The sequence below is a fragment of the Stegodyphus dumicola genome, chromosome 3, assembly GCF_044657685.1.
Source record: "Stegodyphus dumicola isolate Sdum_Otavi_A_Nest chromosome 3, ASM4465768v1".
In the NCBI taxonomy this organism is placed as follows: Eukaryota; Metazoa; Arthropoda; class Arachnida; order Araneae; family Eresidae; genus Stegodyphus; species Stegodyphus dumicola.
Genome location: NC_140770.1, coordinates 266,555,720 through 266,844,077, shown reverse-complemented (window position 1 = coordinate 266,844,077; position 288,358 = coordinate 266,555,720). Strand labels below are relative to the sequence as shown.

The 288,358-nt window shown below is 33.7% G+C and overlaps 2 protein-coding genes and 2 long non-coding RNA genes across 7 annotated transcripts; 2 read left to right on the top strand and 2 right to left on the bottom strand.

Annotated features, from left to right (window-relative positions):
• The first annotated feature begins 85,198 nt into the window (after positions 1-85,198).
• Positions 85,199-167,879, top strand: LOC118197994 (uncharacterized). 2 transcript variants are annotated; one of them, XM_085814109.1, is made up of 8 exons: positions 85,199-85,480; positions 91,224-91,325; positions 100,943-101,075; positions 111,376-111,452; positions 145,625-145,810; positions 152,687-152,867; positions 155,904-155,989; positions 167,641-167,879. In XM_085814109.1, exons 1-8 carry the CDS (start codon positions 85,285-85,287, stop codon positions 167,709-167,711), a joined length of 1,032 nt encoding a protein of 343 aa, XP_085670235.1. In that variant the 5' UTR covers positions 85,199-85,284; the 3' UTR covers positions 167,712-167,879. The 2 variants fall into 2 exon arrangements, with proteins under 2 accessions (XP_085670235.1, XP_035225468.1); XM_035369577.2 differs by lacking the exon at positions 167,641-167,879 and adding an exon at positions 156,074-158,274 and having other exon boundaries at positions 85,201-85,480.
• A 1,549-nt stretch (positions 167,880-169,428) lies between these two features.
• LOC146998335 (uncharacterized) lies at positions 169,429-192,868 on the bottom strand. The gene is made up of 2 exons (XR_015040454.1): positions 192,467-192,868; positions 169,429-169,975 (listed from the first exon to the last, which is right to left on the bottom strand). It is a non-coding gene; the product is annotated as an uncharacterized LOC146998335 (long non-coding RNA).
• Positions 192,869-221,650: 28,782 nt separating this feature from the next.
• On the top strand, positions 221,651-233,574 carry LOC146998334 (uncharacterized). Its single transcript, XR_015040453.1, has 2 exons — positions 221,651-222,052; positions 223,925-233,574. It is a non-coding gene; the product is annotated as an uncharacterized LOC146998334 (long non-coding RNA).
• LOC118199425 (isoaspartyl peptidase/L-asparaginase) lies at positions 232,634-258,826 on the bottom strand. 3 transcript variants are annotated; one of them, XM_085814108.1, is made up of 6 exons: positions 258,699-258,826; positions 254,039-257,373; positions 245,511-245,653; positions 243,949-244,109; positions 241,604-241,833; positions 232,634-233,226 (listed from the first exon to the last, which is right to left on the bottom strand). In XM_085814108.1, exons 2-6 carry the CDS (start codon positions 254,226-254,228, stop codon positions 233,006-233,008), a joined length of 945 nt encoding a protein of 314 aa, XP_085670234.1. In that variant the 5' UTR covers positions 254,229-257,373; positions 258,699-258,826; the 3' UTR covers positions 232,634-233,005. The 3 variants fall into 3 exon arrangements, with proteins under 3 accessions (XP_085670234.1, XP_035227179.1, XP_035227178.2); XM_035371288.2 differs by lacking the exon at positions 258,699-258,826 and adding an exon at positions 258,125-258,263 and having other exon boundaries at positions 254,039-254,239; XM_035371287.2 differs by lacking the exon at positions 258,699-258,826 and adding an exon at positions 258,125-258,253 and having other exon boundaries at positions 254,039-254,425.
• Positions 258,827-288,358: the final 29,532 nt, after the last annotated feature.

Genomic DNA, 288,358 nt, shown 5'->3' with positions numbered 1-288,358 from the left:
GCATTTCGGTCTCTGAGAATAACAAATACTGCATTTCTTCTTTTACAAAAGATTTAAAATACTATTTTGATATTAAATATAACTTATTATTTTTCTGCTGTTCTTAGTTTTAATTTCTCTACATACGTGAAATTAGTAACGACTGTCAATACTTTAATTAAATTTTATTTGAATTCTTGAACACGATTTCGCACTTCCTTCATCCCACTGTTAAGATTGTAAACTTTACTTTATTTTAATTGGGTAAGCAAATCAGCTTAATCAAAATATATTTCCATTGGTTTTTGCCTGTGAGTTTAACAAACCGCATTTTGCACCACTTAAAAAGCAATAAACACTTTCTTATAGTTTTTGATTTTATTTATTTATTTTTTAAGAGATTTTATTTGATCACTATGTTGACTTTCTACTGTTTTAACTGTTTGATTTAACTGTTTTGATTTGTTTTGCATAATACTGATAAACGCAATTTCCTTGAACTATCTTACCCTACATATATATAACATGAATATAATATTCCACTATAAATGTTTCGGAATTTTATATAGATATTTTATTATTGAGTAAAGAATTTGCTGCGCCAAATATGAAACTTTAAAAGAAGACAGACGTAAGAAAAGCGCTTGCCATTTGTAATACATCATTAATCCTTCATAATAATCCTTTATAACTTATCTTCATATCAAAATATTTATCCCTGGGATTTTAAATAACGATAAAATTAAGTTTTTAAATTGACAACAAATTTAAGTGAATTGAATTATTATTCACGTCATTGGATAGACTGCAAGCTTTTAAAACATAAGAATGAAGTAATGTATTCTTAAATTTCACGTTGGTTAGAAGAAATTCCAAGGAATTTTCCCCCTATGTTCAAGAGGTAACGATTTCCTTTCTGTATTGAATTTGCGTCTTCTATAGACTAAGAATTAAAAAATAGAATATAGTCGTAAACGTTTTGCATGACACACGTTTAGTTAAGAGAACAGAAGTAAACAAGAATTTTTTTTATTTAACTTCATAATATTCTTCATAATATTATAACATAATATTAGCTTAATTTTATCGTCATATGCATATAAACTATTTTTGTTACATTCTCATTAATCTTGCGCTCAGATTTGTTTTCCTAACAATAGAATAAAACATTAAGGTAAGAGTTTGATTAAAAAAAGGAATTATTTCAGTATGTTGTACAAAATAAAATAAAATTTTCTATAAATTACGTGTGGACTGGTCTGGTATATTTCGCTGTCAGTGTTAAAATGATAGGAAGAAGAAAAAAACAGGTCTACCATTTATGTACTCTTAGCTGAAAGAGCTTTTCTACGTATTTACAGAGTAATTGCGTCCGAAGAGCAAACAACTAGTTCATTAGCTTAATTATTAAGTAAAATAGGTCCATTAGATGTTTCCGCAAGACTTTCATGCACCATCGATTCGCGGATAACATATATAGGACATATGAAAATGTAATAAAGTATAAACGTTGTAGAGATATTAGGTTATTTTGATACTGGAAGCGTGAAAAATATGCAAAGCCCTCGCCAGAACCCTAACTCTGGACCTATGAAATACGCGTCGAGTATGCTTCTAATTACACCACGAAGGTACCACGAAGTATTTTCTCCCTCTTTTCAGCATGCCTTCGTGCTAAGGTAATGCTCATGGTAAGGCACACTCGGCAAGTATTCGAGTGGTCCAGGTTAGAGACCCGGCGAGGGCACTGCACATTTTTTGGCGTCTCCTGCTTCAAAACAACGTAATTACTGTACAACATATTATAAAGATTCAAAGATTACTACGTGAATTTACTGGGGAAACGAATATCAGCTTTTATGAAACCGAATCTCTTTAATTGATTAGAAAATCCTGGATGGGATGCTTTGGGATAAAATATCTTTTCTTTCTAGCAACAAATAATCCAGCTATGTTTCTGCTGCTTAATCTTTACTCTGAAGAAAATGTTTCTGTAAAAGCATATTTCAATCGCTGTGGATGTATTAAAAATTTCAAAGAAAACAAGTGCTTATACTAGGATTTAGAGAAAATGAAATATAGGAATGAAAGTAGTATTAGTAATAGATTTTAGCAAAAGAGAAATGAAAAATAGATTTACTGCACCAAATATGAAACTTTAAAAAAGGACAGACGTAAGAAAAGTGCTTGCCATTTGTAATACATCATTAAATGGTGTTGGATGTATATTTAATATTTGCGGAGTTGCATGACTCTTCATCTTTACTGAAAATGGGCAGTCGCACAGAAAATCTGCCGTTTTCGTTTACTCGATAGTTTTCCTTAAAATGCTTCTCACGAAACTCTTCTTCAACTGTTGACTACTGATTTTGGATCGTTAATTCTTCCAACTCCCAAAAATGCTTAAGTGTTGCATCGACGTTATCCTCAATATGTAAACTAATGCCATTAACATTAATAGGATGCGGAGTATTGCCTTCTGTTTTAATTCTGCCCGATACAACCCAACCAAAAATAGTATTTTGAGCAATTACATTTTTATAACCAATAATCTGACCTGGCTGAAGCAGAGAAAAGAAATAGTCAGCTCCAATTATCATGTCTATTTGTTTGGGCGTACTGAAATTCGGATCGGCAAGATTAATTGAATTCAAATAATCAAGGTCTTTTCTGTCAATCTTTACTGAAGGCAAATGCGAAGTTAATTTTTTAAGAATATATGCTTGTATTAAAACAACTTTTTTTTCAACTCAGATTTCGGAAACAATTTTACATTTACATAACCGCGAGTCAAAGCTGCTTCAGAATCACCAAGTCCCTTTACACAAATACGGGCATTTTGTCTGGGTATATTTAACAGTCGAATAAATGATTCACTGTTGAAAGAAGCTTTACTTCCACTGTCAAAAAGGATGTGACTTGAAGGCCGTCTTTGAACGTCTAGTCCAAGCTGTGAATATCATTGATCCCTGACACCCACAAACCACCAAAGTGGGAGAAGCAGGTGGAACCATTTTCCATTTCATAGTATTTTGAACCAAATAATTTAAAATCAATTCATTGCTGTTAAGTAAATATAGCAGAGTGTGCATTTCGGACAATTTTCTTTTTGCCCCAGCAAAGTTCGTACCATTATCCGAAAATAAGTATTGAGGTATACTACGCCTTGATACAAACCGTCGAAGAGCAGCAATGAACGAATCTGTAGTTAAGTCGCTAACTACCTCAATATGGAAAGCTTTGGTAGCTAGGCATACAAACAAAGCTATATAACCTCTAGTGATCTTAAGGCAACGACCTTTGTAACATTTCAAAATTACCAAAATCAATCTGTAATTTCAAAATTCCAGATTATTTTCTTGAAAGGAACCTCTCCAATAGCGAAAATTGCGCCTGTGGAGTTAAATAAGATGCAAACCATTAAATATTCTTCTGCCATCTTACAAGTGACCTATACATTCGGAAACCCACCAATTTAGATCATAAATTTAAAAGACTGGTGATGTGTCAATGAAACCTATATTCCAAAATCAGGAAAGTACACCAAAAGCTCAAAGCTCTATGACTTTCGTTTCACCGACAGCAAGGCAACCGATCCACTGGGGCAGTTAGCATATCGCTAACAGAATTATCTTGGTCTACATAACACACTTTTGTGCATTAAGACAAGTGCTGGGTGAGTCAATGGTGCAGTGATGGAAGAAGGTTGCATTGCGGGTGAGAACAATTTCACTTTCACATTTTCAGAATTATAGATAGATGGTTGGAACTTAAGTGCTGTCAATAGGCATCCACAACGTGAACAATAAATGCGTACTGTAGACAGTCAAATAGAGGTTTAACTGAATTATGATCAGCTGAAACGAACAAAAAAAGGCTAACTTGGAATAACGCAAATTAAGTACAAGCAAGAACATACGGGGGCTGCGTGGATTCGGCCCATGCATGGATCCGTTACTAACTGTCTAATGCAGTCTCCTCTCTGTAAATGAACACATAGCGGTCCGGATCTCCTGCCATAGCGCATGAACTCCGGTCGTTTTCGCGTCGTCTGAAGCGATGCAGGTAAGTCATGAAAGGACCATGCCCTATTAGAAACTGGGTAAAGTGAGACGAGCTACTTCTTAGAAGGCGACAGACTTTTGGGAAAAGTCTTTAAACTCTTTTGCGAGTAGTCTCTGTCTCCGACAGATGTTACCAATGCTTCAGTGATTCTCTCTCGAGCTCTGCTTCTAAGAACGGGTCCGAGAGAGACACATCAAGTGTGCAAACGGGGAGGGGGGTCAATTGCTGCTCTTTCGGCTGTTGCATCTGCAGTATCATTACTCAGTATTCCAATGTGGGCAGGTACCCACTGGAATTTGGGCCTGTAGTATTTTGGTATATTTGGTTAAGAGTTTTTGTATGACCCTGACGAGTGGATTTTTACTGCATGTGCCTTGGAATGCTTTTTGAATAAATACTGGAATAATTATTTTCCAGTGCATAGACAAGAGCAGCTTTTAATGCAATCAGTTCAGCCTGAAAAACTGCGTTGTGGTGCCTAAGATTTCTTTCCTTCTTTAAAATCTGATTCCCATGTAGAACACAATATCCGCTAACGGTGCCACATTCTCCTTCGGACCCATCGGTGTTGATTGCAGTGGCTTTGAACCACGTTGGTGACTTACAGTTAATCGAAATATTGAATTCGGCCGAGTGACAAGCTAATACTGTAGGACTGGACCTATGCCAAGTCACACCTTAGGACCAAAAGCAAAAAAGTGCAAGGAGCAATGTCTTCATTTCATCCCAATTGTCGCGAACGACGCACGCTCCGCTCTTGGGGAACAGATTGAGCCTCCAGACCGACGAGAATTGAAAACGAAAGTTTGTTTTTTGAGAACTGGCAACGATAAGTGTATGCTTTTAGAACAGTGACGCAGTAGACTAATGACGCTTTTAGACATGTAGAATAATGATGCTAAGTAGTTAGTAGTGTTTTGATAGTGTAATGATTTAGATATTGTTCCTCTTTTGTGTCAAATGTCAAATAAAGTGATTCATACAAAATAGTGCCAATTTTAGATGAGTTTGAAATCAAATCGGAGTCTACAAAAGCGGCGGACCAGAATCGAAGAAAGCGATCATAAAGGTAAGCAACCTTTCTTTATTTGCTTATCTAGAATTTTGAATGATCTGTTTTTTACTGAATTGAAACGAAATAAATTATTGGCATGTTTAAATATTTCAGATAGAAAATATTTCAAATTAAAAATCAGTACTCTCAAATCATAAAAAAAATTCTCAGAAAAGTTTTAGGTAATGCCTCACTGAAATATGAAGAACTCTTTACGATCTCCTGTGATTGCGAAAATATCTTAAATTGCAGACCATTAACTTACATTTCCGAGGACTTGGAACTGGAACCCTTGACACCTGAAATGTTTTTTCGTGATCTAAAAGAAAGTGGCGTTCCAGATCTAGACATTATTGATGCCAAATACTTACAAAAAAAGGTATGCATATCAGATGAAGGTCAGAGAAGATCTAAGAAAACGGTTCAGAACTGAATACTTAGGACAACTGAGAAACCATATTTTAAAAAGAGAGAAATATGTTAAAACTATCGGTTGGAGACATTGTGTTAATAGAAACACCTAAGAAAAGAATTAAGTGGCCTCTAGGGAAAATTATAACACTCATCCCAGGAAATGATGGTGTAGTTCGTTTAGTAAAATTACGCACCAAGAGTGGCGAAATCCTTCGACCCATACAACGAATTTATCCGTTGGAAGTACATTTACAAACGGATAATATAGGAGACCAATAACTGACTCCGCGCAACATTAACAATTTCCATAATGCTCCAAAACACCGAACCTACTAAGCTGTGGTCATGAACTTTATTTAAGAACTTTGGACTGAAAGATCTGTGCTCAATACAGTCTTGCATGTAACAAATATCCTCACATAACAAGAATCAAACTCTCAATACACAGGGTGCGGCAGGGAAACTTTTTTATTTGAAACGCGCGTCATTTAGCAACATTTATTCCGAGAAGGGAGGGGTTTGGGTAGCACTTATTATAAAGAGGAGTGTCTAAAGTTTTATGTCATGTATGTAGGTGTAGTACCGATTATGCAGTGGACGAGAGAAGAGCACGTGTTCGCCGTGGAATCGTACTTTTCAAGCAGCCGTTCAACCATCGACGTGCAACGTGCATTCAGAAATCAGTTTAATCTGGAAGCCCGAATTTGAAACTTGGAATTTGTTTTATTACCGATTTCGTATTTTGTAAAACTTCAACGAATTTTTGATTAACAAACTCATGGATTTCAAAGCTAGCAATGGCAACGGTTGTGCAGAAAAAACATTTTATCTCTGGCTCGTGAGACTATGTATCGGAAATTCTAAGGATATGCTCATTTTAAAATTATTTTGCGATGTTGCTGTTGAACTGAATTTTATGATTTAAGTGTGAAGAACACGATATTTAATAAATAAAGGTGACACACAAAATGTTCAAAAAATGCCCCTTTGGACGTAATTTAAAATCTGAAAACCTTTCAAATTTTATTTATTTTTGTAACTTTGTATTTTATGTAATACATTACTCTTATGATTAAATGTAACAACTCCGATGTATAACTGCAGCATTACTTAAAAATAACATATAGTCAGTTCAGGTTTATCCTATTTTACCTGATTAGTGTATCGCGGCAATTCTTCTTCGATTCTGTAGTGAAGTTACTGGTGCCCCAAGCACTTTCACCTGTTTCCTTGCATAATGTTGTAAGGAGTATGTTTATTTTATTAACAGTTAAATTTTTAGTTAAACTTCGTTTCCTATCGCTTCTTAATATCAACTTACCACTTCCGACCAGAACACAGTTTTAGAATCACGTCTGAATGCTAATAAGGAAGAGCGATATTTAACCGCGAAGTTGTACTGTCTTAGTGAGAGAGATACCAGATATTCTGGCTGCGCGCGTCCGTTTTTTTAGGCTACTCTCTCGTAAGCTATTATTACGCTCGGCCGTGAAGGCCCTTGATAGCTTCGCAGTCAATTAGCGTTAAGGGGCCAACTCTGTTAGAATTTTGATAGCTTCGGCTATATCTCTTTAGTTAAGATTAGTTCAGTTTGATTCTTAGTCTCGTAAGTTGAAGCCCAAGTGTCGGCTTTATTGTACAACTCCAAGACGGAGTTCTGTTAAATTTTATTTGAATAATAAAGGCTCTTTTAACTCTTTCCGAGTTTATTTATTGTCTCATAAACTCAAGCGATTATTCGCTTACTAGTTCTTAATATTCTTCACTTTCAATTGTAATTTAGAATTACACAGTGGGGAATCCTACAATGTGTAACCCAAACAGTGGCCGAGTGGTTATGACCGATACGGAACTAGAGTCAATCAGCTTATCTTTATAAAATAAATGTTGCAAAAATTCAAATTTTATTATCTTATAAAGAAATTCTTTTAATTTAATTAATTCATTATATACATTTAGCAATTAATTTTGCTTAGCTACGCTGCGGTACAATTCATCTGTCAAAGATTTTAAAGGCCAAACACATATTCCATATATGCATGAGATTCTACAATGAAGGATGATGCAGAGGAGGAGCAACAGTTTAAATTATCTTCTCATAATTAGTTTAATTCCATTTACTTGAATAACCGCCATGACCGCCAGAAATCTATTCCGAGATATCTCGCATTCAAAACAGGACTGCTGGAAGCCAATACTGAAACACGTGACTAGATATTTGGAGTTGAGAGAAGCGCGGGTGGAGAAGTCACCATGCACACAGCACAGCACTTCGAAGTAAATGGAAACCCGTTGTCGTAATTGCACTCATGATGACCCGACTCGCATGCTCGGCTTAATCCATTTGAGTACACGATCTTTAGCCATAAGAGGCTAAAATTTCGCATAAACGAAATAAAGAGAGTTTTATCTTGAATAAATCATTGACTAGGAGGATATGCAATGATGAATTGCGCTGCTATTTCGTAAAAGCGATTCTAAAATACTTATTGTTATTTGTGGTTATTATTCGCTGAATATATCAAAGAGTATATTGCTACAGAATACAGCATTTTAAAGAAACTAGAATCATTGTCTACGGTACGGGAACTTGTAAATTTGATCTAGGAAAATTTTATGAAATTTATTCTTCTGACCCTTTATATATATGTCATGTTCATTTTGGAAAATAAGCTGAATATAAAATGCTTCATGATGATGTCGCCTTACCCTCTTCAGAGGCGCAATTTGAAAATTTTACATATATTATTATCACTTATAAGCCAAATTGGGCATTAGCCCCGAAGGGTTATTAGTCTCGAAAAGGCATTTTGCAACGAATCACAATAACCGGCGTACCGCTTTTTCAAATTATTGCCACCAAATATCATCGCCCTGTATAGAATAACGGTACCTAACCATCAAATTTTGAATAACATAATCCTCCACCCCAATATGGGCACCTGGAAGCCCGAATTTGGAATTTGTTTTATTGTCTATTTCATACTTTGTAAAACTTTAACGAATTTTTAATTAAAAAACTCATCAATTTCAAACAGAGCAGTGGCAACACTGTGGGGAATAAAACATTTTTATATCCAGCGTTTTCATATCCGTTAGGCTAAGCTTATTATATTTTCGTTCATCGTTACTTTTTCAGTTAAGCCAGTGGCTTTTGTGTACGCCCAAACAGGGCTATCTGGGGAAATATATTGAGTGAATAAAGGGTTCTTCACACCCTTCCTTCTGACGTTTTGTTGTCAAAGACCCGAGGATAATTCCTCATACAGTCTTTTAGGTTTCGTTAGTTTATGTTACCTAAGAATATGAAACTGTAATCTGAGCAAGATGACAAAGCTTATATTTAACTGCAGGTAAGACATAATCCCTCCTATGGCCAGAAGTGGCTAATAAAAGTTTAGTTTTATTTGTAATCTCTATGTTCAGATAATTAAGCAAAAGTTTGCAGAAAGAGATCTAGTATGTAAAGCCGAAATAAATTAAAATGCATCTTCTAAACTTTTCCTATAAGATGAAATATAATGTCACTAAAACCACTACACGTAATGGTTATTGTTGTTGACTAATGCCCACTTGTTTGATCTAGTCAGTCCAAGCCCACGAAATTCCTCGTGACAAAGAGCGCAAGATACTCCTGCCGTTGGCAACAGGCTCGAGCACCTTACAGGTGACAGTGCGATTTAGCTCAGTTCCGCTGCCAATTTTGATACAGAGCACACCAGGGGGACGGGTTCGAGGGTCTCCCACCTCTCTTTCTCTACCAGCAACCTCTCGAGAGGACTTTCGGGTCGTCGCATATTGAGTGCCCCAAGACGCACGGGCACTATGCATTTACAAGCACCCTTGCCTTCTCCAGGGTTCGAACCCGCATCTTTCGGCACAGCAGTCAGCGACGCTATACCGGTTGAGCGGCAGTAACATAATCAATGACCTGCTCTGGTTACAAGGGAAAAAATCGCAGAAAAGAAATAATGGGGAACAGAACTCTTTAGAAGAAAACAACACAAGAGTAAAAATTCATCCTTAAAAACATCCCAGGAGAAAAGAAAACACTGCAGTTCTAAAACATTAACTAAATAAAATAAAGTTGTGCAATTTATTTTCCAGTTTTGAAACACCATCGTACAAAATACTTTTGTTAAAACATAAAGAACCTACAAATCATCGCTTCATGATCTCCTTATATATTCCTGTTTCCTGTTTCCTCCTTACATATTCCTGGTCCTCCTTATATATTCCTTCCTGTTTCTAATCATTTTTGTACTATCTTTTTCATGAAAATCTCCTAATACATTTTCATAAATATGTTAGTTAAATAATGATTTTACTAATTAGCAACGTTAGTTTAAAGCTCTATTAACCACTATACGTAGCATTAATTTTTACTAATTTCCAGATTTTCAATGTTAAAGTTTCCCCTCTTTCTTTTTCAGAAAAAATTACTAGTTAATACAAAAATATGAAATATTAAAGTAAAAATATGACTTTTTTGGTGCTCATAAGTCAATAGAAGAAAATCACTCCAAGTTGTTTAAATCAGAAAACGCATGTCTGCGATATTATCATAATGCTATGATTTACAGGTGCTTTGTTTTTTACCACGATACTTCTTTGTACGACGCTGTTTTAAAAAACGCAAACTTAAAATAAGATAATGTCTTCAAAACAGTATAAACAAATATTCATATATATATATAGAATAGTTTTTTAAACCTTGACAGCGTTACGATTAGATTGCTAAACAAGAATTCGAGAAAAATAATTTTCGAGTTTTAAAAATAGACTGGGTCTAAAATTACTGACACGTGTAGAGGTTTTCACAATCAGCTGTCTAGACGAATAATTGTCCCTAACTGTTCGCATAAAACTGATACTAAAAACTGTATACTTATTTATATATTTCCCACAAACAGCAATGATTATTTTCGAATTCTCGAAGAATACTTTTTTATGCTCATCTGTGCTTTTGAAAAATGTCTCCCGCTCATATTCCTCTCTATATTCTTTGACATTTTAGAAAAACTGCATTTTTAAGGGTAAAAAAAAAAGTATTTTTACCACAGAATTCTTTACAATGGGTATAGCAAAATATTCTAATTTCAGCTAGTTATTTAAAAACGTATTTTACTTCTTTTTTGTGTAACTTACAGCAGCATTATTCGCTCTTACATACACACATACAAAAAAAAGACTTCTTTCTGAAACTCGGTTTTAGGCTCTCATTTTTATCATGTCTGCCGTTCTTTGGAGTTTAGCAATATTGATGTTTTCTAAACATGTTAGAAAAAAAACCTGTTCGATATAAAAAGCATATGATGAAAACAGAAAATACTGATTTATACTTTTTGAGTACACAAAAGAAAAATTTGTGAGCGTAAATGCAAATCTGTAGCTATAATATGATATGTTAGAAGATGCTACTGTGATGCTATATAACAGTAGCATATGATGCTAGGTAGCGATGGACATACCGCTCATAGTAGAAGTTCAGTGGACACAAGTCTCAATAGTTCAATAGTAAGTAGCTCACTATTTCAGTAGCTCAATGGACATCCTATGTAAACTATATTTACAACATCGTGTATAATACATGATACCTGTAATGCCTGGCATGCTAAAGAACCTTTACAATTTTTTATCTCTTCCACTAGAGACGCCTGAACCGTTATATTTAGATTGTTACATATTTTAATATGCGACCTGCTGGCGAAAGTTGCAGTTATTTGCAAAACATAGTTTCGCAAATACAGCAATTCTCCTTATGTTGCAAAACACATGAAACGGCTGGTCGTTCCTTTTGTTGTTCACTGGCATTAATAAGATGTGACAAATTCGTTCGTGAGAATCCTTTTAACTGGAAGCTCAATAACGACTGAGCGGTAAAGTGGCTGAACACTGGTAGTTCGGTCCGAGGTTGGAATTCGCTGCATGGGCGTTTTCGTGGGTTTCCCCATGTGTGACGTGTATACGAGCCAGTTTCCCTTAGAAAGCCCTTCACGAAGCTATCTCTTCCCTTAAGCAGGTAGTGTAGATCAAATAGTGTTATGTCAAAACGACTTTCCTTTTACGTATTACTGAAGAATGTTATATATAAGCAGATTTAATAAGTACTGGATATTGCTGTACCATTTGTTTGCGGATCGCAATAAGTTTCTCCTTATTCGTTTTTTTTTCCTCCCAATGGCGGGCACTAGCCATTACTAAAGCTGGAAATGGTAGTCACTTTATTATGGAAGCACCTAGTAGGTGAGCCCTTGTTGCCTCCTATGAAAGGGAAAATAATTGACATCCATGCTTTCTCAGGGATCCGAACTCGGGCCCATCAATACGGCAGTCAGAGTCACTAACCACTTTTCCCTAGGCGGCAGCTTCTTATTATTATCGTGTAATTGTCTAAAACCCAACCTGAAGCAGAGTTAGTTTTAAATTGTTGTTCCAAAATGTAATGATTATATAAAGTTTAGTTTGCCTGAAACGATAAATCACTAGGAGGCATAGAAAAGCCTTACGATGCATTTAGTGAAATAAATTGAATCGTTGTAGTTTCCGAATGAGAATTATGTAATTAAAAATTTAGACAGTAGATTGGACATATACTAAGGATATGCACGAGTTCGATGCTTAATTAAGACATGTAATGAGATATCATTGCGTGTTCTAATAAGTAAAAATGAATTCATTTAGTGTACTTTGCTTCCGATATAAATTAACCCGAGTGTATATTTATTTACAACTTGAAATGTCTTGTCATTTTATATCTTCAGGAGGCATACTATTCATGCAGTGTTGTTGTGCATAAGTGTACACTACAAAAAATAATAATAATAAATAAATAAATAATAGTAGAACGGGAGTTCTATATTTCCCGTTCTACTAGGCCGATTGACGAAATTCAACTTGCGTTTTTCATGCCTCGAAAGCGCGACGTAGGATATACATTAGATTTATACATATAGCACCATTCTAACATAGGTATTTTGACGCAAAATCGGACTTTTTCTGAAATCACATGCCACTTTTTTTACATATTTTGATTCTACGATTCAAATTATTCCAAACTGCCAAGTTTTGTTAAAATCGCAAGTAGGGTTTAAAAAGTTAGCTTTTTTGAAATTTGACATCTTGTTTTAGAGCGATAATAACGCCAATGTGCTTTATACACTGTTAAAATCATTTAAAAGTATGAACGATGACTTTTTCTCCCTTTCGTCTGCAATGAGAGAAAGAAAAGGAAAATACTAGGTTGCTATAAATTAAGAAGTTCGCCAAATAAATTATTCTTGGCGCAACTGAAAAAAATACGCCAAGATAAATTTTTTAATTTCTTCGTAAATTTCAACCAAATTTTACAACATTTAATATTTAGGTATAATTTGAGTCGTAGAATCGAAATATTGAAAAATATTGGCATGTCATTTCAGAAAAAGCCCAATTTTGTGTCAAAATACCTATGTTAGAGTGATACTATATATAAATCTAATATATATCGCTTTTGAATTTCGTCAATTGGCCCAGTAGAATGGACGATATAAAACTGTCCACGTTTTTTTTTCGCAGTGTACAACACACAAAAATAAAAAATAACTTCAAACGTCAAATAGAGCAAATCTGTGACTATGTGTACAAAACAAATATTATAATTAAATTTCCGTTGTGTTAATTTTTTATAACGCAATCAGTGAAAATATATGTTAAAATTAGTAAAAGGACTAACTGGTTTTGCTTTATAATAATTACATTCATTTATTTGAAATCTACTTACCTTTTATTCCCTAGGCGAAAGCTCACAGTAATAGATGGCAGGCCTTAAAAAAGAGGAATAGAAAAGAAAACCAAATACATTTTGACATACCTGCAAAGTTATATTGGAATGTGATCACAACAGTCAATCCTGTTACATTTACAATTTTGAACTTCATCGGATAATTTTAAATAATTGTTTGATGGTACTGCTTATAAAAAATTTCAGGCTTCTGAAACAGATCATATTGGGTTATTTTTAAATACATTTACCAAATCAGAAAGGCGCCGGTTATCACCGATTAGACAAATAAAATTTCAATTATCAGTTGAATGGGATATGTAAAAAGAAGGCATGTGACAGAAGCAAACTATATAAAAGCTGAAAAAAAACCATTCCTTTCCTCCGAAAAGTTTCAGAAGTCGACAAAAGAAAATTACGAAATCGACGTCACTAGAATCCATGTAATTCAGCATTTTTCAAACGTCTTCCGACATTCCTGTGAGAAAAGGGATGGCAACTGGAGGCTCGTTTTCATTTGGAGGTGCTATCCAATAGTGTTCAATTAAAACAAATTAGTGTTCCTAGCCTCGCAGAAAGCCTCATCTTCAACCGTCACAAGATGGTACACGCATTCCTTCTTTTTAGCCTCACAGAGTCATCAAACCTGGAATGCTCACCCTTCTACCACACTGTAAAAAAAAATCTGTAAAGTTACTAAGAAAAGTCGTGGAAACTGGGATGCCATGGATTATTTGAGTAATCAAAACAGGAATTTTCTTAGTAACTTTACAGAGATTATACCTGTAATGGTTACAGATGTTTGACATGTAATGTTACAGGAAGTTATTCTGCAGGCATAACAAAGTTTTTGTATGTTGATTACCGAAGCATATGCCTGTAAAGGTTACAGATCTTTGATCTGTAATGTTACAGGAAATTATCGTGTAAGTATAACATGTTTTTCATATGTGATTTACCAATGTAAACATCTGTAAAGATTACAGGAAATAATAGTGTAAGTAGATCGTAATTTTTGAATGTGAATTACTAAAGGGAATATTTGTAGATTACTAGTGTTCTGCTTGTAAGGTTATTGCAAGTGATTATGTAAGAACATGTATTTTCATGTGAAATTTTAAAGGATATATATGTAAAAGTTGCAGATAATTTACTTAAAAGTTCTTCCAAATAATTATGCATATAGAACATATTTGTCTTATACAAAATACAAAAATGATGTATTCCTAAATATTAAATATTTTGATTGTAATATTACTATAAATAATTACACATGTAGAACATATGTTTTATGTGAAATGTCTACAGCTACTGCTTGTAACAAAATATGCTGCATTTATTTATTTGTGGGGAAAGGGAAGTTATGTAACTTTAAATATTAAGTTTTTTTTTTTTTAAGGAAAAATACCTTAGATTTTCTAAAAGATATACAACATTTTCTTTCAAAATATTTCCAATGTTAAAGAGAAGCTCAAATTTTATGTTTTTCTTACATCTGCATTACTTTCCTTTATTGAATTTTAAGACATCTCAAAGTTACATATGCATCACGAAATAGCTGGAAAAAAAACTTGTGTATTAGACTTAATGGTTTTCTGGCAATAAATTAGTAATGTTCTAGAATTCCCCCGCTGAACACTGGTAGTTCGGTCCGAGGTTCAAATCCTGCGAATGGGCTGGTTGTATGGGTATTTTCATGGTTTTCTCCATGTGTAACATGTATATAAGTCAGTTTCCCTTCGAAAGTTCTCCACAAAGGCATTTCTCCACTTAGGCAGATAGTCCTAGTGTGCTTTGCCATACTTAAGTAAACTAAACCAAATCATTCTCCTTATACCTAACAGTGTAATCTAAAGAGACTGCAATTGGATATGATTACAGTAAAAAAAAAATATTTTAATGAAATTGTTTCAATAAACAATTCTAAATATTTTTTCAAATTCTAAAAAAAATTACTTATGTAACTCAACAATGAACTTAAATTCAGTTATCACAAGTTATCCAAAATTATTTTCATGCTTAATTGCATTATTCATTTTAATTACAACATATAATTCTTTTAGGCATAAATGCTTTTTAATCTCTTCTGCTACTGACCATTAATTGAAATAATAGATTAATTAATCGGACAGTTGTACAGGTATTTTCCCAGATTTAAAACTTTATTAATAAATTACATTCTTCTCATTGAATACAAAATTGAAGAATTAGTTAGTCCTAAATTTAATTTTTCAAGTATTCCTTCTACTAAAACATTTATTGCCTACAGGCAGCCAGACAGTAAGCTGAACACTAGCATTTGGCTCTAGATTTAAATCCTAGAGAATGGGCTGCCTGTGTAAATGTTTGTGTAACATGAAGTTTTCCTTAAAATATTCCTTTCCTTGGACAGATGGCCCTCTCTTGCTTTGTCATATTTCAAATAATCAATTCAAGCATTTAATGTAGGTATGACTTCACAACTTCATCCCAAATTCTAACTGAAAAATTGAACAGAATCCCCTGATACTGTGTCTATAATACATGATGAATATAGAATGATCTTAAAAATTTAAGGAAGAAAATATAATGTATTTGGAAATGCCTTGATCCTATAATTATATTTTTCTCTGCTATGCCTAGAAAATTAAGAAAAGAATGTAAAAACTGAAGATAAAGAATTCAGCATTAATAATTGATATGATAGTAGTAATAAACTAAAAATTTTTTAATGAAAAATTGATAATGCATAATGGCTCCTTAAATTTTAATTTTCTATCCTACTATTAATGGAACTAATTTATCACTATAATCAAAATGACTCAGATTTTCTTTCTTTAACTGATGTCAAAAATACGATGATTATTTCAAAATTCCTGTGGATGATTTAATTGTTCTCAAAATTTTCTATTCATTTATTAAATGGTTCAGATTAATGTTTTTGTTATCATTATTTCAAACGACTTTTTAAATCTTCGGGAAAAATGTTTAAATCTTCATTCAACAAAATTATATTTTTAGATAGATTTTTATGGAATCAAAAATTCTGTAAGCTAATATTCATTCACACAAGATATTAACTTAGTATTTGCTCATTACTTTACAAGTATTCGATGAAGCCTTTTAGTGTAACATACAGGTTACATAAGGAACCATTTCATTTTAACGTAATATTCCATAATCATATATTTTATTTCAAAAAATATATTTTGAAAATATTGGATATTGCAATGGATTTCGACTCTTTATTCCAATACACAGAATATAGAAACAAAAATAGGTTTATTTTTATTTGAAAACTATCCAAAAGGAAAATAAAATAAAAAATAGGTAAAATTTATATTATTGTTATTTTTAATTAACTAGTTGTGAAGGTGCAGTCCTCTTCTTCTTAGGATTCAAAGCATGGCTCCTAAATAAAGAAAAAAATCACATTCGTTAGAAGTACATAACATATTCTAAATTTGTTATGTGACATTTTAATTTAGAATCTCTTCATAATAATTGCATGCACTTGCACATATTCTAAATGATTTAAATCTTTTTTTAAATTAAATAATTAAATTGCAAACAAGATTCTTTTTGGTCCTTTCATGAAATCATAAATTGCATGTATCATCCATTTTTGAAGCAAAAACAGTACAAATTTAAATAATTCAGAAATATTGCAGAAAATAATTTGAGGTTTATTAGATATTTACTATATTTATTTGTAATATAAAATAAATCTGTAAAGTAGTTTTAATAATGATCAGATTTTTTTAAAGATCAATTTCTCTAGAAATTGAAATGTATTAAGGTAGCACTTCTCAATCTGTAGATCATACAGCTTGCCCTCATGGTCCTCCGAAGTTTCCAAAGGAGACAAAAAAATTTAGTTGAAAAATCTCAGAGTTTAAAAAGTTACATATGACAATCATCTATCACCTTTTCTCGTAAGATAGATATTTTATGAAATTTATTATTGGTTACCCTACTTACAGACTTCCCACTCAGTCTTAGCAGTAAAAGATGGATTTAAAGCACTATAACTGTGGTACTTACCACCATATATCCAAATATACTATCATATATCCACTAAGACTGTGGTCTTACCATCATATATCCAAATATAGAACAGCCATGCAAGAATTACAAATCATCCTTCTCATTAATAATCTTGAAATATTAGAAATATAACTTTTCTTCAATGGACTTAATTATGAAATATAACGGATTTTAATTATATATTAAAATATAAGTGTACTAGTAGTAATATATGCTAAAAAATTGCTTTCGAAGGGAACAACAGCAAGGTGATTCACAAATTATGATAATTCACATAATCTCTGTTCGAAAAAAGTTTGAGAAACGCTGAAACAGGAGAATAATTAAATTATGGTTAATACTGGTAATTTCAGCCATATGCTTTAAGCTTGATGATCAACATTAAAAATTCTCAGAAAGTGTTAGATCAAAAACTACTTTTCCACATAATATGAACTTATACGTAACAGCATTTAATACTTAGCTCACTGGCAAAATATACAAAATTTTGAAATGCAAGTATATATATATATATAAGGCCAATAATATAGTTATCAACAATTAATGCATGAACTTCAATACTTACACAATTAACAAACACATGAACAATGATGTTACATGCATTCATCCTCTGAATTAACTAGTCAGTTTGGGTATTTTCTATCTTAGATGTCGCAAAAATTGATCATGGATTTAATATTTTAAATGTTCCTCTCATAGACATTTTAATACTTGTATTTTTTACATAGAGTGTCATCTTTAGTTTTACAGATATTCATTTGTTCACTTATTACGATTAAGTTTTACAGACAGAACAGATGATACCTGATTACATTAAGTGGTATTTAAGACAAACTTACTTACTGGTACTTAACACAGTTGCTAGAAAAATATTACATAGTGAAAGACAGGGTACAAAGTCAGAATCTGAAAACTTATTGACTTACACTAAGCTATTTAATGCTTGAAATATTTATGATTAGATAATATCTTTTACATCATCAATATCTAACAGTGATATGATATACTTTAAGTATACAGTAAAACCACTCTATAACTTTTCCATAATTTTGTACAATTTTGATATTTAATGGAGGTGGTTACTTCACAAAGCATGATTCTCAGTGATAATTAATATCAATGTTTGTATCACCAGAATACTTGACATAATCACTTAAAGAGGTATAGTTGCTAAGGAAGGTTTTTCTATACTTTAAACAATGGTTTACATATTTTAAAAAGTATATTTTTCTGACACTGTTATTTAAAAAGTGTATAACTCCTTCTACTCTTAAGCATAAAAATTTGAAATTTTTATGCTTAAGAGTCATTCATTTAGTTGTAACTTACAGGAAGATATCTTAAATGCCTAAAATGTTTTAATTTATGAAAAACAGCAGTTAGAGTATATTGAAGGGTGCTCCCTGTATTATCAAGGGAGCGCAAGTTTGTGCAATTCTCTGATGTTTTCTTAAGTGAAAATAGGTCGATGTGTACATGGATAAAGTCAAGGGAGTGCGCGATGCCAAGTTTATACAATTCTAAGATTTTTTTTTAAGTGAAAATAGGTCGATGTGTACATGGATACCGAGTATGTGCAATCTGTCTTCGTGTAGCGGCGGTTTTTGGCACACAAATCGTCGCTACACAAGCCAAAATAACATGGTCAAATAATTGCACAAACTCGGTATCCATGTACTGCCAAAAATCGCCAAATTTTGCCAAGGGGCACCCATAAATATGCTTTTACCAAAACAAGCTTTAAGGCATACTGTCAATTACATTTTAAATTCCAGTGATTTTTCAACACTAGTTCAAATACTCTAAGCATATGTTTGCATAAGTTACATAACTTTTGCATCAGCAAAATTTATAACTTAGCAAATATGAACTATGAAAAAAAATATTTGAGCTTACCTTGACCCTTGGATTTACTAAATCTATGACACTTTTAACGCCAAAGAAATTCGATGACCGAAAATACGCGATGATTTATTTAATCTGGTTTTAAAATGGGTCATTTTAAGTTTGGCTATATCAACAACATATTACTCAGTATTGTTGGATAGTGAATTTGTAATTCTTTTTCATTCTTGAAATATATACACATGACAGAATTGGAATAAAAATTTTAGGTTTTTCAGATGAACTCATAGATTGAACTAATTTGTTGAATTTTATCAAGTAGTTCTTAAAAATATAACCAACGATTAATCAAAACCAACTGCAATTCAAATGGATACTCTTTGTCAAAAAGGAGCAGTAGAACTTATTTTAAACATTCAGCAATAAATAGTTTTCTGAATATATTTTTTAGCGTAACGGCAGTTTCAAACATAATAAAGAGAATAACATTCATTCTAATGAGGATAATTTTGAAAATAATTCACATTAAAATATATCTGAAAGAGATTTTTAAATGAAAAGATGACACAAAATAATTATTTTCAAAAAATACATGTTATCTCAGATATAGAAGAAATTTGGCATTGAGCTGAGTATTGAAATTAATATATGCAACTGACGTATCATTACTAATATTTCCATGATTTGATATTGAATGCTATAAGTATTAAATATTAGCAAATGCATTTTATAATGAACTTTGCACCAAAATTTATAGTAAATTTATATATAAATTTACATTGTAAGTACTAGAATGAATGTTGTACCATTTTATTAATATTTTACTTTTCAACAAGCATAAAGGAAAAAATAGAATTTTTTTTCTTTAATGTTCCTAGTATGTTACATCATAGTTAAAAATATGTCAAAGTCACGGCATTTCGATATTGCTATCCGACTATATAATCTTTTAAGGCGAACTTATCGCATGTATTAATGAAATGATATTCCATTTTTAATGTATGTTAAGTTATTTTGTCGAATTTTTTAAATATATTACATTTATTTTTTCTTTTTCGTTGAGATTAATAATAACATACATAGTGTAATAATGCTCTGAAAAATATTCTAAAGCAGTTCACGCTGGGATTAATGATAACATGTATGGAATAATAATGTTACATCTGTCAACAAAATGAAAATTCTAACGCGATATGTTTTAAAAGATACATAAATATTTAACATGAGAAATTATTAGACTATAGATAGAACATTAATATTAAGCTTATTTGTTTTTAAACTAACATATTAACAAATTTGTTTCTGTTTATAAATAAGAGCAGTTTAACTGCAGACACCTGCAGATGTAACGAATAAAAGTTGTTATTTTACTAAATGGAACACAAGCTCTGTGATTTGAACTCTAACAATAATTCAACACATGTTTATTTAGGAGCATTAGAATTATAAGCTAAACATTAAAAGAATTTAATTATAGATAGTGTAAAGAACATAACAAATACATAAAATTAGTAAAATACACGTCAAACACTATTTCGAACTTACCTCGACCATAGCAAAAATAATGGCTAACATGGCGACTATCGTTGAACTCTCCCGCTAAGACGCTGTTTTTCCATCTTCTTCCTGATTGGTTCTTCTCTCTCAGCCGTTTTAAGCCACGTGATCACACGCTACGGACAAAATCCAAGCAAAACTTCTTGAAAAACTCCTGTAGAGTTTACAGTTTCGTTTGGTTCTGTGTTCGTTACAGGTATTTCCTTCGTAATTGTTCGCATTTCTGTAACTATACAAGACTTTTGTCTGTAAACTTCGAGGTTTTTTTTTACAGTGCAAGACAGTCAGTCAAGGTTCAGTGACCACCTTTTCCCCGAAATTAGATAACGATTCAAATACTAACATTCTTGGAGTTTAGACATGGTTTTCTATCTCAGGCATGGCTTTACGGTATAATGCGTTTTTTTTTTCAAACATCTAATTATTTAACATTTACATAAAATTTTTATCATGATTATAAGTTAATAAAATATTAGACTTACTCAGAAACCAAAGATTCTATGCTTTAAAGGAAAAGAAGGGAAAATTAAATTAAAAATTAATAGAACTAAGTGAAAATGCCATTAAGGTAAAGCCGAAATAACCAATAAACAAATAAATAAACCATAATGGCAGTAATTCCTCTTACAAAAACTAAACGAAACAGATGAATGGCTGAAAGAAATCTAAAAAAATAACAATATTTTTATCTGGATTGTTCTAACAATAACATGTTCAGTTACAACTCTAATTTCCTCCAGTTCTCCATCAAAATCTCCATCAAAAAAAAAAAAAAAAAAAAAAGTCCGAAATGGAGCAAGTGAAGAGTGGAATGGAAAAATCTCTGAATACATGCCAGCTCCAAATTTGTATCGAAACTAATTGACTTACAAATAGGTGAAAGAGACAAAGACACCGTACTTTGTTAAATGGTTGCACTCCAACCATTTTAATTGCAAAGAAATTCTTTCCCATAAATACAAAAGAATTTTATTATTGATGCATAAGATTGGATACTTATTCTAGCTAATTACATCAGCCTGTAAAGATTGCTGAATAAATTTACTGAACAAAATGTCAAGTAATAAAGCTGAAAATATAAGAAATTTACATAAAGACAATATGTCACGGTGTCAGTGGCGTAGCTAGAGAGAAGCGACATGTTTCGCTTGAAACATTCATTTATAGAGTTTAGTGATGTGTATCATGGAAGAATGTGAATAACAACGAGATTCTGAACTGCCAAACGGAATTCAATGGAGAAGAAAAATAGTTTTTATTCTAGATAAAAGTATTCAAAGAAATCATCATGGGATTTCATCAGCTACATTCTTTTGTTGCATCCTTTTCGTTTGGGCAAAATGTTTGAACGAAAATTATGAATATCAACTAAATTATGATCAAAGCGACATTAATAAGGAAGAAATCTTCATTAAGAGAAAAGAATTACAGCTTTTATTTCCATTTTCGCTAGGCGAAACGAAACAGGAACGTGGAAGGGCAGCGTTTCAAATTTTTGAAGTTTATTTTAAAATACTCTCTTGTAAGATCCTAAATATTCTTGAAATAGCGTATATCCTCAAAAACTGGCATAAATGTTTCTTATTGTGCGAAAAATTTTCTTAATAAAAATTATTTAAAGAATATTTAATAACTACAAATATTTATTTCGAATTTAAGAAATCTTTCTATACTGTTTACATAACAGCAATTGGAGTAACCAAATCGGCTATTAAAATGCCATCGAAGATTCTGCAAATAGCAAGCAAAATAATAATATAATTTTAAAATGTTGGAATCAAAGTATTTTTTTTTCAAAAATAAACGTAGAGTTTTAATTTATTCCCCTGTCTGTCATTTTGAAGTTTTTTAGTTGTTGATTCATATGTTATTAACGGCGGCAAATTCAGAGACCGCCCCAGGCGGCAAATGCTCTAGCTACGCTACTGCATGCTTTTCGAAAAGTCATGACTTTAGAATTGATCCCTAAATATTGATCATGAGAAGTTTTCTCAAACTAAAATATGAATTCCATGGAAGTAGTTTCAGCTTTAGTGTATAAGAATTCTGTAAAAGCAAAGTATATCTTTTCTGTGGTCCTCTTCGAATAAAGCATTACAGTACCAAAATTTCGACATGATTCAATAAGATTATAAGGTTATGCTTTTTACTTTAAATTGCCAAATAACTCAAACAGTAAAGACTATTAGATAATTTTTCCCCATCTGCCTTCTAAATAAAGACAGTCTCAGCGGAAACTGAAAACAATATTTTGACTACTGTACTAGCAATTACTCTTCTGACACTGGAAGATAGTAGTCATAAAAGTCTATATAAGCTAGTTCAATATGTCAGCAACAGAGTATGTGATATGTATGTTCAATATGTAATTTTGTATTTATACTGTGCCAGATCATCATACACAAAGTTTGTACTGTATCTGAATGCTGTACTATATTTGTACATGTTTATGTCTTTTATTAATGGTACCTAATTTATACTAAGATCACGCGTACCTCAATAACATGCTTCATGTAAACTTTAACTATCATGATGACGTATATTTGTATAAATATATGTATGAATATGAATGAGAGTATGTATACTTCTATTTGTTTCGGAATATCTATGTATGTAAGTGTGTATATATCTGTATATGAGTTTGTATTTATATGTATATACATGTATTTTGATTGTACTCTTCTTCAAGTGCCTTGTATGCACATGTAAATTTCTTTTTTGCATTTTATAAATGTCGTCTGCTCAGCCGGGGCTACCCAGGCCTGCGGCCTGGCATCTAGTGGTTAACTCCCGCTGAGTTGGTAACCAATTCTGCATGGATATACAGGGGTTGGACAAAAATATGGAAACACCTTTAAAAAAACATGTTTCTTTGCTTAATATGGTGTAGGAAACTCGTTGGCATCAAAAACAGCTTGCAGTCTTCTCGGAATGGATAAATACAGTTCCTGTATGTTTGCCAAGGGAATATTATACCATTCTTCCTGCAAAACGGTGGCAAGTTCAGATAACGATATTGGCGGTGGATAACGAGAACGCACTTTCCGTTCCAATGTAGACCACAAAGGTTTGATAATATTCAGGTCTGGTGACTGTGGTGGCCAGGGGAGATGGGACAACTCATCCTCGTGCTCAGAAAACCAGTCATGGACAATGTGAGCTGTGTGAACAGGGGCTTTGTCGTCTTGGAAGACACCATCACCATTGGGAAACAAAGTGGTACCATGGAATGAACTTGATCGGCCAAAATGTTCACATAAGTCTTGGCAGTCATGTGCCCTGACATAGTTATCATGGGGCTAGCAGAGAACCACGATATGGCTGCCCAAACCATAACAGAACCCTGCCATGTTTCACTCTTGGCAACAAGCAATCTGTATTATAGGCTTGAGATGGCGTTCTTCAAACGTAAACTCGGCCAGAAGTGGGAAACAATGTGAAAGAAGACTCGTCAGACCATATTACTCGCTTCCACTGCTCTATAGTCCAGGCTTTATGACTTAAACACCACCTTTTCATGTTACAGGCATTAGCATCACCGATGAGTGGCTTCTCAATTGCAGCACGGCCAGCAATTCCCTGTTTATGAAGCTCCCTTCTAATTGTTTTGGTACTCACAGGGTTCGGTAACACAACATTCATTTCAGCAGTAACTTTTGCAGCTGTGGTCTTCTTATTTTTCGTCACAATTGCCCTTAATGATCGTCTGTCACGATCACTCAGGACACACTTTCGTCTGCGCTGTGATTTAGCAGATGATGTTTTTCAGCTTTTCAAATATGCGGAATAAATCTTCGATACAGTACCTCTTGAAACACTAAACACCTAGTCTACCTTGCTTATGGAAGCACCTACCATACGTGCTCCAAGAATTTGCCCACGTTCAAAGTCTGTTAAGTCTGACATAATGCAATGACAACCTCACATAACAGTACTCCGACAACAACTGAACTGTTTAGCACATTTACGAAGTTGTATAGGTGGCGTCAGTAGTCAAAAACACCAGCGCCACCTACATATTTCATTAAAATCAATCTTTCTTTTCAAACATGCATTTCACAAGGTGTTTCCATATTTTTGTCCATCCACTGTATCTCTGCCTGGGTCGGAAGCAAACTCAGCGGTTTACTCCCCTAACCACTATAAAGGCTCGGCGGCAAAAACTGCGTATTAGCACACCCTCTTGATTGTTACATAAACTCAAATGTTTAATAGAAACAGAATTCTGCTAACTTCTCAGTAATCAAAACACAGATGGTCCAATTAAAAAGATTGGGAGGTAAGAAATTACTCGCCTAACTCAATATTGACTCTCCTCTAAATATTCGTGAACCAACAGAGGCTAACATAAGTTTAAACCGATAAATTAAATTCAAAAACAAGGAACTACAGCAGAATACATGTGCCAAATATTCTCTGAAAAAGCAAGAACTTTGACCTTATGTACTGAAACCAATTTGCATTCTGGTGGAAATTAAGGAAAGCAAAAATTAACACAAAGCCCAATTAATAAGATATCCGAGTCACTGAACCCAAAACTTACAATTTAAATTTTTAAAGTTTTCATATCTTTGTGGCAAAATTCACGATTTAATTTTTTTTAAATACAGTTGATAAATATTTTTAACTACTACAAATAGAAAACGCCGTAAGCGTCCTTTCGTAAAAAACTGCAGTGGTACTGCATGGAGTTTTGAAATAAATTTCAAGCAATAGGCGTTGCAGTAAGCAAGCTGGCAACATCAAAGACAGCAAATGCGAAGTATTCGAGATCTTAGTTCAGAATGAATTAGTTTTGGATTAACTTTATTTAACTTTATTTTAATTGCCTAATTAATACCTTTCTAAATTTATAATTGACTGAAGCATTTATATAAGTGCTTGCATCATTACTGTTAAACAAGAATCATGTGGCATGGATTCATTTGAAATGACATAGTTCAAAAGGATTTGTTATAAGCAGTTCCTATTTTTAGGAAGGAAAAGGGGAAATAACCAAATAAAAATTAGGAATTAAAGGCAAATTAAAATTGATAGTTTTTTTTTACATTTTTTTAAATCGTATATATACACGCACGCACAGTTATACATACTATATATATAGAGAGAGAGATGTAATAAATTGGAGAGACTTATTGCGTAGGTAGAATGATGAAACTTGAAGAAAACCTAGCTGTAGCTTCAACATTTATTTTTCATTCAACATTTATTTTATTGTTGGATAAAACAATTCTCGAAATGCATATTTGATTCACATGAGTACGTCATTATGGTCGCAATTTTCATCCCACACTTTTGGAAGCTTAACGCTTCTTAGACAATGATTGATACAGAGAACTGAGCCGCTTGGCGATAATTAGAAGCAAGGAAATGATGAAATATCTTGCATTCAAAAGAAAGTGTGGGAGAGTGTTAAATGATTTTGGTTCCGAAAACAGATTTTGGTTTCAATTGAAATATTTTTCGCTGGCTGGCTAAAATTGCTGCGGTATGTAAGATCACTGACGTAGTTTAGATTGATGTATTAAAAGTAGTTACTATTTTTAGGAGAGAAAAAGAAAATACCCATATTTAAATGAAGAATATAAAGGGTTATTGCCAATTAAAATCGAATGTTTTTATTTTACACTCACAGCATACATATATACATATATATATATAACCTCCTATGGTTATATATATATAACCTCCTATGATTCTGAATTTCTTTCTGACACGAAATATTAGTCGTAGATATTTCAAACCTTGTGATGTAGCTTCAAATTAAATTTTATTACTGTATCAATTAAGAACTATTCCTTTCATTTACAAAGCCAGCCGTTTTAATTTTGTCCATTTCTATGACATAATTTTCAATTAAAGGTGAGACAGCGTTTTTTGTAGAACCGCGTAATAACATCAGCATATTATTTCAGGAGCCGATCAAAATCCTTTTCAAATTGTATAATGAACACAAGGCGTGACTTTTGGTTTAGTAATTTTCTTACAACATCCTCTGTTAACTAGTAAAAGGCATGCTACAACATTCTATAGAAAAATTAACTAATACATCAAACGTAATAATGATTTATAGTATGTAGCAATAACGGTTTCATAAGTAAGAGTATACACGAAAAAGTATAGTGAATTTAGTCAAAAGCACTGAGGCAATCTAGGTAGAAAACCTTTTGGATTCTGAAAGCAAACAAAAGATAAATGCTAGAATTAGAAGCTAGATCTTGAAAAGAGTAGAAAATTAGCTGAAGTTTTGCAAATTCCCCAGAGGATGCCTTTGACGAATTATACTGCTAGTTCTTAATGGTTTTTAATTCTGAGCGATATTCTTTTTTATTTCAATGAGTTTCACAAACTTGTACTACAGATGAAGTGTGTAAATGAAAACCACTGGTTAAAAGATATTATACATGCCAAAAACGATATATCTGTATTTTCAGTCCAAAAGAGGCTTTTAGTCTCGAAATGCGATTTTGCGTCGAATCACTATAAATGCATCATTTCGCTTTTCATTCGAGTTTGTTGCCATTCGGCAAAATGTAAAATATACGAGTATATCTCTATTTTTTATGGATTAACAAACTAAGTTATTAGAAAGCAACAGATACAGTTCTTATGAACATTCGTTCCTTAGTTTTGAATCCGATTGATGTAAATAATAAAAATGAATTAAATTCATGATGTTTCTAATTTTAAACAATCAGTGTTTCCATAAAATGACGTTACATATTTTGTTATTACTTATTTCATATTTTGTAAATGTTTGATGATTTTTTTATTAACGAACTCAACGAGCTGAAAGCGAGCAGTGAAAAAATTTTAAGGGGAAAAACATTACATTTTTATCTCCAACGCACGAGACTGTCTATCGGAAATTCGAAAGATATGCCACTTTTAAATATTTTGTGATTTTGCTGTTGAACTGAATTTTGTGTGGCATATGTGGGAAGAACATGATATTTAATAAATAAAATTAACATGTAAAATTATAATAATAAAAAGAAAAAAAATGTTATTTAGTAAGAAAAACTGAACATCATCCAACACCCTTTTAGTTTGGGTCCCACTGTAGAGGCATTAGGTATTTTTGGAAGCAGGCAAGGTGAAAAATTAGCAATGCCTTCGCCGGAAATCGAGCCGCGGACCTCTCAATTACGCACTGAGTGTGCAGACCACTACACCACGAAGGCTCGCTAAGAAGGCGGAAAAAGTACCTTATAACCTATATTAAAATTAGTAAACTATCTCTCGCATACAGGCTAATTTAACATCCTTAAAAAATTTTTAATTGAATTTTTTTTCTGTAGATATTAGACGCTTGGAAAATCCATCGAATTACAAATAAAAATAATTTACTGCGATAATTCTGTTTTTTAAGAACTTTATAATTTGTGAAAGACTTATTCAACACTAAATTATTTTAGTCAGCAACCCAAACGCAGCTTCCTGGTATTTTTTTATTTGATTCCGGCGAAGCACACAATGGTATCCTCCAAAGGCAAAGATACCCCGTGGAGCACTTATAAAGGACACGACTCATATCCACGTTACACATAGTAAAAAACCACGAAAATATCCATGCAACCAACTCATTCGGTGGGATTCGAGTTCCGGACCAAACTACCAGTGCTCGGCTACTTTACCGATCCATCGCTTGTGGCTGTGTTTCATGGTATTTAGAAACAGAATCTTATAAACTTATCTACATCATTGTATGCTTTCTTTGTTTAGCAAATCCATTTTTCTTGAAAATGTTAATTTTTGTTGATTAAAACTGCTAGCTCAAGCTTTGGAAGCTGTATTGTTTTTTAATGCTAATTCAATTTTCATATTTAAATATGCAAAGAATCGTTTGAAGTACCGAATATTACCATTTTTATTATTCTATTATTAACGAGACACAGACTTCCATAAATATGTCTCCTATGAAAATACATTAACATCTGTCATTCTGATCTTGATCGATATGAGCAAATCCTCACTGCCTACAATGTCTACGTCTCTATTTTCATAGGAGAAAGGAAATCGAAGAGCAAGGTAATTAGGGCAAGTAACTCCCTTAGTTACTTTTCCCAGTCGCTATCAGTTACCTTGTAAAGTCGTACAACGGAGTCAATTAAAAAGGCTGGCCAGTCATGTTCTGAATTTATTCTACTGAACAAGCCATAATTCATATGTAGCGTACATCTGAATTGCACAAAAGTGTATTTACCCAGTTTAATAGGAAATTTTTGCTGCATAACCTGAGAGCTGACTACCACTGAATTTGTATCTCGTGTATCATTTCGATCGTAAAATATTTGTAGCTGTGGAAATTCGGGTACGATCAGTAACATTCACGAGATCTATTTCTTTAATAATGGTACTCGAAGGCACAGCGATAAAAATAACCATAAATCGAACTGTCAGATCTCCAAATAAGTGATTTATTATTTCACTTCACTGCGTCAGACCGAAAAACATGTTTCGGGTTACCTGATAAATTTCTTTAAAATTTTGTCACTTGTATCGATTTTATAACATATATCGGCCTTTGAACTATAATAAAACTCCACTTCCACTGGGCGTTTTAGTTTTGCTTTGATTATCACTGCTGAAGGGAAATGTAAAATTCCCACCACAGAATAAACTACTTAGGAGAGTAAGGATAGATGTGTCTTATTGCTTTCTTGTGGGTAGTAAAGGAAGTATTGTAATAAGGAAGATTCCCGGGATCTTATTTCAACGAAAATATCTATTTTGACCGCTATTGAATGTAATTTAACGATGTTTTTGCGAGACATCTGTACGTAAGGACAGAATAAAGGATTATTTTTTCCCAAATGGATTCAGAACATATTTTTTCCTGACGTCTGTACGAAGGTACGTACGTATGCATTCCGCATAACTCAAAAACGAGTAGTCTTAAAACATTGAACTTTTATATATAGGACTGCTATAACATCTTGTTATGACACACCTTGTTTGTTGCAATCGGCCGCTCAAAAATTATATAAATATATATAAAGATGTGTACCTACTCTGTTGCTCGGCTCCGTGAGCTCAGTTTTTTCATTCTTAAATATTGTTAAATTGTGCATTTTTTGCTTTAAAAATGAATGAATGCTGTTGTTTTTATCTTCCGTTTACGGTTTTCATGCCTTTAGTTAACCTGCATGCAATAGTGGTAGAATTATCAACAATTTAAAAGTTGCTTAGGTGCGGCTAAGCCTAATTATTTTACCATAGCAGCCATATTTGTTTACATTTGGAATTTAGCAGAGTAGTTAATTCAGTTTCTGCACACGCAGGATCTTTCTGCTGAGTGGGATCAAAGGTAAACTTTTAGTTTTGTCCACCGAAAAATCTGCCTTCTTGCCTGCTGGTCGAATTACTAGCTTTTGCGTAGAAACTGTAGTTTTAATTGTAATTTTTTTTAATTATGTAAACCGTATTTAATGATTTATGTTTTTCTATATTTTTCAATTTTTAATGAAGATATTTTGAGATTTTATATATTTTATATAGTGATCTTACGCTTATCTGCTTACGTGTTCCGACGTAAGCAGATAAGGGAAGACTGGAAATTCAACAGTAAGTAAACAGCGAATACTAGAGAGATTAAACTAAACCCAAAACCGTACCGGTAAGAATAAACAAGAAACTATCTTCCTATCTACGTTCCACTATCTACGCAAGATGTTAGTCTTAAAATATCTGATGTGGATACCACATCACTTCCTTATACGGCTTATTAAATTATACACATTCCTTTAAACTTATTTCCGCAACTTTCTTTAGAGATAGCAGTTATCGTTTCGCGGCAAAGCAAAAATGCATAAAACCTCTAAGTACCTTTATTAAAAGTTGTAAAATGGAGAAAAACATAAAACACCAAATACATTTAAAAATAGTTTTAAAAAACTTTTACAACTAAAATTAGACTTTCTATACAAAAACCAGAAATTCGGCTAGCAGGCAGGAAGGCAGATTTTTTGGTGTACAAAATTTAAATTTTACGTTTGGTGCCGTTCGGGAAGGAAACACTGAAATTGTTGAAGAAATTCTATTATTCTACTAAGAGTTTCAAACGTAAACAAGCGGCGACCTCTTTAGGCTTAGGAAAACTTGCATAAGTTTTAAATTGCTGCTAATTTTAAACTATTGCATGCAGATTAACTAAAGGTGCACCCGTTTGCAACCAAAGAGGGAGGTGCACAACTGCATGATATAACAGTTCCATGTACAAACTTTCAATGTTCTGAGGCTACTACGTATGTACGTACAGACGTTACAAAAAAAAATATCTTCTGAATCTGTTTTAAATCCATTTCACAATCCTTTTTGGAAAAAATCTGATATGTACATTTCATGACTTTTTTTTTACGGAATATTAAAGCTATACGCATTTTTTCCTGCATTTCATTTAACCTTATTTCCTAGAGTTTCACTAGAGATATATTTTTCTTTCAATTAATTCAGTTCTCTCTCTGGGAGAAGATAAAAATCACATAAAACCTCAAAACATCTTTATTAAAAATTGAAATATATAGAAAAATATGAAACATAAAATACAATTAAAACAATTTTAAAAAATCTTACATTTAAAATTAATTTTCAAAAAATTCGCCCAGCGGATAAGAAGGCAGATTTTTCTGTGCACAGAACTGAAAGATCACTTTCGGCCCCACTCGGCAAAAAGACACTGAAGATGCAGAAACTGACTCAATTCAATATTCTGCTAAGTTTTAAACGTAAACAAATATGGATGCTATAGTAAAAAAATTAGGCTTAGCCGCACTTAAACAACTTTTAAATTGTTGATAATTCTACAAATATTGCATGGAACATAAAGTACAAATATTGCATGGAGCAATATTTGCATTTACAAATATTGCAAACTGCAAATTTGATAGTAATCTCGCCACTTTGTTTTATGAGAGGAGATGTAAGAGATTATACATGTTATGTTAATAGATATACGCTGTTATAGATAATATTTTAATAGATATATGATGTTATAGATGTTGTGTTAATAGATATACAATATTATAAATGTATTAATATTTCATTAAATGTGTTATGTTTGAATATGAATTGTGCTTGCCAAACACAAAAACCCATATATATATATATATATATTATATATATTTGGTGCAGCCAATTGCAACTAAAAAGGGAGGTGCAGAACTACATGTTATAGCAGTCCTATTTACAAATTTCAACGTTCTGAGGCTACTCTTTTTTAAGTTTTGAGAGATACATACATGCATATGTACCTACGTACAGCCATCACAAAAATATCTCTTCTGAATCAATTTTAAATCATTTTTGCATTCCCTTTTGGGAAAAAGAGTCTTTTATTCTGTCTTTACGCACAGATGTCACGCAAAACCATCCTTAAATTGGATTCGATAGTGGTCAAAATGGATATTTTCTTTGAAATATGATACCCAAAAAATTTCGCGATTACAATACTTCCTTATAAGAAATTTCTTCCCCCTTCTTAGCATGCCTTCGTGGTGTAGTGGTCAGCACGATCGACGCGTATTCGAGAGGTCCGTGGGTCGAGTCCCGGCGAAGGCGTTGCTCATTTTCACGTTTCCTGCTTCGAAATGACATAATCTCGCTACAGTGATGCCCGAACTAAAAAATGTTGGTGAATGATGATTCTTCACCACTAGTATTTGGCGACCAGGTCCCCCGAAGCCCAGTCGCCCTTTAAAGGGAGAGTATATAAGGTATTTCTTCCGCCGTCTTATCATGCCTTCTTAGTGTAGTAGTCAGCACGCTCGACGAGTATTCGAGAGCAGTGCTAATTTTTTCTCTCTCCTGCTTTCAAAAAATACCTAATATCTCTACATACTTCGTGCAAAGTTTTAGCAAAAAATTCGTTATTTATTTACATTTTTCCTGATTGCAAATAAAAACAATAAATGAGCCCTTGTTTAAAGAGAGATTACTGTATTCTAGAAAACTACTTTAAGACTTGTTTAATATGTCAGGCATCATTTGAACGTCCAGAGAAGATGAAAGATAAACCTATCTTCGTCAAGAGTCTCAATTGCAAAATTAAAAGTCCATCCGAGTGTGATTTTTTTTTTTTTTTTTTTTTTTGACTAAAATTACATTTTATATTTTTTATGATATTTTGAGAACCTTTGTTATTGAAAATATGTGTCGAGGATTTATATTTAGGTAAACACACCCTGCAACCACCTATTTTCAGGTTTTGTCTATGTATGACTGTATTTCAGTTTCCAGAGAACTCGAAAGATAGACATTTTTATCGTTTCAGCTTGTCTGCAATAATATTATATTGATATAACAAACTAAACTTAAATGCAAACTCCTTTAGATGACTTTCAGCTACATCGCAAACAAATTTTGATTTATATTCAGCCGAAGCAGTTGTTGACATCCTCGCCGATTGCTTCAAGAGTTTCGAACATTTTAATTCGCTTTTCGTCCGACCGGAGATAGAAATATTCGAGACGCTCTGTTTACATATTTTATCCTTTAATGTTGATTCAACGACAGACGCTCCAGGCGCTCACTATCTTGTAACCTGGCAACAAAGTTTTACTTTTTATCCCTTTTTTAAGTATTTTTTCATGTATCTGAATACTGCATCATAAAACGATTTATTTCTATGTACGTTTGTTTTGAAGATCTCATAAGATCTCTGAAAATATGTTAGTGGAAAACGCCGAAGATTTTAAATATTTAGAATGAATCTTAGTATGTCATTATTCTTGTCAATCTTTAGAACCTGACGCATAAAGATCCGTCAATTTTACACGGTTTAATCTTTACAAACTATTTTTCAATTTATTTTATAACGATATCTACTGCGTATGGAATATATTTACGTCTTGCCACATTCATTTAGCGTTTAAAAATGCGTCAATTATTCAAAACAATTTACATTTTTGTTGTATATTTTGTTGTACATTTTAATTTTAATTAATTTTTAAATAATTTAATTTTAATTAATTTGTTGTACATTTTTAATTTTTAATTTTATTGTTGTACATGACTTACAGTTTTCAATAATTGTAAAAATAGGGCAAACTATAATGATACAAATATAAAGTTATTTGGATACAGAACATATCGGGTTTTGAACTAAGCTCTCCGTTTAAATCTGTAATGCATAAAAATAATAAACAACTACGTTATGATTATTGGAGCAGTTCAAGCAACAAGAATCGGTATAATCATAAATTTGCAGGACTACTTTCGATGGTTTACATATAAAACTTTCTTCTTCAGCTACACTATGGAAATTGTCCCTCTGTCGTAGAGAAATTGTCCCTCTGTTGATGAAAAATTAAAGCAGCTATGAAATAATTTTCTTAAACACTGAAGGTAAAGAGGGATTGGACTTGGGATCGTTATTTGGAACTGAAAGATTTTCATGAATGTGAAACTAAAAAAGAATATAATAAATATTAAAACCAAAGCACTTCAAACAAGTAATACCTCAATACAAAAAATCAATGAAATTTTAGGATAAAAGAATATAACAGAAGAAAAATTCAACCAACTTCAGTGCCACTTCGTCAGGAGGAAGAACACTGAAATCAATTGAAATCTCTCTTCCACAAAAATCCTTGCTTTTCTGTATCCAGAATTAGCCGATGAGCCATTAAAATTTTGATTAGAATTTACGCTTTTTACCTTGCTTTGGGTAAGGGCCAGAATTTTCGGGAAGTATTAAAATTAAAATACATTGAAATGGTCCATCGGCTAATTCTAGATATAGAAAAACAAGGATTTTTCGGAAGAGAGATTTCAATTGATTTCAGTGTTCCTCCTTCTGGCGAAGTGGCATTGAAAGTGATTGAATTCGTCTACAATTATGTTCTTTTTTCTTTAAATTTCATTGATTTTTTTTTAATTGGGGTATTGCTTGTTTGAAGTGCTTTGGTTTTAACATTTATTAAATTCTTTTTCGCATATATAGGATTATTTGAAATTTCTTACTTACGAATTTCAATTTTTGGTCTTTATGAAACATTTGTTCTAAAATTCTTGATTTATTTCTTTAACTGATAATGTTTGTAAAAAAATGTTTTGTAATTATGTAATATATATATAATTAAAGACAAAAAGTAAGAAATTAGAACTAATGTTTCACAAAGACCAGAAATTGAAGTTCATAATTAATAAATTTCAAATAAATATAGAAATGCAACAATAATTTGCAAAACGTTCAAAACTCTCTTCAAGAAGCAAACAAGCAAAAACCACTTCAAACAAGCAAAATCTCCTTCAAAAATTATGAAATTTGACGAAAAATGAACAAAAACATGTATGAAAAGAAAATCTCATTTATCATAACAAAAGATTAAATAGTTCCTTTTACAAAATTAATCACCAGTTTTATCATAAGAAGTATCATATGATCATTAAATGAATCATAAAAGCGTTGCATCAAAATAACGAAATGTAGTAATTGAAATGCAGTGTCAAACGTGTTTATCATTATAAACTTATAAAGGTCTCTCCACGCTTTTATTTTTCATGCCACAAAATCGTAGATGAATTTTCTAAAGGAAATATTTAATTTGTTATTCCCATTTGAACTATATGATAAATTATTTTACTCCTTTTAGTCCAGTAATGATTTTATGAGCTCTAAATAGAAATCTTTTTTATAAAAACTTCTGTCATGTATTTTTATTCTTCTTTAAAATAAAAATATAATAAAACAGGAAAGTTTTGATTAGGCAGGAATGAATACTTGAATTACATTGCTTTACCTGCGATCATTTAATTACTTCAAGAAGGAGTTAAACACTTATTTTAATAACCAAAAACCTTCATAACGCATTTTCTTAATATTTCTAACGCTTTCATATTGTTATAAATATAAGATTTGCTTCTTTTGTGTAATAAATTTCGGCTTCTGTGAGATAATTTCAAACGTCCCGAAACTGAAAACGAACACACAAAAAAAAAATTATCTGTGCCTTATTGCTGAAATAAAATTTAAAGTTCAATCTTTCACTATTCAATTAACTATAAAGTGAAATATACTCTCAAACTCTACACAATAAATATCATAAATATTTTACTTTGATCCAACGTTAACAAACTGCAAACACAACACAATATTACATCTTTAGAACATAGTTATAGTAAAAATAATCGCGTGTTGCCACATCTCTGAAACAAAATCATAGAAAACTTCACACGTTTAAAAGTAGAAATTAATTATTTTTAGCTTTTTATGAATAACAGAAGCGCCCTCTTTCGGCGAGCAGTATGTCATAACAGTATATATTCCAGCTTCTTCTCCATTTATTTTTTATTTCCTGTTCGTAATTTGCATTCCGTTAAAGCAATTCCAAAGCACTGCCATTTAGCACAAGGGAACATTCAGGAAATGCTTCCTTTTCTGCTTTGATTTGACATTTTAAATAAATTCATCCACTCTTCTCAATTTAAATATTTTCTGCTTCGTATTTCTGTTTTAATATTTCTTTCGACATCTAATCGAAGAAATGACTCGTTGCGCCATTTCGTTTTTGCCTTTTCTGTCCAAAAATTAAAAAAAAAAAGTGCTCTAAGTAAAATTCAATTTTTGTGCAGTATTTTTTCCCATTCCTGAGGATCAATCAATTATTTCTGCATCCGTTAACAAAAATTATTCCATGAATAGACTGCGTGCTTCATTATTTTGCAAAGAAAAGCCTCATCTTCAAACAAGGCTTAGAAGTAAATAAATAAGCAAAAGAAAGGAGAATCAAAGAGCCTTCTTTTGTTAACGCTGAAGAAGACCCGCAGAGCGGAGAGAAAGGAAACGATTAGCAGCAACTGAAAACATTCTTTCTTGCAACAATGCGGATTATTTACCCAAGCGGCACCCCAGTGAACAGACGAACGTTGAACTCCGGATTGGCACACTTAATCATAATAGGAATTTAGATCTTTATTGTTGGTAGCTGAATATTTTTATTTGGAAATGAATCTACGATCCAAAATGGCATGGGAGAGGAATTGTCTGAAAAGGAAATTCTGGAACGATTACTTCTGGAAACGAAATATCTGCATTCAAAACGGTATGGCAAACACTGCCATACACAGCTCGAATATTTATGATGGGGGGTTTTAGAAATTCTGTGGCAATTATGCTTAAGTATTACCAACAGTTCGGTTTTATGCTAAAGTGTCGCCTCTGTTTCTTGACTCAAGTCACAATTTTCGCTCAGACGGGAAAGTTATGCAAATTTAAAGGCGTACGGCACTGTTTAAAAGTAATAACTTAACTGTGATCTGTTGCAGAGTTCGCCGATTCACCGTTATCTTGCTGAACATTAAACCGCTATCAAACTTGAAGCTATCTATTAACACTTTACACGTTAGGAAAACCACGAAAACGCCCATGCAGCACGCTCGTTCGCGGGATTCGAACCTCGGACCGAACTACCAGTGTTCAGGGACTTTACCGCTCGGCTTCTGGTGTGACTGTCTAACATATTTAGACACGCAATTTGGTTTCATCTGCAAGGGAGAAAACGGAATGAGATTTTTAAAGATACTAGCGGAAGGACCCGATGACAGTTAAGCTAGATTGAGAGAAATGCATCTAACAACAAAGAGAACGATACCATTGTAATCGTTCTCTAATAACGATGCAAAAAATACGATTCCTGGTCATACATTTTTCAGTCTGATGTGATATGAAACCCACATAAAAAGTTTCCATAGAAAACCAAGCTAATTCTCTCTCATTATATCAGCAACAATGGCACGCAGATTTTAACGATTTTCATCTTTCTAAACAAATGGTCGTAAAGGATCAAGTTCCATCCAATATTTCATCTATATTCAATTTTAGTCCATGAAATGTGGCAAAACATTTATCAGAAATCAACAACACGAACAAACAAACACACTGTTAGGATCTTAAGTTGTACTAAAATTTATTTTATTTTAAAACTTTACTCTCCTCTCTTATTTTCCACTTTCAGCGAGAATTAAACGCGTTAACTTGTTTATGCAAATTGTACTTGCTAACGCCCAAGTATTTAAGTTGTGGCTTTTCGCCAAGAGCAGAGTTAGATAGAGAGAAATTGCCACTGTAAAAAGCCTTGCCACTGTATTACACGCGAGTTTCCAATCAGCTGCTGAAATCTGAAAGGTTTCAGATTTTAAATTACGTCCAAAGGAGCGTTTTTTAACATTTTGTGTGTTACCTTTACTTATTGAATATCATGTTCTTAGCACTTAAACCATAAAATTTAGTTTAGTAGAAAAATAATTTTAAAATGAGCACATCTTTAGCATTTCCGATACACAGTTCCGCGCCCCGCTGGAGATAAAAAGGTTTTTTTTTTTCCGTAGAGTGTTGCTATTGCTCGCTTTTAAATCATTGAGTTTTTTACTCAAAAATTTGTTAAAGTTTTACAAAATATGAAACCGATAATAAACCAAATTCCAAATTTCAAATTTGGTCTTCCTCATACCCATATTCGTAGGATGATTACGTCATTTAAAATTGGATGGCTCTATGTACCGTTGTTTTATCACAATGCGAGGAATATACATACATTTATTTACACATATTTTTCATTATTTAATTTCTTCAAATATAATGCAGGACTCTAAGTGGCAACAGTTTGAAAAGTGAAACGGACATTTATAATGATTCAACGCAAAATCGCAAAACGAAAACATAAGGGACAAAGCTCTTTTGGACTAAAAATATTAGTTCAATAGTAAATTCATGGGTCATAAGAAGGCTGATCTACTTTCTTCCAGTCAGATAATTTGATGAGGGCGTTTGGCCGCCGGGTGTCGCAAATGTTTCTGTCAACAGCCATCACCAAATCGCCTTCAAGAGACAGTTAACTGCTCCACTGTTCATCGTAAACAATATCTTAACCTTCGTTAAATTCTTAATCGCATTTTGTCACCATACTATGACCATCTCATAAGACCATTCTCTTAAGGACTATGGTCTATTAATTTCCCAAATTCATTAGCGAATTCTCTAATACATTTTCCGCGCATTAGGAACACATACGATAGAGAGTAAATCTACTTTCTTGAGATGTTAATTGGCTTAAATATTTAATGTTTTAGAATGACATGAAAGTATTTTTTAATCATGGTAAGAAATGGGTCTTTGTTTTCCTGAGAATCTGAAAAATCATTGCGCATGTGCAATTTTTATCATAATATATCGGATTAAAAAATAAACATGTGAAACTGTACTTAGTTTCTAATTAAGCTATGTATCATATATATTTTATCAATAAAATTTATGTCTATTAAAATAATATGCATTTTACGTATACAGATGCTTCTAAATTTTGTAGCATACACGCTTACAGTATTATATTCTCAAATAACTGACTTAAATGGGGTTATTTCCTATTACATTTTGCTAAACATTTATAGTGTCGTATAATGTTCGCATTTTTGCCCAAAGATTCCAAACGAATATTCAGCATCGGAATTTTACACGAGGCAGTCTGTTCCTACGTTTACTAATTTGTGTTTATTCTTCCAAGGAAAGGTAATAAACTTTTGAAGAAAGCATGATAACATAAGAAAACATAATATTTTTTTAAGGATAAAACGTGTATATCTAAAAACGTATATATAACGGGTGGCCATAATTAAACTGACAGTGCTCACTGTGTTCTGTAGCGCGATCTATTTGCGAGAATGACGCCACATTTTGTAAGGAGATTAAACAAGACGGGGGACGAAGGATTCCGCGAGAAAAGAATTAGTTCCAAAAGCCACCACTAGGGGAATATTTGGCACTGTGTAATAGAAAATAGAGTGTTAACAAATGCAAATCAATACGGAAATTATCTTTTATTTTGCATTCAAATGAGGTTCAATGTGGCTGCCGTTGTTGTGGACCACATATCGCATTCTGTGCACAGTATACACAACAGCAGAAAGTAACATGTTTGCAGGAATCTTCCGTACAGTCCGTGATATGTTATCCTTCAACGTAGCCAGGTCCTGGACCACTCCTTGATAGACCTTGGACTTAAGGTAACCCCATATCCAGAAGTCGCATCAGGTAAGATCAAGCGACCGAGGTGGCCATGCAGTTGGAAAGTAGCGACTAATGACTCTTTCTGTTGTGAATTTCTGTCGTAGCATCTGTTGCACCCGTACAGCAACGTGTGGAGGGGCCTCCATCTTGCATGAAAATTATTTCCCCCAGGCATTGTCTTTGCTGAAGTGCCGGAATGACAAAGCTGTTCAACATGTGGCGATATTTCTCTCCGGTAACAGAACAGGTTTCCGGTCCTGTCGGAGTAATGTTCGCATAGAAGAATGAACCTACTATAAATTCCGCTGTGAAACCACACCAAACAGTTACCTTTGGTGAATGTAAGGGAATTGCTGTGACTGCATGTGGTGATTTCTCATCCCAAATTCGGCAGTTCTGGGTATTCACAGTTCCATTCAGGTAAAAGTGGGCCTCGTCTCCCCATAAGATTTTCCACGGCCAAGCATCATCCACCTCCATTCTGGCAAGAAAGGTGAGAGCAAAAGTCAATCGCTTATCATGGTCGGGATACAGTAACTCCTGTACACGGCTGATCTTGTACGGATAGAAGTTGATAATCTTTCGTAAGATTTTCTATACCGTACTGTAAGGCATATCCATAATAAAAGATAATTTTATTCCGGATTAATTTGCATTTGTTAACACTCTATTTTCTATTACACCAAATATTCCCCTAGCGGTGACTTTTGGAACTATTTTTTTTCGCGGAATCCTTCGTCCCCGGTCTTGTTTAATTTTCCTAAAAATTGCGGCGTCATTCTCGCAAATAGATCGCGCTACAGAACACTGTGATCACTGTCAGTTTAATTATGGCCACCCGGTATATATAAAAATAAATGTATAAAATTTAAAATGCCAATAATTAAATCTTTTACACTAAAAATTCAAAATTCCTATAGAGAAAACTCTATAATTTTATTTTTATTTTTGTTTTATAAAATTGACAGTAAGTACACGCAGGGTTTCAATAATTTTTAACACATTGAATATATCAGTATTTACATAATCACATAAACGAATACATAGTGCTCGTATGGCTAAGAACATAAATAAGAAAATCAAAATGCTTGTACAGAAATATACGTGCCAGTAGTTTTCCTAAAATTCTTGTTTCAATCCTGTCCCGTTTAAATTAGATCCACATCGACAGTGAAAGAGATTTAATGCAGAAAAAGAACTTCCTCAAATCCCTTTTTGTTTGTTTTCTACAAAACGTATTTGTTTGTTTTGTTCTTTATTTGTTTTCTACAAATATCTCGTATGTATACATGTAGAATCTTAAGCAAAGCATTATAAAATGACTTATTTTCTTGCTGTCAAATGTAGTTACTAGGCTACAACAATCTCGAGGATATCGACACAAGATCTACTTCCCTCCACAAATTCACAGCTTTCAAAACCGTACGCATTTTATCATAACATATGAACTTTTCAACCATAAAAATGAGTGGGATAATGGGAGATAAGACAGATCATGAAAATTAAATTTTACCTCAATGCATCGAGTCAGAAATCAATGAGCTGACACCCTAAATTAAACAGATGTCTTTGATTCTCTCGGGGAATGCATTCTTGAATGTAGTCAGATGTAAACTTCGACGTAAAATAAAATAATTTTATGATAATTCATAAGGGCAAGGGTTTCTTACATATAAACATTCAGTTTAATGTTACGTTCCCATTATATATGTTAAACCTTCTTCGTAACTGACATGAACATAAAATGCGGATTTTTCCAAAAACGGGATTAACTGAGTAGGCTTTTACAACTACTTATGAAGGTGGCATTCTGAAAACAGCTAAGTGAGTTCTGAACAAAATGTACATAAAAACAATGTTAACTCAAGAGCATTGGATTTCTGTAAATACTATACACAGCTTTTAAGCTAACAACAATTCATTTGTTACCTAGTTAGAGCAATGCTATGTATAAATCTAATATATATCCTAAGTCGCGCTTTCGAGAAATGACAAACGCTAGTGAAATTTCGCCAAATGGTTAAAAAATAACAGATATAAAACTTGAAAGGATTTTAAGTTTCACTAACGTTTATTTTATTTTAAAACTTTGCTATCCTCTTTTATTTTCCATTTGCACCCAGAATAAACACGAACAGACTTGGTTATGCAAATGAGCTTGCAAACTGTTAAGTATATAAGACATGGCTTTTAGCCAGGGAGAGTTAGCAAGAGACTTCTCGCTGCCTTACCACGCGCGCGCTTTTCAGCTGTTTCTGTCGACCTTTAAGGCCAGAACTTAGTTCTCTTTGATACTTGAAGACGTATTCTAGTTGCCCGCATTTTTCTCACTACATACTTTAAAAGGCCAATCTTAGCGTTACTACTCTTTGTAAAGTATCTGAGTTTAGTTCTTATTTAATTTATTTTATTCTTATTATTTACGTTTTAGACCATAAGTGCTGGATCCCGAAATACGGGATCGGCTCTATGCTGTGAAACATAAAGGGCAATTTAGCCCCTCCCATTTTTGTCGTATCTTCTACACTCACACGAACATAGTTTTAAGTAAACTCCCTGCGTCTATTCAGGACTCCAGTGATGTTTCCAAAGGTTATTAGAAGAACCAAAAGTCCTGAAAACTGTCCTTTTGCCCAGAAGGGCTATTAACTTCGTTTTGGGCATTTTGCGTTGAAAACTTTAAAAGGTGAATCAGTTTTTAAATTGTTGCCACCAAATATTACAGCCCTGTGTGATATTTAAAGAAATTAAATAATGAAGAATCTGCATAAATGTATGTATGTTTCTCGAATTGTGATAAAACAATACCTAGAGGCAATCCAATTTTAAATAACGTACGTCTCCACCCGAATAGGGCATCTGGAAGCGCAGGAATTTCAAATTTGGAATTTTTTTCATATTCTGTAATTTCCTTCTGTAAATTTCCTCATGTTATGTTAAATTTCCTTCTGTATGCACAGAAAAATTGAATCAAAAAGGATTTATAGCTTACTATAAGTTACTCTACACCTTCTTTATTTATAGTAGATGGCAGCTCAACACAAACGAGTCCATATATTTTAGCCATGTTTAGTATTTTAAAACACTCATTTTTCAAAGAACACTTTCACATTTTTTAGGGTATAAAAGGAATTGTTTGAATTGTTTGAATTTCTATGTTATGTTTTTGGCTGTATGCTAATCTCCTTATTCTATATTAGTTTTAAATTTTTACCTTGAAATTTTGCTTAAAATCAAACGGCGAACCCTAGGTGTGCCCAGACCGGGCTCACCGATCATCTAGGAAAACTGAGAATCTGTATTCTTTGTTTCTCCGCATCTCATCGGTCAGTTCATTGACAACATTGCTCGTTTCAGCACTCTTTTCGAAGCTCTATTCAATAAGTGTGCCCAAAAATTTTGCTGCACTTCATTTAAACTTATTTCCTCAAATTTTATGAGAGATATGTTTCTCATTTATTTAGTTCAGTTCGCGGGAAATCAAAAATAGATAAAAACTCAAAACATCTTCAATAAAAATTGCATAACACAGAAAAACCTAATATATATAGTATACGTAAAATTTCGTTTAACAATTAATCTAAGCCAAAACAAGCCATTTGACGAACGGAAAAAAAGGCAAAAGTTAATTTCCAATCCACTGGGCAGAAAGACACTCAATTCGGTGCACCAACTGAATTAATTTACTATTCTGCTAAGAGTTGCAACGTAAGCAAATAGCCTGCTCGTTAGATTTAGCTGTCCTTACAATCTTAAACGTTTAGAATTCTACAACTAATACATGCAGATTTGTAAGACGTAAGGTATTTTTTGAGAAGCAGGGAAGATGAAAAATTAGCCGGGAGTCGAGCCGCGGACCTCTGGAACACGCGCCCAGTATGTAGACCACCACACCGCGAAGGCACGCCAGAAGGCGGGAGAAATACCTTATATACTTCCCCTTTTAAAGGGCGACTGAGGTTTTTAAGGGACCCAATTGAATCATCACCCAACACCCTTTTAGTTCGGGCGCCACTGTAGAGACATTAGAATTTTTTTTGGAAGCAGGCAAGATGAAAAATGAGCACGCCTTCGCCGGCAATCGAATCGCGGACCTCTGGACTACGCGCCCAGCGTGCAGACCTCCAGACCACGAAGGCACGCCAAGAAGGCTGGGAGAAATACCTTATAGATTAACTAAAGGCATAAAACCTTTAACAGGAATATAAGAATAACATAAATTAATCCCTTTTAAAGCAAAAAATGCAAAATCTACCAATATATAACAGTAAAATAAAAAAGAGCTCACCAAGCCGAGTAACGGGCTGGTTTTATAAATGTATTAGAAATTTCTCGGTGTCCAGGGAGATACTATTTCGCACTGGAAAGAGCATCAGCTCTCAGTTTTTATTGAGAGTTGACTTCGAAGTGTTGAGAAGATCGTGCAAGTGTCGATCTTTGGATGTGCTTTGCATTGTGTTGTATCTGATGTTATTAGTAGTTTCAAGTAGTAGCTATTGTGCTCTTTTACACTGAAAAAAGCTCTAGGAGTACTTTTGTGGAAAATTTTAGAACTGTAAAGTGTATCTTTTGGGAAACTAAATCTATCAAGCTATCAAGGGCTCTATGCATCCATTACGAACCCTTACGCCCGTAATAGTATTAAGGGAGTTAATATTAATTAATAGTAAGGAAATATGCAATCTTTACAGAAGAAATCTCAACTTAATTTCTTGCTATAGACGATCACAAAGTGAATACGAAAGTTTGAGGAAGGAATTCGTTCTCAAGAGTTCAATAGGTTTCTTACTTTGTTGTAATGCTAGCATTCTGCTAAACATTCACTAAGCAAATTTCTTTAATAACTTTTAAAGCATCCTCCAGGGTTTGATGCTTACTTATCTATTTGGAATAGCTTCGTAGTACATTTTTCACATGAATTTGTAAGGTTTCGCTTATCTTGCGTAACAAATTATTTTAGATTTGGTACTTTTCCTGAAACTCTCATTTTCCCCTCGCATTTCCTCGCCAGGATACAAATTTAAAGTCAGGTGAAATGAGTATTTAAAGTGACGAATCTTGCAGTTTATTCAGAGCGTGATTTCGCTAGCCAGCATATGTTACTAGTTTGTCTTTGCTATTAGGCTGAGTTGCTGATACGCCTTTGGGCCATTTATTAAGTATATCGCCGAGTAGGTTGTTGAGTCAGCCTCGTTAGCCTTGAATTTAAATTGTTAGTCCAGCACTACTCTTTATCTTTGAATTTATTGTGAAACTATTCTTAAGATCCACCGCAAGTCGTCAATGGTATTATATTTTCACCCTTCTTCTGTGCTGGTATTCTTTTACGCCTTTTAAATTATACGCATTTTTTCTTGCATTTCATTTAAACTTATTGGATTGAATTCAATCTACTTCGTCGAGAGCAAATAAACCACAATAGAATAAATGCACTCTTTAAAATTCACTATATTTGTTTACCATTGCGACGCTCTGACCCTAGGCTCACTTAACAGCGTTACATTTCAATCATTTTTAAACTCATAATGCACAAAATTTATATCATCTTAAGAATTATCTAATTGCTGCCACATGTTCTATTCAAATACTATAATAAATCTAGAACGATGTATAAAATAAATTAAGCAAAGAACAAAAATAAAACAAAAAGAAACAGTTTTTCCCATTTCTCAATCATTTGATTCAGTTCTCACATCGCGACAAGGCAAAAATACATAAAAACTCAAAATGACTGTATTGAAAATTATGAAATAAATCTTAAAAACTTATTTCCTCGAAAAAATTCCAGAATGAATTAAGCATGATTTAATTCGCAATAATAAAAGAAGGCGTTATCTTTGTTGTTGCGAAGCTTACTTTCTCTAGATTGGCAATAAATCTTCTATTCAGTTGTTTCAAATGTAAACAAGCAATGGCCGACATGGCAAAAATTATTGGGCTTATCGGCACTTAAACAACTTTTAAATTGCTGATAATTCTAAAACTATTGCATACAAATTTACTAAAGGCATAAAAACCTTAACCGGAAGATAAGAACAGCATAATTCGATCAATTTTAAAGCAAAAAATGCGCAATTTACAAACATATAAGAATAAAGAAACTGAGATCACTGAGCCGAGTAACAGTGGGGATATATAGTATATACATATATTTATATTCTTTTGGTGCGGCCGATTGCAACCAAAATACGAGGTGCACATCTACATGTTATAGCAGTCCTATATACATAATATCAACGTTCTGAGGCTATTCGTTTTTGAGTTATGCGAGATACATACGTACGTACAGACAACACGTAAAATTATTTTCAAAATTCATTTTAAAGCAGTTTTATAATTTTTTGGAGAAAGCGTCTTTTATTATGTCCTTACGTACGTATGTCACGCAAAAACATCGTTAAGTTGCATTCGATAGCGGTCAAAATGGACATTTTCTTTGAAATATGCTGCCTGAAACTTTTCGCGATTACAATACTTCCTTTTTACTTCGTACAAGGATGTTAAAAACATTCCCAATCTCATACGCTTATTAAGAAAAATTATCATGTATATAAAAGTAAAAATATCACAGCTGCCTATCTAACTCATTTAATAAAGTATCATTCAGACAACTGAACTATTCATAATGCCATTCTTATTTTAAGATATTAAAAATTAATTAGACATCCTTAATCTTATATTCTTTGGCTAATTTAATTTTGTAATTTTCTTACACTTTTACACTGAGAAAATTCCGAGCAGGAAAGGAAGGTTTCGATTTTATCAAAGTGCCGCACAGTTGGTATAGTGTTGAGCGAAGCCGATTGCGATACCAAAGGGCACGGGTTCCATTCTCGGAGAAGGCATGGCTGTATTTCTCCGTCCCCTCACAGGAAGCAAAGGTGGTCCACATCTTAGTTTCTGCAATAATAAAATGACCACCACTTCTGCCCTTAGTCGTGTCCGTCGTCTGTAGACGGTTTGGGTCCACCATTGGGAAAAAAAATCCAAAGTCCTTTTAAATGCTATGAAAATAAGATTAATAATTAATATACATACTATTGTGTGAATATGAACTTAGTAATGTAGACAAACAAACAAAAGTTATAAACAAACATTAGCAGATTAAAGATAGTTGTTTGAATCTTCATACAAAGTTTTACAAATGTTCCGAGACAAGTTACAAGACAATTGAAGTCAAATGAATTTTAATGGGAAGAATGCTGAAAATCATTAAGTTGAAGAAATAAAATTTGTACATTTTAAATTTCATTAGTTTAATGAATTTTATTTACTGCTAGAAAAGTATTTTCTAATAACTCTAATAGTTTTCTAATAATTTCTAATAATAATTTATTTTTAAATAAAATTCATTAAACTAATGAAGATTAAACTAATGAAGAACTAAAGAAGAAAAATGTAGGCGATAGAAAATACTTTTCTAAGTAAAGCTAAAAATTAAAACCACCGAGTAATGTGACGAATTCCACAATTCCACAATGAAACCAGAAGAATACGCAGCTATGATTTTTCATTTGAACTAAACCTGTGAGTTCATCTGAAATCAATTTCAACACAGACGAACACGATTTTATGTCTTTAGCAATAACAAATGCCTGATGCTCGTCAATTTACTTCTAATTTCTGACATTTTTTGGGTTGCAGCTCAACTTTTTTCAGTGTAATTTTTTATATGACAAATCTATTTTTAAGCACATAAGTATAATTCCTGATTTTCGCAAGCTGAAATACGCTTTGAATTAATGAATTTCATAAAAATATTCAAACCCCTTTATATGTTACTCTCAATCTCCTTTATTTAGTAAGTTAAAACGGAATATATTACGTCTTTGCTTTCTGAATTCTAGAATGTAATTAAACTATAACTATAGCTTGAAATAACTGTATAACTTTGTAGAAACATTCGCCATTTCTGACCATTAAACGTAAGAAATCTAGTATTCTCTTTTCGAGATCCAAAATTCGGATCTTTTGATGGCAAGTCGCACTTGCTGGCCTTTACACCACGACAGCACGAACTGGGAATGGCGATAATTCATTAAAACTTTACAACATTGTTACTATATTATAAAAGAGTTTAAGGTATTTTCTTAGAATGTGCTTAGCAGAAGTTTAATTATGATTATTATATTTATGAAAAATTTACTAAACATTTATTGGTTTCTCAAATTCTTCTCAAGCGTTTTCATAAAACCTGTAAATTTTACTTCATTTAACCTCTTCGTCATCCGTAACGTGTCCAGCGCGTTCAAGTGAAATTTCCGCACGGCGGCTGTAACGCGCCTCAAGCGTTCTTCTACAGTGAGAGATGGCTTCAACGTCTACTCAGCCGAAAAAGAGAAAAAATGAGGTTGTGAATTGGAAAGACAAGAAGGATATACGTTTGATGAGTACAGTCCAAAATAACTCGATGATTCATGTTGGAACACGGAAAAGAACTGTAAAAAAACCAATAATTGTAAAAGATTACAACAATAAAGTGGGAGGAGTGGACCGCCTGGATCAGATGTTATCAAATTATCCTGCTGTTAGAAATAAGCAGAGATATTATTATTTTTCCATTATGTTTTATTTCCTTATAATTTTACTTAATATTCATTGACATTCATCCACTACGAAAGTCATGTATGGAAAGTTATGATGTACAGAGAAAACAACATTACACGCTACGAAAAACAGACGGCCTCTGGGAGGAAATTATTTTCGCGGACAGGAGAGGACGGCGAAAGGGTTAATTTGATTTTTACATTCTCAGCCGAGTAGGTTTCGCTAGTGGTATGGAATTAAATTCACCTGAAAAGTACAATACAGCAAACGTAAGTTTTAAACTCGCTGACTTAAATTAAAATGTTCGTGTTCTTCGTAAAATTCAAAGTAGAATTTTACTAAGAGTTGTATAGGGCTAGCAGATTGAATCAAAAACTTACACCGATAGGTTAATAATTTCGGCGGCAAGAATGAGAAGCCGAGATTCGAAGTTAACAGCTTGTAGAGTTAACATTGCTCACACTAGCGAAATCACGGTCTAACTAAACGTTTTTTGCACTGATAACTCTTTCTCCTTATATTCTGCAATGAATATCTTCTCCCGTAATAAACTAATTGTCACTTATCTTGCAATTCTTAAAGATCTTAATAACAAAAGTTATCTCTCATGTGTGTGGTCACACTGGCAATCTAGATTATGAAAGGGCTAATCAGTTGGGAAAACAAGCTATAAATCTCCCCGTTTAACATCTTAATGTCACTGCTTAAGTCATTCTTCAAGAATTAATACTCGAATAAAACTATTTTCTAATGAAATGAATTATATCGAAAACTAAATTCTTTTTTTTCTCTTCCTCCGAGATTCAAATAAGTATATTTCCTGTAATTTTGAAGTTACTAAATTTTTAACTGCGTACGTTAATTGTAACTAATATGCGAAAAGATGTAGGTTATATGATACAGACTTGTGTTCCTGTATGTTTGGGGAACTGCAAAATGTTGGACATTTATTGTTCTACGGTTCAAATCTTATGGAAGAAAGAAATAACTCATTTCTCAGTTAAATTCTTTGAACATTGCATTTTCTCCCTCTCCATGTTCAAGATAAAATGGCATTCTTTTCTTTCTGTACACTTATAAGGTATAGTTTGACCGCCTCATCCGCGACCATGAGCGCAAACACGCATGCGCCATTCGGACCGAATTATTCTCAAAATAGGGTGGAAGAATGGGGACTTCCCCTCCAACATAGCTCTTTCCGGAGAAGAGAAGAGCTTTCACGTCGCAGCAAATAATACCGCCCCTTTTGGACCCTTTTCGTATTTTGGCAGAATGCCAACCAGGGTTGCGCTTGAGACGGTTGAACTATATTTCTCCCGCCTTCTTGGCAAGCCTTCATGGTGTAGTGTCAGCACACTGAGCCGGTATTTCAGAGGTCCGTGGTTCGATTCCTGGCGAAGGCGTTGCTAATTTTTCTTCTCTTCTCCTCCTTCCAAATAAATCCTAATGTCTGTACACATTTATTTCTTACGATTCATCCGTAAATTTATTTTACTTTGTGCTGTACTGCTGTATTGGTTGCTTTTTACTTACTTCTGTAAGCCGCGGTAATTCGATTTGGTGCATAAGAAATATTCTTAAAAAATTAATTTAAAATATAAAATTTAAAAATTACAAAACAAAAGCTGATTTGAATTACAAATTAAAAGGTAATCACTTACAAAGAGCTGGATCCGAATGGATGAAAAATTCATTTAAGCTTTTTTCAATGAATTAAAGTTATTTTCTGAGTGTAATTGGTGACCAAACTGGAGCTTTTACATCAACTACACTGACATTCAATCTAACCTAAACCACAGAGATGAAACTGAAACTTTTTTCATGTCATATTTAGTTGTAATATTCTTTTTCTGTCAATTTTATTCCCATTTCTGAATAGCAGAACACAGAAAATATAAGGAAGGATAGAACAGGTTAAGCTCCAAGAAAAGCTATTGGAAGATTTAGTTAAGAATGCGAAGGTTTTCTGCCTTAAGATGAGAGATGCCTTTGTGGATGACTTCCTAAGGAAAAAATTCATATTTACGTTACGTATGGGTAAAGCGCCATCCAGACAGCCACAATGGTGTCAAATTATCACTTACTACAGTGGTGCCATAACTGTAAGAAAATAAATTTAAACTACATTAATAAACTGCCTTATTTTCCACAAATATGTAATAAAATTGAAATGTTGATTGTATGCTTGCTATTCATCACTGTAAAGGCCACTTGACAGATGGATTAGAAATGTAAGTAATACTTAAACTAGGAATTGGATTAGGGCGCAGGTCATCAAATATACAAAATTTCAATCCTGCTTTCGAGTAAAATCTTGTAAAGTAAATGGACAAAGTTGCTTTCAATATCTATGTCAATGTATTTTTGTATTAGAAAGAACACAGCGGCTTTCTCAAAATAACGTATTCTATGCAATTTTCGTAGTGCGAAGATTGCTTTAAAAAAGGAAACCCAATATGCCAAAACGCTTTCTAAGAAGTGAGCTTCTGCGAGTTTTGTTTCAAAATGAATTTGAATAAGCAGTGACAATAGTTAGAAACGAGAAAAAATTATGTTTACATATCATTGTTAGCATGGAATGGCAGCTGCAAGTATTAACTGTTGCAGCTATCAATGTGTAAAGTTCCTCGCTTCGTAATTCTATGTTAATGTGGGAAGTGAAGAATCTAAGAAGTGATAAGCGAATAATCGCTTGAGTTCGATGACAAGAAACAACAAGATAGACGGGTAACTAACCCTTTATTATTCCAATAAGATTTAACAAAACTCCGCCTGGGAGTGTACAAGCAAAGCCCGCACTTGGACTTGAACTTAAAAGACTAAGAATTAAACTAAAACTAAGATTAACTAAAGAAGTATAGCTTCTTTAGCGAAGCTATCAAAGTTCAAATCGAGTTGGCCCCTTAACTTATTTGACTACGAAGCTTAGCAAGGGCCTGAGAACGGCCGAGCGTAATAACAGCTTTGAGAGAAAGATTGGCCAAAAAGGCAGACTCGCGTAAATCAGAAACTCTGATTCTCTCTGACTCCGTAAGCAACTTTGTGGTTTAAATACCGCTCCTCCTTATTAAATATTCAGCAAGATTCCAAAACTACGTTCTATTGAGTAGTAAGTTGAAGTTAAGAATTTTGACATGAAAGGAACTTTAACTTAAAATTTAACTGTTAATAAAATTAACATAATCCTTACAAATGAATGTGCACGTGTATGTGAATGTAGCAATTTTATACGCGTTTCAAAAATTTCTGCTGTTTTATTACAATATCGGGCAAGCTTGCCAGATGAGTGGGCTGCGGCCAAATCAAAATTTATAAGTTCTGTGTACACCTGAAAAATAAAATGTATAAAAACTTTTCAGTATGAAATGAAATCAGTTCCTTCTTTGCAAACAACAACCAATTCGTAAATAATCTTTTGTTGCCAAACCACGAAACAAAAACGTTTGACACATCAGGTTAATACGTATACGTATGACGTCATGGTTTAAATTAATGTAATATAACAACTTTTTCTCATTATCAATAAAAGAATTAACGTGGCAATAACATACCGTGTCAATTATCTTAATTCGAAAACTAAAGTTGCCAACAGCAGCTGTTCGATAAACAATGACGTCACATTCAATCGCGTACATTCTTCAACGTGAGAAGATGACCTTATACAATAATAATTTTTTTCTATTTTTATTTCATATTTTATTTAAAACTCATAAAGTTTTATTCACAAACTCTAAGATTTGACAGAGAGCGGTGGCAACAGTTTTCGGAATTCATGAGGCTATATATGATACAAAAGCCGCTGCATTACTGATATTTTGCTTCCCGGTAGCCAAATATCCTCGGTAATATGATTTGTTTTGTTAGTTTGTTACTTTACTATTACAAGTAAAATTCCCCAACTTAAAACGTAGTGACAAAAGAAAGCAAATGTCAGTTGAAAGCAAAATAATTGCTAGATTTTTTTTAACTCAAACTGGTTACTGCCCCGTGTAATTCTCTAGATAACAAGGGCCACGTTGGAACGGAATTCAGCTGTACATCTTAAACGTGATGCATGTCCTTAATTTTCTTATTATGTGAGAGCTCTGTCATGAACTTAGAAAAAGATAAAGTGATATTGCAATGTAGCCAAGTAAATGTTCAAAATCTTTTGTGAAATCGAATGTTGATAAAGTGCTGACGCGATCGCTGCATTGTGACTGACATATTTATGTTCAAAGATGTTCCCTACAGAGAGAAGATAAACAAAAATTTTCGTGCCAGTGACATTTAGTCCTCGACTCGTGACATCATTTGCCCTCGATGACGTCAGCAGCTGTGACGTCAGTCGATTTAATGTTTAATGCTTCAAGCCATGACTGTCGTATTTCGCGCGGATAGTTTAGGGAGGGAGGCAGCCGCAGCGTGTGATCAAAATTCGAGTATCGCCAGACGATAGGCCAGCAAATGCGTCATCGTTTAGTTTGGTGGTCAAAAAACATTTCATTGTTGTCCTTCCGGGTATTAGCTAACCCAGCCATGCGTATTTCATTGTTTTACTTTCCGTCTCGTCCTTCACTGAAGAAATAAAATTTCATTTCATATGATAGTGTAAATGCAGAGATAAAAAAGAAGTTTGGTTTTCCTGGATATGAAACAGGAGATAGTTCTAAAACACATAAAGAGGAAAGCATTAAATGCATTAGCTTAGAACCAGTTTAACGCAAATAAATATCACACTTCATTCTTATACTTTCAATAAATTTAATAAAGAAAAATAAAGCAGCTATGGGAGGAAAGCTGCACCACAGTGGTTCAGATAACTTAAGATGGTATAAGATATACTTAATACTATCTTTTGAGCAAAAAAGGAAAACAAATTTCAAGAACTCAGCGTGTAAATATTATGGTATCTTTACTTTTTTTGCTCGGAAACTGGAATCCTGTACTTAAAGCTTTCTCGAAATTTTATTTATTAGTCCAAAGGGGCTTTGTTCCTGAGAGACTATTGTTTTCGTTTTGCGATTTTGCATAGAATTACTCTGAATATCCGTTTCACTTTTCAAACTGTTGCCAGGAAATATTATTTCCCTGTATTATATTTGAAGAAATTAAATAATGAGGAATCTGCATAAATGTATCTATGTTTCTCGGCATTGTGATAAAACAACGATATCTAGAGCCATCCAGTTTTGAGTAACGTAATCCTCCTGCGAATATGGACATCGGCAAACCCAAATTTGAAATTAGGAATTTGTTTTATTATCAATTTCATATTTTTTAAAACTTTAACGAATTTTTGATTAACAAACTCAAGGATTTCAAAGCGAGCCATGGCAACGTTGTACAGAAAAAACATTTGTATCACCAGCGCGTTAGATTGTGTATCGGAAATTCTAAAGATAGGCTCAATTTAAAATTATTTTGTGATATTGCTCTTGAACTGAATTTTAAGGTTTAAGGGCGAAGAACATGGTATTTAATAAAAAAAGGTAGCGCAAAAAATGTTTTAAAAAAGTCTCTTTGGACGTAATTTAAAATCTGAAACCTTTCAGACTTTTTTTTTTCAGTTTTATTTTTATTTATGTATTTATTTATTTATTGCAAAACATTTTTGCATTTGAAATCTCTCTTAAGAAAGAGGGGCCTGCGTGTTTATGATTTTTTTTCTGTGTATTTTACGTTTTTTATGTTCATCCTTTAGTCAAGTGACTAGATAGTGGCACTAACAATAAACGCTTTATACACTTTATACGCTTTATAAACATTTAAATTATGCTAATTGTTACGCCATCCATTGCTCGACGAAAGAGCGCGCTCCTGATATTCGTAAGAAGCTAAAAATAATTTATTTCTACTTTTAAATGAATGAAGTTTTCTGTGATTGTGTTTCAGAGATGTGGAAACACGCGATTATTTTTATTGTAATTGTGTTCTGAAGATATAAGTGTGTTGTGTTTCCAGTTTGCACGTTGGAGCAAAAGTAAATATTTATGATATTTATTCTGTAAAGTTTTGATTTTCAGCCCATTCCACAAAGAGGTGAACATAATATTTTTAACATAGATAGTGACACTAACAATTATAGACGCTTTTACACTTTAGTAAACATTTAAATTATGCTAATATTGAAATTAAAAACGTGATGCTGGTAAACATGTTGAAGATTTTCTTTATGCTAGTGATAAAATCAAAAACTTTAGATATTATTCTGGTAAATGTTATGCCATATATGCAGATAGTTCCAGGATTCTTTCGATTCAGCTGGCGATGAAGGGAGGGACAGCTTGCCTCTATCATAATCAATAAATTTTTATTCCATGCTTATCATCAGTTCAAGTTCCAAGCTCATCATCATGCTCATCATCGATTATTACAAAGTGCCAAATACGGATCACTTTGTTTTCCACTACGCTTACTAATCTATGAAATTCAAATCTGTGTAAATAGTAATGCAAAAATTCGAAAACCAAGCAAATTAGATATTAAATAACAATTATTAGGTACTAAAAAACAGTTATATTAAACAGTTTTTATATGTAAATATTTTATATGCATCGCCATTTGAAATCCCATGAAATAGTCATAAGCATTATCTAAAAAGCTACATACATATTACATGATATACATATGTAATATTTGTATAAGGCAAATATACTATTAAAAAATCAATGTTTAAATTATTTGATAAATATCATATATTCATGATGTTACATACCTCTTATGAATAAGGTATTTTGTTTATGAATAATGTATTTAAGTATATTCTGAAGGAATTTATATCTTCAAAATATTTAATAATGATAATATTCATCAGCTACTTAATGATTTGCATATGGTATGTCTCCATGGACACAATGCTCAATATTAATAAACCCACGTTTATAGTAAAAAGTTATAAAAGTTATGTCCCGTTATTGTTTTGTCATTGTTATATTGAAATTTTGCATTTTAAGTGAACCATTTGTAATATACTTAAATGTGAACTTGCCATTTTCAGAAACATTATCTTCATTCTCTCATCATTTTTGACAGCAACTGTGATCAAATATTTTCAGGTGCAATACGTGTATGATCAGGGAACAGAAATTTATTTAATGTAGTAAAGCAAAGACTTCTGGTAAAAGAAATTATAAGCTTTATCGCCCATCGCATACTTATGTACCATTTATCTGTGATCCTCATTATATCATCTTTAGAGATTTTCATATGCCAACAGCCAACAAATTATCTTCAAAAATTATTATTACTAAGTTCTTCCACTGAAGCAAATGTAAACTAGGGTTTCTCATACATGCAAATATTTTCTTCCAAGTGTTTAATACAAATTCTCCAGAACGTTTTACAAATTCCTAGGATTCAGGGAAAGCATTGGGGAACTTTGATTGTTTATGTTTAGAAAGGAAAAATTTTGACACTTTGTAATAAACAAAAATGAACGAAATATGATATTTAAATATTTTTAAAGCACGTATTTTTATCGTTGTTTCATATGGCCGGGAACTAGCAATTTAATGCATTCGTCGGGAATGGCCAATACCCATCGGTCATTTAGCCGTGCCATCACTGAGAATGCTGCCCAAGATGCAACTACAGGAGGCAATAAACTATGAGAACCAAAAACTTCTGCCCAGTAAAACACCCAAAAGACGCACACCAAGGTCCCCCATACCTCTTTTCCTACGTTTTCCAACGGCCTCTGAAAAGGATTTTGGGCTCAACAGTTATTGAAATGCCCCCATGCCACACAGACACTATTTACTTGCATCCCCGGGATTTGAACCCGGGCCCAACAGTAAGGCAGCCAGCAGCATTAACTACTATATCGATCTAGGGGGCGGCGTTTTCAGTTAAAACATTTGTGAAACATTAATTCAAAATTATAAATATTTTACAAAATTTATAAAGTTTCGAAACTATTCGAAATAAATGTAATGCATTTCTGTAATAATTCATTCAACTAAACATGAGCGTTAGCGCTTTTATCAGAAATATTAGTCTTCGGTTTTGCAATCAATACAACGATTGCAGAAAGTTCCCTTTCTGCTTAAACAAGATAGTTGTAGCATGTTAAAGAGAAATTATTATGCGCATAATATTCGAAGCACTACCTCATCAATGTCTCAAGTAACTGAAAGCTTTCAAAGCTCAGCCTAAGTAAAGTTTCTGCTTTCAAGGGAAAAATTGTCTGCATATTGTCTTCTACTAGTTCCTCGCGTCTAACATGTCTGTAAGTATCGCTAGTTGCATAATTAATGGCATATGGTTTTCAATTACTATTTGCAACGAGCAGGCAACGGAAGAAGATTTTGTCTACAAAATGTCTCATCGATAACTCCAAAAGTAATTCAAATAATACTTCCTTATCTTTATAATATAATCAATTTTACAGTCAAATCAGAATTAACTTAATTCTCACCTTTATTTAAACAAGCAAATCGACAAAATGGTATCCTTCTCTGTTTTATGCACTTTAACTGCTAAACTGCAGGAAACTGTTTCACAGAATAATTTAAGATCAATTAATGTTTCCTAAAAAGCGTCCGAAAAGTTGTAGGGATATTAGATCATTTTGAAGCAGAAGACATGGGAAATGTGCATTGCCCTCACTGGGGCTCGAACTACGAATACGCGCCGAGTGTACTACCGTTACACTAGAAGGCATGCTAAAAGGAGGGAGAAAATACCTTATATACTCCCCCTTTTAAAGAGAGACTGGGGATGAGGAGACCCAATTGCCAAATCCCAGAGGTGAAGAATAATTGTCCATAAACTTTTAATTCCAGAGCCATTTGTAGAGTCATTAGGTTATTTAAATAGAAGACGTTGTAAATGTGCACTGCCTATATTGTTCATTATCTTTTAGTTCGGGCGCCATTTGTATAGTCATTAGATTATTTTGAAACAAAAATGGAAAATGTGCATTGCCCTCACCGAGACTCCAACCGTGGACTTCTCGGATACACGCCTAGTGTGCTACCGTTACACCACGAAGGCATGCTGCAAGGCGGAAGAAAATACCTTATAAAGTGAAATATTTCCCAGAAACTGAAAACAAATAAAATACTTTACTTTCCAGGGATATGAAAACATAATATCACAAAACTCGAAGTTAAAATTTACCGACAAATTTAATGAGCATATAGAAGATTCAGAATATAATGTCTTCCAAGCAACGACTGAAAATATTTTAAATAATATTCTGTTAGTAAGAATCTCTCTAGTCTACGGAACTATAGTATGGGAACAATCGCTGAGTCTGTTGAGCTTGTTTCAATATGAATCTACTGTGAGTTTCAATTTTGCGTGTGTTTGGCGTTTCTCTGCCTATTTATGGCTGTTTGTTAATATTCCTAAAAACGTAAACCTACAAAAAGAATTGCGTTTTCAAAGTAACAAACGTAAGAAATTAGTTGTTATCTCCCCGGGACTCGAACCACAGATTTTCCAGATTGCCAGCTGAATATAATCACCACGTACATCATCAGCGTGCGCATGAGAACATGCAAAATTCCTTAAAATTAATGCTGTAAATAACTCAGAGCCCCTTTACACAAGGCACAGATGTTCTTTGCGTCCAGAGTTTCCTACTGACATATAAGATATTTCTCCCGACTTCTTAGCCAGCCTTCGTGGTTTAGTGGTCTGCACGCTCAGCGCGTAATTGAGAGGTCCGCGGTTCGATTCCCGCCGAAGGTGTTGCTGATTTTCATCTCTCCGGCTTTTCCAACTAACCTAATATCTCTAACTAAAAGGACTCGAACTAAAAAGGTGTTCAAGGATGATTCTCCTCACCCAGAATTTGGGATTGGTAACCCCAGTCGCCCTTTAAAAGGGGGAGCATATAAGGTATTTTTCCCGCCTTCGTGGTGTAGTGGTTCTACAAGCTGGGCCGGTATTTCAGAAGTCCGTGGTTCGATTCCCGGCGAAGACAATTGCTCATTTTTCATCTTGCCTGCTTCCAAAAAGTACCTAATGTTTCTATGGACTCCAGGATTAATCGGAAACTTGAAGTTCCGACAGCAGATTCACTACATTTTGACAGCATTATGTTTTCTTTTGTTGTTGTCGTTGCTCTTGCTGTTGTTACTAATCTCGTTTGCCTTAAGATATTTTCTCTCTTTTCGGCAAGCCTTCGTGGTGTAAGCGTTAGCTTTCTCGGCGCATATTCGAGAGTTCCAGGTTCGAGTCTCGGCGAAGGCATTGCTCATTTTTCACGTCTCCTGCTTAAAACAAATCCTAATGACACTACAGTGGCGCTCGAACTAAAAGATGAAAAGATGGGGGATGATGATTCTTCACCACAAGGATTTGGCGAATGGATTCTCTAATCCCTAGTCGACCTTCAAAAAGGGTATTTTCTCCCTCCCTTTGGCATGCCTTCGTGGTGTAACGGTTAGCACACTCGGAGCGTATTCGAGAGAGCTAGGTTCGAGTCCCGGCCAGGGCACTGCTCATGTTTCACGCTTACAGCATCAAAAATAATCTAATGTCTCTACAGCCTGAATCAGAGCAAGCCCACAAAATTCATCGCAGCAAGGAGTCAAGATTACGCCTGTCATTGGCAAGATCCTGTGTTCCATACAGGTGACAGTACGACTTTGCTCAGTCCCACCCCCAGTTTTGAAGGAGAGTACCCCGGTTGGGTTCGAGGGTCTCTTACTCATCTTCCCTACAACCAACTTTCAAGAGTACTTTCAGATCGCCACATATTTTGAGTGCCTTCATGCCGCACAGACACTATACATTTACATACATTTTCTGGCCTTCTCCAGGATTCGAACCTGGACTTTTCGCTATAGTAGGCAGAGTCACCAAACACTATCCGGTTGGGCCGGCTGACAGCATTACACTCATCATTAATAACATTTGCATTTTTTTAACTATCTTGCATTTTTAGATTAAACTTTAGACTGAGGTTAATTTTATTTAAACACCCATCGAGGTTCATCATGCTTGCAAATTTCAATTTACTCAAAATACATAAATATATGTAAACATTTTCAAAGAAAATTCATCTCAATGATTCTTTCCTTCAGAAACTGCAATTTAAAAGCACAGATGCTCTAGAAAATCTCTATGAAATCACCGTTCTAACCAACGTATCAAGCAAACAAGTCTTTTCCTTATAAAAGGTAACTCAAAATTTGTTTTTAGTTCGCAGTCAGAAGTATGTGTGCACACTGCAGCTCAGGTTCAGAGAGATGGAACATAAATTCCTCATAGGAATACTCTACAGTAATGGAAAATTTTCTTCTTGAATTTCCATGGAAACAGACGGCGTATTTTTATTGGCAGTCCACCTTCAATTAAGAGACGTAAAACTTGTTTTCAAATACTCGAAATATTTTCAAAGTTATATTTACCAAAGGAACTCGAAAGTAAATCACTTAGTCGCTGTAAACATCAGAACTGGGATAAATTTAAGTATATTTGAACTTTGAGAATTTTCTGAATTTAAAGAATAGTTTTGACATTTACTTGAAAATAGAGCCTATTGAAATATGTCGTTCTACGAATTAAATATATTGTAATCTATACGGAAAAAACATTAAAGTAAATTAAATAAAATTCTAAATTCAGTTAATTAAACCGGTGCTTAAAGTTTCGTAAAATTAAAATATCTATGAAGGAGCTTAAAGTATTTTAATATGCTAAAATATTTTTAAACTAGGAACAAAATAAATAAATTAAAAATTTAGTATAATATTTAAAAATATTTTTTCATATCTTGTTCCGTGTATCTGTTAATGGTAGCAGGAACTTAGAGATGTTAGAGATTATATATTCCCCATTTCAAAATATCGAAGATTTTTAAAACGTAATCTTCAACCGGACAGAGTTATATCTTAGAACATCTAAGAACACTGCTTAACCAACCACTTTCTAGAAAGGAAGAAATAGAAGAATTAAGCTCTATCCACGATGACCGTAACCTATCCTTTTGTCTTTTTCTTTTGGAATTATGTGGAGATATTTATTTATAGCGAAAAGGTTAAAAATCTTATTCATCTGAAGAAAACTTTGTAGCAACTAAAGGCATTAATTTAGACATTCTTGCAGTAGGTTTTACAGTATGTCCATGCACTCATCATTCACGGATTATATCTATTACGAACGTGTACTGCTTTTCCTGATAATAAAAATATTTGATGTGGACACCACATGACTTCCTTCTATGGCCTATTAAATTATACACATTTTTGCTGCACTTCATTTAAACATATTTCTTCGAATTTCATTAGAGATATATTTCTATTTTAACCAGTTCAATTATCACTTCGCAGCAAGAAAAAATACATGAAAACAAGCTTCATTAAAAATTGTATAATACAGAAAAACCTGAAACACCAAATACAGTTAGTTAAAAACCATTTTAAAAATATTTTACAATTAAAATTAGAGTTTCTACTCCAAAATAAGCAATTCGGCCAGCGGGTCAATTTTGGTCACACTGTACAAAAAGACATTGAAATTGGTGCACCAACTTACTTAACTCACTATTTTACAATTAAAAAAATATTTCATTTTACAATTAAATAGTTAATTTTTATTGTAAAAAAATATTTATCATATATATCCCTTTAAAAATATTATACAATTAAAATTATTTTCTACACCAAAATAAGTAATTCGGCTAGCGGGCAAGAAGGCAAAACTGAGGTGCACAAAATTGAAAGTCAATTTTGGTCACACTCTGCAAAAGGACATTGAAATTTGTGCACCAGCTTACTTAATTTACTATTTTACTAACAGTTCAAATGTTAAAAAAAGGCGGCATTCTTAGGCTTCGTAGCACAAACTTTTAAACTGGTGATAATTCTACATTATTTCATGCAGATTACCTAAACACATAAAAATGTAAACCGGAACATAAGAACAGCACAATTCAATCGCTTTTAAAGCAAAAAATGCAGAATTTACAAACATACAAGAATAAAAAAAAAACTGAGCTCACCTAGCTGGGTAATAAAGTGGCAATATGCATATGTATGTATATATGTTTGGTACGCCGTTTATAACGAAAGACAGAGAGGCAAAATTACAGGTTATAGCACTCCCACATGCAAAATTTCAACATTCTACGGCAAACTGTTTTTGAATTATGCGAGATAAATACGTATGTACGTACAGATGTCAGGAAAAAGTTCTCTTCTGAATCCATTTTAAATCAGTTTTGCAACCCGTTTTGGAAAAAAGATTTCTTTATTCTGTTTGTAAATACAGCTGTCACGCAAAATCGTCGTTGAAATGGATTCGAGAGCGGTTAGAAAGAATATTTTTGTTTAAATATGATACACGATAGTCTTTGCGATTACAATACTTCCTTTACTTAGTAAAGGGAAGTAAAAAAAGACGTTTTAAGTTGGTTATTGTTCCAAATCGTGCATAAAAGGCTACGTGTTTCTGGAAGGCTCAGAATGAGATTGTTAATTTTCAATCTCATTTGCGTGTTCATTAAAAGCTATTTTTACATAATATCAAAATAAAATTATGCTATTGATTATATTGACTATTTTTAGTTTAATAGCATATTTTGACATGAACTATGCTATTAATGTAAAAGGACCCCACATTTCCAAAGCCAGTCCAGGGTAAGATAATTTTGGATATTTTTTGAAAGGGTGAGAATGAACATTTGCTTGAAGTATAATGCTGTTGCTTCACTAATGACATTGCACATTTATTTGAATTTTTATTCCAAGTTGTTGAGACATTAGGCTATTTCAAAGCAGGAGAGATGAAAAATGAGCAACGCCTTCGCCGGGAATCGAACCACGGACCTCTGAAATTCGCGCCTAGCATACAGACCACCGCCCCATGAAGGCACGCTAAGAAGGCGGGTGAAATACCTTATACACTCCCCCTTTTAAAGGACGACTGGGGTTTTAGGGGACCCAATCGTCAAATCCTGGATGTGGAGAATCATCATCCACCACCCTTTTAGTTTGGGCGCCACTGTAGAGACGTTAGGTTAATTGGAAGCAGGTCACTTGGAAAATGAGCAACGCCTTAGCCAGGAATCGAGCCACATACCTCTGCAATATGCGCCCAGCGAGCAGACCACCATACTACGAAGGCAGGCCAAGAATGCGGGAGAAATACATTATAAAGTAACTACTGAAAGATAACAAGCCTCTGAACTCAACGAACTACAGTAATAGAATAATCGCGCGGCTTAAAGAGATATTCAGAATTTTTGGATGATTCATACGTAAAGAGACTTTGGGCAATTGCGAGGTAAAGATATCAGGGTCAATGTTCCTTCTAACCTTCTTCGGGATCATACAAGGACCTGACTCGGAACAGAGAGCTTACTAAAGCTATGTTCACTAATTGTGGTATGTAGACAGGATAAACACGAAGGGTATACAAAACCCTTTATTTTTCTCTATATACAATAACTTCCGTACTTCGGAATACACTGACCCGCTACTTGGGGTCTAACGTAAAAGTATAAAAATAAAACTAAACTCTAATTTAACTTTAGAATAATAAACGTGGAAGATTGGCCTTATAATAACAGGAAGCGTATGTAGTACAGAGACTGTGAACACTACAATACGTTTAAAAGTTATCAAGAGGATTAAAACCTCTGGCCTGGAAGGCAAACAGCAACTAAGTAACTTCTAAGGTAAGCGGCCTGCTTTGACTCACTGCTTCCTCTCTCGCTTGGCAAAAGGCCACAACTTAAATACTTGGCGTTCGCCAGACAAACTTTGCATAAAAACCTTAACGCTTATAATTCTGGCCGGAAGTAGAAAATAAGAAGTGATAGTAAAGATTTAAAATAAAAATAAACGTTAGTAAAACTTAAGATCCTTACATACTTCCCGCCAGAGTTAATTAGTTTGAAACTGAGGTCTAAAACGACCTTGTTGAAAACTTTTAGCTCTAGAATCTAATGCGAGGCCAATCTTTCACAAACATACTTCGCTAGAAACTAGAAATTTAAAAGAAAGAAATTTGTTTTTTTTTTTACAATAGCAGCTCCCAGGATATACAACAATTTTTTTTTCATCTGTACTGCATCTAAACAGGAGCTTTTATTCAATTCTGGTTCCTTCCAGAGATCTGGAAGGAAAACTAGTTTAATGACATGTTACACAATGAAATGGCAAGTAACATATAATTATACTTCTCTTAACATTCTTATTTCATTCATGACTATTTTAATTATCTCTCCCGGTGCTCTCTGACATGTGTTGTAAAAGAACACCAAACACGAATGTGTTTCTGTCTACGTGTTCCACACTTCCTCCTACAATCAAAACACTAACGTGTTAAAATTCAACATAACCAGACCTCTTAACACACCCTAATTTCAACTCTAAACCCTGAGGTACTATTCTGAAAGTGTCTAACTCTAAAGTGTAGCGTCAGAGAGCCTAACTACATCATTCAACCTTTAACACATATTCTCCATGCTTTAGTCTTTTTACAGTCACACGAATAAAAAAAATTTTAACATTCACTTTTACCATATCACGGTATTTCTTAACATTTAAAATAACAGTTCACATTGTATATAAGAACATATCAACATGTCGTTAATTTTACACATTTGAAAACATACATTAGTAGTACATTGTTAACTTCTATTCTTTTCAAAGCAAGTGCCAATTCTTTCTACATTGAAATACTACATTTAAAAAAGTCTTTCAGACTAAAACTTCTCTCTTGCTAGAACGTTTTAAATAAAATTTATACAATAACTTTTTTTTCAATATTTAAGTCTTTACACAACGCTATTACACATCAACTTTAGTTTTACGCGCGAGTAATTTAAAAACATAATACGAAAATCGGTAACAACTCATTTCTCGCCTTTTTGGCGATAAAGGTAGACCTCGCATGAGGTAAAACTTCTTGAAATCTGCCACTTGCAGTAAGAATGAAAGATTAACTTAAGTTTGCAAAGTAACATAAAATTTTACTTATCTTTGTGATATTCGGACATTCTTTTCTGAGCCCAGTCCTGGAAGGTATCACAGATTATCGTTTGATTTATCCTCCTTCTTGTGCGGGCTCGCCCTTCAGTGCCTTCCTCTAGAAGCTTTCTTTTTTCTCCAGTTCGGTCACCCTTGAAGACCTTCTTTTTCGCCTCTGCCTGTGGTCTTGGCCATTTGATGGCAGCTGGTCTTGGCGGAACCGGGAAACTTCTTTCGCGTTCCTGCTTGGACCTCGTTGCTGGCCGTTCAAATTTTCCTTGTAATTTTTCCTCCGCCGCTGGTGGCCCTTCCGCAGTTCGGCGACATTTGCTGCGGAGAGTCCTGTCGGATGAGTCGATCTTCCGTTTTAGAGCCGGGTTATAGTTGCCGTCATTTCTCCTGGTTCTCTTCACATGCGTCGTCCTTCTCCCTTCTTCATTCTGGGGGTGTTCGTGAACTCTCTTTTCTGGACGGTGGAACGGCTTCTTTTTCTTGCTACCTTCAATTTTTCCGCGGGGCAATTTTCTTTTCACTTGCTCCTGCCTCTTATTGGCTTGCCCTTGTACTTGTCGTTTTTCCACCTCTGGAGCTTCTGCCTGCGGTGTCTGCCGTGCCGGATCCTGCAAAAGATCTGAAAATATTTGCATTTTATTACGATCGAAGTAGGGCTTGATTTGATCAATGTTTGCGGAACAGGTTTCACCATTTCTGGCTTTTAACACTACTACAGCGTGAGTTATTTTTTCTATAACATATGGTCCTTCAAATCGTGTAAAAAATTTGGCAGTTTTATCTTCTGGTGCTGAAGAAAGTGAATGCTTAATTTTTAAAACTTCATCCCCTACTTTATAAGTTACTCCCCGTCGTTTCAAATCATAACAGAGCTTCTGTTTTCTTTGTGCTACTTCCGTATTCTTTTTTGCTTCTTTTATTAGTTTTTCTATATCACCCATTTTAAATTCTGGGACTCTTTGTTGCACATAAAATAATTTATCTAACGGTGTTATAATCTTTCTGCCTAGAAATAACTCAGCAGGAGTTTTGCCCGTTATATCATGTTTTGCGGTCCTAAGGGCGAAAGCAAATTCATTGACATAGTTATCCCAGCTTTTATGAAAATTTTGAACATAACTACGGATAATTTTCACTATATTTATATTGACCCGTTCCGCTATATTTGATTGCGGCCGATACGGGACCATTTTTAAATGACGTATGCCCAGTTTTTGGCACATGTCTTCAAATATATTACTTACAAATTGAGGACCATTATCCGATATAACTTTTAGGGGCGCCCCGTATTTTAAAATATATTTATTTAAAATAGAATCAGTAACTAATTTCGCGGAGGCTCGTTTTAAGGGAACAAATTCGGTCCATTTACTAAAATGATCAACCATAACAAGGAGATAGCGACTTTTATTTAACTGACTTTTGGGGAAAGGGCCCAATAAATCGATGCCAATTATTTCATTTGGAAATTCGGATTTAATACTATTTAGAAACCCGGCCGGGCGGAAATTAATATAATTAACTGCTTGACATGTTGGGCAGGACTGGACATACGCCCTTGTTAACTTTTGCAGTTCAGGAAAGTAGACTGCCTCGCGTACGCGTTGGATAGTTTTTCGAATACCAGCATGAGAAGCTAAAGGGCTGTCATGGAGCTCCTGCAGGATATTTAATCTAAGACTAGCTGGGATAACAGGTCGAAATTCGTTGTTGGAATTCGTAGTTTTTGTATAGAATAATAGACCATCTATTAGTTCGTAATGGGCCGCCCTATTTCTTATCGCCACAATATCTTGGTGGCTAAAATTTTCAGGATCCTTTAAATACTCATAAATACTTCCAAACTCAGGATCCTTACCCAGTTCGGTTATTACAGTTTCTCGGGAATTTATTGTACATGCTGTGAGCATTGCCACCTTTACAGTATTACTTTGTTCGTCTATTTTAATTCTTGATAGGGCATCTGCTACGATATTTTCCTTTCCGGGGGTATGCTTGATTACCAGATTATATTCTTGCAGCTTGAGTGCCCATCTTATTAACCTTGGGGATAAATTTTTCCCTGAGTACAATCTAGTTACCGCCGCATGATCAGAGTACACTGTTATCGGCGCCTTTCCAAAATAGACTGGGAACTTTTGCACTGCTAACAGAACTGCAAGTGCCTCTCTCTCGGTCGCGGAATAGTTTCTTTGTGTTTGATTTAAAGTTCAGCTAAAAAATGCCACGGGCTGCTGATTTCGCGAAAGTACCGCTCCTACCGCATAATCCGAAGCATCCGCTGAAATTTCTAAATTCTCATCCTTTTCAGGAAATTTCAACACAGGGGCTTGCGTTAATGCTTGTTTTAATTTTTCGAAAGTACTATTGGCTTCGGCCGTCCACGAGAATCTTGCCTTTTTCTTTTTTAATTTTAACAATGGCTCAGCAATAGCTGCAAAATTTTTTATAAAGGACCTATAATATGAACAAAGTCCTAGAAAAGAAGAGAGCTTCTTTGCCGTGTTTGGAGTCGGATACTTTTGTACAGGGATTATTTTTGATTCATCTGTCTCGATCCCTTTTTGAGATATTTTGTAACCTAAATATTTTAATTCAGGGGCTGCAAATTTGCACTTTTCGACATTAACTTTTAGACCGGCCTCATTTAATAAAGAAAACACCTGTCTTAAATCCTGTACATGTTGGTCGAGATTATCACTAGTAATAATGATATCGTCTAAATAGATAAATGTGGACTTTCCAAGAACAGGTCTTAACACAATGTCCATGCATCGCTGAAATGTTGCCGGTGCCCCTGAAAGGCCAAACGGCATACGCAGAAATGCATAAGTGCCAGACTTGGTTATAAAAGCAGTCTTAGGCACGTCCTCAGGCCTCACCCCTATTTGAAAATAACCAGTCGTTAAGTCTAAAGTCGTCATAAATTTGGTTGATTTTTATGTTCCTTAGAATTTCTTCTATAATCGGTAACGGATATACCGGATATTTAGTTATGGAGTTTAATTTACGGTAATCAATAGCGAATCTCCATCTTTTTGGATGCGTCAAAGGATAGTCATTATTTTTCTTACATAAAACCACCGGGCTAGCATAACTACTTGAGATGGGCGTTATGATCTTTTTACGTAGCATATCGGTAATATGCCATTCTATAATTTTTTCCTTATTCTTATCATACCGGTATGGTTTTTGACGAACTGGCATTGCATCTCCGGTGTCAATACTATGGTTAGTAACCTGAGTAAATCCTGGAATATCACTAAATAACGAAGCAAATTCACTTACCACTTGTCGGATTCTTCCTTGCTCGTCATTAGGGAGGTGGTCAAGTTTTAACATCGGCGTTTCAGCGTTTTCTGTACGAACTGGTTTCATTGTCAGCTTAAGGGACGCTTCATTAAAATCCAGCGTAGCTTGTGCTTCCGAAAGAAAATCTATTCCTAAAATTAAATGTGCTTGCAGATTCTTTACTATAAAAAACATCACCTTTACTTGTTCGTCCTTGATACGGATATACAAGGGTACTTTACCTACGCACTTACATTTTTCTCCTTGCGCCGCTAACACTGTCGTATTATCCGCATTATATATGCGGTATTTGAAAAAATACTTCCTAAAAAACTCTTCTGCCACACAGGAACACTGCGCGCCGGTATCCAGGAGGGCGGTGGCTGGGATATTATTCACCAAGACTTCAATCTTCGGAAGAGTCAAATTTTTCACCATTACTGTATTTAACTTGTAGGAAGAGGGGTTTTCGTGGCCTTCGGATTTCCACACCCTCTCGTCAGCAGAAATCCGTTTTAGTTTAAATTATTTTTCCTTTCCGTGCTTTCCTTCTTTTTCCACTAGCCTTGAGACTTTTTTCCTGGGTTGCTATTGAACTGTCGACGTTCGCCGGCTGTTTTTGAATGCTCGGGTTTCCTTGCCCACTGATTCGCTTTTTCTCCGTAGCCATGTGCTTGAGTTTGCTGTAGTCTTGTCGTACCAAATTGGTTTCGCTGTTGATACTGGCGTCTTCTTTCGACGTCCGCCGTTCTTCTACTTTCAAATTGGATTGCTAGCTCAAATAACTTTTCCAGTGTAGTCAGATTTCTTAATTCAATAAAGTCTTTCACTTGGGGTAGTAACCTCGGCAAAATCACTTGAATTATTTCAGGATCCGGACGGTTTCCATACAAGAGCTTAAAAACGTGAATTTTTCTTAAAATAAAGCTCGAGAGGTTTTCGATTCTTTGTTGATATATACTGAAAAGTTCCGTTTCTAATTTCGCACGATCCCTTACAACAGGGAAGGCTTTTAGTAGGGCAGTCTTGAAATTTTCGTAAGTATATGTGGGACTTCCTGCTTGACCCAAGAGACTTATGCCTATACATTTGAACCAGTTAAGCGCTTGGCCCTTCAAAGCGCTGGTAGCTAAGGTAACTTTTTGAAATTCGTGCACGGGATAGAGCATGAAGTGGTCATCCAATTTTTCCAAAAAAACTGGTTACCGGTGTGTTTCCGTTAAATGTTGCTTCTGGTTTCATCGAAGCGCGCATGGTCTGGACGATGTAACCAAATCCTTCCAGGGCGGCAGCTGGCATTTCTGGATTCTGAGCCATTTCTGCAGGCAGCACAGGTTCTTCTTGAAACTCGGCCATGGTTATTCTTCTTCGTTGGGCGCCACTATCAGGGTCAATGTTCCTTCTATCCTTCTTCGGGAATATACAAGGACCTGACTCGGAACAGAGAGCTTACTAAAGCTATGTTCACTAATTGTGGTAAGTAGACAGGATACACACGAAGGGTATACAAAACCCTTTATTTTTCTTTATATACAATAACTTCCTTACTTCGGAATACACTGACCCGCTACTTGGGGTCTAACGTAAAAGTATAAAAATAAAACTAAACTCTAATTTAACTTTAGAATAATAAACGTGGAAGATTGGCCTTATAATAACAGGAAGCGTATGTAGTACAGAGACTGTGAACACTACAATACGTTTAAAAGTTATCAAGAGGATTAAAACCTCTGGCCTGGAAGGCAAACAGCAACTAAGTAACTTCTAAGGTAAGCGGCCTGCTTTGACTCACTGCTTCCTCTCTCGCTTGGCAAAAGGCCACAACTTAAATACTTGGCGTTCGCCAGACAAACTTTGCATAAAAACCTTAACGCTTATAATTCTGGTCGGAAGTAGAAAATAAGAAGTGATAGTAAAGATTTAAAATAAAAATTAACGTTTTTAAAACTTAAGATCCTTACAGAGAAAACGTAAATTGTATTCGAAAAGACCATTCTTAATATCAGTAAAATCGCAAAGAAACTTTTTAAAACCTATAACAGTTTATGTCTTAATTAATGTTGCCATTTAACGATTACTAAATAATTATAATTTAGATTTTTTTAACGTTACTTCCAAAAAATACTTAGTTGGAACTTCTATGAACCACCATTTCCAGTTTTTTTTTTTTTTTTTTTTTTTTTTTTTTTTTTTTTTTAATTACTCTTGTCTTAAATTCAAAATACCTTTTTAAATATTTTGTTTACATTTTCGTTTCCTACGGAATCACGAAAAGAAATTATAAAAGTAAATAGTTATTAGAACGACGTAATAGAAAGCAGGCAGGTAAGAATGAATGAAGTTCGCTGTAATCAATATGCAAAGCAGGTAATATTATTTTTGAAGCCTTCCAAACCTTGCCCCGTTAAAAAATGTAATTTGCGTTCGAAGACGAATTTCCGTTGAAATATTTTTCAATATCCATCTAAACTCTCCTTAATGCAATTTTATAACTGGCATGTGATAAAAACGCATTATAAAATGATGGCAGGCTAGTCGATTATCCCATAAAAATAAAATTCTCTTGAACAGTTGCCAGGAAATGTAAATTAGCTGCAGCCAATAAATATGCAGATTTATTACAGCCAAATTAAGAAGAATATTGAGCTCGTGTAACCGTTAAAAATGAATCGCAAATGCACCTATTTTAGTTTCCAGTTTTTATACGTAAAATAAATTAGTGTTTTTATTGAGTAGATAGACTGAGAGTATTAAATAGGTATACATTTTAAACTTAGATCACTTTCATCAATTCTATCGGGTTATGCGTTACAAATCCAGGTTTTTAGTTATCCATTAAAATACAGGCACACAATATATATATATATATTATAATTAGTATAATACCTATTGTTGCGTGAAGGTTCGTAACAGATTGAATGTATAAGTCTGGTAATAGATTAATAAAAATTCATTTTTATCAAAAGAAATATTTCAGAACTGGAATTTTTAACAGAAATATCTGTACAAGTGTTGCCAATTCACAATATAATCAGTAGTTACATTACAAACTACTAAAAGTATTAATCATAACGAAATGCAAAGCGCATCTAAAGAAAAAGCTAACTCTGATGTCTCAGTTCACGCGGAACTAACAACTCGCAGCAACAGTAACTAAGCAACTCAACTCAGACATTCTATCTCTGGCCTGTTTTCAACTGGTCGTGAGATATTTCTCGTACTTTCTGCTTCTCGAAATTACTGGAAAGCAATATGAGGGTAGAAGTACGGTTACAGCTAACGTAGTGGTCAGTTACATTTATTCGATTTCAATGCAAATTACCGAGATATCCATTTACTCAGTGTTACTCCCTTACTCCATTTACCCTGTATTCTTAATTTTACGTCATAGCTTTTTTTTTTTAAATTTGTCTCGCGCTGCGTTGCACGGAGAAATATAACAATTTTAATCATAGTTCTGCTAAAATTACATATCTAAGTTCAAAATTCGTAACAATACGAAATTTGCATTTAAAATTAGAAAAATTTCGCCCTTGCATTAGTAAGTATCACTGTTTCCGAGATATTTTCGATCAAATATGTACCATAAAAGGTACATCGAAGGTACTCCCGTTCTGTAATAGGTAGAATGATAAATCTTGGTGGAAATTAAAGGTTCTTTCAAATGCAGCATTTCGGTTACTCACATTTGTTTGTAGCTATAATAGATCTCGAGATATCTTCGATCATAGTTTAAGTGTGTTTAATATTAGGAACGCTAATTCCTGTTCAAATACATCCTTTGTTAGAAAAGTTCCAGGACAATTTATTTCCGAAGTGCTAAAAAGGAACAAATGTTTTTTTGTTACCTGGTATGTATTCTTACTTCGCATGGCCTTGCCATGTTTCCGAGCAAACTTCCTAGGTGGCAGGGCTATGCTTAGCAACACACTGTTCGGATTGTTGTTGCATTCTTTAAGGTGATACAATGGATGCTGATTGTGAGCAAAGATTGAATATTAAGTTCTGCGTTAAGCTCGCGAAAATCCCTAAGCGAAACGTGGAACATGATTAAGCAAGCACGTGCAGACGAGGCACTTTCAACGAGTCATCTTTTCGAGTGGCACAAAAGGTTTCATGAAGGCAAAAAGATTCAGTGCAAGACGATCTCAGAGCTAATACGGGCAGCGTGCTAGGCAGTTATTGCAAGAAGACCGTCGTGTAACTGTGCGTATGATATCAGAAGAACTGAATTTAAATCATTGTGTGTGTCATAAGATTTTACGCGAAGATTTTGGGAAACGGAAACTAAATGCAAGAACCGTCCCTCACTCACTAACCGATGAGCAGAAAGAGGAAAGACGAATTTCTGCTGAGCTGTTGGATAGAGGTAGGCGTGATCCCACACTTATGTCAAAGATTATTGCGATTTTTTTCTTGATTCCGTATATGAAAACGTACCTGAAAGGAAAGCTTCATCAAGATTATCGCAGACATCCAATGGGCTGTAACAAATGCGTTTTCAAGCATCGCAGTTGAAGATTTTCCCGCTTGCTTCCAAGACCTCAAGAAACGTTGGCAGTTGTGCATAGATCGTCAAGGGGACTACTTTGATAGCAGCTAAGATCATTACTTGGCAAATGCAATTTTCTACTTTTTACGACCTTTCTCCTGGAACTATTCTGACAAAGGATATATAAGCAAAAAAATTTTTTAAAATGCTTTTTTTAAATAATAGGAAATTTCAAGCGTAATCTTTTGCCGTTTTCGGTTTTTCATAAATATCATAGTTCTCGAATTATCTGCAATAATAGGTACAGCAGAAACCCCCCTTTTCGTTTCTCTTGCAGCTACCCGTAAGCGGGCTACGCAAATGACAGATCTCCCCAAAATCTGTCGTTTGGTTATTGTCATGCTTGTCGGGATGGCAGAGACGTGATACAATGCATTATTGGAAATTTAATCCTTTATTTTACAGAAGCACGACTGTTATGTACAAATATTTACAAGAGGTCAATATTACATGATTTAAGAAAATAACTCAGATGAAGCACAGATGCTCAATACCTTACAAATTAAATCAGCCACGCTGGCTAAAATCGAAACTCGAACTCAGGCGTAAACGCCCTACCACACTTTCCGCAGATACAGTGGATGGTTTTCGGTTTTTCATAAATATCATAGTTCTCGAATTATCTGCAATAATAGGTACAGCAGAAACCCCCCTTTTCGTTTCTCTTGCAGCTACCCGTAAGCGGGCTACGCAAATGACAGATCTCCCCAAAATCTGTCGTTTGGTTATTGTCATGCTTGTCGGGATGGCAGAGACGTGATACAATGCATTATTGGAAATTTAATCCTTTATTTTACAGAAGCACGACTGTTATGTACAAATATTTACAAGAGGTCAATATTACATGATTTAAGAAAATAACTCAGATGAAGCACAGATGCTCAATACCTTACAAATTAAATCAGCCACGCTGGCTAAAATCGAAACTCGAACTCAGGCGTAAACGCCCTACCACACTTTCCGCAGATACAGTGGATGGACAAAAATATGGAAACACCTTGTGAAATGAATGTTTGAAAAGAAAGATTGATTTTAATGAAATATGTAGGGGGTGCCGGCGTTTTTGACTACTGACGCCACCTTTACAACTTCGTAAATGTGCTAAACAGTTCAGTTCTTGTCGGAGTACTGTTATGTGAGGTTGTCATTGCATTATGTCAGAGTTAACAGACTTCGAACCTGGGCAAATTCTTGGAGCACGTATGGTAGGTGCTTCCGTAAGCAAGGTATCCGAGGTGTTTAGTGTTTCAAGAGGTACTGTATCGAAGATTTATTCCACATATTTGAAAAGCTGAAAAACATCATCTGCTAAATCACAGCGCGGACGAAAGTGTGTCCTGAGTGATCGTTACAGACGATCATTAAGGACAATTGTGACGAAAAATAAGAAGACCACAGCTGCAAAAGTTGCTGCTGAAATGAATGTTGTGTTACCGAACCCTGTGAGTACCAAAACAATTAGAAGGGAGCTTCATAAAGAGGGAATTGCTGGCCGTGCTGCAATTGAGAAGCCACTCATCAGTTATGCTGATGCCCGTAACAGGAGAAGGTGGTGTTTAAGTCATAAAGCCTGGGCTATAGAGCAGTGGAAGCGAGTAATATGGTCTGACGAGTCTTCTTTCACATTGTTTCCCACTTCTGGCCGAGTTTACGTCTGGAGAACGCCATCTCAAGCCTATAATACAGACTGCTTGTTGCCAAGAGTGAAACATGGCGGGGTTCTGTTATGGTTTGGGCAGCCATATCGTGGTTCTCTGCTAGCCCCATGATAGCTGTGTCAGGGCACATGACTGCCAAGACTTATGTGAACATTTTGGCCGATCAAGTTCATCCCATGGTACAAACTTTGTTCTCCGATGGTGATGGTGTCTTCCAAGACGACAAAGCCCCTGTTCACACAGCTCACATTGTCCAGGACTGGTTTTCTGAGCACGAGAATGAGTTGTCCCATCTCCCCTGGTCACCACAGTCACCAGACATGAATATTATCCAACCTTTGTGGTTTACATTGGAACGTAAAGTGCGTTCTCGTTATCCACCGCCAACATCGTTATCTGAACTTGCCACCATTTTGCAGGAAGAATGGTATAATATTCCCTTGGCAAACATACAGGAACTGTATTTATCCATTCCGAGAAGACTGCAAGCTGTTTTGGATGCCAACGGGTTTCCTACACCATATTAAGCAAAGAAACATGTTTTTTTAAAGGTGTTTCCATATTTTTGTCCAACCCCTGTAACTCTCGTTTGTCTCTCTTGCTTGATTCTTACCGCGAGGTAGGCAGCCTGATTGGCTGACCGCAGCCAGATACATGACAGGTATACTCTTGCCTTTGTATCTTTAATAGTTTCCGAATTCCGCTTCTGCTGTAGATAGAATGGAACGGCTTTGGTCAACGACAGCTCTGTTTAACGCTGTTTCAATATTACGCGGTAGTACTGGGATTTCCTGAAATAGCATCCGTTATCGGCATTTCTAAGTTGGTTTAATATTTAAAGCTGCTAAAGATGGTTTTAGACTTCTACTGGGTGGTAACGCTAATGAAGATTTTTAATTAAAACCACTGCTTGTTTATTATTTGAAAACCTCAAAAGCATTCATAAGGATTTCAAATGCATGTTTCCCAGTAATTTGGGAATCCAATACAAATCTTGAAGCTCTATAAAATTTTCGAAAAGTGTTTTACCTAATAATTTTGCCCGTCGCTTAAACGCTGCTGCGAATTTAAAAAAAAAATAGAACCGAAAGCTTTATTTTTGATTGCTGGAGTGTCACCTTAGGATAAGCGATACATCCCTGTCTTTATAATTTAGTTAGAATAATAAAACTTAGAAATACCGCGGAGCATTCCTATAAATTTAAATATCCAAACCAATGTATTTTTCTTATTAAACGTAATCATCATTCTTAATAACATATTAAAACATAGTCTCGAAACGGTATTTTGCATCGATTCCTTATAAATTTAAATAATGAAAAATCTGCATGAATATATGCATGTTTCTCGCATAATGAAAAAGCAATGATACCTAGAGTCATGAAATTTTTAACAACGTAGTTCTCCACCCGAATATGGGCACCTGAAAGGCCCGAATCATGGATTTCAAATTTGTTTATTATCTATTTCATATTTTTTAAACTTTAACGAATTTTGATTAAGAAACTCGACGATTTTAAACCGAGCAGTGGCAACACATTGTGCGGAATAAAATATTTTTATCGTCAGCGCGAGGCGTTCTGTCAGAAATTCTAAAGATATGCTATTTCTTAATATTTTAACCCAAAGAGGCATTACCGAGAATACTCGCGAAACGTGTATGTATGTCTAAATGTAAAAAACATAATATAAAATCTGCAAACTTTTCATTAGTATTTTATTTATTTTAACATGGACAATATCAGTGTCATAATCACATGTATAACACATGAGTGCAGTATGTATAACATACTCCCCCCTTTTGTATTGCTAATTTAATTAGAAATATAAACTTAGAAATACTGCGGCGCATGCCTATAAATATAAAGCATTCCATAAAACAGACGGGGGGACTATCGTTTAACTCCGTCATATAATAAAATCTTCTACTTTTCATCTATATTAGTGTACTGACTCATTGATTTTAAAGTCCGATATTCAAAATGAAACGAGTTGAGCATTATCATTTCCTATGTCTTTCTATACATCTCTCATTGTGAAAGGTTAATGCATGCTGAAGAGCATGAAACATTAATCGCCGAAATATTACAAGAGAAAAGTGCACACGTCCCTTCCCCTCCTTTCCATTGGCAGTGCAAGAGATTAAATGAATATTCAACTCTAGCAGGCTATCGCGTCAGAGCCACAGAGAATATTCATAGTTTACCATCGAATTTAGAGCAATTTATTACTAGCTTTTTAGTAAGCTAGAAGCGTTTCCGTTTGGAGGTCTGCATCGTACGCTACGCATTTCATTTAAGGATCAATTATTACTTCTTTCATAGTTTCACATGGCAATGTATTTTACTGCAATACTCATAGGGATAATTTTTCTGGACTATTTAGAAGTAACATAACATAATTCAACAAAATTAGCTGGTTAATTAGTTTATGTGAAAGAAAGCTTTTAGTTGTTTGGTAATGACATGAAAAGTGCTTGCACTAAAGTTGGAATAACCAAATTCACCGCATTAATAACGAAATAATTTAACAAATGCTGAGTAGTACGAGGTCACTTTTTTTTCTCAAAGACTTTGTCCCCTTTCAATAAGACTTACATGCTCTTGCCTGGACAGCGTTAGCCTCAGAAAGTTTCACCAAAGTTGGCTGGTGGATAAGGCCGCTGAATATTGGTAAATCGATGCTGGCTGGAATTCCAAGAACCAAGCTGTCTGCACATTTTGTCATTTTGTGGCTTTTCTCTTGTGAGAAGTAAATACGATCCAACTATCCTCAGAATCTCCTTCACGAAGGCCTCTCTCCTCACATCTGATAGACCTCTCATACACTGCTTTAATTCCCAAAACAAAATACTTTTTATGAGATTTTAATTTTTCAATGATCTCACCTGGTTGTTAATAACAGAAAATGAAACTGTTGATTAATTTTAAGATGAGGGCAAACTTCCCTCTTTCCACCAAATAGAAGGACGAGTGACCAACAAAATAATTTTTGGCATTTAATCGCAAGTTTCCCTTTAAACATTAAGTATACAAATACGCAATATAGGAATGTCGAAGACATTTTTGGGGGAATGCACGAACCCTCAATTACTTAGCCGTCTCATCCATAAGAACGTTGCCGTGCATGTATTACAGGACTTACCTAATTATAGCCTTGAGAAGCGGAAAGAGTCTTTGAGCCATTACAATCTGTCCTTTAACAAATTCGCTTAGATCAGCAGCCTTTCCCATCACTCGCAAAAGTAAGTGCAAGAATGATTCCTTACGAGTCGAATCGAACCATAGTATTCTTCGAACATCGCGCCTAGCGCGATGTGTCCGGATCATTGGCATATATTGCCATAAAGGCCCATAACATAAATGCAATCGTGATAAGTAGAAGGTGAAAGCGAGTAGCAGTGAGTGGAGGCAAAGGGGGGCATGAGGATCATAAATGACTCAACATCACAACTTAAGAAAGAGCTGGAGTGTGCGTGAAGTAAGCAAGTCAATAAGTGTAGTTAAAAATTAAACTGTCAGTGGTTTAAAGTGAGAAAAGTTCCGAATAAGGTATAAGAGTACAATGCATAACAAGTACCATGAGAGACAAAATAAATGCAAAAACAATAATGGAAGGAGAATATGAAAAATGGGTAGGTGGTAAAAGTTCAGTCTTTTTGTGGTGTGCTGCAAATGGCCTAATACCATTGTCCTCTTGAAGTATTTCATAGAGGAAGAGATTAAATGAATTTAAATATTGACATCCAATTGCTTTGTCGAAAAATGTTTTGCTTGTCTTGTTAAGATAGGTTTCAATAGTGTAAATAAAGTCTGAGATCTTCATGAAGATCTGATGGTTTATCTGCATGCTCTTCATCTACATTTCTGACGTAGTACTGAGCATTAGTGATAATGCGAAGGAAATACTGAAATTGTTCTGATGATGGAGGTGCAAATAAGACTTTTTTAAGATCCATACTTAAGTGTTTTTCCAACAAGGGGAATTAGACTATTATTAACCTTGTTTGCTTTATTTTTAATTTTGTGAATGTGAGCATTCCATTTTAATTTAGAATTAACAGTAATACACAAATATGTAGCAGTCTTGACTAAAGGAACAGTTTCTTTGAAAAGAGTAAGCTGACAAGTATGTATAGCTTGTGCTTTTTTCCGCCTAATCAAAAGTAATTGAGACATTGTAGCATATTGATAGCAATTTTCCAAAAGGTGCACCATCTCTCAATATAAAGTAATCTTCTACTTTTTTTAACCGCATGATTAACATTTGTAGATCTTCCAGCAAGCGCCGTATCATCTGCATAACATCCAAGGAGTAGGATAGTGATTCCTTACTTTGAGATACTGTTGGGTAGGCCTGTGTCAGCAGGAACTTTATCCCGTTATACCCGATTAGGGAAACCTCACATGGGTAACTTCAAATGGGGTCACTGGTATGTGAAATGATTGTGTATAGTAAAATTGCAGGTATGACCTCAGAAGTATTGTGCGAAGGGAAGCACTATGTATTAATCATCAAGGTAGGAGCCGACGAATTCGGGAGAGAAAGGGTGGTATATAATGATTGGCTGGCGTTAGCGATGGGGGTGGTCACCTTCCCATGTACTGACCGCCACTAGTGCTGCTTGAAAAGAAGGCAGAAGCGAAATTGAGATAATTATTAAAATGAAAGATGAAATAGTTAAATATATGTAAAAATACGTGTTGGATAAGGACGTGGGTTAAAATCTTCCTCCAGTAGCTCATATTTGAAATTATCATCATACTTAACTGAGTCATTAGTGGTTGCCTTATTAAAGAAGCTCTTGTTGGGTCCCCCGATGGATGTTTTAATCTAAGAAAATTGTTTTGAAAGGTTTTTAGTTTGATGAAATCGGTGTTTGAAGCAATGCACCTGGCTCGGGAAGCATAAGTGAGAACTGGGCGAAGAATGCAGGTGTGTATTCGCATTTTTCTTGCGAGATCAAGTGTAGATGACGAAAGAAGGATTTTATGTAGATTCCTTGACATTCCGGTCGCTTTTCCAGTAGCAGCAGAGACGTGCGGATTCCATGTAAGGGTGGTAGTAAATTTCACACCTAAATATGTCGCTTTGGTGACCAGCGGCACGTTTTCATTAAATAGTGTCAAGTCGACATCTGCAGTTTTTCTGCGATGGCGACCGATGAACAGTAGTTGGGATTTTGAAGCGTTAATACTTGATTATCTTCTCCAGCAGCAGCTAAATGCCATTTTCACTTAACCACGTGGCTTCCACACCATTCAGATGGTTCATTGAAAATTGTGGGGATGGTCATAATGTGTTTTGACTCATCAGTGTCGTTAAACTTTACGTGGTTTTGAGTCACATAAGCACTCTTGGTTTTGAGTTAGCAGTTAGCCTTCGCTGTGTTAAGGCTATCCATATTTTAAGACGACTGTTAAGGAAATTTAAAACATTAAAGATGTTTGCCACGTTATTGTAATTAACACATGACCCTTCTAACATCATATAACATGCATCTACAGTACATAATGCTTTAAAGGAAGATCCAATTGTATTTTTAAAAGACTTAGATTTATCAAATAAGTTTGAAACCATGTTTTTTTAAAATTGTTTTCTGAATTGAATATTGAAAAAAGAACTTCTAAAAAAAACATATTTCTAAATTTTTAACAAAACGCTTACATTTATAGCAACGAAATTCTAAATATATACTAATAAAGATGATAAAGATACTATGAACCTAGGATTTAGGGTTACAAAAAAATACCAAACTCTTCCAGTGTTTTTAGAATAAGTTTATGCATAGAAAATGTGTAAGATATATATTCTGTATTTTAACTCCAAAGAAAGTCCGTAACGAGGTTGACGTTTTTCTGTCTTATACAAGATCATCAAAAGATATTTTTCTTAGTAAAATGTCTTTTTAATCTATTAACTTAAACGCATCCTCTTTAACAAAATGAGTTGATAATAAATTGTTTCTCAGATTCGTTAATATAGAGAAAATGGCGCAATTAATATAGCAATGTATTCCTAGGAAAATTACACAAAAACTACTTCACTCGAAATGGAGTGACAGAACATAGTCAGTAAGAGTCAATTAATAAAATTATTGAATTTGTTCAGTAAGCATATATACGACTTCTCTTCATAATATTTTGATTCTTGTAGACGTAATTTTCTTTAGTCAGACGTACGTGCTTTACACATGTACCCAAATATGCAGTAATTAGAACTGGTAAACGGGCTGTGAATTCTTCGCGATTTTAAAAGACCGAGAGAATTTCACTCTGAAGAGATTCTTTTAATAAATAGGTTCTGAATTTAACATCTTAATTTCTGATAGGCGCGCTGCACAAAACGGGAAGGCGGGATTTCACTGCAGAGCGGTAACATCCCAGTTGCCATGGATTTGAAAGGGGGAGGTAAAAGGCTGAAAGACTGGTGGAAACCCATCTTTCCTGAGGTCGATGACTCCGAACTGCTGAAGAGGGAAGGGGAGGTAATGCTTGGAGTGAGAATCGTGATCTGACCTTTAAAGCGTGGGAGGAAATATTTTCTAAGCAGAGGAATATTTTAGACCAATTAATTCTGATCGAAGGTTAACATAAGCGGCCAGAACCATCTTTTGTTGCAACTATCTTTTTTTAAAATTTTGTAATGTAATTGCAGATGATATTAGTTAATACAACATTCTTCAGAATCAGCGATTACTGTATAACATAGGTTCCCCCCCCCGGGGGAATACCGCCCGCCAGTGGGTGCTTGAGCTGTCCATTGGGGGCGTAGTGGTTCTCAAATGGAGGGCACTAAGGCAGGCAAAAGGAGCGGCTGTGGCGTACCTATCCTTTTAGGGAATTAATGCAATAAAAAACTTCGAAAATATCTACTGTTTTCATGAATAAATATTATATCTAGCTATTTAAAAATGTTATCTTATTGTTATCGCGTAAATAAGCATTAACAAATTTTACTTAGCATTAGGTATGCGTACACCTAATCAGGTTTAGCATTGTCAGTAATAGATCTTTAAATTGGTAAATAGAAAATTGGTAAGCAAAGACGCGATTTACGCAATGAAGCATGTTGCGTCAAAAATATGGCAGCTTGTAATGACTTGTTAACGAAGCAAGTGCACCGACATCGCAAATAAGCAATAGAACACAAGTTGGCGCAAGTCTGAAATTAAATCTATAAACAAGGCTAGATGTAGGAATGTCTTACCTACGCCGCTAAGTCAGTCACGAAGAATTATAGCTTCCGGCGGATCAAACTTCACCAATGAACTAGCTCCACCTGCAAACATACGGACTGGATCAGTAGAACATACGTTCACATTACCTAAGATTGTCATGCCTAACGAACAACAGTAATAGCTACTCCTTTAAAATGGCACACAATTCAACGGAAGAGGGCTCAGACCATTTCTTTCATGGAGTGCTGACTCAAGTCATAAACAGTTATCACTCACCCCTTCCCGTCCACTGCATCCACAGAGGAAGGAATAGAAGAAGACGCCTTCCTTCCACCACGGCTGACCCATTAGTGCTAACCTTTCATATTATAAGCGGGGTGGCACTTTTGTTTACATTTAGAGCATGTTACCTTAACAATGGTTTAGTAATACTTTCGCAAATGCGAATGTTATGCAAATCGAAACGCAAGGACACTTCCGCAACATTCATGGCCTTCCTTCTTCCACGACTGCATCTATTGCTGTGACTACATGCCATAATAACTGATGCCATGTGCCCATTGCAACAGTATCTCACCAGAGATGGTAAAATCGAGCTTCTTGCCCTAATTCAGCCATATGTGTAATATTGGTATCGGTATTTGTCGAAATGTCTTATTATATCTGTGCGTCTCTCCAATAATCCATATTCGAGAGTGAAAGTAATCGAAAGTATTATAATCATTATTTTGATAATTAAGCACAAATCTGTTGAAATGTTAATTTATTTAAACTGTGGCAGTTTTGTTTTTCAAAATATCTTAATCTAAGATAAAATACCGCAGCGCAATATTCAGCATTTAAAATTTGGATTTACATACTCTTCTACAAACCAATCAATACCTATCCGTACCAAAAGCCATGAAATTTTCAAGGATAGAAGAACACTTGCTTAAAATGCCTGCTGAAAAAAAGGCCAAAGATTTATTTTATTTTCAAAGATTAGAAAAGAAATATTTTAAATAGCCACCTACATCAAACCTTTTTGGTATCGTTTTCTAAGCAAGAAGGTGATGGACTACGTGCCTCATACGATATCTCACTGTTAATTCCAAAAGCGGAAAAAGCACGTACAACTGGCGAGAGACTAATCTTACCGGCAGTTATAGAGGTAATAAAAACTGTTCTTGATCATAAGACACCGTCAGATATTACGAGGAAAATTCCTCTGGGTAATAATTCGGTACAAAGAAGAATAGACCGAAATGGCTAAGGACACTGAAATAACGTTATGCGATTACTTTTAAATTTTCGATTCATTCCGATGAATGTACTCTAACAAATAACTAAATACTACACTTATCGTACGTGCGATTCATAAAAGAAGGAAAAAATTGTCAAGAGTTATTATTTGCCAAAATTCTAAACACCGTTATAAAAGAAAATCAATATCATAACAACAACATAAATGTGAAAAAGGAGCCAATTTCAGGAGAAACGACTTTCGGTGCAATCGGTTCCACCGACAAAATTGAGATCTAACGGATGGAAAATTCCATAGCAGTTCTTTTATTCATAGCTGTAGGAACGTATAATGTTCTTCAATCCATTTAAAAGGAAATTTATTACTTTTTTTTATATCGGATTTCTAAATTTGCAAGTTTTAATTGTCAAGGAATTACGCTGAAAAAATTTTACTTCTCCATTTAGAAATTAACTTGCCAAATTCTCCTCTTCAGTTTTTTTCTTGCGTTTACTCTGCACTGGTTTCTTTTTAGCAATCTATATTTTCCATAACGGTTGAAATGTTGCGTTTACGCTCTATTGGTTTCTTTTTATTAGTAATTTTTGAATTATTAAATTGCAGCATTCTCCATGAGTATAATTGGTTTAGCCTTGATAATAATGTAGTTTTTTGAAGTTTTAAATTTTTAAAAGAACGTAAAAATGTAAACAATCAGTTTAAACAACTGTCTTTAATTATGAAACAATATAAATGTTCAAATATTATTTTGAAGTATAGACTAACTTTTCTTGTTTTTATTTTCTATTGTTTTATTTGCATCTGAAACTTGTTTGGTTACTTAAATTTGAGTTACTGAACGGCCACGCTTTTGTCGTCTGAAAGCTGTTTACATTCTTTTCGAGATATCACTGTAGGTAGTTTATCGTTGTAGGTAGGTCCGATCCCTCTACCAAAATGAAAAAACAGCCGGTCCTGCGCTCTACCTCTGCGCTAGCCTTTTATATATACTTCCCTCCAAAAGTTAAGAAACAGAATGTTTTTCAAATCTCTCCATTACAAAAATATCACTAACTTTTAAATTCACAGTTCATGTGCATGATAGTAATGAAGTTTAAGAAAATATAAAGCAAAACCAATAGCTACCACTTTTATTTTATAGAAATAAATACTTATATAGTAGCTGGAGAAAAAATGCAAATATTGAAATTTTTTTCACGTGTTTTGTTCACGAGCAGTCTGTTGATATTAAAGTTTCGTAGACAATATCCACGAGAGTTTAGCAATGTCCAGGAGAAATCGATTCGTTGAGGTGGCGGGCGATCGTATGGATGGAAATGGGGCTGTCACACACAGATGCTGCTAGACGTCTCAAAGTCTCTCGTAGTGTGGTGCATCGACTATGGAATGAATTTGAATCCTAGGATTCTGTGTCTAGAAGACACGTACCAGGCAGACCTAGAGTTACAACACCTGCGGGAGACCGTTATTTAGCTCTTTCGGCCCGAAGAAGGAGTAACATTACTGCGCCTTCGCTCATGGCAGATCATTTAGTAGCAACAGGAACACGAATCTCAGCTATGACAGTGCGCAAACGCCTACACAATACAGGTCTGCATATAAGATGACCAATTGTTTGTGTTTCCATGATCCGAGGACGCAGGGGTACCGTTTATGTTGGGCAAGAGAACATGTCTCCTGCACCAGTAATATAAAATCTGAAAGCTTTCAGATTTTATTTTCTTTTTATTGTTTTCTTTTCTTTTTATTAAAGAATTCGATGGTAGGGGCACAAAATCGTTCTTTAGCAGTCATCTTATACTATATCATTTCTGTACTAAAATTTATCTTTTTAGCTCGAGGGAGGGTTGAACCAAAAGGGCTATTAGTCTCAAAACAAGATTTTGTGTTGAATCACTATAAAATCTGAATCACTTTTCAAATTGATGCTACCAAATATTATCGTCCTGTGTTATATTTAAAGAAATTAAATAATGAACAATTTGCATGAAGGTATGCATGTTTTTTTCATTGAGAAAAAGCAACGGTACCTAGAGCCAACAAATTTTGAATAACGTAGTCTCCCCCCGAACATAATTTTGAATTCTGAATTTGTTTTAGTGTACATTTCATAGCTTGTAAAACTTTAACGAATTTTTAATTAACAAACTCAATGATTTCAAAGCGAGCAATAGCAACACTGAACGGGAAACGGAAATTTTTATCTCCAGCGCACTACATTGTCTATCGGAATTTCTAAAAATTGGCTGTTTTTAAATATTTTTATACCGAAGGAACATTAGCGCAAATGCACTCGAGACGTATATGTCTATGTAAACGATTAAAAGTTCCCTTTGGGTATAATATAAAATTTGAAAGCTTTCAATTTTTTTTTCGTAAAGGGGACAAGATGTGTATTAAAAATTATGCTTATTATTTAAGTACTCATTTTGCACTGCAGATTCTTCGAGGGGGAGATATAAAAATCTAAAGAAGAAATTTAAAGAACTATTGCTATTTAGATTAGTAATTTATTCGAGATTTGTTTTCTTATTTTATATTTTGCATATATTGTAGAGAAATTAGGTTAATTAGAAGCAAGAGAGATTGAAAAATAAACAACGTCTTCCCCGGGAATCGAACCATGAACCTCTGGAATACGCGCCCAGCATGCAGACCACTACACCACGAAGGCACGCTAAGAAGGCGGGAAAAATACCTTATAATATATATTTAATATTCATTAAGCTTACTAGTTCACTATAGAAAATAACTGTACATTTTCATTTAGAAAATCATAATTAACGGAATGAAAATGTGGAATTTCAGCGTACCTTGTGTTCGATACAGTTTGCAACAACGTCTAGCTAATGCATATTCAGCTTATGTTTAAATCAAAATAACAAATCAGATGGCGTATATTTCGCATTTGTGACTTTCGCTCTGCTTGATAGCATACCTCTATTTTTACCCTCAGACTGATATCAAAGTTTCATTGTGATTTCTTTCAAAAATTGTGATTGGAAGGTAGAAGTGAAACTTGGCCACCCTTTTTTTTTAATCTGCGGAACTGGTTGATAAGCTGTCAAAATAGCTAAATTTTATCTTATCACATTCATTCGAAGCTTAGGAATGAATCGTTTGTTGTTTCGTCTTCGCAAAGGCAATCAATCGATACTGTTATTTTGATTGAGTCCCAGCGGGAGATGTTTGCCTACCTCTTCGAAATCGTGTATCTGGTGGCGTTCCTGACGCTGGTGCATTCCCAGCATCGGTTTGGTTGCGACGAGGATTACTGCTCAAAACAAGTGGCTCCCTGTCGGCCAATCAATTGCAAAAATGGCAGGATTCTAAAAAATGCGACGAAATGTGGTTGCTGTGACATTTGCGTAGAAAGCTTAAGTACGTATATCTTGCTTTAACATTTTGGCATTTTTTAAATATACATTTAAATTTTCATGTAATATAATTGTTCCCCAATATCACGATTTAAGTACTGTTAGCAGTAATATTTAATTATATGTAGAAATCTCATCATATTCAAATCATAATAAGTATCTAGAGAAATTTATTAAAACAAACCGGAGACCCACTGTTAATAAGTTAGTATAATGATTCTAAAACTCTCAAAAAAATTCATTTATTTGGCTAAATGAAATATGAGGCATTAGAAACACTATTTATTAATTAAAATAATGAAACAAAGATTATAAAAATTATTGGTTAAAAGTACTATAAATTAATGGTCTCAAACTTGGGGCCTCCGAAGCAATTTTACGTGGTCAGCAAATACATTTCAATTATGCTGTGGCATTCCACCCTTTTATCTAACAACTAAATGTGGAGGAACCTAATCAACAGCTAAGCGAATAACCGCTTTAGTTCAGAAACAGAGACGGAAACTCGAGAAGGGTTAATTATCCTTTACTGTTCAAAATAAGAGTTTAACAGATGGCCCCTTTGTCAGGGCGTACAGCAAATCCTCCACCTGGGCTTGAACTCAAAGTAATAAGTCTTAACTAAAAAGATATAGCCGAAGCTATCAAAATCCTAAGTAACTGGTCCTTAAATATCGAATAAGCTAGCGAAGCTATCAAGGGTCTGTAATACGGCCGAACGTAGCAACAGCTTAGAGAGACTTAGTCAAAAGGCAAACGCGTGCTAGTCACAAACTCTGAGGCTCTCTCACGAAGTCAGTGGAACTTCGACTTAAATACTACTCTTATTTATTTAACAGATGGCCCCTTTCTCAGGGCGATTCTAAGACCACATTCAGGTAGGAAACTGCAAATTGAAATTAGGATGGACAGGAAAGTAGCTTTAACTAAAGATAATTATTAAAAGAGTAGGATAAGTAGTGTCATTAAAGTTTTTGCTGCTGGAGACGTAAAAAAAATCAACAATGCCCTCCCCAGGATTCGAACTCTGAACCTCCCGAACAGGTAACGAGTATGCTTCCAATTACACCACGAAGGCATGAGGAAATGGAGGAGAAAATACCGTATATACTTCCCCTTTTGAAGGGCGGTTGGGGATTAGGGAAACCAGTCACCAAATCCTGGTGGCATGTAGCCATAATGGTTGAACATGTGGAAAGCAAGGAGTATTTTAGTTATTTGAAGTCCGATTTTACATTTTTTTAATTAACATTAAATTGAAAGTGAACCAACCAACCACCAGAAAATCCGTAATTCAACCTATTTAACTTACATTGTGATATAAATCTTATTCAAAGATTTAAAAAATAAGTACGCTTAGTTATGAATTTTCGCACTAAGAATATTTGCGTTATTTGAGAATACATTTATATGTGAACAGACTTTTTAGCGGTCGAACATTGATAAGAAAAGAACTTGATTGACCGAAGATCATCTCTAATCCATAAAGAGGATAATTTCTCGTAATTTTTTTTTCAAAGTTTTCAAACTTTAACAGAATATCGAAACATCATCAAGTGTAAATTTAAGTAAGAAATAATGAATATTTTTGTTATTTACGTACAAATGTATGTATTGTAGGATTCTCCACTGTGTAATTCTAAGTTACAGTTAAAAGTGAAGAATCAAGAACTAGTAAGAGAATTATCGCTTGAGTTCGTGAGACAATAAATAAAATTGGAAAGGGTTAAAAGACCCTTTATTATTCAAATAAGATTTAACAGAACTCCGTATTGGAGTTGTACAATAAAGCCGAAACTTGGGCTTGAACTTAAGACACTAAGAATCAAAATACACTAATCTTAACTACAGAGATTTAGCCGACGCTATCAAAATTCTAACAGAGTTGGCCCCTTAACGCTGATTGACTGCGAATCTATCAAGTACGGCCGAGCGAATTAATAGATTACGAGAGAGTAGCCTAGAAAGGCGGAAGCGTGCAGCCAGAATCTCTGGTATCTCTCTCACTAAGAAAGTAGAAATTTGCGGTTAAATACTGCTCTTCCTCATTAGCATTCAGATGTGATTCTAAAACTAGAAGTGTGAAACTAGAATTCTAAACTCTGTGTGGCTAGAAGTGGTAAGTAGAAATTAAGAATCGATAGGAAATGAAGTTCAACTCAAAGTTTAACTGTTAATAAAATTAACATAATCGTTACAATATTTTATGTAAATGTATAATTTATGTGTCGAAGATAAATTTAAAAAGTAAGAGAAAGCGACTAAATTACCATTGCATATTTTCTAGTTCTGTCCCACTTAGAAAATTTTCATAATTTGTTTAATTTAAATTTAAATTAAAGTAAGTTGCTTCATTATTATGATTGGAAATAAATCTAAGTTTGAAATATCAGCATTTAGCACTCAATATATTTCATATGCAAAATTGTCAAAATTGTAACCAACAAAAATATCTTGCACGTGCCAATGAATTAACGACAACCTTCGATTGTCGCAGATTTCGAAGAAAACTCTACCGATTTCTAGAGTGATCAGACTTAGGTGCCTCTTTTTCAGAACTAAATATTGTGTGAGATAAGTGCCTGAAGAAATTGCATGCAACAAAGAAATTTATTTTTATTAAAGCTAAGGATCAACTTTTTCCCGTAGGCTATACGGGACCAATTTTTATACCAATTTTTTATGTATTAAGTAAACGTGCGGGCCATATATGCCCCAGCCTCTGCAAAATATTAATTCTAAATAAGGCCATTTAGTCAGGAACAGAAAAACAAACCAGCAGAGTCTAACATTTTCTACTCCATATTAAAGAGTAAATTTTTAAATCTTCATAATTTACTGGTATTTCGAGACACATTCGAAGTAGTGAACGTGCGGGACGTACATGTCCCAGCCCGGTGCAAAAAGTTAATTCTGATTTTTTTTTCCCCATTAATACATTATGAACACGTTTCTGATTCATAACTTTACGGTCAACGTAAGGAATTATAACTTTGTACTTTCTTGTATTAATTAAATAAATGAAAAACATATACGTAAATTTAGCTCCAATGGGTTTTCAAATGGCTTTGCGAGGAAAACACGCTATCATTTCTACGCACTGAGCTGCTGATAACCTGCAGCAAATAATGGGGTTTTCTATGCATATTCTTTGCCCGGAGTTCCACTATACTTAAAATCATTCTTACCTACCAAAACTAGAGACAGTAAACGTGGCGCCATCTAGCGAATATTTTCACCAATTCGATCTCATTTGGAAGCAGTATTCGTTGGTTTATTACGTTACGGAGCGAGAAAATTCACCTCCGGATAGACAATTACTTGCTTCTAGAAGCCAGGCTAGCTCCGGGAAGTGTAATCTAATAAGAATGAAAGTTGCTCAAAAGCTACTATTTATTAATTCAGTATTAATTTATAGCTTAGATTCACGCATAAATTAAATAAATTGCTATTTATGCTTTTTCACTCTAAGAAATGCAGTGAGTGGTTCAGTGTTTATCTTTGTAAAAAATGAATTAAAGTGAAAAATATTTTACAGTCCAAACATGTTTATTCATATAAATGTAACTGTATCATATTTACTTTATAAACTGGTTAGACGTATATGTTATTACGCATAATTTACCGAAGTCTAGATATTGCCTTAGATTAGACAGAATTCAGGTTTGCCAACAAAACCACAAAATGATCCATTTCTATACGGTATAACAAAACGTTCTCCATTGTAATGCAAAAATTTTAAGTTTTCCCCTCTTGACACAGTTTTATTTAGCTCATTTTCACCGTTTGTTTGCTAGGGACAAATTTTCAAAATCATTTTTCCTTCCCTTTCACTAGGCAATTTTCTTAAAATTTTACAAACATACGTATTTTCAATTAAAAATCAACAGCACAAAGACTTTTTACTTCCTTGCACGAAGTAAAGGAAGTATTGCAGTCGCGAAAAATTTCGGGTATTTTATTTCAACAAAAATATTCATTTTGACTGCTCTCGAATCCATTTGAACTATATTTTTGTGTGACATCTGTTCGTACGGACAGAATAAAGGACACTTTTTTTTTTCGAAACCGGATTGTAAAATGAATTTAAAATAGATTTAGAAAGGGATTTTTTAATGTCGTCTAAACGTAAGAACGTACATACGTATATATCTCGCATAAGCCGCAGAACGTTGAAATTTGGTATATACGGCAGCTGTAACATACAGCTGTGCAACCCTCTTTTTCGTTGCAAACTCCGTACCAAACGTATATAAAATTATATATATACTGCCACTCTTTTACCCGGCTCAGTGAGCTCAGTAGTTTTGTCCTTATATATTGAGAAATTATGCTCTTTTTAATGTAAAATGGATTGAATTAAGTTTTTCTTATGTTATTCTTATGTTGTTCATTGAATGGGAGCTGGTTTGTTCCCCTTGAAAAGTCAGCTAATGTCCGATCAATAGCAATAATTACTTACTTTTAATTTAATTTCTTTTTCACAGTTTGAAATTTTGTTATTCATGATTTACTTCAAGTCCCCGTAAAACATTTTTAACAATTTACATTCAAGTTACTTTAAAACATTTTTCGGAATTAAACTTCCTACCTATGGGTTCAATCTTTTTAGACACTTCTACTAAAATTAATATTAGGAGATAATCAATATTTCTTTAGTAAATAAGTTATTATTATCTTACTTTGCAGCTATTGCGTAAGTATTAGAATAACTTGTTTTCGAACTAAGTGAATATAAGATCATACAACATATATATGTATGTGGGATTTAAAATTCATAGCTTAATATTTTTCCTCGCGCGCTGTCTAAATTTTAGCTGTTGACTACACAAGTGTGTTTGCCACATTCAAATAAGCTAACCTAACCTGTGGTTGATTTTAAACATTATGTGAATTAAAATTATAGAGACGTTTCCCTTTCTAAATGTTACCTAATTGTGAAACTCGATGTTTCTAGCCTAGATTTCTAATCGATTAGAAAGGAAACCAAAAATACCTAGTTTCAGAATTACTTAATTAAAATTAGGTGGATGAAAATTCTAATGACTTTTTCTTTCTAATTATTACCTAATTGTGAAACTATATATTTCTAGACTAGATTTCTAACCGATCAACTAATTGATTAGAAATTAAGCCTAGAATATGACATTAATTAGATCTCTAATTAATTTATAATTCTAGATTAGATTCTAATCTATGTTAAATTCAATTTGGTTTATTTTTTCTTTTTTGGTTAAAAGCATTTGTTTTATTGTATTCTACCAGTGTCCGATGTTATGCAAATTGTATTTCTTTCTTTGTACCGAGGAGCGGCGCAGACGCAAATTTGTTAGGTTTTTAAAGCTCTCGTTTGGAGCTTTGAGGTTGCTGTGAATTACTGGAGTTTCAACTAAGCAGAGGTTCTTCTGAGTTTGTGTTGGTAAGCCGCTACCGAAGTCGGAGTTTGCAGTGTGGTCTTCGCCGTTCCTCAACCAACCTACTGTTTGAAAGCCAATAAAGAAGTTTCGGTCAACATCATGACTCTGAGGTTTCTTGGGGTTCTATACTGAAGTAATATCAAGTCAATTTACAGTCCACTATTTTTAACTTTAAAAATTTGTTTCATTAGTTCTAAAAATGCTGCATCTACCTGAACTTTAAATATTTATATATCATATGATAAATTTATATAAATGAAGCATTAAAACAAAATAATTTCTTTCTTATACAGAAGTAATAAACGTATGTAATATTCTCAATCTTTGCAGAGGAGGGTGATAAATGCACTACTCATGATTATGGCACCATTCCAAGGCAAGAATGTGGACCTTCATTAACATGTCATAAAAAGGAGAAAGTATGTGTACGTGGTATGTGTGAAACGTAATATTTTTAGCTTTTGTTTTAATGATGTTGTTCCTTTTCTCGCTTGTGGTGTAACAAATGGTGCAATTGTAATGGTTTGATGGAGATAACGTTCACGATCGACAGGATAATATGTAAATACATAGAATTTATTTTTTAATACTGAAATTAAAACCAAGCAAAATTTAAAATTTATATATATATTTAGGTACTTTATTATTACTGTCCCCCATTTTATAAACAGCAACAAGATTATTGACCAATCGCCAACGCAATCCATCTTCCCATGACCGGCAGTCCTAACGATGATCATTTAAAGTTAGCTCGTGACAATAAGAGTTCCGAGTAAACTGTTATCGTATTTTTTTCTTTTTTCTTCCACATAAATGTCAACAATTCATGGTCACTCACAATACTGCAGGTACGAGAACAGTTTTGATTATTGGACGACATTCGACATATATTTTCGTTTTCAAAATAAGGAAACAAATGTTTGATTTACCAAGAAGTGAGTAAAATGATTGATATTTCATTCAAAAAGACGTATTTTACATAGCTTTCGAATGCTCGAAAATGGCAGTTAAATAGAACTACACATCAACGAAAATATTTTGATGTGCTATGAAAAGTTTCAAGCGAAGGAATAAACGTACGTCTTGACAACTGGTTCAGTAAATTCAGAATGCTGTTTACAACAGTACACCGATTTATTTACTGTTGGGAAGAAAAACCGACTCCAATTAAATAGTGAGAGAATAAACTTAGCCTTTGCAAAAATACAAATATTGGCTGTAAGAGTGTTTTGAAAGAGGTGTATTCTCTACATCTAAACCAAAACTTAAATAAGTGAGTATAGGTGGTCCTGGTAAAATTGTGAACATTAAACGAAAATCTGTTCATGCAGGAAAAGAATAATGCCTTCAGAGTTCTTCCACTATAATGGATATTTGGCAGGTTAAGCTGAGAATCTAGTAGATTCCTTCCTGCACAAGTTCCGAGTTCAAGAGACAACAGGAATAGAGAGGCAAACATGGCAGAAATCGTTGACCATGTACAAGAAAGACTGGTGATTTATTCACCTTGTTGACGAACATAGAAAACAGGGGAACTGCAAAAAAGCAAGTCATTTTACTGTGAACCAGAAATTTAATTTTGTTGATCCAGCAACAACTGCTTCTTCGCAAAATACTGTGGCTCTTCGCTACGTGACGGAAGAAAAAATCAACCACGAACGGTTCTCCATGATCACGACTCTTACCTTGCGGAATTTATGCGGATAAAATGTTTCCGATGCAGTCACAAAGTAAATGTGACAAGAAAACATGATCCTGGCGCCAACTTGGCATTACAAAACGGGGGCTGTAATAATAACGACGTACCTTTTCTTCTAGTGTTGTCACTTTCTACAGGTAATAATACTAGAAGATACTAGACATAGTACTAGTAATAGACATAAAATAGAAGATCATAGCCATAGGTAATACAAATGTATGAATATTTTTCTCCAAAAGAGAGCCCACCAGTTGCCGAGCGGTAAAGTCGCTGAACACTGGTAGTTCGGTCCGAGGTTCGAACCCGCGAATGGGCTGGCTGCATGGGCGTTTTCGTGGTTTCCCCATGTGTAACGTGTATACGAGCCAGTTTCCCTTAGAAAGTCCTCCCCGAAGGCATCCCTTCCCTTAGGTAGATAGCCCTAGTGTGCTTTGCCATAACTAAATACACACACCATTCTCCAAAAGAGAAGCAAGCAAAATGTGCTCCTTATCTGGAATCGCATTATTATAACTCTAAGTAAGGAAACATTTTAATTATTTTCCCAAATTACGTGTCTAAATTATTGTTATGAATTTTGTACTTAGATAAATAATTCTAGTAGGTAAAATCCTTGTATTTCTCTGTGAAATGTAGCGCGAAACAAATATTAAGAGAAAGCTATACCGAGAAAGTAAGAATACGTGCTCTTAACATTGAGTAAATAGGTATCTCGGTAATAAGTATTGAAATTGAACGAATTTAATTGACCACTATGTTAACTGTAACCGTAATTTCACACTCTTATTTCTTTCTAGAAATTCAGAGAAGCGGAAAGTACTAGAAATATCTCGCGGCCGGTTGAAAACTATTTAAGGCCGAATCTTTTCTCAGTTGCTTAGTTATTGCTGTTGCGAGTTGTTTAGTTCCGCGTGAATGGAGATTTCCGAGTTAGCTTTCTTTTTAGATGCGTTATGCATTGTGTTATATTTAACGTTTTTAGTAGTGTTTGAATTGTAACTACTGATTATACTGCGTGATATTGTAAACACGTCTACGAATATCTCTCAGGAAAATTCCAAAGTTCTGATACATTTCTTTTGATAAGAATAAATTTTATTAACCTATTATCGAACTTGTACATTCAATCTGTTAAGAACCCGTACGCACGTAAGAGCAAATCACAAGAGAAAAACATATTATCGCTTGATATTTCCGCTTTTGATGCTCAATGAACTTAATTAATATTTTTATCATATTGGAACCATAATAATTTCAATAAAATAACTTTCGCGTTTAAATTTAAGTTGTATTCCAGTGCTCTTTTACGCTTCTTTTTTGGAACTATTACTCTGTTAGTGATCCGATGTGAAACCCATTTTATTTCTCCCATTTTTAGTATAATACTATACATCCGTCACTGAATTCTTAAAGAAAAACGTAATGTACCTTCTGTTGGCATTTAAACATCACTTTTGTTTCATAAACTGAAGCAGGCTTTTCTTCTATATTCAAGCTTTCCTTCAGAAGGCATTGCAAATAAAATTTTAATAATATACCTCTACAGACGAAACAACGTTTCCTCGAAAGTTCCACGCTTCTTCTAGAGTTACAGAAAAACAGTAATCTGAGTTTCAATCTAAATACCTCGTGTCTTCGTTCGAAATTCTTCCCTCAGCGTATCTTCAAATGCAACATCGCACTCAAATTTTATGTCGCAATGTAGTTCTTCTACTTCTAGCCTAGAAACAAACTTACCTTAATATCCTGTCTGAAGGAAAATTTGAGCGGGTACACACATTGATTTCTAGAGTCACTATTTTCGTATTAAATATATTTTTCTCCGATTTTAAAAGGAAAAAAAGACTGCATAACTTCCTTTAGCGCCGGATATTATTGAATCATTAACGTTTACATTATAAGCAATATTTTTCTTTCCTTATACGAAGTAAAGGAAGTACTGTGATCACGAAACATTTCGGGTACCATATTTCAACGAAATTATTCATTGTGACGCTATCGAATACAGTTTAACGATGTTTTTGCGTGACATCTGTACGTAAGGGAGAGAATAAAAGACTTTTTTTCCCAAAACGGAAAAGAGGAATAGCTTCAGAACGTTGATGAAATTTTGTATGTATGAATACTATAACATGTAGCTGTGTACCTTTCTTTTTGGTTCAAATCAGCCGCATAAAAAAATATATCGGGTGATCAAAAAGTCAGTATAAATTTGAAAACGTAATAAATCACGGAATAATGTAGATAGAGAGGTAAAAATTGACACACATACTTAGAATGACATGGGGTTTTATTACAATAAAAAAAATGGTTCGGTATGGGTTGGATTTACCACATCTACTGTTATATGGCCTTTTTTCTTCGAGGAAATGCGTGATTCTGGTTTTGTAACTGCTACCGTGACGGATGAGAGGTACGCCGATATGTTACAGAATGGCATCGTCCCCAGCCTGGCTGATAAACACCTGCTGGAACGTACGATTTTTATGCAGGATGGCGCTCCACCCCATATTGCTAGACACGTGGAAGATCTCTTGCGCGCGTCGTTTGGTGATGATCGTGTGCTCTGCCGCCACTTTCGTCATGCTTGGCCTTCTAGGTCCCCAGACCTCAGTCCGTGCGATTATTGGCTTTCGGGTTACCTGAAGTCGCAAGTGTATCGTGATCGACCGACATTTCTAGGGATGCTGAAAGACAACATCCGACCCCAATGCCTCACCATAACTCCGGACATGCTTTACAGTGCTGTTCACAACATTATTCATCGACTACAGCTATTGTTGAGGAATGATGGTGAACATATTGAGCATTTCCTATAAAGAACATCATCTTTGCTTTGTCTTAATTTGTTATGCTAATTATTGCTTTTCTGATCAGATTATTGCTTTTCTAATTATTGCTTTTCTAATTATTGCTTCTCTAATAAAACCCCATGTCATTCTAAGTATGTGTGTCAATTTTTACCTCTCTATCTACATTATTCCGTGATTTATTAAGTTTTCAAATTTATACTGACTTTTTGATCACCCGGTATATATATATATACATATCTTTATTTATATACTTTTGATATATATATATATATACCCGTTCTGTTACTCGGCTCGGTGAGCTCAATTTTTTTATTCTTATACGTTGGTAAATGTTTATATATTTATGTATATATATATATTGATTTAAAAGTAATTGAGTTATTTTTTTCTTATGTTCCGGTTAAAGTTTTTATGCCTTTTTAGTTAATCTGCTTGCTTTAATTGTTGTAGAATTATCAACAATTTAAGGGTTGTTTACGTGCAACTAAGCCTAACTTAGCACCCATATTTGTTTATATTTGAAACCTAGCAGAATAGTGAATTCAGTTTCTGCACCTTCAGTGTTTTTTTGCCTATTGGGACCAAGTAAACTTTCAGTCTTGTGCACCAAAAAATCTGCCTTCTTGCAGGATGGCCGAATTCCTTCTTTTTGCACAGAAACTCTAATTTTAATTTTTTTTTTAATTTTAACTGTTTTAATTGTATTTGATGACTTATGTTGTTTTATATTTCTCAAATTTTAATGAAGATATTTTCAGTTTTTATGCATTTTTTCCTTGCCGCGAAGTGAATTAGTTGAATGAGAAATATATCTCTAATGAAATTCGAGGAAATAAGTTTAAATGAAATGCAGAAAAAAATATGTGCAGTTTAATAATCCGTACAAGGAAGTCATGTGATATATACCTCTTATTTTTTACCTTTGCTATTCTTCTTCACTTTTTAACCAGTTTCAAATTAAAAAAGAATAATGGTTACACTTGCAAAAACGCGAATTAATAATTTTGTGTGCCAATAAAAAGAAATGTTACAATTGAAGATTCGAACCCCAATCAGAAAGCAAACACTTTTTTGTATGCAATAAAGGCAATTCCGTGAGAAATACTGAGGAGTATTAATGCATTCGAGTAAGTAAACTATTAATACGTTTTTAATAATTGCTTGTCAATCAATGAAATACAGTAGTGCGAGATAACACGAATCCTCCCAGGCAACAAATTAATAATGAACGCATCTTAAAATGCTGATTACTCACAGCTTAATGCGCTGTTATTATCAACGATATCACTTGAAATTATTTCATTTGTCTGTCAAAACGAATCAATTATGATTTGTGCTAAAGGCAAATTCTCCAAAAGATATTTTTTGTGAGCAGGAAGCAGATTTATAACAATTTTCAGGATAGCGTTTAAAATTTTAAAGCCATTTTTGCAAAAAATTTGAACAAGTCTAATTCTTTTTCAACTTCACTTCTTTTTACTCACTAAAGCAAATTGCAAAATTTGCAAAAACGTGATTTTTGACTTTATGTATTTTTTGCGTTTAATTCGCTATTATGGCCTGTGGAATCAAACTTAAAATATACTTACAGGTTTTGTTGAAGCTACATTTAATGTGTCAAATCAGTGAATGCGAAGCTAATATCACATCAGCATCACGCAAACATCACACCATTATCACAGCAACAAATGTAAAAAGCAACAGATTTTTTCTATAAGTGCATTTCCTCACAGTCAGTTTAAACGACATTTTTCTGTCCGTAATATTTTATGCATGCAGACGAAATTTTCATTTGATACATGTATTCAGCGTGGGTCAAGCAAACTTAAGAAATACTCATGAAATCTGTGTAACCTATTTATATAAAATATTTGGAAACAAAAATTCCTCTAAATATTGCACTCGACCGGCCATTAAGGGAATTTGTTTTCCAATACTACAGTATTTTTAAGAAACAGCGGTTAAAAGGTGTTTGCTGATATTGTGTCCATATGTTTGAAACTTGAAAATTTGTATGAAGATGACAGAGAGTCTGAGAAACACCTGTACAGGTAAATCAAAACATTTTCGATTTCCTGACTTTGTAGGGCGAAATTATTTCCTTGAGACGCAGAGTTTAAAAGCCACAGCTTTGCTAATAGACACTGGATGTGTTGATGCAGAAGCATTAACTGCCCTCATGATTATTACTGTAGCACATACCAAACAGTTTTTTAAATAAATTGTAATATTCGACCAAATGTGTGTTTTGTGTGCCAATATTAGCACAAGAAATTCATCAGCATTTTCCAAAAATACTTTCTTTTCTTGCAGAATGTTGTTTCAGTTTAGGTAACTTTAGCTGATATAAATCATTCAGCTTTTCGAAAGCTAGAGTAATTACTTTTGTATATGCATACCGTGGTGTCTTCTCTTTGATTGGAGGAACAAGTTAATGCTCCAAACACTAGTTGCCCTGCACTCTGTTAATTCGCCCTGGAGGTCGGCTGGGAACAATCACAGCGTTCTAGCTGGGTCAATATTTGGACAGACTCGACTTCTGGGGAAACATTAACAACCTTTCTCTTCACAGTGTCTATAACCATCGTTTATTCGGTGGTAGGTTCAGACTCGGCAGAGACCATATGGTACTATCTTGTCAAAGATTTGACTGCCCCTTGATTGTGGAGACGCTACATGGTTAGCTTTCGAAGGTGGTCCTTGGGGGTTTTACTCCCCTTCGTCAACACTAGGGAAGCTTCGATGTCTAACATCCGTTCTAAGTTTTTTCGGTGAATACGTTGCAGTCCACCATTTTTCGTTTCAAAAACCAGACCTTTGTGAAACTGATATTGTACCGGAAATGTCTCCTTAGATCTCCCTAGAGGTTTTGACGTTTAACCGTGTAAGGCAGCCTCGAGCTAGCCAGGTCTGGGCCCCCTTCCTCCTAGTGTGCTGCTATGCTGTACCCTAATAATTTAACAGGTGTCGCTCAAATGTTGAAAACTGCGCACGGCTAGCCACAAGAAAAGCTCTGCGTTGAACAGCAAAAGAACTACATTCTCGTCCAAAATACTGTCAGTCAGCTTGCTGCTAGCACGGCCTCTAGAAAATACAACATTGTATTTTGAAGTTTGAATTCATGCCCTGCATTCCCAATGTCTAGATTTGATTATTACTTCTTTTTTTAGCTTTGAAAACCAAAAATATTTTTTAAAAAGGGAAGATGTCAGAAATACCTTCCAAATAGTTTCTGAATTTCAAAATTGGTATTTTTTATTCGCGAAGGAAAAAGTTTAATTGTTATATGACGGGAGATATGAATTTACTATCTAGTATATTTTTATTAAAAGTGCCGAATGACTGAGAAGTCATAAAAGGCAGCAAATTAGATGCAGTAGCCTAACACTAATTGTGCAGTGAACGAGTAATTTTAGTATGGCGAGAATCGCCAAATCTATCAGGAGATTGGTACCATCTAGTCATCGAAGATATAACAGAACACTATTTGGCTTTTTCCTTCAAGAGTCCTGAAAAATAAGATACATGTAGATAATCCAAGTACCTTTTGCAAATGCCTGCTGTAATCACTACTAACATACCGAAAGATATACGACTTTTTTGACATCACTGGTAAGCAGTTTCAATAACCCTCTACAGATACCAGTGCAATAACGTTCCGTATATTCAGTGCCAAAAAGAAATGATAAGCACAATGATATGTATTTGGTAGTAAAGATAATGCTCTAAAATAAGGAAAACATCTACATGACTTAAGATAATCAACATGTGTTTTTAATAGGCTACTTTCTTTATATTAAAGCAGGTAGCTTGATAATGTTCACTTGTATAAATATTTGCTTTCAATAAAGTCTTAGTAACTTAGTAAACTTAGAAATTTTGTATCTGGATTATTTTGTTCGGTTTCTCAAAGAAATTATATGCATTATCCACTAAGAAGAGTGGTGGTCTGAATGGAAATGAATGTATCATGGACTTAGATAACGACAAGGTTAAATGTTAGACGTATTACAGCACAGTACAACACGCTATGAAAAAGGAACTCCCAAACCTGGGCTATTTGAAGCCCTTAGCAAATGTCCCAACCCCTGGAGGCAATCCAAGGAGTCATAACCCCCCGGTCAATCGAGGGGGACAAAATTGCACACAGTCAAGGTTACACAAGTCAGTAGCGATCCGCAAGCAGTCGCCTACAAAGAGAACGAAGTCAGGTCAAAGACTGTATCCAAGTACTGACCAAGAGAAGCCAAATCCCCGAGAACAACCTTCAGTATATCACCATGTAACATCTCCACAGCTAAGAGACAGACAAGACAGTACTAGTACGGTCCCAGCCGAGCCTAAACCTACCACCGAACAAACGATGGTTCTAGTCACTGTGAGCACATTATGTGCCCCAGGATTCGAGTCCGTCTAGGCACATGTCCTAGCCAAAACGCCGGGAGTCGTTCCGGCATTTTGGCAGTCGACACTCTGCCATCCAACAAGCGTTGAATGTGCTTATTATTTCATGAATAGCAATCCTAAGTTATCCACTGATTACCTTCCTCTCTTTCTGTATGACAGGATCAGACGAAGAACTGCAAGTATATCTCAGCTTATTGTGGATAATTTTATCGCAGCCCAAAGAGGGTCAGAAGAATGTTTCATGTGAAAGAATTGTTTGAGAGAAGACTTTTCACGTGTGTTCCAATGGATTGGTTTACACAGTCACCTCTACAAAGGCTGGCAAAAAAACACGTCGCAGTGAGCATACAATAATGGACCTCAGTAATGCTAGCACATAATCCAATCGCTTACAGAACTATGACTCAATCGCATTACGTTCCAGAAAGTGAAAACGAATACTACATAAAGCATTCCAGTATTCTCGAAAGGAAGACTTACAAAAAGAAGAATATCCTAATTTGGATTACAAATACTCTGGCTCTTACACTGACCTTCAAGTACTTTTTTTTTTTGTCTTTGAATGTTCTGTAATTTCACAACCTTGATCCCCAAGTCCTTGATTTACACACGATCTCTTTTATTTCCGTGGAAGTTGTTCATTTTTACATCGATGACTGCATAGAACAGCTGTCGAGCGGTAACTTACATATAACGGAATTTAGTAATTAGCCATTTCAGCTGCGATGCGATAATGCAGTTGAACATTTAAGGAATCACTTAGCAAGATCTTCCCTGTCCCCATCTACGAGATCACTGAATAAACTGCGAAAATATTTAAGATCTCTGACAAGAATTCATCTAACTTGCATTCATGCCAGGAATTCTTTCAGGACTAAAAAATACTTTTTCATTTATATTTGAAATACATTTAGGTCACCATTTGATCGGCCACGTGATTTTTACAAAAAAACGCATTATAATTTTTTCAGATGCGTATAACTATTGAAAAATACAATAAATGCTTGTAATATCTGTACATTTGCAAAACGATGTTTCGCTTTTGACTCAACATTTATGGCTTGAAACTATTGTTTTCTAACTTTCAGAGAAGAGTATTTCAGAATATTAACTTTTGTTTTTCTTTATAGTATCAACTCAGTGTGTAAAGGATCAACAGAAATTAGACCAAGAATCTTCAACTGGAAAGTTATTTCAAAGGCCGAAGCCAAAATGCGATGACTTTGGACTGTATGAGGCTATTATCTGCATACCTGGAGTTCTGTAAGTTTTTTATTTTCCTGATTTGTTGTTAAAGTACTTTGAATAAACATATACTAAAATCAGAAATTTTGCAAATAAAATTAGTTTGCACATATCACCATTTGGTTTATCACCAAATAAGGTGATTTTTAAAACGAAAGCTAAGCAGCTGTGTCCAATTTCGAACTGAATCGAAATAAATTCTGTTAAAACCAAATTAGTATCTGATCTTTAAATCTACAGTAACATCCAAAAAAGCAATGAAATTAATTAATTCTTCAGTTTTACGTGCTATCTACTGTTTCAAATTAAAAAAATTCTTTTTAAGGACAGATAACTGAAACCTCACTACTAAACAATACAGATGCAGCCACTCTTCTGAAAATTTAAGATACAGTTTAATTTTTTTAAACTTTGCAAAAATACTACTGCAAAAACATTAGGCAAGAATTTTATTTTATTGAGTAATGTATATGTATTAAAATCAGCCTCAACTGTTTAATAATATACAGTATAAATAATCAACAGTATTAAAATAAAACAAATTTTTAGATACAATCTCTAACAAAAACAGAAAAATCGAAGCAACACAAAACTATTTGCAAATTAATCTTGTAAAAGTGCAATAGTAAAAATGTAAAGATTAATATTGTTACGAAATGTACAGGCGCGGTAGAATGGCTTCTCCGCAAAGCAGTTTTAGGGTTGCCATAAAATGGCAAGGGGAGGCAGGGTTGCACATTTGGCGAGAAATCGCCCATTTGGCGATATTTGGTGACAGAATTGGAGATATACCATAGACTGATGGAGAACCTTCTGGAACGAATTCTTACCGGTTTAGCCCAGAATGTTCTCAAACACAGCTATATAAACCCTGCTGGTCCGCAGTCTGTTAGTGTGTGTGTGCCTCGCATAAAGTGTGAGAGAATCAATATCGAGTTGGTGTCTCGTCTAGCGAGTCAATCTCTGCGGAGTCGATCGAGTTGACAGCCAAGCAACGAGTGCCAAGTGGGTCGTCGAGTTCATCGAAGGAGTCTGTTAGTGTATCGCGGTTAGTGCATCGTCGAGAGAGCGTGTTGAGCTCCGGGAACGACTGAACCGAAGAGTCGGGAGCTGTGCTCGTGTGTCGTCGAGTGCATCGCGAGTTGTAGCGTGGAGAGTCTCGCGAGTACGTGGAGTTCCGAAAACGACCAAACAGAGTCGGGAACTGTACTCCGAAAAGCAGAGTCGGCTGCTTTGCAGGAAGCTGTCTCCACCGTTATAGCCTGATATCCTGAAGGCTGTGTCGCTGATCGCGTCAGCGTGTTTATAGTAGTTCATCGACGACTGCAAAACGTGATTTGGAGCTGACCTGACAATACTGCCCAATAAGGTGTGTTTCGATACTTCATCAAGTGTCGTCGTTATTCACTCCAAATCCACACAAACCCCGTACGAACGTGAAGGTGAAAATAACATAACAACTGGTGTCAGAAGAAAGGAAAAACGTAACAATATTAAGTTAGGCTATTGGAATACGACAAAGCACGCGAGAGCTATCTGCCTAAGGATACTTTCGTGGAGGACTTTTTAAGGGAAGTTTACTTTTATTTACGGTTACACATAGAGAAAACCATGAAAACCATGTTAGCATTACCAGTATTCAGCGGCTTTAACCTATTGGCCACTGGTGAAACGTAGCGCTGGTAAAACTAAGAGGAACGTTACAAAATTGTCTCTGATGCTTCTGCAGAGCTGATCGTCACGCTTACTTTAAAGGTATTACTATTATATTATATATTACATTATTGTTTTATTTCTTGGGATAAGAATAAATTTTATTGACTTTTCATTGGACTCGTGCGTTCAATTTATTACGAACATTTTATACACAGAACAATATGTATATTACTAAAAAAAGCAATAATGTATTTATGGTAAAATATTTACCTTTTAAGATATTTCTCCCGCCTTCTTAGCATGCCTTCGTGGTTTAGTGGTCAGCAGACTCGACGCGAATTCAAGAGGTCCGTGGTTCGACACCTGGCGAAAGCGTTGCTCATTTTTCATATTTCCTGTCTCAAAATAACCTAATGGATCTATAACCTTTATATCTTTATTTTATTTTTAATATCTGGGGTCGCGGATAAAACTCGATGATACAAAGGGGTCATGAATGAAAAACGTTTAGAAAGCGCTGAACTGGTTCATCTCAAAGCTCACCACCTCCATAATTTCGGGGATCTGAAACAACAGCGGTGGAATGTTTGAGAAAATGCATTAAATCACAGCATTAAGCAATAATATCCCTTTATGAGAAGGCCATATATCCATATGTAGCGTCGTTAGAGTGAGCTTTATCCCTTACAGATTAATGGTATTTGTGTATTTCAAAATAGAAAATAAATATATAGTGTATTGTTATAAGGTATTTCTCCCGTCTTCTTGGCATGCCCGTGGTGTGGTGGTCTGCACGCTCAGCGCGTAATTGAGAGGTCCGTGGTTCGATTCCCGGCGAAGGCGTTGCGTATTTTTCAATCTCTCTTGCTTCCAAAAACTCCTAATGTCTCTACATTGTAATAATTTATTTCTCTCTTCTTGTATATCATATACTCCAATTTTCACTTAAATTAGTTATGGTTTCCAGATATTTCAATTGTTTTTCTTTTACTGAAGAATTTACTTATAGAAGTCAGTGCGATAAAAGTATAAGATTTAGTTTTGATAGGATAGTTTTATATGTTTTGGTTATATGATATCGTACTTGTATAGATAAACTACAAGTACGAAAGAATAAAGTTGCTAAAATGCTCATAAAGAAAGAACAAGCTAAAATGTACATTGTTAGTAAATGGAAACTTACTGCATTTTAAGTAAATCGTTCCACTTTGAAAAAATCAGTACTTAACCTTACTTGAGTAAAATTTCTTTAAAAAGTCAGTATAATAATTGCGTATCAAAATGTTATTATTTTATTATTCAGCCATCACAAAAGAATACTATAATGTGATGACTGAATAATTTTATAAATTCTCGTAATACACATTGTTGATTTTCACACCATCACGTGACATCTGAATTGGAATAGATGAGGAAAGCCTACTGTCAGCGATGCATCTGGCAATGTCCGGGCATTTTCTAGAGAGGAGAAACACTACAGACTATTTAGTTTGGAGTGTTCATATATAGATTAGAAGTTGATCGTAACTAATGGGTTACGAAAGAGTACTCGTACCCCGTTATAACATCTGAGTGGCAGCCCAGACGGTATAGTGATTAGGGGAACCGCCTGGGGAATGGGACTATTCTCTATGGCCGTTTCGCCGTCGGACTTCGCCGTCAAGACATATTTTTCTTTACACGACTGTATTATATCTTGTCGTTTTATATAAAGTTGATTTAAATTAATAGCTCTGTTTAGTTTAATAATTTAATTTAATTTAATAAACATTTTATGTAAAATGTTTTTGTGCACAGTTTTAAACAAATACACCGTTACACGTGAAATATTAATATCAAGAGATTAAGGTGCTGACAAGATTACAAAGTAATTTCGTTTCCCATTCAGATTTCATAAGGCGGGAGAAATATCTTATAAAATAACAATATATATATATTAAAAGTAACTTTTAAGAAGTATACAAAAGGTAAACATAATTATAAACTAAATAAATTTAATACTAGTATAATATGGAAAACAAAAAAAATTTCCTGCTCTGTTAACTCAGTCACACTACAGGTCCACCCCACCCCCTTTGGGCACTTCGTGGAGGTTCAACCTCCACTATTACCCTTCCAGGGAAGCAGCGCACCAACTGGATGACACCTGGCAGCACTGGTCGTCAATTGCTCCTGCCAGTCGCATGGGCGAGCCCGTCGCCGAGGGACATTACCCAGCTAACCGGGGGGAAACCCCCCGGCTACGGAACCAACCGCTCAGGACATGACAGACCCCAAGGCAGGTCGATAAGTCACCTTTTCCAGGGCCTTCAGAACCACCAAGTTCATAAATTGTATACTCCCGTGGCCGAGACTGCTTAGGTACAGATCCTGGCCAGTAGCTTCGCAGAATTCTCTACGTCGACACCTGGGGGGGGGGGTATAATATGGCAAGATTAAATACAGTCGTGTAAAGAAAAATATGTCTTGACTGCGAAACGGCTACGATAAAATGGCGACGGCAAAGGTTCTAGACCCAGCCGACTGCGATACAAAAGGGTCAGGGCTCGTATCGCGGAGAAGGCATAGTGGTATTTGTCCGGCCCCCCTCATAGGAGGCAAAGATGGCTCACCTATTAGGTGTCTCCATAATAAAGTGACCACTGCTTCTGGCCTTAGTATTGGCCAACGTCAGTGGACAATTCCTTTGGGGGGGGGGGAATAAAATCTGAGTTACAAAGACATAGCTTTGTTCTAATTCAATTCGGTAAATGCGATCAGTATTAAATTCAGAGCAGAATACTTCTTCTGTGCACGCGATATTTGTCTTTCCTTGACCTACATATAAAGTTTAATGCAAAGCTATCGCCATATCACTTACGTTCATAAAAGAAAAAGAAAAATCATAGCTTTTATGACGCTATGAAAGGAAGTTATGTAATTTGCTTTTGCTTTGCAAACCTATTTTATGCTTCTCATCTATCAGCTATTTTTAGCAGACAGAATTTTATGCGCGGATCGCAAAATCTCTCGCCTTCTAGTGAAAGGCTTTTGATAAATGGAAATCCATAATTGGGCATATGAGATAAAAAAACGCTCAGGCGCACAAGAAATATAAGGAGATGTGTATTCTCCCGCTTTTATGAAGTTGCCCTTGCTAAGATGAAGGGAGAAAATATACTTTTAGCAAATTCCCGACGGTAAATTAGGGATCAGCAATGGTTGTCATGGTAATGAAGATAAAGAAAAATACAGCTCGTTATAGGACTCGAAAGCGAAAAAAATTTTACATGCGCAGATATACGGATTTAAGCAGCTTTTCATACTGAATAATAAATGTGAAGCTGTAGAGATATGCTAAAAATTGACACGCATTGTATTGCAATAGAAATTCGGAGAATAACTTAGCATGCAAACATTTGTATTATGTATGTATGTATGTATACTTACCCATATAAAAAGTGTTATAAAACTACTGGTAGGTTGAGTACATTTCTTGAGCGAGGGACATTTCTTAACGCCCATGATTTTCTCTCAGAAAATGAATCAAATAAACTAGATGCTCTGCCACAAATTGGTCACTCGACAAATTTTTAAAAAGTGTAGATTTAAATTAAATTAAATTTGCGTAAAGGCACTGCGCAAAAATGTGTCAGTGAGTTTATTAATCAGGTATGGCAATATATGACATAGGTGTCTGCTACAGGGTGAGTGAGTAAGTGACGGAGGACATGGGCACCATCCCTCTACCGTTACGGTTAATTGGTATGAGCACCACGTCCGCCCTTATCTAGAATGACATAATTAGGTACTTAGGTTATCACTACCCTTTCAGACTTGCATGGTACAAATTGCCATACTCTGACTTGCAGGACTATTATACATGCCGTACCGTATTCGGACTTGCTTATTCATACTTGCATGGTGCATTTACATTCATATTGCATGGTACATATTTCACACATTACATATTACACATTACATTTACTGGGAAAATGATTATGACTTATGTTTAAGGTTCTTTGCATCCGTGAGGTTCAATATTTACGTTAATTATACATGATTAGATAATTAGGTTAACTCTATGCATTCATTATTATTTACAGACTTGCATGGTACATATTACACACAAAGAAATTGATTAATACTTATGTTAAAGGTACTTTACACCTTAGGTACTTAGGTTAACACATATTTAACACTACGCATTCATTATTGTTTACAGGTTTGCATGGTGCATATTATACACATTACATAGTATAGATTATATTTACTGAGAAGACTTGCATGGTACATAGTACACGCATTACATAATACAGATTACATTTCTAAGAATTTAATTATTAATTAATAATATTAATTAATACTTACATGGTACATATTATACACATTTCATAGTGCAGTTTACATGAGAGATTGATTAATACTTTTGTTTACGGTACTTAATATTTATGTTTAAGGTACTTTACTGTTTGGTTCAATTCTTACTTTAAGTATGTATAGTTGGGTGCTTAGGTTAACACATAGGTTGGCTTTACGCATTAATTATTATTTACAGTTTGCACAGTACATATTACACACATTGATACATATTACACACATTAAATAGTGCATACTAATTAATTAGCATGGTACATATTATACACATTAAATAGCACAGATTACTTTACTGTTATTGTGAATATTGACATGGTACATGACATGGTACACACAATTACTGAGACATGGAGTATATTTGCATGGTACATATTACACACATTTACAGTTTACAGTTACTAAGAATACAATTGCTGAGAATATTAGCATGTTACACATTACAACAATATTAGATGGTACTTATTGCACACATTAAATAGTACAGATTACAATTACTCAGAAATTTAATAGTACTTATATCCGTTATGTTCAGACTTGCATGGTACCTATTACCATATTCTGACTTGATGATATATGACTATTATATGTTCTATACCCTATTTAAACTTACATATTCGGACTTTCTTGATGCATATACATTCATATTGCATGGTACATATTCTCACACATTACATACTACATATTGCATTTACTGAAATTGTTTTTACTTATGCTTAAGGTACGTTGCATCCGTGAGGTTCAATATTTTAATATTAATTAAACATAATTATATATTCATTATTGTTTACAGACATGCATGATACATAGTACACACATTACATAATACTGATTACATTTACTAAGAAGTTGATTAATAGTTAATAATATTAATTAATACTTGCATGGCACATATTACACACATTACATAGTACAGTTAACATTTACTGAGAGATTGATTAGTGCTTAAGTTTAAATACTGAGAGTGATAGCATGGTACATATTACACACAATTACTGAGACGTGGTACATATTACACTTATTTACAGATTACAATTACTTAGAATATTAGCATGGTACATATTACAGGCATTTACAGATTACAATTACTTAGAATATTAGCATGGTACATATTACAATAATATTAGCATGGTAAATATTACTACAATATTAGCATGGTACATATTACAGACATTAAACAGTACAGTTTACAATTACTCAGAAATTGAATAAAACGTATGTTGTGGTACTTTGTGAAAATGATTAATACTTGTGTTTAAGATACTTTATTGCTGTTAGATTCTATACTTACGTTTATTACACATAGTTGGATACTTAGGTTAACATTACTCATTCATTATTATTTAAAGTCTTGCACGATACACAGAATCGACTATAAATAGAACTGTGATGAGTTATGTAAACGTTATATTTTCATTATGCTCACTGGCGATGTTTGCCCATTTTACATGGTGCATATTACAAACCTACATATTACATACTACACACACTACATATTGCAGGTTAATATTAATTTGCATGTAATATACATGCAGTGAAAGTCACCATGTTGAAATATTGTAACATTATCAATTTGCAGAAGAAAAGGTTATCTACAGATTGGGGTGCAGTCTGTGTATAAATAGTCAGATACGTGATTAATAGGCATACTATATGCATAAGTCTGTGATTCATATGCAGTAGTCATTATGCTGCTTGACACCATAAGATACATTAAGCAGTTTGTTACAATTCTGTGCCAAGTTTACCTAGTTCATATTACAAACCTGCATTTCACATACTACACACATTATATAATGCAGGTTAATATTAATTTGCATGTAATATACATTTTTGCTGCATTTCATTTAGATTTTATTTCCTCAAATTTCATTAGAAATATATTTCTCATTCAATGAATTCGGTAGCGTGCAGACCACCCCACCACGAAGGCATACCAAGAAGGAGGGAGAAATACCTTATAATGTAACATAAAACAGGAGAGGATGATTAAAAGTGAAGAAAAATATAAACAATTTTGTGAAACAAAAGCTTAGTGTATCGTTTCCGCAACGATCGTTTTGTTGTATGTATTGCTCGCCATTTTAGTTCTCCTTAAAGTTCTGGGTTGTTATTTTCATTCCAGCTATTCCTGAGGTTTTATCTCATTCCCTATCTGGAAATTATATTCCAGACACAACATTTTCCTCATCAGAGAAAAGCATTTTTATTATTTTTTATTTGCATTATCTTTAGACTATAGTGGCTCACCAGAGGGCGTACGGTAAAAATCGCTGAACACTGATAGTTCTGAACTGGATTCGATTCCAGGCAAACGGGCTGGCTGCATGGGCGTTTTTGTGTTTTTACCCATGTGTAACGTGTATACGAGTCAGTTTTCCTCGGAAAGTTCTTCACGAAGGCATTCCTATCCCTTAGGCAGATAACCCTAGTGTGCTTTTCTATAATCATTTAAACCAAACCAAACTCTTAGACTCCAACACAGTAATGTAGCAACGATCTACATGTTGCTCTCACCTCCACGTCCGCATTACTAAGCGTAATGTCCTAGAAAGTTGCAATAAATTTATCTATCTCTTAGTTTTTATTGTATTTCTGTTCATTTACAGGGATTTCAGTGTTACTTTTTAGTTGAATATACAAATTTTCCAAAAATATAGGGCGAAAATGTCAGGACAAGGTAGAGCGAACCAAAACAAGTAGATATTGTAATAACATTTCATTACAACATCTACTATGTTGTAATGATATTTCATTACTACATTCAATATAATTCAGATTTTCTTATTCAATTTATACGGCGCATTGGCTGGTACAGGGCAGTATTGAGATACAAGTAAAATCTGCTGGCGTAAATCATCGTACCCGTGTGAATTTCGAGCGGCGTGCATCGTTACACGAAAGCGAAACTCACCGACATGTATTTTATACACGAGGTTTCAGCTGAAATGGAACCTGCAGAGAACAGACTTTGAGCAGCTGCTCCATTTTAATCAATACTCTCATGGATAAAACAAATGTCGATGAGCTTCACTTTCCTGTAGCAATGCATACCTTTCGAAATTCGGTAAATGATTCTTTACTCTAGTACAGAGTTTCTTAAACTTTGTGTCGCGACACCAGTACATCAACGCATCATTTCTGCACGCACAAAAAATTTACAAAACCCAACAAATTCTCCATTACAAAATCTGTTTATTTCGGTGCCCTTTACATTTTTGCCATTTATTTTTGAATAAGCCTGTGTAAAGGGTACAGAGGAAGAAAATTAAGGTATATCCACAGTAGATGATGGCAACTTACATTATTCACAAAGCTTTATAAAAATTTCAAACGTTTTCCTATGCGTTAAATGGAAATGATATGGAGGAGAATATATAATATGTCTTTGAAAAGTTTCATTTTCAACTAAAGCAAAATTTAGCGAAGAAGTATTGGAGAATGTCTGACTTATTAATGTACTTTCTTGTTGAAAGTAGTATGTGTTATTTGCTTAAAATACTTTACTAATTTATGATGCGTGATATTTTTCCACCTCAGTCGCTTCTGTCAGTCATCGATTTTTTTTCTCCGCTCAGTCGAGAAACCGTAGGTTGAGGTTTTGCTGTAATAGTGTGTTTGAAGAATTGTTTTACTTTCTTAAAGAACTATAAACAAAATTTTAGCTTCCGAATTTTCGCTTATTGAGTAAAACAAAGGGAATCATTAATTTTTTGCGGTTCTTCCTCCTTTAAATTGCATATTTTAATTAACATGAAGTAGTTTACCTAACGAAAGTCTCCTAGAGTTGCCTTAATTATTTTAACTCTCCTAAACTGTAAGCTAAGGCAATGGGATAAAAATTACCACAGCCGAAAGAATATCAAATGAAAAAATAAACATATTATGTTGTGCTTGAACAGTGAGTGTACCTTTTAAAATCATCCACAACATGGTATAAATAAAACAAAATTCGGTTTGTATCAAAAAAATGTAAAATCTTGTTCATTTTGTGAACAAGGACAAGGCATAATATAAGGGGATCACCTGTGGTCCTCAAACCATAACTGTGGATTAAGTCAGGTAAAATAGTAATGTTTTGTAATTTTATATACTTTTTAATTTTAATTCACTTTATAAGATGCTATTTCTGCCCATTATTTTTTCAATCATAAATATTAATTAACTTTTCATAAGGGTTCATTTTATAATTATATTAATATTTTAGTCACAGTAAGCAGTTTCAGGGAAACCTTTCTTAAATGACATTAAATACTTTATTTGATTCTTTAGTTTTCAGAAATACTTTATTTGATTCTATAATTTTCAGGTGTTACTGTGTCGATAAATATGGTACGAGAATATTTGGAACGGATGTCTACAAAATGAAAGACTCCATGAGTTGCAGTAAGTCGTTTTTCCTGATTTCATAATCAAATTTCAATATATTATTTTTCATAGTTTTATAGGTAGAACGTAGTTAAATTTCTTAATTTATTTTTAATTTACTGTAAATTTTGTTTAAATACACATAGACAAGGACGCGTTTCGTTAACAAGGACACGCAGGGTTTCTAGAATATTTTTATTTTAAGTTATCCTAACATTTACATTTATGGTAACTTCTGTATTCAATTACATGATTATAATTAGTATTTCCGTAAAATATTTTTTTAATTTAAAAAAAATCTGAAAGCTTTTAAATTCTATATAGCGCTTAGAGAAACGGTTGTGGTTTTTTTAGTCCAAAGGGATTTGAATCCCGAAGGACTATTAGTTTCGTTTTGGCATTTTGCGTCGGACGGATAAATGTCGGTTCACTTTTCAAACTGTTGCCATAAAATGTTAGAGTCCTGCATTGTATTTGAAGAAATTAAATAATGAAAATCTGCGTAAATGTATGTATATTTCTCACATTGTCATAAAATAACGGTACATAGAGTCATCGAATTTTGAATAACGTAATCCTCCAACGAATATGAGCATGTGGAAGACCAAATTTGAAATTTGAAATTTGTTTTATAATCGATTTCCTATTTTTTAAAACTTTGACGAATTTTTGATTAACAAACTCAAGGATTTCAAAGCGAGCAATGGCAACGTTGTGCAGAAAAAACATTTTTATGTCCAGCGCGTGAGTCTCTGTATCGGAAATTCTAAAGATATGCTCGTTTTAAAACTATTTTGCGATATTGCTGTTGCACTGGATCTTATGGTTTAAGTGCGAGGAACGTGATATTTAATAAAGAAAGGTAACACACAAAATGTTAAAAAACGCCCCTTTGGACGTAATTTAAAATCTGAAACATTTCAGATTTTTAGTCCAAAGGGATTTGAATCCCGAAGGACTATTAGTTTCGTTTTGGCTATTTGCGTCGGACGGATAAATGTCGGTTCATTTTTCAAACTGTTGCCATAAAATGTTAGAGTCCTGCATTATATTTGAAGAAATTAAATAATGAAAATCTGCGTAAATGTATGTATATTTCTCACATTGTCATAAAATAACGGTACATAGAGTCATCGAATTTGGAATAACGTAATCCTCCAACGAATATGAGCATGTGGAAGACCAAATTTGAAATTTGAAACTTGTTTTATGATCGATTTCCTATTTTTTAAAACTTTGACGAATTTTGATTAACAAACTCAAGGATTTCAAAGCGAGCAATGGCAACGTTGTGCAGAAAAAACATTTTTATCTCCAGCGCGTGAGTCTCTGTATCGGAAATTCTAAAGATATGCTCGTTTTAAAACTATTTTGCGATATTGCTGTTGCACTGGATCTTATGGTTTAAGTGCGAGGAACATGATATTTAATAAAGAAAGGTAACACACAAAATGTTAAAAAACGCCCCTTTGGACGTAATTTAAAATCTGAAACATTTCAATTTTTTTTTTTTTTTTTTTTTTTTTTTTTCCATTTACTTGCTTATACATGTTTTGAAAGCATTTGGGATAACGTCCGTTTGGGCTAAAAATATTTAAAAACAGTATGTCTTTCGAATTTACGATAGACAGTTTCACGCCCTTGAGATAAAAATGCTTTACTCCGTCCAGTATTCCAGTATGTCTTCTAATGTTGTGGCACTTCTCGGATTGAAATCATTGAGTTTGTTCATCAAAAATTCGTTAAAGCTTTACAAAACATAAAATACATAATAAAACAAATTCAAAATTCGGACTTTCCGTATTCAAGTGAAAGACTGAGTTATTCAAAATTTGGGTGCTCTAGGTACCGCCGTTTTTTCACAGTGAAAGAAACATACATACATTCATGCAAATTCTTTATTACTTAATTTCTTTAAATACAATGCATAGCCATAATATTTGATGACAGCAATTTAAATTTTAGTTGTTCGACACAAAATGCCGTTTCCATACTATTAGCCCTTCTGGGCTAATGCTTCTTTGGGTTAACCATAAATAAACTACGTAACCGGTAACAAATTTTATTGCTCTGAAATAGATGAACCTCATAAAGGGTTTTTATACTATATGTAGCAAATACTTTACTATCCACTTTCTGATTCGTAGATATTTATATTTCATTTAGAAGACATACTGAAATACTGGGAAGCTGGTTCCTGCCTCAACTGAATTTAAGCAGTGGTGATTACCTCTTCTAACAATATAGTTCTCTGTTTCACTACCACAGCGTCACTCATTGAAAACATGTAGCAGAGTATCTCAATCAGACAATTTTCACAGAAACAAAGACCTTTTTCAGGAATATCTCAATGAAACATTTTCACGGTTATGGGTAAGAAGCACAGAGCAAGAAAAAACCCTTTAATGCCATGGTAATTTTTGTTCCTATACGTGATCCAGCAAGTATTCTTGAGAATACTTGCTAGCTTTCTACCTCCAGACCCCGCTAATACAAAGGATCTTCACAACCGTACCACTGACACTGAGGTTCTCATCGGCCCTGATATCCTGGCAAAAAGCTTGCGGACAAAACTATTTATCACACATACATTTGCCAAGCCATCAAAGGTTCACATCTCGAGCTCTTGCCGTTCAAGGGGAAAAAAAATAGTTTGTCTTAATTTTTTACAATAAAATTTGGCATCGGTTCGCACAGATCAGAACTTCTTAAATATTTCACAAATTATATATTATTCTGTGTTATACTTGAACTTAATAGGCATGAACATAATCACTATTGAGTGCACACACATATATATATATATATATATGCACTCAATGGTGATTATTATTATTATTGCAAATATATATGTATATATATATATATATAATTGTTTCTTAAGAATAAATTGAATTTAATTAAAAAATCAAATTTAAATACAAATTTAATTCAATATTCTTTGCGCCATTGCTGCAAGGGATGAAATTTAAATTTAAACAAATTTAAATTTAAATTTTAACAAAACGTATAAAAGTAAAAAAGTGAAAGAGCAATTTTAAAGCCTAAAAAAATAAAAAAAGAAAAAAAGCCAAAATTTAAAAAAAATTAACATTTAAATTAGAAATTAACGTTTAAATCTTAAATGTTAATTTCTAAGGGTACCACTTTTATTGGTATTTCTTTTTACTTTTGGTTTTGACTTTTACTCTTGCCTGCATTGAATGACGAAACACGAATTGAATGATTGGAGAGTTAGGTTTGGAGGCAACTTCCCCTTGATAAGTCTGTCTCCTGCCTACTCAACAGTCATTCACTTATGCATTTTTAAAAAAATTGTTTAGTTTAATTTTTAAAAAAAATTGTTTAGTTTAATTTTAATTTGCTAAATTAGTGAATTTATTTTCATGGATTGTTTTTGCACTTGATTTGCTTATGCTTTTGAATTTAAATGATATTGTAGATTAGTTCGAGAATTAAATCTTTTATATGTTTGCATATTTTTTTTTATTTTTTTTTTTTATTTTTTTGGCTTTTTTTCTTTTTTTAGGCCTTAAATTTGCTTTTTTACTTTTTTACTTTTATACGTTTTGTTAAAATTTAAATTTAAATTTGTTTAACTATATATATAATTTGTAAGCAGTTTGACGTTTTCTTACTTTCTTCACAAACTTACTTAAACGATTTCTCAAGTAACTTTGCTTTCGCCAACAGTGGAGTAGCTTATTTACTGCAATTATAGCATACCACACGAAACACCCCACTGCTATAGCTGTCTATAACAAATGCTTAACACACGTGCCTAGAACAAGGTATCGGATGAGTACATACATATTCCAAATAGCAAAGTCCGACGAGTGGAGTGACGATGTAATGACAGAGAGCTGACAGTTAAATGGTTGTAAAGGGTGGATACGTGCATACAAACACTAACATTTCAATGTCGAAGAGCCAATGGTTTTGTTTCCGGAATATGACGTACGAAAAATTATGTATGTTTTCGCCGAGAAGCAAACCACGGATCTTGCAAATGAGAGCTGGAAGTGCTACCACTCACACCTAAGAATGAAGTAATTCGTTACATTTACCCTGATTTAAGAAGCGACAGGAGAAGCACGAAAGTCGAATAAATCCATAGAGTTAAATTATTATTCACCGTAATTTATTTCGGCAGCCATTCTTTTCACATTTTTTCAATGAAATTTCGTGAAAACGTAAAATTCAACTGAGAGTTAAACCAGTCTTCCACTTGTATTTTATATAAAGATAAACTTCAAGACCTAAGAGACGTAACAGCTTTAATTTCATAACCTGATTAGGCATATTTCTCACTATCCGTTTGGTAAGCGATGTGACCGGATTCAGTAATATGATGTTGAAAGGCTTTGTGTTCCACCAAAGATCTGTACAGTGAGCTTTGGAACCCTGAAGTGTCTAGCTTGTCAAATTTTCTTTAGCCAGATGCCATTGCGAAAATCAAAAACTCTGGTTGAGATCTGCATATAGAATCTTCCATGGAAGGATATTTTTCCTTCTGAGTTATCCTAAACTAATCAAATTTATGTATATACATTCCTGCTGTAAAAATTTCGAAACTTCTGTTTTGGTCGTATTACTCAATTTAACTACATAGCCAGAACAGATTCGCCCTGTAAACGTTTTTTTGAAATTTAATTATTTTATACTTCTTTAATTCATTTCAATAAATTGCAAAGATTTTTAAATATGCAGCAGGCAATACCTTATACCTACCATAACTCCTGAATTCCTAGAGGTACGAAACGTAAAAAAAAAAAAAAAGTTCTTTCCTTAAAATAATGACCGGAATTCCTTTCCGCTATGCAACGTTGAGCTATTCGTCTTGATTAGGAATTCCTATTATTCCGCAAAATCAGCTCCTGATGCACCATTAAATTCCAGTGAATGCTACCGAAACAGGAGCTAAAGAAAAATCAGCCACTAGAGTTGACCATTATCTCCATTCGAAATAGCTATCCATGTTGTAAAACTCACGATAAATAAAATAAAAACAATCTGATTTTGCATCTGAAAAGGAACAGATAGTTTTGCCTTACCAACCCCTTTAAACAATACTAGAATACTAGATAAGAAATCGACCTCCATTTTTTATGGATAATCAAAATCGGGAAGTTAGAAATCGAAGGATAAAACGCTTCTTTTTTCGCTTTTTGTTTCTCAAAAGAAATATTAAATCTCATCTTTAATACAAAAAAGTATTTATCTGAATTCGCTCATTGTTTTTGCGGTACAATAACATCTTCTTCTTATCCATAATATTGAAGCCTTAAAAAAAAAAATTGCATACCTTATCTGTTTTCAGATGCTCAGCTCATTTATATTCCAGATCAAAATTCTTTCTTCCTTTATCGTCAGTACAAGAGTTGTGTTTAGTTATTGTTTCCATTTCATTTTGTATCTATCAGCAATTGGATGGATAAATATAATAAACATGGACAGGACGCTTGAACGATCACTCTAAATTGATTTATTTTATGATCTTATAGAGTCGTTAGGTTATTTTGAAGCGGGAATACACGAAAAATGTGCAATGCCCCCGCCGGGACTCGAACGTCGACTCTCGAATACGTGCCGAGTGTGCTAACCGTTACACCACGAAGGCATGCTGAAAGGACCGTTTTGAAGGGAGACTGGGGATTAGGGAACTCAGTCGCCAAATCCTGGTAGTGAAGAATCATCATCCACCACCTGTTTAGTTCGCGCACCACTGTAGAGTCATTATTTAATTTTGAAACAGAAATGCCCTCGCCGGGGCTCGAACCTGGACCTCTCGAATTCGCGCCGCGAATTATATAAAATAAAAATTAATGCTTTAAAACATTCAATTCTAAATAACTATTAAACAGTTAGTATTTAATTGATGTGGTTTTTGAATGTGTAGTTTGTTTACCAAGTGAACTGCATTAGGATTAGTTCTTGAAGATGCTAACACAATTAGATGTTTTAAGTGCATATCAGTTAATCTTGAACACTATTGTAATTTTATTATGTTCATAATAGAAAACATTTATTCACAAAACATACGTTGATCCAAACCTACAACAATATCTGACAACCAAGTCCTGTAAATTTGGAAAATTCCTTGTTGGTATAAATTTTCAAAATTCAGTATAATCTGGATCACTTGCAGTTGAAGTTCCTCATATTTGCTTTTCAGTGTAGTACGCTGCTGTAGGTCAATAATTTCAATTCGGATTTTCAGTTGTGTAACAATTAACGTCTTGCAGAGAAACTGAATTATTATTTTTATTTTAATGTGTTTATGCGTATATCTGTCGACGGAGTTGATACAAACGATAGTATTATATTTCAAATCTTTTAATTTTTCAATAAAACTTCCCGTGCCACTGTTAAAACTCCGCCGCCGTGGGTTGGCCATTATCCTCGTTTAAAGAATCATTCATTTCAAAAATGAGAAACCAATATAATTTGTATATTAATTTAAAATATCTTAGAAAGAATTTATACATGAAAATAGGATCATTTGCTACAAATCTGGGAACGTTACTCCCAAATTTATAGCAAATGAAGTCAGTGGTCGTGTTGTTAAATCAGCTGAACATTGGTAGTTCGACTCAGGTTCAAATCCAAGAGAACGAGCTGGTCGCATGGACGTTTTCACGGTTTTCCTAATTTGTAACATGAAAATTGGATTAGGTTATTTGAATATGGCAAACCATATACGGCTATCAGCCAATAAGGAGAGATGCCTTCGTGGAGAACTTTCCAATGAAAACTCGCTAATATTCAAGCTACACGTGATAAAACCATGAAAAACCATTCCATCCCTTTCGCCTGGGATCGAGCCCTGGTCTAAGTCCCAGTATCAATTCAGAGGTCTTAATCAAGAGGCTACCCGTGGGGCTATGTGTAATGTTAATACGACCTAGTTTTCTTTGAAATGTTCTCCCCGAGAGCATTCCTCCATTTGGTTATAAAGCCATTGTGCGCTTTGAAATAATCAGTTAAACTGAACATAAAGGTATACGTTTGCAATCTAAGATATCGAAATGCTATGTTAACCAAGTATCTAGCTTAAGAAGGACATAAAATCTCTAGATATTAGGTTGCAACAAGAGTTTACGAAAATGCATAAATTAAAATTGAACAAAAATCAGTTCTTATTTTTCTCGTTGAAAAAAAAAAACTGAACAGGAATAGCCGCGCCATCAGACATTCAAACGACGATTTGCATAATGCAGATCTGTTTAGGAAGTTATTTACAATTGCTTGAAACTGACAAAAGTGTTTCTTGGTCTCAAAGGTAAATTTTCCATATCACTGCGTGTCTAGAGTAAACTACTCAAAGTTGTTATTCAACGTTTATTTAACTCAAATTCCAAGATAAACAGTCCGAAAAATTTTTCTTTTACATTTCAATCAAAGGTAAACTTCCAAAGGTCTTTTATTCGCATTTGCAGAACGTAGCTTATTCTTTTATTTAATTCAACGTTTATTTAACTCAAATTCCAAGATAAACAGTCCGAAAAATTTTTCTTTTACATTTCAATCAAAGGTAAACTTCCAAAGGTCTTTTATTCGCATTTGCAGAACGTAGCTTATTCTTTTATTTAATCACCTGTTTTAGTAGTGCTGACTTATGTAGCTGTTTATATCATTAGCTGCAAGGAAATTATTTACGTCTTCTTTTTCTAAAGAATAGACCTTTAAAAACAAGATATTACAAGTTTATAACAGTAATTCAAAACAACATTTTTTTACAACAGTTTTTCAGTTGCTTACAACAGTTTTTTTTTCTGAAATATTCTTTCTTGCAACTGAATTCATTCTATAAAGAAGACTAGTTATTTAAGCTATATTTCCATACTTTCATTTAATTTTAAGAAAATTTATTATTATTTATTAAATATTAAACTTCAAATCAATTACTAATTGGCTAAAGAATTTCTCAATAAAATTAATAAAATAAGAAACTGGAACATAAAATAAAAATAATGTTTCTATGTAAAGAGAATGAAATAAATTTTTTAAAATTAAACAAGTGGGACATTTACTCAAACTATTCGAAACTAAAGGACAATGCTCCCGATATATTGATTGGATTAATTTCCTCACATACTGGTAAGCCTATTTTTTATCGTAGTTAGAAATACATTCTCCTAACAATTCCACTAATCAAATTTTTTAAGGAAGGTTTTTGATAAAAGGTATTTATCGAAAACCATTAAACGTAGCAGCACAAAAATATATTTTTAAAGGTCAACACTACCTAACTAGCGTTTCTAGGAGCCTTGAGGCTCACCGAGATTAATTTAAGGTTAGTACAAAATAAATAAACAAAACGTTTAAAGAGTAAAACATTATGTTGCAAAAAGAAAACTTTTAATTTAATACTATTGCAAATATTTTGACGTTTGGACCAAGACCTAATGGTATTACACTTTTATTGCAAAGTTTGTGTACTACATTGCCTTCTTAATTGCTATTCTGAACTTATATAATTACAACGTATCTGTATACACCTATATCACCTATATCTATTTACCTAACTCTTAGGAAACAAAGGTACACCAACGCCCGAGTTGTAAAGTCGCTGAAGTCGCTGGTAGTCTGATCCGAGGTTCGAATCCCGCAAAGAGGTAGGCTGCATGGGCGTTTTCCTCATGTGTCACGTGCATACGGGCCAGTTTCCATTAAAAAGGCCTCCACAGAGGCATCCCTCCAATTTGGCAGATAGCCATTGAGTGCTTTGCCTTAATCAAATAAGATAAGATATATTGGGAATTTCCCTTCCCGTGAAGTAAGGAGACTAAGAGTCCTCACCCCCCTGCCGAACTTGGTCCAAGAGTTCAACCCCTGTCCTAGAACCTTGGAGGGATCAGAGCCAACGCACCTGAAATGACACAGACCTCAGGGGGCCACTGGTCGTCAATTTGCTACCTACCAGTCGTTCGGGCTGCCCGTCGCAGTGAGACCTTACCCAGCAAACTCGGGACACTGCCCTCGGCTACCAGAGCCGTCTGCTCTAGGACGTGCCAAACTCACGTGCCGGCCAATAAGTGACCTTTCTAGGGCCTTCAGATCCACTAGGTTCATAACTCGTATATCCCCGTGGCCGAGACTGCTTAGGCACAGATCCTAGCCAGTAGCTTGGTAGCTGCACCTAGAGGTACTTAATCAAATAAGCCAAACCTTAGGAAGCAAAGCTTCCGTAGCTCTTGTTAATTACCAGCATTAACAGCACGGAAAATTAATAATATAAATAAAAAATAATTGCCATTAACAGCACGGCAGCTTTACTGTGATATTGAAAAAATATCACACTGTGACAATAGTAGGATCACATTCACGTCACGTAACCCCATACAATGTCACATCGACATTATAAGTAGGTTATGATGTCCGCTTTTGGTAAAGTCACACTGCGACCTTTAAGCTGACGCCGTGCCATGGTGTTAACATGAAATCCTCCTTCAGTGTTGATGAAATGTGGCACTACGACATACATGCGATGTCGTATTCGACTTAGTTGTATCACCTTAGAGTGACATGAATGAAGCATCAGAAAGTATCGTTAATGCAATCTCAGAAAATGACATGAAAGGGCAGGTCAAATAACATTGAATTATCTTTTGTAATATGATTACTGCAAAGCCACGCAGTATGCCTACATCAAAAAGTCCGTTAAGAAGTAAAAATGGATGGCAGTTACTATATCTTATTAATCTAATAAGAACTTATCAGGAAGTTACACTATTTTAGTAACTTCGAAATTTTCAGTTTCTCAGAAATATTCGACATAATCTCATGAAAGTTTAGGATCGCATTACGATTATTCTCACTGTCATCTATGTAAAGTTTATTGATTATAACAATTATGATATATAATAGAATAATTCTGTACACGACTTTTAATAGTAGTAAATTTAGGATGCGGGGGGAGAGAAGTGAGCAATTATTTTTTAGTCATAGTCGAAATGGTTATAGATATGGTTACCGTACATATAGGATTCGTAATAGATGGACGGAATTTGGAGACCAAAAATAGCTGTAAATACACCACATAATTGCATTTCTCGATGAATAATTCTGAGTACATACATTCCCGTTTACACATCACTATAAGCACCCCACAAATTTTAATAGCATATTACATTTTCTTAGACAAAGAAGCGGAATAGCAAAGCAATACATCTAAATACCAGGAATGCAAAGTGGGAAAAAATGCTGCGCAGTAGTAGCAGTGGTATTTATAAACTTGATTTCTTTGCTTAAATTCTGGATCTGCGAAGCTGAAATACGAACTGTCGCAGTACAAGACTATTACATAAGCAAGCATGAAATGGAAAGACGTTCTCCAGAAAAATTGTTATAAACAGTTTAAAACAGAAAGGGGAAATAGTCTTAAACTCGAGACTAAAAGGGACTGGAGGAAACTGTAGAAATCCATTTTTAATCCGTTTTGAAAAAAAAAAGTCCGTTATTTGGAAAAAAAAAAAGTCCGTTATTTTGTCCATATGTACAGACGCCATACAAATAAATAATCAAATTGATTCGGGTGAGGTCAAAATCGTTATTTCTGTTGAAATTTGATACCAGAAATTTTTCGGAATTACAATACTATCTTTAATTTATACAAAGAAGTAAAAAATGCATTAAGTTTAAATTGATGTCTCTGAATATTCCCATCGAATATTTCTTGTAATGCTACTTTTAAATGATATTTATAATATATTAATTGTTATTGACATTGATTCCTCTACGTTTTAAAAATATTGGAAGCTTTTTTTCTTTTTTTTTATAATGCACAACACCTTTCTATTAAGCGTAATTTAAAATGAATTAAGGTCTCCTTTATATTTTGTACATTTCACTGCTAATATAATTATTAACCTGTTCTTTTTCAAAATTCAAAATTTCAGCTTTGCATTAAATTTACTCTGATGAATTATTTATTCATTCTTTAGAAAAGAAACATTTTTGGGTATTCTACTAGATTTAATCCTTACTGTCAAGTAAATTAAATCTTCATTCGCAGTCTACAAACATACGTTTGCGAATGGCCAGCTGCAGTGAGATAGCTTCCCCGCAAAGCGGTGTTAGGGTTGCCAAGTTTGGCGTGGAATCGCCCATTTCGCGATATATGTCGACAAAATTGGCGATATACATAGGTGGAGCGAGAACATTCAAGATCGCATTCTTAGCGGTTTTCTCCAGAATATTCTCGAAGGTAGGTTAAAGTTATATATGCTCTGCCTGTTCTAGGAATGTAGTGTCTTGAGTTCAAAGATTAGCTTGAGAGGTATCGACCGAGTCGGGAGCTTTGCCATGAAACTGACTTTACCGTTGTAGCCTGAAGGCTGTGTGGCTGAATTGTTTCAGCTTGCTTATCGTAGTAGTTAACTGTCTTTGGAACTGTCCTGTGTAATGCTGGCAACTGGCGAATAAATTGCGTTTTGATTCTTCATTACATGTTATCATCAATTATTCTAATTGCACGAACCCGTAGAACGCAACAATATCTATAAACCTTTTGTAGCATGCGTCATTATTTTGCGAATATGAAGCGATACATTTTCTTATTTCTTTCTCCATTTTAACCGAAAATTTAATAACGAAAAACATATTTCAAATTCAGTTTTGATCTGCACAAATTTGAGAACTTTAAATACGATGGTAATTTAAAAAACTTACAATAAAATGTCAGAAACAAAATCTTTTAATCTAATAATGCATCTAAAATAAAATCATTTAATCTTTAGTACAATTAATAAGACATCTGAGCGATCATTTTATTATCAAAACATTATCGAAAGCAAACAAATCATATTATCAAAAACAAAATCTTTTAATCTTCGGAAAATTAGTAAGAAAACTGACTGTCATATTTTGATTCCATCTTCTATTATTAGTACGGGATTTCTTTATAAACTTAAAAGAATTTCAAATATTTTGCACCAGTGCTTAATTTACATGGAATGCATACATAAATAGAAAATGAAAGTAAATGAATGAGATACGTTTATAATATGAGCGTGTTGTATTAATTATAAACTAATTAACACAAGGTATTTATTAAAAATACTATATATAGAAATAAGATATTACAACGCAACCATTTTCATCCGAATGCGCTTATTATCTGATTCAAAACCAAGAGATGCGGCTGATGTTGCCACACGAAATAAAACCACTAAAAATTCGTTCTATAATATATTCTCCCAAAATGTCCGTTTGTTTTTTTTCCGAGAAAATATTCATTTAGAGGAAATTAATATTACTTAAAATTAATATATTATTAGTGCAGGTTTTTGAGCACTGGTTGTCTAATTCATGTTTTAATTTATAAAAACTCCACAAATTAAGATCCATTTTTAACCTATGTAAGAAAACTCACTTTTTATATTTTGATTCCATTTTCTATCATCAAAACGGGAGTTCTTAATAAACTCGAAATTCAAATATTTCACACCAATGTCTAATTTGGATAGAATGCACAAAGAAATTGAAAACAAAGGTAAATTAAGTAAATACAATTATAATCTGAGCTTTATTTATAAAATAAATAAGTAAAGTTACTTACTGGACATGTATTTAGAAATAAGATATTATAACTCATATCGATTTTCATCCGAATAGGCTTATCATCCTATTCGAAACCGAACGACCTGTCTGGTGTTGCCATGCGAAATAAAAGTATTAAATGCAATATTAAAAAATATTTTCCTTAAGTATCAGTCTTTGGTAGATAACTTTGAGAAAATTAATATTATTTCAAAAAGCATTCCAAGAACCCATATTTCTAATTCATGTTTTAAGACATTCGGCAAATTAAGACAAATTTTTTAAAACATCAACATCAGATCTGAAATCCACTCACTGAAAACTAGTTTATGTTTCAGACGATTCAAAATTTAACATATTCAATAATCCATTTGAATATATATTTAAGATTCTAGTAACTGTACTAAAATGAACCTTAGCAGTTCCTCGCTTTGTCCATTATTAGCCTCCGTTTATCTCTTTCTCCTTATGTACTTTCATATTCGCCATGGATAACTTCTGAATAATGATGAAATATCGAAAATCCTCTCAATTTTGTTGCCACCGTAACCGATCGTTCGCGTAATTCATCTACATACTTCATGCTCTAAATAAGCTCTCGGAGACAGTTAATAGCTTTTATGGGTTAGATTATCCGCCGCTAAGAACAGGGGTTATTGTATTACCTATAATGTCTCTCATTTTCCCTGCCGCCTTATCACAGTTTCGTTACGAGAAAGCTTGTCGCACATTATTCACATGCTGCCACGTCCATGAAATGTGATCTCTCTTAATTCTTCAGACCTCGTTCTATAGTGTTTACTCTCTGGAAATATAATCCCGAGCTTTGTAGAACACAAAGAACACATTAGTCAGTTGCTTGGCTGAAGAATGCAGCTGGATAATTCAACAGAATATTAAAAGTTTAAAAATGTTTCTATTTTAAAAATGAGATTTTGAAGGAAGTGGACTGTCAAAGCATTAATCCAGATAATGATTTTAAAACATATCTGAAGAAAAGGAAGTAAAAATTGCATTACACTTATTTCGTCCAAACGTTCAGTTTTTAGTTCCCTGTACGAAGTAAAGGAAGTATTGTAATCGCGAAAAGTTTCGGGTATCATATTTGAACGAAAATATCCATTCTGACTGATCTCCAATCTATTTGAATGATGTCTTTGTGTGACGTCTGTACGTACGGACAGAATAAAGGACTCTTCTTGATGGGATGGTGTGAAAACAGAGGCAGTGGTTAAATCATTTAAGAAGGCCGACATTAATAATGTTTGTGCACCAACTTTAGTGTCTTTTTATCGAATGGGAACAAAAGTAAACTTTCAATTTTGTACACTATGCCCACTGCCAGAATTGCTTGCTTTGCTATAGAAATCTAAAAATTTTAATTGAAAAAATATTTTTAACTGCATTTGGTGTTTTAGGTGTTTCGGTATTTTACCATATTTAATGAAGTTGTTTTGAGTTTTTATGTATTTTTGCCTTGCCGTGAAGTGAGAACTGAATGAATTGAATGAGAAATATATCACCAGTGAAATTCGAGGAAATAAGTTTAAATAATTTAATAGGCCATACAAATAAATCATGTAGTATCCACACCAGATTTTTTAATTATACGAACCGTGTTTATTTCTTTATTAAGTTTTTTATTAAGTTATTTACCTGTTTTAAATTTTTTCATGAATTAAAATAGTTTAAATGGAAAATTTTAGGAAATATGTAAAATGTGGAAATTTCATTTTTTTTTATCTCATTTCGGAAAAAGAATGCGTAGTTTAGTTTTAGTTTTATAGAAATAGATTATACTTCATTGTCGAACAGTAAATATATTTATTAAATCTTTGTGGAGCAAAAGTAAAAACAGGATTATGTATATGTTTCAGAGATTACGTAAATAACATAGTTAATATCATTAGTTTACATTACTTGAAGTAAAAGTTACTTTTGTATTTAAGCAAATGAAAAAGTAAATTTTTAAAAAAAATATTTTGCAATTTGTTTAAGAAAATAATATTATTTCATTCGTTTTCAGTTATTTAATCTTATTTGGGTACTTTTCCATTACGCACTTGCCACACATTTTGGAGAATGTTTCAGTTATAAACGATTTCTAACTATAATAACAGTTTATAGGTACACAGACACACACAGTAATAGCCCAAATGGCACAATCTTTGAGTCTCGGAGTATATCTGGTTTCTCTTGAACAGCGCTAGGAAACGTGGTAGGTGCATAACGGAAAGGTACCCTCATCCACCCATGATGAAAAAAAATGTAAAATTCCATTATTTGCATTAGAATGAAACCTTATTACTCTACAAAGAAAAAATCATTACCCAATTATCAAGGTTTATTCTGAGCATACGACATACATATTCCCTGTTAACCTTCCAGCATGCGCGCTTGGCAGTTTTACATGAGCACGCGCACGTCGTATTTTTTACGACATTCATTATTTTACCATTTCTGGCACGAAAAACGACAGAAATGAGTGAATATTGATAATAAATTTGTTAAGAAATAAAATATTAATCTTATTATTGCAAAATACAAATGATATCACATTCAAATGTAAGTAAATTATTTTAAATGCAATATTAAATTGTATTTCATTATAGAAAATTTTAAATTTTTTATTTAATAATTATATTTTAAAATCGAAGCTAATTTTAATATTCATCAATGACTAGTATAGACAAATAAAAAAGGAAAACAGACTCACCTTGATAGGAAAAACTGTAAGTTTAGCATTACTTACTTCTGCAAAGAAATTTACTTCTTATTGGTTACGAAAACGCACTTTAAACTAACTTTATAATATTTTTATTTATTTCTAAAAAATAGAATTAAAAGAAAATAAGGAATGGAAATCGCTATTATTCTCCCATCCAAAAGTTTCCTTGTCTTCCTTTTCTTCATCAGATAATTCTTGAAGAATGCGAGCAAAATCAGCTGGTTGCACATACTTTTTTGCCATGAAAACCGATACAAAAATTACAGAGCGAAATGTATAAAAACAAAATAATACACGGCAATTAATAACACACAATTACAAAATATTTGAGAAAAAAAAATATTTTCCGAATTTTCACCCACGACCACGCGCGTGTCGTAACTTTTAAGCTGCCATGTAGCACAAAAGCCGAGTTAAAAAAAAGTGAAATGACTTCCTGTTGGCACATTTCATGATGTGGGGAAGGATAGAAAGGAGGAATTGAAATGACCTTCAGACGTCCCAGCTTCGATATGCGAAAAATGTGCATTAAAACCAGAATTTGTCGCAAATTTTGCGCATACGCGCGTGCTGGAAGGTTAATCTGGTTACTTACAATTCTGCTTTTTAACTTAGTTTCAATTACAAGCCTAAGTTTTCTACAGCCTTTTTCTCTTAGAATTAAGCTGTTGCTTAGAATCTGTACATCTAAGTTACTAAAGTTGAAATTTATTATAAGATTTTACACCCATGTCTAAATTAGGATGTCATGCTCAGGAATAGTTCGTGTGAGTCATTCATAAAAACTTTAATGAAAAATAATTTTTTACTTAAAAAGAAATCTTCAAAAGGAACTGGCACCGTTATTCTAAGAAACCTTTATGCAAATAGGAATTTCTTTTACCTTATTAATCAAAGTAGCATATAAAATGCCACTTGAAGGTTACTCTATGTAAAAATTCTGGAAATTTTATTAACTCTACTTTCTTTCATGTGTAAGGAATATTATTAGTCCAAAGGGTCAATTTGGCCAGAAGGACTATTAATTTCGTTTTGGCATTTTGCGTTGATTCACTAGAAGCGTTGTTTCACTTTTCAAATTTTTGCCACCAAATACTATCGCCCTGTGTTATATTTAAAAAAAAAATGAAATAATGAAAAATCTACATAAATGTATGTATGGATTTGTTTTATAATTGATTTCCTATTTTTAAAACTTTAACGAATTTTTGATTAACAAACTCAAGGATTTCAAAGCGAGCGATGCCAACGTTGTACAGGAAAAATCATTTTTATCTCAAGCGCGTAAGACTGTGCATCAGAAATTCTAAAGGATATGCTCATTTTAATATTATTTTTTGATATTGCTGTTAAATTTAATATTATAGTTTAAGTGCGAAGAACATGATATTTAATAAATAGAGGTAACAGACAAAATGTTAAACAAAAACGCCCTTTTGGATGTAATTTAAAATCTGAAACCGTTCAGATTTTTTTTATTACCTTTGTTTTGTTTGTTTGTTTGTTTTTTAGGTTTAAACTAACTTTTGTTCAGTTACTTATCATTTCTCTTTTTTTTTCTACTTCCATTTCCTACTAGAATGTTATTTCAATTTCGCGTGGTATGCAAAGTAGGTTAGAAAGATACTATTTAAGCTGGGATCATTATTTGGATTTCATATCAATATTTTCTATTATGTATGATGCTTATGCATAATTTTATTGTTATGTCAAGTATGATAAATGTCAAGTATTCTCAAAATGTTGTAAGAGTTCAGAGTTAAATAGAATAATACTAATTTGAAATGCATGTCTTTTACCTTAAGTTAGAGTAAATCAGAACATGTTCCATGCGCGCACTTTGTTTTTCTAATTTAAGCTTGCTATTTTACGCCGCCTATTTTAATTGCCGGTTTTTCTACGTCGGTGGTATGGCTAAGAGCCAACTCGCGTTAATTATCTATGAACGGCTTCGGCTTATTTTTTAACTTAGTTTTAATTTTATATTTCTATTACGAGTTGCAACCAAAAGTATCGGCTAAGTTTGTAAGCAACAATAGTAGCATTTGTATTTTTACTCTTCACACGTATTGTCATTGGTACAGTTGGAACTCGCTTTACTGTTCAAGTAAAGATCTACCCAGTAAAGTAACTTTATAGGGTGGTAGAGACTTTTTTTTTTTTTTTTTTTTTTTTTTTTTGAAAGCAGGAGTCATGAAAAATGAGCAACGCCTTCGCCAGGAATCGAACCACGGACCTCTGGAATACGCGCCCAGGGTGCAGACCACCCCACCACGAAGGCATGCCAAGAAGGCGGGAGAAATACCTTATACATTAACAGTTTACAGGTACACTTGTGTTAAAAACTTATCTTCAATAACCAAATTAAGACATCCTTACAAATGTTTCTGAATTGACGAACTCTGGCCCACTGACGTACGAGTGACGGCATCCTTATGAAAGCATTCCGTCAAGCTCTGTGAGTCGAGGACCATTCTGACAGATGGAGAACTAATTATGCCAAAAACTTTGAAACAAACTCACGGTGATAAACAATCAACAAAAACCAAAATTATTTATTTATATGTAATTGCAGTTGCTGACACTCCCTTCTGTTACAAGGCTTCAGCTGTAGTCCACTTTCATGAAGAACACCTCTATAATATACTGTTTATTGGTTCAAATAGTGATCCAAAAGGCTTCGAAATGATATCTTGAAACTTCTAAGAGACAGCAAGCTTGTTAGCGAGGTCTTTGCTAGAGAAACTTCTCTGTTAATTATAAATATCATTATTGTGGTTATTTACATTTCGTCGTTGATTTCGTTTAAAGTGAATGAAAAGAATTTATATCTATTTGTTTTTTTACAACAAAATTGCTGCAGATGCTCAGTCGAGGGCCTGTCAGTTGCTATAAATCTTATGTAGAGTAATTAAATTTAAAGGCTAGCATTTGCGATATTTATGTTGCAACTTAGACATTTAAATTATTAAAATTCGGCAATAAATTTCGTGATGTAACCTGCTTAATATAATGAATCTAAACACGGCAAGTTTTAAAATTTGTCATTCTCAATTGCATTTTTAAAGGCTTAAAAGCTTAAGCTTAAGAGCAGCTTAAATCTAAAGCAAAAAATTGAAGATCCTCTTGTAATGATTTGAAGTTTTACTAACGTTTATTTTATTTTAAAACTTTTCTATCCTCCCTTATTTTCCATTTCCGGCTAGAATAAGCGCGATTAGTTTTGTTTATGCAAATGAGCTTGCAAACTAAGATTAATTTAAGATATAGATTTTAGCCAAAAGAGAGAGTTAGAAAGAGACTTCTCGCTGCCTTAACACGCGCGTGCTTTTCAGTCAGTTCCTGTCTGCCTTTAAAACCCACTAAGCGGCAAAGACGCATATATACGGCCTAGAATATTTTTGTGATATCTGTAAGAACGTATATATACGTGCATATTAAAATATGTTAAAGAAATTAAGGCAATATATCAAAAGTACAGAAATCCAGGTATGTAATTCCAGGAAAGTTTTTACATTAAAATCAGAAAAATAATTTGTTCTCATAGTAGTTTCGGGAAATTTGCGGGTTTTTAGCAAAATCCTGGCCGCTCAGAGGGTTAGGCCAGAACTTAATTCTCGCTCATACTTGAAGACGTTTCCTGGATTCTGCTCACTACATACGTTGAGTTAAAAGCCAATCTTCGCGTTAATAGTCTTTGTAAAAGATCTAATGTTCAGTTCTTTTAGTTTTACTTCTTATTTTGTAGGTTGTAGACCATAAGGGCTGGTCTTTGTATCCCGTAGAGCGAGAACGGCTGTAAACTGTGAGAAATAAAGGGTAATTTAACCCTCCGCGTCCTTGTCGTATCTTCTACACACACGAACACAGTTTCAGTAAGCTCCCAGCTCCCATTCAGGATTTGCAGATGTTTCCAAAGGCAATTAGAAGAAACAGGAGTCCTGATACACTTACCAAACATAACAAATCGTGGCTAAAAAAAAATATTTTTAGTATTATTCCCTTCATTTTAGGGGTAATTACCAGAAAACATGCAATACTGAATTCAGCATATGCTTTAGTTTACACTGATTCGCATCTACCGTAAATAGCATGCAAATGAGAAGAGCAGGACACCTCATACTTGTATTTCAAAATTCATCAAAATTCAACATTAGCTATGAACTACGTCGAACCCTTTCGCGAGCAGTGGCTAAAAAGTCGAAGCACCTAGAAATAATGTTTTCTCTAAGTGCGCAGTGGTTATCTTTGTTAGCCATCTGCAATTTTTGAAGCTGAAATGCACAAAAATCATGACAGATGGCAGCACTATACATTACTATCGGATTATGGTCTCTGATGAAGTGCTGAACTTGTACATTCGCTGCATAAGTACTGCAAATTGAAATTTTATTATTTTAAATAATATTTCTAATTTATGCAAAACATTTTGACAGTTTTAATGTATATTTTTCTTTCATTTAAAGAAATCAATTAAACTAATTTAGAATCAAAAACAATTCATTTTTACTAGGTTTTTGGAAAGTTGTTGGACGTGGATACAGGGTTTATCCACTGCCCTTTTAGGGGAGTAACACTGACCTGAAAACGACGTATTGCCTCTACCTGAGAGTTATGTTTGACAGTTTTAATTTCTGTAGGGGTGCAACAAGTGATGAGGTTTTGGGCTTGATTTGACTCTCAGTATAGTTTTTTCTGTTTGGCCAGAATGTTCATGTTTTTTAGAGAGACGATATTTAGAATACTTTCTCTAGATGGATATTTTTTTTTTATTATTTTAAATTAGCTTTCTGCTTTTATAAGTTTATAGTACATTTCTTTTATTATTTTCATTTCGAGAAATAGCTTATCTGTACAAGAGGCTTTTGCTATTTTTGAAGATTTGCCATCAGATGATGGTTCAGCAGTATCTAATGATAGTGATACTGATGAAGACTTTACTCAAGAGGAAAATATTATTTCTAGTTTTGATGATGAAGAAATTGAGGAGTTACAGCTTCCCTTTACTTCTCAGCCGCAAGTGAAATGGAATAAGCATTTTACTGCCAGAATTTACAGAAGACAGTGGGCCGTCTTCTGAAGTTTTAGAAATGCAAAATCCAACTTCTTTTGGAGTATTTTTGCTGTTTATTACAGTAAAATTGTATCATTACTTTATAATTATTACTTTCTTCCTGAAACATTTTGTATTTAATTATCATCAAAATTGTTATTTTCATAAATATTAATTTCTCATAAAAAGGTGCCATAATAAGTTGAATTAATTTTGCACTAAGAGGTAAGCTAAATGTCTTAAGTGCGTAGTGGCTATAACCTTTACCCCGCCCTAAACAAAAGACCACTGATCCGAAAAATTATTTGCGGCCAAATAATGTTTAAGAGGGTTGAGAACATTATGTTTAAGACACAATAACACGCTGAACAAATACTAATTCAGAAGTCAAACTACAAACAACAGCGTTATATTTTCAAAATTTTCACAGGACTAGTTTCGATGGCTTTACCGAACCACCATACTCAGCTGCAAAACCGAAAATGATCAAGATAAGAAATAATGATTAGATAAGATAAGGAAAACTAGACAGGAATGATCAAGTGGCGCCATCTGTTGATGAAACCAGAACTAAAACAAAATTTCTTTAAAGGCCAAAGGCAAAGACGGATTGGAATTAGGATCGTTAACTAGAACAAAAAGATTTTTTTGGATGTGAAATGCCTCTAGAAAATCCCGTTCTCTAATGGAAGATGTTTTTTGAATAATTTTGGCAGCAGAAAAATTGTGATTTTCGGACCAACAATGTTAAGCAACAGAAGACTTCTATGTTTCCTTTTTTCTAAAATATGCCTCATGTTCCTTGACGCGAAATTTTAAGGCTTTCTTAATTTGGCCAATGTAAATTAAACCACACTGGCAAGGAATCCTATAAATACCCCAGGAATTCATATCCGGAATGGGGTCCTTGAATATGGAACTCGGAATTTTATTGATGGGAGAATAAACGACCCGAAAGTTAAATTTCTGCAAAATATGTGCAACTTTATAGCTAATTGATGGAGAGAAGGGAATGACAACAGAATTTTTATAATCTCCTAAAACAAGAGTGTGCCTTTCAGTGTGTTGAGATGAGAATTTTTTAACTGCTTAATTAATAATATTGGGTGAAAAGCTCCTGTCAATAGCTATTGCTTTTAAATAGTTTAGTTCTTCATCCATTGTTCTTCATTCATTTTGTTGTTTGACTTCTGAATTAACATTATGTTTATAATATACTTTATCACACAAAAGAGTATTTTAGCTTTGCGCCCGCGAAAGGGTTTTAAAATAAAAGACACCGAGATGAAGTTGGTTAAATCGTCTTCCATACATTTAATATTCCTCTTGATATTTAAATTACGAAAACTTCATTACCTAACGGGAAAATGGATGTATGGTACTTAATCAAACTCCATGCCTCAATTAAAATTGAAGGGCTTCTACTATGAAGCCTTTCAAGTAACTCCAGGTTGCAGCCAATCAGGACTGCAAATTGCTGTTAATATTAGCTACGTAGTACATACAGAAAGCTTATATCCTTCGGAAATTGTGTTAAATATAATTGCTTCTATTCACTCAAAATCCGTTTTAATTAGCCAGTTCAGTTCTCATTTAACCTTCGTGTGTCCCTTATGCGCAAAACTGATCGCGGACTATCCTGTCAAGTTCCTGGATCTTCTGTAGAAAAGCAGACTTAAATATGACTTTTTTTGGAAAAGCAGAAAATTTGGTTAGATATTTTTAGATTTTGCCAGCGAAAAGGTAAACTTGGAATTATAATGTAGATAGAGGGGCTTAAATTTTTTTAATAACTAATTTGTTATCAACGAAAGTTAAAGCGGATTTACTAATTATTGCGGATACTTTTAACACTAGGTTTTAAATGAGAAGAATGAAATTCATTTCCTGTAATTATGTCGCATATCTGTGTTCCCTGTCTTCATTTTTCAATACTGTCAGTGTTATAGCGTGATAAATTCAGAATATGGAAATGCCCATTTATTGAGAAGGCAGCGCTAAACACTGATATTATCATAAATAATATTACATTCCTCGGTACTTTTCCGTTTTGCCACCGCAAATCTCGCCAAGCAGACTTTATTGGCGACAACACACAGTATACACATAAAAAATTTTAATAAATGTTAGTTCTAAGAGCTTTTTTATTTTGAAGGCATAAACATTTTAATAGCGTTTAAAATTTTGTAAAAAGGCAATAAAGAAAGACAATAAATTTGTAAAACGAAATTAATTTAAGAATTTACTACTGTTTCATGGTACAGCATCCTGATTCGCCGGTTCATATCATGTGACCTCAAGCGATCTCATCTCACGTTAACTACGCTACAAAAATCTAATTCTCTCATTAATTTCAAGTTAAATCTTAATATGGAATAGAAGTTTATATGCAAGAATCATTTAAATTCGTAGGAATAGCTTACTCAGAAATTATGTAAAACCGCAGTGGTTTACTTCGCTAGTGCATTCTCATTAGAATGGATGAATTTAGCCCTTGACTTTTCCTTTTTCGTATTTTCGCCTTCGCATGAGCGGTGTGATTGCATCCTGACTGACTTAACTACCGCGAATGGCCTTACGGCGTAAAATTCAACTATCTGGTAGAAGTTCTATGCAATTTTATGCTAGTATTGAAAGAAACAATTAATCTGATAAGAAATGGCTGCGACTTGTTTTGCAAATGAGACGTGAAAGGTTACCAGCAAGGATATTCCGTTTGGAATCTGCTGTACCATTTTTGGCGACTTTATCGCCTGTGCCGGCAAAACAGAAAAGTACCCATTCCTCTTTTCAACGACTCTGGTACCGTTATTTCGAATTAAAGCGAATCTTATACAAAAAAAAAAAAAAATTCTTAGACAGCTTCCTTGTACGGCCTATTAAATTATACACATTTTTTGCTGCACTTCGTTAGTTGCAGAACTTATTTCCTTGAATTTCATTAGAGTTATATTTCTTATTCAATCAATTCAGTTTTTAATTTGTGGCAAGGCAAAAATATATAAGTAAGAATTCAGAACATCTTTATTAAAATATCTAAAATACTTAAAAACTGAAAATACTAGATGCAGTTAAAAACCGTTAAAAAATAATTTTTGCAATAAAATTAGAGTTTCTACACAAAAAAGAGCATTTCGGCTAGGGTGAAAGAAAACAAAATTTTTGTTGCGCAAAATTGAAAGTTAAATCTCGGTGTCACTGGGCAAAAAGGCACTGAAATTGATGCAGTAACTGGCATAATTCATTATTCTACTAAGAGTTTCAAATGTAAACAAAATCGGCCTCGTTAGACGTAGCGTCATTTAAACATTTTAGTTGTTGATAATTCTACAACTATTGCATGCAAATTAAATAAAGGCATTACTCAATTACTTTTAAGCAATGAAGACGCAATTTACCAACATATAAAAATGAAGAAAAAAAAACTGAGCTCGCCAAGCCGGGTAACAACGTGGTTACATATATATGATATTTTAAGTGCGTAAGAGGAATCCGGTACTTTTAACTTCTGGCTGTAGACATGGCCGAGGGTGAATATTTGATGTGCCGCAGCTTGAAGTCTACGTAGTTGGTAGTTGGATAGATGGATGCATAAACTAAAACTAGATTCTTGACGAATAACCATTCTTTATTTTTAGGCACATCAGAATCATTTCTTTAGAGGCAATATACTTTTCGATCGTAAGTAATTATAATAATTTTATATATACACGTTACGTCATCTCAGAATAAGAACAAAGGAGGTCATAGCAGCACAGAGATAGCTGCGTGACGGAAGCTAGGAAAAGGAATGACGTAGTTGCTTCCGAAGAGTATTTATACTTAGTATGATGCATAAATACAGCATGATGCATAAATACAGCATGATGCATAAATACTTTTGGTGAGGCTATTTGCAGCCAAAAAGGGAGATGAAAAACTACATGTTGTCCTTTAATTCTCTATTTTAATTTGGCTTTCCGTTTCAATTCTCCCATCTTGCTGCTGCCTGCTGTTAGAAAATGTAAAAAGTTCTAGAACGGACATGCTTATTGCTCCCATTCACCTGTGTTAACTTAATGAACGAGAAATAAATATTAATTTCTGCTACATCTACAAGCTTGTTCTGCTGTTATTATGCTTTAACATCATGACTTCAGCATTTTCCAAATCATCGAACGTATACAGACATACATATACATTTACCATGTGTGTGACGGGAGTTCGTTTTGTGTTTCTATATATAAGCACGGAAAAAAATCATAAACACTGAAGCTAGAGCTATAGAAACAATATAAGTTATAAAATGGATAAATATTTGACACTAGTTCGTTTCTACTAATAGGTAAATACTAAATTTAATATTTTGCAGTTATTATATTGTTGCGTGCGTACGGGTTCGTTATGAAATGAATGCACAAGTCCGATGAAAAATGAACAAAAATTTATTATTATCACAACAAAAATGCTTAAATTTTCTCAAATTATCATGCAGTATTACAATATCTCACAGTAGTTATCTTTTAACTACTCAAATGTCCAATAGAACGTAATTCAAAACAGCTAAAGAACGCTAATCCGCGAATTCGCTACAATCAACAAGAGCAGTTTTCTAAATAACAACAAACTAAGCAACTACTACAAACTGAGATGTTTTCCTCCTTTTATAAGATTTTAAAATCACGTGCTAGAATTTTCCAGTACTTTCTCGAAATCAAAAAATAATTTATTTATTTAACGCACGCGCTCTTGTATTTTTAATTTTTCCGGCTTAGCTTTCTTTTAATATTCGTCACGCGCTGCACTGCGCGAGAAATAAAACCATTTAATTTATAATTGAACTAACATTAGCTTTTTAAATACCAAATTCGTAACACTGCCCCCTTCCCAAGGACTGCACGTCCCGGGCAGTACAATCCCTGGACAGGAAGCTAAACTTACAACTGTGGCATAAATGCAACTGAGGCATAAACATTACATCACAATATCAAACAACATGAACAATAAATGCAATAACTAACTTAAACAAATCAAATGCTATCAAATACTAAATACAAATCAAATACTAAATACAAATCAAATCAAATACACATTTAAAAACAAAAAGGACCATGGTCTGATACTATTTACAATTATTTACATTATGTACTATGGCCATAGTAATGAGCTAACCTGTCGTAAGAGTTCGAAGACTCACGGATCCGAACCACGACGTCATTCGTGTTCAGCACTGTATATGGACCATCCGAAGGTGACTGTAATTTAGGTGACAGTCCTTTTCGTTGAATCGGGTTCCACAACCACACCTTGTCTCCTTTGTTGGATCTATGTCTAGTAGCTCTTGTGTCGCATCTGGTCTTCGTTTTCTCCGTCGCCAAGTTGACTCGCTTTCGTGCAGAACGGTGCATCCCCTCAAACCGGGCCTGGGCATCTTGGATGTGTTCCTCAGGCGATGAAGGCGCATCCGTAGGGAGACTAAACAGGCGGTCACAAGGCAGACGAAGGTCTTGACCGAAGAACTTCTGAGTTGGAGAATAGCTGATAGTCTTGCGTTTCTTTTCGACCCTGATATGATTTCGGCAGCTTCCCGAGCTCGATCTTTCGGACAAGGCGTCGACATTTCCAGGCGAGGATCCCTTTTGAGGATGGATAGTCATGCCATCAGATGCTGAAAGCAGCTTATTGTTTTTGAAATCTAAGGAAAAATTGTATTTCCTTAAAAAGTCCAATCCGAGTATGCATGGATCTGTAATATCCGCCACATATGCCGTGTGATGGTAGGCGGCACTTCCAAACGTGATTTTCAGGTTTAACTTCCCAGCTATGTCGATCTTATCACCAGACGCAGTCTGAAGGGTAACATAGGATGGCGTCCAAATAAGTTTATCTTTAAACTGTTCAGCTAAATCTTTCCTAATGATGGTAACATTAGCTCCTGTGTCAATGATCATATTGCAAGGAACTCCATCGATATTCCCATTGATGGACAGTCCGTTATTGTTGCCACTCACTATAGAGATCTTAAGCGCTTTAAAACAGGATTTCTCATTATCTGGCAACCTCCGTTCCTTGATATGGTCATTAATTTGTTTCATGCGTCGTTGCTCAGAAATTGTCTCAATTTTCGTACCCTGGGGTGTTCTGCAATTCTTTCGTACGTGGCCTTCAGCTCCACAGTTCCAGCACTTTGGTTTCTTGTCAGTCCTTTTCCTTCCCGTGGCATTTAATTGTCTGTTTAAATCGTATGCTTTATTTTCCGTGCTCTGGGGAGTTCTGCAGTTCCTTCGTAGGTGGCCTTCAACACCGCAATTCCAGCACTTTAGGGTCGGTTTCGTTTCACCACTATTCCGTCTTAAAGCATTCACTGGTCTTGTCAACTCATCCGTTTTATTATCCGTGCCCTGGGGTGTTCTGCAATGCCGTCGTAGGTGACCTTCAGAACCACATCTCCAGCATCTTACAGCCACTTTGTTCTCACTGCTACTCCGTATCAAAGCATCGACTTGTCTGGATAAATCATCTAAACGAGCCATCAATTGGTCCCCTGGGTCGTGGACTCGCACATCTCTGACTGGGTAGCGATCTCTAAGAGTTGCTTGCTGGGCTGCCTCGAACTTCATGGCGTACAACAGAGCGCTTTTTATGTCCTTTACATCTGCCATTCGAAGAGCTTTCTGTATTTCAGGATCCCGGATGCCGTCGATGAAATATTGCAGCGATAGGATTTCTCTTGTTTCTGTCGGGCACTCCGAAAAGGCGAGGTGGTACAGCCTTTCAACATCCGTGGCGAGCTCCTGGAGTGATTCGGTGGGCTTCTGTTGACGGGATTTTAATTGAAGCCTGCTGTAGTCTTTTAAACATTTCTCGCCAAGGCGCAGCTCCAAAGCGCCGGACAGAGCTTTGAAATCTAACCTTTTGTTTTCGGGAAGAGTCTGAAGGATATCCGCTGCGTCGGCTCTTAAAGAAGCGGCGAGATGACAGGCCTTAGCTTGGGAATCCCATCCATTCGCATCCGCCACGATAGAAAATTGTGTCTTATACACCTGCCAGGAGGTCTTCCCATCATATGTGGATAGCTTCAGAGGTGAACGAGCAGGCATTGGTAAGAATTTAAAATCATCACTCCTGCTCCCTGCCGACGATACGAATTTCTTTAAAGTATCCATTTCTTTGGTAACTGCAGAAACTCTCTCATCAATTTGTTGTTCGATTTGGTGTTGGACGGCACAAACTCTTCCTTCAATTCGTTCCTCCACAGCCGAAACTCTCCCTTCTATATGTTCTTTTACAGAAGAAACTTCTTTTTCTATTTCTTCTTTCACCGAAGAAACTCTTTCTTCAATTTGATCTTTTACGAAAGAAACTTTTTCTTCAATTTGTCCAACTTTATTTTCAACTGTGTCAATTCTGCCTTCCATAGCTTCAAATTTATTTTCTATTATGCAGGTAATTTCTCTCTTCATTTCTTCTTGACATGCTTCAATCTTTTCTTGACCAGCTTGAACGGCTTTCATTTCGTCCTTAACGGATTCCTGGCCCAATTTCATTTCTTCCTTAACGGATTCCTGGCCCAATTTCATTTCTTCCTTAACGGATTTGACGGCCCCTTCCATCTTTTCTTGGAAAGCAGCAAATGCAGTCATCATTTGCCTGAATTGTTCTTCCATCGCTCTTGTTATTGGCATTCAAACCCCACTCCTGACACCAAAAATTGTTGCGTTCGTACGGGTTCGTTATGAAATGAATGCACAAGTCCGATGAAAAATGAACAAAAATTTATTATTATCACAACAAAAATGCTTAAATTTTCTCAAATTATCATGCAGTATTACAATATCTCACAGTAGTTATCTTTTAACTACTCAAATGTCCAATAGAACGTAATTCAAAACAGCTAAAGAACGCTAATCCGCGAATTCGCTACAATCAACAAGAGCAGTTTTCTAAATAACAACAAACTAAGCAACTACTACAAACTGAGATGTTTTCCTCCTTTTATAAGATTTTAAAATCACGTGCTAGAATTTTCCAGTACTTTCTCGAAATCAAAAAATAATTTATTTATTTAACGCACGCGCTCTTGTATTTTTAATTTTTCCGGCTTAGCTTTCTTTTAATATTCGTCACGCGCTGCACTGCGCGAGAAATAAAACCATTTAATTTATAATTGAACTAACATTAGCTTTTTAAATACCAAATTCGTAACAATATATTATGCAACTGAAACATATTTCACTAAACCTAATCTACTGTTAAATTAATTTACGTTATTCATTTGCACATTAAAATAGCTGTATCATAACCTTTTATAAAATCTGTCATTTCTTGCAGATTAGAAATGGAATCATTTCTTACCAAAATACAAAAGCAGGGGTTATGAAATAAAAACAAATGGCTTCATAAACGAGGCTATGGCAGGCGCCTGTTCTCCTTCAAAAGTCTATGCCCCTGAACACAAATCTCTTAAATAAAGCCAGCATGGGCGCGACGGGAAAAGAACAGCTTACTATGTGTCCGTTCACTTTCCGTGTCTTTGCCGAACTATCCGGGAGATTTTTCGAGTTCCAGAGTGTTTCCATCCGGCTGAGCAAAATCTGGAATCAGATTCAAAAACAGATTGCAGAAGAGTGGGTATAGAAACTATCGAAATGTCAGGTCATAAATCCCTTTCATTGATGGATAGGTTAGGAGATCGTTCTTTTGTTAAATCAGGAGATGTTTGAGAGATCATGCGTTTTATTTTTTTGCGTAATAGCTTTTATCTTCAGAAATGTTGGTATAAAATATCGTTTTTAACTCTCGATTTTAAAAGTATATTGACTCTGCGTAAAATATCCGGACTCTATTACGACTAGACTGTTTTTATTTTTCGGTCATCTTTTCTTTTATTCGCCTTCTATTGTTTCTTATATGGAATATTCTATTTTTTTTCCATCTTTTGTTTGTACGATAGAACTTTAAAGCTTCAAATATCTGAAAAAACCGGGACCGAATCCGTATGCATACATAAAAAATTCAGATAATTGGGTTCTTTTCTTATCAATCGAAATACGCATTTATTATATTTTAAGTGACCGCGTTTTTTATCTTATCGTTTGTAGATTTTATTCCCCCCCCAAAAAAAAATATGCAGTTAAAAAAATGTGTATTTTTATTATAAAGTGTAACATTTCTGTAAATGTTTATATGTTGAATATATGCAGTGTGAGGATTTATCTATTTATTTTTTGACTAATAGTTTAATTCTGTGTTAAAGTACTTTTCTCTCTCGCTCTCCTTTTCACCCACGCTTTTCATGCCAGAATGTAAATGAGACGGCGAGCGTTTACTCAGATTGAGAGAGAAGGAAGTACTATTTTAGCGAAGGTTTCGCAAGTTAATTTTACAGCGCATTCTGTCTACTCGAGGCCACGTTGTTACCGTAACTAAATAGCGATTTGATTCTCTAGCGTTGAGTGCTTTGAGCCATTAGGCTTGTCTCGCCGGTTTTCTACAAACCAGAGCCTTCCTACACGTTACTTTATCCTGTGAGGCTAATCTAAATACATTTGATTTGACTTCAACATTACTTATTTTAGCTAGAAGTGTTGGCTTATGTAAGCCAAGTGGAGCCGTCTATGAAGATCTTTGTGTTTGAATAAAAGGGTCTTATACACCCTTCTTCTGACTTTTGTTTGTATCATAAGACTTTGATAATTCTTCTAGAGTCTTCTTAGAGCTCGTTAGTGTATGTTTCCTAAGCATACTAGAGCTATAGCGGAATATTATATAACTAATTCGCATGCATGAAGCTTGATGATTTTCCTAAAAATATGTGGTGTTCAGCATGCTGTTTCATTACATACCAAAATCATACCTTATTACCAGCGCCGAGCCGTAAAGTCGCTGAATACTGGTCGTTCCAACCTGGGTTCGATTCTAGGCAAACGGGCTGGATACTTGAGAATTTTGGTGGTTTTCCCCATGTGTAACATGTATACGAGCCAGTTTTCCTAAGAACATCCTCCACAAAGGCATCCCTTCCTTGAGGCAGAGAGTCCTCGCGTGCTTTGCCATAATTAAACAAACCAAACCCTTCCTTGTTATTATAGACAAGGTTCACAAAAGTGACCCTATAAGCGAAATGATCTACGAAATAATAAAATACTAATCTTATAATTACTTAAAGTTATTTATGTAAAGTTGCGCAGTATTTTCATAGCTGAATATATGTTAGATTGTTTCAAGTCTTCTCAAAGTATCTGCCAAAATATATTCCTTCTACGGTTGGAATTCAGAAATATCAACAAAAGTAGCTTTTAAATGTTCATGAAGGTTTTAATTTGTCGTAAAAACACTTCCTCCATTCTTCCTGGGCTGGAAATGATAATATATATTGAAATGTGGTTGCCACTCTTTAGTGGCAGAGAAGCAAAGAGCTTTATCACACGGATTGTGAATGAACGCCGAATAGTCCTATTTTCAGAACCTTCTTCTTCAAGGCGAAAGCATTCAGTTGCTTACACTTGGGTTACGTATTTGCAACGTATTACTATATTAATGCCCAAACATACGTGAGTCTACAATGATCATCCACTCCAAACTACTATAATCGACCTAAGTGTTGACCTTTGAAAATTCTCGAAAATGAATGCAACCAAGGGAAGGGTTTAAAAGTCTCTTTTATTGAACACAAAATATTTAACAGATGGCAAGGACTTACATGCTTACAAGACCACAATGCTTAAAAGATAATATAACACTACATTTTAAGGTAAAACATAGTGCGAAACCACCCAATTCAAGTTAACAGGTTAACTCAGAAACCTACACCGGCAGGATAATAACTCAGCGGCAAGAATGCGTAGCCAGTACAATTAACAGATGGTAAAAAACTTCTAACGTGCGCTCACAGTAGCGAAATCACCTTCTGTCTAACCTTTTTGCTCTAACAGTTTAAATACTGTCGTTCACCCTAATTCATTTACAAATCGGCGAAGAAGTGCGAGGAAAATAAAAGAACTCAAGGCTCACAAAATAAAATAACCATTTGTAAAAATAAATGAAACCTTAGAAAATGCTGCTAATTATCAAGTTTGATATTGCCATTTGAAAAGTACGTGAGCTGCCTAACCGAGATTGCGGTTAATAATACTGAGTGCCGTCTCGAAGAGCCCGTATTCGAATCCCGGAGAAGTCATGTACGTTTGTAAATCTGTAGTGTCTGTGCGGCATGGGGGAATTCTAAATATGCGGCGAGCCGAAAGTTCTCACGGGAGGTTGATGTTAGTGGAAGAAGAATGGGACCTGTCACCCCGGGGTGCTCTCCATCAAAATTGGGGGCGCAACTGAGCAAAGTCGTACTGTCACCTGTATGGTGCATAAATCGTGTATTATGTCTTAACTCTCTGACCAGCCAGGGTTTTCGCTAAGAAAGCACAAATTTCCCAAAACTACTATGAGAAAAAATTATTTTCTTGATTTTAATGTAAAAATTCACCTGGAATTTTATACCTGGATTTGTGTACTTTTAATACATTACCTTAGTTTCTTTGACATATTTTAATATGCACGTATATATACGTTCTATGAGATATCACAAAAAATATTCTAGGCCACATATATATATATATATATATATACATACGTCCTTTCCGGTTATAGGGTTTCAACAATCCATTTGAATGTCATGGTAATGTGAGTATTCAATTCCGAATTAGTGCACACGGCTTTAAACGTCGCACACTATGCAGTCCACAAATAAAAGAATTGATGAAAAACACATCGCAGCTCATGTTTTACCCTGAATAGACTTTCATGATGCTTTGCCGCCCTCTCTTTTAATAATCTCATAGCAGAAATTTCAAGAACGTTCCGATGCAGGGACCATTCACTAAATTTCCAAATTTTGCTGAGTAATCTCACACTAATCGTAGAGCCTCCCATTGTTCTAAATCATTTTAAGCGTGATTTAAGAAAAATAGTTGCTTTTTATTTTTGCTTGAATCCATCAAAAAGCGATGACAAGCATTATTTGTGTTTTTAATATTTCTAATTTTTATATCTATTTGCGTAATCGCCACTTTTTGAACTTTTTCTCCAAAATTATATATTTTATTAGTTTAAGATATGTATTAAAAAAGTTGATGCATGCGAGAAGAACATCATTCAATCGCAATAAAATTCCACATAAAAGCAATAAAGTTTGAATGGGAAAATGATAAAAAAACTCCCTCCTTCACAAGTGGCCATCCATAGCGGATGGAATAATTTTATCCAACAAAAGAATAAAGCACAATGACCGAACGTAACGGCAGTTGTGCCGTTACGTTCGGTTTCGTTATTGTGCTTATTCAATGGACTGAATATTTTTTATGTACTGTAATGGTATCTTTAGCCTGAAACAGTCTGATTAGGACAACTGATCCGTGAAGCAGCCTGTGTTTCGGTTCGAAGTTAAGAAAAGCTGAAGCAGCAGTTTAGCAAAGATAAAGCAGCGACCTACGGTTGTTAAAAGGGCAGAAGAATGAGAGCACGTCACAACAAAGTGCTTGTAAAAAATGCTCGAACAGAAACCATTAAGTCGCTCTTCATTGTTATAACTTTTAGTGGCCTGTATTTACCTTAGTCTCATTTCACTTCTGATATATTACATTCCCGCTGCCTGACGATGGGCATGTGGCCACATCTTCAGATATAGATATGTCCAACCTAACCATTACCGAATAACAATGTTGCATCCCAAGAAGCTATTCCATCGCCTGCGATGACTGGCGAGGATTGTTGTCATCGATTTTCTGTGGTAATTGTATTAAACATCAGAGATTGTTGGAACTAAATATATGGTCTTCAGAGATATGTCCGCTGGCAGTGAGTAAAAGTTACCTTTTAATATGAGACTAAAAATAAGCCACGGAATTTGAATTCCACGGTAGAATCCCATAATTATTAATGTGATTACCTGTAAATTCGTTTCCTGCGATAGTAACAGCAGTTTTAGTAGTACTCTGTACCACTATCCCAGAAATGCAATTTTATGGACAAAACATTTCTAATCGATTTTGCTGTTCATCACTGTCCTCAAGCCATTTTTCAAAAAGATGATTTCTGTCAATACACAGCACATGTTTCTCAAAAATGTATCTGAAATGTCCGATACTCTCCGATTTCTAACGAAATTGCAAATCTTTCTCTTATCAAACATATTTCCACGTGGTGTGACATCCTGGAACGAGAATAAACATTTTTATCTCCAGTGCACGAGACTGTCTATCAGTAATTCTAAATATATTCTGTTTTGAAATATTTTGTGATTTCACTGTTGGATCGAATTTTATGTGGTATAAGCGCCAAGAGCGTGATATTTGATAAACAAATGAAAAAAGACAAAAAAAAGTTTTGTAAATATTCTTAGTTCATTGATATGATAAACTGATAAAAGACCGGAAGAAAATAGAAAAAAATGTTTTATTTCAACATTTAACGCTGCCTTGAGAATTCTATACGAATTCAATGCTGCTTTTAAATTTTTTGCAGTTTTGCAGTATATGCGTAAGTGTGAAGAAAATAATGCTTAATATTAAGGCTAAAAAGACAAAAAAAATGGGTTTAGTAGGAGTGAGTATAGCAGCAGACTGATAGACTGCGATCCCGGAACGTAAAAAAACCTTAGCAAACCCTTTTGGGAGACCGTTACCAGGACATAGAACAGACAGTTGCAAACTGTTTAACCCTGGACCGTTACAATCTCAAACCTCTCAATAAATATTAAAATAAAATAAATAATAGCTATTAAATTATTAGAAAATTTTCACAGATATTTTCTGATTCATTATTTCCATCTTTGCTTCTAATTTTCAGTTTTTACATTCTCCTGAGTTTTGTTCCTCATATATTACATATTTTCAGACTGCAGCAGAGATTTTCAAGAATTCCCAAGAGATATTCCAAACGGAGACTTTCTGCGCTGTCTTCCCAACGGCGATTACGATCCATTGCAATGTACAGAAGATTTCTGCTATTGTATGAATGAAAATTCCAACGTTGTGGGTTACATCGTCCCTGCTAACACGAGCATTAAAGAATTAACATGTTGTAAGTACTTTTCAGTCTTTTGCGATTCTATTTTCCTCTTTACCAAAAGTAAATAAACAACTAAGCAAAAATATATAAACTTCTATGTACACGGAATTGTTACAGATGTTAAAAGGTCGTTATTTTACTGTTATCATCAGTTTATTCCATTAGCTATTTGTATACTTATAGAAACATTAGGTATTTTTTTAAAGCGGGGGAGATGAAAAAGGAGCAATGCCCTCGCCGAGACTCGAACCACGGACCTCTCGAATACGAGCCGAGCGTGGTGACCGCTACACCACAAAGGTATGCTAAGGAGGCGGGAAAAATACCTTATGCACTCTTCCTTTTATAGGGCGACTGGAGATTAGGGGACCCAATCGCCAAATCCCAGTGGTGGAGAATCATCCTCAACCACTTTTTTTTAGGTCGGGCGCCACTGTAGAGATATTAGGTTATTTCGAAGCAGGAGAGATGAAAAATGAGCAATGCCTCGTCAGGACTCGAACCACGGGCCTCTCAAATACTCGCCGAGCGTGCTGACCACTACACCACAAAGGCATGCTAAGAAGGTGGGAGAAATACCTTATATAATAACCGAATCCACATTGCTTAATTATTTTAAAATAAAATTCCGTACTGAAAATTTTGTTTTAAGAGTAGCAATAATAAATGCAATTATTAAACTAGTTGAACGTTATCTTCTATTTGTAACATTTTAAAGTGCAGCCATTTATAATTAGATGATTTATGGAGAATTTCTATATATCATAAATACGAAGCAATGATTTACCAAAAAACCTTGCCTCAAATACTGTAGAATCAGTAGTGGTTTTTTTCCTGCTAGAGACGTGAAGAACATACAATGACCTCGCCGGGATTAGAACCCCCGGATCTGGCGAATACGCGTCGAGTGTGCTTCCAGTTATTCCACGAAGGCATGCGGAAAGGAGGTAGAAAAGATTTTATAACACTATAAAGTTATTATTTAAATTAACCAGTTATTTATAATTTCAGCCTCTACTATAATTTCTTCTTTATGTTTTTCTCATCAGAATGCAAATGAGATAACCAGTATTTTAACTGAGGATTTTTTATAGATTGTATTTTTTTAATTTTGAAACAGAATATTTCCTGGCTTCAAGTGCACGCTGCGTGTGCTTCCTGCCAGCTCTGACAGCTGTAATTAATAGGCTTTGCGTTATATCGCTGCCGATATTTTGATCTCTAAGCTCCGGCATTTAGTCCCTGTCTACTAATTCTTGAATATGATTGTTCAGTTTAGCTGCATTACCGCAAGCTGTGGTTGATAGTATTAGCAAGAGAAAATGCGTTTATGTTTTAAACTCTTTTTAAATAAAATGTTTGTTTCTCACGTTATAAAATATTGATTTCTCACGTTATAAAATTTCTTTTCTAAACGTTATTTCATTTAAAAGTAACTTTCTCACGACTTGTAGTTATTTCAGGCACAGAGATGATTCGCTTCAAGTTTGTTTGGGTTTTTAGACAAATTACCAGGTCCAGATCAAGTAAAATCCTACAAATTTATATAAACGAATTTTTAAAAAATTCGGCAAGGTTTCAGATTTTAAATTACGTTCAAAGGGGCGTTTTTTTTAAATTTTATCTGTTACATTTATTTATTAAATATCACGTTCTTCGCACTTAAGCCATAAAATTCAGTTCAACAGCAATATCGCAAAATAGTTTTAAATTGAGCATATCTTTAGAATTTCCGGTACAGACTCACGCGCTGGAGATAAAAATGTTTTTTTTTTCTGTACGACGTTGCCATGGCTCGCTTTGAAATCCTTGAGTTTGTTAATCTAACATTCGTTAAAGTTTTACAAAACATGAAATCGATCATAAAACAAATTCCAAATTTGAAATTTGGGCTTTCACATGCCCATATTCGTAGGAGAATTACGTCATTCAAAATTCGATGCCTCTATCTACCGTTGTTTTATCACAATGCGAGAAATAGACATACATTTATGCAGATTTTTCATTATTTAATTTCTTCAAATATCGTGCATGACTCTTACATTGGTGGCAACGGTTTGAAAAGTGCAACAGACATTTATAGTGATGCAACGCAAAATCGCAAAACGAAAACAATAGTCCTTCAGGGACAAAACCCCTTTGGACTAATAATTTGGAGCTTCCAAAAATATTAAGTTCCGTCTCCTTATTCACCAATGAAGAAAAATTAGAAGTTAAGAAAAAGTTAAAAACAATTCTTTTGAGAAGTCGATTTTCCTAGACATTCGAAAGTATGTAAGCATGAAATAGATTATTGGAAAAGTTAAACAACAAGAATATTAAAATTAAGTAATAGTAAGTAAATAATTAGTAAGTAAGTTTTGCCGGACTTTTTTCGATAGTTTAAATACAGAACTCTCTTCTTTAGCTTTTCAAGTACAAATATGAAATAGATACCATCCATTTTTTTAAGAAATAAGAAGCGAAGATTGAAGATTTTGGTAGCAGCATATGTGCTGCAAGAATGGCTAGCAGTCAGGGAAATTTCAAATTTAAATTTTGATTCAAACGGTTCAAACGGAAACCCTCCCCCTCCCCCAGCAAAAAAGAGAACTTTTAAAAGTATGAGGGATTAGCCTTCTTAAAAATTAAAACCCAGAGAGAATATGTTTCATATTAAATAAAATAAAATTCAGTTCAACAGCAATATCGCAAAATAGTTTTAAATTGAGCATATCTTTAGAATTTCCGGTACAGACTCACGCGCTGGAGATAAAAATGTTTTTTTTTTTCTGTACGACGTTGCCATGGCTCGCTTTGAAATCCTTGAGTTTGTTAATCTAACATTCGTTAAAGTTTTACAAAACATGAAATCGATCATAAAACAAATTCCAAATTTGAAATTTGGGCTTTCACATGCCCATATTCGTAGGAGAATTACGAATTAAATAAATCAAACCAAGAAATGCTGAATTGAATACCTAAGAGTGTTTCGGATAACCCCTTGTTTTAATCAGGTTTTCAGCAAACTGAGCAAAGTCGCACTGTCACCTGTATGGTACTCAAGGCTCTTGCCAACAAAAAGTGAAGTCTTGCTCTCCTTGCCACGATGAATTTCGTAGACTTGTTTTGATGTTACTGTCAGACAAGTGAGATAAGTCACAACAACAACAGCAGATTTTCAGCGTAAGTAAAAAAATACGTTTAAAGTTGATTTTGTTTCAACTAATAGAAGATAGCATGCATTACAGTGTATTTGTTTTCTTCTATCTCTTTATGAACACATTTTTGTGCAAGGTCGTAATAACTTTTAGAAGGCCTAAGTGCTTAAAAAATAATTTTGGTGCCTCCCATATACATTGGACGCAGGGATTTTTCTTCATTCTTTCTCTCCTGGTTTTGGTTTTAGCTGCACTATATATTCCGTAGTAAAACCAGGAATGGGAATTTTTTGTGGTGGCTCTCTTCTTGAGCCCATAAGCACCTTTGTGTTGCCTCCTTTCTTTGATGCCTTAATTTTGCATATTGGTTAATCCATCTCCATACGTAACCGAAAATTTCATTGGTACAATTTTATGTGAGGTTTTAATATTTGCCAGAAAGTTTTCAATTGTATACTAAAGAGCCATTCAAATGATCATATTTTCCTTTGTTATCAAGAAAGCGAGACATCCTGTATCGAGACCTATTTGCCATCGAGTTGCTTTCTTGTTTTGAGTAGGATAAAGGGTCTTCGACATCGCTTCAAACTTCTCTTGTGTTCCATAGCATCTATACTTTGAAAGACGTTCGTTGACGGTTCCTAGAGTATTAAGAAAAACTTCTAACGCCGTTAATTCTTCCTGGTTTAGAATACATATATGTATATGTATATATTTTTCAAATCTTCTATAAGAAAAGCGCTTTGGAGATGATGCGTGCAGTAAAGCTGACAGAGAATTTCGCAGATTAGTTAACCTAATCTTACGTATTACATTTATTCTTGTTAAAATACAGAAGGTGTTTATACATTTTTATAACGATTTTGATTTTCTCCAGGAATCTAAATATCAGTTTTGAAATACAAACGTGACTGCCATTAAATTGGAATGATGTTATATTATCGTCTGCAGCATTAAAAATATTCTTTTCTTTCAAATGTAGCTGAGAAACAAACAAGGATCGAAGGCTATATTTTTCCGCTGTCCGAAGAGAAATACTCTTATTCGGTTATTAAAGAAAGATATGAAAAGCATGGTTTTAATATTTCTACACGTATAATAAGTGACATAATTAATATGAAAGGAAAGAAATGTCAAAGTTTACATCTGGCTGGGGAGAAGGCCAAAAAAAAATGAGTATCCACCAAAGGTACGCACAGCTCAAGTTAAATCTAAAGTCGCATCTCGTGCTTTAAAGGAAAATCCAGACCCCCAAAGAGCTATTGCAAAATCTTGAAATATCTCTGAAGTAACTGCGAAAAAAATTATAAAATCTGGTTTAAGGCTAATCAAAACAAAGAACGTGATGTTCATCGTCTAAATGCCGAAACATATTTCTCATTGTAAGACTATGTGCAGATTGCTGTATGAAAATTATTTGTCAGGTAAAAAATGCAAACATTTAAATACTATTGATGAGGCTTGGATATTCATATTGGATTACAATAGCAAAGATCAATTTACTACCCAAAACGTGGAGAAAAAGACTTAATATATTGGTTCAGAGACAACAAGGAAAGTTTTTCTAAAGATTTTATGGTTATTACTGGATTCTGTTATAAAGGAAAACTTAAAGTAAGGAAAATAAAAACAAATGTCAAAATTAATTCGTATTATTATCACAAATATGTTCACATATTTTTAAAAACGAAATTCCACCTCTTTATCCAAACAATCTTCACTGTATCAAGTTCCATTAGGATAAGGCTCCAAGGACATACCTCTAAATCTACTGTTCTATTTTTTGAAAAACGAGAAATGAAACCAGAATTGAAGCTATTCCTTTTTAAATGCATCCCAACCAAGTCCCCTGATGTGTCACCTAGGGATTATTGTGCATTTGGACTTTTAAAACAAACTCTTTATAAGCGGCATCCCAAAACATTGAATGGACTCTGGAAGACTGTGAAGGAGGAGTAGAATAAAATTAACATTGATCTTAAGAAAAGGACTTTTATGTTGGAAATCAAGGTATAATATAATAGTTCTATAACAGGGCTATCAGACTAAACATATTAGAAAATAATATTATAAGTTTCGTTTATACATAAATCTTCGCAAAATCGTTACAAAAATGTGTGAACACCTTCTGTATGTCTGTAATGCAAATAGCTATTTGTAATGACTATTAACTAGTTAATATTTGAATCACAAATCAAAAAGCACTCTTATGATATTCATGTAAATTAATGATAGGATTGCAGTTTATTCTGAAATCTCAAGTGATGATGCTATCAACCCTTCTTTTTACGGTAACGGGAGCATCAGTTCTGTTATTTTTATAAAATATCAGCTAACGTATGAAAGGAACTTCAGATAGATAAATATTTATTTTATATGAAATATTTATTTTAATTTAATTGTGTAATTTATTCTACATACAAAACAAAGCGAATTTCTCCATCCTACGTGTATAGTTATGTGTAGTCTTCTTTCTGTACTTATATATATTCGTGCAAGTCTTTAGGTGAAGCATAGATAGTCTTCAGTTTGAGATGCATCAGGAGTGAGGAAGACTTTTCTCAGGAAACTAATGAAGAATGATGGACGAAAACGTGTACAACGCATACAGAATTCACCATAAAGTTTATAACAGGTTAGATAATCCCACGTTGAATACTGCATGAAAGTGTACATTTCCGTTCTACCTTTAAATTTCTAATTCGAAGAAAAGGCATATATAGAGAGACATATGTATTACACTACAGATCTCAGAACAACCCTGCATTATGTTCATTATGTGCTTCAATGTTCTCTGATTTAAGTAGTATCAAAACATTGGATGGCACGCTTCTGCTGCTTGCTTTCCTTCTGAAGAAGCAAGAAAGCCGCTTCCTTCGCAGAGAAACTGCAAACCAGATACTTTTCAAACTATACAACATAACTTTTATCAACATAACAGCAAAAGGCAAACACACAACATATAACGATATTACCAACCTTAACCACGTATCCCCAGTCTCAGTATTGAGCAGGTGTACAGCTGAAAATTTTACAAGACCACATCTTTCAAATTCTTCCTCGTACCACTTTTTCTAGCATTGTGTGTCTGTCCGCTTCATTATGCTTTGAGAATTTGAGTTACGGTTAGCGTTTCTTAATCTGTGGGTCGCAACCTCCAAACAGGTTGCGGAACCTGCAGCAGGGGGTCTCCAAAAATTTAGCTGTTTTGATATTTCTTTAACTTATTATAATAATTTCACATGTCGTCTGTTACTTATTTAAAATTTTCACATTGTTCTGTATCTTAAAATTAGAAATTAAAGTTAATGACCTAAAACTGCAATAGTATATTACAGTACAAGTGAAAAAATTCATAGTTTCATACACGCATGTATCGGATTTGCGCAATGCTTATGGGACCCCACAAAATTTTCGTAAATATTATGGGGTCCTGGGGGTCACGACTGAAAAACGTTTAAGAAACCCTACTATAAATGATGTAACGAAACTGTTCAATGCAATGGGACGTCCAATCAAAAAACACAGAGCATTTATTTCTACGAAGAATCGTTCAGTGTAATTATTTTATGATTGTATGAATCCAGTGTTCTTCTCGCTCTCAGAAAACAAATGTTTCATGTACCCGATATTTGAGACCAGTCATGCTTCATCTAATGTCAAAGACGTTTTTGGTAAATTACATTTAGTCCATTTCTTGGATCTTCTTTTCCTTTATAATATTGTAATGTCATTATCATTTCTTCAGATGATCAGACTCGGCACAGGTATGACGACGCCTCCTTGAGAAGTAAATGTTGGCGGGAAAGGAACAGGCTTCTAATACAGATAGAAGAGTACGAGAGGCAAGGTGTGAAAATATTAGGAGTTGATTTGCCCGAATGCGATTTAGATGGCAGTTACGCGCCAGTACAATGTAAGAAAGACAGGTGGGGTTTTTACAATATATTTTACATTTTATACATTACGAAGTTATATTTAAAATCCTTTGTTCTCCTAAAAATATTTATTATTTTGTTACACTTTTTATTGCTAATTATTTTGACGTGAATTGCTCTATTGTAGAAAAAATCTGTAATCTAAAGATGAGTTTCTTTTTGCGAAAAGCTTTTTTTTTTTTTTTTTTTTTTTTTTTTTGTATGTCGTTAAGCAGTAAATCAGTGTTGTTTAAAACTTATTTAAAACAAATCATTATAACATATGTGGGTAATTAATATTCATATAAGATACAACAAAAATTACCTACATTCGGTTTGAAGTAGTTAATAGCTACTACGAAAAATAAATATACACTTTTAGATTTAAAAAAAATAAAAAAAAAAAAAAAAAAAAAAACGACGCACCGAGAAGATATAAAGCAAATTGGATACAAATTGATATGCATACAGGTTTCGACGTAAAATGCAAAATTTTACATTTTGGTTGCCAATGAATGAACGGTTGTCGCTATAGTGCATCTACTCTGCGCTACTGGCATTGACCTCTGTACAACGTCAAGCCCGTTTGCAGTGTATCGGGCTCATTCGCACTGGAATGTCACTGACTGGAGAAGAATAGTCTTCAGTGATGAGTCTCGCTTTGAACTGAGCCCGATGACCAGCGAAGGTGAGTCTGGAGACGCCGCGGACAGCGGTGTGATACCAACCTGACTGTCTTCCGGCAGACAGGCCGACAACCAGGAGTGATAGTCTGGGGTGCCATTCCATTTCATAGAAGGACCTCTTTGGTTGTCATCCGTCGCAACCTTACAGCACAGCGGTACGTCGACGAAGTTCTAAAGCCCGTTGAGTTCCCCTTCATGTCACGCAACCCTGGGCTTACATTTCAGCAAATAATGCCCGCCCTCATACTGCACATGTTTCTACCGCTTACCTTAGTGCTTGCCGAACATTACCTTGGCCAGCAAGGTCGTCGGATCTCTCTCCTGTTGAGGACGTTTGGAAAATTATGGGCGGGGCCCTCCAACCAGCTCGGGATGTTGAAGATCTAACGCGCCAGTTGGACAGAATTTGGCACGATATCCCTCAGGAGGACATCCGCAAATTCTATCAATCGATGCCAAGCCGAATAACTGCTTGCTTAAGGGCCAGAGGGGGGCAAACGCGTTACTGACTTTTTCACTTTGTAAAGCTGTAACACTTCAATAAATTATCCAATTTTTCTCAAACTGTAATCATTTGTTTTTTTTTCCTTCTAAGAAGTGTATTTAATCATGAAATTGCAAAACATTCTTTTTATCACCATATTTTTAGGTTTCCTTTAGTTGTAAAAGTGTCCCTAATCGTATAAACTCCATGCCTAATTAAAACTTTTCTACGTCCAGTACACTTGTGGAAAATGTTCAGTTGGCGTTTGCAAATCCCACAAAAATGTACGTATACAAAATTGTACCTACAAAATATATCATACTCTTTACCCAAGACATACTTTACATAATCAAATTCTTTACCCAAGGGTACAAGCCGTTCTTTGTTGCAATCCCTGAAATTTTATTCCTCACTATCAACAGATATGGGTTAGACAGTAAAGTTAGAAACCCTAAATTAATAAGCCCATGAATTGTTCTTTATCGTCGTCTTATTAGCAATGCCAATACATTTATTGAATAACAGAAAAATATTTTCGATAAAAATAATCGCAGTTATTTAATAAAAACACTGCTTGGAGAACTAAAGCTATCAATGTTTAGCCATTTAGGAGCTTGAAAGCAAATTTCCTTTACATTCTCCTTCATTAATTCAGTTGGTTATCATTTATATCTGTTTCTTCTTTCTGGACAAAAGCAGACTTCATCATATATCTCTTGGAAATGCGCTGAATCTTCGCCGTTAGGTATGAAATAAACTCAAAAGGTATCATTAAATATGCTTTTTCTGGGAAATTCTTAACATGAAAACAGATTATTTAAATTATACATAGGAAACGTCGTGAATGCATCTCTGCATTCAGCCGTTGCAACATTCACCACACATCTTAAATTGAAAGTAACATTATTTCATGTGCGGCAGACCATACAAAGATAAGAAATTCATATTTACGGTCCGCCGCAGGTCGTAGTGTTCGAGCTGTTATGAAGTAAGAGATGACAGGCTTTGAGACTGCAGAAGCAAGAATTCGTTACAGCTCCATTTGATATTACAAGAATCATAACTTTACGCCCAGTACCAAGGGATTTTAGCGATTTGCACTGATTCTGTAACCAGTGCCTCTCGATTTCAGGGTGGTTTGACGGACCAACGATACTGTTGCTCCTGCAATATGCAATATCATTCCAATTATAACGAATCGAAAGACGCAAAATACATCCGAAAAAATACGAGCGATGACTAATTCAGTCTGCACACTGTTTGAGACAAGACCGGGTAGACAGAGTCTTGCCGCTAGCAAGATCCTCACATAATGAGAACAGTAATCTGCAATAGTTGTTTCTATGCCTTCAGTGTTGTTATATGGAATAAAAGTTTTCATAGATTTATAGTAAAAGTATATTAATTCTATATGCAGTAAATAATACGCAACCTTAATAAAAGCAAAACATTGAGTCTCGTTATCAGTACAGTACATCATCACCACTCCACATGGTTCCAGTCACTAGTGAGCATCTGTCTGTTAGAAATCAATTCTAAAATTAAACTAAAGTTTACCAATTTTTAAGGCAAATAACATGTTGAAATCTATATCTCTCTTCTCTTCGATAACAATTACAAGGCAATATTTTATTAATTTAAATATATGTGCATGCATCAAAGAAATTCAGAATGTACTATTTTGATGAATAATATGAATTTAATAATGAAGTGCAATGATACTGCTTGATATGTTCATTGACTATGAACATATCAAGCTAAGTAGGTGCGAAGAATATAATATTCTGTTCATCATGCATGTTTTGAATTCGTAGTATATAATACATACAGTACAGAAATGTATAAGCAGCAGTCGTACAATGTTTATTTTACTTTCAGTTGCTACTGCGTGAAGAAGAATGGATCGCCATATGAAGGTTACCGGGTTCCTAGGAATTCAAAAGAAGCGAAAACCATGAACTGTAGTAAGTATTAATATTTGAAAACAAACTATGTAAGCAATTTCACTTTTAAAAATTATACGTACATTGAGTTTTGCACTTTAACAGGATGCATCAGGGAAAAGGAAATGATCAGTGAAGTGCAGACAAACAGTAAAGAACTGGAATTTTTCAAAAAATATCAGTGTGCACCAAATGGGAATTACAAGCAAAAACAATGCGTGGAGTCGAAATCTTTTTCTGTGGATGAAATGGGATTTCAGATCAGCGATGAAGTCTTACAGAAACCGATGGACTGTGTTTAGAAGAGAATAATTTAGACAGCTATTCGTTTAAAAATAATCTTTTCATTTGCATCAATTCAGAAAACTGTGCGTTTTATCCATTAAAGTCAAATATTAACAGTCATAAGTAGATATGATATTAGAAATTTCTTTAAGTATTCATATTACTACACATGTATGAGTTCATGATGGATTCAATGCACACAGAAGCGATGACAGCTTGATGAAATTTATTTTCGCCACAATGTTTTACATTTCCTGTACTCTTCATGCAAAATTTCTCTTGCAGCTCTTCTTAGTATGCCAGAGCACAATCAGTAGTTACTTCTTAAAACTACTAAGAACGTTCAACAATGCAAAAAGTCTCAAATGCGTAATTTCGCACACTGATCTCTTAATACTCCCAATACCCTGAGCTAAACTGAGAACTTATGCTCTCTGCGGTGCTTATATAGTTTTCCTTCGACCACTAAGAAAATTTCAGTACCTTCAATTTTTCGAAATTGTTAAAAGGCATATATACTTACAGTTACATAGTGCCAGATACAGTTACAATTACATAGGGATCGGGCCAGTTACACAGGAATCGGACCAAAATATCGTCAACTTTGGCAATTTTTCGCTAAATTTGGTGAACAAACTTTTTTTTCCAATGGTAGATTGTGAACAATTACAAATGTAACCCAGTCCATTAATCTATACAAGGCCTGATGTGGTGGTCCCTTTATGATGGAAGCACCTAATAGTTGGGCTACCATCGCCTTTCCTATGAAGGGACTGACAGCTAAAACCATGCCTTCTCCGGGATTGGAACCCAGGCCCTTCGGCATCGCAGTCAGATTCCCTGACCACCATAGCGACTGGGCGGCTTGGTGAACAAACTTAGTCACCAAAATTATTGCCAGCGTGCTGCAATCTCGGCACAGCCGTTTACCTTATTGTTAAATACACTTGCCTCTGTAACCTTATTTTTGAAGCGAAGCTTCGCTTTCTTGAAGCCTTTCAGGTTACATTGATACAAAAGATATATTTCATATAATTTCACAAAGTTATTTACTATATACAAAACTATCATGTCTGCGGCTGACCCCTAAAGTCGCTGAACACTGGTCGTTCCCACATGGTTTCAATTCCAGGTGAAAAAACTGGCTGCATAGGCTTCCATGTGTAAGATGTATCTTAGCCGATTTCCCTAAGAAAGTCATTCACGAACGCATTCCTCCCCTTATGTAGATAGTCCTTGCATGCTTTGTCATAATTAAATAAACTAATTCAACAATATTATTCACGCGTAAAAGATTGAAAAATTATCATAAGCAAAATTCTATGTATAAGAGGTATGAGTAAATAAAAATCCTACTCACACAGAATCAATCTATCTTCCTCTTTAATTTGCTGATGTGCATGATCCTTTTATAGAAATTGAATTTTTGATTAGCACAGATCAGAATCTGCATTTCTAAGCATCTTGAATTACATTTAACAAACGTTCAGTTACGATATCATTAATGCATGATATTCCACAGGGTACAGATAACGGGATTTGAGATTAGATTGAAACAAAAAGTTTCATAATTTTCAAAAACTGTCTATAATAACTGATGTACGAGTAGATGCAGATGGGACGATTATAATACTATAATATTTTAAAAAGAAATGTTTCGTCTTATAATTTAAGAATTAGGAAATGGAAAAAAGGTTATTAATCAGCTGCTTCTAGAACATTGCCTTAATTTACATTTAAATTTTGGAAAATATTTTGTCAATAAATATCTTTATGAAATATGAAACGGAAGTGAAGAGAAACTTAACTCCAAGAACATGAAATTTGCACTTTTCTGGAAAACTTTAATAATCGTAACTCTTACTTTCACTCTTTTTCCTTTAAAGGGATCAATACCTTATGCATCAATATAAAGAAAATTTAATGTATGATAATTACATTCATTAATATCTTAAAATGAATTTGAGTGTACCTGCATGTATTATGGTATATATCAGAATTAAATTTAAATTATGATGGGCCTTTTTATGTCTTTCTTTTACTATAATGGAACAATTAATTTCGAAATCTGTATTATACTGTAATATAATGTAATAAAATCCAGGCGTCAATTTTTATTTACCTGCTAAGACAGAATAGAATATTTTGTTTACTTCCCTCTAAGAAATATCCCTTGACAATTTCTGCTTCAAACAGTGAAGTTGTCATTGTATCATGGTTTTATGGGAAATTATTTCTGGCATCTAACAGATGCATAAGTTATTGTGTAGTAAAAATGCAACTACCCGAACCGCATATTTTTTATAATAGCCACTATGCTTAAGAAAGCAAAAACAGTAGTACATCAGCCATTAGACATCTTTTCAAGTTCTATTCGAACTTATATCCTCATTGTAAATTCTGTATAACAGTAGTAATATATGTAGAACAACTCTGCTAATGCATTAGTCTTGGAATATAATTGTATAGTACAGATATTGTTTTAATATTATTATTGCATCGTACCGTTATATGTATGTAAATATACTGATACACCAGTGTTTTTGGTATTGCAAAAATACACAATATTTAAATACTTATCTTATGAATTGTATGATATATTGTTTTGTTTGTATACGTGTAATAGTTTATTGCCATGCATACATTTTCAAACGAGTACATCAGCATGTTTGTAGCGGTGTTGTATTTCAAGAGCTCCGAAAGAGACAGCTCTGTTTTTAAACCAAAAGAACAGCACTTGTACTGCCTCCCGCAGCTTAACAGTTGAAGAGTCAGAACAGAATGCTCTTAAACGTATACTTATCTTCATTCTTGGACTACACTTTACTTGCCCTTTCCTATAAGGCCCTTCCTATAAGGCCAGCTCCCGCAGACATGTCCGGATTTGTGAACAAAATTAGAATCACCAGCAGGACTTAAACAGGCTGATAAGCACCATCCCGAAGAGGACCAGCTGTTGTCTCGGTGGAATAAAGAAAAATACTATAAAGCTGGGAGCTGGGAATAAAACTGGTCGAGCCGCCCAACCGGGATAGTTGTTAGCGACGTTGACTGCCCTTACGAAGTGTCCGGGTTCGAATCCCGGTGAAGGAATGGATGTTTGTAATTGTATAGTGTCTGTGAGTCATTGAGGTACTCTAAGTAAGCGGAAAGCCGAAAGTCCTCTTGAAAGGTTGTGGTAGGGGAAGAGAGGTGGAAGACCCTCGGACCCGCCCCCTCGGGTAGCTCTTCATCAAAATTGGGGGCGTAACTTATCAAAGTCGTACTGTCACCTGTAGCATATTTCACAAGTGCACATCTGTGTAGCCACCGAGGGCGTGGCTTCTAGGATGGACCAATGAGCATCCAGTAATATTTCTGTCATGTCACATGACCTTTCGCGTGCTTTAAGATTTAAGTAAGATGGTTGAAAATATTCTGCCACGCAATTTTCTGTACAAAATAATTAAAGCATCGTCGACTGCTTCTGAAACTTTTCATTGCGAAGCTAGACCAAATATAGGCAATTATGAAGATTTCATTACCTCGTTGAAGTAAATATAAACACATGTTGGATACATCGCAAAAATATCGATGTGAAATATTACTTAGTAAGTGGTAAATAAGATGAAGAAAGAAATGTGTGATAAACATCTGAGCCCAAATGTAATCTTTACATAAAACTATGCGTATGAGAAAGATATTTACTCCAATTATATATGTAAATAGAAGTCAGCACTTTTTATTTCAGTCTCTATGAAAAAGATGTTCTATAATAATAACCAATGCATAATTTTATTCAAAGTGAACTTTACTAATTTGCATTCGTATACATTTAGTGCGTTTAATTTCACATTTAATAAATGCTCACTCTTAAATGTATTCTCTACACAAGAAATAATCATCAAACAGAGTGAATTTATCGTATTCACGACGAGTATATTCAATTTATTCACATATAATTTTTAATGCTAACAATGGATATAATCAGATCATATATATTCTGAATCTAACACTTTAAAAATCAAAAGAATGCAAGCACTGAAATAAGAAAACACTAGATTCATTATAAGACTTTCAGTCATTTTCAGCTCAATTAAAAAAATATACACTTGGATTCTCTTAATATACATAATATGCCGTGAACATCAATCCTAATATTATGCGTGATAAAAATCACGAAAGTGAAATATCAGCGAATAATCAAACTCAGAAAACGAAAGCACTACGAGATTTTCTACTATTACGCCATATATTTATAACTGCGAAACAAATGCAAATTAAAACGTAAACAACATACGCTCACATGCACGAAGATTTAGCGTCACAGGAGCAATAGCAGCTCGCTCATTGGTCCATTTTCGAAACCCCTCCCTCAGTGGCTACACTGATGTGCACTTGTGAAATATGCTCACCTGTATGGTGCTTAAGGCTCCTGCCAACGGCAGGCGTAATCTTGCATTCCTTGCCATAATGAATTTCGTTGACTTGTTCTGATGCTACTATCAGGCAAGTGAAATAAATCAACCACAATAACAACTTGGTCGTTGTTTGTGGTTGATTGCATCGAAGATCGTACTAACACGAGTTGTCTGTGCATACATATAAACTGAAATGTTTTGCTCATATAACTGAAGACTGAAGTCAGAGCTTTTTTGTGTGTGTCTATGAGTACAAGTCTTTCGTGATAATATCGAAAGTAAAATTCAGTTATTGAAGAACTAACTCAATTTTATAAGTACGAATACGCTATAAAATATTCCACATACGTCTAAGATGTCCATCTTAAATGTAAAATGCTTCAGTAAATAATTTCTCATATATAAAACGAAACAATATTAATTTTATGTTATTAACGACACATTTAGCAAAAAAAAAATTAGTGCTTTTCGAAATTATATGTTTGCTGACCGACTAATGTACCATAACAGAAAAAACAGGTACAAATAATAATTTTACATTTCATGTTTTTTAATATAAATTAAACTAAAAGTCTTTCGACAGTGAATCACAAACGTGTGTCTCAGAGTTTAACAGAATTTCTGAAATCACTCGAAGCCCTTTAAACGATGAAAAGTTTTAGACCGATTCCTTTATATTATTCTGGAAACCGTATCGTTTTTGTACTTTCAGTGACAAAAAACTCTATTTTAATGGGCGTGAGGTAAATAACTAATGATACATGGTACTCCTAAAAAAGATATTAATTTCTTAACTCGCATAATTAACTCTTTTTATGCGATTATTAGTTAAAAAACTAAGGAAACACTTCTTATTAAAAGCTTTAAAGGGTGAATTTATAAGGTATTTTCTCCCTCTTCTCTGCGTGCCTTTGTGGTGTAACGGTAGCACACTCGGCGCGTATTTGAGAAGTTCAGGTTTGAGTTCCGGCGAAGGCATTGCACCTTTTTCACTTTACCTGCTGCAGATAACCTAATGACTCTACAAACTTATAAAATTCTAGCTAATGTTAAAGTTATTTGGAGGCTATATCTTAACCTGAACTGTGAATTCTAGCTAATGTTAAAATTCTAGCTAATGTTAAAGTTATTTGGAGGCTAGATCTTAAACTTAACTGTGAATTCTAGCTAATGTTAAAGTTATTTGGAGGCTAGATCTTTACCTGAACTGTAAATTCTAGCTAATGTTAAAATTCTAGCTAATGTTAAATTTACTGGAGGCTAGATCTTAACTGTGAATTCTAGCTAATATTAAAGTTATTTGGAGGCTACATCTTAACTGTGAATTCTAGCTAATGTTAAAGTTATTTGGAGGCTAGATCTTAACCTCAACTGTGAATTCTAGCTAATGTTAAAATTCTAGCTAGTGTTAAAGTTATTTGGAGGCTAGATCGTAACTTGAAATGTGAAGCGACTATTTGCTAAGTTCGACTTTTATGAGAAATATCACAAAAGAAGGGTAAAAAGGTAAAAAAAAAAAAGGTCTTTTTATTTAAACTCATAATATAAATAGACGGTACTTTTGGTGCATACAAGGCCTCGTCAACACTTCTGGCGGTAACTCAAAATAGAAAAACATAAAATTAAGAGCTAACCCTAAGTTCAATATATCAGCCGAAACTTCGCAGAGATATTTAAGGCTCTTGGATCTTGGCTACTATTGAGGTAGACTAACTGGCAATTGATATACACGGCTGAAAAATAGAAAGCTTAACTAGTAGAGAAACAATGTGACCGAAGGGCAGAACACGATGTTAATACACTCTCAACAGGCAGTGTCTGAAGTAACGCAGACACCAGTTTAAATGGTAACTTCATACCTTATTTTGCATAATGCGCGAAACTAAATTCTCATTCTGTCAAGGAAACGTGGGTTGAAGAAGAGAATTTATAGCAAAGGTTGCTTTCAAAATAAATTAACCCTTAGTTAAAATTAAATAAACCCACACAAACTGATATGTATGAATTCTTTCGAAATTATGATATCCCAAACTATATCAATGATTAAAATAGAAAACGAAGATAGTAAGAGAGAAATGGCTTGACTTAAGTCCTGTAAATTATTGAACTTAAAAATTTTCACGTACTCTTATACTTCTTAGGTACTCCCTAAATGTTCACACTTGGGAAAATAAAATTTTTTTAAACCCCCTGAGTTTTACATTACTTTCAAATGTGTTATGTTAGGAAGATTCTCCAATATGCTGCCTTTGAGTAAACTTACACAAATACCACTGTGAGAAACCTGTATTTAACTTGAATGAAATCCGAATTTGTAGCTTGGAATTCACGACTTGTACTACATTTCAGCTGTCCGTATATCCATTAATGTTCATCTCTTTCACATTCGTGAGTAATCATCATAAAACAGCGAACGCACTAATTCAGTTGCATTTTACTTACCAGTTATAAGATTATATTCCAGATGCTGATGTAGTAAGAGTTCTGCAGTACTAAAGTACTATAGACTTAAAATTAGTTGTGATGACACCAAAAATGACATCCACAGTTAATCCGGCAGCAATTAAAAAAACACAAGAAAGCGTCATAACCCGTGTTATAATAAACAAACAAATACTGTTAACAATTTACCTGTATTTTTCAGTACTTTGATTTTAAACGTAAGTTCATTTGGTTATGCAAATTAAATCAGCGTTCAAAACAAGAACACTGTTGGCAACCGACGTCGATTCCCCTAGCGCATGCGCATGATAAGCAAGTTCTCTGCTGCGTAATACTTATACTTAGTAGGCAGTTAGCCAAAGTCAATGGTGAGTAATGCATGTAAACGAGAAGGGCTAAGCTCTGTGTAATATCATGTTTCTACTCTGCTGTTCAACGTCTTCGTAGTTTAAATAAATGTTTGTTATGTACATAGAAGACGTCATTTTATTCTTCATGGGTTATGGGCCCATATAGCGCTTAACTGTGCAGTGCACCTACCATTGTTAAATTCTTTCGGCAAGCCAAGCTGCGTCGACTGAAATGAAAATGGCGACGACTAATACAGTGTCAATTGAAAAGCTAAACAAGGACAACTTTGACACGTGGAAGTTGCAAATGGAAGCAATACTGATTAAAAATAATCATTGGGACTATGTAACTGGGAAAATTCCGAAACCAGAACCTGGTGATGAAGAATTTGCTAAATGGAAAACTACTGACCAAAAGGCACGAGCGGATATAATCCTATCCATCTTACCCAGTGAACTTCCACAAGTAAAGAATTGTGTAACATCTCACGAACTGTGGCGTAAATTGCATTCTATTTACGAATCGAAGGGACCAGCTAGAAAGGCCACAATTCTAAAAAAATTGCTTTTTACAAAAATGAGTGATTCTAAACAAATGACTGTTCATCTAAATGATTTTTTCATTCTTGTGGACAAACTGAAAGAACTGGAAATAAACATTGCGGATGATTTGCTTACAATATTGCTTTTATATAGCATACCGGACTCTTATGAAAGCTTTCGAATCTCGTGATGAACTGCCTTCTCCAGAAATGCTGAAAATTAAATTGTTGGAAGAAGCTAACGCTCGCAAAAATAAAGATTCAACGTTTTCTGAACCACAAAATGCGTTCTATTCGAAAGATCGGAAGTATACTCAACGACCGATTCCTAAACCGAAACCAGATAAATCTGCAAACCGAAGACAGTATCCAGTTAACTACAGATGCAACTTCTGCCATATCTATGGGCATAGAGTATCGGAATGTAGGAAGAAAAATAAAGAAACTAAAAGCAAATGCCTCAGTGAAACTGCGATGTCTGCAGAATATCAGAATTCCCTGGAGCAAGAAAAAGCCGTAGCATGCACTAATACTAATTCTAAAGATATTTTTTGTCTGGATAGTGGTGCAACATCGCATATGTGTAACAGCAAGGAACTGTTTCAAGAAATTCACGAGGTAGGTGATACTTATGTTAAATTAGCTGCTGATAAAACTGTTAAAGCTATTGGGAAAAGGAACTGTTAAATTTAAAGTTTGCATAGGTTCTAAAACTGAAAATATCAAACTCAAAAATGTATTGTGTGTACCTAATTTGAAAAATAATTTAATCTCAGTGTCTAAAGTAACTGAAAATAATATTTCAGTAATTTTCAAAGAAAAATGTGCTAATAACGAAATAGTAATTTTGGCTAAACGCGAAAATGATCTTTATTTTGTCATGCCAATATTTGAATCTGTATCAATTGCTAAAGAAATAGATCAGTGGCATATAAGATTTGGCCATTTAAATGAAAATGATCTTAAAAAAACTTCAAATAAATAACATGGTTAGAGGTCTTTCTTTTTCTCAAAATGACTCTTTTTCTAATTGTAAGGTATGCATTCAGGGTAAACAAACCGCAACCCCTCTTCCCAAAGAATCTGAATATAGAAGTACTGAATTGTTGAATCTAATTCATTCTGATTTGTGTGGTCCCATGAGAACTGAATCCATAGGTGGATCATTTTATTTCGCAACATTTATTGATGATAAATCTCGATATGTTCGTGTATATTTTCTGAAATCTAAGGATGAGTTTAAAGAAGCTTTCAAAAATTTTAAAGCATCTTTTGAAAATAAACTTAACTCTAAAATCAGAATCCTGCGAACCGATAACGGGCTAGAATATTTAGGGAAAGACTTTAATAAATTTCTTAATGATGCGGGAATAAAACACGAAATGAGCACTCCTTACACGCCAGCCCAGAATGGCGTCGCCGAAAGATTAAATCGCACTTTAGTTTCAATGGCGCGATGTTTGTTATTGCAGTCCAATTTACCTCAGAAATTCTGGGCCGAAGCCATCAATACGGCTGCTTACATTCGAAATCGCTGCCCAACGCGAGGTTTAAAACACGAAATAAAAACACCTTACGAAGTGATGTTTGGCAGAGTACCTGCTGTCTCTCACTTCAGAACCTTTGGCCAAAAAGCATTTTCGCTAAATAAAAGGCCAGGAATAGGCAAATTTGATATTCGATCTAAAGAATGTATTTTTATTGGCTATTCTGATGAATCAAAAGCGTATAGACTTTGGGATCCCGAGGCATGTAAAGTGATAATAAGCAGAGACGTAAAATTTATTAATGAGTTTGAAAACTGCTGTAGTTCTGACTCAGAGCAAGAAATAAATCTGCCTTTCGCTCCGGAGGAAAAAATTATAAATAAAACATGTTGTGATGAATCATCACCTCTGGACGGTAGCGAGTCGCCACTTCACTCTGAAGCTGAAAAGGAAAGCGGAAGTAATTTAGATAGCGAATCAATGCTTCCTATCCTGATTAAAAGGGGTGGTCGGCCCAAGAAAATAAAAACAGGTTTGCCAGGAAGACCTAAAAAGGAATATCATTATACAGTTGTTACATACTCAAAATGTTGTTGAGGAAAGCATTAATCCTACGGTGCAAGAAGCATTAAATGGACCATATGCTGAAAATTGGCATAATGCCATGCTGTTAGAATATAACTCGCTTGTTCAAGAAAAGGCTTGGGAATTAGTAAAAAGACATGAAAACAAGAAAGTTATTGGTAGTAATTGGGTTCTTAAATTAAAATATAATCATGACGACACTATCGAAAAATACAAAGCTAGGCTAGTTGCTAAAGGGTGCGCTCAAATCCCTGGTCTCGATTTCACTGAAAACTTTCCCCTGTTGCTAGATTAAGTTCCATAAGAACAGTTTTAGCCTACGCAGTAGAACACAATCTCAAAGGTTACCAATTAGATTTTGTAATGGCCTATGTAAATGGAAATTTAGATGAAGAAATCTACATGGAAATTCCCGAAGGTTTTCGCGATGAAACTAATTCAGATAAAGTATGTCTTTTAAAGAGATCATTATACGGTCTTAAACAGTCAGGACGTCAGTGGTACAAAAAGTTGGATGAAAAATTGAAATCTATGAAATTTAAATCTCTTAATTCAGATAATTGTGTTTATATTAAAAAGACGCCTAACAGTGAAACTATTATAATCGTTTATGTAGACGATCTTATCGTTTTTACCGATTCTCAGCAAACGTATGAAACAATTCGCGATAGTTTAGCTTCTGCTTTCAAAATGAAAGACTTGGGAAAATTACATTACTGCTTAGGAATAGAATTTTACCAAAATGAGAATTCAATTAAAATTTCTCAAAAGAAATACGTTGATGATATTTTAAATCGGTATAACATGCAAAATGCTAAATCTGTGTCTTCACCTATAGATAACAGCAAAAAATTATCAAAAGAAATGAGTCCTAAAAGCGAAAATGAAATCGCTGACATGAAAAATGTTCCATTTAGAAATCTGATCGGATCATTAATGTACCTTTCAGTAGGCCAGATATCACATACGCCGTGATTAAGTCAATTTAACAACAATCCGGGAAAAGAACATTGGCATGCTGCGAAAAGAATACTTCGATATCTAAAGGGAACCCAAGATCAAGGACTAATTTATACGAAAACAGGAAAACCACTCATCGCCTTTGTGGATGCAGACTGGGCATCAAATGTCGATGATAGAAAATCCTACACCGGTTTTATATTTATATTAAGTGGTTCAGCCATAACCTGGGAATCACGAAAACAACGCAGTGTAGCTCTATCTTCAACGGAGGCGGAATATATGGCTCTGTCAGAGGCCGCCAAAGAAACTGTCTACCTACGTCGTTTCCTGAAGGAGCTGGGTTACAACATAGAACACCCAACAATATACTGCGACAATCAAGGAGCTCAGAAAATTACAAAGAACTCTGTGTTTCACTCCCGTACAAAGCACATAGACATTCGCCATCATTTTGTGCGTCAAGTGTATGAACGCGGTGAATTAGATGTGAAGTACATACCTACCAGTGAAATGGGAGCTGATGTGTTAACCAAACCCCTGACTCCTGTTAAACATCAAAACTGTTGTACAATTGTAGGATTGAATACTGTCTAATATGTATTTTGTTTTATTTTTCAGGAATAGGAGAATCAACGTCGAAAGGGGGTATGTTGGCAACCGACGTCGATTCCCCTAGCGCATGCGCATGATAAGCAAGTTCTCTGCTGCGTAATACTTATACTTAGTAGGCAGTTAGCCAAAGTCAATGGTGAGTAATGCATGTAAGCGAGAAGGGCTAAGCGCTGTGTAATATGTTTCTACTCTGCTGTTCAACGTCTTCGTATTCGTAGTTTAAATAAATGTTTATGTACATAGAAGACGTCATTTTATTCTTCAAACACATTTCAAAACACAAAGAACAATGGGTTTAATTTGCTCTTGCATTTCTATAAGAATCATTGGAAAACAGCATATTAGTATCTATACTCTTAATTTATATTTATAATGTATGTTTGTTTGTGGCTTATCCCCCCCCCCAGTCGACCGACACATCAGATCAGATTCATGAATCTGTGGATTTCAAAACCCCGAAGAACAAATATAGGACGGGAAAGCAGTTGGCTTTTCAAGACAATATATAGACAGGAGTGGCTTGGGTCAAGTTGCATTTGGGGGAAAAGGATAGACTTTTAATGCCCAACACAAAACGTACGGCGAGCAGATGACCAGTACGCAGCTTGGCCAGAGCCGTTTGTTCAAATCTCTTGCTTGCTTTTATCAGGGCAGCGCCAAGGCGGTTACCAACGTCATGTGTGGGGGTTCTTTCTCCAAGAGTTGTTGATTTCTAAAGAGGTTATCACATATGGCTGCAGTCCCTGCTAGACGGGACTTTTCTCAGAAACAAGATTCTGGTAGCACTGGTTTAAATGGGAGGATTCCTAGAAAAACGAGTCCCGCTAGAAGCGAAGTCCAGCTTAATTAACGAAAATAATGTTGCGGCTACGCGGGATTTTTTCAAACTTCACCGAAAATGTCTCGAGTCCCGGGTAGAGACAACCAATCAAAGGAAAGTTCTGCTTCTGAAGGATCACGTGATCCCAATTTGAGCGATAATCGATTACTGTTTGGCGTTCTTTGTAGTAAGTGAGAATAGTAACTTAGCTACGTGTTTCCCGGAATTGTGAGGGTTCTGAGAATTGTCCCTTTCGACGTCAAGTCCCGCGTAGCCGAAACATAAAGTGATTGGGACCTTACTTGGCCCGCGGGGCCAGTTACGAGAAAGAAAGACGGCCACCATCAGCAGAATCCTTAAGGCTGCCCGTCCTGGTCAGTCCATCTGCTATCTCATTACCACAAACCTCAACATGTGAAGGCATCCAATGAAAGAAATATCTTATTACAGGCACTCGAGAAATCCAAATGCTGAACAGGATAGATGAAGATGGGTATAAAGCGAAGCTTTAAAAGTTTAAGAACCATAAGCCACCCAAAGGCTGAATTCTGGCTTTGCCTCTGACTGCAGGGCATAATGGAATGACCTTCACGCCTAGGATTGCCCTACCAGGAGTATACACTACCGACTTACTTCGCCCATTCCGCCCAGGAACACTTCCCCGCTACGATGAGGCAGCGGAGTAGGGCTTTGGGGAGTACCACACTTATTATAATTTATTACATATTTTATTTATAACTTGCGGATAAAGACAGATTCTGAATATTATCAAGTCATCTGACATCTCATGCATTTTCTTCTCTTTTTCCTATTCCCTGTAGAAGTTTTGTTTTATTCTGATGATTAATGAATATAATTTCTCCATTGTTACACAATACAAACAGAACATTTCTGGACAACTCCTGATTGATTTGTGACATGGTATATTCACCGCCAATTAATCGGGCATTGGTTATACTTCCAAACATAAAACGTCTCTTAACCATTTTTATTCATCATTATAAAGTATAACAAAAATAAAGTATTAAATCTTTTTTCTATTCTAAATTACTTACGCAAGACAAAAGAGTATAACAATGGCAATAAATGTCAAAAAACAAGATAAATACTATTAGCAAATTTAAAATAAAATGCTTAAAATCATATATGATTCATTTTATGATTGAGGGAACATGTTGTAAACAAAGGACATTAGTCAAAAATATATATATGAATATGTTATACTGTTCTACTGTTTTGCCAAAAAAGTTTCATAGCAGCATTTAGAAAAGTTCGTTTGCAATCGTTGCAAAAATTGCAAAGGTCTTGATAAATATGCATAAAATGAGCTGACTGTTTGTACTATAGCTGATCTGCAGCTAATCTAAACACAAAATGTAGCACATTTCCTTTCCCTATGTACATCTAGGAAGAAACTTAAGCTGCAAAATGAACTTCTGTTTCACTATTGCTTATACCATGTTCGAATATTTTGCTCTTCAACTGTTCCATCCCAGAAACCAGAGGATGCCATATAGACACCTAAAATATGAAAAGAAAAATTCTTTAATAAATTATAGTTTAATAAATATAATTTGGGTAAGGTTTGCTTACTGTAGTTTAAATTCAAAGAAGTTGATCTCTTAAATATAATACTGCAGAAATGAAAAACTTAATAATAACAAATGTAAATCTGTTAAATGGAAATAGCGCAATGATGAAATACACTGCCCTCCAAAAGTTAAAGAGCAGCATGTTTTTCAAATCTTACCATTACAAAAATGGGTAACGTTTAAATTCATAGTTCATATGCATGACAGTAACGAAGTTTAAGAAAATATATGCAAAAACAATATCTACCATTTTTATTTTATAAAAATGAATACTTATACAGGAGTTCGAGAAAAAACGCAAAAATTGTAATTTTTGTTAGCCAGTGTTGATCTTTAGTTGCTTTATTCTCTAATTAGACACAAAAAACATGCTGTTCCTTAACTTTTGAAGGGTAGTGTAATATTTATGGCGAGTTGTCATCAGAAAGGATCTTACGATAAGAACTTAAATTTTTAAAAATTCCGAACTAGAAAAAGAAAAATTAATTCAGCTGCAGTTTCTCCAATTCAACAATTTTCAATTTGATCTTATAATATAAAAAAATCTCTGCAGGGATTTAATTCATTCTGTAAGATGTTAGAAGTTATATAGAGAAGTTTAAAGTAACATAAGACATGTTCAATGAATGATTATAATACAATTACTTTTCTCTTTGAGTTTTACAATCTTTCATAAAAATATTGTTAATTGTTTGCATTTTATTTTTAGATGAACAGAAATGATTTGATAAAAATATTTAAAATTACACGAAAAATTGAAATAAATACAAATTTTAAAAATCATACGATGCAAGTCTTATCTATTATGCGATACGTTTGTTATCTTAAGCAAAAAGAAAAATCTAATGTGGTCAGCTAATAACCTCACGCCGATTCCATTTTTAAAACAGCAAAAAGCTTTCAGTGAAACATCACTTTCGCTTGTTGTTTTTTAAACAAAATCTAATTTTTTGTTCCAAAACATACAAAAAGATTAAAAAAATCTGAAAGTTTTCGTATTTTATATTACCTCTGAACAGGCGCTTTTAGTCCAAAGCAGGGTTAACTCAGAAGGGCTCATGCTCTCGAAACGGGATTTTGCATTGAATCACTATAAACGGCTGAACCACTTTTCAGATTCTTGCCACCAATATAAAGAAACATATTATAAAGAAATTAAATAATGAAGAATCTACATGAATGTATGTATGTTTCTCGCATTGTGATAAAACAATGGTACGTAGAGTCATCGAATTTTGAATAGCGTAATCCTCTTCCTAAACATGAGCATCTGGAAGCCCGAATTTTGAATTTGTTTCATTATCTATTTCATATTTTGTAAAACTTTAACAAATTTCTAATTAACAAACTCAACGATTTCAAAGCGAGCAGTGGCAACACTGTAGGCAATAAAACATTTTTACCTCCAGCGCGCGAACCTGACTATCGGAAACTCTAAAGATATGATGTTTTTAAATATTTTGTGTTATTGCTGTTCAATTCAATTTTATGTGGTTTAGGTGCGAAGAACATGATATTTAATAAATAAAGGTAACACACAAAACAATTAAAAAACGCTTTGGGCGTAATATTTTTTTTATTTACAGACACATACAAGTTTCGAGAGCATTTGGGCTAACGCCACATTCTGCTAAAAATATTTAAGAAACACCATATCTTTAGAATTCCCGATAGACAGTCTCACGAGCTGAAGATAAAAATATTGTATTACCTACAGTGTAGCCACTGCTCGCTTTGAATTTGTTTAATTTTTTAATCAAAAATTCGTTAAAGTTTTACAAAATATAAACCAGGCAGTAACACAAATTCCAATGTCGGGCTTCTAGGTGCCCACGTTCGAGTTGAAGACTATGTTATTCAAAATTTGATGAATCTAGATACCGTTGTTTTTCACAGGGCGAGAAACATATACATTCATATAGATTTTTCATTATTTAGTTTCTTCAAATATAATACAGGCAGATAATATTTGGTGGCAACAATTTGAAAAGTGATTTGGATATTTAAAGTGATTCGTCGCAAAATGCCGTTTCGAGACTAATAGCCCTTCTGGGTTAACGCTCATTTGGGCTAAAAAGAAATTTTCGATTTTATTTTATTAGATGTAATTGACCATTTATAAAAACTTCTTTTTGTAAATTTATACCAACATAATCGTATGCCCCTGCCTTTTTTTTTTGGGGGGGGGGCTGTAGAATTTGAGAAACCTCTCTGCTAAATTCTTATTATAATGATTTTATGCTTTTCCCCGGAAATCTGTTAAGAATTCCAAATAAAATACAACTTCCAGTTTATCATGTATAGTCAAAATCTAATATATTGCTGTCACTTATATACGACTTTTAAATACCAAATTTGAGAATATTTAGATTATATCATAATACACGTTTTCATCAAATTTTGTCTAGAGTTTCAAATAAAGTCTCCTTCAGTTTAAGACAAGATCTAATATACTGTTTCCATTGATCTAAACGTTTTATATATTGAAACTGAAAAGCTCTGGATTATAATTTAATGTACTCGTATTGAATGCACACAGATCCAATGATAGCTTGATAAAATTTAACAAAAGTCCTGACAAACCAGTTTCGTTTAGATAAATAAAAATATGCGCTCGTTTAGGAGCTACTTTGGTTAGCTGAAACAAGTTTCGGAAAATAACGCACATCATTCAGTTTCGCAACTTTTTTTTTTTTTTTTTTTTTTTTTTTTTTTTTTCAAGAATCATATCACAGCAACGAACAGACCTTTAGATTCTAATAGACCAGGAATCTGATAAAAACGGTGCAAAATAAGATTAGAAGACAAAGAAATTTATCTAAACGTTTAGAAAAGATAAAGTAAAATTATTCCATTCATATCGCTAACAACCGAAATTTAATTTTGATAACCCATTAACTTCCTAAAATCATTTGTAACAAGGATTAAAATCTATAAAAAGTTTTAAAAAATTCTTTTCCTGAGCTTTTCTATAAATTCCGCTAGTAGCCTCAGATCTAAATCATCAGTTTTGGGCTATGAAACCTTTCTTTATAGTCCCAGATTTTTAATATCTAAGCAGATGATAAAAACTCCAGGCTTATACTTCTGCTAAGCCCTCGAATACCATCTGGATTTATCTGCCCATTATATGCTCGAAAAAATGGGCAGATAAATCCATTTCTTATAATTCTTTTCATCCAGCATTTCCCTATATAGAAGTTAATTGAAGTTCAATCGTGGCATATTTGCATTTCTAACCTTTACTGGCTTTTTCTTCCCACTACATAGCAAACTACCAGTTTGCAGAGGCGTTACCACTTAACAATCAATGAAACTTTTAATTAATCTTTCAAGTCTGAGTTTTGCTTTTACAGACATAAGCAAATAATTTACTTCTTAAATTTTAAATCTTTATCTTTTTAATAACACTATTTGCGACTGATGTATGTTATCTAATTTCTGTGAATTTATCTAATTTCTGTAAAATTCATCTAATCTCTGTGAATTTATCTGATTTCTGCAAAATCCATCTAATTTCTATGATTTACAATGCTAAACATCTAAATGAAATACGTTAAAAAAAATCATTATATTATTTCCGGAAAGTCCGATTTTTTTGTCAATATATGTATGTTAAAGCAGTGCTATTTATAAATGTAATATGTATATATCCTAAGTGACATGTTAGACACATAAAAAAACTGAAATGGAAGTTCATCGTTCAACCAACTAGAATGGATGATATAGAATGGTCTTTTCTGGGTTCATAAGAGTAAATTTTAGTACCCCTTGTTTCGAATCAAAGTTATTTAATAATATTACATACTATATGTAATTGATTACATGACATAAGTAAACTGTGGAAATGAAAACAATGGAGTCGTTTGATTATCTGTCAGATCAACGTAAAACTTCTCTTTCTCATTCTATGCAGTAAACGATGAAGATAATCGCGTTTATCACATTTTGAATACAACCCAAGTCCAACAAAAGATATTATGAATAAAACTTCTGTACTTTTCCCTCAGCAAAATTCTTTTTGAACAGAAGTAAACAATGCAAAAACTTGCTTGGAGAAAAAATACAGAAATCGGATACTCAGTTTAAATAACAGCATATCGTTACTACTGCATCAGTTTATCAGAAAAGGTGGCTGTTAAATATTTTGCATAATCGCCTGTAGTAACGGCAACCGCTGTCAATAAAAGGAGTTGCTTTCCTTGGTAGCGGCGCAGTTCATTTTTAGTTCGAGCCAGAGTAGACCTGCCCGGGGGAGAAGCCAGGGGATGATTGTTTCGGTTCCAGTCCTGTTCGGTTCCAGTCCTGTTCCGGTTCTCGTCCTGTTCCGGTTCTCGTCTTGTTCCGGTTACAGTCCTGTTCCAGTTAAAGTCCAGCCGTTTAAGTCCAAAACACGTAGGAGCTGAAGTCTGAATCCAGCCGAATGGAGATGTATGCCGAAAGAGCTAGATGGATTTTGTCCTTTTAAAGAAAGTGTTCTTCACCGTGCCGGAATAGCTGTTACTTTAAAGCATTTTGAATGTTTCCACCTAAGATGTTAAGTTTTCGTTTATGATGTTAAGTTTTTCATCATTTTTGAAGTTGCAGTTGAATAAACCTTTAAGTTTTAGACAAAGTTTTGTGTTCTCTAGAAATTTTAGATTCGAAGTCAGATATATCACATAGGATTTAACGGGAAAAATCAACAGTGGCTATAGTCATACCCATTAGGATTTGTTGGTTATGCTCCTACTCCCTAGCAAAGAAGAAGGAATATGGATAATAAATTTGCAAAGGTTTATTTAATTGGATGTGATGGAGAAGAAACATACCGCCTATTGATCAAAGAAGACATTAGTGTTATCTGTTCACACGATGTTATATTTAATGAGGAACTCATAGATCGTGAAGAAAGGGTGCAGTTGTCTATTCAAGATCAAGACAGACTAATGTTTGGCTCTGAATATCAAGAAGATTCAGAAAAAGATTACTCAGAAAAGTTTATTAGTGAAGAAGATTCAGAAAACGAACACAAGGAAGAAATATCTGCAAATAGATTAGAAGAAAATTTTGAAGAGCAAAAATGTGAAGATATTAATTTGCAAAAAAATGCACAGCCAAGATACCTAAGAAGCTGGATTGAGAAAGCCAAAGCGTTACGAGGATTACATAATGATAGGTGAAATTTTTGTTGCTGATTCTGAAGAACCTGGTTCTTAAGAAGAAGCAATCAGCTTTAAACAAAGTGTACGTTGGAAAGAAGCTATGGATTGAGATGACATCATTGATGGAAAATGAAACATGGACTTCACAAAAATTACCAATGAATGTTGAAGCTATACCATGCAACTGGGAGTGGTCCGGTGCTTGCTAGGTGTTCAAACTGACCCTCTTTCCAGCTGACCATGCAAGTGGATTTATAAGATCAAAAAGAATCCTGATAGTCTATTGACAAATACAAGGCTAGACCCATTGCCAAAGGGTTTATAGCATTATAGCCAATGAGAATATGCACCTTTCTTAGTGTGATGTCTCTTAAGCATTCTTATATGGAACACTTGAAGAATTCATATACGTATAGCAACCAGAAGTACATAGTGGTGATTTTGACAAAGTCTCTAGGCTGAAACGCGGTTTATATGGACTAAAATAAGCTTCACGGTGTTGGAGTAAATGTTTTGGAAACTTTGTGTCACAAATTGGCTTCTATACGAGGGAATCAGATCCATGCTTATATATAAGAAACAAAAACGGCAAGAATCTAATCGTATCTTATACGTAGATGATGGTTTGGTAGCATCAATGGATCTACAAGAATCTGAAAAATTTCTTAGAGAATTGAAGTAGAGATTCCGAATCACATCTAAACCAACAGTATATGTTCCTAAACTTGAAATTAAGCATATTGAAGATGGAAGTATCATAATTAGTCAGCAAGCTTATACACAAAGAAATCTTCCAAATTTGGGATGGAAGACTGCAAACCAGTGTCAACTTTTATCCTGAACGAAAGTTTAACTGAAAAGAAAAAGGAAGATAAGCCAAACACAAAAATTTTCCACTTTAGAGAAGCTGTAGGAGATTTAATGTATTTTATTATAGGTACTAAAGGTGTTATATACAAAAATAAATACAAACCAGGAGTATTGGAGTGCTATAGTGATGCAGATTTTGGAAGAAGTCCAGAAACAGGGAAATCTACGAGTGGAGTAATGATATTATATTGTGATGGAACTATTACACAGATTAGCCAAAGATAGTTGTTTCAACTTCGGCAACTGAAGCAGAGATAATTGCAGCTAGTGAATGTTCTAAAGATTTAATTTGGTTAAATTCCTACCTTAAACAAAACATCTTGTTACATATTCAGAAGTCAAACAACAAAAATCAGCGTTATACCTACAACACTTTTAATGAAAATTACTATAGTTTACCGTAAACCTTCATCGGTTTGCCTTCCACCACACTTTAAATCATGTCATCCGACTAAACAAAAGTTAGCTTCATTTTATTCCTATGTTTTCCGTGCTCTTCAAGTTTGCTCCTCCAAATTCGCCCTTGATGAAGAACTAAATTATTTAAAAGCAATAGCTATTGACAGGGGCTTTTCACCCAACATTATTAATCAAGCAGTTAAAAAATTCTCATCTGAACACACTAAAAGCCACACTCTTATTTTAGGAGATTATAAAAATTCTGTTGTCATTCCCTTCTTTCCATCAATTAGCTATAAAGTTGAACATATTTTGCAGAAATTTAACTTTCGGGTTGTTTATTCTCCCATCAATAAAATTCCAACTTCTATACTCAAGGACCCCATTCCGGATATGAATTCCTGGGGTATTTATAGGATTCCTTGCCAGTGTGGTTTAATTTACATTGGCCAAACTAAGAGAGCCTTAAAATTTCGCGTCAAAGAACATGAGGCATATGTTAGAAAAAAGGAAACACAGAAGTCTTCTGTTGCTCAACATTGTTGGTCCGAAAATCACACTTTCAATTTTTCTGCTGCCAAAATTATTCAAAAAATATCTTCCATTGGAGAACTGGATTTTCTAGAGGCATTTCACATTCATAAAAATCTTTCTGTTCTAGTTAACGATCCTAATTCCAATCCAAATTTGCCTTCGGCTTTTAGAGAAATTATGTTTTAGTTCTGGTTTCGACAACAGATGGCGCCACTTGCTTATTCTTGTCCAGGCTTTCTTATCTTATCTAATCATTATTTCCTATCTTGTTCATTTGCGGTTTTGCAGCTGAAGATGATGGTTCGGTAAAACCATCGAAACTAGTCCTGTGAAAATTTTGTAGGTATAACGCTGATTTTTGTTGTTTGACTTCTGAATTAGTATTTATTCGGCGTGTTATTGTGTCTTAATCTTGTTACATGATGAACATGATATCTGAAATCTTCATAGTTCAAAGGAAAAGTATTTAGTTGGTACAGAACTATAACAAGATTTCTTTTTTGAAATGTTTTCTTCTTGGTCGTCGGAAGCTGCATGGTTGATTATGTAAACAAATGCTATAGTAATTTTCATTAAAAAGAGCATCTGAAGTTTAAGCTTCGCATTTTAAAACAATACCTAGCTTTTGCCACTAATACTTAACTGTTAATATTAGGCTTTAATTAACACAAAAAGGGTATTAGTCTCGAAACGGGATTTTGTGTTGAATCATTATAAACGGAGTTTTATTTTTCAGATTGTTGCCACCAAATAATATCACACTGTATTATTTTAAGAAATTAAATAATGAAAAATCTGCGTGAACGTATGAATGATTGTCGCAATGTGAGAAACGATAGTACTTAGAGCCATCAAATTTTAAATAACATACTCCTCTACTCGAACATACACCTAGAAGATCGAATTTTGAATTTCGAATTGGTTTTATGATTTATTTAATATTTTGTAAAACGTTAATGAATTTCTGGTTAACAAACTCAAAGATTTTAATTGATTTGAATTTATGTAGCGTAAGTACGAATACCATGATATTTAATAAATAAAGTTAATATACAAACATTAATAATAAAAAAACAAAATAAAGGTTTGTAAAGCCACTATGAAAACTGAACATGGATATGATGAACTTCGAAAAGACTAAAAGAAACAGAAAAAATGTATGCCAACACTTAACACTGCATCGGTAATTCTAAATTTCGTTAAATTAACTTAAAATTTTATGATATTGCTGTTGAATTGCATATGGCATAAGTGTGAAGAAAATTACGCTTAATAATGAAATTAAAAAGACAAAACAAATGGGTTAGCAGGAATAAGTGCAACACCAGCCTAAGTACACTGCAAGATCAACGAAAGCGTGTAATGTTGCGCGGCCCCAACCTGCACGCAACAATAGTGGTGACTGCTATGAACTGGAAAGTACACAAAGTCTTGAGAAGGGTTTAAATCCCTTTTTATTCAACTTTAGAAATTACAGATGCGTGCTCTTGACGCTCACAAACTACGCCGACCCGGCGGTAAAATAAAAATAAGAAACTAAAAATGAATAATAACAAGTTACTACCTACGAGGCTCTCTAAACGTAACTAACCTAACCGTGTTCTAAGATACCGCTGATATTTCAGCAAACTTCTGAATATTAAGTTGAAAGATTCAACTATCTGTCGAGGCAAGCACACAGGCCGAAACGCGTGGTTCTTCAATTTCTACCTAGCCACCTCCACGCTCGTGAAGCAAGCAAGCACACTTTCGAATTCGTTTCCCTTCTATTTAACTCAAATTACTTCCGCTGACAAATTGAATACTTTACGCGTTCTACTAAAATTTACATACTCTGGCATTGGCAATTCCAGGGGAAAGTAAGGCTTGACAGGAAAGATAGTTTAAACTTAAAATAAATGTTAGTTAAAATAAATATAAACCCTACATTTGCCGCTGCCAGAATTTGGTAAACTTGGAAGCAGGTCCTAGAAACGACCTGCTGAAGAGTTTTCACAATTCTGAACTAAAATTTAAGAGCCTCGTTTACATAAAAAAAAAAAACTGTTTTCTCACAAAAGTTAGAATAAATTTCTGTAGATAATTATTTTACCCTCTCTTCTTACAGCAACCTTTCCTGAACTTCAGCAATCAATCTGTTCTCTTCCTTCCAGCATCTGGAAGGAATAAGTATCAGTATCTTTCTAAATACATTATAATTTACACTTTCTTGACACTGAATAAGTTTTTGTTTTTGATCGATTTATTTTCTTTAGTTACTGCTTAATTCACATTCATTCAAGTATTCAAACGCGAATTTAACTTTACCCTGGCTCTCCACCATGTCTGGTGTCAAACGGGAATATTCGTGTTTTAGTATTGCAACACTTCCCCTAACCACAATGATTTGTTAGAATTCAACGACCAAATAGACACACCTTACTCGACATTCTAAAACTCGATGAGCTATTTTAACATTCTTAAAATTTAAGTGTAGGTGGAGAACCCTACAAAGCACATTCATTCTAAATTCCCCCTCATTCATCTTTAGACATGCAGGCTTTCGCTCTAAAGCATGATTTTATCTACAGTTTAATACTTAAATTTGAATTCATTTCTTTTGAGCATTTACTTTTAGCATGTAAAATTTTATGCTTCTAGACTAAATTCTACTTTTACATAACTTTCAAGTATTTACGTATATTTACAAAATTCTAATCCATATGATTTTTACAATTTACCATAAAATGAATAAGAGAAAAATAAATTTTACTTCACGCATTCTTCGCCAAGCTGGCGGCACTGAAACTAAATTTCTTATTAATACAAGAATACGAAGTTATTTTTATCTTCGGCCAAACTTTGGCTTTAACATAACAGAATTAGTCTTTCGACCAACAGAAACTGCTTGTTCTTAGATTTTATACTTAAAGAAAATATTACTTTTTGCCTTAGCTAAATAAAGTAAAACAAAACTAAGTCTCAACCGAGACAAATTGACTTCTGTCAAAACATAGAACTTCGTATTTACGCATAACATTTCGGATCAAAAGAAAAATTTATAGAAGATTTTAACTTATCTTTGAGTTTTCGATGATTGGAACTCCGTCATTCTCTTCTCGCAGAACTGTTCACACGTTATAGATTTCATCGAAGTCAGTCGTCTCCTTTGTGTCCTTCGAGTGTCGTCCACATTGATTTTTCTTTTTCGCCCTCTGAATGCCGGCCTTTTGGAGTGGTAGTGGTCGGGTTGCTGTCTTTTCCGTTTTGCCCCTGGACGGCTGGTCTTGGCGTCCTCCGGTTTGGAATCGTGTTTGAATTTCTTCTGTTGGTGGTGGTCTTTTCGTTCCTCCTGCTGTCTTTTCGTTCTCGGGAACGGCGGCCTTGTTTGCTCCTTACTATCTGGCCCTGGAAGTGTTTTCCTCGATGCAGAATTTTTACTGCGATACGTTGTAACTGGTCTTTTCCTCTTTACCAAAGATTCTTTACGCGGCGGCGTTGCTTTCTTGTATTTCTTAAATGCTAGAGTCTGAACGTTTTCATTTCTTCTTTTCGGTACCGTTGCATGACTTGTAGAAGGGCTAGGTTTCTCTTCAGTTCTCTGCTTCTTGGGTGGTGGAGCGGGTGACGTTACTTCTTGACCTTCCACTTCTTTTACGCTTGAGTCCTGCAAGAAACTTTTAAGGATTTCAAAATCATTTTGATTATAATATTTTTTCACCTGATCGGGACTTGCTTTACAGATTTCCCCTCTCTCGTTCTTAAGGTACAATACGACTCCCTTGATTTCCTGAATTACATAGGGGCCTTCAAATTTTGGAGCTAACTTTGCAGTAAAATTGTCTGGGGCACTTGATAAAGAAAATTTCCGCTTCAACATTTTGATTATAATATTTTTTCACCTGATCGGGACTTGCTTTATAGATTTCCCCTCTCTCGTTCTTAAGGTACAATACGACTCCCTTGATTTCCTGAATTACATAGGGGCCTTCAACTTTTGGAGCTAACTTTGCAGTAAAATTGTCTGGGGCACTTGATAAAGAAAATTTCCGCTTCAACACTTTATCCCCAACTTTAAAATCTGCTTCAAGGCGTTTTCTATCATAGTATAATTTTTGTCTATTTCTTGCCGTATCCGAGCTTTTAACCGCATGGTCAATGAGTTTTTGCACATCTTTTTGTTTAAATTCTTGCTCCCTTTGTTGCACAAAGAATAATTTATCTAATGGCGTAATTAACTTCCGTCCTAAAAATAATTCTGCTGGAGTTTTTCCCGTAGTATCGTGATTTGCTGTTCTTTGCTGTTCTATATTTTTATTAACTCTTTCTGCGATGTTTGCCTGTGGTCTATACGGAACCATTTTGATATGGCGTATGCCAAGTCCAGTGCAAATGTTTTCAAATATTTGGCTAACGAATTGTTTACCGTTATCGCTAATGACTTTTATCGGTGCACCGTATTTTAAAATGTATCTGTGTAAGAATGCATCTGCGACTGTTTTCGCTGACGCGCGTTTAAGTGGAACAATTTCTGTCCATTTTGAAAAATGATCTACAATTACTAAAAGAAAACGATTTTTATTTAACTCACTCTGGGGGAAAGGACCAAGAAGATCTATGCCTAAAATTTCATTCGGAAATGTAGCGCGAATGCTATTTAAGTACCCGGCCGGGCTGTAATTAATATCATTTATTAACTGACATTGATTGCAGGACCTGACATACGCAGTTACTATTTTGTATAATTGCGGGAAATATACCGCCTCGCGTACCCTTTTTAAAGTCTTTCTGACCCCTAAATGACCCGCTGTTTTCGCGTCGTGTAATTCCTTCAAAATGCTTAATCGAAGAAAGGTTGGGATGACTGGTTTGTACTCGAGATTTTCGTTTGTTGTTTTCGTATAAAATAATAAATTATCTATTATTTCATAGTTTTCTGCTCTGTTTCTTATCACATCGATATCTGTGTGCTCAAACCATTCGGGGTCTTTCAAATACGCATAGATACTTCCAAATTCAGGATCAGCTTTCAATTCAGCAATAATTGTTTCTCTAGAATCTAAAATTTTTGAAGTCAACACAGCGCATTTGAGTTCATTTCCTTCATCGTCCAATTTTATACGAGAAAGTGCGTCAGCTACATTGTTTTCCTTACCCGGTTTATATTTAATTCTGAGGTTATACTCTTGAGGTTTTAAAGCCCATCGTATTAACCTGGGCGTTAGGTTTTTCCCCGAGTAAAGTCTACCAACAGCCGCATGATCCGAAAAGACTGTTACTGGCGCTTTGCCGGAATAAACTCGAAATTTGTGTACAGCCATTAATACGGCTAATGTTTCTCTCTCTGTAGCTGTATAATTCCTTTGCGTAGGGTTCAACGTTTTACTAAAAAATGCCAAAGGATGACCATTTTGCATGAGAACAGCACCTACAGCATAATCCGACGCATCAGCTGCAATTTCCAAGTTTTCGTCCCCCTCCGGGAATTTCAAAACAGGGGCATTGATGAGCGCTTCTTTTAACCTTTCAAATGCGGTATTTGCTTCTGCTGTCCCCGTGAATTTACTTTTCTTTCTTTTAATTACTAACAAGGGTTCAACAATATTAGCAAAATCTTTTATGAATGACCGATAATAAGAACATAACCCAAGGAAAGAAGAAAGTTTCTTGGCGGTGTTGGGAGGTGGGAAATTCTTGATGGCTTTTATTTTTGAATCTTGAGTTTCTATACACTTTTGCGAAATTTTATAACCCAGATATTTAAGTTCTTTAGTTGCGAACTTGCATTTTGAGGCGTTAATTGTAAGACCGGCCTCTTTTAATAATTTAAAAACTTCTAAGTCTTTAATATGTTGTTCCAACGTACTACTCGTTATAATTATATCATCTAGATAGATTAAAGTCGATTTTCCTAGGACAGGCTTTAGAACAATGTCCATAGCTCTCTGGACTGTTGACGGGGCCCCACACAACCCAAAGGGCATGCGTAAAAATGCATAAGTGCCCGATTTTGTTATAAACGCGGTTTTATGTATGTCTTCGGGTCTCATAGCTATTTGATAGTAGCCAGACGTCCAACGTAGTCATGTATCTCGTAGATTTATTCTTTCTAATAATTTCCTCTATAACCGGCAAAGGGTAAACTGGGAACTTAGTAACACTATTACTCTTTCTGTAATCGATAGCAAACCTCCAAGCCCTTTTATGCGAAGGAGGAAACTCGTTCTTTTTCCTACATAGTACGACTGGACTCGCGTACTCACTATTTATGAGCGTTATTATCTGGTTCTTTAACATTTCCTGAATGTGTTCTTCGATGATTTGTTCTTCTGTTTATCATAGCGGTAAGGTTTAGTCCTACAGGGTTTGTCGGCAGTTAACTGAATATCATGCGTAACAATTTGACAACTACCAGGCCGTTCTGAAAACAAGTTTGAAAAAGTACTCACCACTTGCTGGATGGCTTGGCTTTCATGGTCATTCAAATGGCTAAGGTCGACTTGCGGTTGTTCCACTGGCTCCACCACCCTCCGATCCATCTCCAACACAATAGAACTTTCCTGAAAATTAAGTTTGGCCTTCGCGGCTTTTAAAAACTCCATACCTAAAATAAGTGGACTTTGCAAGTTTTTTACTACAAAAATTAATACTTTAAGGCTTTCGTTTTGAACCTGTATTTTTAAAGATAATTTTCCAATACATTGACAAGTTTGTCCTTGCGCTGCTATGATTTCTGTGTTTTTATTTTTAAATAATCGTAACCTATTAAAATTCTTCTTAAAAAAATATCACTCATAAAATTACCTTCTGCTCCTGTATCGATGAGGGCTTCTACTGGTACATCGCCAACCAGGACTTGTATAATCGGTATTTGTGAGTTTTTTACGATGACGGTATTTAAGTATCTTCTTGAGGGTTTTTTCGAAACTTCCGGGGTCTGGACCCTCGCTTTTACAGGCCCCTCTACTCGTTTAAAGCTTTCCTTTCAACTTCTGCCTTCTGGGAACGCGGACGGTTGTTTTCAAATTTCCTTTTTGGTCCTTCACCTTCGAGCTTCGATGAGTTTGCTTGATAGCTCTTTCCCCCATAAGAGCGATTTGCGTTTCTGGTCTGCTCATTTGAGGATTGCCTTCGGAGACTTTGAGTATATGATGACCCTCTAGCTTTTTCCGCTATTCTGCGATTTTGGAACTTGACCGCATATTCGAAGAGTTCCTGCAATGTGCTTGGGTTTCTAATTTCGAAGTAATCTTGAACAGCAGGTAGCAATCTTGGTAAGATTATTTCAATAATCTCCGCGTCGGGTTTCTTCCCATACAGCATATCCGTCAGCTTAATTTTTCGCAGAATAAAGTCCGTCAACTCTTCTATATTCCGTTGATAAAAACTATATAGTTCGGCTTCTAGCTTTGCTCGATCTTTTACTATGGGGAATGCCTTTAATAACGATTTTTTGAAATTTTCAAATGTATATGTTTGGCCTCCGAATTCCCCTAATAAAAATTTACCTATATTCTTCCACCATAGCGAGGCCTGTCTTCTTAGTGCAGATGTGGCAATGGCAACTTTTTGTCTTTCAGGCAAAGGGTAGAGCTGAAAATGATTTTCGAGGCCTTCTAGAAATATCGCCACCGAATTTTTTCCGTCGAAATTGACGTTTGGCTTGATTGACGCTCTCATCGTCTGGACCAGGTATCCAAATCGTTCCAATTGGCTTGCCATTTCTTGTTGTTGTCCAGAAGCTTCCATCCAGTTTTCGGCCATTTCAGTTCGACAACTGTTCGGGCGTCAGTGTAATGTTGCGCGGCCCCAACCTGCACGCAACAATAGTGGTGACTGCTATGAACTGGAAAGTACACAAAGTCTTGAGAAGGGCTTAAATCCCTTTTTATTCAACTTTAGAAATTACAGATGCGTGCTCTTGACGCTCACAAACTACGCCGACCCGGCGGTAAAATAAAAATAAGAAACTAAAAATGAATAATAACAAGTTACTACCTACGAGGCTCTCTAAACGTAACTAACCTAACCGTGTTCTAAGATACCGCTGATATTTCAGCAAACTTCTGAATATTAAGTTGAAAGATTCAACTATCTGCCGAGGCAAACACACAGGCCGAAACGCGTGGTTCTTCAATTTCTACCTAGCCACCTCCACGCTCGTGAAGCAAGAAAGCACACTTTCGAACTCGTTTCCCTTCTATTTAACTCAAATTACTTCCGCTGACAAATTGAATACTTTGTGCGTTCTTCTAAAATTTACATACTCTGGCATTGGCAATTCCAGGAGAAAGTAAGGCTTGACAGGAAAGATATTTTAAACTTAAAATAAATGTTAGTTAAAATAAATATAAACCCTACAAGTGTAAAAAAACTTTAACAAACCTTTTTGGACGACCGTTAAAATCTGAAACCTTTCAGATTTTTTTTATTTAGTTGTACCTTTGAATATTAGTACTTCATATATAGACTGAGGCAATAAAAACGCGTCTTGAACAGGATATATCATACTTTTACTAAATGCTTGTTTTTGTAAGAAGTTAAGAATTATAATCTACAATAAAAGTAGTTCTAGCGAACTGTTTGTTTACTTAATGCTGTGATTGATTTGTAGCTATTTCGCTGTGAGATAGAATTAGTTTCTCTGTTTTGAATTGATTTTTGCTAAATGTTTGACATTTTGTTATATTGTTAGAATATTTTTGAAGAAATATTTCAGCATTTTGATTTATCTCTTGTGGAAAGAATAAATTTTTGTTAACTTTTTAACGTTAACCGTGTTTATTCCAGCCCTTTGTATTCAGTATGTCCATATCAAAACCAAGTGGTAGTAAAATTAAACGAAAAATCGCTGACGAACATAGAATATTCCAAGTAAAATGGGAATAATTAGAATATTTTTGCTGTGAAATAAAAGATAAAATAATCTGCTTGATATGTAATAATACTGTTAATGTACCTAAGTTATATAATATTAAACGTCATTACGAACAACACAAATCGAAATATAACAATTACGAAGGATTAATGAGAGAAGAAAAGTTGAAAGAGCTCAAGTTAGGAGTGAAAAAGCAACAGTCCATGTTTAGTAAAGTATTGCAAGAAAGTGAAGCGGCGGTACATGCAAGCTACGTCTTGTCCGAGTTGACAGCTAAACATTCGAAGCCTTTTACTGACGGTGATTTCATCAAGGAATGCCTAATGAAAGCTGGAGAAATTGTTTGTCCTGGAAATGTGAAGGCTTTTCAATCAATTTCATTGTCTCAAAATAGAGTTGCGGAAAGAGTTACTTATTTAGCCACGAATTTAAGTGATCAGATCAAAGCAAAATCATCTAGTTTCGAAAGTTTCTCCATTGCCTGTGAGGAGAGCACGGACATTAGTGGCAAAGCTCAATTAGCAGTGTTTCTTCGTTCTTGTGACAAGAATTTTAACATTTTTGAGGAATTACTGGAACTAATACCGATGCCTGGTACTACCACAGGAGAAGATATATTTACTTGTGTTTTTGGACTTCTGCAGAAATACAATCTACCTTTGGCAAAATTAAATTCTGTAGCTACAGATGGCGCTCCATCAATGACCGGGAAAAACAAGGGCTTCGTAGCATTACTAAGAAAAAAACTTAGTGAAATTCACGGTTCAAACATTCATCATATGCATTATATTATACATCACGAAATAGGCACGAAAGTCATAAATATGGAGAATGTTTTGTCATATATAAAAAAAGTTATAAATTTTATAAGATCTCGAGGTTTAAATCAGCGTCAATTCACTGCTTTCTTAAGTGAGTTAGATAGTGAATATTCGGGTTTGTCTTACTATGCCGAGGTACGTTGGTTATCTTGCTCCAAGATTCTCAAACAATTCTGGGATTTGAAAGAAGAAATATGTCAGTTTTTAAAAACGAAAATCAAGACGTAAGTTTGTTTTACGATCCAATATGGATACAAGATTTATCTTTCTTGGTTGATATAACCAAACACTTAAACGATTTAAATTTATCGTTACAAGGAAAAGATCATATCATTACGAACATGTTTGAGATAATTAAAGCATTCAAATGTCAACTAGTTCTTTGGGAAAAACAACTTAAAAATGAAGATTTGACGCACTTCCCGACGTACAGCATGAACAAATCAAGTTTAGATGATACTTGTTCATATCAAAAATACGCAGAAAAAATTTCAAATTTAACAACTGAATTTGAAACGAGGTTTAATGATTTTAGTTCTCTCGAAGACAATTTTTTTTTCTTTTGTTTTCTTCGATTTTCCTCAACAAGTATTGACTTAGTACCCAGCCATATGCAAATGGAGGTGATCGAGATTCAATGCAACTCAAATTTGAAAGCAAAATTCATTGAAGTGGGCGTGCCTAAATTTTACAAATATTTACCAGCCAGATTTGAAAATACTCGAAAATTCGCATATGAAATTATTTCCATGTTTGGTAGCACTTATCGGTGCGAGCAGTTATTTTCAGTCATGAAAGGTAATAAGCCTCCTATTAGAAACCGTATTAATGATGCTCACCTTGGGTCAGCGTTGAAAGTTATCACTGCAAACAAAATTTCTCCCGAAATAGGAAAGATAATAGCAGAGAAGAGATGTCAAGTATCAGGATGTAAACATTAAATTTTTCTTGTTCTTTTCTATATAAATATATATATATATCTTTATTATTGTATTATTCGAAATAAATCTACGTTTCTATGAATATTGATTTTTTTTTTTTTTTTTTTTTTTTTTTTGGCGGCCCGCCTAAAGTTAAACCTTGTTTGTTTGGCCCAAGTGTACCTATGAGTTTGACATCCATGTTCTAACACAACAATTATTATTTTAAAACATATTATTGTTTCTACTGTTGCCATTCCATTCCACATAAAATATTGACGTCTATTTGATTGTTTGTGGCATTATCTTCGGAACGGCAAAGAGTTGAGTTTCGAGAAAGGTACTCGCGGATTCCAAAAATTCGCGGGAAGACATTACGTCCATTTTCATTTTCGTACGATTTTAATTAGTGGAGATATTATTTAAAAATACTGGAACGCTAAATTTTGCTCTCATTTTTCCGAGTGGCAACAGTCTCACACGGTGGAGAAAAAAATCTGCTTTATTTCGAGAAATGTTGCCACTGATCGCTTTCAAATCATAGAGTTTGTAATAAATTTCCAACTTTTACAAAATATTAAATAAAAATAGCATTGCCAAACATTAAATATCTTGTTCCCGATTCCAAAACTCCTTGTTCCCGATTCTATTTTGACTGTTCCCAATCTTTGACGACTTTAATCAGCCCAAATATTAATTAAAAACTCTGAAAACACTAAATTTGCACTCATTTCTCCCAGTAGCCAAGTTAGAGATAAAAATGCTGCTTTATTTCGAAAAGTGTTGCTATTGCTCACTTTTAAATCGAAGAGTTGTAATACAAAATCCGTATGTTTTACAAAATTTGATATAAAAATAACATTGCCAAACATTAAACATATTATTACTATTATAAAAAGTCATATTCTGGTGGTTAAGATAGCACATGATTGCATGTGACGTCAGTTTATGTCGAAAATTGTTCGTTAATGTCAGCATTTTAAATAAGCTGCTGCTGTTGGCAACTTTTTGTTTCAGGTTAGTATAACTGACACCATGTATTTATACCACATTAATTCTTTTATTAATATTGAGAAAATGTTGTTATATTACATTAAATTTAAATCATGACATCATACGTGTTAACCCGAAGTGTCAAAAGTTTTTTATTCCTGGTTCGCTAATAAAATGATTATTAGTCCAAAGGGGCTTTGTCCCTGAAAGACTATTGTTTCCGTTTTGCGACTTTGGGTTGAATCACTATAAATGTCCGTTTCACTTTTCAAACTGTTGCCACCAAATGTTAGAGTCCTGCATTATATTTGAAGAAATTAAATAATGAAAAATCTTCATAAATGTATGTATGTTTCTCGCATTGTGATAAAACAACGGTACCTAGAGCCATCGAATTTTGAATGACATAATCCTGCTGCGAATATGGGCATGTGGAAGCTCAGATTTGAAATTTGGAATTTGTTTTATTATCGATTTCATATTTTGTAAAATTTTAACGAATTTTTGAGTAACAAACTCAACGATTTGAAAGCGAGCAATGGCAATAATCTTCGGTGAGAGCGGGGGGGGGCCTTTTGTATCTCCAGCCCGCAGAACTGTGTATCGGAAATTCTAAAGATCGGCTCATTTTAAAATTATTTTGCGACATTGCAATTGAAATGAAATTTATGGTTTAAGTGCGAAGAACATGATAATTAATAAATAAAGGTAACACTCAAAACATTAAAAAAACGCCCCTTTGGAAGTACTTTAAAATCTGAAACCTTTCAGATTTTTTATAATAATGCAACTAATATACGTATTATATATTAATAGTAATGCATAATTATTACATTATATATTAATAATTATTAGATTTATATGAAAATATAAACATTATTATCACATAAGAGATACTCAATGATGCGGGCAAACATATTTTCATTTGCCTGGTTAAATATAATTAGCACAGTTTTGTTTAATGCAACAATAGGCTTCCATAATCATCCGAATATGCATAAATATTTTTTAGCATTATAACGTCTAAATATTTTGCTCATCGTTACATTATATTAAAAAAGAAAACTTCTATTTCTATATTTCAATATGCTATTTTAGATAACCTGTAGAGCAGCAGGTTTCTCTTCTGTATGAAAACTGGGATAATAGTAACTTCACAAGAGAAGGGTTAAGAGTCCATATATTGGGAAAGTAAGAGAATTTGATGATAGAGTTGTCTTAGTAAAACAAGTGATGACATTGATAGGAAGATGTTTCAAGGATTTGGTAGAAATACCATCAACACCGGGAGCTTTTTTGGGTTTAAAAGAACTAATATAATCGGCAACCAGCTTAGGAATGGCAAGGAATGTAAAGTTCAAAGGACCTGGGATTTTTAGGAATGTATTAACAGTATAATTAACTTTTGAGATATGATTGTTGAGGGGGTAGTATTGGGAGTAAACGTTTCTTCAAGTATATCTGCAAAGATGTTAGCTTTATCTTCGTCAGTATAAATTATTCCGTTGGTACCATGAAGTGGCGGAATTTGCTTGAAGGGTTTCTTAAATTTCTTTGCAATGTCAAAAAGAGAATTATCTTCAGTTGCGAGAGAGTTGAGAAAGTTTCGCCAGCGTTGAGTCTTGAAGTTACTAATGTCCATTTTGATGTCACGTTGAAGAACGTTCAGTTGAGTTTTGAGCCTTGGGCCTCTTGTATTTTGTCATTTTTCCTTATACGATTTTTGCATTTGCTTTTTTGTCTTATGCTGGCTGGAAGAGGAAGTAAAGGATCGGAACTGATGAATTTATTGGTTGAAAAATTGATAGCATGTTGAACATAGGTGGTAAACTTCTTGATTTCAGATTCAATATCGTCTTCATTGGTAATTTTGGGATTTCCAGGAATAGTATCTGAAATGATTTTTGAGAATTTTTTCCAGTCTGTAACGCCAATACTCTTGCCCAGTGAAGGTAAGTAACTATTTATGCTGATTTCAAGAAGAGTGGGATTATGGTCAGATGAGAGAGCTGGAATAACAGAAATTTGACAATTATAGTCGAGGTTGTAAGATAGAAAAAAGTCAATAATAGAACTATTATAGCCGTAATGCGTAGGTTCATTAGAGGCATGAGTAGTATAATTTTTATTTTGAATCATGGAAAAAATTTCTCGTCCTTTTCTTTTGCTAGCTCCTTGATTCCAGCATTGATGCTTAGCGTTAAAATCTCCTCCAATTAAAGCAGGAGAGTTAAAATCCAGTAGCTGTTCAATTTCAGAAATGATTGGACTATTATTATAAGGTATATAGATATTAGAGATAATGAATATTTTTGTGCTCAATTTGAATTTCGATGGTATTGCTTTCAAAAGAGGTAGAAAAATTTTGTTTGATTTGATGTTGGATGTTCTTTTTAACAAAACTTATAATTCCACCTCCGCGTCCGGTTTCTCGATCCGTACAGTAAATAGAATAATTTGCATAAAGCACCTTTAGCGCAGGTTTCAAATGCGTTTCCTGTATAAGAATTACATCAGGTTCCAGTTCCAGTAGAAGATCGCCAAATTCATCTTTTTTGTTAAAAAGGCCATTAGCATTCCATGAAAGAATTTTGATGTTTCTCAGATTAATTTTGCGTGGCATGTTAAAAATATGGGCATCTGGAAGCCCAAATTTGAAATTTGGAATTTATTTTATTATCGATTTCATATTTTGTAGAGCTTTAACGAATTTTTGATTAACAAACTCAAGGATTTCAAAGCGAGCAATGGCAATATTGTACGGAAAACACATTTTTATCTCCAGCGAGGGAGACTGTGTATCAGAAATTCTAAAGATATGCTTAATTTAAAATGATATTGCTCTTGAACTGAATTTTATGGTTTAAGTGCCAAGAACATGATGTTTAATAAATAAAGATAACACACAAAATGTTTTAAAAAAACGCTCCTTCGGACGTAATTTAAAATTTAAAACTTTTCAGATTTTTTTTTTTTTTTTTTTTTTTTTTTTTTTTTTTTTAAGAATATTTTGTTGCTTGGAAAGAATGAACTAATTTCTTTCATACTTAATGTTTTCACACATTTGCTTTGCGATAACATAGAACTTACAAATTTTGCTTTGGTTGCAGCCCGCCAGTTATTTATTAATTAATATATTATATATTATATAATTATATATAATTAATAATGTTATATATTATAATAATAATTATTAGATTTAAATGAAAATATAAACTGTATTACCACATAAAAGGTACTTTGATGAGGGCAAACATTTTCACTTGCCTGATAAATAGAATTAGCCCAGTTTTGTTTAATGCAACAGTACCTCTCCAAAATCACCCAAATACGCATAAATATTTTTGAGCATTATAACTTCTGAAATTTATTGCTCATTGTTACATTATTATATTAAAAAAGGAAATTTCTATTTAAAATAGTGATAATCTATAAAAATCTATCCGCTTTGGCAACAATTTTAGATAACCGATTCTGTTGTGTATTAACGCATGGACATGAGACTGAGATACGAGTAGCGTTTAACGCATTAAGAACCATCATAAAAACTAATATTATGTATTAACAAGATTTTTCAACTTAAAAATATGGGCATCTGGAATTTGGAATTTATTTTGTAATTATCCCAGTTGTAAATCATTGTTATATTTTTAGCACTTATAAAAATACTGAAATAAATAATAAAACTCAAACAATAAGCTCACTTGATGTTAAACACCTCATAAGAGTTGATTCAAACATTTTTTAAACAGACGGAAGAAATCTCATATTAAATATTAGAAATAATTCTTATTCGTAAAACATAATTTCTTATTTAAATAATATGAATGGACTTTTAATAAATGCAAAAAAGTAATAATCAAATTTATATGAAGCACTTGCCTTAAAAGGTAATCAATCCTTTTTAGCGTATAAATAAGTTCTATCTTGCAGATCATTCATCTTATTTCTCACTCTGCGAAGATCTCTAATTAATTCGATTTCCCTCTGTTTTAAACACCTTAATCGCCATTCTTTTAATTTATAACCAAGATAGACACCAATCAAAATTAATATCACTGCACATAAAATATCACATCCAGAACAACAAGCACCGACAAAAAATGAAGCAATTATAAGTACAGATGTATCTACTGCCATTTTTAATTACAATTTTAAAACCGAATTAGAATGGTAAGAAAAATAGATGCCCATTTATATAGTAAACAGGGTGAGATGTTTTGAGAAGCGCAACTGAAACTAACACGTTTTCGTGCCATTGGTTGCTGGTAGTGAGGTCACCGAGGTGGGTGATGGGTTTCAAAAGCGTCATCCGGTTGTTAGCGATAACAAAGCAGAAAACGGGAAAAGAGATTGCAGCTGGTTCAACTTTTGTTTTTCAACAATCCGAGTAAATAGACGTCGCATAAAAGCAAAATGTTTTAAAGGCATAAGTAACGTCTACCATCTAAAATGAGATCTGTAAATGAAATAATTTTAGAATACAGATATAAATAAAGAGATCCATTTCTTAACTTCAGTGTTCGGATAATATTTACTTTTTTTAAATGCTTGAAATTTAATTAAATTGGTTCATACGGTGAAATCACAGCTTTATGATTCCGGAGTAAAATAAAACTGAAACTTGTTCCAACGTGAATAAAATCAAACCGATTCTTCAGTAACAACAAAGTAGACTTTGTGAATGATGACTTTGAAATAAATTTGTCGGAGTGAAGTTTCCAAATCTTCAAGAAAGAAAATGCAGCTACCAGTGGCCGAATGGATAAAACTACTGAATACTGGTACTTGCGCTCAAATCCGACGAACGGGCAGATTTCATGGAATTTCAAAATCCTCAAAATTCATGGAATTTCAATCCTCAAAATATTCATTCATAACTTATTTAATAAGTTACGAATGAAATGATTTATATACTGACTTAGATCACTTTTCATTGCCTACTACTGCTAAACTATTTTCAATAGATTTAGGGAGAAACTAAACACATTGCCAGCTGTGACAATTAAAAACTCCATCGTGGTTAAAACAGCTATTTTTATCAACCTTGTAAGTGGTCTCATTAAGTTACTAAAGTAGAATTCTGATAATCTATAACCACCTAAACTGTGAATGCCTGAATAACAGAATCCAAGCCCAATTTGGTAAGCACGCAAAATAAAATTTTGACTTTAAATAATTCAACACGTCTAATTTAAAAGCAATTTTTTCTTATATAGAAATGGTTTGGTTTAGCTTATTTGATTACCACAAAGCATTCTAGGGTTATCTCGTAAGGGGTGGGATGCTTTGTGAAGAACCTTCTATGGAAACCTCTCTCTTATCCATGTAACACATGGAAAAAATCTGAGGTGAACACCACATGACTTCCTTGTATGACCTATTAAATTATGCACAATTTTTACTGCATTGCATTTAGCCTTATCTCAAACTTCTTTACAGATATATTTCCCACTTAATCAATTCAGTTCTCACTTCGCACCAATTCAAAACTACATAAAACACATCTTCATTCAACATCGTAAAACAACAAATACATTTAAAACAGTTTTAACAAAATGCAATTAAAATTGGAGTTTCTACGCAAAAACAAACAACTCGGCCTGCGGGCATAAAGGCAGCTTTTTAGGTGCACAAAACTGAGAGTTTACTTTTGGTTTCACTCGCCAAAAACACACCGAAAAGGCAGAAACTGACTTAATTCACTATTCTATTAAGAGCTTCAAATGTAAACAAATGGCGGCTACGTTAAGCTTAGTGGCACTTGAACAACTTTTAAATTGTCGATAATTCTACAACTATTGCACGCAGATTAACTAATGGCCTAAAAACTTTAACTGGAACGTAAGAAAAACATAATTCAATCTCTTTGAAAGCAAAAAATGTACAATAAGATGCACAATAATATATAAGTATAAAAACTATGTTCACTGAGATGGCTAACAGATTGAGTATATATATAGTTATGTACTTTTGGTGCTTCCGATTGCAACCAAAAAGAGGCTTCAGAATTACTTGTTATATCAGTCTTATATACAAACAATTCTGTAACTGAAAATATACATCTATGACCAACTGTTGTGAAAACAAAAGCTGGCTATGGAAACTTTTGTGTATTTACACATGTTAAAAAAAAAATTCATCCACAAGGAAATACTCTCCTTGAATTAAATCAAGTATCACAGTAAATGATTCAAATATCATACAGATAATCAACAAACTATAAAATCATCATTAGGGATTCAAATAACATATTCATCTATGCAAAGGATGACAAGTAAAAGTGAGATTTCTCACCACTTTGGAAGATCATCTCAATAACGTACAATTTTTACTTTGACCAATGCTACTATGTTAAATCTATGTAAGAGTTGGCTGAGAAGGAAAGTTTCAGTTATACAGAGTTTGTACACATTTCTGCACAGAGAAATTAAGTACTTTTAAGGACCATTAATGAAAAAAAATTAAGGACCTAGAGCAAATTGGAACTGAATAAATTCAACTAAAGATATTAACTATGCCTGAATTTCACTGTAATACCATCCTAAAAATAAATAGATCCGTAAATAAGATGCATTTTTATTAAACATAACTTAATCTCTATAATTATTAATAAGCTTGAAAATAAAATAAATTTTGTGAAATTTATAAAGTCGCATTAACTACGTATTTTACACTTTATAATAGTTGGACATATTTGAATGAAGACAAGTGACATTTTATTTACATTTTACTAACAGTTAGCTTTATGGTTTTTTTTTTTTTTTTTTTTTCCTTGTCTCATTTTATCATATACTTGCTCAGTATAGAGGTTTAGTAAATAGCAGGTAAATTTTATGTGAAGTGGCATAAGTTAAAATGAGAAGTAAAATCATAGTCAGTATGATTTGTAATAAAAGACCGGCTGTTGTCACTGCTACTGCTTGCCTAAGACCTGCTGATCAGAACAAACCTGAAAGATGTATGCACAGTTGGGCAAGTTTTGAAAGTTAGCTGGGCTCTGTCTCACAGAACAGAGACCCTGATCTCTGCATGAATGACATGCAGAGTTCCAGGAGGTTGTAACCCAGTTAATATACTTTAAGGTTCCACTAAGCCACTAAAGCACTAGTGGTGATAAGTTGTGTACTATTTTAAGTCTCACTAGATGCAAATAATAAGTTTTACATCAATTTTTACATTTTTATGTTTTATCTTCTGACCATGGCAAGGATTAAAGAAAGGCAATAACTCATTTCAATATGCAGAGATAATTTTTAAGAGTAAGCAGTTAGTTATAAAAAAAAAATCTGAAATTTACATTACGCTCAAAGGGGCTTTTTTTTAGCGTTTTGTGTTACCTTTATTTATTAAATATCATTATTCGCACTTAAACAATAAAATTAAATTTAACAGCAATATCACAAAATAATTTTTAAATGAGCATAAGTAGTATAAAAATACGGGTTCTGCTGCACGCGGTGTGCGGTGTGGGCGTGGCCAACGACGTCACACAGAGGGCGGGACCAAAGGCAACGTCATCACACCAGGAGGCGTGGTTTCGAGTGGAGTTGAGTTGTTTTTAGATTGCTGATTGAGTTGTAGACCTCCTGCTTTTCATTTAAAGTTAGTTTTTTTTTTTAAATTGGCAACGGGAAATATTTTCTGCATCTTAATTTTGATGATATAGCGATGCTGCCCTCTCTTGACGAAAAAGTGAATTATATGTTTTAGAAATATATTTTTTAAGTCTGGTGTTAAAATTATTCAATGCGCGACTCTGAAAACAATGTAAAAGAAACAAATATAAAAAAGACTTTCCTTTAATGATAGTTCATCATGTTATGAAAATGTAACTACAAGATAATTTTTTTTATTACTCTATTTTATTCTGATACTTTTATTCTTTCTAGTTTTCCATGAAACTTTAACTTATTTCTCAGGTTTTCTGTTTTCATAATAACATATTCATTTACTGTCATATTTTTTTAATACTTAACGTTTCTAATTTTTAATATTTTATTTAATTTCCACATACTAATTTTTTTTTTCATACCTTTCATAAATTTCAGCATACCCTGATTTTTAACTTATATGTTATATTTCACAAACGTTCCGGCACATGCTGTTTATTTGTTACATTACTTAATTTTAGATGCAATTTCACACTTTTTTTAACGTTATAATGTTCAATATATTCTGAATTTTAACTTCATTTACTTTTTTTAAACCATTCTAGTATTCTATACACACTTTAACTTAGTGATATGAAATTGTATTTAAAAAGAAACGTTTATTTTTCGTGATCTTAGTTTTTTACTAAATTTTCTACAAAATTTCTAATTTCTTTCACGTGTTCAACAATATCTTCCTTACATTACCGAATATTTTTTTAAAAAACTTAAGTCTATAACTCTTAATTGCTTTTTTTACGTTCACGATTTCCCTTCTGTGTTTATATTTCTTAATTCTAGTTTAACTTATTTATTATAATGTTTTTATTTCCGTCTCATCACTCGTAATTCCAACATTTTATCCCTTTTTATTCATTTTGACGATATAAATTGTTTTCATTTACTCCATATTCAAATATTTCCTTACAATTTTTATAATACTTGTTTTATTCCTCGATCATAATAGATCATCTACAGGTTTTACTCAGAAATTTCCATTCACAACTTTACAGTTTAATACCATTTATATCTAAATGTATTTCTTTCTCATATAGTTTTATGGTCTTCAAAGTTTCTAACATCATGTTTAGTTTTAAATCCCGATTACCTTTAAGTGTGTTGATAATTTTCATTTCTAATTTTACAACCACGTTCAGTGTTTCATCCACACATACCAAAATATTTCTTACATATTCTGATATTTAGTCTATGTCATATTTCAGTACTTCAAATGAATTTACACTGCTCACACTATTATTTTTTCATGTTTTAGAGACACTAATTATACTAATTTTACTATTTTCCTGCACTAATTGCATCTATGTCAGCACTCATGATAAACTAGCAACTGTTTTTCATCACATGCATAAAGAAATTCTTAAAACCAACTTTTTCAATATCGTACTCAAATTACTGTTTTCCAGATGGGAATTACCAGTATTCTTTGGTTTTACTCTGTTACATCTTTTTAAATTTTAACATCTTACTTTTAATTCTAACATACATCTTTTAAACAGTTTTTTCTTTTAATGATAGCCTTACCTTATTTGTTCAAATTAATTCTTTCATTCACCTTCTTTACTACCTTTCAGTACCTTCATAATTCACTATGCAAACGCAATGTCTTTCACTGACATTCTGTTTAATAATACCACAAGTTTCCTTAATTGACAAAAAGCGAATTATTTCTCATTTCAAAATAGAACTACTATATTTTTGCACAAACATTACCTTTATCCATTCAAGGCACCCCTTAACCTGTAACTGACGTAGCGATAGGAAAGGAGATTCTTATCATATGCTCTTTCGACATTTGAGGTTTCTAGAACTTCTTTGACAAGTATATCAATACCATCAGAAAATATACTTAACACTTTTACCCAGTTTAAAGGCAACATACTGTTATAAAAATAGTTTTAGTTAAATTTATCAGACAAATAAACACATTTTGTGCTAAATAGGCATAAACATTTAGATTCAGAATATTTCTTTTTAATCTGATGTAAGACTTGAATTTCATTCATGATACGGATTGTCTCTTGATTTTTTTGTTTACCTTACACTAATAGAAAATTTTTATTTTACAAGTTCAGCTTTTAACGAAATAGAAATAAAAACTACGATACACCTGGTTTTTTAAGAAAAGGAACTTTGATATATTTCTGGAAATGTAAATGCTTTTAGAGTTTTCTTTCAATAACGTTGATTTTCATTACTTTACTAATTTCAATAATTCTCTTATTAGCTAATATGAATGAAAGAAGATTGTCAAAAATGTGACACAGTATAATTCTTACGAACATACGTACCTTTACCAGCATACAGATATTACCGATTGAAATGAAGAAAGATACAGATATTTTACTCCAATCTACATTAAATTAAAAAAATATTTAAACTTTCATACATTCCAAAAAATAAACGAAAACTCAATAGATATTGTCATGTTTGTATATATGAGATAAAAGTTTTATGAATGATATTTAAAGTAATGCTTAGAACTTCATAAAAGCGAACATTCACTATGTTAATACACATATCATCAGTTATTTACATAATTCAATGTAATATTAATCATTACATGTACTATATGCATATATATTTAAAGTTTAATTGTCTTACAATTGAATAATTAACTATTGAGAGAAAGAGGTTCATATCTTACACTATTTAATTCACATGGAACAAATTTTTCCATCAACCACATTGAACCAAGTTTATTAAATTCGCCAAAGCTCTTTTATTTCTGCATTTTCACACTCACGACACATTTTAAATGTAACTATTGATTACCATTTCAAACACCGATTTCATAACTCAGTGTAAAACTACATCATAACTCATTTTTTCCCTACTAACTACAATTTTATATATTCAAGAAGTACATCTAAGACATGATCATTTTCTATGTTCTAGCAAATCGATTCAATTGCGAACATACTATTAAGACTTGCGATTTTAGAAGACTTGCATGTATTAACGATGTCAACGTTTCTTCGTTTTTATAAGATTCACATCAAATCATGTCGCATTCGAATGTGGTGTAAGAGATCACTTTTTCTTTTAAACACTTGTAAACAATGGATGCAATTTATAAGAAGAGAAGTAAAAAAAAAAAAAAGGTTCGTGCGATTTTCTTCAAATTCTGTTTTACTTGAAAACATGTCCGAACATTCAATACGATGTAAAGATTCATATTGTTTTAAATTCTTATGCTCACTAAATATTTTTTATCACGATTTACTCTTAAAAGTAACTTTATAAGTTTTCATATCCTTTTTACATGAAAAGAACTTGTGATTATTCACTACAAAATTCTAAGACGAGAAGCTTCGCGACTTTTCAAACTACAAACTTAAATTTCTTAGGACATACACTACATCTGATGTTTCTTTCATGAGATTTCAAATATCTCTTCAGATTACTCGTATTCAAGAAACCTTACAAATATATCACATAAGTTCAGCGAATAATCGCTTCATAAACTCTTAAATTTTCAACACGAGTGAATCACTTGAAGCATATACTGCACTGTAAACATACAATACTTAAAAAAATTGTTATAAAAAATAAAAATACATTCATTTCACCAAGAAACTTTTCTATTTAAATACATTTATTTATTTCCAAAGAACAAGTTTCTGTATTTTACATAAAATATACTTAGAATTTTCTTTCATTAGTTAATATCAAATTAACAACAATATCCATTTACTGATATTTGATATACATGTTTGCTTTAAAATTAAAACTAAAATTTCAATATATTTCTATTAAAAAAAACATAAGGAAAAAAAATACTCATAACATCAACCAAAGACAGAAATTTAAATAGAATAGCTGTACTTATATTAGTGCATTTTTATAATCTTCATAACATTTCGATTCAAAAAACCTATTACAAAATAAATGAAACATTTTTTTTTCTGCCTTAAAGAATCTCTTATATTTTTAAAATTAATACATAAAAATATATCTTCCCCAATATATTTAATTCTATCCTCAACACTTATTATAATGCAATCATGTCTTGTTTGTGAAGGATGATTTACAATACAACCTTCGCATTTAAATAGTTTTTTATCACTGAATTTAATTCAGTTTTGATAGAGTTTATGAGTTCTTTAAAAAGTTCATCATCATCACTTACCATATCCGAACAATTGTTTTTACATTTGATTTGCAACGGTAAAATAATTTCAAAAATACTTTTATATAAAGTATTAGATACATCAGGAATAATTTCTTTCAATTTTTTTAAAATATCACAGTTTACTTTTAGGTATGTAGGTTTTAATTTAAAAGAATTTTCATCTTGTTTAAAAGCGCTGTCGACTTCACGTTATCATGATAACGTGCAGCACTCATCAAGGGTCTTCCTTCACTTCTGTATGTATTGTCAAACTTGGAATAGCAACAACAACCTTAAGATAATACATTCTTTCGCGTATGATTATTAGAGTTTTAGAAATTTTCCATTACTCTATCATGATAAGTGGATGATGCTTTTAAGATTCTCCTTATGCATATATGTAATATCGAGGTTCAGAATAACAACATTAGGACACTATAACTCTTTCCCACTATCCTATCATGATTATTTTTACACATATGACGCCGGAAAGACTGGCTTCACAAACAAGACATGACAAGAATGTATTACGATAAGTGTTGATGAAATCATTTCGTTAATGTATGTTTTAGATAATTTTTGCTATTTAAGAATGCTATGTATTTCTATATCATTCAGAATTGTCGTTAGATTTAAAAGCGAATATGAGGAATATATGTGATACAGAGTTAAATGTGGAATTATACGAAGAATTTTATTCACGAAATGGAGCTGATATTTTGCTAGATGAACTATCAAATTATGATTTTAAAAATGTTAGTTTTGAAATTAATGGGACTCAGTATGTTCCACGAAGAAAAGTACTCGGTTTTGGTGATGAAGGACTTAGTTACGAATTCTCTAGAACGAGCATTTGTGCAGAACCATGGACTCAAACTCTTCTAAATGTAAAAGATTATGTTGAAACGATAACTGGCAAAAAATATAATTTTGCTTTATTGAACTATTATCCTGACGGAGTGGCGAAAATTTCAACGCATAAAGACAATGAAACTTGTCTCGAACCTGAAAGTGATATACCTATCATCAGTTTAGGTGCAAAACGTCAAATGGTATTTACCAGGCGAAATTTCACATCTCGAAGCGTGGACTTAACTCATGGAACTCTCCTTGTAATGAAACACCCAACGAATCAATTTTGGATGCACGGAATACCCTCTCAACCTGACGTTAAAGATCCTAGAATTAGTATCACATTCCGAAACATAAAAATTTCGAAAATTAAAAAACGACGCTTGGAAGATAATGAGGATGAACTTCCAGAGGATGACTGGTTTGCCCACTATATGAAGTCTGTTCCTGAAAATATCTTCATGCCGAATAATCGAGAACAGAAAAAAGAAAGTTCGAAGTTGATTGCACAGTGGACTCTTGGTTGGGGATATTTTGTGTCCATAAATCAGTTTGAAAACAGAATGAACATTCATCTACGTGAATGTGTGGAACAAAATAAAATATTATACCCTACTACACGCGGTGTTGTTATAACTCCTGCAACATGGCAAAAATTTTCCTCAAAAATATATGAATTTAATCTTGTCTATATGAGCGCCAGCATCATTTGCAATAATGAGTTGGTAGTTTTCAACAAAGAAGGTGAGTGTATTTTTCAACAAGTTTTTAAACAAGATGAAAATTCTTTTAAACTAAAACCTACATAACTAAAAGTAAACTGTGATATTTTAAAAAAATTGAAAGAGATTATTCCTGATGTATCTAATACTTTATATAAAAGTATTTTTGAAATTATTTTACCGTTGCAAATCAAATGTAAAAACAATTGTTCGGATATGGTAAGTGATGATGATGAACTTTTTAAAGAACTCATAAACTCTATCAAAACTGAATTAAATTCAGTGATTAAAAAACTATTTAAATGCGAAGGTTGTATTGTAAATCATCCTTCACAAACAAGACATGATTGCATTATAATAAGTGTTGAGGATAGAATTAAATATATTGGGGAAGATATATTTTTATGTATTAATTTTAAAAATATAAGAGATTCTTTAAGGCAGAAAAAAAATGTTTCATTTATTTTGTAATAGGTTTTTTGAATCGAAATGTTATGAAGATTATAAAAATGCACTAATATAAGTACAGCTATTCTATTTAAATTTCTGTCTTTGGTTGATGTTATGAGTATTTTTTTTCCTTATGTTTTTTTTAATAGAAATATATCGAAATTTTAGTTTTAATTTTAAAGCAAACATGTATATCAAATATCAGTAAATGGATATTGTTGTTAATTTGATATTAACTAATGAAAGAAAATTCTAAGTATATTTTATGTATAATACAGAAACTTGTTCTTTGGAAATAAATAAATGTATTTAAATAGAAAAGCTTCTTGGTGAAATGAATGTATTTTTATTTTTTATAACAATTTTTTTAAGTATTGTATGTTTACAGTGCAGTATATGCTTCAAGTGATTCACTCGTGTTGAAAATTTAAGAGTTTATGAAGCGATTATTCGCTGAACTTATGTGATATATTTGTAAGGTTTCTTGAATACGAGTAATCTGAAGAGATATTTGAAATCTCATGAAAGAAACATCAGATGTAGTGTATGTCCTAAGAAATTTAAGTTTGTAGTTTGAAAAGTCGCGAAGCTTCTCGTCTTAGAATTTTGTAGTGAATAATCACAAGTTCTTTTCATGTAAAAAGGATATGAAAACTTATAAAGTTACTTTTAAGAGTAAATCGTGATAAAAAATATTTAGTGAGCATAAGAATTTAAAACAATATGAATCTTTACATCGTATTGAATGTTCGGACATTTTTTCAAGTAAAACAGAATTTGAAGAAAATCTCACGAACCTTTTTTTTTTTTTTACTTCTCTTCTTATAAATTGCATCCATTGTTTACAAGTGTTTAAAAGAAAAAGTGATCTCTTACACCACATTCGAATGCAACATGATTTGATGTGAATCTTATAAAAACGAAGAAACGTTGACATCGTTAATACATGCAAGTCTTCTAAAATCGCAAGTCTTAATAGTATGTTCGCAATTGAATCGATTTGCTAGAACATAGAAAATGATCATGTCTTAGATGTACTTCTTGAATATATAAAATTGTAGTTAGTAGGGAAAAAATGAGTTATGATGTAGTTTTACACTGAGTTATGAAATCGGTGTTTGAAATGGTAATCAATAGTTACATTTAAAATGTGTCGTGAGTGTGAAAATGCAGAAATAAAAGAGCTTTGGCGAATTTAATAAACTTGGTTCAATGTGGTTGATGGAAAAATTTGTTCCATGTGAATTAAATAGTGTAAGATATGAACCTCTTTCTCTCAATAGTTAATTATTCAATTGTAAGACAATTAAACTTTAAATATATATGCATATAGTACATGTAATGATTAATATTACATTGAATTATGTAAATAACTGATGATATGTGTATTAACATAGTGAATGTTCGCTTTTATGAAGTTCTAAGCATTACTTTAAATATCATTCATAAAACTTTTATCTCATATATACAAACATGACAATATCTATTGAGTTTTCGTTTATTTTTTGGAATGTATGAAAGTTTAAATATTTTTTTAATTTAATGTAGATTGGAGTAAAATATCTGTATCTTTCTTCATTTCAATCGGTAATATCTGTATGCTGGTAAAGGTACGTATGTTCGTAAGAATTATACTGTGTCACATTTTTGACAATCTTCTTTCATTCATATTAGCTAATAAGAGAATTATTGAAATTAGTAAAGTAATGAAAATCAACGTTATTGAAAGAAAACTCTAAAAGCATTTACATTTCCAGAAATATATCAAAGTTCCTTTTCTTAAAAAACCAGGTGTATCGTAGTTTTTATTTCTATTTCGTTAAAAGCTGAACTTGTAAAATAAAAATTTTCTATTAGTGTAAGGTAAACAAAAAAATCAAGAGACAATCCGTATCATGAATGAAATTCAAGTCTTACATCAGATTAAAAAGAAATATTCTGAATCTAAATGTTTATGCCTATTTAGCACAAAATGTGTTTATTTGTCTGATAAATTTAACTAAAACTATTTTTATAACAGTATGTTGCCTTTAAACTGGGTAAAAGTGTTAAGTATATTTTCTGATGGTATTGATATACTTGTCAAAGAAGTTCTAGAAACCTCAAATGTCGAAAGAGCATATGATAAGAATCTCCTTTCCTATCGCTACGTCAGTTACAGGTTAAGGGGTGCCTTGAATGGATAAAGGTAATGTTTGTGCAAAAATATAGTAGTTCTATTTTGAAATGAGAAATAATTCGCTTTTTGTCAATTAAGGAAACTTGTGGTATTATTAAACAGAATGTCAGTGAAAGACATTGCGTTTGCATAGTGAATTATGAAGGTACTGAAAGGTAGTAAAGAAGGTGAATGAAAGAATTAATTTGAACAAATAAGGTAAGGCTATCATTAAAAGAAAAAACTGTTTAAAAGATGTATGTTAGAATTAAAAGTAAGATGTTAAAATTTAAAAAGATGTAACAGAGTAAAACCAAAGAATACTGGTAATTCCCATCTGGAAAACAGTAATTTGAGTACGATATTGAAAAAGTTGGTTTTAAGAATTTCTTTATGCATGTGATGAAAAACAGTTGCTAGTTTATCATGAGTGCTGACATAGATGCAATTAGTGCAGGAAAATAGTAAAATTAGTATAATTAGTGTCTCTAAAACATGAAAAAATAATAGTGTGAGCAGTGTAAATTCATTTGAAGTACTGAAATATGACATAGACTAAATATCAGAATATGTAAGAAATATTTTGGTATGTGTGGATGAAACACTGAACGTGGTTGTAAAATTAGAAATGAAAATTATCAACACACTTAAAGGTAATCGGGATTTAAAACTAAACATGATGTTAGAAACTTTGAAGACCATAAAACTATATGAGAAAGAAATACATTTAGATATAAATGGTATTAAACTGTAAAGTTGTGAATGGAAATTTCTGAGTAAAACCTGTAGATGATCTATTATGATCGAGGAATAAAACAAGTATTATAAAAATTGTAAGGAAATATTTGAATATGGAGTAAATGAAAACAATTTATATCGTCAAAATGAATAAAAAGGGATAAAATGTTGGAATTACGAGTGATGAGACGGAAATAAAAACATTATAATAAATAAGTTAAACTAGAATTAAGAAATATAAACACAGAAGGGAAATCGTGAACGTAAAAAAAGCAATTAAGAGTTATAGACTTAAGTTTTTTAAAAAAATATTCGGTAATGTAAGGAAGATATTGTTGAACACGTGAAAGAAATTAGAAATTTTGTAGAAAATTTAGTAAAAAACTAAGATCACGAAAAATAAACGTTTCTTTTTAAATACAATTTCATATCACTAAGTTAAAGTGTGTATAGAATACTAGAATGGTTTAAAAAAAGTAAATGAAGTTAAAATTCAGAATATATTGAACATTATAACGTTAAAAAAAGTGTGAAATTGCATCTAAAATTAAGTAATGTAACAAATAAACAGCATGTGCCGGAACGTTTGTGAAATATAACATATAAGTTAAAAATCAGGGTATGCTGAAATTTATGAAAGGTATGAAAAAAAAATTAGTATGTGGAAATTAAATAAAATATTAAAAATTAGAAACGTTAAGTATTAAAAAAATATGACAGTAAATGAATATGTTATTATGAAAACAGAAAACCTGAGAAATAAGTTAAAGTTTCATGGAAAACTAGAAAGAATAAAAGTATCAGAATAAAATAGAGTAATAAAAAAAATTATCTTGTAGTTACATTTTCATAACATGATGAACTATCATTAAAGGAAAGTCTTTTTTATATTTGTTTCTTTTACATTGTTTTCAGAGTCGCGCATTGAATAATTTTAACACCAGACTTAAAAAATATATTTCTAAAACATATAATTCACTTTTTCGTCAAGAGAGGGCAGCATCGCTATATCATCAAAATTAAGATGCAGAAAATATTTCCCGTTGCCAATTTAAAAAAAAAAACTAACTTTAAATGAAAAGCAGGAGGTCTACAACTCAATCGGCAATCTAAAAACAACTCAACTCCACTCGAAACCACGCCTCCTGGTGTGATGACGTTGCCTTTGGTCCCGCCCTCTGTGTGACGTCGTTGGCCACGCCCACACCACACACCGCGTGCAGCAGAACCCGTATTTTTATACTACTTATGCTCATTTAAAAATTATTTTGTGATATTGCTGTTAAATTTAATTTTATTGTTTAAGTGCGAATAATGATATTTAATAAATAAAGGTAACACAAAACGCTAAAAAAAAGCCCCTTTGAGCGTAATGTAAATTTCAGATTTTTTTTTTTATAACTAACTGCTTACTCTTAAAAATTATCTCTGCATATTGAAATGAGTTATTGCCTTTCTTTAATCCTTGCCATGGTCAGAAGATAAAACATAAAAATGTAAAAATTGATGTAAAACTTATTATTTGCATCTAGTGAGACTTAAAATAGTACACAACTTATCACCACTAGTGCTTTAGTGGCTTAGTGGAACCTTAAAGTATATTAACTGGGTTACAACCTCCTGGAACTCTGCATGTCATTCATGCAGAGATCAGGGTCTCTGTTCTGTGAGACAGAGCCCAGCTAACTTTCAAAACTTGCCCAACTGTGCATACATCTTTCAGGTTTGTTCTGATCAGCAGGTCTTAGGCAAGCAGTAGCAGTGACAACAGCCGGTCTTTTATTACAAATCATACTGACTATGATTTTACTTCTCATTTTAACTTATGCCACTTCACATAAAATTTACCTGCTATTTACTAAACCTCTATACTGAGCAAGTATATGATAAAATGAGACAAGGAAAAAAAAAAAAAAAAAAAAACCATAAAGCTAACTGTTAGTAAAATGTAAATAAAATGTCACTTGTCTTCATTCAAATATGTCCAACTATTATAAAGTGTAAAATACGTAGTTAATGCGACTTTATAAATTTCACAAAATTTATTTTATTTTCAAGCTTATTAATAATTATAGAGATTAAGTTATGTTTAATAAAAATGCATCTTATTTACGGATCTATTTATTTTTAGGATGGTATTACAGTGAAATTCAGGCATAGTTAATATCTTTAGTTGAATTTATTCAGTTCCAATTTGCTCTAGGTCCTTAATTTTTTTTCATTAATGGTCCTTAAAAGTACTTAATTTCTCTGTGCAGAAATGTGTACAAACTCTGTATAACTGAAACTTTCCTTCTCAGCCAACTCTTACATAGATTTAACATAGTAGCATTGGTCAAAGTAAAAATTGTACGTTATTGAGATGATCTTCCAAAGTGGTGAGAAATCTCACTTTTACTTGTCATCCTTTGCATAGATGAATATGTTATTTGAATCCCTAATGATGATTTTATAGTTTGTTGATTATCTGTATGATATTTGAATCATTTACTGTGATACTTGATTTAATTCAAGGAGAGTATTTCCTTGTGGATGAATTTTTTTTTTAACATGTGTAAATACACAAAAGTTTTCATAGCCAGCTTTTGGTTTCACAACAGTTGGTCATAGATGTATATTTTCAGTTACAGAATTGTTTGTATATAAGACTGATATAACAAGTAATTCTGAAGCCTCTTTTTGGTTGCAATCGGAAGCACCAAAAGTACATAACTATATATATACTCAATCTGTTAGCCATCTCAGTGAACATAGTTTTTATACTTATATATTATTGTGCATCTTATTGTACATTTTTTGCTTTCAAAGAGATTGAATTATGTTTTTCTTACGTTCCAGTTAAAGTTTTTAGGCCATTAGTTAATCTGCGTGCAATAGTTGTAGAATTATCGACAATTTAAAAGTTGTTCAAGTGCCACTAAGCTTAACGTAGCCGCCATTTGTTTACATTTGAAGCTCTTAATAGAATAGTGAATTAAGTCAGTTTCTGCCTTTTCAGTGTGTTTTTGGCGAGTGAAACCAAAAGTAAACTCTCAGTTTTGTGCACCTAAAAAGCTGCCTTTATGCCCGCAGGCCGAGTTGTTTGTTTTTGCGTAGAAACTCCAATTTTAATTGCATTTTGTTAAAACTGTTTTAAATGTATTTGTTGTTTTACGATGTTGAATGAAGATGTGTTTTATGTAGTTTTGAATTGGTGCGAAGTGAGAACTGAATTGATTAAGTGGGAAATATATCTGTAAAGAAGTTTGAGATAAGGCTAAATGCAATGCAGTAAAAATTGTGCATAATTTAATAGGTCATACAAGGAAGTCATGTGGTGTTCACCTCAGATTTTTTCCATGTGTTACATGGATAAGAGAGAGGTTTCCATAGAAGGTTCTTCACAAAGCATCCCACCCCTTACGAGATAACCCTAGAATGCTTTGTGGTAATCAAATAAGCTAAACCAAACCATTTCTATATAAGAAAAAATTGCTTTTAAATTAGACGTGTTGAATTATTTAAAGTCAAAATTTTATTTTGCGTGCTTACCAAATTGGGCTTGGATTCTGTTATTCAGGCATTCACAGTTTAGGTGGTTATAGATTATCAGAATTCTACTTTAGTAACTTAATGAGACCACTTACAAGGTTGATAAAAATAGCTGTTTTAACCACGATGGAGTTTTTAATTGTCACAGCTGGCAATGTGTTTAGTTTCTCCCTAAATCTATTGAAAATAGTTTAGCAGTAGTAGGCAATGAAAAGTGATCTAAGTCAGTATATAAATCATTTCATTCGTAACTTATTAAATAAGTTATGAATGAATATTTTGAGGATTGAAATTCCATGAATTTTGAGGATTTTGAAATTCCATGAAATCTGCCCGTTCGTCGGATTTGAGCGCAAGTACCAGTATTCAGTAGTTTTATCCATTCGGCCACTGGTAGCTGCATTTTCTTTCTTGAAGATTTGGAAACTTCACTCCGACAAATTTATTTCAAAGTCATCATTCACAAAGTCTACTTTGTTGTTACTGAAGAATCGGTTTGATTTTATTCACGTTGGAACAAGTTTCAGTTTTATTTTACTCCGGAATCATAAAGCTGTGATTTCACCGTATGAACCAATTTAATTAAATTTCAAGCATTTAAAAAAAGTAAATATTATCCGAACACTGAAGTTAAGAAATGGATCTCTTTATTTATATCTGTATTCTAAAATTATTTCATTTACAGATCTCATTTTAGATGGTAGACGTTACTTATGCCTTTAAAACATTTTGCTTTTATGCGACGTCTATTTACTCGGATTGTTGAAAAACAAAAGTTGAACCAGCTGCAATCTCTTTTCCCGTTTTCTGCTTTGTTATCGCTAACAACCGGATGACGCTTTTGAAACCCATCACCCACCTCGGTGACCTCACTACCAGCAACCAATGGCACGAAAACGTGTTAGTTTCAGTTGCGCTTCTCAAAACATCTCACCCTGTTTACTATATAAATGGGCATCTATTTTTCTTACCATTCTAATTCGGTTTTAAAATTGTAATTAAAAATGGCAGTAGATACATCTGTACTTATAATTGCTTCATTTTTTGTCGGTGCTTGTTGTTCTGGATGTGATATTTTATGTGCAGTGATATTAATTTTGATTGGTGTCTATCTTGGTTATAAATTAAAAGAATGGCGATTAAGGTGTTTAAAACAGAGGGAAATCGAATTAATTAGAGATCTTCGCAGAGTGAGAAATAAGATGAATGATCTGCAAGATAGAACTTATTTATACGCTAAAAAGGATTGATTACCTTTTAAGGCAAGTGCTTCATATAAATTTGATTATTACTTTTTTGCATTTATTAAAAGTCCATTCATATTATTTAAATAAGAAATTATGTTTTACGAATAAGAATTATTTCTAATATTTAATATGAGATTTCTTCCGTCTGTTTAAAAAATGTTTGAATCAACTCTTATGAGGTGTTTAACATCAAGTGAGCTTATTGTTTGAGTTTTATTATTTATTTCAGTATTTTTATAAGTGCTAAAAATATAACAATGATTTACAACTGGGATAATTACAAAATAAATTCCAAATTCCAGATGCCCATATTTTTAAGTTGAAAAATCTTGTTAATACATAATATTAGTTTTTATGATGGTTCTTAATGCGTTAAACGCTACTCGTATCTCAGTCTCATGTCCATGCGTTAATACACAACAGAATCGGTTATCTAAAATTGTTGCCAAAGCGGATAGATTTTTATAGATTATCACTATTTTAAATAGAAATTTCCTTTTTTAATATAATAATGTAACAATGAGCAATAAATTTCAGAAGTTATAATGCTCAAAAATATTTATGCGTATTTGGGTGATTTTGGAGAGGTACTGTTGCATTAAACAAAACTGGGCTAATTCTATTTATCAGGCAAGTGAAAATGTTTGCCCTCATCAAAGTACCTTTTATGTGGTAATACAGTTTATATTTTCATTTAAATCTAATAATTATTATTATAATATATAACATTATTAATTATATATAATTATATAATATATAATATATTAATTAATAAATAACTGGCGGGCTGCAACCAAAGCAAAATTTGTAAGTTCTATGTTATCGCAAAGCAAATGTGTGAAAACATTAAGTATGAAAGAAATTAGTTCATTCTTTCCAAGCAACAAAATATTCTTAAAAAAAAAAAAAAAAAAAAAAAAAAAAAAAAAAAAATCTGAAAAGTTTTAAATTTTAAATTACGTCCGAAGGAGCGTTTTTTTAAAACATTTTGTGTGTTATCTTTATTTATTAAACATCATGTTCTTGGCACTTAAACCATAAAATTCAGTTCAAGAGCAATATCATTTTAAATTAAGCATATCTTTAGAATTTCTGATACACAGTCTCCCTCGCTGGAGATAAAAATGTGTTTTCCGTACAATATTGCCATTGCTCGCTTTGAAATCCTTGAGTTTGTTAATCAAAAATTCGTTAAAGCTCTACAAAATATGAAATCGATAATAAAATAAATTCCAAATTTCAAATTTGGGCTTCCAGATGCCCATATTTTTAACATGCCACGCAAAATTAATCTGAGAAACATCAAAATTCTTTCATGGAATGCTAATGGCCTTTTTAACAAAAAAGATGAATTTGGCGATCTTCTACTGGAACTGGAACCTGATGTAATTCTTATACAGGAAACGCATTTGAAACCTGCGCTAAAGGTGCTTTATGCAAATTATTCTATTTACTGTACGGATCGAGAAACCGGACGCGGAGGTGGAATTATAAGTTTTGTTAAAAAGAACATCCAACATCAAATCAAACAAAATTTTTCTACCTCTTTTGAAAGCAATACCATCGAAATTCAAATTGAGCACAAAAATATTCATTATCTCTAATATCTATATACCTTATAATAATAGTCCAATCATTTCTGAAATTGAACAGCTACTGGATTTTAACTCTCCTGCTTTAATTGGAGGAGATTTTAACGCTAAGCATCAATGCTGGAATCAAGGAGCTAGCAAAAGAAAAGGACGAGAAATTTTTTCCATGATTCAAAATAAAAATTATACTACTCATGCCTCTAATGAACCTACGCATTACGGCTATAATAGTTCTATTATTGACTTTTTTCTATCTTACAACCTCGACTATAATTGTCAAATTTCTGTTATTCCAGCTCTCTCATCTGACCATAATCCCACTCTTCTTGAAATCAGCATAAATAGTTACTTACCTTCACTGGGCAAGAGTATTGGCGTTACAGACTGGAAAAAATTCTCAAAAATCATTTCAGATACTATTCCTGGAAATCCCAAAATTACCAATGAAGACGATATTGAATCTGAAATCAAGAAGTTTACCACCTATGTTCAACATGCTATCAATTTTTCAACCAATAAATTCATCAGTTCCGATCCTTTACTTCCTCTTCCAGCCAGCATAAGACAAAAAAGCAAATGCAAAAATCGTATAAGGAAAAATGACAAAATACAAGAGGCCCAAGGCTCAAAACTCAACTGAACGTTCTTCAACGTGACATCAAAATGGACATTAGTAACTTCAAGACTCAACGCTGGCGAAACTTTCTCAACTCTCTCGCAACTGAAGATAATTCTCTTTTTGACATTGCAAAGAAATTTAAGAAACCCTTCAAGCAAATTCCGCCACTTCATGGTACCAACGGAATAATTTATACTGACGAAGATAAAGCTAACATCTTTGCAGATATACTTGAAGAAACGTTTACTCCCAATACTACCCCCTCAACAATCATATCTCAAAAGTTAATTATACTGTTAATACATTCCTAAAAATCCCAGGTCCTTTGAACTTTACATTCCTTGCCATTCCTAAGCTGGTTGCCGATTATATTAGTTCTTTTAAACCCAAAAAAGCTCCCGGTGTTGATGGTATTTCTACCAAATCCTTGAAACATCTTCCTATCAATGTCATCACTTGTTTTACTAAGACAACTCTATCATCAAATTCTCTTACTTTCCCAATATATGGACTCTTAACCCTTCTCTTGTGAAGTTACTATTATCCCAGTTTTCATACAGAAGAGAAACCTGCTGCTCTACAGGTTATCTAAAATAGCATATTGAAATATAGAAATAGAAGTTTTCTTTTTTAATATAATGTAACGATGAGCAAAATATTTAGACGTTATAATGCTAAAAAATATTTATGCATATTCGGATGATTATGGAAGCCTATTGTTGCATTAAACAAAACTGTGCTAATTATATTTAACCAGGCAAATGAAAATATGTTTGCCCGCATCATTGAGTATCTCTTATGTGATAATAATGTTTATATTTTCATATAAATCTAATAATTATTAATATATAATGTAATAATTATGCATTACTATTAATATATAATACGTATATTAGTTGCATTATTATAAAAAATCTGAAAGGTTTCAGATTTTAAAGTACTTCCAAAGGGGCGTTTTTTTAATGTTTTGAGTGTTACCTTTATTTATTAATTATCATGTTCTTCGCACTTAAACCATAAATTTCATTTCAATTGCAATGTCGCAAAATAATTTTAAAATGAGCCGATCTTTAGAATTTCCGATACACAGTTCTGCGGGCTGGAGATACAAAAGGCCCCCCCCCGCTCTCACCGAAGATTATTGCCATTGCTCGCTTTCAAATCGTTGAGTTTGTTACTCAAAAATTCGTTAAAATTTTACAAAATATGAAATCGATAATAAAACAAATTCCAAATTTCAAATCTGAGCTTCCACATGCCCATATTCGCAGCAGGATTATGTCATTCAAAATTCGATGGCTCTAGGTACCGTTGTTTTATCACAATGCGAGAAACATACATACATTTATGAAGATTTTTCATTATTTAATTTCTTCAAATATAATGCAGGACTCTAACATTTGGTGGCAACAGTTTGAAAAGTGAAACGGACATTTATAGTGATTCAACCCAAAGTCGCAAAACGGAAACAATAGTCTTTCAGGGACAAAGCCCCTTTGGACTAATAATCATTTTATTAGCGAACCAGGAATAAAAAACTTTTGACACTTCGGGTTAACACGTATGATGTCATGATTTAAATTTAATGTAATATAACAACATTTTCTCAATATTAATAAAAGAATTAATGTGGTATAAATACATGGTGTCAGTTATACTAACCTGAAACAAAAAGTTGCCAACAGCAGCAGCTTATTTAAAATGCTGACATTAACGAACAATTTTCGACATAAACTGACGTCACATGCAATCATGTGCTATCTTAACCACCAGAATATGACTTTTTATAATAGTAATAATATGTTTAATGTTTGGCAATGTTATTTTTATATCAAATTTTGTAAAACATACGGATTTTGTATTACAACTCTTCGATTTAAAAGTGAGCAATAGCAACACTTTTCGAAATAAAGCAGCATTTTTATCTCTAACTTGGCTACTGGGAGAAATGAGTGCAAATTTAGTGTTTTCAGAGTTTTTAATTAATATTTGGGCTGATTAAAGTCGTCAAAGATTGGGAACAGTCAAAATAGAATCGGGAACAAGGAGTTTTGGAATCGGGAACAAGATATTTAATGTTTGGCAATGCTATTTTTATTTAATATTTTGTAAAAGTTGGAAATTTATTACAAACTCTATGATTTGAAAGCGATCAGTGGCAACATTTCTCGAAATAAAGCAGATTTTTTTCTCCACCGTGTGAGACTGTTGCCACTCGGAAAAATGAGAGCAAAATTTAGCGTTCCAGTATTTTTAAATAATATCTCCACTAATTAAAATCGTACGAAAATGAAAATGGACGTAATGTCTTCCCGCGAATTTTTGGAATCCGCGAGTACCTTTCTCGAAACTCAACTCTTTGCCGTTCCGAAGATAATGCCACAAACAATCAAATAGACGTCAATATTTTATGTGGAATGGAATGGCAACAGTAGAAACAATAATATGTTTTAAAATAATAATTGTTGTGTTAGAACATGGATGTCAAACTCATAGGTACACTTGGGCCAAACAAACAAGGTTTAACTTTAGGCGGGCCGCCAAAAAAAAAAAAAAAAAAAAAAAAAAAATCAATATTCATAGAAACGTAGATTTATTTCGAATAATACAATAATAAAGATATATATATATATTTATATAGAAAAGAACAAGAAAAATTTAATGTTTACATCCTGATACTTGACATCTCTTCTCTGCTATTATCTTTCCTATTTCGGGAGAAATTTTGTTTGCAGTGATAACTTTCAACGCTGACCCAAGGTGAGCATCATTAATACGGTTTCTAATAGGAGGCTTATTACCTTTCATGACTGAAAATAACTGCTCGCACCGATAAGTGCTACCAAACATGGAAATAATTTCATATGCGAATTTTCGAGTATTTTCAAATCTGGCTGGTAAATATTTGTAAAATTTAGGCACGCCCACTTCAATGAATTTTGCTTTCAAATTTGAGTTGCATTGAATCTCGATCACCTCCATTTGCATATGGCTGGGTACTAAGTCAATACTTGTTGAGGAAAATCGAAGAAAACAAAAGAAAAAAAAATTGTCTTCGAGAGAACTAAAATCATTAAACCTCGTTTCAAATTCAGTTGTTAAATTTGAAATTTTTTCTGCGTATTTTTGATATGAACAAGTATCATCTAAACTTGATTTGTTCATGCTGTACGTCGGGAAGTGCGTCAAATCTTCATTTTTAAGTTGTTTTTCCCAAAGAACTAGTTGACATTTGAATGCTTTAATTATCTCAAACATGTTCGTAATGATATGATCTTTTCCTTGTAACGATAAATTTAAATCGTTTAAGTGTTTGGTTATATCAACCAAGAAAGATAAATCTTGTATCCATATTGGATCGTAAAACAAACTTACGTCTTGATTTTCGTTTTTAAAAACTGACATATTTCTTCTTTCAAATCCCAGAATTGTTTGAGAATCTTGGAGCAAGATAACCAACGTACCTCGGCATAGTAAGACAAACCCGAATATTCACTATCTAACTCACTTAAGAAAGCAGTGAATTGACGCTGATTTAAACCTCGAGATCTTATAAAATTTATAACTTTTTTTATATATGACAAAACATTCTCCATATTTATGACTTTCGTGCCTATTTCGTGATGTATAATATAATGCATATGATGAATGTTTGAACCGTGAATTTCACTAAGTTTTTTTCTTAGTAATGCTACGAAGCCCTTGTTTTTCCCGGTCATTGATGGAGCGCCATCTGTAGCTACAGAATTTAATTTTGCCAAAGGTAGATTGTATTTCTGCAGAAGTCCAAAAACACAAGTAAATATATCTTCTCCTGTGGTAGTACCAGGCATCGGTATTAGTTCCAGTAATTCCTCAAAAATGTTAAAATTCTTGTCACAAGAACGAAGAAACACTGCTAATTGAGCTTTGCCACTAATGTCCGTGCTCTCCTCACAGGCAATGGAGAAACTTTCGAAACTAGATGATTTTGCTTTGATCTGATCACTTAAATTCGTGGCTAAATAAGTAACTCTTTCCGCAACTCTATTTTGAGACAATGAAATTGATTGAAAAGCCTTCACATTTCCAGGACAAACAATTTCTCCAGCTTTCATTAGGCATTCCTTGATGAAATCACCGTCAGTAAAAGGCTTCGAATGTTTAGCTGTCAACTCGGACAAGACGTAGCTTGCATGTACCGCCGCTTCACTTTCTTGCAATACTTTACTAAACATGGACTGTTGCTTTTTCACTCCTAACTTGAGCTCTTTCAACTTTTCTTCTCTCATTAATCCTTCGTAATTGTTATATTTCGATTTGTGTTGTTCGTAATGACGTTTAATATTATATAACTTAGGTACATTAACAGTATTATTACATATCAAGCAGATTATTTTATCTTTTATTTCACAGCAAAAATATTCTAATTATTCCCATTTTACTTGGAATATTCTATGTTCGTCAGCGATTTTTCGTTTAATTTTACTACCACTTGGTTTTGATATGGACATACTGAATACAAAGGGCTGGAATAAACACGGTTAACGTTAAAAAGTTAACAAAAATTTATTCTTTCCACAAGAGATAAATCAAAATGCTGAAATATTTCTTCAAAAATATTCTAACAATATAACAAAATGTCAAACATTTAGCAAAAATCAATTCAAAACAGAGAAACTAATTCTATCTCACAGCGAAATAGCTACAAATCAATCACAGCATTAAGTAAACAAACAGTTCGCTAGAACTACTTTTATTGTAGATTATAATTCTTAACTTCTTACAAAAACAAGCATTTAGTAAAAGTATGATATATCCTGTTCAAGACGCGTTTTTATTGCCTCAGTCTATATATGAAGTACTAATATTCAAAGGTACAACTAAATAAAAAAAATCTGAAAGGTTTCAGATTTTAACGGTCGTCCAAAAAGGTTTGTTAAAGTTTTTTTACACTTGTAGGGTTTATATTTATTTTAACTAACATTTATTTTAAGTTTAAAATATCTTTCCTGTCAAGCCTTACTTTCTCCTGGAATTGCCAATGCCAGAGTATGTAAATTTTAGAAGAACGCACAAAGTATTCAATTTGTCAGCGGAAGTAATTTGAGTTAAATAGAAGGGAAACGAGTTCGAAAGTGTGCTTTCTTGCTTCACGAGCGTGGAGGTGGCTAGGTAGAAATTGAAGAACCACGCGTTTCGGCCTGTGTGTTTGCCTCGGCAGATAGTTGAATCTTTCAACTTAATATTCAGAAGTTTGCTGAAATATCAGCGGTATCTTAGAACACGGTTAGGTTAGTTACGTTTAGAGAGCCTCGTAGGTAGTAACTTGTTATTATTCATTTTTAGTTTCTTATTTTTATTTTACCGCCGGGTCGGCGTAGTTTGTGAGCGTCAAGAGCACGCATCTGTAATTTCTAAAGTTGAATAAAAAGGGATTTAAGCCCTTCTCAAGACTTTGTGTACTTTCCAGTTCATAGCAGTCACCACTATTGTTGCGTGCAGGTTGGGGCCGCGCAACATTACACTGACGCCCGAACAGTTGTCGAACTGAAATGGCCGAAAACTGGATGGAAGCTTCTGGACAACAACAAGAAATGGCAAGCCAATTGGAACGATTTGGATACCTGGTCCAGACGATGAGAGCGTCAATCAAGCCAAACGTCAATTTCGACGGAAAAAATTCGGTGGCGATATTTCTAGAAGGCCTCGAAAATCATTTTCAGCTCTACCCTTTGCCTGAAAGACAAAAAGTTGCCATTGCCACATCTGCACTAAGAAGACAGGCCTCGCTATGGTGGAAGAATATAGGTAAATTTTTATTAGGGGAATTCGGAGGCCAAACATATACATTTGAAAATTTCAAAAAATCGTTATTAAAGGCATTCCCCATAGTAAAAGATCGAGCAAAGCTAGAAGCCGAACTATATAGTTTTTATCAACGGAATATAGAAGAGTTGACGGACTTTATTCTGCGAAAAATTAAGCTGACGGATATGCTGTATGGGAAGAAACCCGACGCGGAGATTATTGAAATAATCTTACCAAGATTGCTACCTGCTGTTCAAGATTACTTCGAAATTAGAAACCCAAGCACATTGCAGGAACTCTTCGAATATGCGGTCAAGTTCCAAAATCGCAGAATAGCGGAAAAAGCTAGAGGGTCATCATATACTCAAAGTCTCCGAAGGCAATCCTCAAATGAGCAGACCAGAAACGCAAATCGCTCTTATGGGGGAAAGAGCTATCAAGCAAACTCATCGAAGCTCGAAGGTGAAGGACCAAAAAGGAAATTTGAAAACAACCGTCCGCGTTCCCAGAAGGCAGAAGTTGAAAGGAAAGCTTTAAACGAGTAGAGGGGCCTGTAAAAGCGAGGGTCCAGACCCCGGAAGTTTCGAAAAAACCCTCAAGAAGATACTTAAATACCGTCATCGTAAAAAACTCACAAATACCGATTATACAAGTCCTGGTTGGCGATGTACCAGTAGAAGCCCTCATCGATACAGGAGCAGAAGGTAATTTTATGAGTGATATTTTTTTAAGAAGAATTTTAATAGGTTACGATTATTTAAAAATAAAAACACAGAAATCATAGCAGCGCAAGGACAAACTTGTCAATGTATTGGAAAATTATCTTTAAAAATACAGGTTCAAAACGAAAGCCTTAAAGTATTAATTTTTGTAGTAAAAAACTTGCAAAGTCCACTTATTTTAGGTATGGAGTTTTTAAAAGCCGCGAAGGCCAAACTTAATTTTCAGGAAAGTTCTATTGTGTTGGAGATGGATCGGAGGGTGGTGGAGCCAGTGGAACAACCGCAAGTCGACCTTAGCCATTTGAATGACCATGAAAGCCAAGCCATCCAGCAAGTGGTGAGTACTTTTTCAAACTTGTTTTCAGAACGGCCTGGTAGTTGTCAAATTGTTACGCATGATATTCAGTTAACTGCCGACAAACCCTGTAGGACTAAACCTTACCGCTATGATAAACAGAAGAACAAATCATCGAAGAACACATTCAGGAAATGTTAAAGAACCAGATAATAACGCTCATAAATAGTGAGTACGCGAGTCCAGTCGTACTATGTAGGAAAAAGAACGAGTTTCCTCCTTCGCATAAAAGGGCTTGGAGGTTTGCTATCGATTACAGAAAGAGTAATAGTGTTACTAAGTTCCCAGTTTACCCTTTGCCGGTTATAGAGGAAATTATTAGAAAGAATAAATCTACGAGATACATGACTACGTTGGACGTCTGGCTACTATCAAATAGCTATGAGACCCGAAGACATACATAAAACCGCGTTTATAACAAAATCGGGCACTTATGCATTTTTACGCATGCCCTTTGGGTTGTGTGGGGCCCCGTCAACAGTCCAGAGAGCTATGGACATTGTTCTAAAGCCTGTCCTAGGAAAATCGACTTTAATCTATCTAGATGATATAATTATAACGAGTAGTACGTTGGAACAACATATTAAAGACTTAGAAGTTTTTAAATTATTAAAAGAGGCCGGTCTTACAATTAACGCCTCAAAATGCAAGTTCGCAACTAAAGAACTTAAATATCTGGGTTATAAAATTTCGCAAAAGTGTATAGAAACTCAAGATTCAAAAATAAAAGCCATCAAGAATTTCCCACCTCCCAACACCGCCAAGAAACTTTCTTCTTTCCTTGGGTTATGTTCTTATTATCGGTCATTCATAAAAGATTTTGCTAATATTGTTGAACCCTTGTTAGTAATTAAAAGAAAGAAAAGTAAATTCACGGGGACAGCAGAAGCAAATACCGCATTTGAAAGGTTAAAAGAAGCGCTCATCAATGCCCCTGTTTTGAAATTCCCGGAGGGGGACGAAAACTTGGAAATTGCAGCTGATGCGTCGGATTATGCTGTAGGTGCTGTTCTCATGCAAAATGGTCATCCTTTGGCATTTTTTAGTAAAACGTTGAACCCTACGCAAAGGAATTATACAGCTACAGAGAGAGAAACATTAGCCGTATTAATGGCTGTACACAAATTTCGAGTTTATTCCGGCAAAGCGCCAGTAACAGTCTTTTCGGATCATGCGGCTGTTGGTAGACTTTACTCGGGGAAAAACCTAACGCCCAGGTTAATACGATGGGCTTTAAAACCTCAAGAGTATAACCTCAGAATTAAATATAAACCGGGTAAGGAAAACAATGTAGCTGACGCACTTTCTCGTATAAAATTGGACGATGAAGGAAATGAACTCAAATGCGCTGTGTTGACTTCAAAAATTTTAGATTCTAGAGAAACAATTATTGCTGAATTGAAAGCTGATCCTGAATTTGGAAGTATCTATGCGTATTTGAAAGACCCCGAATGGTTTGAGCACACAGATATCGATGTGATAAGAAACAGAGCAGAAAACTATGAAATAATAGATAATTTATTATTTTATACGAAAACAACAAACGAAAATCTCGAGTACAAACCAGTCATCCCAACCTTTCTTCGATTAAGCATTTTGAAGGAATTACACGACGCGAAAACAGCGGGTCATTTAGGGGTCAGAAAGACTTTAAAAAGGGTACGCGAGGCGGTATATTTCCCGCAATTATACAAAATAGTAACTGCGTATGTCAGGTCCTGCAATCAATGTCAGTTAATAAATGATATTAATTACAGCCCGGCCGGGTACTTAAATAGCATTCGCGCTACATTTCCGAATGAAATTTTAGGCATAGATCTTCTTGGTCCTTTCCCCCAGAGTGAGTTAAATAAAAATCGTTTTCTTTTAGTAATTGTAGATCATTTTTCAAAATGGACAGAAATTGTTCCACTTAAACGCGCGTCAGCGAAAACAGTCGCAGATGCATTCTTACACAGATACATTTTAAAATACGGTGCACCGATAAAAGTCATTAGCGATAACGGTAAACAATTCGTTAGCCAAATATTTGAAAACATTTGCACTGGACTTGGCATACGCCATATCAAAATGGTTCCGTATAGACCACAGGCAAACATCGCAGAAAGAGTTAATAAAAATATAGAACAGCAAAGAACAGCAAATCACGATACTACGGGAAAAACTCCAGCAGAATTATTTTTAGGACGGAAGTTAATTACGCCATTAGATAAATTATTCTTTGTGCAACAAAGGGAGCAAGAATTAAAAAATTAAATATTATCCGAACACTGAAGTTAAGAAATGGATCTCTTTATTTATATCTGTATTCTAAAATTATTTCATTTACAGATCTCATTTTAGATGGTAGACGTTACTTATGCCTTTAAAACATTTTGCTTTTATGCGACGTCTATTTACTCGGATTGTTGAAAAACAAAAGTTGAACCAGCTGCAATCTCTTTTCCCGTTTTCTGCTTTGTTATCGCTAACAACCGGATGACGCTTTTGAAACCCATCACCCACCTCGGTGACCTCACTACCAGCAACCAATGGCACGAAAACGTGTTAGTTTCAGTTGCGCTTCTCAAAACATCTCACCCTGTTTACTATATAAATGGGCATCTATTTTTCTTACCATTCTAATTCGGTTTTAAAATTGTAATTAAAAATGGCAGTAGATACATCTGTACTTATAATTGCTTCATTTTTTGTCGGTGCTTGTTGTTCTGGATGTGATATTTTATGTGCAGTGATATTAATTTTGATTGGTGTCTATCTTGGTTATAAATTAAAAGAATGGCGATTAAGGTGTTTAAAACAGAGGGAAATCGAATTAATTAGAGATCTTCGCAGAGTGAGAAATAAGATGAATGATCTGCAAGATAGAACTTATTTATACGCTAAAAAGGATTGATTACCTTTTAAGGCAAGTGCTTCATATAAATTTGATTAATACTTTTTTGCATTTATTAAAAGTCCATTCATATTATTTAAATAAGAAATTATGTTTTACGAATAAGAATTATTTCTAATATTTAATATGAGATTTCTTCCGTCTGTTTAAAAAATGTTTGAATCAACTCTTATGAGGTGTTTAACATCAAGTGAGCTTATTGTTTGAGTTTTATTATTTATTTCAGTATTTTTATAAGTGCTAAAAATATAACAATGATTTACAACTGGGATAATTACAAAATAAATTCCAAATTCCAGATGCCCATATTTTTAAGTTGAAAAATCTTGTTAATACATAATATTAGTTTTTATGATGGTTCTTAATGCGTTAAACGCTACTCGTATCTCAGTCTCATGTCCATGCGTTAATACACAACAGAATCGGTTATCTAAAATTGTTGCCAAAGCGGATAGATTTTTATAGATTATCACTATTTTAAATAGAAATTTCCTTTTTTAATATAATAATGTAACAATGAGCAATAAATTTCAGAAGTTATAATGCTCAAAAATATTTATGCGTATTTGGGTGATTTTGGAGAGGTACTGTTGCATTAAACAAAACTGGGCTAATTCTATTTATCAGGCAAGTGAAAATGTTTGCCCTCATCAAAGTACCTTTTATGTGGTAATACAGTTTATATTTTCATTTAAATCTAATAATTATTATTATAATATATAACATTATTAATTATATATAATTATATAATATATAATATATTAATTAATAAATAACTGGCGGGCTGCAACCAAAGCAAAATTTGTAAGTTCTATGTTATCGCAAAGCAAATGTGTGAAAACATTAAGTATGAAAGAAATTAGTTCATTCTTTCCAAGCAACAAAATATTCTTAAAAAAAAAAAAAAAAAAAAAAAAAAAAAAAAAAAATCTGAAAAGTTTTAAATTTTAAATTACGTCCGAAGGAGCGTTTTTTTAAAACATTTTGTGTGTTATCTTTATTTATTAAACATCATGTTCTTGGCACTTAAACCATAAAATTCAGTTCAAGAGCAATATCATTTTAAATTAAGCATATCTTTAGAATTTCTGATACACAGTCTCCCTCGCTGGAGATAAAAATGTGTTTTCCGTACAATATTGCCATTGCTCGCTTTGAAATCCTTGAGTTTGTTAATCAAAAATTCGTTAAAGCTCTACAAAATATGAAATCGATAATAAAATAAATTCCAAATTTCAAATTTGGGCTTCCAGATGCCCATATTTTTAACATGCCACGCAAAATTAATCTGAGAAACATCAAAATTCTTTCATGGAATGCTAATGGCCTTTTTAACAAAAAAGATGAATTTGGCGATCTTCTACTGGAACTGGAACCTGATGTAATTCTTATACAGGAAACGCATTTGAAACCTGCGCTAAAGGTGCTTTATGCAAATTATTCTATTTACTGTACGGATCGAGAAACCGGACGCGGAGGTGGAATTATAAGTTTTGTTAAAAAGAACATCCAACATCAAATCAAACAAAATTTTTCTACCTCTTTTGAAAGCAATACCATCGAAATTCAAATTGAGCACAAAAATATTCATTATCTCTAATATCTATATACCTTATAATAATAGTCCAATCATTTCTGAAATTGAACAGCTACTGGATTTTAACTCTCCTGCTTTAATTGGAGGAGATTTTAACGCTAAGCATCAATGCTGGAATCAAGGAGCTAGCAAAAGAAAAGGACGAGAAATTTTTTCCATGATTCAAAATAAAAATTATACTACTCATGCCTCTAATGAACCTACGCATTACGGCTATAATAGTTCTATTATTGACTTTTTTCTATCTTACAACCTCGACTATAATTGTCAAATTTCTGTTATTCCAGCTCTCTCATCTGACCATAATCCCACTCTTCTTGAAATCAGCATAAATAGTTACTTACCTTCACTGGGCAAGAGTATTGGCGTTACAGACTGGAAAAAATTCTCAAAAATCATTTCAGATACTATTCCTGGAAATCCCAAAATTACCAATGAAGACGATATTGAATCTGAAATCAAGAAGTTTACCACCTATGTTCAACATGCTATCAATTTTTCAACCAATAAATTCATCAGTTCCGATCCTTTACTTCCTCTTCCAGCCAGCATAAGACAAAAAAGCAAATGCAAAAATCGTATAAGGAAAAATGACAAAATACAAGAGGCCCAAGGCTCAAAACTCAACTGAACGTTCTTCAACGTGACATCAAAATGGACATTAGTAACTTCAAGACTCAACGCTGGCGAAACTTTCTCAACTCTCTCGCAACTGAAGATAATTCTCTTTTTGATATTGCAAAGAAATTTAAGAAACCCTTCAAGCAAATTCCGCCACTTCATGGTACCAACGGAATAATTTATACTGACGAAGATAAAGCTAACATCTTTGCAGATATACTTGAAGAAACGTTTACTCCCAATACTACCCCCTCAACAATCATATCTCAAAAGTTAATTATACTGTTAATACATTCCTAAAAATCCCAGGTCCTTTGAACTTTACATTCCTTGCCATTCCTAAGCTGGTTGCCGATTATATTAGTTCTTTTAAACCCAAAAAAGCTCCCGGTGTTGATGGTATTTCTACCAAATCCTTGAAACATCTTCCTATCAATGTCATCACTTGTTTTACTAAGACAACTCTATCATCAAATTCTCTTACTTTCCCAATATATGGACTCTTAACCCTTCTCTTGTGAAGTTACTATTATCCCAGTTTTCATACAGAAGAGAAACCTGCTGCTCTACAGGTTATCTAAAATAGCATATTGAAATATAGAAATAGAAGTTTTCTTTTTTAATATAATGTAACGATGAGCAAAATATTTAGACGTTATAATGCTAAAAAATATTTATGCATATTCGGATGATTATGGAAGCCTACTGTTGCATTAAACAAAAGTCGCGCATTGAATAATTTTAACACCAGACTTAAAAATATATTTCTAAAACATATAATTCACTTTTTCGTCAAGAGAGGGCAGCATCGCTATATCATCAAAATTAAGATGCAGAAAATATTTCCCGTTGCGAATTTAAAAAAAAAACTAACTTTAAATGAAAAGCAGGAGGTCTACAACTCAATCAGCAATCTAAAAACAACTCAACTCCACTCGAAACCACGCCTCCTGGTGTGATGACGTTGCCTTTGGTCCCGCCCTCTGTGTGACGTCGTTGGCCACGCCCACACCGCACACCGCGTGCAGCAGAACCCGTATTTTTATACTACTAGCATATCTTTAGAATTTCCGATACACAGTCTCGTGCACTGGAGATAAAAATGTTTTTTTTTTCGTACAGTGTTGCCATTGCTCGCTTTGAAATCGTTGAGTTAGTTAATCAAAATTTCATTAGTGTTACAAAACATGAAATCGATAATAAAATTAATTCCAAATTCCAAATTAGGGCTTCCAAATGCCTACATTCGGTAGAGGATTATGTATTTAAAATTTGATGGCTCTAGGTACCATTGTTTCGTCATAATTGCGAGAAACATACATACATTTATGCAGATTCTTCAATCTTTAATTTCTTTAAATTTAATACAGGGCTCTAATATTTGGTGGCAACAATTTGAAAAATGAATCAACGCAAAATGGCAAAATGAAATTAATTATCCTTCAGGGCAAATTGCCCCTTTGGACTAATAATTAAATTAGATAGTTACATAACCTTAGTCGTTACGAATTTGCATGGCCACCATTAATTTTTTTTTTTTTTTTTTTATTTTTAAGCCCTATTAAAATCATGATATAATAAAATTTCAGAGTTTAAAATACATGTAATTTATAACATTGATTGTTAAATGATATTAGGATAATTACACATTAAAATTTATGTTTATTTGTAGCACAAAACATTCATGTTTTGTAGCAACAATACTCTATGAAATATGTATGCATCATTTTAATTTGAAGCCTTCTGAAACATTTTGATTAATTTATATTGATTTCCTTCTCTGAGCATTTTTTCTAAGAATTAGAAATTTGTCTCAATATGCAAACCAATGTTCTCACTGGTTTCTGCATGCTTTATCTCCAAACTTGTCAACCTTTCCACAATGTACCTATGAGGATTTACTTGATCTGGTAAAAGTTAAATACCCACCCCCCAACAGTTATGAAGAAAATTATCGCTATGCTTGAAAGTAACTACAAAGTCAGATAAAGGTTTCAATAAGCCTCTTATTTAAAAAGGACTTAGAATATAAAGGCATGTTCTTATGCTAACAAAATCAATTACAGCTTGTGGTGATGTAATTAAACAAGAATAGTCAAATTTAAACTAAAGATGTGAACTAGTGGTCAAAGACTATACAATTTAATTTTAGTTTAAGCTGGCTCAGTAACTCTATTGTCATAACAAATTCAAATGTCAGCAGTGATCATGCATAGACAAATAATTACAAATTATCAGAGCTGACAGGAACTAATGAAGCAAGCAAACGGGCGCTCAGAAACACACTCTGTCTTACACTTCAAAAACCTCACTTTAAAAACTGTCTAAATGCGAGTTATTAGAAATGGGAAATTATAGTAAAGGCTGAAATTATAAACAACTGGGTAATTGACATAATAATAACTGTACAGATGGAGGACAAAATAATGCGAACATTCTGTGGAAAAGTATGACTTATTTCCCACGTGCTGTACAGCCGTGCTACCTGCAACAGAAGTCTGCCACCTAGCGAGTGTGAAAAGAAAGGTACCAGTCTCTCAAAAGCAGTCACCTACCTTGCATGCTTCCATCGAACTGTTTGCGAGAAAGTGAAATGTCAGACCTGTCAGAGTTCCAAAGAGGAATGATAGTTGGAGCATGTTTAAGTGGAGCATCGGTTACGGAAACAGCAAACCTTGTGGGGTGGGCAAGGAGTATGGTATCAGCCGTTATGACAACATACACTAAAGAGGGTAAGACGACGTCTTCAAAGCATAACAGTGGCCGAAAGTCAAAGCTGGCTGATAGGGATAGACGAATCTTGAAGCGCATAGTAGCCCGAAAGCACAAGCAATCGTTATCCGAAATAACATCTGAAATGAAGTCATCTCCAAGACCCCATTTCAACAAAAACTGTCAAAAGGAAACTTCATGGCACGAACATTTATGGCACAGTGGCAATTCGTAAACCCTTGGTGGCAGCAACTAATGCTTTCAAGCGACGCCAATGGTGCAGAGATCTTAAAGCCTAGCCCCCACAGCAGTGTCAAAAGGTAATATGGTCAGATGAATCGTCATTCACCCTACTTCAGACGACCGGACGCGTTTATGTCTGGAGAACGTCCAAAGAAGCGTTTCATCCTGATTGCCTCTTGCAGACTGTGAAGCATGGGGGTGGCGCCATTATGGTATGGAGTGCGATATCTTGGCACAGTTTTGGACCACTTGTTATTCTGCATAGGAAGATCACATCCAATCACTATCTAAGCATTCTAGGGGATCATGTCTATCCTGTATTCCCTGGGGAATGAGCGTTTTTTTCAAGACGACAACACCTGTATCCACACTGCTAGGTGTATTCAAGAATGGTTCGAATAGCAAGACAATGCAATTGAACATCTCGCTTCGCCTCCCTCAGTCTCCGGACTTGAATATTATTTAACATTTATGGGAATATTTAGAGTCCAAACTTTGTTCCCGATTTCCACCTCCATCCGGACTTTCAGAATTAGAGACCGCTTTGCAGGAGGAATGGCTTAATATTCCTTTAAATATTGTCCACGACCTTTATGCATCTATCCCACGTCGCATTCAATCTGTACTTCAGTCAAAAGGTAGTCCAACCCCCTATTAATAAAGATTTTCCATTATTTCATAGGTGTTCGTATTATTCTGTCCTCCATCTGTACATATCTTTGAAGAATAATTTTCTTTCTCTTTATGTATTCAGTTTCTTTCTTCAACATGTTTCCCTTTCATTTTAGAATTTTTGGATTTAATTAAACATTTCTGTTATTCTAAAAAAACTAAATGCATTAGAGTATATAGAAACAGCTGCTAATTTTATTTCTTTAGTAATATGAACATTCAGAAGAAATATGGAATATATAGGGTAAGAGCCGGTTACAGAGCTGGTGTGGCACAATTTTTAGAATTTAATGACACACTGAGCAACAAAAATCTATAAATGGCAAAACTTTTAGAATTTAGAGCAGACACTGGAAGCAGAACTCAGAAAGGCAGCAGAATTTAGGATCCACAGAGATTGCATCAGGTGGGGAAATGCCTAGCATCAGCCCTGTGGCATGAAAACATATTAGATGAACCTTTTAAATTGACAGTTTTCAATTTCTTTATTAATAAAAAAATTCTTCTATAATGCATGTCCATGTGATATGATTAGAAGCATTTTTGATATTTTTCATGCTTGTGTTTAGTGAAAAGTAGAGAAAATAATGAGACAGGGTTGCCACTCAAACAGAAGAATGAAATTCCCTGACTTTTCCAGGTTTTCCAGGTGTGTTTCAAGAAAATTCCAGTCTGTCCGCATAATGTACGTTGGCTGTGCTAAGAAGTAAATTAATTATGTATTACTTGTATTGTGTAGCAAATTCACTTAATTATTCAATAAATCCCAGGACATTTATTCTTAATTATTCTTGGTATACTTTGATAATTTTGTTTAGTTTTCCACTTAAGAAACTTAATAAAATTTAAGATATATACATTGGATAACAAATGTATGTTTTATTTAATTAATACTCATGATCATCACCAGTTCAACACGAGGCTAATCCGGTCCTTATAAATCACAACGCAATGTAAATAGTTAGGTTAGATTTTAGGTAAATTTAATTTGCGTGAGGTATGTTCTTAAAAGGCACCTTAACACTTGAAAACACAAATACAATTATAATAGTTTTTGTTTTCTCCACTGAAGTTTGAGATTAGAATCTTCCCAATCTGGAATAAAATAAGGCTTTTTTTGCAGACACTCTGCAGCTAAACGAAAGAAAGAAATCTATTTTAATAAATTGAGGTATTTTATATTAATTTCGCAGCATACATAAGGAAAAAATATGTACATTAAATTTCGTGATGCTATGTCATCATACTGCTATAATTAATTTCAGGATTATGCCAGAGAAAATTTCCTGAAATTTGGAAATATTATTTACTAATAATAAATAAATTTAGAGGGAAGAAGCAACATTAAATTATATGAATAACATAAAAATAATTACTTAAAAATTGAATTATAATAATCAACGATATTTTAGCAAATATAGTTATATTACATGGCTAGCCTAGATGATTGATTACTATTTTTTTATTTTACTGCAAAATGGCAAGGTATTTATTAAAAAGAAAAAAAAAAAAAAAAAGGTTTAAAAAGATTTTGCGGTAAAATTCTAGTATACGGTAAGGCTTTGGCACGATTTTGAAAATTGTCGCCAAGACCAAAATGACCCGTTTACTGCGCATCATGATGTCGCCAAATCTTATTATTATTCTAACCAAAGAACGTCTATGTAAAGAAGAAAAGGTTCCATACAAGTAAAATGCTATTACGCCGCTAGAATGCGGAGGGAAAATTTGCCAAGGGATTTGGCGGCGGAACCTGGCGGCCAGAATTTCCCTCTCCACGATGTGTACAGGAAATTGAGAAACAGGTGTTAAGAAGAAACGCTCTTTGACAAAAAGAAAACTACGAAAATCCGTTTTTAAATTATTGCGAAAAATCCAAGAAGAAACGTTTTATCAAAGGGCGTTTCTTCTTGGATTTTTCGCAATAATTTTAAAAACGGATTTTCGTAGTTTTTTTTTTTTTTTTTCCTGAAAATAACTAATCCATGAATTAATTTACTTGCACCAAAAAATATTTTCTTTTCCTTTACAGTTTAAACACTTGCGCTAAGACTAAACTTCACGGTTGCGGTGCCATGCGCTACAATATAACAAGCGGTAAAGTGTCTCATTTACGCCGCTCCGCATCTGCGAGTGCAATCCAGAGCTGTAACTCGAGAAATAAACAATCTCGTAGTTAGGCGACGTGTGCACCACGTTATTTTCATTTTCGCGATAAATGCTTATCGACGTGGTGTTCACGTCGCTCGCGGTTTGAGACAAAAGCATCTCGACGTGTGTGGCACGTCTTTTTAGCGCAAGTGGTTAAAGAAATTTTAAACGATATTCATTTTATGAACTCTTGATAACGTGACCTTCGAACTTCGACACCGGTTTCGAGCTTTGGCAGATATATCAGACATGCACAGCTGTTTCCCTCTATGATGGAACGGAGCCACAGCCACGTCTGTTGCAGAGAGGTTTTCCTTCTTTACAATACTTATTCTTTGATTCTAACCTCCATGGTACCGTATACTAGGATTAAACCCATTTTGTTTTATACGAGAACAGGTACTTTCTTTAATTCATGCACTGCACATGCGATTCTCGAGAATACTGGAAACCAAAACTTGCGGGAAAGTTGCTTTGGTTTTCTAGAAGACAATCAAATTGGAGCTGCGAAAATTGGCTCTATGCCAGCTACCCGAATGACACTCACGTTATACATAATTCGCCAAAAAAGTTATCTCTTCCGACGTCGGCGCAAAAATCGCTTTTTTTGGCGGGATCGTTGTATGAACTTCCCTGACTTTTCCAGATTTTGACAAAAATACTTAAATTCCCTGACTTTTCCCTGAATATTTTGGTCAATTTTCGAATTCCCTGACTTTTCCCGGTTCTCCAGGTAGCGTGGCAACCCTGATGAGAAGATGAAAAAGATTCTAGTATCAGAAGTAAAACATTCAAATATTATGTTTTCATTGTGCTACCAGATGTTCTCCAAAAAGTAAGAAATTCATCGCAAACTTTCTGTACATTACATCCATCATTTGTTAATACCATGGAGACATTTTTCAGGAATCTTCTGGAATCGTGGAATAAAAATCTTACCTTCAAATCCTTCTAAACTTTCCAAGCTGCAATGTCTAAAATCCTAAAGAAAAATTACCCCTACCAATTCTGTAACAGTAAAAAGCCAGCTATATTTTGGAAAAAAAAAAAAAAAAAAAAATCGGAAGGAAAAAGTGTAAAATTAATTTCATAGATAAAATTGATGCATATTCTAAGAATTTTGAGACAATTACATGGGAAAATCTCTTACCATGAAAAAACTAAAAAAAACATCTTTAATTAATTGCATAGCTATTTTGCTTTTGCTATGAACTTTTTCGTAAATTGTGTTTTATAGCACTATACATTGTTTATTTTACAGATTCAAAATATTGTATATGTGGCCAAAATGGAACTTTATAATAGGACAGCAAAAATTAAAAATTTTTCATTTTAATGCTATTTCTTAAATATAATTTCAGCATATTACCATTGTTTTAATGATGTTTATCAATTTTACAATGTTTTAAAAAAGTGTCGAAAAATTCCCAGATTTCGGAATTAAAAATTTTCTATAGAGATTGATCTTAAAATCAACCAAAATTTTATACGTCATCAAATTTAGAACCATAAATGGTTTATTAAAATAAAAGAATTCACATACCCAAAAGCAAAAAGTTGTTTAACAGCTCTTCATTAGGAAAAATGAAATAATTTCAAAATACATATGCTTCACTTCTTTCACTATGAAACTCATGTATAACAGTTTTTCATTAGGAAAAATGAAATAATTTCAAAATACATATGCTTCACTTCTTTCACTATGAAACTCATGTATCCCACCATTTACATTCGAAACAGGAACAAATATAACTTATTCAAAAGATAACCATATTTGTCAGTGGATTGCCAAAAATATCCCTCCAAAATGCTAATTTACACTCAAAATGGCAGCCATAAAAGACAAATTTCAGATGATTAAACTTGAGGACCTTCTGCCAATTTGGGCCAAAATTAAGGACTCTTAAGCACCACATGAACCCTGTTATAACGATCTTAAATCTGTTATTTAAAATTGAAAAAGAAACATTCCAATGTAATACTTTAAATTAGGAAAAAGTAATCTTAGTTTGTCATAGATTTTGAGAAAATCTTTCAATAAGTCATTTATTTAATTGATATTATACTAAAATAATTCTGTTACTTATTAGAAAATAATTATACAGAATTTGCTCATTGTGTTCTTCTATTTTTGTCAATGTATATTAATACTGGTATTGAATATCATCTTTCAAAATTTATTCTCTTACAATTTTTTTGACAACTGTTTTATACTCCTGCTCCTTTAATTTTCGGCCCACCAGCGGCCGAGCGGTAAAGTCGCTGAACACTGGTAGTTCGGTCCGAGGTTCGAATCCCACAAACGGGCTGGCTGCATGGGTGTTTTCGTGGTTTTCCCCATGTGTAATGCGTATACGAGCCAGTTTCCCTTAGAAAGTCCTCCACGAAGGCATCCCTCCCCTTAGGCAGATAGCCCTAGTGTGCTTTGCCATAATTAAATACACCAACCTTTAATTTTCTATTTCATTCATATTTCTGAACAAATGTCATGAAATTCATTCTAGAATCTTTGAGCTCAAATTTATTAAACAAGTGTTATGCATATTCTAAAGCTAATGTAAAAAATTGACTGAAATTCTAAAAAAAATGCGTTCTCCTTGCAAGTTTAAAAGATTTATTAATTACTGTAAGTGATCAATACAACGTATAACAAAGATAATACATTTTAAAAAACAACTTTTTACATCTAAATCATCTAACCAAGACAAATGAGTACAACAGTAGCACTAAAAGCAAAAACAGCAAGACTAATAATTAGCAGATTTGAGAGAAAATGTTTAAAATTACAAATTTTTTTCTGTCTATAAATGGTGGAGCAAATTACAAACAAAAAGAAGCAGTTGAGAAGTACAATATATAAATTTGCCATACTATATATAGTTTTCCAAAAATAGCTTTGCTACAGTATTTGCAAAAAAAAGTTCATTTACAATCTTTGTAAAAATTCTAAAAGGTCTTCGTAAATGTAACTATGGTGAGCAGTCTATTTGTACTACATCTGATATATCTTCATTAGGCCTAAGCCCAAAATGCATGATATTTCCTTTCCTATATGCCCATGCCATATGTTCAGTTGTAAAGTGAACACCAATTTCACCATTGTTACTAACACATATTGCACCACCATAACCTTGAACTCTGTTTTTCATGTATTCCAACCCGGCAACAACAGCATCATGTGCAGACATGCCTGAAAAAAAAAAAAAAAAAGTTAAAATTTAAATGCAACAGAAAAATAATTTTATTTATAAAATAATATCAAACAAGCGTAAATCTGAGCAAGAAACTAACATAAAAAGAGAACAATTTTTTTAAGCTGCGATGTGTAAAAGAAAGAACATTTTTGCAACAGTTGCCACGGACTCAAAAAGTTAAGAACTGTCTAGGAACTAATTAACTTATGTACTTTGACACTCTTTAGCATCAATTGAATAATATGCAAACAGTCTCCTGTTACAAAAACTAATCTGAATATCAAGAATTGAGAAAAATTTATGTATCAATATTTATGTATTTTTCAATAAAGAGTAAAGTAGGATTTGATTATTTAACTATAGTAAAGAATACAAAAGATATTAGCTATCCTTGCAGTGTTAAATACACTGTTTGATTTTTATAGCATAAACAATCATTACAACACTGTCATGAACATAACCTTTGTAAAGTATACATCAAATGGTGTTCTCTGATGCAAGAAATTTTATATTTTACTACAGTCAATTTGTAAAGCCATATATTTTTTTTTCCTTCTGGGCTATAATTCAGAAAAGCATTACTTTCTTTCTCTTGCACCAAGATTAGGCTTTCAACCACAGTTGCTTTGCCAGTCATTGCAAACTGAGATGTAATTAAAGATACACTTAATTCTGATACACCCATCAATTCAAAAGAGAAAACTCAGGCTCCCCACTAAACAACCTGCTGACTACATTCTTTTTCAGAGTTTTTTTTTGGTTAAAAAATGAGGCATGTATCAAGATACTGAGTTATTAGACTTGTTAGGGGTAAAAACACAAAAACTCAGCTATGTCTTCACTAAGATTAGAGTTTCAGATCTTTCAATTTCTAGATGGATGTGCTGTCAGTTACACCATAAAGTAAGGAATGCAAAAATTACTTATATTCTTCCCCACATAAAGGGACTCATGAAAAAAAAAAAAGAGACAAGACCTAGTTGGCCAAACTTAGCCTATGACGAATTATATAATCCACTACATTTTTGGAGGGGTGCAATTAAGCCGACTATACTAACAGTTACACCATAACAATATGCAGAGTGTAAAATTATAAAAGTCCAAAATTATAAAAGAAACAAAAACAAATTGTATTTTCACATTAATTCAGCAGGTTTCCTTATAAAACTGTTAATTTCTCTGATTTTCCCTGATTTATCAATAATCAAAGTGAATGATTTCCCCAAATAAAAATTAAAAACTAATCATTAAATTAAATCCAAGTATCTGGGTAACTGCACGCATTTACTACTAACTATGATGAAATAACAAACTATGTTATAGAAATCTAATCTTTTTTCATTCATTACTGTGACACAGATGAAAGAACTATATATTATTAAAGACAGAGGTGAATAAGTACACACCTAATAAGTAGAAAAGAGAAATATGAGTTCTTAAAATTGTATCAAATAAGAAATATGATAACTCACTTTTTATTACAATTATGCTAATTCTTCATTTGCTTTTTTTAAGTGGGCCAGTTTTTGTTATTAGTTATTATCTAAAAAATGAGCATTTTTAAATATTTAACATGACTGTTCTGTACACTTTTTATCACCATTTATTTCTTGAAAAAGTTCCAATTTTCCTTGACTTTTCGAAAAGGTGGAATGAAAACTTTTTGGAAATTTTACTATTTTCATTTGCATTATTTTACATGTTTTTCCAGGCCAGTAGAACCCTGCAGGAACTTTTACGAACAACAGTATGACAAATCTGTCAACTTTTTAAGAATGGAAATGGGAAGATTTTTTTTAAACAAAATCAGAAGAATGCATAAATGAAATTTAATAAAACAGCAATTAAAAGTAATCAAGAAGTTATGATAAGGTTTTTAAAAAAATACAACAATAAATCTTTTGAAGCTGAATGACGCATAAACTGGATCAAAATTTGAGAATGATCTTACTCTTCAGATGTTTGTCCAGCAAATGGAATGAATTAAAATTGTAATAAGAATAAAAATTATTAGACTCCAGCAAGAAAGTTTGCTTAACATAGCCAGATTGTTTTGCCTTTCTTTTTAGTAATTTAAAATGCTTATATACATAATTTCATAAATAAATCATTTCTCTCAGTTTCAAATTTTGGGGTAAAACTGTTGTTAAGTATTTCTCAGTATTTCGTACCACTAAAAAAAGGGGGAAGAAAGAAACAAACATATTGCTTGTTCAAAATATGATACATTTAGATGTTTCAGTTACTAATGTCAAGTTTGTAATATGTATCTATCACACATTCTTACCTTAAAATTTACTATAAAAAATTTTAGGTACTTCTGATTATCCACAGCCCTACCGAAAAGCCACAAAAAAGTTACTGATGGAGCAATGCACTATATAATCAAGAAGTATTTATTTGGAAGCCCACAATGTTGCTCAAAAATATTTGTCACAACCTAGGTATTCACATAGCACATGCACGTTTGAGTATATGTGGATTTACACATATGAAATTCAATGGTCATTTTCCTGATCAGTATTTGATTTTGCCCTGAGTATTACATTCACTTTTGTTGAAATTAAACAAAATGGAACTATGAAGAGAGCCCTCTTTTATCTTCAGTATGCTGATGTTTCAACTTTTCTTAGGAAATTATGATCACACCCAGTGAGCAATTTTTTTTAAGCAAAGCAGATTGCCGCGTGCACTGACAGATAACAGAGCAAAAAACTGCAAAAAGATTTCTCATAAAAGGTAAGTGTTTTATTTTTTAGAGGATGTAAAAAAAAAATAAGCCGCACTGGATGCATTGTTTAAGTAGACGTAAAGATTCACAAACAAACATCTCGCATGAAGAAACAAAGAAATCGATGAATTCGTGAATAAGTTATCCCAAGTCTTTAGTGTAGGTGCGGCTAATCAGAAAAAGTACCCAATTTTATTTTTAAAAAAATTTTAATTTGAATATATCTCTAATTAGTTTTATATATTGTTGCCCATATATTTAGAAGTGAATTTGAATGAAACATATTAATTGTACACTAAAGACTTTTTATATTTTTAATGAATATGAATTCTAAACAACCTGAAATAGACTGCATACGAGTGCAAATACTATTTTATACATATCTTGAAATACAGTTTTAAAAAGGAAAAGGATGATTTAATTCACTCTCAGTAACAAATCTGCATCTATATAATCATAGATACAACCACAGTTTTGAATTTTGATATAACATGGTTGCTTTATACATGTCCACTGTGGCTGTGAAAGAGTTAAACTGTTTGATATAACTGCCGACTGCACATATGCATATAAAGATAATTCAAAAGATAAAAATATGCAAACATATTTTTATCTTTTGAATTACCTTAAATTATTAAAAATTATTTAATTATTTAAAATTCATTATTTAAGAAAATGAATTTTAAATTCAAAACAGTTTAACTGCAAAATATTTTATGTATGCACAAATTATGACAAAATAAATTAATCCCTTTTACTTTTCTAAACTTCTTAACACTAAAATTTAAATGAAATCAATTACATTCAGTTAAAAACATTTAACTATCTCAATTACTAACAAAATTCCAGTTAAGACTACATTGCATTACCATGCAAATTGAGTATTAAATTTCAAAAAATGTAACGCCAAATTACAATAATGGTTACATACTTCAATATAGCATGATGCTAAAATGAATTTATTTACACGGTAGCATTTAGCAATATTTATTAAAGTTTGTTAAATTTGTATGTTTGTTTGTATTAATATGTAGATCGAGCAATTGATTTTCATTTTGGTGGCATAACTGATTTCATGGTGGAAGCAATGCGTTTTGATGACTATTACAAACTCACTTTCAAAAAGTAAACAAAATGCAAGTGATTCAATAACACGCATATTAATGTGCATGTATTAACGAGTGAAAAATTAATATTTTACGCTTTGCTAAACAATAACACACTTTTAAAATATTTTAATTTGGGCAGTGGCAACACATTACTCTTAAACAGCCAATTTCGTTCATTAAATTTGAGACAAATGTAATTGCATTTTCCCGAGTGGTCACATAATTTTTTATATTGCCGAGTTTTCTGATTAAATTTGAAACATATATATCTTATGTTTTGCAGAGCGCCAATGCAAAGCTTTTAAATCGAATTTTCAATCAAAAATTTGTTAAATTAGTGTAAAATATATGTATATAAAGAATGCAGATCCCATAGGCTGGTTTCTGAGAAATCTTATGTAGGCAGCGACCATCCTCTTGTTTTGAAGGTCAAGTGCGGCGAGTTTCATAAAAATCAGTACTAAACTGTAGATTTGTATAAAATATAAACAAAGAAACAAAATTCATGTTTATATACATAGATTACAAAAATTTAAATATGCTTTTAAGATAATGTGTCTTATGTCCTCTAAACTAGAATTAAATACGTTTAACATTCATGAATATCATAAGAAATAAGTCACACAAATAAAGTAAAGTATGAAAACGACTATACTTAAAAAAATCTGATGTGTACACCACGACTTCCTTGTACTGAATATTAAATTATACGCATTTTTTCTTGCATTTCATTTAAACTTATTGGATGGAATTAAATCTACTTCGCCGACAGCACATAAACCACAATACAATAAATGCATTCTTTAAAATTCACTCTGGTATTTCTTTACAATAGTGACACTCTGGCACTAGATTCACTTAACAATATTATATTTCATTCATATTATAACTCATAATGCACAAAATTTATAACATTTAAAGAATATAATTATCTAATCGTTGCCACATGTTCTATTCAAATACTATAATAAAGCTAGAATGATGTATAAAAGAAATTAAGCAAACAAAACAAAAAAGAAACAGTTTTTCACAGACGATTGAATATTTCTCATTCAGTTAATTCAGTTCTCACTTCGCGAGAAGGCAAAAATACATAAAAACTCAAAATATCTATATTAAAAATTACGAAGTAAATCTTAAACACTTATTTCCTCGAAAAAATTCCAGAAAGGATTAAGCATGATTTAATTGGCAATAATAAATGAAGGCGTTATCTTTGTTGTTGCGAAGCTACGTTTCTCTAGATTGGCAACAAATCCACTAGTCTGCTGTTTCAAATGTAAACAAACAATGGCCGCCATCAAGAAAAGTATTAGCACTTAACCAACTTAAACAAATATAAGCACTTAAACTTAAATATAAGCACTTAAACAACTTTTAAATTGTTGACAATTCTCAAAACATTGCATAGAGATTTACTAAAGGCATAGAAACCATAACCGGAAGATAAAAACAACATAATTCAATCATTTTTAAAGCAAAAAATGTACAATTTACAAACATATTAGAGTAAAGAAACTGAGATCACTGAGCCGGTAACAGAGTGGATATATATGTAAATATATTTAAACAAATTTAAATTTTAACAAACACGTATGAAAGTAAAAAAGCAAATTAAAAGCCAAAATAAAGAAAAAAAGCCAAAATAATTTTTTAAAAAATTTTAAAAAAAAGTGTAAACATATAAAAGATTTAATTCTCGAACTAATCTACAATATCATTTAAATTCAGAAGCATAAGCAAATCAAGTGCAAAACAAATCCATGAAAATAAATTCACTAATTTAGCAAATTAAAATTAAACCAAATAATTTTTAAAATGCATAAGTGAATGACTGTTGAGTAGGCAGGAGACAGACTTATCAAGGGGAAGTTGCCTCCAAACCTAACTCTCCAATCATTCAATTCCTGTTTCGTCATTCATGCAGGCAAGGGTAAAAGTCAAAACCAAAAGTAAAAAAAAAATACCAATAAAGTGGTACCCTTAAAAATTAACATTTGGTGCGGCCGATTGCAACCAAAATATGAGGTGCACATCTACATGTTATAGCAGTCCTATATACAAAATTTCAACGCTCTGAGGCTACTCGTTTTTGAGTTATGCGAGATACGTACATACGTTCATAAAGACGCCACGAAAAATTCTCTTCAGAATTCATTTTAAAGCAGTTTTATAATTTTTTTGGAGAAAAAGAGTCTTTTATTCTGTCCTTGCGTACAGATATCACGCAAAAACATCGTTACATTGCATTCGAAAGCGGTCAAAATGGATATTTTCGTTGAAATATGCTGCCTGAAACTTTTCGCGATTACAATACTTCCTTTTTACTTCGTACAAGGAAGTAAAAAGGGTTGGAGAATAGTTATGCACTTTAAAAAGGCTGCTCAAACAAGTTCATAAAATGCCGCCATTAAAACTGCAATATGAACAATAATGAAAAACAACAAAATCATGTTATGAACCAAATTTTATACATTACAAAGATCAAGAGATTAATATTTCAGGTAACTCAAATTACATAAAATGTGCACAGCTCAGTATCTTAAACAGACATCAAAACTAGAAATAACTACTGCCACATGACTAGGCATAAAATGAAATAAGTGTTTGATGGCAGTTTGAAATATTACTAGTTCCTGAGGTTTAATTTCTCTGTCAGAGATATCTGCTATAGTAACTGGTGATTATTTTCATACCAGTCTCAATACAAATATTGAACAATTATACTCAACCAATGAAAGGCTTGGTAGATATATAAGCAAAGCACAAATGAAACAGAGCTTCTATTGAGATAATATCAATGCACAGTTGCATACTATCTTATTAGTAGCTAGTTTTACAAAGAATCTGAAGATAAATGAGACTAGCATAGATTATAATACTTCTGCACTGTAATACTGGTTAATCTGAATAATATATAAGCATACTAGATGGGAGAGTCACCCAACCAGCGACATTGACTGCCATACCAAAGGGCCCAGGTTCGAATCTTGGAAAAGGCATGAATGTTTGTAAACGTAAGTGTCACGGGAGCATTCTAAATATATGGCAAGCCGAAAGTCCTCTCAAGAGATTGGTGACACGGGAAGAGGGGTGGGACGCACTTGGACCCCCCGCAGGACGCTCTCTGTCAAAATTGAGGGCGGAACTGAGCAAAGTCATACTGTCACTTGTATAGTACTCAAGGCTCTTGCCAACGACATGCGCAATCTTGCCTCCTTGCCATGATGAATTTCGTAGGCTCATTCCGATGTTAGTGTTGGAAAAGGGAAATAAGTCACAACAACAACAGGTGAGTAAACTTCATTCCAATTGCATTTCATATTATAACTCTGGATACTGAGCTGATGTGACAATACATAAGACTCCAACAAATGGTCATCACATTGCAACCACATATAAATATCACCATCATAGTACTGCAGGCAAAAAAAAAAATATTCATCTGAAAGGAGGTCACACCACTTTCAAGTGTATGTGCTTTGTTTAGATGACTACTACAGCCACAGATGCCTGTGTTGTACAATTAAAAGGAAGTGAAGCAATGGAACTCATAAATATGATTTATATCATACCATAGACATACATACCATATCTTATATTAGAAAATGTAAAGAGAAACAAATGTATGTGGCATGGACACACTCAACTGATCAATGTTCATTAATGCTTAACAATGTTTCTACCCGAAACACTAAGTACAGTGAAGTTTTTGCTTAATTTTACAAGTTAATTTTGTTAACTTTGCTGTTCATTGTTGCACTGAGTTTGAGTTATGTTGCAAAATAAAACAAGTTAATATTATTGCATATACATTATTGCCATATTATGAAGCTTTATTAATAACTAAAGCAGAATAGGCACTGGAATTGGTAAAAAATATATAAGCTTTGTTCAGCCTTACATTAAAATTTACAATATGTGTTCCCCTTTTCTGAAAATGAGGCAGTTGACATACTGAACAAACTTCAGTAACAGACATCAGTAGCTGAGAAAGAATGTACAAGGAGAAAAGAACTGGATAGCACTAAAATACTAAGCACAGCAAGATCTTTGTCATCAGGGACTAAAAGAATAGTTTCTACATTTGAAACTGCATATAACAAAGTGAAAAAAGAGTTCGGGATTGAAAATGCAGTATTTTTTTTAAACATTTAAAGCCATAAATGCAAAAGGCAGTAATGCAGATGTAAAGCCCCCTAAACTGCTTTGAATTAAGTTATGTAGATTGCATCTTATGCTGCTAATTATTAAAATTACAGTTTATATTAACTCTGATTAGTAATATATTTATTATATTATTAATATACCATATTAATTTACATGTATTTAATATAATTTTTAATATCATACAGTTAGAGGTTTAATAACTTTGAAAACCATTTAAATAAGTAAATGTAAAAAAAGAAAAAAGAATCTGATTTAAATTCTAAAAAAAAATCTGAGCGTTTTTATTCCTGGCTTTTTTAAACCTTGAAATGAACATCAGCAAATGTAAGTAATATTGCAATATACGAGAAAGGAAATCATTACCTTGCTGCATAAGCCCAGTTATGTGACGTGAAAGACAGACTCGCATGATTGTTTCCCCATGACCAGTAGTAGATGCAGCTCCCACAAAATCATCTGCAAATCCTCCAGCACCAACACAAGGAGTATCTCCTACACGTCCAGCACGTTTGGCAGTGATTCCCCCAGTTGAAGTAGCACAGGCTAAGTGGCCAGCTGAATCAATGGCCACTGCGCCAACAGTGTCATGATCGCTACATTAAATGACAAAATAGTTAGAACTACACACAAGCAGTAAATTAATAAAAAAAATACTAAACATACATTATAAAATGTAATTAAATTCATCACGACATGAATGTCAACTGCATAAGTTTTAATAGGAGAGAAAGCAAAACTTAAAAGCAAGTGTATTTACTTGTCAAAAATATTTTAATTAATTATATCGTTTAGCCATAGTTAAATATTACACTACTTAAAAATTAATTAAAAACATTTTTGGCATTAGTAGAAAGTAGACTGTATTGCATTATGGCACAATATCAACAATTTTCCCAGCTCACTGCCTTCTTTAAGTTTAACACTCCCTATCTTGCAACGGTGATATATCTTTTGAATGTGATCTGTAAGTACTAACAGAAAATGCATTAATGCTTTTATCTTCACTGCAATATATTAATTTATTGACTCAAAACAAAGATGATACTATTACTATCTGAACCCTTGAAAACCAATGTGCTTCAAGCGCCACTATTCTTCAGATTTTGTACTGTCGCTGTACCTTTTCCTAAAATTCTACACTTTTAAAAAGCTACAAATGCTGAGATGATGTCATCAGGACAGACAAGAACATAAGAATAACTGAGCTGATTGTTGATAAGTTGATTTATATAAGTTTTATGAAGAGTAGACCTAGTATTAATAAATGCAACTAGACTTGTGAGGTTACAATAAGAAAAAATGCAGATTCTCACAAAAATTCAGCCTTCAATTTCTCAATTTTTTTATGAACAAAATTGAACAATTCCTAGGACTAAATAAAATGAATTATCAAATTAAGAATGAATAACAGAACTGTCGATTTGCTGCAAATACAATGAACTAACTAATAAAATTATGAAAAGCTAACTTATATTGCTAATGTAATGACAAATAAAAGAATGTAAGAAATATGTATCTAAACAACTTGAAATGCAATAGAATTCTAGGAATAAAATATTAAACTTTGTGAGAAAACTGTTTATGCTAAAAAAGAAATTTTTATCAGTGTATCACTCAAAATAAACATAAATACTACCCTTTTCAAAACACAACTGAGGAAATTAGGCTGATGATAGATTGAACAGATAATGTTAATTCATAAATCATTTACCATAATGAACAATCATGTAGCTTAGCGACTCATAAATTACACTATATTTAGAGAAGAAATGTATTTTTAAAGAGAGAGGTGATAGAATAATTATATTTATAAACAGAATAAGGAAAAGCAGCTCATTAAAAGGTCAGCAGGAGAGTTATGGATTGTTAAAACTGTACAAGGCAAGTAAGATATATTCTGCAGGAAAAATAAAGATTATAATTACTCTAAATTTGCTTTGTTAAAAGAGGAAATTTTTGTTCATCAATTACTGTTTAAAACATGAGCTTTTGATAATATGAGAGGACTATAATTTGTACATTCATTATTTTCCTGAATTTTTGAAAAAAATTCCAATTTTATTTTCGGTACTGTTCTGTTATCAGGACTAGGTTCAGAAATGTATGAATGTATGTATGCATATATGTGTTCATGTATGCATGTATATATAAGTACAAATGTATGTGTGTGTATACATATATGCACATGCATACATATTCATACATTTCTGAATCCGGTCTTGATAACAGAACAGTACCATAGTTTCCACTGCTTTCAAAATTTGCAGGAATACAAACTCCACAATGAATTATCCAATTTTTAAAATATGAAAACAACAATTAAATATTTGAATTATTTTTGTAAAATTAAAACAGCACTTCGAATTACACATGTGTTTCACACAGCATAAATAATTTTTCAATATCCTTAGTACATCTATGTGTTTTTTTTTTTTGTTTGTTTGTTTGTTTGTTTGTTTTGTTTACTATAGATGTAATAATGCTTTAAAAGCAACCAAATTAATATATTCAAAGATGCACTTATATGAATTAAAAATAAATCTAAAACCTCAAAAATCATACACCCATATAATCACATAAAAAGTTTTAAGAGAAAATCTTCAAAAGTTTAAAATTTGTGAAAGGAAATCATATGGTCTCTTAATTTTTACATATTCAAAAAGCGTCAAAAAAGAGACAGTTATATACAGATTGAAATGGAAATTTACTTCAGCATCATAGATGACTTTACAGCATTCATGAATGTTTTATACTGCTGTAATCTGTCTTGAGCCCAGTTAGTGACCAGTTGCTGAGGCTGTATCAAGGGCATTCCCACAATTTGAGCAAATTGGTGAGCGCCAGAACCCATAAAAAGAACATGATCACTCTGAAATAATCAGTGTTTTAAACAACTACTATTCATAATAATCATTAAGCATAACGCAAGCAGTTCATATGACCATTATCTAAATAAATCTAAAAAACTTGATACTCAAGTAGTATAGGACCTATCATTTTCAGTTAGTTCATTATTTCTTAGATGGTACCAATAAAATGCTATTTTTAAATTCAAACATGCAAAATCAGTGGGAAAAAGAAATGACTAAAACAATAATCAATTTAAATGCCATATCTAGAAAATGAATAAATAGAAGCATTAGACATACTACATAATTACTAAAAAAAAAAAAAAAAAAAAAAAAAAAAAAAAAACTTGTTCAGAATCCAAATATATATGTGTAAGCACGATTGTAAATTATTTAATTGTTATTAAACAAAATATCTATTGAGAAAATGGCAACAGCTAATTTCTGGATGTCGTTCTATTTATAATTTAAAAAAATATACATTGAGATGATGTACGCTTGAAATGTTTAATGGTACAATGCATTAAGTACGTTTGTTATGTTACGTACGTTTACGAATACGTTACATGTAGGTTATTAAGATTTATCTTTAAATAAATGTTTGTCTTTTACAACCATTTTACAAGTGATTAATTTAACTACAAAAGAAAGTTAACATATGTACTTGGAATGGGAATATTTTCTCTTGAAGCGACATTAATAGTGTACATAATTTTGACATTAATACAGGATATAATTTTGAATTCGATAATACTTCACAAATGAAAAAGGATCAAGAAGTAACAACACTTTTCTTTTTTCCTTTTGGTTCACAAGAAGCAGGCTGAAGTTAGATGTTTAATCTGGCTTTCATACTACAGATGAATTATGCTAGAAGTAACATAATTTTTTTCTTTTGGTTTGCAAGAAACAGGATAAAGTTAAAAGATGTTTAAGCTGGCTTTTAAACTACAGATGAATTATGCTGAATTGCTGAAACAAGTGAAAACTCGAACTGAAATTCAAAAACAAATGAACTTTTATCAATTAGTGCTCTGAAAAAATTTTAATACTTTGATTTGGCAGAAATCTGACTGATAATGCTGACTTAGTAAAGTCTGAAAAGTAACAAAATGCTCAGAAAACAGATTTTATGAATACGATACATTAATAATAATGCTATGATAGAATTGTCTATGATAGAAGAATTGTCATAAATTATGCTGAAAGCTACTTAAAATATAGTGTTTCTGTTCCTGTCTATCTATTATAAACTATTTGAAAAAAATAATGTTACTAAATGTTAAAGTGTGATCCTTCTTCTTATTACAAACTATAACTTTATGAAGCAAAGACTATCTAAGACTATCACTATATTAGTTTTTCCTGTTATTAGTAACATATCAAGCAGGAACAGATGACAACTTTCTTCATATCCTTACTTGTTCCATGATTTTTCTAGCTAAAGATACAGGATTAGCAACTTTGGTAACAGCTGCTACAGCACCAGCCTTCATACGTGTGCCCTCCATAATTATTGCATCCATTTCAACATCTCCATTTATTGTAAGTGATGATCCAAAACCTATTTCCATAATTTAAGAAGAAATATATATATATAAAAAAAAAGACACTAAATACATTTTTATAGTATTTGTGTTTTACCACAAAATATAAAAATTCTGTCACAGCAGAAAATGGTAATCAGAGGACGCAACAGAAAGTTTCTATAAACACATCTGAATATAATTTATATAACACATTCATTACATAAAAGCAAAGACATTGTGCTTTGAAGTAAATATATCAGTTTCAATCACATGTAAAAACCATTAATTCATTTTACAATATTACGGATATTTGTAAAATTCAGTTTACTAATAACACTTAATGATCTAATCGCTTATGTTTCAGCACCTTTCACAAAAGATACTTGTACATAAACCAGAGATTTGGTGGAAAAGTTGGCAGAAAATATTGCTTATTGATAAATACTGCATAAAATGATTAAATAATAAAGTACATACATACCTTCATTTACTGCATTTTACAGATTCCTCCTTTCTCCCCAATTAACAAGTCTATCATTATGACATAGCCGAAACATACACACACACTTCAGTTCCTGTTAATTTTCAAGCATCACCCAGAGTTCTACAGTTTATCAAATTGAAGAACCTTTTCTTCTAATTATTTTATTATTGTTGATTAGGAGTGACTCTGATCAAAGCAGATGTTTAAATACATTATTTTCCACTCGCACAGCATAATTTTAACATGCATTATGGTATATTTTTTTTTTCCCCCAGTTTAGTGCTAAGAATGGAAACCTCAAAAGTTAATTTCTGTCATATATTAGTCTCATTTATTTTAGAAAAGGGACATATGCTAGTCCTACTCTCATTGAATTTGTGCTTTATATTAAACTATTGTTTCTGAAGGTGGTTTGAGAAACACAGACATTTCAGCCTCAAAAATGATGCCCAGTCTGGAGAACCATCCTCCATAAACAAGGAGCTATTAAAACAATTATTGCTAAAAATCTACATTATACAGTTTAGACAAGCTAAATATTCCAAAAAGTACAGTACATGATCATTTGTATCCAAAAAGTACAGTACATGATTAAGACTGGGTATGCCAGCTGCTATGATGTATGACTATCCCATAAATTTATACTGTTTTAAAGAGTATAATACAGTACAAAATCTGAAATCCGAACGTCCATTATCCGGAATGATCTAAAATCCGGAGCTCGAAGCCACAAACTTTTTTTTTTTTTTTTGTATGCTTTACGCAAGTTTGATTTTTCCTTCCATAATAAAACACGTGAAGATTTTTCACTTAAAAATTCCGATTGTTAATTTCACTTAGGCACTAAATAAAATACATCGTTATGAAAGAACAATCATGTAAGCATAAATTTGTGAGATTAAATAATTTGGCTCCATAGCTGAATATCTGCTTGGCATTACATTTCAAACCAATACCAATAATGAATTATTGGTAGTTTATCGTGCAAGCCACGATGTTACCAGCTCTGCTGAAATAATGCCATGAGAGCGGCAATTGAGATTGTAATCTACATGAAGAGTATTGTGTCTATGGAACGGTGACTTGAGTCTGACATCTCAAACCGAAACATTCACCTATTTTATATCCCTGTCACCGACCTGGGGAGTCATTATTTATTATATTTTGCTTTATCACCACATGTTTATCAATACATGACAGCTTCAGTAATAACTCATGCAGCGATGTGTAAACTTTTTTTATATTAGTAATTGAATAATAAGAGTACGGCAACCTTTTCTGCTAACATTACACTTGGCGATGATTATAGATTTTTTAAATGTTCTAAGAAATGTTGACGAGGAAAAATTCAACAAAAATTTATTTTCATACGCTAAATATAGATTTTAATGAAACTCATAGGCCAAAAGATTACATTTAGTGCTATTTTAATTAAGAATAATTGATATGTTATTCACCATAAACCCAGAAGCAGCGGCAGAATATGACCACACTGGATGGCAGAATTTAGGAAAGACACAATTTTTGGAATTTGGGGAAGCACCGAGCGGCAAAATTAAGGGATGAGAAGTTTTTTATAATTTGGGGGGGGGGACACTGGGATCCAAAGTTTAGGCGCGGCGAAAATTTAGAATTTAGGAAGGCACTTCGCAGCAGAATTTAGAAACTACACCAGGAGGTATCTAGCGCCGGCCCTAGATAAAGCCTTAAGTATACGTGGGAGTTTATTTATTCAGGACTCAGATTAGTTTTAAGCATGTGCAAGAAATAAACGTAGGTATAGTAAATAACTAATACAATTCATGCTTGATTTAATACACAATAGGAGCAAGACAAAATTTAGCGGAACAGCTTGGCTTTCGTCACCAATCTTGTGATACACAGCCAATAATGTATAACGGACGCTATTAAACTAGGTAAAATTATATTAAATGATTCTAAGGCATTTCAGTTAATGTAGCAGACTGTGCTGCTTTTTAATCTTCTAATATGATCCAGCTTATTATTTTTTGCAGACTGTTATTATTACAGCAATTTTATAAACATTAAGTTTGAACTTTTGATTATATCGAAAAGAGTTTCCAATTCTGGAGCTGCCAAAGGATCTACAAAACGAAACTATGTTTCGATGTCTATTAAACAAAAAGTGGTATTGCTGCAAAAAATGGATAAAGGCATATCCATCTCAAAATTAAGCGAGGAGTATGGCATTGGAAAGTCAACTGTATATGACATAAGAAAAAGGAATTTTTTATATAAGCAACTTAAACAACATTTTTACATTGGAAGAAATATTTAATAAAGCAAATATTAAACTTTTTTTTAAATAAATTTTGATACTCTTTAGATCATAATTGTTCTTTGTTTCATAAATTATGATTTCATATTTTTAATTGTAGAATTTCTGCATGCCATCTTACTAGGTTTAAATTGATGATCTATTGTCCGGAAAAAATCCCAAATCCGGAATCGCCGAATCCGGATTTCGGACTTTGTACTGTATATCTATTCAAATTTTAGTATGTGATTTTTTGGTGAAAAGAAATAAAGAAGCTCCTTTTTGCAAACAATCCATTTCTGGAGATGAGAAGTGACTACTATACAATAATGCTACAAGAAAAATATCAAAGGGTAAACCAGAAGAACCTTCTTGAGTAATAATGAAAATCGGTTTCATTCCAAAAACTGTAATGCTTGTGTATAGCAGGACTGCAAAGAAATTGTATATTATGAATTGTTACCACCAAACAAGACAATAAATTTGGAAAATTGTGTTTTTAAGCAACAGGTTTAAATGCAGAAACAAAGTGCTCAGAACTGACCAATTATCGAGTTGTTGTCATTATGGCAATACTTATTCCCACATTTCAATGAATGTCCGAAAAAGATTTATTGAACATGGCTGGGATATTTTCATCCTCCATACCTTGTCCCCTTGCATTTTCATCTTTCAGGTCATCTCATAATCACCTGGAATTCACTTCTTTGGAAACTGTCAAATAGCCTTTTTTATAACTTCTTTACTAATAAAGCTAAAGCCATTTTTAAGAAATGAATTTTCCAGCTGCCACAGAGATGGTAAAAAATCATAGAACAAAGCAGTGCTTGTGATTCAATGATTTTTTTTCAAGTTTTTTGTATAGTTTCATTTGTATTTTTCATCAAAAACTAATAAAGCTTTCCATATGACCCAACAGTTTTATTTTTTCACTTTACTTCAAATATCATCTTCTAAACTTGGAAGACTTCTTTTCCGCTTTTAATCGGAACTTTCTGCCTTTACACACATTTATGCAAACCTACCTTAAACTATTGACTCTTGCTTTACAAATCAGGTTTTGCAATGCTTTAGGTGTACACATCACCATTTCCTGTATGCTTTATTTCTAACCTAAGCAAAATATTAAGGACACCTAACAGCTTGCACCATCACAATTTCCTTCCCCATAATTTTAATTGTATTTTATTTGATTTTCAGCCAATGCCTGCCAATTAATTGCTTACATCTAAACCAAATATTTTTTAATTTGATTCCGGGGGTAGGGATATTTGCTCACCGAAGAACTAGATTTCGCCAAGGAAATGAACCATGTTTTCTGATATACTTCTAAAATTCATGCCACAGTATCTCATTGATAGAAACAGCTTTGCATTCCTTTTAACCCAGTAATCTGGGGTACAAAAATAAAATAAGAAAATTAAATTAAATTAAAAAAATAATGAGCCAAGTGGCTTCAGATGTTAGAAATCATGTTTTAGGTTCATAATATTAAATATTAAACCAAACTTCACGATTTTCAGAAGAAATTGAAAAAATGAGAAAGTCATGAGAAAAACACTGTAAATCAGGTTGGCAGAAACACAGAATCTCAAAATTTTAGTAGGTACCTCTGAATAAGGATGCTTTTGTATAATAAAATGAAACATGATATTGGCAACTTGATCTGTGTCAGGTCAAAAAGAAACATAATAAAAGTACTTGGTAAGCTATAAAACTGCATGGCAGGCTTGCACAATAGCAGTTTTTTGTTCTTTTGCTTTCCTTTTCTTGGTTTGCTAGCAGAAAATTTCTAAATCGACATGCAACAAGTCTGATTATTATGCTACAAATTAATTTTACTGAATCAGCTATCACTCTTGACAGAAAAATCATGAATTCTTACCCAGAAATGTTGCATTTGTTCATAACATTAACAATTAATAAGCAACGTTTTTTTTTTTTTTTTTTTTTTTTGTGAGGACCCTACTTAAATTCATAAATACATGAATGAAGATACAGTCAAAAGTCGTTAATTCGGACACCCATAATCCGGATCTCAAAACTACAAACTTTCTGCGCATGCATCGCGTTGACGCATGCGTGCAAGATCTTTACGGCTGCGCATAATACGTTTACGCATGCGCGTTTAATGTATAACGTACGGTATAAGCTAAAATTCTCTATTTCAGTTAATGTTGCAGATTGCGTTGTCCCTCAATCTTCGAATTGGATCCGGCTTATTATTTTTTGCAGACTGTTAGAGCAATTTTATAAAAAGTAAACTTGAACTTTCAATTATGTCAAGTAGAATTTCCGATGCTGGAGCTCCCAAAGGATCTACAAAGTGAAAGTATGTTTCAATGTCCATCAAACAAAAAGTGGAATCGCTGCAAAAAATGGATAAAGGCATATCCTTTATTTCGCTAACCATTCCAAAATCTGTTTATCAATTTCACGCTGCTCTGCGGCGGCCGGGGAGGGGACACCGCTGTGCGCAATAAATTGGAAGTTGATCTGTCAGCACTATCCTTATCTTCAGGGCAGATGTTTTCATTTTATTTGGCTTATAATTCCTTACTAAATGTAGTATTTCATCTCGAAGTACTCCGTCTTTGATATGATTTAAATCAAATTCTCGTCATTATGATTCGCTTCCGATAGTGAAGAAAGTGACAAAGAGGTTATTGAAAACGAAAAAATTTCAATTGACAAATTAGTCGGTATTCTCAACACAGCAATTATAGGACTTGAACAGCGGAACTTTGTAACTGAACAAGAAATTATGTCTGTTTATAGAATTAAAGAGAAAGTATTATCACATGAAACGAAGCAACTCAACTTACATTGAAAGAAATGTTTAATAAAGTAAACAAATAAATATTAAGCTTTTTTTTTTTTTTTTTTTTTTTTTTTTTTTTGTAAATTTTGATACCCTGTAGATCATAACTGTTCTTTATTTCATAAATTACGGTTTCATATTTTTAATTTTATAATTTCTGCATGCCATCTTGCCAGATTTAAACTGATGATCTATAATCCGGAATCGCCGAAGTCCCAACGAGTCCGGATTAACGACTTTTGACTGTATTATGTAGATCGACTGAACTGCATCAGTATTTCCAGATGATGTTTTTTTAAATTCAGATGAAGAAATGCAATAAAGTAGCTAGATGCCCATGAAAAACAGACTTTTGTGGTACGTTAAAAGAGGTACACCTTACAAAAGAAGAAAAAAAGGGGACTACAGTTCTATATCTCTTTTTCTACTGGGCCGACTGACGAAATTTAACTTGCGCTTTTCATGTTTCACGAAATTCTTAATTTATGGTAACAAGTTTTCCTTTCCACTTCACAGTGCTTCAGTGGAATAAAATAAACATCGTTCATTCTCTAAACAATTTTAACAAAATGTGTAAACCATATTTGGTGTTATCACAAGTTACAAATATACCAAATTTCAAAATGAGTAAATATATAAATGCATGTACTATATGTTCAAAACTTTTGAATAAAAAATTCTAATTTTTCACAGATATGCCTAGAAATGCATCTACTTTAAGATGATGGCAAAAACTTTATAGTTCATAATTTAAAAAAGTTTTGAAAAAATTTATAAAATTACTAAAAAATACAAATTTAAAAAATAAATCAGAAAATAACTGTGAATTTTATTTGGATTAAACCTAAATTTTGAGCTGTGAAGAAAGGAATCCAGAAAGTTTAATTAAAAAAAAAAAGATATAATAAATATAGACCATATTCAATAACATGAAGAAGAGAGAGCTCTAACATTTTGAGAGCTAATATTTTATAAATTACTACTGTGATTTTTACAGAACTTGACATTTGGGCAAAATTTGAGTTGTAGAATCAAAATATGGAAAAAATAGGTATGTCATTTCAGGAAATGTCCAATTTTGTGTCATAATATTTATGTCAGAACAATGCTGTAAATAAATCTAACATACATCCTAAGTCGTGCTTTCGAGCTCACCGAAAACTAGATGCTCAACGCAAGTTAAATTTTAGTAATCAGCCCAGTAGAATGGAAATAAAAGAAATGTCCCTTTTTTTTTTGTGTGTGTACCGAGATGCAAGAAGCATTTGAAGCAATTCAGTTCCGATGTTACAAAATAACGAGTACATGCAATTTTGTGGCATTTATTTTAATTTATTACTTTTTTTGGAGTAAGGAAGGAGTAAAGTGCTACACATTTTGATCCATTCTCTTCTCGTGTGATATACAATATATGAATTACAGAAGGGCATCTAGTATCTCATATGAATACTGCTTTTAAAATTTCATACACTTTGCTATTGTAACTGCGCTATCCAAAAGTTCAAAATTTTTAATTTTATGAACAAATGAGGATAAAATGTATGTGAGTAACTGGATATGGAATATTAAATAAATGTTTAAAGAATGACAGATAGATGACAGAGATCTTATACCAGATATTTTCCTTTGCTTAAAACATACGGTTAGAGTAAATTGAAGGGTGCCCCTTGTATTACTGCGAAGTTGTCATTTCATGATGTAATCGGCTGTGTGATTGCCACAAATTTTGAATGACATCAAAAGGTTTGTAAGAATTTGTGGTGTGTGTTGGTTAAGAAATACATTGCTTACTTTGTGGTTTAGATGGTAGAATAAGATTATTTTGAAGTTTCTGTAAAATTTAGAATGAAAGGGGAAAAGTGCATTAATTGACTGGTGTGTAAATGAAGGTTTACTTAGAAGCCATTATAAGTGTCCTGTTTGTAGGAAGGAAATGCATATGTTTAAACGTCGGAGGATAGATACGGAAGATACTTTTTTTACCCTTATTTTTGTGAATTTACGTGGTCACGCCCATATACGGATTCTAGTCAAATAGTTTTAGGAAGTTTTGGGATGCTGTTAATGCTGAAGGAATTTTGTGTGGACTGAAGGACTCAGAAATTTTTAAATAAGATAAGTGGATATTTGCTTTGTGTAGTGCTTAGATGCATACGATGAATTTCCTTTTTTATGTTATTTTATTGATTGATTTAAAATGTAGTTTATTGAGATTACGTTTTTTTTTTGTTTTTTTTTTTTTTGTTTGTTTGTTTGGCTCTACTGTAGAATTGGGTGCTCCTTTGATTTTTTAAGTGAAAATAGGTCGACGTGTACATGGATAAAGTTAAAAGAGTATGCAATGCCATTTTTGTGCAATTCAGGGATTTTTTTAAAGTGAAAATAGGTCGATGTGTACATGGATAAAGGGAGTACGCAATACGAAGTTTGTGCAATTCTCTGATTTTTTTTAAGTGAAAATAGGTCGATGTGTACATGGATAAAAAGTTTGTGCAATTCTTTGACTTGTTATTTTGTCTTTGTGTAGTGGTGATTTTTGGCACAAAAACTGGTGCTACATAAAGACAAAATAACAAGTCAAAGAATTGCACAAACTCAGTATCCATTTATCGCCAAAAAATGCCAATTTTCGCCAAGGGGCACCAGAAAATATATTTTTACCAAACATACTACTCTACGATATTGATTCACAAAATGATGCAATTTAATTTAGTGATATTTATAAGCTGATAGATGAAATTTCATGAAATGTCCTAAATAATATCAATTTAGAATTTATCCAATAATCAGAAAACAATTTTTGTAACTCAAAATGGTACGAAAAGTTTCATACAAACCTGCATTGAAAACTGGATCATCCTCCATAACTTTAATTGCAGCCTCCACAGCATCTAGTGCAGTACCATCTGGTGATAAAAGCACATCATATCCTTTGTTGACTGCTCTTTTCACGCCTTCCATTTTGAGAGGCTGTTTATCAGGAGGTACAGTGGCTGCTCCTCCATGAACAATGATTACAGGCATCATTCTCTTCTTTACTGTTGGCGAACGAAGATGTTTCCGTGAAAATCGGGGGTGAGCTACGTGGTGAAGGACAGGGAGAAGAGCGAGGGGAATTCAGAGGAGACGGACGAGGTCGAACAGATGTGGACATGTTAGTACGGTTAAAGATGGAAGTCAGGATGATTTAAAGCTGAGAGAAACAAAAGCGAAGTCCTTTGAAGCTAGAAAACCAGCAATTGAGAAATTTGCACAGAATTACATGCTAGTTTATTTTTTTATTTTTTTTTTTTTTCTTTTTCTTCAGAGTTTCTTATAGTGCAACACGAAACCAAACAGCAAGAACAGAACAGAATGAAGAATGTCAGAAACATTTGATGGATTGATAATATTTTAAATCTTAATATTTTAAGTAAAATTATAAGGTACAGATTTTAAATTCTTTTAGTTTTATGTAGAATTGAGATGAATCCGAAGGTTTTTTTTTTTTTTTTTTAATCTAAAATCCTTCATACGAAAATAAGAAAAGGGGAGGAAGAAAAAAATTTCTACTTTATATTAAAAGCTTTTAACAAAGGCAAAATTAAAAATCTGAATTTAATAAAAAATTTAAGAATACATTTCTAAAAATGATTCTACATTCATGAAAGAATATATGAAATTTAGTAGATGAAGTACATAAAGTACTTCTCAAGACATAATTTGAGAAATTTTGAATAAAAAATATTTGAGTACCAGGTTATTTTACAAAGTTAACATAAATACATACTAAACGAGGAATGTTAAATTTTCCCCCCAAAAAAACAGTATGGCACCCAGAGTCGCCACATAGTGATCAGGTAACCGTCAATAAATTCTTTTGTTGGATGACAGTGAAACAAATCTTTCCATAATTTTGAATTAAAATACTTAACAGTATTTTAGGTTAGGATCCAAAAGATTCAAATGACAAGAAAAGTGTGAAGAATTTTCTATATTCAGATCTTTTTCTTCAAAATTGAAGAAATTAGATTCACGAGATATGAAGATTCGAACATCCTGTACCTAAGCCAGCCCTAACATTTTTTTAAACCACGTAAGGACATAACCTGAGTTAATTAATTATATGCAATGAATGCAGTTTCCCTTATTCCAGGATAACATGGACTGGATTAACTACATCAGTATCATCAAATCCATTCATGTTCAAGCAATGATATACAATTACTGTGCATATAATCAAGTATATTTGAAAATAATTCGCAGGATTTTATACCATATGACAGAGTATTTTAAACTAGATTAATGTCCCATGCTTCACTACAGGCTAAAGAAACAAATAAGTCCCCATGCACACAACCCCAAATTATTTAAAATCTGCGATAGTTACATAGATTAAGTAACCAGTCAGTGCTAGTTATTTCTTTACCCTGAAGACTGCAAATTCGTAAAATATATTGGTCCTTCAAGAGTTAAGACTTCAGCTTGATACAGCTAGTACAGCTCCTTAGCGAAAAACATCGAGATGATGATGTCATTTGAAAAGGTTAGATTTACTAGAAAGAGAGAAGGAAATCATTCCAATCTCACACAAAATTGACTTTATTTTAGCATTTTGATTGTAAAAAAAGAACATAGTATTTAAAAAGTTACAGGAAATTCAAAAGAAGCAAAGTAACAGTTAATTAATCACTTGTTCCCCCCCCCAAGCATTCTAGGAAGAATAAAACATTTCTTTCAATTACTTTTATAAATATTTTAATATTTTAATATTTATAAAATACATATCACACCATTAAATTACTCAACATTCACAGATCTTTCAAAGAATCTATAAAATCTGTTTAAATATACTGTATTACTTGTACTACTGTAAATGTACTTACTGTAAATGTACTATATGTATGTAATTACTTACTGTAAATGTACTGTATGTATTAATACTGTATTTAATTAAATATCTCTTAATAAGTGAAGAATCTTAGTTGAATACCCTTCTACTCATCATGAAAAACAAATACTAAATATACATTTTTATACGAAAAATAACTAAAAAATATTTTCACATTAATAACTAAGACAAAAAATTTCATAACAGAATAAGCAGCTTTGGCATTTAATTAAAAAAAAAGTTTTAATAATTTTCTACATGAATTCTGATGAGGCTTGGGTTGAAGACATTAAATGCAAGAAATTAAATAAATAAATAAAATAAAAAAGCTTTCTAATATCAGCTATTTTTTCATTTCTTTTCCATTATGTTTCTAACATTCTTCATTATCTCAGGCAGGAATAAACCCATAAAAAGCTCAAATAACGAAATTTTTTCACAAATATAAGTCCAGAAAAACAATCATTACACACATTTCTTCACAAATATAGTCCAGAAAACCAATCATTACAAAGAAATGGCAAAAGCAGCATCAAACAATACAGTAAAGAATCATTAATGACACATTTTATTATAAGAATCTTTAGCATAGCAAAACATTAACAGTGGCACCTGGGAGATAAAATGCCACATTCAATAACAAATATAATATTTGTGATTTACACACACATCAATCAATCAGCTGGAGCAGACTTGCAATATAATTCCTTATATATTAATTTGTATTCATAATAACAAGGAGAAAAACTGCATCACTAATTAGAAAAATAGCTAAAAGTACAAAGATATGTAACGTAAAACATGCCTTTTAATCTGTCGTGTGTTAAATACGGGAAATTCGATTTTACACTTGTTTCATTATAATTATAAGCATATTCCAAAATAAAGTAATGTCTAATAGGCTTCAAATCCAGATGCTTATTTATCAAAATTAGATTCCCTTACATAAAATACACATTTCTGGTATTAAAAGTTCACCAAACTTCAATAAGAAAAGAATAAATAAAACAGCATACTAAATATAGTTAATGATACTGAAGAGTAAAAGCAACAGTGTATGCAGAAAATAAATTTTTAAAAATGCTGAATAGAAAAGAGAAATTAAAATCTCTGGGTGGGGAACTAATTACTGAATACTAGTTAGAAAGGGAATAGGTTAGTAAATTAACATAATCAGACTTCATTTTGAATTTAAATCATATATAAAGAATACTCCAGAAGATCTGCAAACATGCATTTTATGCTTCATTATAAAGATTTAGCACAGCTCTATTTAATGCAAAAGTAAAATTCCATTGTAATCTGAAAAAATATAAAAATATTCTATAAATACTGCAACTTGTAAGCATGCTAAAATAAACCCAAATTAAAGTAATTTATAACGTATAACAGAAAAAAGAAATTTAATTAACTAAAAGCCAAAATGAAAAAATGTTTCTATAATTTATTTACATTGACTTCTATGAGATATTTCACTAGGATATTTTCATAACGTTATGACTGGATATTGATAAGCACTATGATGTAAAAACTCTAGGTGTTAAAATTCAAACAAAAAAAAAGGAGGATGCAATGACCATATGAAATATTTTAACTCTGAGCCACAACGTTATGATTGGATATTGATAGGCACTATGATGTAAAAAAACTCTAGGCGTTAAAATTCAAACAACAACAAAAAAAAAAAAAGGGGGAGGATGCAATGACCATATGAAATATTTTAACTCTGAGCCACAGTATTTACTCCATTCCCTGGGAAATATTGGGGAAAAAATAATGTAATGAACATTCATTAGTTTATACTTCTGCTTCATTTTTTAAAACACATACAGATTGCAAAATGAATCCAAAGAATAAAATTATGTGACAGCAAGTAAGTTTTTAAATTTACGGTTTTGGGTGCTATCATAAAATTTTATAAAATTTCTTCTCCTACGCAAGATTTAAAATATGCATTCTCATACAGCATAACTTCTTGTTGAAACTCAGTAATGGACAATTTTTATTCAAATATGAAACAATAATATAGTCAAGATTATACAATCATACGTACCTTATGAATAGATATTCGAGTTTAAAAACTGTTATTAATTAATGTACAATATTATCCAGCTGATTCTGCACTTGACGAAATTTTCTAGCTAAAAAGTTTCTTTTCTCTTTTAAATATTTTAATCGCCACTCTTTTAACTTATAACCAAAACCAACACCAAATAAAAATGAAACGGATACCACCAAAAACAAGCCCCTACTGGATAAACTCACTACCATTTCTAGTTACGATTACGAAATCGATTCTTTTGACAAATATGAACAATCACGTGTAGTAACTTCAAGAACACAATTGACATCATTGAGAGTTCAAAATCCTTTGTTAAGAAGTGATAAACATCGGTGAACCACCTCATAGATATTCCGTATCATATTTTAAGAGATTAAACACTGTTCGAAATACGATAAAGATAAGATATAAAATCTGATCGCCTCATTCAAATAAACCGAAATATTCAGACAAAAGATATATTCAGAAAACAGCTTTGACACCATGCGAAGGGAGATTATGTTTAATTAAGACACAATAACACGTCGAATAAATACTAATTCAGAAGTCAAACAACAAAACTCACCTGTCAACAAACTGTCACTAAACTCTTAAACGAAGGACCATATAATCCGATCCCTAAAGATCCTTCACCTTCGGATTTGTCAAAAATAAAAACTGCGATCAACTTCACAAATCATTTCAAGCAACTTAAAACATTCTCTTATCCTATCTGTTGCGAATTGTGCCAGATTACATGCTCTTCCCAAAATTCATAAAAGTGGTATTCCTTTCCGCCCTATTGTATCAAATTTAGGTACTGCCTCGTATCCATTAGCTAAATATTTAGTTTCTAGATTTTCAACTCTATTAGACAATAGCATTTACACCATAAAAAAATTCAATAGAGTTTGTGAAAAAGGTTAAAAACATGTCTCCTAGAAATTTACTCATAGTTTTTTTGATGTAAAATCATTATTCACCAATGTTCCAGTGGAGGGTGCATTAAGATGTCTAGAAACCAGACTTCGCGAATTTCATTTCTCTTGCATCGAAATTGATGAGCTAATTTCTCTCACTCAATTCTGTTTGAAACAAACACATTTTGTTTCCCAAAATAAATATTACAAGCAAACTGAGGCAACAGCCATGGGAAGCCCCCTCAGTCCCATCCTGGCTGATATCTACATGCATTATTATGAATCAAAATTATTTGAAACTTTAAACTTCCCGGAATGGTTCCGCTACGTAGACGATACTTTTACCCTGTTTGAAGGTAATAAAGATGATTTAAATAAAGCTCTTTCAACAATGACTTCTATTGATCCTGCTATTCAGTTCACTTTTGAACTTGAGACCGGCAATTCTCTTCCGTTTCTCGACATTCTGGTCACGCGTAACACATTCAACTTCAGTACTACGGTTTATCGTAAACCTACATCGGTTTGCCTTCCACTACACTCTAAATCATGTCATCCGACTAAACGAAAGGTAGCTTCATTTTATTCCTGTTTTCCGTGCTCTTCAAGTTTGCTCCTCCAAACTAGCCCTTGATGAAGCGCTGAATTATTTAAAAGCAATAGCTATTGACAGGGGCTTTTCACCCAACATTACTAATCAAGCAGTTAAAAAATTCTCATCTCAACACACTAAAAGGCACAAACTTGTTTTAGGAGATTATAAAAATTCTGTTGTCATTCCCTTCTTTCCATCAATTAGCTATAAAGTTGCACATATTTTGCAGAAATTTAACTTTCGGGTTGTTTATTGTCCCATCAATAAAATTCCGAGTTCCATACTCAAGGACCCCATTCCGGATATGAATTCCTGGGGTATTTATAGGATTCCTTGCCAGTGTGGTTTAATTTACATTGGCCAAACTAAGAGAGCCTTAAAATTTCGCGTCAAGGAACATGAGGCATATGTTAGAAAAAAGGAAACACAGAAGTTTTCTGTTGCTCAACATTGTTGGTCCAAAAATCACACTTTCATTTTTCTGCTGCCAAAATTATTCAAAAAAAAAAACATCTTCCATTGGAGAACTGGATTTTCTAGAGGCATTTCACATTCAAAAAAATCTTTCTGTTCTAGTTAACGATCCTAATTCCAATCCATCTTTGCCTTCGGCCTTTAAAGAAATTATGTTTTAGTTCTGGTTTCATCAACAGATGGCGCTACTTGCTTATTCTTGTCCAGTCTTTCTTATCTGATCTAATCATTTTGCGGTTTTGCAGCTGAGATGGTGGTTCGGTAAAACCATCGAAACTAGTCCTGTGAAAATTTTGAAAATACAACTCTGATTTTTGTTGTTTGACTTCTGAATTAGATTATGTTTACTCATATCCAAATGTACATTTGCAATTTTGGATGCTATGAGCATCTCCTTCAACTAAAAAATTTATAACATATTACTTAAAGTGCGAAATCACAGCCCTTATTTTGGATAAATATTATGCTTTTTTTACTGCTTTAAGCCATTATAAAAACTGCCAAATTACTTTTACCATTTTGTTAGGATCTAGAATTTTCCAAAATTTTCAAATCACTTGACCTAATGTCCTTTAGAATCTCGCTTAGCTCTGTTACATGATTTAGTTTGTCATTGTCAAATAATAAGAAAGTCTAATTCAGCACGTAAAAGTTTAGGCACTAAGTTAAACTGAAAAAATATATATATATATATATATGCAAAGATTTCCATCTTCTCTCCCATTATTATGGAACCAAAGATTCGAGGGTAAGAGAAAAAGAAAGTTTTTGCCTCTGCCTGTATTTAAATCTATTCATGAGGATTAGTACAGCCTACACGAGCTCAAAACAGACGTATTATAGAATTTTCTGGAAAATCAAAGAATGTACAAACTTCTAAAATAGAAATGCATATCATAACAGAAGCAGACTACCTTATATACGAATAGTTTCTGGTGTTTTTTACATATAACTAGAATAGTATAGTTCTTAAGATAGAATTAAAAGGTTTTAGGTTGACAAAAATGAAACACTCTTTCCAGATTATTTCCAAGTTAAGGGGCTTCATTGGGACTTGTTCGTTAATATGAGGGAATGAAATATTACATTCAAAGAGTAAGATTCGTGTTGCAATCTCAATGAGAAGAGTGATTACATTTTCTCTGTTCAAAAAACTTGTGGTAATACCAGTGCCATACTATTCGAGTAATACTATGCCAACTGTATTTATATAACTCTTTTGTATGCATCTCCTCCTTTTAATATCTACATCATAAAATATTGAAAAATAACTTAATGAGCATCTTTATAAATGAAAATAATATATGTAGATTAGCGGTTGGCTAAATGCCTATGCTATGTACAGAGGTTCGGTTCTTTATCACCAAAATTTAATAATTTTAATTTAGTAATGCGAGTAAATGCTTGACCCGATATTTTACTTTTTCCTTTCTCTTTCTTCACCCCCCCCCACCATTTCAAGAAGCTCTAAAATCTTTCATTTAAATGGAAACTGTTCCTTCCCCCATATAATTTCGAAATTCTTTAACAGTCTTTCATGTTATTATTTTTTAATACAGCGTTTTATGTGACAAAGTTATTTTGTAATAGTAAAACCGATTAATTGTAAATAACATGACCTTAGTTACAATGGAAAACGTGGGTACATTTTACTTGAAGTTATGTTTGTTGTTCTTAGAATACTAAAGGTCTTCGTCTTGCTTGTTAGAATAACAGTTTCCGGTATAAATTTATTCCGAATGAGGCACAACAGTAAGAGTGCTTTAATAAAACAAAAAGCTTCTTTCTAAGATGAAGATTTCTGTCACCATTTAATCAATTAGAAGATTCTGCTGCTATCAGCTCTTGAAAAGAAACTTGGATATCACTGTTAAAAATATAACTAAATATTAAATAAATAATAATTAAAATTATAAAAAAGTAATAACTGTTATAAAATTTTTACGCACTTGATTATACGTAGCTGTCAATTAGGACTTTGTCTACACAATGCTAATGTCGTCTTTATGCCTGTTGATACTATGGTGATATCGACTGCGTATTTCCATACACAGTGTCGATTCAGTACCAGAGTCGATAGTATGCTGGTGGGGATTCCTTATAGTATGTATTGATCTTACATTGTGACAGTGGTATGTTGTTTTCGATTCTTTGCAGTAGGCGTTGATCTTAAGTCGTGCTTATAGTATGTTGAAAAGCAACCTACTCATTTCGGATAGTATACCTTTGACGACAAATGAGCGAGTGACACTCACACATTGTTATCAAAATTTTTTTTCCTCATGTCGATCATATTCAGGTAGTTATTATCGATAATTTCAAAGCCATGGGGTTTCGATCCTACTAATGTGTGCTGAGAAATAGTATTTAATACCGGACAGCTATAGTAGTTGTACAAAAGAATGATTTATGCATAAGTACTGCTTCATAGCCCCAATGAAATGAATCGCATATTTTTTGTCAGATAGTAGGCATCCCATGCACAGCTACAGCAGTGACATCAATTCTGGGGACTATATTTTCAGGGATTCCAAATGAGCGTCTCGTAAACATTGTTTCGAGATATCACTACGAAAAATGTTGAGAAAGGCGACATCGAGAGATTATGGGGGTCAAACGGTGGAATCTCGAGTACATCTCAACACTCGCAAATTTGAATGGGACCACTTGAAACTAGCGCAACAGAGCTCTTTTGCATTAGCGATAAAGAATTCGGCGCGTAATAAACCGACGGAGGTTCTGGTCCCGCTCGTACGATGCTGCACTTTTCACTGGTGTTAATAGATAGTGACACGAGCAAGCAACTACTGAGGTTTCACCGAAACATATGATCGCTGCAGAAGCATTGCACTTGAACTTGCAAGCACATGAAGAAACATCTTCATGTGCTTGCAAGTTTTCAACACCCGCTTTGCTCTTTTTACCTATATTTTCCCTCGCAAGTTCTTCCCAATACCTACTTGCTAATCCAAGTACAGTTGTTGTTATGTTTCCCTTTGTTAGTTAAAAAATTGCATGTATTTTACAAAAATTTAACTTTCAATTTATTTTTTTCCTTCAGTCAATAAAATGCGCAATAATGTCCCTAAAGTTCCTGGGATGAATTATTGATGAATTTACAGCGTTTCTCTCAATGTAGTTTGCTATACATTGGACAACAAAATGAGCTTTAAAATTCCGCATTAGTAGCATGAATCGTGAAACAAATAAATCACCATTTTGCCAACACTGTTAAGCTGCAACCCACAAATTCAATTTTAGTTTTGCTAAAATGATTCAAAAAAACTTCCTCAGTTGTAAATAGATTTCCATGAGGACTCCAATAGCCACAAAAATCTCTTTGCTTTAATCAATAACTTCAATTTCACCCCTTTCCCTCCCCAATCATTGATAAGCAGATTAGTTCTAATTTCATTTTTAATTCCTAGAGGGCACTACTTGCTTTGGTTCTTTTCCTTATTTTTCTTTTCCATTTCATTATAGATTAAGCTGCATTTAGCTGCTAGCACGTTCTCAAAAATTTTTCAATCTAAGAGCTCTTCTTAAACTTTTAATACTTGACTTCCATTTAGTTGCAGCTAAGCGATAGTACTTAGATCACTGAAGGCGCATCTGATAAGATAAAATTAACTTCCTAATTTTACTTCTGATCTTACCTTACTTCTGATAAGATAAAATTACCAATAACTATTGTTTATTTTCTTAGAATTAGTTTTATTTGGTGAGTTATTCTTTCCAATAACTCTAACCTTTCCCATTATGAATTCTCCAAAACACAATATTGAGTAAACACTTGAAACTGAATCCTTTAATTACTTTTTTTAAAAAATCTTAACATTTTAGTAACATGCAACAAATTTAATTTCGGCATTCTACTACAAAAGAACTTTTTGCTTAAATTTTCCCCCTTTCCTTTTTTTTAAGCCCAAAAGGGACGTCAGTCCCGAATGCGATATCAGTCTCGAAACGGCATTTTGCGTTGAATGACTATAAACGGCGAAGCACTCTTCAAATTGTTGCCACAAAATATTATCGCAGTTTAGTATATTTAAAAAATTAAATAATGAAGAACCTGCGTGAATGTATGCATGTGACTCCCATTGTGAAAAAACAATGGTACCTAGAGCACTAACATTTTGAATAACGTAGTCCTCCACCCGAACAAGAGCACCTGGGATCCGAAATTTTGAATTTGTTTTATTATCTATTTCATATTGTATGAAACTTTAACGATTTTTTTTTTATTAACAAACACGACAATTTCAAAGCGAGCAATGGCAACACTATATGGAAAAAACATTTTTATCTCCAGCTCGCGAGACTATCTATCGGAAAGTTTAGAGATATGCTGCTTTTAAATATATTATGATTTTGCGGTTGAATCGAATTTTATGTGGCGTAAGCACCAAGAACGTGTTATTTAATAAATAGTAAACACACCAAACTTTAATAATAAAATGACAAAAAAGTAAACACAACAAACGTTAAAAAGGAGGGAAAAAAACTGTTTTGTAAAGCTATCTTAGTTAGAAAACTGAACGTTGATACGATAAGCTGAGAAAAGACTGAGAAAAAAGAAACAATTGTGAAAAAACAATGGTACCTAGAGCACTAATATTTTGAATAACGTAGTCCTCCACCCGAACAAGAGCACCTGGGATCCGAAATTTTGAATTTGTTTTATTATCTATTTCATATTGTATGAAACTTTAACGATTTTTTTTTTTATTAACAAACACGACAATTTCAAAGCGAGCAATGGCAACACTATATGGAAAAAACATTTTTATCTCCAGCTCGCGAGACTATCTATCGGAAAGTTTAGAAATATGCTGCTTTTAAATATATTATGATTTTGCGGTTGAATCGAATTTTATGTGGCGTAAGCACCAAGAACGTGTTATTTAATAAATAGTAAACACACCAAACTTTAATAATAAAGTGACAAAAAAGTAAACACAACAAACGTTAAAAAGGAGGGAAAAAAACTGTTTTGTAAAGCTATCTTAGTTAGAAAACTGAACGTTGATACGATAAGCTGAGAAAAGACTGAGAAAAAAGAAAAAGATATGCCATCTCTTAACGCTGCGTTGGGAATTCTAAATGCATACTGCTAAATTTTTTGTAATTTTGTGTTGAATTGTACATGGCGTAAGTGCGAACAAAATGCGCTTAATAATAAAGCTAAAAAAAAAGTGGGTTAGCAGGAGTGAATGAAAATTCAAAGACTGATAGACTGCGTGCTCAGCGAGAACCTTAACAAACCGTTTTGGGCGATTGTTAAAATATGAAGCCTGTCAATTTTTTTTTCCTACTTACTACTTAAATACGCTAGTAAAAAGTAAAATGGAATATAAAAAAAAGGCCTTTATTACTTTTGAATTGTCCAACTTATTAAATAAAAAGACATCAAACTTTTTTTTTTCTGGCCCAAAGGAGTGTTAGCTCAGAAGTGCTATTAGTCTCGAAACGGTATTTTGCGTCAGATCACTAAAAGCCAACACTGTACGGAATAAAACAGTTTTATCTCCAGCGTGTGAAACTGTCTATCAGAAATTCTAAAGATACGCCATTTTTTTAAATATTTTTGCCCAAAGCCGCGTTAGCCCAAATGCTCTCGAAACCTGTATCTGTGAGTAAGCGAAGAAAAAGGCATCTTTGGGCGGAATAAAAAATCTGTAAGCTTTCAGATTTTTTATATCATTTATTTATTTATTTATTCTGCTAGATTTCTCCAAATAATGCTCTTGGTCATTTGTTTCGCAGCTGTTGCTATTGATATAGATTTCGGTAATTTATTATTGAAATATTTATAAAGTGTACTTTCTTTCCACTGTAGGTGACAGTCTTCTGTTGAAAATAGTCGCCGTCCATGGCTAGTGATGCTGACTGCCGTACCGATGGGCTCGGCCTCGAATCCTGGATAAGGCATGGGTTTTTGTAAGCGTATAATGTCTGTGCGGCAAAGGGCCACTCAAAATACACGCCGAGCAGAAAGTTTTCCAGCGATATTGCTGGTAGGGAAAGAAGGGTAGGAGATCCTTTGGGGTGAGTCTTCTTCAAAAGTGGGCGAAATTGCAGTTAGTGCGGCGGGGCTCCACCAATGCGACCAATGGTGAAATTCTAATGCTCCGTCCATTTCTACCTGTTAAAGCATAGGTACTTCAAGGCCATTTTTCCTCTCCTGACGTGTCTCGTAACTATGATAACTGCTGTAGAATGGTCGAGTCCTCAAATATAAGTCCTTGAATCTCATAAGTTCAGTGATGACGTCACTCATTAGTGTTGTTAATGGAAGGGAATCATTACAACCTTGAAGTACCTTACTTCCTCCCTCCTTTCTGCATGCCTTCGTGGTGTAACGGTATCACATTCGGCGCTTAATCGATAGGTCCAGGTTCGAGTCCCGGCGAGGGCACTGCACATCTCTTCAGTTTTCTGACATAAAAAATTTCTAAACGACTGTACAGTGGCGCCCGAATTAAAAAAAGAGGGTGATGGATGATGATTCTTCACCTCCAGGATTTTTCAATTGGGTCCCCTAATCCCCAGTCGCCCTCGAAAAGGGAAGTATATAAGGTATTTTCTCCCTCCTTTCTACATGCTTTCGTGGTGTAACGGTAGCACATTCGGCTCGTATTCGAGAGGTTCAGGTTCGAGTCCCGGCGAGGGTATTGCTCATTTTTCATGTTTCCTCCTTTAAAAATCGTAATGATTCTCTAAGCTAATCGTAATGATTCTGTAAGTTCTCTAAGTCTCTATCTAATCGTAATGATTCTCTAAGCTATTAGACACAGATTATAGTGTGGTTTAGCATGAATTTGGTAGATTAAAGTAACTTTGAAATTCCAAGCTAAGGAACACGAAACTGACGCCATAAAATATAAGTGAAAATTTTTAGTATTTATGACTTCTATTAACCGATTTTGTAATTTTAATTCCGGTAAAATTTTGTAAGAAATTTCGGATGATCAATTAGATCCCTAAAACCTTGCTCACCTATCTACTTTAATAGATTTTAATCCTTGTTCTACATACTGAAAAATGTTTAAACAGCTAATAGGTGATGCTTATGATCATGAAACTGGTACCAATTCTGCCGAAAATAATGAGCAGGATGTGGATAAATTCATACATCCAAATAAAGTGAGCAATAAAACTCCCCCCGATTATTATACAAGATGGTAAATACTCCTGGTTAAAATATAAGGAAATGTTTAAAGATGCAGGAATTAAGCTAAAATCAGGTATAATGAAAGCTCAAGACCACTATGAGCTAAAAGTTGACAGTATAGAAACTCATAAGAGTTTAACTGCATTACTTAATGACAAAGGAGTGAAATATCACTCATTTATTTCACCCGAAAACAAGAAGGTTAAAGTTGTTATACGCAGCTTACCGATCGACACGCCAACCTCAGAGATATCGGATGAACTGATAGATAGAGGTTTCCCAGTTGAACGAATCTCGCAATTAGTAAGACGCAGAAATTGAGAAAAATTTAATCTGCCCCTGTTTCTAGTTATTTTGAAGAGGAATGAAAAAGCGAGAGGGATACATAATATAACTAAATTATGTTTGCTGAATGTTAAAGTAGAAGCTTACAAAGGAAGGAAAGGGCCGGTACAATGCTTTCGGTGTCAGGCATTTCATCATGCCCAGGCAGGATGTATGCATGACCCGAAATGCATGAAATGCGCTGGCGATCATTATTCAAAAGACTGCCCCAAGCCAAGAGAAGATAAACCTAAGTGTATAAATTGCCAATTAGATCATACAAGCAACTACAGGGGTTGCCCGAATTTTCCCAAAATAAATACTCAAAATCCGGCTTTGAAGAATTTCAGTGATAGAGTAATTATCAATAAATCTTATGCTGCCGCTGTTGGCGGGCAAACAATGAATACTCTAGATGAAGCTAGAAGTATTTTTGAAGGGCTTAAAAACCTTGTTGAGGCTATTAAGGCTTCCGGCATTCTACAAGTAAATTTAGCTCCTAGCGCAAATGCTAGTAGTTTCAACGCGGTCAATAATGAACCCAATCATGGATAGGAAAGATAATAATTTTAGGCCAATCAAGATGTTAGTGTGGAACGCTAACAACATGAGAGGAAAGAAAGATGAGTTGGAGGACTTTATGTATGAGAACGACATTGATATTTGCCTGATCTCCGAGACGCACATCACCCCAGGAGACAGAGTTAGCATCAAAAATTATAGAACCTACCGATGTGATAGGTTACATCACAGAGGAGGTGGAGCACTCATCTACGTTCATTGTAAATATTCATCTTGTTTAATTTCGACTGAAAGAGACAAGGGCTATGAAATTGTGATTGCCTCTATTAGCTTGCCTAAGATTGGAAATACTTTATTTGCGGCAATCTACAACCTCCCTATTAATAGGCTAACTGAGGAAATGTTACAAAATATTATTCCGGATTCCTCAATAATGATTGTTGGTGGCGACCTCAATAGTAAGCATAAAGATTGGGGCTGCCGCAGCACCAATCACAATGGTAAAGTACTGAGAGAGTATATCAGTAACCACCCAGTTGGTATATTTGCGCCTGACGTGCCGACGTTCAGGCCCAGCAACATCAGGTACACTCCTGATATTCTAGATATCATCTTGACTAATACAGGAATTAATATGGTGCTGGAGGTTCGAGACGACTTAAGCTCTGATCATACTCCTGTGATTGCTACACTAAGGGTCACCAGTATTAATTATACGAATGTTAAGACCCATACCGACTGGAGAATGTACCACAATGTTGTGAAAGTGAGGCTCCCTAAATTAGGTGCTATGAAAAGCCCTTCTGATATTGACAAGGAGATTGATAAGTTTACTACATCTCTTAATGACTCTTACTATGAGGCCACCAATGTTACTCAAAGGTCTTGTAAAATCGCTAAGATTCCAAGGTACATCAAATCTCTCATAGCCGAAAGAAACAGGCTGCGAAGGAGGTATAATATCACCTGGGACCCAATTATTAAAACGGAGTTAAATAGGATCAGTAAACATATTAAGTTTGAAATGCATAAATTAAAGTGTGAGGCTTGGAATGATAAAATGGAGGAGTTAAACTTAGACAGTGATGCCTTCTGGCAGTTTACAAAAATGTTAAAGAGTACGCATCAGTGTGATAGGCCAATTATTGCCAACGGCGTGACTGCTTATTCAGATACTGACAAATGTCAGATTTTCGCTTCACATCTTGAAAAGCAGTTTTCTCCTAATCAGACACCTCGTAATATACACTTTGAGACCCAAGTCCGAATGAAAGTAGAAGAATGGCTAGGTGCTCCCACGGTTCTAAATGCCGATGGTTTAACTAATCCAAGAGAAGTTACGGATATTATCTCCAAATTGAACCCCAAGAAAGCCCCAGGTATTGATGGAGTTACAAATTTAATGATCAGGAACCTCCCGCGCGGTGGAATCACAAGACTTTCCAGCATTTTTAATATATGCATTACGTTATGCTACTTCCCGGACTGCTGGAAGACCCAAGTCAGAATGAAAGTAGAAGAATGGCTAGGTGCTCCCACGGTTCTAAATGCCGATGGTTTAACTAATCCAAGAGAAGTTACGGATATTATCTCCAAATTGAACCCCAAGAAAGCCCCAGGTATTGATGGAGTTACAAATTTAATGATCAGGAACCTCCCGCGCGGTGGAATCACAAGACTTTCCAGCATTTTTAATATATGCATTACGTTATGCTACTTCCCGGACTGCTGGAAGACCCAAGTCAGAATGAAAGTAGAAGAATGGCTAGGTGCTCCCACGGTTCTAAATGCCGATGGTTTAACTAATCCAAGAGAAGTTACGGATATTATCTCCAAATTGAACCCCAAGAAAGCCCCAGGTATTGATGGAGTTACAAATTTAATGATCAGGAACCTCCCGCGCGGTGGAATCACAAGACTTTCCAGCATTTTTAATATATGCATTACGTTATGCTACTTCCCGGACTGCTGGAAGTACGCAAAAGTTTTCCTACTACCGAAGCCTGCAAAAGACATCACTAAGGCGGAGAATCACAGGCCCATAAGCTTGCTCTCTAATATAGGCAAGATCTTTGAACGAATAATTTTAAGGAAATTCCAGCCTTATTTACAGGTACTTCCGGAAGATCAGTACGGATTTAGGAGCGAACTTTGCACATCTAAATGACTGATTAGGCTTGTGGAATTTATCGGCTCTGCTCTGCATCATAAGAGTTGTACTGCAGTGCTCATGCTGGACGTGGCCAAAGCATTTGACCGTGTCTGGAATGAGGGCTTAATATATAAATTGATAATGATGAATTTGCCTAGAGAACTGATCTTACTCACCAGATCTTATATTGCAAATCGTTACTTTACTGTTAGCTGCAAGCAAAGTCATTCTGGATACAAAACTATCGCTGCAGGCGTCCCCCAGGGGTTCTGTCTTGGCCCAGTACTCTATCTTTTCTATGCGGCTGATTTCCCGCGGGATAAACTCAACAGAAATACATTGCTGGCCTGCTATGCGGATGATACCGCTGTAGCGGTCAGATCTATTCAGCCTAACAGGGCAATTTCTGTTATGCAGGATATAATTTTGGACATTGAGGAGTGGTGCTCCAGGTGGAAGATTTCCATCAATGCGACTAAATCACAGCTACTTCTTGTTAGAAGGAAGAAAATACTAGTCTCAGTTCAGCCACTTTACCTATTCGGCCAGCGTGTCCCGATGATAAACAAGGCCAAGTATTTAGGTGTTTACTTGAATCGAAGACTCACGTGGAGTACGCATGTCAATTACATTGCAAACAAGACCAGAGGAATTGCTCAACAATTACAAGTACTGCTAGGGCGCAGTTAGATCTGAGAAGGAAAAGACAGATTTATATTTCCATTTTAAGACAATTATGTGTTATGCGTCCCCTGTCTGGGCGACTGCTACGAGCTCAGATATCAACAAATTGCAGGTGACTCAAAACACAATCTTACGCACCATGACAGGAGAGCATTTTTACATCCGTAACAAACTCCTGCACGATGATTTACAAGATGAATATATTGACAAATATCTGCAAAAACTTAACAGCAAGTTCTTTGACAAAGGCTTGAATTGCAGTAAAGGAAACTTTAATGCTGTACTGAACTATGTCTGCATTCCTGAGGACTACAATATCAGGCCTTTCACGGCTCACAGAATGAGGGATCACAATTTTGTCACTTAGCCCACTCGTTTTCAAATATGTAAATAACACATTTTTATGCGTACATTACTTCACTTTCATTTGTTTATTACATGTTCAACACTGTATCCTATGCACATTTCATGTATTTTCATTTCTTTTGCATCTTCATAGCTCCATACACGTGATTATTACTCTTGTCTCAGGGGTAAAAGTTAAGTTACTTTGATGATTGGACTTTGTCACTATGGCCGATGGGCCCTCTTTTCCTTACTCGCTCCGATTTCCCGGCTGGGAACTAGCTGATAGTTGACATTCTGATTGTCCTTAGGGGATTAGATCAATATAGCTTATTAAAGCCCAACTGGGCTAATATAAGCATAAGCAATTAGCATTTAAGCATTTAAGTGTTTTCTCGGGGAAAAGAGCACGGGGGAAATTCTTCCCTCTAATCACACTCAGCTAAAATTATTTTGGCAGAGGTTCATGGTGAGAAGGTGTTCGACTCATCTCTTTGTTTCCATTTTACACTAAAATTTCTCTTCGTGTTCTCCTTCTAGCATTTTCTGCATTTTTTGTCAGAGCCGTTTTAATTTTTTTCATCGGTGAGCTGAAAAAAAAAAAAAAAAAAAAAAAAAAAAGATGTCTTTTTCTACCACTTTTTAAAATACTGTACGTACTTAGAGCGTAAATTCAGCTGGATCCAGGCTGGGTTATTTCTTATTTTTGAGTGGTCACCCAGATGGTATAGTGGTTACGAGAGCCGGCTGAGAAACACGGGATCGAATCCCAGACAAGGTAGATGCAAATTATCTGTCTCGTCATAGGAGGTAACGGTGGCCGCCTATTAGGTGCTTCCTTAATAAAATGACCACCACTTCTCGCATTAGTAGTGGCAAAGGCCTAAAAATGGCTAGTGCCGCCATAAAAAAAAAATCTGATGTGTACACCACATGGCTTCCTTGTACGGAATATTATACGCATTTTTTCTTGCATTTCATTTAAACTTATTGGATTGAATTAAATTTACTTCGTTGATAGAGCATAAACCGCAATAGAATAAATGCACTCTTTAAAATTCACTATATTTGTTTACTATAGCGACACTCTAGCCCTAGGTTCACTTAACAGCGTTATATTTCGTTCATATTATAACTCAGAAGCACAAAATTTATATCATTTGAAGAATTATCTAATCACTGCCACATGTTCTATTCAAATTGTTGTTCAGAGGCCAATATTTAAGAGTAAAGAAGCCATCGTAGGACAACACACTTTATTTACACGAATAATGAATAAAAGGATCACACAGGAAATCATACTGACCATCACACAGCAAATTACATCTCACCATCTCCATACGCTCGAAGCTCGAATGACGGATGTGTCGGTAGAAGAGACAGCTGCGCCATCATAATTAATACGCATGCGCATAAGAAAAAACGTTCGCTCGCCTCTACCCAACACAGATACTATAATAAATCTAGAACGATGTAGAAAATAAATTAAGCAAACAAAACAAAAAAGAAACAGTTTTTCACAGCCGATTCAGTATTTCTCATTCAATTGATTCAATTCTCTCTTCGCGATAAGGCAAAAATACATAAAAACTCAAAATATCTATATTAAAAATTACGAAGTAAATCTTAAACATTTATTTCCTCGAAACAATTCTAGAAAGGATTAAGCATGATTTAATTCGCAATAATAAATGAAGGCGTTATCTTTGTTGTTGCGAAGCTTATTTTCTCTAGATTGGTAACAAATCTGCTATTCCGCTGTTTCAAATGTAAACAAATATGTCCACCATGTTATTTAACAATTAGGCTTAACCGCACTTAAACAGCTTTCTAATAATTTCTTCTACAGCTAATAATTCTACAAATATTGCTTGCAGATTTCCTAAAGGCATAAAAACCTTAACCGGAGGATAAGAACAGCATAATTCAATCATTTAAAAAAAATGCACAATTTACAAACATATAAGTGAGATCTGAGATCACTGAGCCTAGTTAACAGAGTGGATATAGTATGTATATATATATATTTATATACTTTGGTGCGGCCAAAATACGAGGTGCACATCTATACAAAATACGAGGTGCACATCTACATGTTATAGCAGTCGTATATACAAAATTTTAACGTTCTGAGGCTACTCGTTTTTCAGTTATACATACGTACGTATGTACGTTACAGACATCATGAAAAATTCTCTTCAGAATTAATTTTAAAGCAGTTTTATAATTTTTTTGGAGGAAACGAGTCTTTTATTCAGTCCTTACGTACAGATCGTTAAACATCGTTAAATTGCATTCGATAGCGGTCAAAAGGGATATTTTCGTTGAAATATGCTGCCTGAAACTTTTCGCGATTACAATATTTTCTTTTTATAAGGAAGTAAAAAGAGTTTTTCAGAGAAAATGTAGTTCCAGCCGAAGCGCCAAGTAAAATGAAGTTCGGTATTTTATTTATTATTTAAAGTTAATTTAATCATTTATTAAATTCTTATTTATCTCTATACTTCTCACTGAATTTGGATTTCAATTAATTTATTGTTAATTATTACCTAGTTTATTATCTATTTTACTATTCCATAAGCTGTTTTATTTTCTTATTTTTGTTCACTTTCCTGACGATCTTCTGTAGGGCTCCGGCACTTTTAATTTAAGAAATTAAGCCTTGGAAACCTATAGCCGTTTCTGTGAGCTTCAGTTTATTAAAATATAAAGGATGTCAAAGATCCTGAAAGTATGTCTCTTTACATAGAGTGAATGAATGTTTTAGTTGCTATGTGATCGCACTGTCGAAAAACGACTCAAGGGAAGAAATGCCTCCCAAGACCAGGGAACTGTCAAAACTAGTATTCTTCACATGCTATTCTTTCTCAGGAAAAAATCAAAGCGCATGCGCGAGGGCTCGTTTACCCACTGAGTATGTTTCCTTGAAGCCTGACATTTCTTGAGGTGTGGAAAAAGTTCAAAATGTGACGAATAAATAACAACTGACGTTGCATAAATGTATAAGAACCGAATAAGTGAAAAGTTATCTATACCAGAAATCAAAGTTAATTCTTGATACCGATGTTTCTTAACTATTTACCAAATTTCAAACATCTTTTACCAGTTACTTTCATTCAGCGTAAGAGAGATTTTAAGTATGAACAGAAGCAGCTTCACTAACGAAAATTCAGATGTTTATAATCGTCTTAAGACGACTAAATAATAAGCCAGACTTGACTACATTAATATCACAAATTCAGCATCAAAAGAGGCATTGACATTGAAGAAAAAAGCATAGTTTATTCAGTTATGTTTGTTTTTACATAATTAGGATTAAAACTTTAATTTCTTTGTAGAGACATTGGGTATTTTTGAAGCAGAAGAGATGAAAAATGAGCAATGCCCTCGCCGGGACTGGAACCACGGACGTGTCGAATACGCATCGAGCGTGCTGACCACTACACCACAAAGGTATACTAAGAAGGCGGGAGAAATACCTTATAATATGTTTAAAGTTTAGAGCGTATTGTAATTATTTTCTGAATATAATACATCTTATCAGTCACCCCCCCCCCCCCAAAGAAAACTGTTCTAAAATGAAAATACTATTGGCCCGAAACGTTTTTCTGCTCTGGCCAGTTAGTATCATTCATACGCATTCCTCGAAAACATACCTTTGATGTGAGAAGTATTGATTTCAATATCACTTCCACATCCTACATAGCATAAACCCATTCTCAGAATATCCTAAACACTTTGCTCGTATGATATTTACCCATCCTTCAAGACATCCTAGAATATCCTCTTAACCGCCTAAACAAATCTTTCCTCTTGTTTAATGCCACATCACAGTATATCTGTAGAGAATATTAGGTCATATCGATGCAGGAACGTAGAGGTTTATTACTCTGCTGGTTCCACCAACTGATTTAGGCTCTACCAATTTTGGATATCCTCCTGGCCGTTGCTGTAGCATTCCTTTTCAACGGTTAAGCCGATTTTCTATTTTTTTTCTTTTGTCGGTGGATATCAATCTACTCAAATAAAAATTACAAGAACCTTGATTAACGTAGGGTTTTTAGTAATTAACTTATCCTACGTTAGTAACTTTTATATATACGATATATAAAAGTTCGTAGGACGCAGCTTGTGCAGTCCTTCCCAGGCTTGTCGCCTGTTACATCACTCTTCGTCACTGTTTGGATGAGTTGGACCTAACTGATGTGTGCCATGATGGCCTTGATGCCTTTTAAGTAGTAGATGTCGGTAAAAAGTATAATGAGCGGAATGTTCCTGGCGTTCGAAATGTGCTTGAATCTAAGGGCCGCAGTGCTTGGACAATCATGAATGCAATGTAAGGCAATCTGCCTCAGTTCCTCTTATACTCTTCTTCTTCCTTCCTCTTCTTCTCTATTCCTCTTCTTCTTCCTTCCAGGCGCAGCTTACATTTCTTCTGAGAAACCTAGTGTAGGACGGCGAAAATTCGCCATAATTGGAGTAAGCTTGTAACAAGACCTTCGGGAAGGTGTCGAACGTGAAACATCCCGAGCCGCTTCTTTCCAGTTGTTCTGCCATATTTATATGAAAGTGTTCATACATCATCCGAGGCTGGAACCTCTATGTTGATGGTTGGTAATGATACTGCGAGCTTGGCTAGTTCGTCAGCTTGCTCGTTTCCTGTTATTCCGCTGCGGCTCCAGACCCAAGTTAAGGTGAGGGACAGTTGCTCTTGAGAATTGCATATAGCTCCCTTAGTGTGTCTGCATGGGGGCCGTGGAGCTTCTTTTTTAAGTCTCTGCAAGACACTTCAGCAGTCTGTATAGAAGCGAAACTTGCTGTCATTTTCAGTTCCCGCCCACGTAGCTGCTTTGCAGAGTGCATATGCCTCCGCTTGGATTCAGGAACATGTAAAGTGTGCATTGCTCTCGTCAGGATTCGAACTTCGAATCTTCCATTTATGTGTAGGACATGCTTCCAAGTCGCACCTGGTGTGCACATGGAAAGGAAGGTTAGGTTAGGTTATTTAATCATGGCAAAGCCTCGAGGGCTATCTGCCTAAGGGGAGGGATGCCTTCGTGGAGGACTTTCTAAGGGAAACTGGCTCGTATACACGTTACACATGGGGAAAACCACGAAAACACCCATGCAGCCAGTCCGTTCGCGGGATTCGAACCTCGGACCGAACTACCAGTGTTCAGCGACTTTACCGCTCGGCCGCTGGTGGGCTGGGAAGGAAGGAGGAAATATTTTATGTAATCCCTTCTTAAAGGGTGGCTGCGCAGAAAGGTGCACAATCGTCAAATTATGATGGTGACGAGTTATCGTCTACCACCCTTTCAGTTAGGGCGCCACTTGTAGAACCATTAGGTTAACCGAAGCAGGAGACGTGAAAAATGTGCAATGTTCTCACTTCAAAATTTTGAACTTAAAACAGTTTCGTGATAAAAGAAGTTTTAGATTTCATTCCTATCAAATAAAAATTTGGACTAAACTTCTAATAATAATAATAATAATAATAATAATAAATGCCTAAATGCTTTAAAAGGTATCAATTCAAAAATAAATAAATAATGAAAATAATAAAGATCAAAAGAAAAAAAAGTAATATTACAGCATAATTACAAACATCTGAAGGCTTTCAGATTTTACATTACGCCCAAAGGAGTGTTTTTTTTTTTTTTTTAATGTTTTGTGTGTTACTTTTGTTTATTAAATATCATGTTCTTCTCACTTAAACCATAAAATTCAGTTCAACAAAAATATCGCAAAATAATTTTTAAATGAGCAATCTTTAGAATTTCCGATACACAGTCTCGCGCGCTGGAGATAAAAATGTGTTTTTTTGGTCTTTTCCCCGTACAGTGTTGCCATTCCTCGCCTTGAAGTCGTCGAGCTTGTTAATCAAAATTCTTTAATGTCTGACAAAATATGAAATGAATAATAAGACATATTCCAGATTAGGACTTCCAGATGCTGATATTCGATGGAGGATTACGTTATTCAAAATATGATGGCTTTAGGTACCGTTGGTTTATCACAGTGCGAGAAACATACACACTTTTATGCAGATTCTTCATTATTAAATTATTTTACATATAATACAAAGCTGCGTATTTGGTGGCAACAATTTGAAAAGTGAACCGACATTTCAATGCAAAATGCCATAACGAAATTAATAGTTCTTCTGGGCGAAGTGCCCCTTTAGACTAATAATATTTTATTATAACTTAAACCAAAAATAAGATCTTTTCTTTTCGTACATAATACATGTACTAAGATTTGTTGCCTATTATTGAAATTTTAATAAAATAACTCTTAAGTTTTCACTAAAAAGTAATAACTAGCTTATATTACACAAGCAAAATGAGTGTATTCGTGGATATGTTTAACTAAATATTTAACCATGCTAAATTAGTCAAGGCAAGTATTGTGCCTTTTTCCCCCTAAAAATGAGTTCATATATCCACTACCCGTAACAATTTTAAACTTGCTGCTGACCTTTAAAATTGTTATGGTATGAAGGAAAGTGGTTAATAGAATCATATTTATTTTGAACGTACATTATAATGGAAAAATGAAATGATTAAAATTTAAAGGATTTTTGAGCTACAGGACGTGCAGAAATCAGTAACTGAGCATCTGCCTAGCGAAAATAATAGTTGCTATACTTTGAGCATGGAGCTGAACAGGCTTAGTATGATAATTATCATATCACAATCTATGCGGTTTCAGTTCTGTGCCGGAGTTTGTCGATTATACATTGCCTAACAACGGCTGTTGTGGCATTATCTCTACAATCGCTGGTAAGACGTTTTCAAGTTGGTGAGAGATCTGAAGAACGCGCTGGTCAAAAGCTCAGGTGCATTGAAAAAAAGCATAACACAAAGTGTGTAATATGTAGCTTCAAATTGTCTGATTGAGAGATAGAGCGACGGAAGCATTAAAAATTTCGTAATGAACAAAGGCTAATCGAAGTACCACATATGCGAGTTAGAGATGAAAGGAATGTATACCTTATGTCATCCATACCATCAGTCCAGTATTAGATGGGCATGACACTGAAAAATGCAAGTTATTAATGTTCATTCCCCCCCCGGTACCTCTAATACCTCGCCTGCCCGGTACAAATGCGACGATTATGATGACTAAGTAAAAGCGTGTTATTCATCAGAAAACACGACGTGACGCCTTAAATACATCCGTATGTGTCGGCGAACTCAACATTATAGACTTTGATTCTTGTCTCGTAGCGTCAAAGGAAGCTGTCGCACTATATGGCGAATTGCAAAATTCTCTTAACAGTCACTAAATCTCGAACAACACGAGTAACAGTTGCACGATATAATGCACGGGCTACGATTCCCTCACTGTCGAAAACTGAGATGTTCTGATATAAGTTACTTCTTCTTGCAGGAAGCATAAAACGAGGAAACACAATTCTCGAAGAGAACATCGGCATTTCTGTCTGCCTGTTATATTGCTTCGGGGCGCCACTACTCTTGTCTGTAATGCGCGCATGCGGTGAAATCATAATCACTTATATATTCCAGTATATTCTAACTTCACTGGAAATTCCACATTTACTGTGTTCGTCTTGCATTTATTGTACTTATTGTGTTTTTCTAGGAAGTACTGTATGCTAAGGATAAAGCAGTTTTAATAGTATATTAGTTGCAGTTTCGGTGAACATCAGCCGCAGTTAGCCAGTAACGTTTCGGTATAAGAAGACTTAGGTAAGCAGGTCATAGGTATCACGAACCTGGACCTAAATTCCATCTTGAATGGCACAACTTACAATCCTGAATTAATCGTTTTCTATGGTAACTGCAAGGTAGTCCAAGCGAGGAAAAAAGCCGAGGCCTATTATCATAATACATTTAGCCATCAAGTCTTTCAGGTTTCTATCACGTGTGACTATGGACCCTCGGAGGGCAAGGACTTCGTCAGAACCATATATAATTTGCAAAACTAGGTGGGGTGAGGTGCAATTAACATTAGGAAATTTTAAGTGATTGAAGACCGGAATTGACGAAAATTATTAGGGTAATACTGGTTTAGATGAAGTAAAGCTACACAAGGCCTTTTTCTGCCATTATATTCGCTGATATCATAACATATAAGTGGAACTGAGACGTTATTAATTTGACTAATCTTCCTAAAGAAAACTTTGGCTAGTTTTACAATGTGTACACTAATTTTATCCACATTTAACTCTTCGTGATTTGTGTTGCTATTGATAAACCAACGCCTTTTCGTGATTCGACGATGTGTGACGTTTTGAAGAGTTCGTAGCCTAACAAGTTGGTAATTACTTATATAGCCCCACACGGTAGAGGCATGGGGTATTATGGGATGCAACATGGTCTTGTAAATGAGCAACTCATTTCCTAAAGAGGGAGCGGATTTTCGAGCAATTGAGGGGTTGAGTAGTTGGAAACTTATTACAAACATGCGTAATGTTTTGGGTCCGGGGGATTTTTTGTCCAACATGACACCTAAGTATTTTACTTGCTTGGCCAGCGGCAAAATTGTATTGTGGTGTAAAAATAACAGAAACAAGAGCAGTAAAAATGGTACAGTTAAAAGAATTAGCACTGATACAAAGACATTAAAGAATACATTAATACAGGAAACAATGCAGGCAGTGGAGAACATATAACAAAAGATAAAATAAATTTACATAAAACAAAGCGAGAATTGCTGTAAATATCTGATTTAAATGTAATTATTAATGCAATTATAAATGTAATTATCAAAGTAAAATACCATGGTTTCAGGTTTGAAATCTATAAGAAATGCAATTATAAAAATAAGTATATCATAGATTAAAACTTACTTTGTATTAAAATATAGTATTCTAAGAACAGTGGCACGGATAAGTGTTAGAATAAATTCGTGTCATTTTTGCATAATGAAACTAGGCAACATCAAAAATAAACTAGCGTCAAACGATTATTGCCGAGAGAGAATTCTGCTTTGGTTTCAGAGGCAAAGAAGTCTAAAAATGATTTTGTACATGCATTATACTTGTGCTTCAACTTTATGTATCCAAGAATTATTGTATATATATATAAGTGTCAACAATCATACTAAGCACTCATAACTAATGTATATAGGATAATGTAATCAACTAATCAAATGTTATTATTGCAAATAAGTATTCGAGTATATAACTAATATTTAAATGTATAAACGGTATCATAACATAATTATGTATCTATTATGTTTTTATTACAATCAAGTATTCAAGTATATAACTAGTATTTAAATGTGTAAATGGTATTCATAACATAATTATGTATCTATTATAATAACGTATATATGTACTCAACGCAAGCCCCAAATAATGAATGCAAACAGGTCTAATGTATGTCTTACCGTAATCAAGCTGTCAAGTACATAACTAATGTATTCATGTAATTTTATAGTGTATCCAATGTATTAATGTATTTTAATAATGGATCATATTTCATGCATTTAAGAATTATTATTATCATTATTGTTATGTTGTCCTGAGACTCGGGAGCTGCCGGTTCAAGATAGTGGAGCGCGTGGGACATATACCTGCTTACCTTTGTTAGACATCAGGTGTCCCCGTCCTCCGTCACTTGTCACCTGCCTTCATTCTTTTTAGCATGTTATCTTCTTTTATGGAATATACTTCTGATAATATTGTCTAATAGGTAAGCCTGAAACTATTTAAAATTTATACATGAGTATCTTGCAAGTTCCTTTTGTCAACACTTCAATTTAAATGTTATATGAAGACTATTAACTTTGATTTGTATTTTCTTGTGTTCCATTTGACTTGAGCAAACGATTTAAATTATCAAATAAAGACTTCCTAGATATTCTAGCTTATGAGTCTTTAATAAAGCAATGCTAAATAGAGCATAGTATACTCAAACGCCTAACTGTGTTAAATGCACGACATATCAATAAGTCCTAAGCGATGAACCTCAAGATCATAGTTGATTTTAATTACATTATATATATGTTTTGTTCGAACATAATAATATTTTCATGCTATCCTTTACCTCATTTGATTATTAATACTTATAATCACATTGCAAATAAAGCTGATATGAATTTTTAAACATTTTTTACGAATAACTAATTTTTTAAAAATAAATTCTGAGGCAAAGTTAATGAAGACATAAATAATTTTTTCGAATATTACTAGCAATTTGCACACTCATCCCTCTATAATACTGTCATTTCTAATTTCGCTACGTCACGCTAACTCTTTCACAGTATTGGACAGAATTAATAGACGAAAAGGAAAAACAGCCATATTTGATATATTCGTTGGGAAGAATTAGTATCAGTGTGTCATAGCTGCTACAAGAGAAAGTCGATAAAAGATTGGCCAGAGATTAGAGGTACAATTAATTTCCTTATGTTTTTAACTTATTCTGGAGTTTTTGTTGAATGAATTAATTATCTATGAATGTTTTAATTATGTAAATATAACATATAATGAGTTTAAGATTCAAATAAATTTCACAAAATCTAGGCTAAAAAAAATTAACAAGAGTTAGAACTTCTTTTAGACATAAGCACAAAATCGTAAATTAATTTTTTTATGCGTTGATAAATTTAAGTTTAAATTTTCTTAGTAAATGGCAGACTTAGTTATGACATACAAAATCTTATATAATTACGCTGAAATTTTATTTTTCTAGTCAAATCATAGACTGCATTTCTCTCATTCTAAGAGTCAGTTTTCCCTCAATCAAACGTCGCTAAAAACGACCTGTATCTTAGTACGGCAGATCTAGCGGAATTTGTAATCATCATATTAGATTATTTTTCCAAATTGCTAATTTAAATATATATTTTATTAGCCCAAACGGGCGTTAGTACACTATTAATCTCGAAACAGCATTTTGCATCGAATTACTAAAGAATCACTTTTCGAATTGTTGCCACCAAATATTATAGTCCTGTATTATATTTAAAGAAAGGACTTTCTAAAGGAAACTGGCTTGTTTACACGTTAAATATAGGGAAAACCGCGAAAGCGCCCATGAAGCCAGCTCATTTTGCGGGATTCGAACCTCGGACCGAACGACCAGTGTTCAGCGACTTTACCGCTCGACCGCTGGTGGGCAGTAGGCTTTAAGACAGCGAATCATTTGCAATTACTGGGAATCATTGAAATTACTTCTTCATACTACTTTCTGCATTTATCTGTAATCTTATTTCCCTTATTATTATATTTTCTGGTATCTTAATTAATTTTTATAGCATGTTTTAATTTCCTTCTGCATCATTTCATGCATTTTTTATATATTTTCTTTTGGATTAAGATGTAACTTTTAATCATCAAGGTACTCTATGTCTGTTTCATTAACTTTAATTTATATATTTAATTTCAGCCCAAAATTTTTTAACTTCCATTATTTTAACTTTATTGTGTTTTTTTAAGTAAATCTTGTATTTTATAGATAATTAGTTATTTTTGAATTCTTAACGTATACCGTCTGTTATTTATTTACTGAAATTTAATTTCATTTGCATGATTTTAATAGCTTTCTTTGCATGTTAGTTTACATATTTCCATGTTTATAAGCAACAAATTTTAATTTTCATAACTTATTATTTTCTTCTTGTTTAAGTTTAATTATTTCATTTTACAGAGAAATTGTTAATATTTATTCTTATTTTATATTTCTGAATGAAAATTTTGGAGAAATTCATAATATATATCTATTCCCCCTCCCCGAAAAAAAAGGAAAGGCAGTTATAAACCTGAATGTGCATAACATCACATTTGAAATTGGTTAATTACTTTAAGCCTGAAATTGGCTAATTACTGACACAAAAGGCGTGAGATTTCATGTAGGGATATATTAGCTATTTGTTGAATCTTCTACGTATTCGTTTGATTTTAAAACGATTTTCAAAGAGGTTGGACTTCTACTTCCAACCCAATTTTGAGGAAGAGAAACCCCGGGGTTGGTCTGAGGGTCTCGTATATATGCTAACACTGTCAGGTCATAGGTTTGGAAGATTACAAAATATACAGATAAGTGTATCCTTATCTCGAATTTACCCAAATAACAGAAAGAAAAAACAACAGCGGAACGATTAGAAGAACGTGAAATAACAGAGGTCATATGATATTCTCAGGCCCTTTTCTTCGGTTCATTTGAAAATAAATGAAGCTAAAAATAAACGATAAACAAAACAAACATTTTTTTTCTAAACATCAACTTTATTAAGAATTTTATGAGAATGAAATGCTAATAATTTGTTCGCCGCTGGAAAGACAGTGACATTCCTTGCTAAGAAGTCTACCCTTTTACTACCTTCAATGCCATAGTGGTCGCAAAGACGGTATAGTAGTTAGGGAAGGTAAACCGCTGAGTTGGCTTCCGACCCAGATATAGATATATCCATGCAGAATTGGTTACCAACTCGGCGGGAAACAACCACTAGCTACCAGGCCGCAGCCCTGGGCAGCCCCGGGTGGGCAGACGACATTTATAAAATGCAAACAAGAGATATACATGTGCATACAAGGCACTTGAAGAAGAGTACAACAATGTACAAAGAAATATATACATGTGCATACAAGGCACTTGAAGAAAAGTACAACAATGTACAAAGAAATATATACATGTGCATACAAGGCACTTGAAGAAAAGTACAACAATGTACAAAGAAATATATACATGTGCATACAAGGCACTTGAAGAAGAGTACAATCAAAATACATGTATATACATATAAATACAAACTCATATACAGATATATACACACTTACATACATAGATATTCCGAAACAAATAGAAGTATACATACTCTCACTCATATTGATACATACACCCATACATATACGTTATCATGATAGTTAAAATTTACAAGAAGCATGGCATTGAGGTACGCGTGATCCTTAGTATAAATTAGGTACCATAAATAAAAGATATAAACATGTACAGATACGTTACAGCATTCAGATACAGTACGAACTTTATGTATGAGAACCTGGCACAGCATAAATACAATTACATATTGAACATACATATCACATACTCTGTTGCTGACATATTGAACTAGCTTTAAAGTCTTTTATGACCACTATCTTCCAGTGTCAGAAGAGTAATTGCTAACACAGTAGTCAATTACTGTTTTCAGTTTCCGCTGGCCAACTCTGTTACTTTGTAGATTCTGGAACCAATTTTACCAGAATCTGGCTCGTGGTTGTTTGAGGCTGTTAAGTGCTGTGTGTGGGCAGGAGAATACAAAATGATCTGGATGACCCTCCTCCCCACATTCACAGTTACCATTCCCTCTCAAACCAAAGCGGCAGAGGTCTGAAGGAAAGGGCCCATGACCAGTGAGGAAATACGTCATGTAATTGCTATTAGTTTGGATTGTTGTCTTGACCTTGGGAATGAGATTGTAAACACGTCTCCCTGTGGAGGCTTCATCCCAACGTTCTTGCCATATTCTTAGGAGCTGATGGAATGTCCGACTCTTTAGGTCCGAGACTGGCCTAAGGATCGGGACTTCTCGCAAAGTGGATGAACGCGCTGCTTCCTTTGCGACAACATCTGCTCTCTCATTTCCTTCTACTCCCGTATGAGCGGGCACCCAGATGAGTGAGGGTCTTTGCGAAGCAGGCATGTGGGTTAGAATGTCTCTAATGCTGCTGACGATAGGACTGGGAGAACGAATTCCAGCTATCGCGGCGAGGCTTGAGGCTGAGTCTGTGTAGATGATATTTGGCACTGTGGGATTATTCTTCATGTGGAGAAGAGCTGCTGTGATTGTTATGAGATCCGTCTGAGAGACAGAATTTTCAGAAGGGAGCTCTCATTTCCACTCATACATTAAAGCTCGTCCAGAAAGTATACAGAATCCACTTCCCGTGCCCCCTGGAGTTTTAGAGCCATCAGTGAAAACACCATTTGCAAATCCCGAGTCCTGTGTTCTATTAAAGTAGATAGTGTCCACAAGGTTAGTTTTAGCAGCGTGGCAGGGAGCTTGCGTTATGTGATGCTCATAATCAGTATAGATATAAATTTGTCCCCAGAGATTCATGGTGTGTCGTAGTCTGCTTACGTTAACCAGTGTAGCCTCTCGTTCAATTAACAAGTCCAGAGGCGGCGTGCCTGCGATAATTTGTAAGGCTGCCGTGGACGTGGTACGATAAGCCTTGCAAATGAGAAGAAGCTGGTGTCGCTGTATAGAGAGTAGTGAACGTCTCATTTGGGAAGAGATGTTAGTTCCTCAAATAGCAACGGCATACAGAATAATTCTTTCCACCACTTTCTTGTACCATATTCTAAGCAAGTGACATGGGATACCCCATATTAAGGAGGTTGTTGATCGCATGGAAGTAGTCAGTCTATTGATTCTTAACTTAAGAAGAGATGTGTGGTTGCCAGAAAAGTCTATTACCTATTACTACTCCTAGGTACTTAAGTTGTTTAACACATTTAATGGAGGACCCCAAGAGTTTAAGACAGGGGTTTCTACGTAATGCAGAGCCTCGACTAATTATGAGTGCTTGTGTTTCAGGCACCGAGAGTTTCAGTTTATGCTGTCTCACCCAGTCAGCAAATAAATTAAGGCTATCCCGAGTTCGCGTTTCAAGGTCGCGTCGGCCTGCTACAATGAGTAAAAAGTCATCTGCGTATGCTAAAAGCCTTACTCCTTCTCTGTTTTCAAAGACTGAAAAAACTGAGTAGCAACTATATTCCAAAGAACGGGTCCAAGACAGGAACCTTGCGGACATCCCCTCTTAAGACCCTTCCTTACCAATTCTCTGTCTAAAGTCATTAAAACTTGTCTTTTGTCAAGATAGCTGCGAATCAGGTGTGTTATGGAAGCAGAGCATTTGAGGGCATCCAAACTGTTCATGATGTCGGGCAACCACAGCGAGTCGAAAGCTCCTTGAATATCGAGGGATACGAAGTGGTTAGGGGACGTAAACCGCTGAGTGGGCTTCCGACCCAGGTATAGATATATTCATACAGAATTGGTTACCAACTCGGCGGGAGTCAACAATTAGCTACCAGGCTGCAGCCCTGGGCAGCCCCGGCTGAGCAGACGACATTTATAAAATGCAAAAAAGAGATATACATATGCATACAAGGCACTTGAAGAAGAGTACAACAATGTACAAAGAAATATATAAATGTGCATACAAGGCACTTGAAGAAGAGTACAATCAAAATATATGTATATGCATATAAATACAAACTCATATACAGATATATACACACTTACATACATAGATATTCCGAAACAAATAGAAGTATACATACTCTCAGTCATATTGATATACGTTATCATTATAGTTAAAGTTTACAAGAAACATGCCATTGAGGTACGCGTGATCCTTAGTATAAATTAGGTACCATAAATAAAAGATATAAACATGTACAGATACATTACAGCATTTATATACAGTACGAACTTTGTGTAAGAGAACCTGGCACAGCATAAATACAATTACATATTGAACATACATATCACATATTCTGTTGCTAACATATTGAACTAGTTTATATAGACTTTTATGACTACTATCTTCCAGTGTCAGAAGAGTAATTGCTTGTATAGTAGTCAATTATTGTTTTCAGTTTCCGCTGGCCAACTCTGTTACTTTGTAGATTCTGGAACCAATTTTACCAGAATATGGCTCGTGGTTGCTTGAGGCTGTTAAGTTCTGTGTGTGGGCAGGAGAACCCAAAATGATCTGGATGACCCTCCTCCCCACATTCACAGTTACCATTCTCTCTCAAGCCAAAGCGGCAGAGGTATGAAGGAAAGTGGTTAGGGGAGCCTACTACGGTGCCGAAGGGTCCGGGTTCGAATCCCAGGTAAGACATGGATGTTTGTAAATGTATAGTGTCGATGGGGCATGGCGGCCTTCCAAATATGTGGCGAGCCGAAAGTCCTCTCATGTGGATTGGTGGAAAATTCCCGAATCCCCCCCCCGCCCAGGGTGCTGTTCCTCAAAACTGGGCCTGGAAAAAGTCCAACCTCTCTTCGGAGCAACCATTTTTCCATGTAAGATGGACAAGACAAGAACAACAACAACAGCAATGCCATAGTGAGTGGAAACTCACCGTAGAATGACCTTCAAGTTGGCCCCAATAATTAATACCTGGCCGTGATCATAGATTAATTTCAAAATGTAGATTTGTTATCAGGGATAACTTGCGAGGCAGTTTTTATGAGTTACAATATTGCAATTATGAGCCACCAACGTGTTTAGAGGTACAGATGGTGGCTCACCATCAAAAATTAGTTGTGCTTCTTCCAAATGCCCTGTAAAAAGTGAAATTACAGTTATAGATTTTGCTCCCTTCTAGTGAATACAAAAATATGAATCCAAAGGTCTTTAATATACCTTCCTTACTCAAACTAGTGTATTATCAGTTGAGCTAAGAAATCGGAGTTTTGGGATTAGCTTCAATCGGAAAACTCTTCAGATTTAAAATTCACGAAAATATCGAAGGTTACGTTGTTTCAAATGGTCTTTTACATTCTGATTAAAATAAGCAACTCGTTGTACAACTTTTTTGAAAAAGGCTTTAGAAAGCAGTAACAAATTCCTGCTGTGTAAAAAATAATTAATTGTGAAAGCAACCCGAGTATTTCAAACACTTAAGCTGGAATACCAGTTAGCGATTTAGATGTAAAACTAGCCGGAATAAGTTGATTAGAATAATTGAAGTAGTCCCTTTAGAATTCGGAATTACAATAATTTTCAACCATGTCGAGGGAAATACCTTGCAGAGCTTTTAGGTATTTATAACAGCAGGAGAATGAAAAATCACCATGATTCTCGACTGCTTGGAACCCCAAATTTTTCGACTACATTACCTCATATTCCAAGGAGGCACGTAGTGAGAAAAGATAAGCTTCCTTACATTCTCACGTACTTAAAGGGTGACCAGGAGGGAGGAAGCTCACCTGCCAGATCCAGGCGGTGACGAATTGTCGTCCACCACATTCTTTAATGGACTTCCCTGCAGCACGAGACGCAGTGAAAAATCGAAAATTCCTTGCAACCTTTTTACCAACTTCTGTTATATAATTAAACAGGATG

What these genes read in the sequence shown, in the direction of transcription:
- LOC118197994 (XM_035369577.2), top strand. Translation starts at nt 85,285, where the DNA reads ATGTTTGCCTACCTCTTCGAAATCGTGTATCTGGTGGCGTTCCTGACG. An exon ending in CATTTGCGTAGAAAGCTTAA is followed by an intron (nt 85,481 to 91,223) that starts GTACGTATATCT and finishes CAATCTTTGCAG; the next exon opens with AGGAGGGTGATAAATGCACT. An exon ending in CATTAAAGAATTAACATGTT is followed by an intron (nt 145,811 to 152,686) that starts GTAAGTACTTTT and finishes TCATTTCTTCAG; the next exon opens with ATGATCAGACTCGGCACAGG.
- LOC118199425 (XM_085814108.1), bottom strand. Translation starts at nt 254,228, where the DNA reads ATGATGCCTGTAATCATTGTTCATGGAGGAGCAGCCACTGTACCTCCT. An exon ending in CTAGAAAAATCATGGAACAA is followed by an intron (nt 244,110 to 245,510) that starts GTAAGGATATGA and finishes TGATTATTTCAG; the next exon opens with AGTGATCATGTTCTTTTTAT. An exon ending in AAGTCATCTATGATGCTGAA is followed by an intron (nt 241,834 to 243,948) that starts GTAAATTTCCAT and finishes CATTTAATGTAG; the next exon opens with CGATCATGACACTGTTGGCG.